The following is a 288,358-nucleotide window of genomic DNA, read 5'->3' on the forward strand; positions in this document are numbered from 1 at the left end:
TGTAGGGTGGGAGTGAAGTGAGGAAAACATCACAGTGCATATGGAGGCACATTATCTAGGACCACGTTAGACACAGCTGAAATGCAGGTGTGTGACTGGATATGCAACATAAATTCCATAATAAATGGAAATTGTATTTTTGAAACGCTGAAAGGCGTAAGTGAATTAATCTTTTGGCTTTAACTCCATGGCTGCGTCCTATTCTCGGCGGAGCTATACACTTAGTGCTGAATAAGACAAAAGGTAGGGAAGCCCTCTTGGCTGGCAGCCTTAGAATTAAGTGAGGATTGTTTTTGTCCCTGTAGAGATGGGAAGAGGAGTCTCTGAATGGCTACCCTTTATGTACAAAACCAAACGGGGTGCTGTAATTTTATAAATTCTCAGGGTTTTCAAGCCCTTAAAGAGGTGTCAAAGGCAACATTATTCTGTAAGCATGCAATCATGGCTAGAATTTGTAATTTTATTTTATTTTTCACTCTATGTTTCATTTTACTTTATGTCATAAAATGCTGCTGGAGATCTCAGATTTCATCATTCTGCTAGTGATTGATCGTTTTCCCTTGGACTTTGAAGGTGAGAAGGGCAGGAGGTGCTGAATAACCAGATTCAATAGGGGATATCCTGAAGGCCGCATGAGAGCCTGGGGCTTGAGCTCCTTGGCCTGCAGCAAAGCCTTTGCTCTTCTGGTTATAGCTGCCTAGTTCTGTACTGAAAAGAGATCCATGTAAGTTCAGAACAAATTGTAAAAATTAAATCTTGCTTAATAAAGGTTTCCATTTGGTATATTAGGGAGGTTGTGAAGGAATATTTGTGTACCTATATTTTATTTCCTTACAATGTACCTTTACAGAAAACATTTTTTCCATGGTTAACAAGTTGTTCCCTCCTGATATGTGTGTATGTTGTCACATGTACAGTAGGAGTGGAAGTACCTGTTCATTCAGCCAGGGAGCTCTGCCATTTAGATATAGAGCTGTGAGTTCACAATTCCTTACCTGAATTGTGTTTTATGCTGTTCAAAAGTTAGTGAGGTTCAAAGGTACCCTAATTAGAGACTTTTTAATGCATTATTGTAATGAACCTCCTCTATAGAAAATAAATAGGAATCTAAGTTTTCTTTTCCCTCAGTTGTGATGTGAACATTTACCTAAAGGTAACTAGTCATTGACAAGCAATCTGTCAATTCTGTTTTAAAACTAAAGAGAAACAATTTTTAAACCACCTTTCTGAGGTCTCATTGCCATATGGAAACCTGTACGTATTTAATATCTGTATCTCTATGAGTTTGAAGATGAATACACGCCTGTGAAACCATCACCCATCAGGGCCATAAACATCCATCACCTCCCAAATTTTCCTCCTGTTCCCTTTATTATGATTATTGTTTTCTGAGGCTTTTCTGTTGTTTGTTTTTTGTTGTAAGAACAATTAACCTAAAATCTATCCTTTTAAGAAATTCTAAGTATACAATACAGTGTTATTAGCTATAGGCACCATAGTAGATCATCAGAGCTTATTCATCTTACGTCACTAAAACTTTGTACCCTTCAACCATCCATTCCCCATTTCCTCCCACTCCTGAAGCTTCTGTTAATTACCCTTCTACTCTCTGCTTCTATGAGTTAGTTATTTTAGATTCCACATGTAATTGAGATTATATAGCATTTGTCTTTCTGTGTCTGGCTTAGTTTACTTAATATAATGCCTTAAAGGTCCATCCATGCTGTAGCAAATGGAAGGATTTTCTTCTCTTTTAAGGCTGAATATCATTTCATTATATGTATATATCACATTTCCTTTATCCATTCTTAGTTTGTAGACATTTAGTTTGCTTCCATATAGGCTATTGTGATTAATGCTGCAATGAACATGGGAGTAGATATCTCTTAGAGATAATGATTTTATTTCCTTTTGCTATATACACAGAAGTGGAAGTGCTGGATCATATGGTGGCTCTATTGTTCATTTTTAAAGGAACTTCCATTGGTTTTTTGTTTTTTTTTTTTAGATGAAGTTTCGCTCTTGTTGACCATGCTGGAGTGCAATGGCGTGATCTCGGCTCACTGCAACCTCCACCTCCTGGGTTCAAGCGATTCTCCTGCCTCAGCCTCCCAAGTAGCTGGGATTACAGGCACATGCCACCACGCCTGGCTAATTTTTGTATTTTCAGTAGGGAAGGGGTTTCTCCATGTTGGTCAGGCTGGTCTCGAACTCCTGACCTCAGGTGATCCGGGATTACAGGCATGAGTGTGGTGCGTGTAGACACTTAGACCAATGGAACAAAATTGAGAGCCCAGAAATAAATCCATACATGTATGGTCAACTAAGTCCATTGGTCTACAGGCACAGCCTCCATATTGTTTTTTATAATGGCTGTTCCAGTTTACATTCCCATGTGCTGTGTGCAAGGGTTCCCTTTTCTCCACATTCTTGGCAACACTTGTTATCTTTTTTTTTTTTAAATAGCCATTCTAACAGATGAGAGGTAATGTCTCATTGTGGTTTAAATTTGCATTTCACTGATGATCAGTGATATTGAGCATCTTTTCATATATCTGTTGGCCATTTGTATGTCTTCTTTTGAGAAATTTCTATTACGGTCCTTTGCTCATTTTTTCAATTGGGTTATTTGGCTTTTTGCCATTCACTTTAATGAATTATTTGTATGTTTTGGATATTAACCCTTATCAGATATATGGTTCACGGATATATTCTCCCATTTTGTGGGCTACCTTTTCGCTTTGTTGATTGTCTCCCTTTGTTCCGCAGAAGCTTCTTAGCTTAATGTAGTTCCACTTACTTTTAGCTTTTTCTTGGTCTGTGCTTTCAGTGTCATATCTGAAAAATTATTGCCAAGACCAATGCTAAGGAGCTATTTCCTCTGTATTTTCTCCTAGGAGTTTTATGGTTTCAGCTCTTAGGTTGAAGGCTTTAATCTATTTTGAGTTGACTTTTGTATATGGCATAAGGTTGCAGTTTTATTCTTTTGCGTGTGGTTATCCAGTTTTCCTAACACCATTTGAAAAGACTATCCTTTGCCTATTGTGTCTTCTTGGAGCTCTTGTTGAAAATTAATTGACCATATATATATGGATTTATTTCTGGGCTGTCAATTTTGTTCCATTGGTCTAAGTGTCTGTCTTTATGTCAGTGTCATATTACTTTGATTACCTGGTGATATAATTTAAAATCAGTAAGTACAATTCCTCCAGCTTTCTTAGTCATGCTCAAGATAGCCTTGGCTATTTGAGATCTTTTGTGGTTCCATGTGAATCTTGGAATTGTGTTTTCTACTTCTGTGAAAAATGTCACTGGAATTTTAAATAGGGATTGCATTGAATTAGTAGATCACTTCAGATAGTATGGATATTTTAACAACATTGATTCTTTCATTCCATAAACATGGGATACCTTTTTATTTATGTGTGGATACCTTTCTTTCATAAATGTGTTACATTTTCAGTGTATGGATCTTTCACCTCTTTGGTTAAATTTATTCTCAAATATTTTATTCCTCTTAATGCTATTTTAAATGGAATTGTTTTCTTAATTTCTTTATTTGATAGTTCATTGTTGGTGTATAGAAATAAAATTGATTTTGCCTGTTGACTTTGTATCCTGAAACTTTACTGGAGTCATTTATTAGTTTTAACAGTTTTGTGTGTGTGTGTGTGTGTGTGTGTGTGTGTGTATGGAGTCTTCAGGCCTTTCTATGTATAAGATTATGTCTGCAAACAGAGACAATGTAACTCCTTCCTTTCTGACTTGAATGACTTTCATTGCTTTCTCTGACCTAGTTGTTCTTGTACTGGGACTTCTAGTACTAGGTTGAATATAAGTGGTGAAAATGGGCATCATTGTCTTGTTCTTGATTTTAGGGAAAAAGTTTTCAACTTTTCATTCTTGAGTATGATGTTACCTATGGGCTTGTCATACATGGCCTTTATTGTGTTGGGATATATTCATTCTATACCTAATTTGTTGAGAGTTTTTTATTATGAGAGGATGTTAAATTTTGTTAAATGCTATTCTGCATCTATTGAGATGATTATATAATTTTTATCTCTCATTCTATTAGTGTGATCTATCACATTTATTGATTTGTATATGTTGAACCATCCTTGCATCTCAAAGATAGGCTCTCCTTGGTCACGGTGAATGATCTTTCCAATGTCCCGTTGAATTCTGTTTGCTAGTATTTTATTGAGGATTTTTGCATCTATGTTCATAAGGAATATTGGTCTTTTTTTCTTACAGTGTCCTTGCCTGGCTTTTGCATCAGGGTAATCCTGGCCTTGTAGAATGAGTTTGGAAGTATTCCCTTTTCAAATTTTTGGAGGAATTTGAGAAGCACTGGTGTTAATTCTTATTGAAATGTTGGTAGAATTTACCAGTGAAGCCATCTGGTTCTGGACTTTTCTTTGTTGGGAGACTTTTGATTAGTGATTCAATTGCCTTACTCACTATTTTTTTTGTTCAGATTTTCTATTTCTTCATGGTTTAGTCTTGGTAGGTTGTATATTTCTAGGAATTTATCCATTTCTTCTGAGTTATTCAATTTGTTGCTGTCTAATTGTTCATAGTAGTCTCTTAAAATCCTTTGTACATCTGTGGTATCAGTTGTAATCTCTCTTCTTTCATGTCTGATTTTATTTATTTGAGTCTTCTTTTTTCTTAGTCCAGCTAAAGATTTGCCAGTTTTGTATTCTCAAAAAGCCAGCTCTTAGTTTGTTGATTTTTCTGTTGGTTTTCTAGTCTCTATTTTACTTATTTATGCTCTGATCTTTATCATTTTCCTCTATTAGATTTGGGCTTAGTTTGTTTCTTTTTCTAGTTCCTTCAGGTGTAAAATTTGATTGTTTCTCTGAAATCTTTCTTTTTTCTTAATGTAGGCATTTATTGCTACAAACTTCCTTTTTATACCTGCTTTTGCTGCATCCTATAAGTTTTGGTATTTTGTTTCCATTTTTGGTTGTTTCGAGATACTTTTCTGATTTCCCTTTTAATTTCTTTTTTTTGACTCATTGGTTATTCGGGAATGTATTGCTTAATTTCTACCTATTTATAAACTTTCCAAGTTTTCTCCTGTGATTGATTTCTACTTTTATACCATTGTGGTAAAGAAATCTGATATGATTTCAGTATTCTTAAATTGGTTAAGATTTGTTTTGTTGCTTAACATGGGATTTATTCTGGATAATGCTCCATGTGTGTTTGAGAATAATGTATATTCTGTTGCTGTTGGAGGGAATGTTCTGTATATGTCTATAAGGTCCATTTGGTCTATAGTGATGTTTGAGTCATTGCTTATTAAAAAGCTGTTTCTTAATTTGATTTTCTGTCTAGATTATCTATTCATTGTTGAAAGTGAATACTAAAGTTCCTTACTGTTACTGTATTGCTATGTATTTCTTCATTCAGTTCCGTTAGTATTTGCTTTATGTATTTAGGTGTTCTAATGTTGGGTGCATATATGTTTATAATTGTTATATCCTTTTGATGAATTGGCCCCTTTATCATTATATTATGAATTTATTTGTCTTGTGTGACAATTTTGACTTAAAGTTTTTCTTTTTTGATATAAGTATACCCACTTATGTTCTCTTTGGGTTACAATTTGCATGTAATATCTTTTTCCATCTTTTCAGTTTCCGCCTATGGGTGTCTTTAAATCTAAAGTGAGCCTTTTGTAGGCAGCATATAGTTGCCTCTTTAAAAAAATCCACTTAATCTCTCTATATCATTTGATTTGAGAATTTAATCTATTTATATTTTGAGTAATATTGATAGATAAGAACTTACTAGTGCCATTTTTGTTTATTATTTTCTAGTGGTTTTATATATCTTTTGTTTCTTCTCTTTTTGTTTCTTTGTGATTTGACTAGATTTTTGTAGTAGTATGCTTTGATTTATTTATCTTTTCTGTATCTATTATAGGTTTTTGATATGTCATTAACATGAGGCTTAACATGAAACATTATAGCTATACCAGTCTATTTTAAACAGATAATTTAATTTTAATTGCATATGGAAATTCTACACTTTTAGTCCTCCCTTTCACACATTTTATGTTATTACCTTCACAATTTACATCTTTTTATATTATGTATCTGTTAAAAATTATTGTAGGTATAGTTATTTTAATACCTTTGTCTTGTAACTTTTATACTACTGCTAAAAGTGATTTATACACCACTATTATAGTATTAGAATATTTTGAATTTGTGTATATACTCACCTTTATCAGTGAGTTTTGTTCCTTCATATGTTTTCATGTTACTAATTAGTGTCTTTTTGTTTCAATTTGAAAAACTCCTGTTAGTATTTTTTGCAAGGTAGGCCTAGTGGTGAACTCTTACAGCATTTGTTTTTCTGAGAAGGTCTTTATTTCTTCTCCATTTTTTTGTTTTTTTTTGAGACAGATTCTTGCTCTGTCATCCAGGGTGGAGTGCGGTGGCACTATCATAGCTCACTGCAGCCTCAACATTCCAGCCTCAAGTAATTCTCCCATCTCAGCCTCCCAAGAAGCTGGGCCTACAGGCATGCACCACAATGTCTGACAAACTTAAAAAACAATTAGTAGAGATGAGGTCTTGCTATATTGCCCAGGTTGGTCTCAAACTCCTGGGATGAAGCTGTTATTCTGCCTTAGCCTCCAAAAGTGTTGGAATTACAGGTGTGAGCCACTTTGCATGGCCTCTCCTTCATTTTTGAAGGACAGATTTTCTGGACATAGTATTCTTGGTTGGTAGATTTTTCATTCAGCACTTTGAATGTACTTGTTGACTTTGAACAACATAGGTTTGAACTATGTGGGTTCCCTTGTATGCAGATTTCCTTCTACATCTTCCATCCCTGAGACAGCAAGACCAACCTTTTTGTTTCTTCCTCCTCCTCAGGATACTCAGCATGAAGATGACAAGGATGAACACTTTTATAATGATCCACTTCTACTTAATAGATAATAAATATACTTTTTCTTTGTTACGATTTTCTTAATAATATTTTCTTTGCACTAGTTTACTTTATCATAAGAAAACAGTATATGATGCATATAGCATATAGAATATGGATTAAATGACTGTAATGTCATTGGTTAACACTTTAGGTCAATAGTAGGCTACTAGTAATTAAGTTTTGGGGAATCAACAGTTATACATGAATTTTTGACTGTGTAGGGGGTTAGTGTTCCTAACCCCCATGTTGTTTGAAGGTCAACTGTGTTATCCATCTAATCTTCAATGTTTCTGCTGAGAAAATGTACTGATAGTCTCATGGAGGTTCCCTTATATGTGCCAATTTGTTTTTCTCTTGCTACTTTCAAAATTCCTTCTGCATTTGACATTTGGCAATTTGATTATAGCGTGTCTAACTGAAGACCTTTCATGCTCAACCTATTTGATGTTTTCTGTGCTTCATGGATCTGGACATTCATTTTCTATATTTGGGAAATTCTCTGCAATTATTTCTATAAATAAGCTTCTATGCTTTTCTTACTCCTGTCTCCTTCTGGAACTCCCATAATGTGTATGTTGGTTTGGTCAATTGTGTCCCATGTATCCCATAGGTTTTCTTTCTTATTTTCGTTTTGTTTCTCTGACTGGATAATTTTGAATGATCTGTCTTTGAGTTTATTGAATCTTTCTTCTGATTGATTGAGACTGCTGTTCAAATTCTTTACTGCATTTTTTAGTTCAGACACTATATTCTTTAGCTATAGAATTTCTGTCATGTACTATTTTCCTGAATTCAGTTAGTTGTCTATATGTTCTTTTGTAGTTCACTGAGCTTCTTTAAAATTATGATTTTGTATTATTTGTCAGGAATTTCACAGATATCCATTTCTTCAGTGTTAGCCACTGGAGCTCTATTTTGCTCCCTTGGTGGTGATATGTTTCCTTGATTCTCTGAAGACTTATACTGCTGTCTTTGCATTTGAAGAAGCAGTCACCTTCTCCAGTCTTTACTGAGTGGCTTCATGAGAGAAAGATCTTCACCAGTGGGCCTAGATAGTGATTCTGGGGGTCTTTAAAGCTTTTCTATGTATGTGCCTATTCCACTTTTCTTGTTCATTCTTATGGGGGAATCTTGAGAGATTGTGTTCCTTTTCTCATTCCCATAAAGCCAGGCCTCACAAAGTTGTGAGTCTGCTATTTATTTTCTCTAGGGCAGTACCCTAAAGTGTTCTTCAGGGAACAAAACTGCGTTCCTTCTCCTAAACCAGCAGATTTGAGCTGGATGCTAAGAGCCACGCCTCTGTTGATACCCAGCATGCTGTCTGTGGGAGCTTACATGGGGTGTTCACAGAGCACATGGGGTGCTGTGCACAGGGGACTGCCACTTTATGGAGTCCATGAGCTGGTTAACAGGATCTGTGGCCAGCTGTTGAGAAATGTACCGGTTGCTATATGCTGCTCCCTGCCACCTTGTTTCTAGCTGCCCCCAGACGATTCAGCCATGCCAGTCCCCTCAGTGTTCTGGGTGGAGGAGACAGAAATGAGCATGCTGGGTGCATCCTGCAAGGCTTGGGAAGCCAGCTGCTCACTTTGCTCTCATTTTCTACTGTGGGAGATATTGTGGGCTGAGGAAGTCTCTTTCAGCACCAGGCCATGCTGAGTGATAGGGGTAAAGTGAAACTACTCTTCTTACCCTTTTTAATGCATTCACTTACCTCAAATTTTTCGTTCCACTGGGGTGCTGGAACCTCTCAGCTAGATTCTGGGACTTTCCAAGGGCATTCTTGTCCATGGATGGTTGCTGAAACCAGTGCTTCTGTGGGGCCATAAGGGCTGGATCCTCCCATGTTGCCATTTTACTAACATTACCAACAATTTCTTAATTATTAAAAGAATATGTCACAGAGCAGAGTTTGGAAAATTTTAAGTGACAAAACTCCATTTTAAAATCAAATACCACATGTTCTCCCTCATAGGTGGGAACTGAACAATGAGAACACTTGGACACAGGGCGGGGAACATCACACACCGGGGCCTGTCATGGGGTGGGGGGACTGGGGAGGAATAGCATTAGGAGAAATACCTAATGTAAATGACGAGTTAATGGGTGCAGCACACCAACATGGCACATGTATACCTATGTAACAAACCTGCACGTTGTGCACATGTACCCTAGAACTTAAAGTATAATTTAAAAAAAGTAAATAAAATAAAATAAATATGGATTTTTGCAGTTGAATGAATTGTGTCTACCCCAAGATCATCTGCTGAAGCCCATCCTCCCAATGTGATGGTAATAGGAGATGAGGCCTTTGGAGAGTAATTAGGTTTAGATGATGTCATGAGGGTGGGTCCCCCATGATGGCATTATACTCTCCCTATAGGAAGAGGAAGAGAGACCAGAGCTGTCTCTCTCTTCCTGCCATGTGAGGACACAGTGAGAAGGCAGTCTGTATCTTCTACAAGCCACGAAGAAAGTCTTCACTGGAACCCAACCATGCTGGCATCCTGACCAGAAACTGGATGGCTTAAACAACAAAAGTTTATTTTCTGACAGTTTTGGAGGCTAGAAATCCCAGATCGAGATGATATGAGGATTGATGTTGGTGATTCCTCTATTTTTGGCTGATAGATGGCCACCTCTTGCTGTGTTCTCACATGACCTCTGTTCTGTGAGTGTGTGGGAGATTGCTCTCTGGTCTTTCTCTTCCTGTAAAGACACCAATCGTATTCAATTAGGGCTTCACCCTATGACATCAGTTAACCTTCATTCCCTTCCTAAAGACCCCATCTCTAAATACAGTCACATTGGGAGTGAGGGCTTCATATGAACTTTATGAAGACCCAATTCAGTCCGTAACAGGGGTAATCAAATATTTAATTCATAGAATTGATGTGACATTTACATGGTTAATACATAAGAAATGCTTGAAACAGTGCCTTGTAGAGGGTAAGTGCTTAATAATTGTTAGTTGTTTTTATTATTAGAAAATCATGGCTTTTTAAAAAAAGTCTGATCCATATTGATAGTGCCCAAACTTTGGAAAGAGGTGGATAATTTCATGTGGTTTTACTCAGCACTATCTTAGCAGACAGAGGTCCAAGTTAGTTCCTTCTGTCCTGCAACCTGAGCCTTAACACCCCTGGGACCCTCATGGAAGTGGAGGCCAGTGGAGCTGCTCCACACCTTGAGAGCTGAGTGTGCAATTCTCTGCCTGTCAGTTTTCGCTCTTCTAACCAAGAAGGTCTGCTGAACATGATGAGGAGGTGAGTTTCATGTTTGGCTTGTCCCAGTCCAGATCTGCAATTTCAGTTTTGGCAGAACAAGGCTGGTCTAAGACAGCTGGGAGCAAAAAATTCATGCACCAGTTTGGGGGCAGAAGCTGGGTTCCATTAATCTCTGCAGTCTGGGTGACCGTCTCAATGCCTAGGAAAGCAGAGAGTGTGTCAATAAATATTTGTTGAATGAATATATAATGAGTGAATGGTGGTTGAATAGTGCCTTTCTTTTAAAGATTGGTGAGATACAAAGGTTTGTCTGTAGCCCCTTTTCTCCCAAAAAGGAAAAGTAAAAATAGAAAAGAAAGATGGCAGAAAGACAAAAAAGAAAAAGAAAGAAAAGAAGGGAGAAAAAAGGAAGAAAACAGGAAGGCAAGAAGAAAGGAAAGAAGGAAAGAAGGAAAGAAGGAAAAAAAGGAGGAGGGGGAAAAGAGGAAGGGAGGGAGGAACACAGCTGTCTTAGAATTTGGGAGGAACACAGCTGTCTTAGAATTTAGGAGGAACACAGCTGTCTTAGAATTTGCCACTCTGGAACCTGGCTGTCATGGGCTTACACTTGCCTCACTTATCATATATGTCACCCAATTAATTATTTTCTACTTTGACATCCACTCTTGTATGCCCCCTGGGCTGTGCTGAGACTGGCTCCACCCAGATCTTTTTGACAAGGAAGACTGCCTGACTCCAGTTGAAAGGTGTGAGAATATACAATGTAGAAAATTAATTAGCCAAGGCACGAAAAAAAAAATAGATGGAGAAGGAAAAGCTTCTTTGCTGTTTCCATTAGCATCCTTTCATTCCTCTTTCCTTATGCTTCTCTTGGACTTTTTCTAATTGGAGAACGCTTGGTGCAGAAGAAAACAGCAGTCAGAAGAGTCGACAGAAGAGTGAAGTTGGGTGCTAGTCAGGCCTGGTGATTTATGTGCCCATCTGCACGGGTTTGAATCTCTATTCAGGCACATAGTGAATTGAGGCCAGGTGGCCAAGGCCCTAGGGCAGATTGGGCAGGTAGACTTAAAGCACAGACACAAACTCGCAGAAATTTACATATGTGCATGACTTTGAGAAACTTCCTTGGAGGCGGGGTAGAAAGAGTGCATTCTAGAAAGCGAGGGACTCAGGTTCAAGACTAATGCTCTTTTTCTGGCCTTTGCATGTAACATGATTTCTCAGTTTTCTCACCTGAGATAAAAATGTTGATCATCTCTAAGGACACTTGCAGCCCCTATGCTCCATAATTATGCCATGCTATTTTACCCTTCCACTGAAGGAACTTCACCACCCCCAGCAGCCGGGGATGGCAGGCAGGTTGCTAAGCCCCCAGCTTCAGCCTTCCTTGGGCTGCAAAGGACCTTGTAGACAGCCCAGGCAATGAAATACTGCTCCCCCAAATAATGCAAGTTAGCAACAAAATCAGGGGAACAAAAACCTATATTGTATGCTAAGGGGCTGAGGTAGCTAAAACTAAGAAAATGGCCTTGAAGAATTGGAAATGGAAGCCCCACAGATCACGGGAGCGAGGAACATTGGGGTTCTGTTCCCATAACAGAGCTCATCCCTCCACACAGCGTGTGTGGGGGCGTTCAGATACCCCCGGCAGGTCAGACCTCCTAGATTACTACTGGCCAGGACCAGAATTTAGACAAGTTGTTGGAACACAGAAAAGCAATTTGGTATTGAAGGGTATTAAAATTACCAGTAGCTTTTAAAAATTGCTCCCCAAAATGAATAATAAAAACATTTTGGCCATTTGGTCATAAATAGAGCAGTTCAATAGCACAAGAAATCACGCCGACAGTGCAGGGAGACATAAAGGCTCTGAATTATGTATTAATATGTCACGTGAGAAGAAAAAGTGCTAAAGAAATAGTGTAAGAAAAATAAATAAAGCCACATTAAAAGTGAACGTGTCCCATTTGGTCAGTTATGTCAAACGTAAAACAACAAAAAGCCCCGTTTGGAAGTTAACAACATTTTTAATTTCACTGCTGCCTTCTCCATTATAAACTGTACTGAGGTGTGAATAGACCCTGGGCTGAAACATTGATTTTTATGTCTACATTGAATATAAATACATTTTTAAAGAATGTGCAAGGTAGGACATGTATAAAAATATTAAATTGGAACTGACAGTCCTCTTGCCATCATTATTTCCTTCAAGAAAGACCACATTTTACTGGGACCTCTGATCAGCAGGTGCTTGGAGGACCTGACCCCAGGCTCTGATCTAGAATGGACTGTTCTGAATATGCCTAACTTGGGCCTTAATTTTCTTGTCTGTGAGGTTAGTGTTAGGTATATTTTCTTATTTATTATTATTGACGATAGCAACAACACAATTACAGCTCCTGTAGAGATGTGCATTCATTGAAGTAAATACCCCCATATATTCAGAGACAAAGTCCAAAATATTAGGCTAGGGCTCCACATTTTCTGGAAATTTAGAGCCTGCTTTTTACAACATTGTCTTGAAGAACCACACAAATCTCATACATTTAACTTTGCTGTGTTTGCTTGTGCCTTTGGGTAAATCACTAAAATTTTCTGTTTTGTATTTCAGGGAGAAAATAAATGTCACATGAATAGGAAGAATGCCACATTTTGAAATACAGAGGTCAGTTGCTGTGGGGATGAGAATAAGGGGATTAAGGCCCAGGGGATGCGTAGATGAGGGTCTTCATTGCTCCTTAGCCTTGAGCTCCTCTTCCCCACACCCAATCCCTGTTTTTCTTCCCATCTCAGCCAAACTCTGATGTGCAGAGCTAGGAGGAACTAGGAGGGTTTGGCTGATAAGGGCTGTAAATAATGTACACCTCTGCTGTTGTCCATATTATATTGGGGTGACATTCCATCTCCATGTATTGATGGCTTAGATTTCATTATAGATTTCTTTTACACTGGAAGCTTGAGTACTACTCTGGGAAGTTGCTGGTCTTGAATATACTACCTTATACTATACTTATGCTAAGCTTTTCTATTCTGTCTGCAGGATACTATAATACTGATGATGGTGAAAGTTGTAAATGCCATTCACATTTTTGTGAACCTCTATCATTTACCAAGCACATCCACAGGCATTATTATCTTATTTTGATTGGGAAACTTACAGGACTCCAGTGAGGCTGTTGAGGCAGGAATGCTTGAGGAGATTCTTTGTAGCTGAGGTTTACACTTCCACTTAAAAAATAAGCAAACAGGCCAGGTGCAGTGGCTCACACGTGTAACCCCAGCACTTTGGGAGGCTGAGGTGGGCAGATCACCTGAGGTCAGGCATTCGAGACCAGCCTGGCCAACATGATGAAACCCTGTCTCTACTAAAAATACAAAAATTAGCCAGGCATGGTGGTAGGCACCTGCAATTCCAGCTACTCGGGAGGCTGAGGCAGGAGAAACACTTGAACCTGTGAGACAGAGGTTGCAGTGAGTCGAGATCGTGCCACTGCACTCCAGCCTGGGCAACAAGAGTGAAACTCCATCTTAAAAAAAAAAAAAAAAAGGCAAACAGTTGGTATTTACCCCATGTTATTTTGTAGTTATACCAAGGTTAGTAATTTCCATTTCAATTTGTTACAGAGGCATTGATGGACTTCATTTAGGCTTTGAATTCTCATTACCACATAGAATTACTCACGTTCAAGTTAGCTGCATATGGAATAAGGACAAGTGGTTAATCTGAATGGCCAACCCCCAGTGGACAAGCTGTGCCTCTTTCCTAGGCAATATTCTTAAGGACTAACGATGTTGAGTAGAAAGTATATGAGCTTCACAGGATTGGTTTCAACACCTAGTTTACTTGCTCAAATCCTTGCAATCCACTAGTACATCAGAACAGGGGAAAGTCAACTCAACCTTTGGTCCAGATTGGAATAATCAAAAATACCTACGTTTTAGTTTTGGTTTAAAATCAAGACCCAGAAATACTTGTTGGAGGTAGCAACAGGGCTGTTGAAGGAAGATTAGAATTGGAAGAGGGATATTTAAGTTTTCCCATTATATGTTAGCTTTGAGGCATTGGATAGGTCACCTGACCTCTGTATTAGTCAGTTTTCTTCTCTGTGAATAGGACAATAAAATCGTCCTGGTTATGAAAACCTTTGTGGTCATGGGTGACAGGATCAAATGAGAAAACACATGTGAAATCCTTCTGTAAAGTATGGCACCTGAAAGAAGTGTTAATTGCTATTACCAAGGCCATGCCAGGGCTGAAGGTGAGAAATATATCAACAAGAGATGCAAACAGGGAAATGAAGTGAGCTCCCTAATGATCTGATACGACAAACACATTGCTTTCATTACCTTTATTTACATTTGACTCATGTGACTGTTACTAAGCCAGCCTTCTTGTTACCTGGCCCATATGGTTTGGCTGTGTCCCCATCCAAATCTCATCTTGAATTCTCATGTGTTGTTGGAGGCACCTAGTGGGAGGTAATTGAATCATGGGGGCAGGTCTTTCCCTTGCTGTTCTCATGATAGTGAATAAGTCTCATGAGATCTGATGGTTCTTATATAAGGGGGAGTTTCCCTGCACGAACTCTTTTTGCCTGCCGCCATCCATGTAAGACGTGACTTGCTCCTCCTTGCCTTCTGCCATGATTGTGAGGCCTCACCAGCCATGTGGAACTGTAAGTCCATTAAACCTCTTTCGTTTCTAAATTGCCCAGCCGTGGGTATGTCTTTATCAGCAGTTTGAAAACAGACTAATACACTGGCCAAATCCCTTTTCTCTCTTTTGAGAAACACTGAGTGCAAAGCTTTATATTCTTATAAATCTAGTTAAATAAATATATCTTATAAACAAATACACCCACACACATTTACCTGGGCAACTGATTCAATGGATATCACTATTTATTGATATGTTCATATTGCTGGGGCCTTAGGACAAATTCTGAACCACTTGTCATGTTTGCCACTATTTTAACAAACAGGATAAATAGATAAATAATTGAATTGTTCTTTGAAGTATTTTCCTTGGATGAAATGTTATTACCTAGATAGTGCAGAGCCTCCGTGGATTCTTTCAGGCTTATTTATTTATTTTATAATGCCACTGCTACTGCCATAACAGGTGTGTTTGTGAAATAGTAAAATTGCAGTTAGACAAGTAGGTTAAGTAGATAACTGTCTTAGTGTGGCCTCCGAACTATAGCGAATGCTGCAATATCCAACACACCCGAGCAAAATCCAAATTTGTCAAGATGGAGGAAATTGGTAGCAATTGCACCAAATGCTCATTTATTTTTGTATCAAATGTAGCGTTGAGTGTTTTGCCCAAGATAAAGAAAACATCAGTACTAATGACTGACGTTAATCATTCTGTCATCTCTTTGATGCTCTCCTAGAAGAGGGAGAAATGCAAAATAAAATTTGTGCAGTTGTAACGAAAAAGCAAGTGCTTCATCTGAAGTTTTGTTCACCCAAAAAATATCCTGAAAGTTTCATTTAGCTGACTAAAGAGAAAGTGTAGTAAATAACTAAAGGAAAATTACTAAGAAATGCTTAAAGAAAGCTTAGGTTAGCTGCTTGGGGACTAGCAAAATAGCAATTAAGTTTACAGAATGAAGGGATTAAAAGTAACGTGAATGAAAAGTAGAAGGAAATGAACTCCGTTCTAATCTCTAAAACTGGCTGAAATAAAATGCTCATTATAGGGTGGGTTTATGAGGCACACCAGAAGCTGCAAGGATTAGGATGCATGGATTTAAAAGCTAGGAATCTACTTTTGACGATGCTGACAAAATGCTATGAGTGGGTTCCTTTCTCGGGTGTCTCTCCAGGCTGTGCAGCAGGAATTCTATTTGAAACCAGGTTACTTTTCAGTTTTGTCATCAGTATTAAGAATTGTTTTCAACTGATGCATTCGTGGGTCAAAAACCACAAAAATCTGCATATATAGCTTATATTTATTTTTAGAATTCTCTTCATATTAGAAAATTGTACCAAACAGGATACTGCAAAAATCATTCCTGAAATAGTTACTGCAATTTGGGAATGGAAAGTAAATGAATAACCAAATGTACCTCTAATCTTAACTGGAAGGCATTTCCATAATTGACGCTCCCAGAACCTTCTGTGAGTGATGGGCTTGAGAGCTGAGGGATTTGACTTGAAAAGGCTCTGACACTGAATGATTTATGGCCGTGTTCCTCCCTGAGCCAGCGCCCAGTATCTGCTCTGCACAGAACATGACCAGGGCTACAGGGAGCGGAAACCTCATTTAGTTATACAGGAAGCCTAAACGATGCGGCACTTCAAAGATCACTGGGATCTTAATGGGAAGCCGGCACTCCCCAGAGCAGAAAGTGAGGGGCAGGAGGCCCCCAGGGAGGTGTTCTGGACCACGGTTTATCTGCTCCCAGGGTGGGGCGCTGCCTCCCAGAGATGAAACTATCTTGACTAAGCCTGGAGAAAGGATCCCCTTATCTGGCAAATGCTATTGCTTTCTGTGTGTAGCTATTTTGTCATCTTGAATATTTCATCACTCTGCAATCATCTTCCCTTTGGTTGGCTAAGCACTCTTAATAGGCAAACCCCTTGGTGCTGAAAGATCTGAAGCCTACTCACCACTCTGTAAAATCTTCATTTCTGGTATAGAGAGAAATTTCTGCCTTGTGAGAATATATTGGCCGCATGTGGCATAACTGAAACAACTTCAAAATTGGTGACGATTCTACCACTTCCAGAAATCAGTAATTGAATAGAGAGTAAAGCAATTAGACTAGCAGACACAACTGGATTCAATCATTTGATCACTGGATCATTGATAATTTGGAATATGTATTAAATCCAACACCGTCAGAACCAAGCTCATCTTTGTACAATCTGTAATAAGAGGGCTTGCTCAGTGGATAAACCAAGGTTACCTGGGGAATGGTTAAACGCTAAGGAAAGGAAAGGTTTTGAAGTATTCACGCAGCATCCATTCAGGTAGCAGAGCCTATATGAAATTCCGCTAGTGAATACTTTTTAAACTATGTCAGGATTATTTTATTATCTAAAAGCTATGAAATTGTTTTTTCTTAAAGTTTGAATTAATGAAGTTTCACTGAATTAATAATAAACAAAATCTATACCAGTTTTAGGCACACTTGTATAATGAACTTAAATAGTTTCTCATACCATCGAGATCAATTTTTAACAAAAAGAATGCATATTTGTCTCTCGTTTAGTCTGTTTTATCAAGGCGAGGCGCATAAATGGGCTCTTCCTCCTGCTGGTTTGCACAGCTCCTCTTTCTCTTTGACACCCCCACGTCCTGGCCAAGCAGATGGGCATCCCACACTTCCAGTCTCATTCCAAGATGCTGTAGGCCACGTGGCAATCTTGCATTCTCCTGGCTCATGTGTTCCAGAAGCCTAGACACTTGGCAAAGGCCCTTCAAGTGTGGAAAAGTTACACGGGGGAAACGCCCTGAGTCAGAAATGGCTTCCCTTCTTCAGCTGAGATTTTTGTGGACTGAACTTGCGAGATGCAGCTGAAGTGAAGAAAGCCATGATGCTGGGAGGGTCCAGAGAGAGGCTCAGAGAAGTGTGAGGAGTGTGGGAGCAACAGAATATCCCTCTCCCCCGACCTGCCACCGGCCCTGCATCTGATTCCATAGAAGGAGCAACACTCTGGAGAGGGGATGGAGTGGACACTGTGGATGGAGGGGATGGAGGAGGGAGGAGGCATTGCCGGGAAGCATGTCCCCAGCGTGGCACAGAAACCAGGCACGAACCTGGTGCTTAGGGAGTCAGAGGAAGCAGAGGGAGCCTTCAGGGGCAGGAAGATGACAATGAAGAGGGCTCAGTGGAGACTCCGGTGGATCAATGACCGAAGTTCACATGGGACAATCGATGGCACAGAAGATGGCCCTTTGGATAGAAAACGTTAAAGATAAAAATCTAGCTCCCCACCCAACCCAGAAATAAAAGCTCTTTGCACTATGCGAGCCCTTGAAATCAGGACGCCACATGAGAAGACAGTTGAGGGTTCATTGATTTGTCTAAGCTGTAAAAACTTTAGCTGATATTAAGTTGTGAAAACTGTGATGGTTCTACATAAATATATATATATTTTATATATATATTTCATATATATGTATTTCCTATTAGTTCTGTCCCCTAACAGAACCCTGACTAATACAGAAACATTTTTTTGAAAAATTACAATTCTTTACATCTGAGTTTTATGGGTTGAGATGCGGAAGTGTTAAAGATGCCTACAGTTGAGTGGTTTCAAATAGACTACTGTGTTTCTGCCTTCATAGGAATTAAATTATGTCCCCACAAGTGATATGTTGGAGTCCGGAGACCCCAGAATGTGGTCAGAATGTGGCTGTATTTGGAGACAGGGCCTTTGCAGAGGGAATCAGGTTACAATGAAGTCCTAATGAATGATGTGGCGGGGGGGGGGTGGGGGGGGGGGTGGGGGGGTATGGGTGTGTGTGTGCTTAATCCAGTGTGACTGGTGTCCTTGTAAAAAACAGAGAAAATTTAGATGATAGGGAAGAGACCCAGAACCGATGCTCCCTCGCAGCCTCAGAAGGAACCGACCCTGCAGACACCTTGATCTTGAACTTTGAGCTTCCAGAGCTGAGACAGTAAATTTCTGTTGTTCCGGCCGCACGGTCTGTGGTACTTCATCACAGTGACCCAGCAAAGCAATATGACCCTGTCTTCTGGGTTTTCAGGATTCACTGTTTTTCCCTGACTAGGTCACTAAATGAGGACTATTTATTTATTTATTTATTTATTTTTGTGATGGAGTCTCACTCTGTCACCCAGGCTGGAGTGCAGTGGCACGATCTCGGCTCACTTGCAACCTCTGCCTCCAGGGTTTAAGCGATTCTTCTGCCTCAGCCTCCCGAGTAGCTGGGATTATAGGTGCATGCCGCCACACCTGGCTAAGTTTTTTGTATTTTTAGTAGAAACGGGGTTTCATCGTGTTGCCCAGGCTGGTCTCAAATTCCTGAGCTCAGGCAATCCACCCGCCTTGGCCTCCCAAAGTGCTGGGATTACCGGCATGAGCCACCGTGCCCGGCTGAGGATGTATGATTTTTTGAATAACTGTCATTCGTCCACTCCACACTCATGGGGAGATAGAAGAGTGTTGTGGTCACAGGAATGGCAGAGCAGTTTTGTGGCTCAGGCTCCTTCTCCAATTTTGGGTTTCCCTGAGAGTCACATGGCTGGGTGATCTAAATCCTCCTGGTCCTGGGGAAGGGGTTTGCCTCTGCCACCCTGCAGGTACAGGGCCACCGTACCACTGCGCTGCTGTTGTCTGGCCGCCTGCAGTCACAGTGCCGGCATCCTGGACGCCCTCCCCTCTCACTTTGACATCAGGAGAGGGGCTGCCTCCAGAGCCTGGGGAGAAGGCCACTCCTACTGCCCAGAGCGGCTGCTTTGTTGTGCCAGCAAGTGTTCCCCAAAAGGCAGGGACAATGGCCTTACTCACCTGTGAAATTCTGTTCTGGACCAGCATTGTCCAACAGAAATATAACGAGAGACATAAATTTAAAATTTTGTACTAACCACATTAAAAAAGCAAAAGAAAATAGGTGAAATTAATTTTAATAATATATATTTCTCAACTCCATAGATCCAAAACATTATCATTTAAATTTTTAATCAATATAAAGTGTCACTGAAATATTTTCAAGTTCCAGTGTGTGTTTTACACACACAGCACATCTCAATTCAAATAGCCGGGGTTCAGGTGCTCAGTAGCTGCTAGTATGGAGCTAGTGGGCAGCACACAGCCAGTGCATTTCTAGAGCAGGAAGCCACCTCCACGCCTTCTGTCCTCATGGGCACGAGTGGCTGCCCGGGGCACAGTCTAAGCAGTGTGCTTTTGTGCCACACGTGCAATTCCCCTCCAGGAAGCGCTGGGGCAGGCCCCTGCAGCTCTTTTTCATTCAGCCGAGGTCTTTCCCTGGGACTCAAGCAAACAGCCCCTGGTAAGCGGGTTTCCTCACTACCTGCTTCTGTTTCTCATTCTATTTTTTTCTTTTTTCTTTTCTTTTTTTTTTTTTTTTTACAAAGTCTCACTCTGTTGCCCAGGCTAGAGTGCAGTGGCACAATCACAGCTTACTGCAGCCACGACCTCCTGGGCTCAAGCAATCCTCCCACCTCAGCCTCCCCAGTACAGGGATAATACAGGCAGCCACTATCACACACAGCTAATTTTTAAATTTTTTATAGAGATGGGGTCTCACTATGTTGCCCAGGCTGGTCTCAAACTCCCAGGTTCAAGTGATCCTCTTGTCTCATCCTCCCAAAGTGCTGGGATTACAGGCATGAGCTACTGTGCCTGGCCTCTTTCTGTATTTTTTTGAGACAGAGTCACGCTCTGTCACCCTGGGTGGAGTGAGGTGGCATGATTTCAGCTCACTGCAACCTCTGCCTCCCAGGTTCAAGTGATTCTCCTGCCTCAGCCTCCTGAGTAGCTGGAATTACAGGCAGCCACCACCACACCTGCCTAATTTTTTGTATTTTTAATAGAGACGGGGTTTCACCGTGTTGGCCAGGCTGGTCTCAAACTCCTGACTTCAAGTGATCTGTCCACCTTGGCATCCCAAAGTGCTGGGATTACAGGCGTGAACCACTGTGCCTGGCCCCTCTTTCCATTTTTACATGGACTTATTGTGGCTTCCCAGTGAAGTCACTGATAGGACATTATTCTGTAGCCCTGAAAGTATGGTTTCCTGGTGAACTGATTTCCATTTTGTTTAAATAACAGCAGTCTGACTGCCTATTACCTGAGAGAATCAATGAGGAGCAGGAATGTCTGATAATGTGAGGCACGGTTTGCTTTGACAATCACCGTCCTGTTGCGAATATATGCTGTATCTCTGTATTTTCCACCTACTTGAAGATTCATTGTATCTTTCACTCTATCACTCAGGACAGTTCTGTAAATTCATCCTTACATGTGATTTCCTCTCTGGGATAACTCAATTATTCTGGCTTCTAGTATTTCATTCCCTATTAATGGGGTTGCTTGAACTTTTTGTGGTGTTTCTTCCTAGTTTATTTCTTTGATTTATTGGCACTGTTTAAGTTCCTGTTTCACACTAAATTCTTCTTTCTGATTCCATCTTACATCCTGTCCCCATAATTTCATTCTCACCAATAAATGCTGACATGTGTTAACTACTGAGTCTCCCAAGCTGAACTACAATTCATTCATCCATTCATCAATCAGACTGCTGGGCCAGATTTGTTTCTTCAGTCCTAGTTTTTACCATAGGATGGAGCTTCTCAATCCTGTTTTTTGTTTCTTTCTTTTTTTTTTTTAGACTGAATTTTAGCTGTATCGCCCAGGCTGGAGTGCAGTGGCATGATCTCAGCTCACTGCATCACTGCAACCTCTGCCTCTGGGGTTCAAGCAATTCTCATGCCTCAGCCTCCCAAGTAGCTGTGACTACAGGTGCCCTCGCCCCGCTGATTTTTGTATTTTTAGTAGAGATGGGGTTTCACCATGTTGGCCAGGCTGGTCTCGAACTCCTGACCTCAAGTGATCCACTCACCTCTGCCTCCCAAAGTGCTGGGGTTTACAGGCGTGAACCACCACGACTGGCCTCAATCCTGTTTTAGCCTTAAATTCTGGTGCACCGGAGATGGTTGGGTCTTGATCGGCTGTGATATGCTGTGCTCATTCTGTGTGGAGAGACCTCAAAGCAGAGAACAGGCACTTGGAGGTTGATTTCCTGCATTGCAGGGAACTCTCTTTTCCTCTTCACACATCCAGGGAGCGGAGGGGACATACATTCCCTGCGTGGCAGCCAGAGTCTGCCCTGGCTCTTCCCTGGAGTCCTGGATGACAGGTTGGCTGGCTTTCTCCTCTCACCGTGGCTGTGGGGTGTGGGCTGCTTCTGCCTGCCTCCTGCGGGGGAGAGCGATGCCTTCCTGAGCTGCTTTCCCGTGTCCCTGAGGCTGCTCCGGGTCAGGAGTCCCTGTGCTCTCCTCTCCATAGGTAGTCAAGGAAGTAACTATGTCCTCGGGTCCAGCCACCTGGGCGACCACACCGTCAACACCATTAGCTGCAGCCTTGCGTTGTAGCCCAGCTCATTCAAGCACAGCTACCTCCAATAAGGAATTTCGCCTGTAGGGAGTGGGCACCTTTTAATTTTACCTGTCCTCAGGCTGACCCTTTGCTCATTAGAATAGTAAAAAACACATTCCTGGGTGGAGATTTAAGATGCTAATGAGATGGCCGAGCGCCTTGGCTTATGCCTGTAATCCCAGCACTTTGGGAGGCCCAGGTGGGTGGATCACTTAAGGTCAGGAGTTCGAGACCAGCCTGACCAACATGGTGAAACCCCCGTCTCTACTAAAAATACAAAAATTAGCCGAGCATGGTGGCCGGTGCCTGCAATCCCAGCTGTTCAGGAGGCTGAGGTAGGAGAATCACTGGAACCCAGGAGGCGGAGGTTGCAGTGAACCGAGATAGCGCCATTGCACTCCAGCCTGGGAGTCTCAGGAGTGAGACTCTGTCTCAAAAAAAAAAAAGACAATCAAAAGATGCTAATGAGACATGCAACTTATGAACAAGCCGGGGCAGCTGCTGTGCCTGTGCAGCCAGAGGACCACCCAGAACATGTTCACCAGCCACGCTGCTTCCCACCTGCTATGAAGAATCCTGGAGGACCCCCGTGAAGGGAGCCTCCCCTGTTTGCTGTCTCACCTCTCAATCCGCCGCTCCGACTTATTAGGGGTCCTTTCCCTTTTACACTTAGCTATCAGTGTCCTTTCTCCCTTGCAATGAGCTGCCTCCTACCCTTTCTCTACTGCTGTGTGTCTCTGGTTTCAATGTTTTTAAACGAAGGAGACAAGAACTGAGGACTCTCAATCGCCATCAACAGAATTATTGAAATAGCTGCTTTGGAAAATTGAAACTTGCCAACTCTCAGCACCTTCCTGCCATTCCTCCTGGTGTGAGGGAACCGGCGTGCGTTTTTGCGGGGAAGTTACCTCCTTCCAGCCCCTCTTCTTTCCCGTCTGAATCTAGGTGGGCCCCCGAGAGCCGCGCCTCTGCCTGTCCTCTCTCATGGGACGTCTGGGACCCTCAGACCGAAAGACGACGTGCAGCTTCCACCGGGGGCGCCTTCAGGACAGGGGCCTCGGCCTCGTGGGCGGTTTAGACTTTGGTTAAACACAGTAGAAACAGACAGGGCTCCTGACGGGATCAGCAGGACGGTCTGAGGCAACAAAGGCTCCAACACCTTTGAGCTGTGACTACCTGCCACCTACGCTGCTGTGAATACCCAGATGAAGTCTCCAGACAGAACTCCCAGGCAGGAACACGGGGCAGCTACGTGGTTTTACTCAACTCCATATGCCTTTGCTGTTACGTTCACAAATACTGAGACCAGGCGAGAGAGCTGCGATCGCTTCACTGGAACATGTAAACAGTAAGACAAATTAAAATTGGTTCCAATTCTAAAAAAAAGTCATAGGGCTCTTAATACAAATTTATTCTAAAAAACACACCCCCTGGTTTCCTTTCCAGGTGATGGCTGGCTGTGAGCGAGAGGGGCAGGGGCCTGGGTGAGGAGCTGGGGAGGGGTCTGGAAGAGGCACCGGAGGTGTGGGCCAGACCCCCGGAGCAGGGAGGCCACGGGAGGGGCTCAGCGCCACACTAAGAGCAATGAGAAGTGTCACAGTTGAAAAAGGGATTTATTCAGTTAAAAATGACGGGAGTGAAATGGAAAAAAAAAATGTCTTTTAGGAAATGAGTGCGTGCAAGAACACCTCACCCAGAACTGGTCTTCAAAGCAAAATATGATATTGGAGGCTTGGCAAATCTGGTTAATTCTGATATCTGAATACTTGCACAAAGTACCAATTCTGTTAAAAATGACCAAAGAAAGCATTTCTGTTTCAGACAGAAACAACGTAGATAGTTCCTTTGCATAATCTCTGCCTTCTGCTATTTTCCTCTTTGGGATTTCCTTTATGAGAAAACAAAATTATTTAGTTTCACATCGAACCTACTTATAGATGAGTAATTCTGAGGATGATATTTTGGCATTCATCTTTTTATTGTTACGCTATTTCTGATATGAACGACACTTCAAGGTTTACATGTACATGCACAATACCTAGATATTTTTAGCCATGTGTATATGACTCTAGATGTATTTAGCCATTACATTTGGAAACCTGCAGGGCCTGAGGGGCTTCCATAGTTTACTTAGTCTTCAAAAAAAAAAAAAAGTATCACGTTTTGTTTGAAGTATTTGCTTTCCATTTCCTTTCAGTGAAAATAACTACTTGAAAAAAAAGTCATTTCATGTTTATATTTGTATAAAAATTATTAATAATAAAACAAAGGAAAATTTCTCCAATGTAGTCTACAGGTAGCATTTCATAGGGTGGAAGTAGATGTTTTTCCTCTTTAGATTTTAAAGAGACTCATCTTTAGGCCAGGACAGCTTGAAATTCTGAAGACTACAAACTCTGAAAGTTTTAGCAAATAATAGGTGGAGAAGAAAACTGACATTTCTCATTTTTAATTAATTAATTTTTTTGATTAAAGATTAGTTTAAAAATTAATTTTTTTGAGACAAGGTCTGGTTTTGTCACCCAGGCTGGAATGCAGTGGTGCAATCACAGTTCACTACAGCCTCAACCTCCTGGGCTCAGGTGATCCTCCCACCTCAGCCTCCCGGGTGGCTGGGAATACAGGTGTGTGCCACCACGCCTGGGTGATTTTCTGTATTTTTTGTAGAAACAGGGTTTTACCATATTTCCCAGGTTGGTCTCGAACTCCTGGGCTCAAGCAATCTGCCTGCCTTGGCCTCCCAAAGTGCTGGGGTCACAGATGAGAGTCACCACACCCAACCACGTTTATCCCTTTAGGTCAGAGAATAGAAATTGGCAATGAGAAGCTGACAGATTGGACTTCTCCATCATGAGCCTTTTTATTGTCACCTATAATTTGTTCACCTTTGGAGAATTGAAGAAAATAAAATTAATTAGCGCTTTTTTTTTCCAGAATAGAATTTCTTCTTTGATGGTCCACTAATTTACATCCAGTTTTTAAATTGGTTCTCTTCTCCCCTGAAGGAAACAGACATCTGGTCATGGAGAGGGGATATCTGCCCATGGAAAGGGGTTGAGTTAACCTAATTCTTCCTTTCCCTCCTTCCTGCCTCTATGCCCTGCCCTCCCCTCCCCCAATTTCTCTCTCTACCTGGAGAGGTGGGGTTAAATAGTTACCGTCCTCTTTTCTTTTTTGAGATGGAGTCCCTGTGTCACCTAGGCTGGAGTCCAGTGGCACGATCTCAGCTCACTGCAACCTCTGCCTCCCAGGGTCAAGTGATTCTTGTTCCTCATGCTCCCAAGTAGCTGGGATTATAGGCACCCGCCACCACACCTGGCTAATTTTTGTATTTTTAGTAGAGATGAGGTTTTACCATGTTGGCCAAGCTGGTCTCAAACTCCTGACCTCAAACGATCCACCTGCCTCTGCCTCCCAAAGTGCTGGGTTTGCAGGTGTGAGCCACTGCGCCTGGCCAATAGTTACCATCCTCTTATCCACTACAGAAAGAAATCAGTTCTGAGAAGCAATGAGGGTCTCCTACCACAGCCATGGTCAGATAGGTCACCCTGCCACAGCTGCTGGGACACAGAGCCTGGGGCAGGAAACCAGGTGTCCCCAGGTTGGTCTATGGGACAGTCTGAGAAGAAGTAGAGAAACCATTTTGAACCAGCATTAGTGGTGTGGTCCTGGTGGGGAGTGGCCTGTTGCAAGTGCCACTGTGAGGCGATGGCTGGACTGAGAACCACATGTCACCTGATGCTTGGGAGAGCTTCCAAGGCATATCACAGACTCAGCAGGCAACGCTTCCATGCCTGGGGCAGGTGGGGAATACATTGTCTGCCTTCAGGTGTGTCTTCCACCATTCTTCAGTAACAGATCCTCACATTCATGTGAAAGTGAACCCCTCTCAACAACCCCTCCATGTGATCTCAGTTGGCTCTGACCATGGTTCCAGAAGGGGCACATGTGACCAGGCTTGAGCTGAGCACACAGCACGTTTTCCCATAACTGGCTTGGGGAAGGCACGTAATCTAAACTGATGCAATCACAGTGAATCTCTGGACTTTGGTTCCAGTGATCTCTGGACTCGAACTTGGATAGGTGTGAGAAACTGTAGACACATCCTTGTCTCTACAAAAGGCCTACTGTCTGGCCAGGCATGGTGGTTCAAACCTGTAATCCCAGCACTTTGGAAGGCTGAGGTGGGAGGCCTGCTTGAATCTGGAAGTTTGAGACCAGCCTTGGCAACATCGTGAGGCTCCATCTTTACAAAAATAAAATTATCTAGGCGTGTTGGCACATGCATATAGCCCCAGCTACTCTGGAGCCTGAGGTGGGAGGATCACTTGAGCTCAGGAGGTCGAGGCTGCAGTAAGCCATGATGGCGTCACTGCACTCCAGCCTGGGTGAGAGAGCAAGACCCTGTGAAAAAAATAACAACGAAAATAAAAACAAACAAACAACAACAACAACAACAAATCCAAGACCTACTGTCTGAGAAAGGTTCCCAGAGAGGAAATGGAGCCAAAAGCAAAAGGAAGAGAAGGTGAGTCTTGGTGTATTTAAGCCTCTGGCTCAAGTCATACCCTGAGCTTTTAACTTACATACATACGTGTTTAAACAACATTGGGTTGGATTTTCTGGTGACTGCATCCAAAGAGTATGCATTCATTCAGACTGAGCCTTGAACAACACATATTATTGAAGGATTGAAGACATCATTTTGTGGGGGCTTGTAGAGTATATATAAAGTAAAAGCTTATGGTTCCTATCTCAGGGGGTAGGGTTGCAGTCTAAACGATTGGAACTGATGTACACACGTCAGCCCATCAAATGGTTAACTCACTTTGGCTCCTCTGCTAGCTTTATGGAGATGAAGACTTAATGATTCTTTCCATCTTCTACATCCATCCTGCTGTCTGCAGTGATTGCTTTTGGCAAAGTTTAGGTCCATAAAATGCTTGTTGGCATAAAGCAACAATTTGTGGTAACGTGTTAGAGTAAGTGGCTAATCAGCATTTAACTTCTCTGTAGGAGAATTGATCACAGCAATATCGTTTTATTCTTGGAGCTTTCAACACTTCATGAAATTTTGCCAACGTATAACAAGTTTGTTTTTTTTTTTTTCTAAAATGCAAAGTGTGAGGGAGGCAGACAGGTTATAGGGTGTGATGGGTAAGATCATGGTTCAAATCTTAAGTCTACTCTTTTCTAATGATGAGACTTTGGCAAGAACACTTAATCTCCCTGGGTTTCAGTTTCTTCATATGAAAATGAGGCCAATAATTCTCATCTCACAGATGTAGTTTGTGTAAGGATGAAAGGCTTTGAGGCATGTAGGTCTTTAGCAAAGCATCTCACATGTGGTAATTTCATAAACTGTGGACTAAATTTTGATAGAACTAGGCCAGCTTTGGAATCCTAATGGGGATGGCTTTTAACATTATAAAATATGTCATCAACTGTTTTTCTTTTTATATAATCTTTCTAATAAATCACTTTTAAGTTGGAACAAGATTGCTTATATGGATTTGTCAATTAGGCTTTACTTATTTAAAATGATAAAATAAAACCTCTTAATACACAAATGTGTGCAGTATAAAACATGTAGAGACAGTTCCCTCAAATACCCACCCCTTTCCCTTTCCATATTTCACATGTAGCAATATTAGTAGTTGGGGTGAATTCACCTTGATATTCTCGGATGAAGTTGAGCGTATGGGTGCGTACATGAGCGTTCAGGTATGTGAGTATGTGTGTCTTTCTAAATATGTGGTTTTGCAACTGTGTTTTTCCCCAAATAGTATGTTATGGGCTTTTATAAAAATAGAACAAATATAGGCACATTTAGGTATTTTTATTTTGTTGAAATTTACAACGAAGATGTCATGGCTTCCGGCAGATTCCCACCTTTGCCAGCAGCAGATATATCATCCTGAGAACTTGGATCATCTCTGATGTTGAGCAATTTGCCAACATTCATGACCAGTTAAGTAGATTTAAATGCGTAATTGCCTCATGCTTAGGAATGCGTATTTCAGTTTAAAGATAACGTCTTAACTTTCCAAGAGTAATCTATAAAAGCATACATTTCATATTTCAGATTTTGGAAAACATTCTTTTTCCTTTTGCCTGTGTTCAGGAGAACACTAGTCTGTTGCAGGATTTTTTTTTCTACTTTTATAAGCCACAGAAATGCATATTAAAAACAAAACAAACAGAAAAAGCAGGATTTCACCTAGAGGTTTAAAATAAAGTTACCGTATTACAGACTTGGAAAATGGTAATGAAGAGAAATTTATATTGGTTTCTAGCCAAAATTCTATGTTTAGGAAGATGGGGAAGTGCCAAAATTAGTAATAGCTGATTCAATATTGTAAAATTCGAATTGAAAATAAATACCAAATTTTATACTTCAGAAAACCCTTAGAGTTTTTCTACTCAAACCTGCTCTATTTATGTTGGAAAAATTAAAGAGATCCGAAGAGGTTACATCACTTGCCTAAGAGTCACATGGTTAATTACTGATACAATTAACATTAAAGTCTAGATTTCAAGGATAGTAAGGATGATGGTGATGGCACTATAAATAAATTACAGGGTCCACTATTACTGTACACTCATCATTGTTCAAGACTTTATATTTTCTTTTCATAGATACTTTGAAAATTTGATCTTATTCTCCTGTATTTTTTTCTTTTTTTTTTTTTGAGACAGAGTCTCGCTGTATTGCCAGGCTGGAATGCAGTGGTGCGATCTCTGCTCCCTGCAACCTCTACCTCCTGGGTTCAAATGATTCTGCTGCCCCAGCCTCCCAAGTAGCTGGGATTACAGGGGTACACCACCATGCCCAGCTAATTTTTGTATTTTTAGTAGTGATAGGGTTTCACCATGTTGGCCAGGATGGTCTCCATCTTTTGACCTTGTGATACACCCACCTCGGCCTCCTAAAGTGCTGGGATTACAGGCATGAGCCACCACACTTGGCCTTATTCCCCTATTTTCAGAGTAGGAAGCTGATGATCAGATACATATGTCATGTGCAGTGTTACCCAACTAGTGTTGGATTTGAACTGGGGTCTGACTTTAAAACATGAGCTCCTTTCAGAAAATGCATTTTATATGTGTGTGTAAGAAGGGTGTGGCAGCAGTGTAATACAATATTTTTTCTACTTTATCTTGTTGCTACAGTCGCTATCCACAAACGTGACCATTTCATGTTGTGGTGTGAAGGCTTGCAGCTTTCATTACTCACATGGTCCTCAGTTGCATCTAGAACCAAATATTCTGCCATAAGATGAAAACAAACATGTAATTCAGAGATACAGAAGGAAGGAATTTGGATTCAGAAGTAGTATCTTAGAAAATTTAAGATGAACATGTAGTAACTTCACACAAAAGTGTCTGAAATAGAACTCCTTTAGTGAAATACTCCGCAGAGCGGGTTGGGCCCAGAGCTTCCCGGATCAAAATTTCATCTCATCATGCATCCCTGCCTGCTCACCCATTTGCCCTTTCTTCTGCTTTTCTCCACTCCCTTAAGCCTCCATCCCCTCACATTCCCTCCTCCTTTACTCTTAGTAGTTATCACAGAGGAAAGAGGACATGAGAAATAGCTAACCTTGCCACTTTAGGGACAAAATGCCCCCTCCCTCCCTAACAACCTAAGAGAGGTCTTTCTCTAGGGCTGGTCCCCAACTCCTTCTCAGAGGTCTCAATCTAACTGTTATGTCTTTGCTTGCCCGTATTTTCACAATTTCTTTCTGCAGGATTTAAAGCGGTTCAAGTCTCTTCCATCTTAGAACATAACCCTGCTGCGGACCTGTATTAGTCTCTTCTCACGCTGCTGTAAGAAACTGCCCGAGACTGAGTAATTTATAAAGGAAAGAGGTTTAATTGACTCACAGTTCCCCATGGGTGGGGAGGCCTTAAGGAACTTGCAATGGTGGAAGGCACCTCTTCACAGGGCTGCAGGATGGTGAAGGGCCAGCAGGGGAAATGTCAGATGCTTATAAAACCATCAGATTTTGTGAGACTTACTCACTGTCATGAGAACAGCATGGGGGAAACTGCCCCCATGATTCAATCACCTCCCACCAGCTCCCTCCCATGATGCATGGGGATTATGGGAACCACAATTTAAGATGAGATTTGGGTGGGGACACAGTGAAACCATATCAGGACCCAAATCCCCCTCCTGCAGCCCTGTGCCCCTTTCCATCCACAGCAAATCACAGGAGGGCAGGGTGCACACGTGCCTTGGCCCTCTCCCTCGCCACTCCATGGCATACTGCAGTCAAGTTTTCATCTCCCTCACAGCCAATCTCCCCAGTTCCACTGAAACTCATCTCTGGAAAGATGCTAGTACAGCCTCTTTCCCGCTAATGCAAACAGTGCTTCTCCGTCCTTACTGGATTTCCCTCTTGGCAGCAGTAAACACTGTGCAGCATTTGAATTCTTGAGTCACTCCCTTCTGTCTGCTTCCATTGGGCCACTTTCTTCTGGTTTTCTTCCTGCAAGTGTGGAAGTGCCTCTGGAGTCATTATTTTCTTCCTCTGCCTCACTTCTGGATGCACGCACCATGTGTGCCTGCAGGCCCCTGATACCCGCTCTTTACTTCTTTCTGTCACTCCCATGCCTCAAAGACTGTCTCTACTTTCTGATAACTCCCAAATCCACTGTCTCCCGATTGGCTTCTCTCTTAGAGCAAGGCACCGGAACCTGATGCCCAGTGGATGTCTCTACTTGGAGAATATCCCACAGATTTCCTAAATCAGGACGTCCCCAACTGCTGTTCCTCCAGTTCCCTTCTCAGATGAAGCACCAGGGTCCAGAGCTTCACCCTCTGCAAGGCCAATCAATGTCAATTCCTTAATACCTATGGATCCAGCTCAATTCTCTCTGTTTCCTTTTTCTCTACTGTAGTTCAGATAGCCATCATCTCTATTTGTTTTCTCATGAGAAAGAAATGTTCAAACCATTTTCATTATAAAAATATAACTTACATACAAGAAAGTATATAAAACAAAAATGTAAGGCCAGGCTGGGCACAGTGGCTGACACTGTAATCCCAGCACTTTGGGATGCCAAGGCAGGCAGATCACCTGAAGTCACGAGTTTGAGACCATCCTGGCCAACATGGTGAAACCCTGTCTCTCCTAAAAATACAAAAATTAGCTGGGTGTAGTGGCACGCACCTGTAATCTCAGCTACTCAGGAGGCTGAGGCAGGAGAATCGCTTGAACCTGGGAGGTGGAGGTTGCATTGAGGCAAGATCACACTACTGCACTCTAGCCTGGGTGACAAGAATGAAACTTCATCTCAAAAAAAAAAAGAAAAAAGTAAGGCCAAATAAATTACCATAAAGTAAGCATGTTTGTAATCGTAACTTAGACCCAGGAACTGAACACGGCCTGAGGCCATCTCACTGAACCCTTTATTATCTGCTCTTATGTAATTTCCTTCTTTCTGTAGGGTTTGTGTATAGCTTATGTTTTTCTAACTTCCTGGAACTGGAAGCTTAGCCCGCGATGTTTTGCAGTCTTCCTTCTTTTTCCTAGTGTTTGTGCTTTGTAGTAACAAAGGAATTATTTGGAGGTTTTTCTGAATTTATAAAAGATGGAGAATTATCTTTTTTGCGACTGGTTTCTAACTTATCTTGTCATGAGAACCCAAGTGTTGTATGATTTTAATCCTATGAGTTTTTGAGACTTGCTTTATGAGGTGGGATGTGGTCAGTTTTTGCAGATGTTCTCTTTATGCTTGAAAATAATGTGCATTCTGCAGATGTTGAATTCAATAATCTAGATATGTGTCCATTAGGCCAATTTGCTAATTGAGGAGTTCAAACTATATTGCACTGATTTTTCTGGTCTGCTTCTCCTAGTGGGTATTGAAAGAGGTGAGTTACAATCTCCCACTATGCTTGTGGATTTGGCCCCACTGTCATCCCTTATCTAAACACGATTGGCCCATCTGTTCTCCCTGACTCTGCTCGAGCCTCCACATGGAGCTGCATTGTCGTTCTGAAATACAAATGAGTCAGACCATTCCGCAGCTTAATTCCCCTCATTCAGGAAAGAATTCCTTAATGCCCAGGATGTATCAGGCACTGTTCCAGGTCTTAGGGATGTAGTTGTGAACCAAAAAGAGAGTGTCTAAGCTGTCACAGAACTTACAAGTGGATACACAATAGAAAGACAGACAGATAGATAGATAGATAGATAGATAGATAGATACATACATACATACATACATACATACATACATACATACATACATAGATGGCTTCCTTTGTTGTTAGCAGGATTAAGTTCTTAAGCTTATAATAAGTATTGGTCCTATTTGTTCCCTAATTACATCCACAGGCTTTTATTCTACTTAACGTCAGTTGTTTAAAGAGAATGACCCACTTTCGGTCCCTCCCAGGCCCTGTGCTGTCTTACCCTGGGGCGTGTGCATGTGTGATTTCCACTGCCCAGTCCACGCTTCCCCATCTTGTTTCCAGGCTCCTTCACACTCATGCTTCACGTCTCAGCTTAGATATTCTTTCACTAAAGAGGACTTCCTGACCCTGTTGTCCATGTTAAGCACCTTGCTTATGAGCTTATAGAGTCCTCTGTCTTTCTGTACAACACATCACTTTATCTGAGCCCCTCACTAGTTTGTAGACTCTATGCAGTAAGGATTGTGCCTATCTCTTCCATTCTGGGATCCACAACACACAGCATTGTCAGGAACTATATCTTGAAAGTTTGTTACATGCACATGTAGTTAAGAATGTTTCACTGCAAGGTATTATTGTTTAATATATGCTCTTAATACTTCTTAATTTTTGATATTGGAAAGTGACAGAGTTTGGGGCACATCCGTCAAGGCATTGATTCTGAGAACATTTGGATTTTTTGAGGTAGTCTGCGGATTTGTAGCACGTAGTTAATCTCTTCTTTTTGCAAAAAATCTCCTTCCTCTCCCCACCAATAATGCACATAAATGATCCAATCAAAAGGTCTTCAGAAGGTTACAAAAGGAGTTTGGTGATGGACACCTAAAAAATAAAGCAAAGCAGAAGAATCTTCTGTCATTGTGTTTTTAGAGACTTAGAGACCTTCATTGTTAATGACATTTGCATGTTCACTGTTTCAGATTTCACTAGGGACAATAATAATATGTATCTTAAACATTTAAATAGTCCATGTGTAAAGGATTGGCTTATCAGCTTTCTGTACTTCAATTCTAGTTATCTTATAAGATAACTAGACTTTTCTAAGTTTCAGGAAATGAGGAAGACACATTTTCCTTCCCCCACCCCTGTAGCTAGAGTTGATGTGCCTCCCAGGTAAGAAGACCCACCCCTGCCTCGGCAGCCCCACCTTGGGTTTCCGCAATGATTATTCACCATGCACAGCCCTCCCCAGCAGCATCAGTCAGTTCTGGCATGGGGCGGAGTTGGAGACTTCTCTGCCACTCTTCAGTATTCCTGTGAGCTCTGGAGAAACCTGCACACGCAGAGCGTGTGGTCTGGCCTTGGGGGTTGTCTTGTCACGTGGCCTCATGCAACCGTGTTATCATGAGCCCTTCTCGTGTTTGCTGGGCTTTCTTTCACACTTTCTCCCGTCTTTTATTTTTGACTATTGGAAAATCTGGTAGTATCTCAAAAAGGGCAACTTTGCAGTGAATTAATTTGTTATTTTAGTATCTGTAAGAAGTTAACAGAAATGCAAGTAGGAGGTGTCACTATTTTGCTTATGGTATGGATTTGATGATGCGCAGAAGCAAGTCTGACACTCCCAGGATCTTCACACGTCCACTGCACACCACCAGCTTGCAGTTTCCACGGACATACTCTTCACCATTTGGCATAATTGGGAACAGTAGCCAGCGGGTATCAAGTGTCAAGATAAATTGTCTACTGCTGTGTGAGCCCTGACTACGAAATTGATTCGCTATCTTTTGGGGACTGTAGTTTTGTAATAAGAACAATATAAACTTTAAAACCAATACATTTATTAGTTATGCAGGTGCTGTTCAAGTGCAAGATCAACAACTTCAGGCTATTTTGATGGATCTGTTCATTTCTGATGTGGTGAGGACCATTTCCAATGTCTTTAAAGAGTTGAATTGTCTGAATCTTTACTCACATTTTTCAGAAACTGTGCCAGTTAGCCTTTGCTATGTAACAACCTACCCTAAAACAGTGCGTTGAAACAACAACTGTTTAGCTCATGGTTCAGTGGGCTGGACATTGGTGCTAGGCTCAGCTTGGCTGATTTTCTAGTTTCAGCTGTATTTAGTTTCAGCTGTGTTTGCCATGCAGCTAACTCTGGGATCAGTTTGGGGCAGCTGGCCTAGGATGGCTTCAGCTGAAATGGCTCATCTCTGCTTTTTGGCATCTCTCATTTTCTAGCAGGCTAGGTTGGGCTTGTTCACATGGTGGCTGGACATGGTGGTTCTAAGAGAATGAGTGAAATCACATAAAGCATCTTGAAGCCTAGAGTTGAAACGAATATGTTGTCATTTCTGTTGATTGTATTGGCCAAAGCAAGTCACAGGGCCAGCTTCAATTTAAGAGAAGGGGAATAGACTCCACTCCCTGACTAAAGGAGCTGCAAAGTCACATTTTAAGGGCATGGAAAAACATTTTTTAAAAGTGGAAAGATACAAGAAAGAGTGAAGGATTTGGATATCTTTGTGATTGACCACAGAGATAAATAAAACAGTTGTAATATGTAGACTTCAAGGTAAAGATGGTAAGTTGAATAAATACATTTGCTTTTGATACCGCCTAAATCCCCACTAAAATGACAAAGCATAAGTGCACAAGGACAGACAGAAAAAGAAAGGGGGGAAATTAACAAATTTTCAAAGCTAGAAACAAATGAGTGAGTGGTAGCAGAAATGAACAAAACTGATTTCTAAGCCAGCAGTAGGGAAAATCAGAAAAATCCATGATTTATAACACAGAATTACCAGCTTTTTAGGATTTAGAGATAGCATGGCCCTCTAATAATGGATACAATGTGGGAGAACAATCAGGAAGTTGGGTTTGAGGTCTGATTCAGAAATGACTGCATTCCTAGATTCCCTCTCCACCACCATGGAAGACTGGAGAGAAAGGGTGTTCTCTGGAAAGGTCACAACAGAGAGTCTTTGGACTTTCAGCAGTGTCAGGCACAGAAGGATCAGATGCCATTGAAAACAACAGGATTAAATAAAAATGAGCATATAGAATGTGTAGAGCCCCAGGACCTTTTCCTCACTTGAGTTCCAGAATAATGGCAGATACCAGACTTGTAAACTCTAGTACAGAAGATCCTTCAGTGGAGAATCAGATCAGCCCCAGAGAAAAGACCAAAAAATACTGACATCAAAGTTCTTCCATGAGCAGACCCAACCACTCACACACTCAAGGCTACCATTCAGTTTTTTACAGCCCACTCTTAAATATAAGCAGACAACCAAGGATTATTAGATATCTTAGGAAATCTGTAATATGAAAGATAGAGATCAAGATAACAAACAAAACCAATCAAAGAAAACATAAATTCTATAGGGGAAAAATACTTAAAAAGCCACACACACACAAAACCATCATTACTATCTTCTGAGTAATGAAAAAATTGCATACATTCAGGAAGAAGAATGTGCTATTGAAAAAAGATATATTAAAAAAACTTTTAGAACTGATAAATGAATTCATTTAAGTTACAGGATAGAAAATCAACATACAAAACTCAGTAGCATTTTCTATGCACAAATAATAAACTAACTGAAAAAGAAATCAAGAAAGCAATCCCATTTACAATAATTATAAAAAAATTTGCTTAGGAATAAATTTAACCAAGGAGATGAAAGATCTCTACAAGGAAAATTATAAAATATTTGGTGAAAAAAATGGAATAAGACACACAAAATGGAAAGACATCCTATGTTCATAAACTGAGAATTTTAATATTGTTAAACATACTACCCACAGTAATCTACAGATTCAAGGCAATCTCTATCAAAATACCAATGGCATTCTTCACAGAAATAGAAAAAAATTCTAAATTTAGTATGGAACCACAAAAAATTCTGAACAGCCAAAGCAATCCTGAACAAAAAGAACAAAGCTGCAGGTACCACATTACCAGATTTCAAAATATAATACAAAGTTTTAGTAACCAAAACAGCATGCTACTGGCATAAAAATAGATACATAGTCCAATGAAACAGAATAGAGACCTCAGAAATTAAACCACATATCTACAGCCAATTGATTTTTGCCAAAGGACCAAGGACATTCATTGGTGAAAGGACAGTCTTTTCAATAAATAGTGCTGAGAAAAATGGGTATCTATTTGCAGAAGAATGAAAATAGAACCTCACCACTCACCCTTTACAGAAATCGACTCAAAATGGATTAAAAACCTAAATGTAAGCCCCAAAACTGTAAAACTTCTAAAAGAAAACATATATGCACCCAACACTGGTGCACCCAGATAGAAAAAACAAATATTATTATATGTAAAGGGAAAGATAGAATCCAATATAATAATAGTTGGGGACTTCAACACCCCACTCTCAACCTTACATAGATCATCTAGACATAAAATTAACAACAAAAACATTATATTTAAACTGCACATTACCACAAATGGACCTAACAGACATTTAAAGAACAGTTCATCCAATAGCTACTGACTACACATTCTTCTCATAATTACATGGAACATTCTCCAGGATAGACCATACGTTAGGACAAAAACAAGTCTCAAGAAATTTTTAAAAATCAAAATCGTACCAAGTATCTCCTTGGACCACAATGGAGTGTAACTAGATGTTAATAACAAGAGGAACTTTGGAAACTGTGCAAACACATGGATGTTAAATAAAATGCTTCCGAATGACCACTGGGTCAAGGAAGAAATTAGGGAGGACATAAAACAATTTCTTGAAATAAAAAAACCCAGCATACCAAAAGCTATGGGATACAGCAATAGCAGTGCTATGAGGGAAGTTTATAGCAGTAAAAACCTGGATCAAAAGAGCAGAAAACTTTCAAATAAAAAATCTTATGATATACCTCAAGGAAATAGAAAAGGAAGAATAAATCCATCCCAAAATTAGTAGGTAGAAAGAAAGAATAAAGATCAGAGCAGAACTAAACAAAATAGAGACCAAAAATGATACAAAGGATCAATGAAGCAAAAAGTTGTTTTTTTGAAAAAATAAACAAAATCGATAATCTACCTGCTAGAATAGCCAAGAAAAAAAAGACAGAAGACCCAAATAAAAAAATTAGAAATGAAAAAAGGAGACATTACAGCTGATACCACAGAAATACGAAAGATCAGAGACTATTGTGAATTATATACTCACACTGGAAAACCTAGAGGAAATGGATACGTTTCTGACACATACAACCTACCAAGATTGAATCAAGAAGAAATAGAAAACCTGAACAAACCAATAACGAGTAATGAGATTGAATCAGTAATAAAACATTTCCCAACCAAAAAAAAAAAAAAAGTCCAGGACCAGATACTTTCACTGCCAAACTCTGTGAAACATTCAAAAAAGAACGAATACCAATTATCCCAAAACTACTACTAACAATTGAAGAGGAGAAAATTCTCCATAACTCATTCTATAAAGCCAGCATTATCCTAATACAAAAGCAGACAAGGAAGCAAGAACAAAAGAAAACTAAAGGCTAAAGTTCCTAATGAGTAGATGGAAAAATCCTTAACAAAATACTAGCAAATCCAATGCAACAGCACATGAAAAAGATAACGCACTATGATGAAATGGGATTTATGCCAGGGCTGCAAGGGTGATTTAACATAGGCAAATCAATAAATGTGATACATCACATCAACAGAATAAAGGACGAAAACCATACAACCATCTCAATAGACCCAAAAAAAGAATTTCATAAAATTTAACATCCCTTTAGGATACAAACTAGGAAGAGAAAGAAGATATCTCAACATAATAAAGGCCATATATGACAAACCCACAGCTAACATCATACTGAATAGGGAAACGCCTTTCTGGTAAGAGCTGGAACAAGACAAGGATATCAAGAATGCCCAGTTTCACCACTCCTATTCAACATATTATTAGAAGTCCTAGCCAGGGCAAGTGGGCAAGAGAAAGAAATAAAAGGTATCCAGATTGGAAAATAGGAAGTGAAATTGTCGCTCTTTGCTGATGCCAAGATCTTGTATCTAGAAAACCCAAAGACTCCACCACAATAAACATTCAGCAAAGTTACTGGATACAAAGACAATATACAGAAACTAGTAGCATTTCTGTATGCCAATAATGAACTAACTGAGAAACAAATCAAGAAGGCAATCCCATTTATACTAGCTACCAAAAAATTAACTAGGAACATATCTAACAGGGAGGTGAATGATTTCTATAAGGAAAACTATAAAACACAAATGAAAGATATTGAAGGGGACATAAATAAATGGGAAGACACCTCATGCTTATAGATTGAAAAAATTAATGTCTTTAAAATGACTATACTGTTCAAAGCAGTCTACAGATTCAATGAAATCCCTACCAAAATACCAACATCATTTTTCATAGAAATAGAAAAAATAATCCTAAAATTTGTATGGAACCACAAAAAAGCCTGAATAGCCAAAGCAATCCTGAGCAAAAAGAACAAAGCTGGAGGTATTACACTATCTGACTTCAAAATATATGGCTGTTGTAACCAAAACAGCATGGTATTGATATAAAAACAAACCCATAAACCAATGGAACAGAATGGAAAACCCAAAAATAAATTCACATATTTACAGTCAACTGATTTTTGACAGGGTACCAAGAACATATATTGGGGAAAGGACACCCAATAAAAGGTGTCAGAATAACTGGATATCTACATGGAAAAGAATAAAATGGGACCCCTATCTCTCATTATATTGGAAAAAATCAACTCAAGATGAGTTAAAGACTTAAACATAATACCTGAAACCATAAAACTACTAGAAGAAAACAGGGAAAACAGTTGAAGACATTAGTTTAGGCAAAGATTTTATGGCTAAAACCTCAAAAGCACAGACAGCAAAAACAAAAATAGACAAATGGGATTATATTAAACTAAAAAGCTTCTGCACAGCAAAGGAAGCAATCAGTGAGTGAATAGAAACCATACTGAATCAGAGAAAATGTTTGCGAACTATTCATTTGACAAGGAACTAATATCCAAAATATACAAGGAACTCAAACAGTAGAAAAAACAAACAAACAAACAAACAAAACCTCAAAAAACCAAACCAATAATCATTCAAAGAGGGCAAAAGACATGAATATACATGTCTCAGAAGAAGATGTACAAAATGACCATAGGTATATGAAAAAATGCTCAACATCACTAATCATCAGGGAAATGCAAATCAACACCACAATGAGATATGATGTTACTCCAGTTAAAATGGCTATTAGGAAAAAGATTAAAAAAGAAAAACAGATGTTGGTGAGGATGTGGAGAAAAGGGAACTCTTGTATACTGTTGGTGGGAATGTAAACTAGCACATCCACTATGGAGAGCAATACAGAGTTTCCTCAAAAAGCTTCAGAGAGAATGATTTGGTAATCCCACTACTTGGCATTTATCCAAAGCAACTGAAGTCAGTATATTGAGACATCTGCACCCTCATGTTTACTGCAGCAGTATTCACAGTAGCCAAGATTTAGAGTCAACCCAAGGGTCCAAAAACAGATAATTGGATTTAAAAATGTGGTATTTATACACAATGGAATGCCATTCAGCCTTTAAAAAGTACGAAATCCTGTCATTTGTGACAACATGGATGAAACTGGAGGACCTTATGGTAAGTGAAATAAGGAACAGGAATTTAAAAACTGCATGTTTTCACTGATATGTGGAAGTTAAAAAAAGTTGGTCTTATAGAAGTAAAAAGTAGAGCAGAGGTTACTGGAGGCTGGGAAGGGTAAAGGAAAGGTGAGAAAGGAAGAGATTTGTTAAAGGATACAAAATTACAGCTGGATAGGAGGAATGACTTCTAGTGTACTATACCACTGTACCTTGAGGAGAGTTAACAATAATGTATTACATAGTTGCAAATAGCTAGAAGGAGGATATTGAAGTTCTCAACACAAAGAAATGATAAATGTTGGAGATGATGGGTTTGCTAATTACTCTGATCTGATTGCTATACATTGTGTGTACTGAAACATCACTATGTACCCCATAAATATGTGCAATTGTTATGTGTCAATTTAAAAAGTATACTCAGGAAATGAAAATGTGCTCTTAAAATTAAAATATGATAGTAACAATAAGAAAGTGAATAAGGTGGATGGAAGATAAAGTTGAAGAGATATCCCAGAAAGTAAAACAAAAGATGAGGTGATGGAAAGTAGGAGAAAAAATATAAGAGAATCAGAAAAACCAGTTGGGGAAGTCAAACATCTTAATAAGAGAGATTATGGAGAGAAAGCACAGGGAAAACAGAACATAGAAATCATTATTGAAATAAATCAAGAAAATTTCCCAGAACTGATGATAATGAATTTCCATGTTGAAAGGTCAATTTAAGAAAAAACAAAAAACCTCAGCACAGTGAATTAAAGTAGACCCACATTAAATTACACTGTCATGCTATTTTGGAATATTTTGGGCAAAGAAAATATTCTTTAAGCTTCTGAGAGAAATATAGGTGTCATCAAAATGATTAAGAATCAGAAAAACTTTGGACTTCTCAATAGCTGTATCAGATGTTTGAAGACCGTGTAATAATGGCTTCAGAGTTCTGAAGAAAAATGATCTCTAGCCTCATGTTATGCTCAGTTCAATTCTTAATCAAATGTGCATGGAGAAGAAAGACACTTTCACACATGCAGTTTCTCAAAAGGTTTACCTCCCACACAGCCTTTCCCAGGAAGTCACTGGAGGATATGTTCCATCTAAATGAGGAAGAAAACCAAGAAATGAGAAGACTTGGGATAAAGAAAATAATAAATACAATGTAGAAGAGAGGCAAAGTGGATCCCCAGGATGAAGGCGTGGGTGACCTCAATATAACATATGTGCAGCTAGCATGAGGTCACAATTCCAAATTGGAGCAGGAAGGGGGAGAACACTTTAAAAAAATGAATACATAATGAAAACATAGCAATACAGACATGTCATTTAGAAATACAGATGTAAATATCAAAAGACAGCAAAAGTGGTTGAGTGGTTTCCTAGGAGACAGGAAAAATGGAGATGGAGAATGCTGCTGTATTTTTAATGAATTTGAGGGCTCCTTGACTCTATGTGTATGTACCACGTTTGTGTATAATTTTAATAAAATATAAATCTTTACAAATGTTAAGGACAAATGCATTATCTTTTAGGTATCAGAGTGTATTTGAATAGGGCTGAAGAAGACAAGTAGGTCACAAAATATCCAAATCCATTCCATTGACCTACTCGGAGGAAACAGGACCAATTTAAAAAGTATCAGGAAAGCAATGTCCCAGACACAAATGTCTCTTCCATTTAGACTGGGGAGGATAGGTAAAGAAGAGTCGAGGTAAACAGACTCGTTTATTTCTGTGTTTTGGTGCAGAGAATTCCATTTATAATTGGCTGAAACCTGAGTCTATCCTTCAGGCTGATTAAGTCAAATTGGGATGTTTGTCAGTGTTCCTTGAGGCCAAATCTGTTTATAATGTAGTATTTCATCTATCCTCTGATGCAATGTCCACTGTGGTAGACCGAAAAGGTTGTTAGTTTCTTGAGAAGAGGTTCCTTGCTAGTATTACAATAACTAGAGACCAAAATATATGGATATGAAATAAAACTAATATAGCTACCTTTTCAAAAACCTGTAGCTGGCATCTAAGAATATGGGAAACATTACAAGAAAAATAATTTTGAGCACAAATGCACAGTTTGAAAAAAAAATTATTTTACTTTTTACTAATAACATGTATTGTTTTCAGTATATATTATTGTTCTTAGTGGTATTACTCAGATATGGACAGACACATTTTCAATCTGAAAATGTTGATGAGTAAGCAAATATTTTTAGCATTTTAAATCATGGGATTTGGTTATATACAACAGTCTGTAAGCTACATATGTTCATGTAGCTATTTTATTTTTAAATCTTGCACATGAGTAATTCATCTTCTGTGAGGAAATTCAAAATAGTAATCAAGCTTGAGCTCAGTCAGCCACATGGCTCTTAGAGAGGGTTGTCATCTCCGTAGGACCTTCCCAGGGTCACCTTCATGGCTGTGGTCTGGGGTCAGACCCTAGGCTTGAAGGCTCAGAAACCTGTCATACTGGCACATAAACAGTTGTCATATTTCAAGGGCAGAGGCCAACTTACCAAACCATGAGAGTAGGTGCAAAATCTAAAGGCCAATGTACAACAAAGAATTAAATAATTCAATGGTAACACTGATATTTTCATGTTGGTAAAGATGGAGTAAGAGGGATCCAATTTTCTCCCATGAAAGAAACTAAAAAACTAGGCAAGATAGGTGAAACAATGGTTTTCCAGTACAGGTTGAGCACCCCAAATTTGAAGATCCAAAATCTAAAATGCTCCAGAATCCAAGACTTTTTGAGCACTTATGTGACATTCAAATGTACTGCCCATTGGAGCATTTTGAATTTTAGCTTTTCAAATTAGGAATATTCAGTCTGTAAGTATAATGCAAATATTTCAGAATCTGAAAAAATGTGAAATCCCAAACACTTCTGGTCCTAAGCATTTTGGATAATGGATACTCAACCTGTATTAGACATTAGGGAGTACAGAACCGTGATTCCTGAGAAAGAGACAACAAACATGAACAGTCCAGTGATTAAATTCTGGTTACTACACAAAGAGAGTTTCCAGGCCACTGCAAAGGGAGAGGAAATCAAGTTGGAGTAGGAAAACTTCCTGTGTTGAGGAAATGAAACCAGGAGTCCAGGTAGACCAAGATAGCTAGAGTTCAAAGAACAGAGGACTGGATAGCAGAAAGTTGCATATAGAGAGTTCCAGAGATCAACAGATGATCCCTGGTCAGTCTTCTACTAAATGCTTGTCAGCATATATGTGTGAGGAAATTATTGAAAGCTGTAAGAATAACCACCTGAAAGGACAAAAGGGAACAATTCTCACAGCCCATTTAGGGCTGAGAATAGGGCTGTTCACACCAGGCAGACTGGAAAACCTTAGAATTCACAGCGCATTGAATAGGGTACTCAGAAGGACTAGATTAAAAATGTCCTGTTACTCCCTAACAAAGTATAAAAGCAAGGTTAAAAAGAATCAAACAATTGCCAAATAATTTAAATGCATCTTAGCACAAAGCTCAAGATATTTATAGGAATACAAAAAAAATACAGCATACAACAAAGTAAAATTTACAAAATCTTTTGGCATCTAATAAAAAGATTACAAGCATGCAGAGAAGCAGGAAAATACAATCCTCATGGGGGAAAAGGGAAGTAAAACAATCATTCTAATTATTTCACATGTGTTTAGTAAAGGAAAGTTAAGCATGCTAAGTAGAGATATGGGAGATACAAAACAGACCCAGATTGAACTTCTTGAAACATACAATGTTGGGGATGAGAAATACACTAGGCATGATTTACAGCAAAGTAAACACCACAGGGAAAAAGATTAGCAAGCTTAAAGACACAGCAATAGAAACTACTCAAAATGAAACAAAAAGCAAAAACAAAACAGAACAAAACCCCCCTGAAATTAGCAGATCAGTGAGCTGTGAAAATGTGGGACAACTTTTAAGTGTCCTAATACATGTGTAATTTAATTGGCATCTCCCAGTGATGGGGTGGGGGCAAAAATATTTGAAGAAGTAGAGAATGAGAATTTTCAAATTTGAGTAAAACCATAAGCACACAGACCCAAGAATCTCAATATATTCCAAACAGAAGAAATGTGAAGAAAACTGCATCAAGGCATCATTATTAAACTGTTTAAAATAAGTAATAAAGACACAATTTTAAAAGCAGTTAGAGAGAAAAAAAGACAATATATAGAGGAACGCTACCAAGAATAACAACAGATTTCTTGCCAGAAACAGTGCAAGCCAGAAGACAGTGGAGGAGTATTTTTAAATTACTGAAAGGAGACAAACAAACAAACAAATCTCTAAATGTAGAATTCTATGCTGAGCAAAATATTTTTCAAAAGCAAGGGCAAAATAAAATATTTTGTAATTAGTCAAAAACTAAAAGAATTAGTCAGCAGCAGACTTGCATTACAAGAAATATGAAGGAAGACCTTTAAGCAAAAGGAAAATGACAGTAGATAAAAATCCATAAACACAAAGATCTGCAGAAAGAGATGAAGAGCACCAGAAATGCTAAACATTTGGGTAAATATAAATGACTTTTTAGATGTTAAATTTTTTTTAAAGAGAATTAAGTGCTTTAAGTAAATAAATAATAACATATGTATTCAGGTTTAGAAAATGACATGCTGGTAAATGCTTAACAGTTTAATTTCCAGCCAAAAAAAAAAAAAGCCTCAATTTGTAGCATTTGCCTAAAATAATTTCAGGTTACCAAACTGAAGGTAAATTTGGGAAGAGGTACACACAATTAACTTTCAAGACATGGCAAGTGAGTTTATAAAACATGTAGACAAAAATAGAACAAAGACTGGGAGGGGAGAAATGGAAGTATACTATTTGTAAAGTTCTAATACTAAATCTGAATCTGAAGTGGTATAATATTATTTGAATATAGACTGTAATTACATACAGATGTTAACACTAAAGCAACCAATAGATAACAAAACAGAGTTATAGCTAATACACCAACAAAGACTTAAGATTCAATCAGAAAGCAATAAGCCTACATGTTTTTATAGATGAGTTTTTTGTTTGTTTGTTTGTTTGTTTTGAGATGGAGTCTTGCTCTGTCATCAGGCTGGAGTGCAGTGGCGCGATCTCAGTTCACTGCAACCTCCGCCTCCTGGGTTCAAGTGATTCCCCTGCCTCAGCCTCCCAAGTAGCTGGGATATCAGGCACGTGCCACCACGCCTGGCTAATTTTTTGTGTTTTAGTAGAAACGGGGTTTCACCATGTTGGCCAAGATGGTCTTGATCTCTGACCTCATGATCCGCCTGCCTTGGCCTCCCGAAGTGCTGGGATTACAGGTGTGAGCTACTGTGCCCGGCCTTTTATGGATGAGTTTTAAACCATCGAGGAACAGATAATCCTTGAAAAGATAAGAAAACAAATTTACAGGCTGTGGCTAACAGTTGACTTGATACCAATACAAGACAACTAATTTGCTGGGTAAATTGGTCATAACTAGTAAAAATGAATATTCATAAACACAGTGGGTAAATATTTCCACTTCTAGCAATTATCATGAATAAATTGTTCCAGATGTGCACAAGAATATCCACTGCACCATTATTTGTAATGGTGAAAAGCTGAAAACAACCTAAAGGCTGCCAACAGGAAGTCAAATAAGTAAAATGGACATACCAGTATGCAATATTAAGCAAATGTACTAGAGCTACATGTGTCAACATGGAGACATCTCAGAAATTAACATTGAGAGAAAAAAGCAAATTTTAGTAGAATATATGCCATACAATACTGTGCCTATACAGTTTTTAAAATATGTAAATTATTACTATGTGTTTTATAAATATATGCCACACGTAGGTGGTTGTAATATTTAAATATGTTTGGGGATGACAAATATCAAAGTCAGAATAATCATTACCCCTGGAGAGAGAGGGAGGAGGAGAAATGACTTGGCAGAAATTCAAGGAGAGATTCAACTCCATCTGAAACATTTTCTTATCTAAAAAGAAATCTGAAGCAAACATAAGCATGGTCTGATTTGGTAAAGTTCAGTATTGGGATATGGGTGTTTCTTATACTGCATTGTTATTCTAGCATTTTACAATAAAAGCGTTTTAAGCGGTTTGTCCATCATAGGATCTGGCACATCTGAGTTTGCACGATCACTCTCCCCTCTAGGCACAATTCACGGCAACTCCAATTATAATTACGGCAACCAGAGTGCAGCTTGCTGTGCCTAGCTCCCGAGGGAAAGTCGGCTGGTGAGATGGATCAGATGTTTAATGGCACTAACCTAAGAAAATCTAAGGTTATAGAAAGTCTTGCTGTTGGACTGCAAGTTCTTGAAGCTTATCTTCAACCTTTTAGATATTTTAATATAGTCTATATTTTAGTACTTGATATTTTAATCTAATTAGTAAGAGTTGGGAAAAAGTTTGCAAGTCTACTCGACCTTTCCTTCCTCTCCCTCTTCCTTCCCATATTTCTTCCTTTCTTTTATCCTTCTTTCCTTTCTCCCTCCTCCTTCTTCAACTCCTCTTCTTCCTCTATCTCTGTCTTTCTCTTCTACTTATTCATTTGCTAGTATTTTTTTACACAGCTCTCTGTTTTGGTTCATTCCATGTGAATATTCTAAATTTAAATTTCATAGGGAAGCATTTTTTTCTCTTTCTTAGGCTCTGAAGGATGGAAGTAGGTTGTGGTATAGAAGTACTTCCAGGTAATCCCAAACTATGGTAATAGTATATAGCGGATTTTAAACTTTTATTTGATTTTAATTTCAAGAAAAATAAATTTTTATTTACAGATTATTGCTCATGTAGAAACCATTGCAGATATAATTGTTTATATAGGTTTTATGCTATTTTTTGCTTATAATTTATTTTTTGAAAAAAGGTGATTTATATCTGACCATAAGTTATCATCATTATAAAGAAATTATAGTGTATTTCATCATAAAACTGCGACTAAATCATCTACTGGGGTTCGTTCAGCTAATGGAAGGCTTTAGGCAGGAACAGACTAAAGTTCTGGTGTTGGCTTTGCCTTACTCTGAATGTGTCAATTTGGTCAATTACCATTCCTTCCTCTTAGTTTCCTCGTTAGTAAAATGAGAGAAATGGACTTTCGGAGGTTTTGTGAAGACCATATGTCACTTGTTTGGTAGCTCTAGTGTCTAGTGTTTTATTCCATGTGTTGAGCCGCCTCATAGTGAATGAGTTGGAGATACACCAATACATAGGAGTCCCCAGATGTCTTCATTGCAGATGACATTCAGTATTTGGTTGTCAGAATAAATACATAGCATGATCTGGGAGTAAAATGTATTGTTATGGCCATTGTTATGAGGAATTCTGTGGGGAGCTTTAGCAGTCTCTGGTGAATTGTTTATTGAAAGATATTTTGACTGGAACTATTGTCTACAGTTTCTACTATCTGCCCTAATACCGAGAGAAACCTATATTATGTTATTTTTAATGTTTCAGACCTCAGGGAAAATGTGGTCAGTCTAAATTGTGAGCTTGGGTTTATGAGAAATAGAAATATGGAATAAGATTAAATGATTCTAAAGTTACTAAAAATTAAGTTCAACTGATTTGGGAAGGTGCTGTAAAATTAAAAATGAAGAAAATGAGGCTAAATGTGGTCTGAGTCAATGTCTAGTGTCATTCCTGGTGTCTGAGTGTCAGCAAGAGTCCTCAGATACTGAGGACTGACTGAGATACATTGAATAGATATAATGAATGTATTTTCTAATTTTCTGATAGACAAAGTCAGAGAAATATAGGTCATAGTTATCCCTGTACAGAATCACCTGTGAAGATGACTAATATCCAAATATCCAGCCCTACCTACCCAAGATCTATCAAATCAAAATATCTGGGTAGAGCCTTAGCCAAATGTAGGTTTGACAAGCTCCCTGGTGGTTCTGATGCACTCCATGTATAGGGGATCCCAGGGCTACCTCCTTCTTCTCCAAAACTCAGAGCAGGGGAGCCTCTCAAACCTAAAATCTTCCCTCTGTCTCCAGAGGTAATGATTATTCTGACTTTGATATTTGTTATCTACAAACATATTGGTTTGGTTTGGGTGCCCTGATTTCTCCCCTAGGCCTTTCTCCAACTGCATTGTAAGGAGGGTTTCCTGGGCAGATCTCCCACAAGACTGCAAGCCCACAGTGCAGGGACCATGTCTCAGTCAACCTTGTCCTGTGACTGCCCAGCAGAGGGGCTGGTGTGTTACAGGTGCTTGGTCAAGGTTTGCTGAATGGATGGTTCCGTGAACGCAGTGGGATGCAATGATTGTAACGTGTGTGACGTAAGCGCAATTGTTACAGAGAATACCACTTTTCATATCTTGTCTACAAATATAGTCTTCCCAGATATGGAATAGTAATGTAGCTTATTCCTTATTAGTATTATTAATATTAAATGTAAATAAGAATACCTTACACTATTTTCAAATAAGCATTTTGGATGATTCACTTAACAACCTTGCATATGTTTTAAAAGCTCCCATCTTACAGATGAGAAAACTGAGTAAATGGGAGTTTAAGTCACTCTCCCTCACATTCCCTCCATTAAATCCCTAGTCCAACAATCCAGTGCCAGCCTTGCACCTGTGAATATTTATGCAGGGGCTGCAGAGCGGCCACTTCCTCCATCTGGCAGGACTGTTTTCTGGGAGCTTAGAGAAGCTGAATCATACAGTGAGACAATTTGGTGGAGGCTGGAACAAGGCTTAACTAGAGGCCATCTGCTACAAAGGACTAGAAAGCAAGGAATGGCTCTTAGAGGAATCTGTTTAAGCTGATAGACAGGATTTGGGGAGAAATTCTTGAAATAAATACTGAGAGGAAACCAAACAAGGATTGCATCTCAAGTTGGTGCTCAGGTATCCGTGGAGAGCGCATAGGAGAGTCTCACCTGCAGGGCCAGTAAAGAGGACTCAAAAACTTCATGGGTCAGGTTGCGGCCCAACTGGCCTGATAGTCAACGAGGTGGAAACCGTGACAAATTCAGACGCCAGGGCTTTATCCAGTTGGGTAAGAAATGACCAAGTTCCTTACACTTGTTCACTTTGAAAAGGCACCGCCAAATAGAAAGGTGCCAGAGAGAAGAAAAAAATAGAGGTAACTTTGATGCTAACAGAACGTAGAGTCCCTGTCCATTGGTGGTTTCCCTTGGCTTATTCCACTGCCCACCGCCTGGGGTGACCTAACTCATAATGTTTAAGGGCATGGACTGATTGATGCTCACTTGTAAACTCTATGAGGATTTTTCATTTGTTTTGTCTTTTGCTATATAAAATGCTGTCTTGCTTTTACAAATATTTGTTCAATAAACAGACTGCGGAGTGAGGCAGACCCGTACTTAAATCCCATCTCTGCCACTTACCAGCTGTGATTTTGGACAACTTTGTTCATTTCTCCAAGCCTCAGTTTCTTCATCTATAAAATGGGGACAGTAATGTTACCTGCCTGTTAATTTCAAGGATTAAATACTAAAACTGTGATAAGCTGGAGACAGTTTGTGCTCACTTCAAGAGCCAGTGGTTAAACTGTTGGCAGCTTGAAATTGGCAATGGTGGAAGAATTTACACAACAGAAGCTGGCAAATAAGCATCTTTCCTTTGTCCCACAGAACTGGTTGTTCACCATTTCCCAGAAGACTTCTGAACATTAGGCACTGGAACACAGCACCTGGCACCCAGACCTCCACAAGGGCTAGATCCTGATATTTAACACAGAAGATGGCAAGGGAGGGGTGCCTTCTTGGATAACTAGCTTGAATGGGTTGATAAGAAAGCAATTGTGTGTGAAACTGCATTTAGCATATGCTCATTGAAAGGGAGAACATTCTAAAAGTCCCAGAACTGAACTCTTGGCAGAGATGACGCTGGTCAAAGGAGAAATTTGAGGATGTTCAGAGTTAACAGGTGTCTGTCTGTTCAGTCTTTGTTGACCTGGATGCTAATACTTCGATTGTTTTGGCACAAGATCCCTGCCTTTTTAAAATTTATTTTCTACTAGTTTATGGTCTTCTTGGACTTGCGCTTTTTTTTTTTTTTTTTCTGACAGAATGAGTCTGGAGTACAGTGGTGCAATCTCAGCTCACTGCAACCTCTGCTTCCCAGGTTCAAGCGATTCTCCTGCCTCGGCCTCCCAAGTAGCTGGGATTACAGGTGTGCACCACCACACCTGGCTGATTTTTGTATTTTTAGTAGAGATGGGGTTCCACCATTTTGGACAGGCTGGTCTCGAACTCTTGACCTCAGGTGATCCACCCGCCTCGGCCTCCTAAAGTGCTGGGATTACAGGCATGAGCCACCATGCCTGGCTGCACTTTTGATTATTTGCATTGCAAACCACCTTGAATAACTAAAGCTATGAGCAGACATCACTACAGACATTCTTCTCATGGATCTTATGAATGCTGAGTAGCCTATATTAGATTAATTTATTCAGATGCTTACACCATCAATGCTACTTTTTTGTTAACATCTTCAGGTTGATGTCTAATGGAAGGCCTTTCTTCACACAATCTATTTATACTACAATTTGCTTCCACTGAGTTTCCCTAATTAATGTGGGATTATTATAATGACTACTTCCTAGTACCCATGGGAAAGAAACTATATTTATTATGACCGTATGTCCCAGATTTTCTAAGAAGGTTCCAATTTTATATAATTTTATTCATTTCAATTAAGGAGATTCATTATATGTCAAATAATCATTATCTAATTTTATGCCCCTTAAAGACTCGAATATGAATGAGTTTACATATTATAAAAATAGTGTAGTTTCTTAATGCAAAAAGGAAATTAAAAAATCATACAAAGGTAAAACAATTAAATCACATTTGGTCATAAATTTAATAACTCCCATTTATTAAAAAGAAGAAAATTACCCAATATTAAAACTGTCTTAGATGATTCAAGATATGTGGTCACCATACATGGTCTTGGGCGGATGGTGATGGATGGTAATCAACGTGCAGTATATTCATGGAAGAACTACTGTGTAACAATGCCCACAGGATTAAGTTTGATAATCCAGACAGAAAAAGAGCTAAAGCAAATTATTACATGGTTATTCAATTTTAGAAAAGTCAAACTATGAAACTTTTTCATTACAGGAAAGAACCCCCAAAGGATTAATTCTAAAATATGTAAATAATCTACAGGAAATGTGGAGACTGATTAAGAAATCCCCCCCCCCTTTTTTTTTTCTCTTCTAAGGACAGAAAGGCAGTGAATTCAGAAAACAAAAAGTTGCATATGACTAACTGGATCAAGAACAGAGGCCGTCATGAGTGGGCAATGGTGCTTTCCACAAAAGGAAGATGGTCTAAGCAAAGAGAAAACAAACATGAAGGAAATATAGTACGTTCTTTAGGTTGAGGGGGAGGAAATTAACATGATTTTGAGCACAGTTATGTTTCAAAGACTGCACTAGGGGCTTTAGATCTATTTTGAAATTTTGATTCTCAACAGTTACTGTTGTCTATACTGAACCCAGAATTTGAATGTAGGTCTGTTGGATTTCAAAGCCCTCTCTTTTCAGGATGCCAAACTGACTCCCAGCCACTTGTTGGGCCTCTGCTAAATGCCAGGTTCTTCACAGGCAATTTCTCAGTCCCAGAAAAACAATTACAATATTTTTTTTAGACAAGTGTGTTTCATTTATAATATAATATCCCCGTTTTAATTTGCATAAGTTCTTTTCTGTTATCTGAATGTTCCATTATAAGATTTTTCATTTTTATGATAAAATCAATACAACATATGAAGGCAAAATTAAAAAGAAGATAGCAGAGAAAGATGAAGCAAATTAATCACATTTGCTTTAGAGTGGTACTTTTAGCTGGCTGATCTCAATGCTTAATTGAAACCTAGTTTAATAATTTTGACCCAAACTGTGATTCCAAAGAATTAGCTGGGGAGCTTGATATCACTGCAGTTTTGTAAGCCTGGTAACTACAGGTTTCACGGTGGTGACTCTGGAGTGTGGCCTGCAAGCCCGTGCTTACACAAGTTCCCCTGTTCATCTGCCTTAGTCTTAACTCTCTCATCTACAAAATATAAATGAAAAAACAAATCAGACGAGGTTGTTGTGATCCATGAGATGATGGATCTAAAGCATTGATATGGTTTGGCTGTGTCCCCACCCAAATCTCATCTTGAATTGCTCCCATAATTCCCTCGTGTTGTGGGAGGGACCCAGTGGGAGATAATTGAATCATGGAGGCAGTTTCCCCCACATTGTTCTCCTGGTAGTGAGTAAGTCTCGCAAGAGCCGATAGTTTTATAAGAGGAAACCCCTTTTGCTTGGCTCTCATCTGTTCTCTTGTCTGCTGCCATGTGAGACATTCCTTTTGCCTTCTGCCATGATTGTGAGGCCTCCCCAGCCACGTGGAACTGTGAGTCCATTAAACCTCTTTCTTTTGTAAATTGCCCAGTCTGGGGTATGTCTTTAATCAGCAGCATGAAAACAGACTAATACAAGCACTTTGGAGGTATTTGGCATACAATATGGGCAACTGTTAGTTGATGGTACCTTACTTTTTTAAACATGCATCTTTCTGGCTTTGTGGAAATAGGCCCCTTTTTTGTGTAATTTGTAGTGATAATGCTATCTTCGTCCTTCCAAATCTTTATGTGTCTTGTGTTTTTATTTCTTGAGACCAGTCTCTTTATAAGGCCAGGATGAGCCTCACTTACTCTCGAGCAAGCTGCATGCTGCTTAGGCAATGCTGTGAAGTGAGGAAAACACAGTTTCTGTCCTCAGATGACTTGCTACAAACCCATGGCCTTGGTGAGTGAAAGTCGGGTCAAAATGAATCACGGGTGTTAATGAGCCTCCTTGGCAGAAGCCACAGACAGAAACAGTGCTCTCCCCAGGATTCTGTGGGATCATTTGCCTTTTGTCCTGGGTGTCAGCCCCAAGTCCTTGTGCCAGAGCTCCGATGAGGGAATCCTTGCTTGGGGCCGTGCATCCTGACACTAACATCCCAGGCGGGTGAGCCCCCGAGGCAGTTGCAGGGATTTGTTCACCTGAAGCTACAGTTAGCTGGTTCTCTCTCTTCTTGAGACTGAAAACAGAATGATCTCCTCTTTTTAAATTTAAATTTTATTAAACAACATGTGTATGTAGTTTAAAAAGTCAAATAAGACTAAAACATTTAAAATGCAGAAGACAACATTCCTTTGACTTTTTCCTTCCGCTGACCCACAGCCCCCACTTGTACTATTTTAGATAATTCTTTCGGTATTTACCTCCACATTCTAAATATTATACAACTCTTTTTATTTTTTTTAAAATGATAATATTTTGACTTTATAGAAATGAAAGATAAACATTTAGCTCTGGCAGAGCTCTCCTGACCCTCTCCAGCTCTCCCTTTCCCCATCCTCTTTGTAGATTTAGATCACGATTTTTGAAAGTCAGTGTTTATACTAATGTGATTTGTTCACAGATGATGACAGTTTTGCTCTTGTGCAACATTTGTAGACACAGGAGCACCATGTGATGACCAAGGCAGAGATTTCAGTGAAGCAGCTGCAAGCCAAGGACTGCCAGCCGCCTGTAGAAGGTGGTAGAGGCAGGAAGCGTCCTCTTGCACAGGCTTTGGAAGGAGCGTGACCCTGGCGATGCCTTGTTTTTGGACTTGTGGCCTCTAGAACTGTGGGAGGATGCATTTCTGTTATTTTAAGTCACCCGGTTTGTGGCCATTGGTTGCAGCAGCACTGGGAAAGTAATGTGGCCCCATCGATTCTACTTTAATTTCTCTCCATATTGATCCCTTTACAATCCAAGTGTAATGGTCTTTGTTAAGGCCCTATTTTGTCTTACCTGGATTACTGCAATGGAAATTTTCTTATTTATTCTGGAGTTGGTCCTGCCGTATCTTCCCGCTTGGATATGTGACTCTCTCCATTCATCTATCTTGTGAACTGCTCTGGCTCTCTCATTATTGTTTTAGTGTTCTTGACATCGGTCCATTTTCTGTTGCCAGCTCTCCCCAGTGGCTACGTTCAACAGCGTTTGTGGATATAGCTGATTACTAGACAGTAACCGTGATGGGACACCATCAGGCTCCCTGGGTTTCACTATTACTATTGGAAACCAAAGGTTTTGGATTAGTGATGCTTAGTTCTTTCTCATTCTGACTCCTTAAGACTCTGCTATCTTAAGCGTGCCCCACTGCCACCATTGGCACTGCCTGTGTCCGTGGGCCACATCTATCTCAGTTGAAGCAGTTGTGACAGAGCCAGAGCCAGGGTGAGTGTCAGGGGCTGGAGTGAGGAGCTGGCAATGCTGGACATGCTGCCTTACCTGCAAAAGGAAGAGACTTAAACCTTGTGATCTCTCCACATCTTCCAAGCTCCAGCCTCAGATGGGAGATGTCGGCACGTGAGGTTGGAAACCATCGCCAGCATTGCCTGAGGCCCTGTCCCGACGCATGCCCTGTGCCGGCGCATGCCCTGTGCTGGCGCATGCCCTGTCCCAACGCATGCCCTGTGCTGATGCCCTGTCCTGACACATGCCCTGTCCCGACGCATGCCCTGTTCCATTTAATGCAACAATCATCCCACTGGACTGGAGGTTGGCAACTAGGGTAAGCTTGCTGAATTTGCTTTGTGGGTAAGAGTAGCTCCTTTGGGGCAGCAAAAATGCCTATCATTTACATAATAGGAAAGATATATTTTTAAGCTTTTTGTCTAAATTAAATAATGATGGTGATAGTCAACATTAACTGAGTAATTACTATGTACTGAATAGTGTGCTGCGGGAATTGCTTGCCTTTCCTCAAGTTAATGCTTATCAGGATTGACAAATTCATTCTGCACATATTCCAGACCCCTCTTTTTAGACATGAGGAATACACAAGCAAATAGATAACATGAATTCTCTGATCTCCTGCAGCATTGTGATTATTATCTCCACTTTACAGATGAGCAAACTAAGGTTTAGCAAGCTTAAATGACTTGCCTAAGATCATGCAACCAGTAAACGACAAGAGACAGGAACAAACTCATTTCTCTCTTACTCTAAAACTCATGCTTTTGACACTAGGCCATGAATGTATGTGCATTATCACAAAGCAAGGAACAAGATCTGGAAGTCTATAGAGGCATCTAATCGCTAAGCAAGAGTTTCAAGCGCCCAGTTTCTTTATTCTACAGAGAAATTGCCAAAATGTTTGTGTACAGATTGTAGACATGACTAGCTAATATTAGTGATCAATATTTATAGGTGACTTTCCAATATAGGAGGCAGGGTTATTAGTATTTAGGGGAGGGAGAATTTGCCAGTGCTCTCTGCAGATTTAGTTCCTGGTCAGTCAGGTAGGACCGACGGTTAGAGGACACAGCACTTGCTTTTGAATCCGTGGCTGAGTACTGGAGGAAAAACAGGAATTGCTTTATGGGTCAGGGCAATAATGTCTTGGAATTGCTGGAAGTAGCCATTATTACGCTTGCTTGTTTCCCCAGAATAAGACATAGAAAGAAGTCTGGGCCGGGCGTGGTGGCTCACGCTTGTAATCGCAGCACTTTGGGAGGCTGAGGCAAACAGGTCACTTGGGGTCAGGAGTTCGAGACCAGCCTGACCAACGTGGTGAAACCCCATCTCTACTAAAAATACAAAAATTAGCTGGTTGCGGTGGTGTGTGCCTGTAATCTCAGCTACTCAGGAGGCTGAGGCAGGAGAATCCCTTGAACCCAGGAGGCGGAGGTCGTAGTGAGTGGAGATCTTGACATCACACTCCAGCCTGGATGATAGAATGAGACTCTGTCTCAAAAAGCAAAAACAAAAACAAAACAAAAACAAAAACAAACAAAAACAAACAAAAAGAAAAGAAAAAAGAAAGTAGACTGAATAGACATTACTCCTTTTTATTTTTTGATAAGTTTACACTGGAAATAACAATAGTCACCTTTTTTTTTTTTTTTGGATAACCTTAATTTGTCCTCATTTGAAGCATTAAAATTTATGAAAAGCCTTTTAGTCTAACTATGCAGTCGCCATCTCTTCAACTTCTCACCCCCACCTCCACAAGGGAAAATTCATCTTGCAAAGCTTTTCGAGGAGCGTATATTTCATGTGAATATGACTTTCCCATTTCGTATGCCTTCCCCCGTAGTTTTACATGACTTCTTTTTTGGCCACTGTTTCATTAATAGCATTAGGATTTTTATTTTCCTGATCTGAGGGCAGGAGAATTGGACCCATTCTATCTGGTAATTCATCAAACAGTTTCTCTACCACAAAGAACATTTTTTCTTCCCTCTCTCTGGGTTTCTGGCAGCTCATCTCACCCTGCCAGGGGGAGATTGAACACTTTACTCTTTTGAAGAGTTCACATCAGAAGATTTCACCACATGCCTCTAAGATTTCACCTCATGAGAAATTCCCCTTCAAATCTGTGGTTTTGCCTCTTCCCAGGACCTTTTGAATTCCGTAATGGCGTCATGTGCTGGCTGTGCAGTTTGCCCCCTTTGAAGCATTTACAGATGCTTTTAGGAGTCTCTTTAGAAAGAAAATGGTTGGTGGTCATGGTGGGGGAGGGGTTGGAAATCCCTCAGCAGCCAGAAGATGGTCTCTGAATAATTCAGGACACACCGCGGGGCACTGCTAATACCAGCTCTCCCAGGGCCGGGGTAAATATTAACACTCTTATTTCTGGTCTCTGGGGAAAATAACAGTAATAGAAGAGGGTGTCTCTTGGCCACACGTGATTTCAAGTGGATTAGGCTTTCTCGAAACTCTGGCTGTACATCAGCCTTTCCTGGGGGAATTTAAACCAAGCCCGATGTCCAGGCCCCTCACCAGGCCTGTGGAATGAGAGCTCCTGGTAGTGGGACCAGGTATGGTCGTCTTAGAAGTTTTGCAGCCGGCTCCGATGCACACCCGGCGCTGAGAAGCTGAGAGCCGCTGCTGCAGGCCTGTGCCCAGGCTGGGTCACGCTACGGAGGAGAAGCTTTTGGAAAGAAGTAGAAGCCCTCACGGGCAACTCCCTGCCATCCACACCAACCTCCCCTTCTTGTTCTCTCCTTCTCATCTTGAACTTTCGAGAGGAAGAAGGGTTGGTCAAGGGTGAACTTTCCTGGGCATGGTGAGAGGCTGCTCTGTGGTGCCCACTCACACTGAGAGGGACCAGCTGGGGACGCCTGATGGTGCCACTGAGGCTTTGGGGTCCCCTTTCAGAGGGGGGCATCTTACACGCGAGTCTTACGGTCTTTCCTGGGTTCCCATGCTCGGCGGCGGCTCCTCCACAGGCCCGTCTTCCCTTTGTTCTGGAGAATGTTCTGCCTGGGCGGAGCATTCGGTGCGGTTACTTGGGTGCGGTTCTCCAGGGAGAGCGCGGGGGCCTCTTCAGGGTAATGCCAACCTCACCGCCAAATGCAGCTACCTAGCACTTGTGTTTACCTTGGGGAAGCTGCAGTGCTCAGACTCCTCTGCCTGAGATAAGGAAACATTTTAAAATAAAAAATCAGGCAGTTTGTGTATTCGGTCACCTCGATTTGACTGTTTAGCTCATGCTTGTTGATCTCGAGATGTTTGTGTCAATTCTGCGTAGATTAGTTAAAATCTTCACTAGAGAGCTTCACAAGGCCAGGGAAGAAGGCTGCTGGGGGCTGCCACGCACCGGGGCCTCCTTGTCAGCCTCTTTTTCGGCAAAAAAAAAAAAAAAGTATCCTTGCCGAAAAAAGTATACCACGGCAAAATGTTGTAGTTAAGCACAGGCATTGATGAAAAATTAATCCTTAATGTTTTCTTATTATAAAAGTGACATATGTTGTAGAAAAGTTAGCAAATATTGATATACCAAATTGATGCCACCCTTTGGTTAAAAATCCCAGTGGATTTTGTTTCTCTCCCCACCCACTCACCCTTGCCACAAAAATGGAACTGTTGCATCATGGCCCCACTGCTTTGTAACCTGCTTTTTTTGTGTGTGCTAAAAAGTACATATATTTTTGTTTTTATTTAATATTATTTTGAAGATTGAATCACATCCCATAAAATTGATGTACTATAATTCATTTACGTGATCCTTAAGTTTGGACATAAAGTTTAGACGTTTAGGTGTTTTTTTTTATTTTTTTTATTTTTTATGGTTTTTACTTTTTTCCCTGACTTCATTTGTAATGTTCTGCAATGAACATACCTTAACTAAATATCTGGGCCCATCCAGTGGTGTATTGGAGATGGTTCGTGAAGCTCCAGGGAAAAAGAAAATGAATTCCCCATTGCTGTGGGTCCCGATTTTCTGTGGTGCACTTTCTTCCACTGTGGTCAGTTGAAACACCAGTGTGAAGGCCCTGAAGGTGGGGCTGGGAAGGGGTGAACATATCAGCTCTTGCAAGCCAGGATAAGCTGGCGCCTGTGTACAGCTGGGACCACCCATGCTAATGTTTTAGGATAAATTCCTAAAAGCGGAATTTCTGGGTCTAAGGGTATGAACATTGTCACATATTTTGTTTTGTTTTGTTGTGTTTTTTGAGAGTTTGGCTCAGGTGATCGGCCCGCCTTGGCCTCCCAAAGTGCTGGGATGACAGGTGTGAGTCATTGCGCCCCGCCCATTGTCACATATTTCGTATGTGTTGTCTAGTTGCCTTTCAGAAATATCAAAATCTATATTCCCATCAGGAGCCTATAAGGATGTTCTCAAGTGTGTAATTTGTCCTGAGATGGAACAGACCGCCTCTCCAGGCCACGAGAGCGCCATCTGTGGGGGTCTTCTCACTTAAGCCTGACGACCAACTGCTTGGCAGTGCATTCCAATATGAAAGGGGTGGTTGGAATCTTCTAGGTGCCTCTTTCAGCTCTGAGATGTTAGGAGAAGTTAAACAAAAAAACAACAACAAATGAGATGCCATAAGGTAAGTTATGATAAATGCCAGACATCAAGTGCTGTAAAGGTTCAGAGCAAGAAGAAATTGGTGCGTGAGAACCTGGCTAGGAATTCCTTCCAAAAGGAAGAGAAGGTATTAGCTGGCGTTGGGGTTACTGTGTCTTTATCCATTCCCTTCCCATCACAGAAGCCTGGATTCTTTACATCAGCAACAGACTGGATGGAGGCAGGAGGCAGTGCGGACCAGAGAGAGGAGTTGTTGCCTGCAGGGTGCCCTTTGAAGACTGCCTTTGCCACCATCTGCAGCGCGTGGGGCAAGGTAATTCTTCAGAATGAAATCCCTGCCTGTGTTTCTGGCCAGTTTTTCTCAGTCAACCCCCACCCGACTACTTTCCCTGCTGCCTCTCTCTTTCATATTAAGACTTTAAACATCCAGATTGTAATTCATCTTTCCACCGTTGCACACAGCACCGGTCTGATGGACAGAAGTGTGTGGTCCCAATTAGATCTGCAGCTCTGATTCCCTGCCTGGGATTAGACTTTTGTGCAATTTGCTTGAGTTTGGACAACTCAAATATCAGATAACATTAAGGTTTACATTCTCTGTAGAAACCTGTCCCAGGAATTCGTTGTTTGCAGCATCCGATTACTCTATAGCCAGAGAAGGCCAAGAGTAGAACCTTCTATTTTTCTTGTTGACCTTTGAAAAGTATCATTCTGTGACTTCCTCTGTAAAGCCCATGACCTTCAAGCATCTAAATCTTCAAATTTTCCAAAAATTATGCTGCTTTTTTCCCAATGTTTTCTTTAACAGATATTAGAATGGCATCAGTGTTTGCTTTCACTAAGAGGAAGCGGAGTCCTGGGAGAAAGAGCCGCAGCCTGTGATTGCACAGCCTTCCCTTGATGGTACCTTTACCCTGGCATGTGAGCTATCAGCTGACTGGGGATGCTTTCAAATGAGACAGGAAACAGTTTAGGGTAAGAAATGCTTTTAAAAAATCATTCTCACGCCAGATGAAATCTCAGATCTTGCAATTTTGTTTGTTTTCTCCCTTCTCAGCTGTTTCCCTTTGAAGTCAAAGACTGCTATTTCTTTGTGTGAGTGCAGCTGTGACTAGTCGATCATGGTTTATTTTAAGACAAGAAAAGAAGTGGAGCAAAGAAATACCGATTGTTATTTGTCATCCATTAGCAAAATTCAGATGCACCCAGTCTTGTTCAAATATGCAGATGCAGGTTCCCTACATCGAGACGTTCAGGCTCGGGGTGCCATGCCCAGATGAATGGGGCAGCTTGGAGGCTTCTTGTCAGCCCTTGCTCAGGTCTTCTGACAGCAATGCAGGGCTGGAGTTGGCCATTATCTTTTCTTATCCATGTTCATTGTCCCTGCCTGAGTTCAAGGCTTTATTCTTTTGGGTCTGAATGATTGTGGTTGCTTCCTGATAAGTTTTCTCTAGAACCGTATCTCTGGCCAACCATTTCTGCCCATACCATACCCGGACAAATTCTGCAGAGTCATATAAATTATACCACTTATGTGTCTCAAATCTTCAGTGGCTCTCTATTTCCAAGGGGTAAATTCTAAGTCCATTACTTACCATTTACAGTGTTCCTTAGTTAACCACTGTCTTTATTTCCAGCCTTATCTCCCACTTCTCTTTCTGGATCAATCGCTGCCACTAAAATAGTGTGCTCCCAGCTCAACATCATGTTGCCAAGAGCTAGAGCAAAGCCCATGTCCACCACGGAGTCTGTGTTGGGTTGACACCCATGGGAACACTTTTCCTGCCCTGAATTAGATCTTTTCTCGTTTCTATCATGTATAGATTTTTAGAATCGATGGGGACTTTAGCTATTTTTGTCCAATCGTCCAGCTTTACGGATGAGAGAACTAATGTTGGGAGGAAGTGAATTACTCAAAGCTACTGATAATGATGCTGCCGTTTATTGGCTGCTTTTATATATGCCTGGCAAAGTGCTAAAAACACCTCGCTGAATTACCTCGGCATCCTTATGCTATTAACAAGGAACTTCGGGCACAAAGAGGTTAAGTCACTAGCTGCCGTTTACCAGGATGGTAAGAACCAGAGCCAAGAGTCATGCCTCATCGGCCTGATGTCACTCACAGCTGTTTCTCTGCACTCCGCCTACCCATGAGCCTTGTCATATGTTATTTTGTTCCATTCGTGGATGTTTCTTATTTACCCAACTATATTTGTAAGCTTCTGGATGGCAGAGACCTTACCCTATAAGCCTTTGGACCACAAAGCATGGATTTTTTTTTTTTTTTTGAAATTTAAGATGGAGTCTTGCTCTGTCACCCAGGCTGGAGTGCAATGGCGCCATCTCAGCTCAATGCAAGCTCCGCCTCCTGGGTTCAAGGGATTCTTCTGCCTCAGTCTCCCGAGTAGCTGGGATTACAGGCACCCGCCATCAAGCCTGGCTAATTTTTGTATTTTTAGTAGAGACAAGGTTTCACCATGTTGGCCAGGCTGGTCTTGAACTCCTGACCTCAGGCGATCTGCCCGCCTCAGCCTCTCAAAGTGCTGGGATTACAGACGTGAGTCATTGCACCTCGCCAGATTTTTAATAAATACGTTTGTCCTGCCTCTAAAAGTCAGGATCCAGAGATGTTGAGGAACATGGTTGTGCTCTGAACGTGCCAGGCCTGTGCGCCATGCTCCTGTGTGGGCAAACAGATGGGCAATCACTCTTTCCCTCATGCACATGGTGTTAGCCTCATCACCTGTCTCTACCTATATCTCAGCATTCTCCTACACACTGTTCTTACATGTATCACACATAGCGCTCTGCTAGAATTTTGCTTCCGTTACACACGTTTCACACCTTGTCCTTTAACAAGCACAAGAGGTCAAAGACCTAAATATGCTGCAGCTCTGCTTTCACTCCCCGCCCCCAGTATTTCCCAATAGTATAATATCCGTGTGTTCCTTCCACCAACCCTAGCTCCATCTCTAGTCATTCCCAACTTAGTGCATTTTGAATAAATACATGAGTTTAATAAGTTCATAATAAGACTACGAGATTGATAGGAACTAAACAGAACTCTCTCAGCCCTCTGCGACTATACAGTCTGTTAAGAGGTCCTGGAGTCTGGGGAAAACTGGTATTTTTTTTTTTGGAGTCTATTCCACATTAGCACAATGTGAAGCAACACACACTGCATCCTGTAGTTCTCATAAATATTTTTATCTTTGATTAATGAATGAGGAAATGAATTCTTTAACGATCTACACTCGCTCACACAGCAGCCAAGAGGTGCAACTAGGATTTAAACTCACCTTTGGCTCTAAAATCCATGTTTTGCCTCCTTTTGCCCTCTGCAAGGCTTTCTGATGCCTCCACAATAAAGAGGGCAATGTCCTAAACTGCATGCTAGTATTGACTGGTGCACTGTCTGCCTTCAGCACTGATGGAGTTTGGAGTTTGAACTCTGGGCTGGGCAAGTCCGGGGGAGGCTGGTGATATTTACAATGAAGTGAGCCTCAAGCTTTCATTTGACCAGTAAAGGAAGTGGTGACCACCTCAATTAAGGACCGGATCAAGAAGAAGTCACACCATTCATCTTGTGATAGACATGTAGGATATTCTGCAAAATGCCAGAGATACCATGTGACTAGGAAGTTTCTGGGAATTTAGCAAAATTCCCATGATGACCTTGTAAATACATAAAGAAGTGAAGATTGATGATAATCCTTCTGGAAGTTTTCATCATTGCACCCTCAATGTGTTGATGAGCAGATTGAATAAGTATTGCTGAGCATATTGAAAGAATAGGAGCAAGGTTTTATCCTGAGCCTTTTATTGTTCAGTGTTTTAATTAAGATCTTGGATGGAATACTGGAGGGTATGCCTAGCTCACTTGATACGGGCGTAGGAATTGGCACTGTTGATCTCTCCTCCTTCTTCAAAGTCTCCCTTCTTGGGAGGCCCATGACAGTTTTCTTATTTTTCTGAATCTGGTCTTTGTCCATCTCTTTTATGGATTCTTTTTCGTTTGCTTATTCTTTTGTTTGTTTGTTTTTTTTGTTTTTTGAGATGGAGTCTCACTCTGTTGCCCAGGCTGGAGTGCAGTGGCACGATCTCGGCTCACTGCAAGCTCCACCTCCCGGGTTCACACCACTCTCCTGCCTCAGCCTCCCGAGTAGCTGGGACTACAGGCACCTGCCACCACGCCTGGCTAATTTTTTGTATTTTTAGTACAGATGGGGTTTCACCATGTTAGCCAGGATGGTCTCGATCTCCTGACCTTGTGATCCATCCACCTCGGCCTCCCAAAGTGCTGGGATTACAAGCATGAGTCACCGCACCTGGCCTTGTTTGCCTATTCTTTAGAGGTAACCCAGTTCCTCAAGGGTTCTTCTTGGGCCAGCCTCACCTCCAACTGCATGGGTAATGTCTGTCTGATTCCATGGCTTCAGTCTGCCATCTTCCAAAAGGACAACTCCTGGCTTTCAGACCCAATTGACCACTGATGTTTCTGCCTTCCTGTCCCATACGTATTTCGTATTCAATCAGACCCAAACTCAATGCCTTCTCTTCCACTATAAACCTCATCCTACTGTAGTCAGTGAATGTACCTCCTTTTTGCCATTTGTCCTTGCCAGAAATCCTGGCCATAGCCTCTGATTTCATTCTCTTTTCCACTGCCACATAGCAAGTCTGTGGTTTCTAACTTCTAAATACTTCCCCAAACATGCCCATCCTTCTCCCATTCCATCGCTATTATCTTAATGCTTTCCACCATTAGTGCTTCACTGAGGTTATGGAAATAGCTTCCAAATGTATGTGTCGTCCCTGAGTGGAACCCTTCCCCCTTTATTGCGTCCTCACTGATACAGCCAGAGTGGTTGTTTACAAATGTAAATCTGGTCAGGAGGGCACTGGCCTGATGGAGGCAATTCAGTTGTTCCTGCACCTCTTGACAGCAAGTTTCCGAGAGAACCTGCTCTGCCCTGCACTCTTCAGCCTCTCCCCTCGGATCTCCACGTCCCTGGACACAACACTCCAGGCAAACTGAATTTTTTTACATCTCAAATAGGGCCTGATTTCTTTCATTTTCTCTCTATACATGTTTTTCCCTTTGCCTCTACTTGTGTAGCTTTCCTCTACTTGTGTAGCTAATTCCTGCTCATTTTCTTCTTCTCATCTTAGATTTCCTTTTCTTCAAAACATCTGATTCTTCAAGCCTAAATTAGCTAGCTGTTCCTTTTATCTGTTCACCCAGCTGTCACTCATATAGAGGTAGAATGGCTAAAATCTGGGGTATCTAAAGATTGATGGAAAAAAATATAACACTTTGGATTTGAATGTTCAAGCGATATGCTGAGGTTTAGCACTGCTCGATATATCTTTTTTTTTTTTTTTTTTTTTTTTTTGAGACGGAGTCTCACTCTGTCGCCTAGGCTGGAGTGCAGTGGCGCGGTCTCGGCTCACTGCAAGTTCCGCCTCCTGGGTTCACGCCATTCTCCTGCCTCAGCCTCCTGAGTAGCTGGGACTACAGGCGCCCCACCACGCCCGGCTATTTTTTTGTATTTTTAGTAGAGACGGGGTTTCACTGTGTTAGCCAGGATGGTCTCGATTTCCTGACCTTGTGATCTGCCCGCCTCGGCCTCCCAAAGTGCTGGGATTACAGGCGTGAGCCACTGCGCCCGGCCAATGCTCGATATATCTTATAAACAAATAAAATAAACCACATTAACCTGTGTGGGAGATCCGCCTGATTGCATCTCTCATTGGTGAAGGTGAGTCCCGCCAGGGACTCTCAGAATGCTCCTAGGAAACCTTCACACAGACTTTTTGGCAGATTACACATCTCTCACCCTCTCTAAAGTTTTCCTGGCTTAATTGAACAGATTTTCATTAAAGCAAGCCAGAATCCAGCCCCAGCATTTAACTGCGCTGCTGCAGGGAGTCATGCATTCTTTTGTAACGTGACTACAACTTTGATTCCCCACTTTCTTCCTAAGATTTGTTGTTGTTTAATTACATGAATTTCAAGGGTGTGACCCTGAAATTTGGGAAGAAAATCAAAAATTTTTTTAAAAAGATGGTAAATGCAGCTGACAGCTCATTTGTCAATGCCAGTTTTACTGCCTACTCCTAACTGGTATGTGAAGAGCTTTACGAATCCAATTTGTAGCTTACGGCTAGTGTTAGAAGCAGTGAAACTTCATGGTTTTAGTTTGTGAAAATATTACTAGGCTATTGCCTATTTTCTTCTTTAGATTTTGTTTTTAGCTGTGCCAATGTTTTCATTTCTCTGCTTGAGTAACATCTAAAGAGACATGTATATAAAATCATATATTGAAGAGCATACTGAGCTATGTAAACCATCTTATAATAACTAAAACAACCTAACACTAGCACACTGTAGGTTCTCAATAAATGTCTATTGAATTCCATTGAGTAACGCTAGTTACTATATTTACTTATTTTAACTACAGAGAACTGCCTTTTTTTTTGTTTACCAGTATTTCTAATTTGTTTTTCGTAGGATTTCCTTTCAATGTATATTAATAGTTTTCCTTTATGACATTATGCATGATGGACATTGTCCTGAAGAATATAAAACTATATACTAGGAAGAAATAAAATGGAAGTTTTAAAGAAAATCATCATTTTACCTAGTTCAGCTGGTTAAATCCTGAGAGGAGAGTATTTAATTTTTTATTTCATTGTTCTTATGTCTCAGCTGAGTCTTAAATAATCATGGAGAAAACACACTGTACTGTTTTATTAAGAAATAAATAGCTATTCTCTAAGCAGGAGGATAACATAGTAAAATGTAATATTCTATTGCTGAGATAAAGAAATGAATAACGCTGCATAATGAAGCATAGAAGGCTACTTTATAGAACAGCAATGAAGTGTGGCTGACCTCGGGCAGTCTTGATGGGCTGGGCCAGAAGGATGCACACCCGAATAGAGGTACTAGTGAAGAGCAAAATGACACTGTGAGGAAACAGTGCATGCATGCTCTGTGTCTTCTGTTCACTTATGGAAATAGATCCGTTTTTAAATCATGAGTGTAATGAATAACTGAGAAACATCATAATTGAGAACCAAAAATAATTATGACTTCTCATTCAGAGGGAGAAATAAACTTTGAGTTTAAGGTAATTAGTTTGCTTATAAAGCCTAAAGGTCTCAAGTATTTTTGGGGGGCTATGACAAGTCCTAAAATTTTAATGTTTATGTTACTGCAAGTGTTTTATTCCATCTGAATGGGCCCTTTGGTTAAATCTTTTACCAAATTTGAGAAATTTTCAGTCATTATTCTTCAGTTATTTTCTTCTGCCTCACTTTTCTCTCCTTCTGAGACTCCAATTGTACATATATATGTGTATTATTGTCCAACAGATCTTTCAGGCTCTGATTATGTTTCTTCAATTAATTTTCTCTCAGTTCTTTAGATTGAATAATTTCGTCTTTTTCTGCTGTTGTCTCTTCTTCCTCTTTGTCTTCTTCTTCCTCTTCCTGTTCCTCCTCCCCTTTTTCTCCTTCTTCCTCTTCTTCCTTCTTTCTTCTTTCCTCCTCTTCTTCCTTCTTTCTTCATCTTCATCTTCGTCTCACTCTGCCATCCAGGCTGGAGTGCAATGGCACAATCCTAGGTCACTGCATCCTTGAACTCCTGGGCTCAAGTGATCCTCCCATTTCAGCGTCCTGAAAAGGTGGGACTACAGGCACCATGGTGGGCTAAATCTTCTTTAATTATTTGTAGAGATGGGGTCTTTCTTTGTTGCCCAAGCTGATCTTGAACTCCTAGGCTCAAGTGATCGTCCTTCTTTGGCCTCCCGAAACGCTGGGATTACAGGCTTGAGCCACTGCACCTGCCCTAGGTTGAATAATTTCTATCTATCTTCAGGTGTAATGAATCTTCTACCATTTCTAATCTACTATTAAACCAGGCCCATATGATTTTAATTTTATATTTTTCAGCTCTAGAATTTGCTTTATTTAACAGTTTTTATTTCTCTTCTGAGATTGCGTCTGTTTTCATGATGATAATATTTTCCTTTGAGTTCCTGAATGTATATTTATTTGATAGCTGCTTTAAAATCTTGTCTGCTAATTGCAACATCTAGGTTATAATCTGGAGTCATTTTTTTTGACTGCCCTTTCTCTTGAGTTCTGGTCAATTTTCCTGTTCTATGTCTAGTGATTTTTAATTGTATTTGGGACATAATAATACAGAGAGTATGGGCACTGTCCTGTCCCTCTGAAGAGTATTGAATTTTGTTCTCACAATCTGGGCTCAAGCTCCAAATTCCATCTCCCCTGCAGTGGGCACAAGCTGAAGTCTCTGCTCTATTATTTATGCCTCCAGCTGCTGTTTTCTCATGGGGATCACTGGGATCTGTGATCAATGAATGCACAAAGTGTGAATACAGAATTTAGGAGTCAAGGTTACCCCCTCTGCGTCCCTCTCCCTTCCAGGATTCCCTCCCATACTTGCAGCTACTCCCCCATCCATCTGCTGTGTTCTCTGCCCTTTTTAGTGAGTAAGGCTGTGGCTTCTGCTGCTCAAAATGCAGCGGTTGGGAGTACCCTCAGGCAAAAAGCAGCAGGCTCTGGAATCTCACCTGTTGATGTTTCCATCGTTCGAGGCTGGCCTCCAATCCAGTTTTTACCTGCCATGTGGTCATTTTCAGTGCCTTAGTTAAAAAAAAAAAAAAATGTGTTGGCCGGGCACGGTGGCTCACGCCTGTAATCCCAGCACTTTGGGAGGCCAAGGTGGGTGGATCACGAGGTCAGGAGATCGAGACCATCCTGGCTAACACGGTGAAACCCTGTCTCTACTAAAAATACAAAAAATTAGCCGGGCGTGGTGGTGGGCACCTGTAGTCCCAGCCACTCGGGAGGCTGAGGCAGGAGAATGGTGTGAACCCGGGAGGCGGAGCTTGCAGTGAGCTGAGATCATGCCACTGTACTCCAGCCTGGGTGACAGAGTGGGACTCCGTCTCAAAAAAAAAAAATTGTTTCTATCTTTTCTAATTCTTTTTGTGGGGGGGTAGTCTGACCACGCCATCCACCATTACTCCCCTTTCGTTAAATTCAGTGACTCAAAATGGTACCATAATTTGGATAGACTGTTGGTAAGTGGTCAGTTTTAAAGATGTGTTTAATTTATACACAGAACTAACAAAGGTGAGAGGGTTATAGCAGAGAAGAGACAGTGCAAAGCGACTCATCTAGTGTTTTTTAAAATAGACTTTTAAAATGGCAAAACCCAAGATATTTAAAGTATTTATGTAATCACTTAAAATGTATTAAAGAAATATTTGTAGAAAACATATGTAAAATTTACAGTATGGATAATTTAAGATGAGTCGGATGTGAAAGACTTCTCAAGGAACTCAAATTCAGAAGAAATGGGAAGAGATGCCCAAAGTGGTGAAGGTGAATAAAGCTGGAGAACAGATAGGATGTTGTTTGAATCCTTCCCTTAAGAATGTCCTTTGTCACTGAAATAGCATGTGTCTTGAGACCTGGTCTCAATGAAAGTCACCAGGGAATAGTTAAACAGCAAAATGCTAGGTAGCTGTATTCTAGGGGAAAATGAAAAGAGAGGTAAAGGTAACTGAAACAGGAAATATTATAGAAGTTATAATTTCTACACAACATGGAATTCTTTAGATTCAATTAAGAAGTCCTCTGCTGCTTTATAAAGCACCAGAAGTTTCAGCACTCGTGGGTGGAGGTAAGATAAATGCTCCAAATTGAGGAGAAAGCACCGTAGTCTTCAGAGGCAAATATTCCAGGAAACAAATCTCCTGAAATGCGTGGGTAAGATGTGACCTTTGAACAGCTATGACCAGGAAGGCTGACAATTCTCTGAATACAAAGAAGAAACCATCCAGGCAGATGAATATGGAGTGGGACTTAGCGGTGTGAGGCAGAGCTAGGCAGGAAGAAATGGAACGTCCAGACCAGTCTGGGTCAGAAATCACTCTGAGGACACCCACAGTGCAAGTTGCATCAATCCTCTGGTGAATGGGCATTTGACATTTATGCACGAACTGTGAAAGCTAGATAGGTAGAGAGATAGACACATAGGCATATAGATAGCTACACATGCATACGTATAAAATGGGACTTCACTGTTCAGAATAATGTACGTAGTTATCATTTCCTCTATCAGTGCAATGTTTCCCAGTTATTTTGCTATCTTTTACAAATAAGCCTTTCTAAACGTTGTTACTGAATTAGAGCTCAAAGAAAAAGTTATTTCAAGATTGTGGCCCTAGAATGGACAAGCCGGTTTGGCAGCATCTTTTACAGACCCCTGCCTTAATCAAACACATGCCACAGGTGTGCAACAAGGTGTAATGGAAATCAATTATGGTACAATGAAGAGTGGAGAAACTTTATCTGTAAACTCTTATGAACTCAGTTTAAATCACAAAACACTATAATTGAGTATGGATAGGAACTTTGTTTCTGTCCTGTTCTATATGGCAATAAGTCTGGTCTGGTGGGTGATGAACCTGTCACAATACATTTAAAATAGCAATGAATATGTTATGTCTTTGTACAAAAGAGAGCAACTTCAAGAAATAAGATATTCTATATGGTTATACCTTGCAAATGAATAAGCAGGCTTTCATCTCTGTGACCTTGTGCATTTAGTATGTGTGTGGGCATTCATGGGTTGAATGTTTGGGTGGCAATAATTTTACATGGAATGAATGAAGCCATATTATTTGTTTCCCTCCATCTATCAGTCAAGCATTAGTCTTCTCTGGACCAAGGTGTCCATCATCATCCTCACAGCTTCTGTTGGGATGCCATGTGATTCCTAACACCAGCCTCTACTTTGGTTCTGGAATACACTGGTTTCTTCCAGATCATTATGTGGTTTCCTCTCCTTTCCCAGAACTCACATGCAGTCAATCTGAATTTTAGAATTATTTAATATTGAGCAAAGTAAAAATCAGCTGGAGAAATTACAGGTTATAAGAATTTTTCAGTTTAATACTCTATTTTAGCAAACTTTTATTGATGCATGATGTACAGAAAAGTGCACAGATCACAACTACACAGCTCAGTGAATGCACAAAGTGAATACATCTTGTTCACCAAACCCAATCCCAGAAAGAAAATGCTGCCAGTGCTACTGAAGTTCCCCTTGTTCCTCTCTCGATCATTGTCATCACCCTAAAGGTAATTACTATTCTGACTTCTAAAGCCAAAGATTAATTTTGTCTGTGAGTGAACTTCATATAAATGGAATCATGTGGGGTGTACTATTTTTGTTCATGTTCTTTCTCTTCATGTTGTGAGACTCATTCATGCTATTGCATGTAGCAGTAGGCTGTTTTTGCTGTGAAGTAGTTCATTTTATGGATATACCAAAATCTGTTTTTCTCTTGTATATATTTGAGTTGTATTCTCATTTTTGGCTATCATGAATGGTGCTGCTGTGAACAACCTTGTACAGGTCTTTGGATGCACAAAAGTACACATTTGTCTAGATACAGAGGAGTGTCATTTCTGGGTGACAAGAGATGCATATGTTCAGACTTACTAGATACTGCCAGTTTTCCAAAGTTGTTGTACAAATATACACTCACACCAGCAATTTATGAGAATTACAGTTGTTCCACTTCCATGTCAACTCTTGGTATAGTCAGTCTTTTTAATTTTAGCTTCTCTGGTGGTCATATAGTAGTATCTTTTTTTGTTGTTGTTTGTTTGCTTTCTTTTGGTATGAGACAGGGTCTTGCTTTATCATCCATAGAGTTCAGTGGCGCAATCACAGCTCACTGCAGCCTCAACTTCCTGGGCTCAAGCAATCCCACCGCATCAGCCCCTCAAGTAGCTGGGACTACAGGTGTGCCACCACGCTGTCTAATTTTTGTATTTTTTGTAGAGATGGGGTTTCACTATGTTGCCCAGGCTGGTCTTGAATTCCTGAGCTCAGGTGATCCACCTGCCTCTGCCTCCCAAAGTGCTGGGATTACAGGCGTGAGGCACTGCGCCTGGCCTTATCTTGTAGTTTTAATCTGCATTTCTTTGATTACTAAGTGACTAAGGAATTTTGTATACTTATGGGCCATTTCGATGTCCTCTTTTGCAAAGGGTTTAGCCTGCTTTTCTGTTCGGTTGTCTCTTTCTTGTTGACTTTTGTGGGTTATCTACGTTTAGATGGAAGTGCATGATGACAAGGGATTCAGTGCAGCCTTGGATTAGAACTTGCCCAAAGTCCTTGCTTGTTCTTGAGGACTCGCTGGAGGTTTCTTATGATGGCAGTTTAAGCCTCTGTCTTCTACTTTCGGTGAGATTCCCTGGCAGGACCAGACCGAGAATGAGGTGACAGCGGAGTCTCTCTATGGCATGTGTCTTTCTTGCCTTCCTACTTGCCTTGAACAGATGGGAAGAAGTTGGTGTTAACCTGTGTGCTTAGTTAAGAATGTCGGCGCCAATAACCCCATGAAACTAGCTACCAGTTGGTGACACTCACCAAATGTCCTGCATTGGGGCTGAAATTGCAGGAAAATAAAAATCTTTCATGTCCCACAGAGAGTTGGAGGATCCCAGAAGTTAAAGAACAAGTTCAATGTCAACTTGTCTAAATAAAATTTGCCCTCAATAGCACCCCTGACAGATGGTGGCCCCAGCTCTGCCCATCAATTCCAGTGACAGGAAACCCAACTCTGTAATATTCAAGGCAAACTGACCCACTATTGGCCAGCTCTGATGATGAGAAAATTCTTGTCTACATTCATATATGTAATGTGCCTCTCTGTTACTTCCACTGCTGATCTTAGATCTTTTCTCTGGAGGCAGAAGGGAGCAAAGGCACTTGCTCCCTTGCTTATGAGAGTTCTTTAAATATTTGAAGACATTCACTACGTCATGATGTCACCTCTTAATTTTTCCTTTAGACTAAATATAAAAAACTAACCTCCTTGAAATAGACATCAGAAAAGCACCCTAGTCACAGAATACACTAAAATCAAAGATGAGTAATTTATTAAAGTATTTATTTTCTGATTCGAGAACATATATCATTTTCCCTTTTGTTTATTTTTCCTTTTATTAAACAGTAATTACCAAGTGGATCCCAGTAGGCTCATTAAAATGTTTAACTTTCATTATTACAGGTAATACCCCTCATTTTGTAGGCCAGTTTCTTCTTGCCTGCCAACACCTGCTGTTACCTTTTATTCTGATGATTGTTAACGGAGTAATTCTGCGGTGGGGATCTTTTCAGTGTGTGACCCTGGTGAATAGCAAAGCCCTGTTCGAATTTTCCTTCCGTGTGTTGTTCATAATTCAAGGTAATCTCCAAAATGGTTGTAATGTGTCTTTTCTCATTTACATGAGAAACTGTCATTCAAAATTTTGTTTCCTGGAACTGGAGAAATTTTACAGAGCTGTTCTGAACATACACTGCACTGTACGTTTGTACCTTTGAAAGCAGGGGAGAAAAAGGAGACAGAGATTTGTTGATTCATAAAAATAAAGGAACACTGGCACATTTGGGCAGTTCTTTTTTAGTCTTAGAATTTACTGTGCATATGCATTTATTCATTCAGTAATCAATAAATATTTATGAAGGGCCTACATTACATCAGGAGCTCTGCTGAAATATTGAGGATACATTAGTGAAAGCTGCCCTCCTTGAGTTTAGGTGCTGGCTGGGGAGACTGGTAAACAAATAGGGGTTTTTGATCCCTTGCAATGTGCAGAATGGAAGGAGCTCAATGGAAGGAGTAACCATGATCACTGCTACTGTTACTACTACTACTGCTGCCACTATTGCTACTGTGATGCTACTGTTACTACTTCTATTATTACTCCATTTCTATTTTAGCCCTGCTACCCAGCAACTATAAAAGACCCTGGCCCGGGTACGGTGGCTCACACCTGTAATCCCAGCACTTTGGGAGGCCAATGCAGGTGGATCACGAGATCAGGAGATCAAGACCATCCTGGCTAACATGGTGAACCCTGTCTCTACTAAAAATACAGAAAATTAATTTGGCATGGTGGCCTGCGGTAGTCCCAGCTATTCAGGAGGCTGAGACAGGAGAATTGCTTGAACCCCGGAGGTGGAGGTTGTAGTGAACCGAGATCGCGCCACTGCACTTCAGCCTGGGTGACAGAGTGAGACTCCGTCTCAACAACAAAAGACCCTGGAAAAATTACTGAATTTACTTGGGCCTTTTCTAACCCCATAAAACTAGAGAAAACTGACTAGGTACCTGTTTCTATCTGCAAGATGGCAGTAAGTGTGTTACCAAAACAAACAAACAAAAATGGTGGAGTAGATCAGTGTACAGATATTTTGGGGAATGCTATTTTAAGCAAAGTTTGCTTATTGAAGATTTCCCTTTAGTGTGTTAACACGCATTGTGGATCTCCAAGAACATGCACCAAATTTGTTTGGCTGCCAAATATATTTTTTTTCCCGGTATCTCTCAGTATTAACAAAAACCAGTTTCTCGGAAATAACATCTCTTGTTCTGGGGAATGGATCTTTTCCCTCTCAATAAAGAACTACATAATTTTCTAAGTATTTTGCATCTTGAATGTTCTGTGACTCTACTATGTCTTAAGGTCTTCTGATATTAGGGTAACAATACATTTCAGTGTGTGTGAGATAAATAATTAACAGTGCTCCCTTAAAAAATATTTCCCACTTCAAATAATAAACTACATGGTCACCTTACCTAATACGGTGATCTTAACTCATTCTCATAGATATTTCTTGGCATATTGCTTCAGTTGCCCACAGAGTTTCTTGAAACAAAATACCCATTAAATATTGAATAATAGGAACATCTTCCCTCTCCTAACACCATCTCCTCTTAACAAATTACCACCGATTTCCTTTGTATGATTCTCTGTTAAGTAGAGAACAACGAATAGACTTATACTTCCTTAGCTGTGAGCAGAGCAGGGTCTATGGCACATCTGCTGGGCACCTCGCCCGCAATAGAGCTGTGACATATTCACAAGTCTGGGGCATGCTCTTTGCCTTCAAGGTATTACTTAAGATCTATTATTGCCTTCAAGATATTTCTTAAAACCTATTAAATCTATTGGGTGGTGTTGTGTATTTGGCAAGATAGTTTATAATGTAGAAAATGTATAAATTAACCAACAATCCCCATAATTGTTTATTATATTTATCATACATCTCTGCCTTAGGGGCAATATATGTATTATTTAGCCCGTGGAGCAATAGTCTGAATAAAAGCATGTGTGTTGGATGAGGGCTGATTGGCTCCTGAGTTTCCATATTTGTGACATCAATTTGATATTAACTTACTCCGTTTTTTTTTCACCCTTTTCACCCCTCATCTTTCCTCTTGTTTCTAGTGACAATGAGAAACTCTGGTCTCAGTGGGATGGAAATAGAGCCTGGAAGAAATGGGAAACTTTAATATCTGGATGGATTCCTTAAACAGGTAACAGAAACTATAGCCTGAAAGCCAAACTGATTTTGATTGACAAGAACCGGACTTTAAGGGGGAAATAATAAAATACATTCTTAGGGACTAAAGAAGTTGGGATTTGAATATCAAGAACTAAGCTTAGAACACTATGCACAGGATTTGTACCAAACACATTAAAGGAAAAAGAAAATCTAGATGACATCATAATTTCCCCGCCACGCAAAAAAGAAATGTGAAGGTAGAATTCGGCTGATTTGAGAATGCTGGGGGAAGACGGAAATGTGCGTGCTCTGCATGCCCCAGAAATCTTCACACCTTTTACTCCTTATCCACTAAATGCTAGGGAAGAAGAAGAAGATGGAACAGATACTTCGAGGGGATCCAGCAGCAGGAAGGTTGCACCTCACTCTCCAGGGTAAAGCCTGGGAAGGCTAATGGGCTTTTAGGGAAACTATGTTCAGCATGGCCCTGGCACCATGGAGCTTCTAGTCTGGACAGGAAATTTGAGGAGCTTTCTCTCTGGGGTTGGTGGTAGCCACGTGAATTTTACCATTCCAGCATGGTCCAAGAAATACAACCAGAAGTTCTGGAACATCCTCCTCTCTACAGGGGGACGAAAAATATACTGAGAAGCCCAGCGGATGGGGAGTTGCCTGGGGTTAGGACCAAAAGTGAGAGATTTGATGAGGTGCCAGAGAAAAAGACCCGGCAGCCGGGCAGGTCAAATGAAACCTCCGCAGGTGCCACAGTTCAACATCTACGGTTCCGGAGGGCACGTGGCAGGGAGGGGAGGAGGGGCAGCGGAGGCCGGAGGGCACAGGGGTCAGAAGCCCCTGCTCTGATGCCAGGACAGTACGCGTCTCGTTGGACACAAGATGAGAGATTGGAGCAAATGACAAGAAAAAGAGAAGGGGAGAATTTTGAGTCAAGACTGTTTATTTAAGGGAGACCTGTTTAAATTGCAAGCGATTGCAATTGTGGAACTGACGATTTTAAACAAATTTTCCCACCATCTCCCTGAAGTAAAAGCTTGAAAAATAAAGTCCACCTGGGTGGTGACTGTCAAGACAGGCCCTGCCCCGTGGGCACTGGCTGAGGAATTTGGTGTATTCCACACATGCCGGAGTTTCCAAGGAGGAAACGTGTTTGAAGTCCAAAGAACACGGACGGCCTCTGCTTGCTAATCAGGTAAAATATTCATCCGAAAAAGCAAGATTTTGTTGTAGATTGTAAACAGAAGTTTGACCTGCTCTAGCTTCCTAAGAATGAAGTGTTTTTATGTGCATATTTCTGTAGGGTTTGTAGCTTAATGAGGTCTTGCCTTGGAACCTGATGAACATATCACTTCCTTTGAACTCTGTGGGTAAATGGAATCCTCTGACAGTCCATCTGTTTTCTATTTCGGTTTTCTGCCTTTTGGTTTCAAAGCACACGTTCCCCGTGACCTGTTACCTGTTGCTGACCCTTGTTCCAGTGCACAGCGGTCTCTCGCGCATCCCCACCCACCCGTCGGGTTGGGAACTGGTCAAAACCATCATCCTTCCGTTTTGCCATCATGGCATTGAAGGGTATTTAGGGTTTTGAGTTCGCTGAATTTAAACTGATACACCTACAGCCATAGCTGGCTTTAAGAATTAACTCTTCTATTGAAAAGTAAGCGTAAATTGGATTGTTTATAAATTAAATCGCTTAAATTTATACTAAAGCGGCCTGAGGAAAGAAATCTACTTGTCAGTTCTTTTGAAAAAGAAACAAATTACTGTATGGATTGTTAATTACCATTTATTCATTGATCCAGTCAAGCACCTTTTTTTTTGTGTAGGGCACTGTGCTAGGTGCTTAACTTATCTTTGCTCTAAATTCATTTTGCCAAGTACGGAGTTTGCACTAAGATATCCTTGTTGCTGTCCTCTGTATAGTGATAGAGGGGTCCCATCTAAAGGATGACCAGAGAAAATGTACAAATATATATTTTAAAGAAGGTGATAGTCTTCCCTTTGCGCGCTTTAAAATCCCTACCTCGTTATTTTTTGTATTTCACCTCTACTCCAAAGATCCCTGAATTGCTGGAAGCAGTACAAACTTGGCCAAGTCAGTTACATGACCAGGCAGTGAGCGTGGATTTTTGTGCCAGCTTCCATAGGTGGGCCTGCTCTCAGAGGTGGGATCACTTCCTGCTCTCAGAGGGAGGATCACTTCCACCTCACATTCTTTCTTTGGCAAGAATTTGAAAGCTGAAAAAGAACAATGGCATTTTGGCCCGTCACAAATTTCAGCAGAGTGGATTATTTCTTATTAAGCTGTTGGAATTTTGTTTTTTCATTCAGTGAACATTAGTGCCTACACTGTGTCAAACACTCTTAGATGTTGTGGATACACAGATATACCTGAGAATAAGACTGTCTTCAAAGGCTTCATGGCTGATGGTGGGAAACAAACACATGACTAACTCGTTAAATGCACCATTTATTTATTTATTCAACAACTCTTTATTAATGCTTATATGGTAGAAGATAAATATTTTATTAGAGATTATTTACAAAGTGCTTGGTGGAGAGAAATGAGAGACTTCACTTGTCATGCGGAGGTGGGATGGGAACTGCAGGGAGCTATTAGGATCAGCTTTTAGAGAAGAAGATAATGGAATTGAGCCTTGAAATCAGGTGGGGAAAGGACTACAAGCATCAGCATCGAGGTTTGGCAGGTGAACGTGGATAATGAGGATAAATAATATACAACCGTGTCTTAGGCTAAAATCAAATTCCTGCTCAGGAATTAGGGGCATAAGCGAATAAGCAGGGGGGATCTTTATTTCTGTAGGGGCTGCTTTGCCAGAAACCTCGAATAGTACCTCTAGCAGATTCAGCTTTTATTAATCACTCACTCACTATTTGGAATCAGCCACTTTTTTTTTTCTTTTTTGAGACGGAGTCTCGCTCTGTCGCCCATGCTGGAGTGCAGTGGTGTGATCTTGGCTCACTACAACCTCCGCCTCCTAGGTTCAAACGATTCTCCTGCCTCAGCCTCCTGAGTAGCTGGGACTACAGGCGCATGCTACCATGCCCAGCTTTGGAATAAGCCATTTCTAGTCATTAAAGAGTGGTATTCATCAGCTTTGATTGGCAGTTTTACCAGGTTCTGCCAGTTCCCTAATGCCCATCAGATACTCACAGTGCACTTAGAATAAAGACTCCACTGCTGTATTAGTCAGTTTTCACGCTGCTGATAAAGACATACCTGAGACTGGGTAGTTTATAAAGAAAAAGAGATTTAATGGACTCACAGTTCCACGTGGCTGGGGAGGCCTCACAATCATGGCAGAAGATGAAAGTCATGTCTTACATGGTAGCAGGCAAGAGAGAATGAGAACCAAGTGAAAGGGTTTCCCCTTATAAAACCATCAGATCTTGTGAGACTTATTCACTACCATGAGAACAGTATGGGGGAAAATGCCCCCATGATTCAATTATCTCCCACTGGGACCCTCCCACAACCCGTGGGAATTATGGGAGCTACAATTCAAGACGAGATTTGGGTGGGGACACAGCCAAACCAAATCAGCTGCCCAGACTGTTTTGCCACTCTCGGTGGTCATCTGATGAAGCTCTGGCCAGTGAATTTGGGTCTTCCAGGAAGGTGCGTTCTGAGATCTGACCTACGGGGAGGTGTTCCCCTTGGGTTCTCCGTGTCCTCTTCACTGATTTTTTAGCCACTGGGCACAGGAAGCACAGTGCCTGGAATCCACAAAAGACTTTTAGGGGCTCTGAAAAAGTTTTCATTCTTTTTAAAATCAGAAGGAAAAAATGAATAAAGAAAATGTTTTACCATAATATTAATATGCCTGTCTATACGAATATAGCCATAAAATATCATTTTTAATATTTACCTGAGGATTCATGAAGGCAAAAGTGCCCAGGGCTAGCAAAAGTCAGAATGCAGCTCTAGTTGGAGCAACCCTTTGAGGAGAACAGAGCGAGTAGGCGGGGCCACCATGCAGCACTCAGCAGCTCACCTGCAGATGTCAAGTGTGTGCTGCGTACACCCCCATGTGTTTCAGCTGCTGTATGAGGGTTTCTGTTGTATGCAGCTATTTGAAATTTCTAATGAACACAGCCATTCCTCCCCAACTGGCCCCTGCCCAGCTTCTAAGTGACTGAATGGAAATGGTAGCAAGGGAGCTTCCCTGACTGTGCACACACCCCAGCACCTCTCACAGGATTGGCTGAAGAGCTTTGCTATTTAAGGTTGGGTCAACAGGATATTGCACTCCAGGATTTTTTATTTAAATTTTTTTTTCAATGTATCTCTCTAGTGTAGGGCTATGGCCCAAAAGTGGGCTTAGTAGTATTGCACCTATGCACAAATCAATTCCAAACAACATTTTGGAAGTTTTAGATGTTTTCTCACTTCAAAATCACCCAGCAGAGGAAACTGCCTCTTTTCCTATGGACGATCTACTTAAGGAACAAGTGTTTTTCTCCTCGATAGGCCCTAGCGTCCTTTCCTCAGTCTCCCGCTTCATTTTTAAAGCCAACGCTGGGCTCTTATTCTGCCCTGCACCCTCATATCCCGTTGGCACCTGGCTCAAGTGCAAAAAGCCCCTAGTCCGCACGTAATCTCATTTAAAGAGAAGTAACAAAATTCATCTGAGCTGACTTCTTTGGAAACCGGTGATTTCCACCTCTTTTTAAGCTCCTTCCAGTGCCTGCCATGGCTGGCATTAATAAGAACGCTGGCCCCTCATTTCAGAACTTTCTCTGGTTTCCTGATTTGGATATGAATGAGATGACAGTAATAAGAGGCCACCGAGATCGCAGACTCATTGAAACACGTTCTTTAGTTGAAGTGGAGAAAGGCTTGGAGAGGCTCCTTCTAAAAGAGCGTCGTCCTCCTCGGCATCTTGTAATTTATCTACATCATCTTAAAGGGTGTTTGAGAAAAGTTTGGTGGATCATAAAGAATCAGTAGAAACATTCAAAATAACAGAGCATTTCTCTCTCTGTCCTTCTGTCTCAGTTTCTGCCTCTCTCTTTCTTCTAAGCTTAGCATCAACAAGAGTAGGCCAGACTGAGCCTGTCTTGTGTTCATTTACTGAAGCAGTTTCTGTACCGCACTGGTTCTCAGTGTATCAGTGAAAGCTAAAATATCACCTTGCAACATTTTGGCTTCAAGCCTCGATCACGACAAATCTGAGAGCAGAGAAAGGTTACTTGGTAAAAGAACTATGCTTGAGCAAAGGGAGCCTGATTATTGCAGAGAAAATGAAAGAAAAACATACTAAAGTAGGTCTCAAATGGAAATGGAGGGAAGGAGAAATGAGCCTTCATTTGTGAAGGAAAACGAAGAGACAGAATTAGAATTACCTCAAGGTGTAAACTGTAGACCAGATGAATCAGAAGCACAGAAATATTCAAGGGCATGTGCAAAGATGGGAGGGTGACGTGTCGCACGGCGCACACACACAGCAGAATGTGGGTCGAACGTGCCCGGCAGGCTGCAGGCCCAGGAAACCCCCGCATTCCCGGCCTGAATTCAGTCCAGAGGAGGCTGGCTGGTGTTTGCTGTTGCATCATGCCTGCAGGAGAGCAAACGAGTCTTCTTTTTCTTTTGCTCCTTCCCCTCCTCTTTTCCCCTTTCCTCTCTGTCTCTTCCTCTTCCTCTTCCTTCTCTACTTCTTCCTCCTCCCAGTACTCCTCCTCTCCACTCTTTTCTGTATCTCCTCATTTCCTTTCGAGGCTGATCAGTGGCCTTATGCTGAGGAAGGCCTGCTCTGGTGTTGCTCTGTCGGCTTTATTGATATGTACTTAAGTCTTACTTTTATTATATCCTAGGGTGGTAGAAGGTACTCAATTATATCCATGAGGTCTCTGCAGCTGTTACATTATTGTTACATGCCCCATCACGCTTTATTGCCAGACAATTGACTGCTTTGGGAGCTGTACCTGTAAGGTATTAAAAAAAATAAGAAATAATGTTATTAATGGTTTCTTGGTAAGAGGCTCAACCTCATTTCAAAACAAACTTTGGGCCTTTGTTTTATTTTTTTCCAACGGAACTGCAGCATCTCTGAGTCTTGTGCAGCTGGCCAATGTGATGGCATTTATAGTGAAGGGTCCATGAATGCTTCATGACGGTGCCTCTCTCCCACTGGTGAATTATGTACATTTATGTGGCGTTAAAGCCCTCAAATGGCCCCGTGGAGGCATGGATCTCAGGGAGTTGAGGCTGCCTGAAAACGCCTTGCAGGTGGCCTCAGCCAACCCATGGGGCGAGATGTTCCTTTCCCTTTCCAAAGCACACAGTGAAGTAAAAACCAAATACCAATGCTGTTTATGTCCCCTCAAAATTCCTATGTTGAAATCCTCCCCTCAAGGGGATCGTATTAGGAGGTGGGGCCTTTGGGAGCCGCTTAGGTCGTGAGGATGAAGTGAAGCCACCTTAGAAAAGAGGCCCAGGACACGGTGGCTCACACCTGTAATCCCAGTGCTTTGGGAGGCCGAGGCGGGCGGATCACGAGGTCGGGAGTTCAGGACCATCCTGGCCAACACGGTGAACTCTGTCTCTACTAAAAAAAATACAAAAATTAGCTGGGCATGGCGGCGCGTGCCTGTAATCCCAGCTACTCGGGAGACTGAGGCAGGAGAATTGCTTGAGCAGGGACCCAGCAGGCAGAGGTTGCAGTGAGCCGAGATCATGCCACTGCACTCCAGCCTGGGCTACAGAGCAAGACTCCATCTCAAAAAAAAAAAAAAAAAAAAAAAAGAAAAGAGACCCTCACCCCTCCTGCTAGAGTGAGAAGATAGCTGTCTATGCGTGAACAGCAGGCAAACTGCAGGTGCCTTGGACTTGGACTTCTCAGCCTCCAGAATGGTGAGAAGTAAATTTCTGTAGTTATAAACCACCCAGAGTGTGCTGTCTTGTTATAGCAGCATGAACGGACTAAGACAACCAATCACAACAATGGAGAGCAAAGCAACACCCTTCCTGGGAACATGATGGAGTGTTTCCAATTGTGATGACTAGATTGCAGTTTAAAAGTATATAAATTGAGCCCTCATTTGTGCTTTTATAGTTCTTTATATAGATTTTGACCATTAAACTTATAATCACTTCATTTGTTTACTTTAAATAGTTTTGGGTTGCCCTTTCTTTATAGCCACCGTGAGCTCTTGGGGTGAAGGATAAGGCCTGAGAGCCACAGTGCTGAAAAGCATGACAAGCACAGGCTCTGGGAGATCCAAGGGCAACTCCAGCTGGTCTGCAGAGTGGCTGTGTGACTTTGGGCAAATTATAGGCCTCTCTGAGCCTCTGTCTTTTTCTGTGCAAAATCAGGCCAGTGCCTACTGCATTTGTCTGTGGTAAAGTTTCAATAATAGATTTAAACTGCCTACCTCAGAACCTGAAACCAAGTAGGTGCTCAAGAATGGTTAGCTGCGTTAAATTGAATTAAATGCATGATTTGCTTTATTTGGACACAGGCCATTGCCAGTTAAATGATTCTAACAACACCAACATAAGATATCAAAACTAAAAATCTTTTCCCTAGAAATAATGTTTCACTTCATCCTGCATTTGAAAATCCTTTATTTTATCCTGTAAGAAATTCTCTCAGAAACCTAATTTATCTAGAATTTCAAGGGCCAAGCTTAATTTCTGTAACCATATAGTTTCGTTCTGCCATAATTATATGTCTTTTAAGAAGCATTCCATGAGTTGTCCTTGTAGCCCAAATGTATCCGTTTTTGTTAACTCTGGAAAGTGCAAGTCGAGGGTATTTCACTTTTGGAAACAGGACTTGATACAATGAGCCATGAAGATTTGACATGCTGGGGTTGTGTCTCCTAAGAGAAAATCAACTCTGTAATGTGGTTCCAGACCGAGACGGGAATCACAGCGTGTCCCCTTGAGCTGACAGCATTGTGAGGGGGAGTGTGGGGAGTCATGAAGGGTTCACCATTAGGCTAGGAGGGGTGGGTTGTTCTCCCGAGAATGGGGCTGCAATGTTTTTGGAAATAAGTGGGCCCTTTGGGCTTGTCTCCTTGGTTTTGTCCAGGCTCAGTGGAGCACTGTTGGCTGGGAGGAAACATGGCCTTCGATGTTGCCCACTTGGCAGTTTCCACCATTGTTGACTCACTTAGGCTGATGGCAGCTGCCTCTGCTGGGAAGGAAGCGTTTTTCCCACAACATATTAAATGCGGCACTGGAGGATGGCTGGCTGGTCCAGGGGCCGGATCTGGCTCTGTTGCTCACAATGATTCTGTTTGGCAAGCGTTTTTAAAAAGCCTTGGTAAGTTCCAGATGGTGACCACTTGCCTCATTTATCCTCCATTTGAAAAAATTCAAAAACTATTCATTTGTTTGCATACCAAGGCAGTACAGAATCTTCTACAGTGGCATTTCGATGGTAAGAATTGGTTTTTTTTTCCTGTGATTCTTTCCTCCGTGTTGCGGTTTATTTAGCAGTGACTGGCTTCTTTGTCTGCTTTTAGAATTGGGTATATGTTTGGATCAGCTGTATGCATTAGGACCCACTGTATGCATTAGTATCAGCTGAATACATTAGGGTCAGTCATATGTATTAGGACCAGCTATATGCATTGTGGTCAGCTATATGCCTCAAGGTCTGCTATATGCATCAGGGTCAGCTATATGCACCAGTTATGTGCATTAAAAACAGTTATATGCGTTACAGTCAGCTCTATGCATCAAAGTCAGCTGTATGCATCAGGGTCAGGTACATGCATCAGGATCAGCTCCATGCATCAGGGTCAGCTCCATGCATCAAGGTCAGATATATGCATCAGGGTTGGCTGTGTGCGTCAAAGTCAGCTATGTGCATCAGGTTCAGGTATATGCATCAGGGTTAGTATATGCATTAAGGTCAGCTATATGCATCAGGTCAGCTATATGCATTGGGATCAGCTATATGTATCAGGTCGGCTAAATGCATCAGGATGAGCTATATGCATCAGGATCAGTTATATGTACCAGGGTCAGCTATATATGCATCAGGTCAGCTATACGTGTCAGGGTCAACTATATGCATTGGGTCAGCTATATGCATCAGGGTCGGCTATATGCATCAGGTCGGCTATATGCATCAGGTCAGCTATATGCATTAGGGTCAGGTATATGCATCAGGGTCAGCTATATGCATCAGGGTCAGCTATATGCATCAGGTCATCTATATGCATCAGGATCAGCTATATGCATCAGGGTCAGCTATATGCATCGGGTCAACTATATACATGGGGTCAGCTATATGCATCAGGTCAGCTGTACACCTTAGGGCCATTTATGCACATGAAGGCCAGTGATCTGCTTGTCCCTGCTCTTTCATCTGGCAGCTCTTCCCCAGCCAATGATCTATGAATGCCTACCTGAAAAGTGACACCTTCTGTGGGGCAATTTATAATCCCTGCTGCTTTGCTCGATAGTTTGAAACAAAGCTACATATAGGACTTATTTGCATGAAACACATAATGTGGGTGGCCCAACTATGGGTATTCCTCCCCACCACCTCCACTGAAAGGCCCTAAATCCACATTTGTCACACACCCACCTGCTATGAGAATACAATTAAATACCAAATTCTATTCAAGTTTATTCTTTTAAAAGCCCCAGAAAAGCTTTAAAACCAGACACCAACAAAGCCAATGAAAAGAAAAGAAAGTTTTATAGTAAACCAGGGAAAAGTATAAAAGAAAAAATATAAAAGAAAAAAATAGGTAAGCAGCATGTTGAAAAGACAAGAAGTCTTTCCAGAAAAGTAAATCAATGTAGAAAAAGGAGTCATTCAGAAAACGTTGACGTATCATAAGAGAAAAATAGTAGGTAAAGAATTAAATTGACAAAAAGTCAATAAGAAATGTGAAAAAAAATCGATATAAAGCAGCTCACACACAGTGCAGAATTGGAGGTTTCCATTGCTAAAGAGGCCTTGCTCGGACTGAACAGCAGCCCAAAACCAAGGCCAGGGGTTCCTATGCTTCCAGGATGCCAAATGCTCCCCTAGGAATGTGATCATTCAGATTGGGTTCTAAAGCTGAAGGGCTTTACTGCTTTTCTAATTTACTAGAAATACACAAATACAACTAAGGAAAGTGAGAGAGAGATCGCTTTTTGAAGGCAAATTCCTTTTCTCTCATCCCTAGCTCTGCTGGCCAGAGCACAGGTTGAATCTCAAGAGGACCCTGAACTCTAGCAGGAGAGCCTAGAGCAGGTCTCTGAGTTTCTTACAGAGCCGTATGGAGCTGCTACTGTTTCCAAAGGGGTTTCAGTTCTCTCCAAGCATCCTGACTATATGACCATGAGCTACTGCTTAACAAACAGCTGCGGTGGGCTTGGAAGGCATGGGTTCCTGATGCAGGCCTCTAGAAGGTTCCAGTGAGGTCCTGATGGGCCCCCTACAGCATCCTCATGGTCATGCTGTGTTCTCGTCTCGAGCAAGGAACCACTGCCATTATGGCAGGGGGCACCACTTATGACATTTGCAAACCCATTAGCATTGCTGTAGTTTATAAAAGCCTGATGGCAGTGGGAAAAGAAAAGGTTACAGGGAAGCTATAAAGGAAAGAAGAAAATTAAGGAGAGCTTTCTCCTTTCACTTCTTGCTTTTGTGGCTTTTGCCCTTCCCTGCACTCTGGAATTACCATTGTTGGCAAAAGTGATTGGTTGAGTTCTTGAATATAAACATGGCTGGACTTCTCTTTATATTTGTGGAGGAATTCCCAATGTCCGGAATTTGTAATATGAGTTTTTGATTTATAATCAGAATTTGAGGGATAAGTCTAAGAAATGACTATAGGAATTGATTATGGATGAGTAGTATTTGTCAAGTTTACAGATTTAGTCAGGAAATGCTCATTAAGTTTCTATCCTACTCCAGGTTTAGGTATTGGGAATGGAGCACAGAAAGAGGCAGACAAGTGCCCAGTACTAGTAGAGCTTCTATTCCAGTGGGGAGAAGTCAACAGTCAAGATAGAAGTCAGGGTAATGCAAGTCGTAGGCCATCAGAACTGCAAGAGACACCAGCTGTCTGTAATGCAATAGAGTGCTGCGGTGGCCATGTGAGTCTGACCAAAATAAGGAGAAGGAGTCAACAGTAAGAACGGGGAGAGCTGCTGAGAAGGCTTCATGTGGGAATGGATTTATTCTGCTTGAGCAAAAGAAAGCAGGCCGGGTAGGCTAGAGTGTAGGCTAAGACAGAGGGACATGTGACATGAGCTCCAGAGGGAGGCGGAAGCCCCGTAGGGCTCTCCTATAAAAATAGATTTGCAGATGATGGATAACTAAAGCTGTCACGAAAACCTTGATGTGGAGCTACCAATACTGGGCAATGACTGCCGAGTACAATACCAGGCTCTTTTTGTTCATAATTTCTAATCTTCAGGCCGGCCCTGGTAGGCTTTGTAATCCTCATTGTGCAGATGAAGAAACTGATTCTAAGAGGGTTAGTTGTAGGTCATCCAGCTATTAAGTGGCAGAGCTAGGATTTGAATATGGGCCTACCTTACATAACACCTTGGCTCAGAACCCTACCTGGGGGCTCTCCAGTCCCCTGTGGAGCTGGCTTGACACGGTGCCTGGCTCCTCCAGGGATTCGGATTCTGTAGGTCTGGGGTAGGGCCCAGAGACACATGTATTTTTCAGAATCTCCTTAGGGCATTCAAAAGGTGGCTGCAGTTTATAGCAGGACTATAGTTGACTCTGTTATTTTCCAAAAAACTTTAAATAATCAAGCAATCAGTTAAGCAGACAAACAAAAATGAACAAAACCCCTAAGTCTGGTAGGAGCCAGGGGTGTACTCTTTAAATCCAGGGTCAGACAGAGCAAGCATGAGCCTATCTTCCCAGTCTAACCCGCCATGGCTCTTAGACACTCAGTAATAAAGTGGTCATTATCCTTTGTTTAAAACTCTCTTTCTCTTTACTGAGGATATCAGGCAATACCACAGACTCGCAGGAGCTGATAAAGGAATGTCAGATTTTTTTTTAAATTGGTTCTTTTTTTTATTATTATACTTTAAGTTCTAGGATGCATGTGCACAACGTGCTGGTTTGATACATAGGTGTACATGTGCCTTGTTGATTTGCTGCACCCATCAACTCATTTACATTAGGTATTTCTCCTAATGCTATCCCTCCCCCCTCCCCCCACCCCACGACAGGCCCCAGGGTGTGATGTTCCCTGCCCTGTGTCCATGTGTTCTCATTGTTCAATTCCCATCTATGAGTGAGAACATGCGGTGTTTGATTTTTTGTCCTTGTGATAGTTTGCTTAGAACGATGGTTTCCAGCTTCATCCATGTCCCTGCAAAGGACATGAACTCATCCTTTTTTATGGCTGCATAGTATTCCATGGTGTATATGTGCCACATTTTCTTAATCCAGTCTATCACTGATGGACATTTGGGTTGGTTCCAAGTCTTTGCTATTGTGAATAGTGCTGCAATAAACATATGTGTGCATGTGTCTTTATAGTAGCATGATTTATAATCCTTTGGGTATATACCCAGTAATGGAATGACTGGGTCAAATGGTAGTTCTAGTTCTAGATCCTTGAGGAATCGCCACACTGTATTCCAGAATGGTTGAACTAATTTACACTCCCACCAACAGTATAAAAGCATTCCTATTTCTCCACAAGGAATGCCAGATTTTGTACTAATAATAAATTTTTGTGCAGAAATATATATGTGGTACAGTAATAGTGAAATGACAGACAGAAGGGTTTTGGCATGGGCTGCCCATTTTCCCCTGGACCCCATCACATATGCTGCAAATCTTAGATATCTGCAGATATGTGTATGTGAAGCTTGAGCTGCAACCTGTCCATATTGTATTTTATTTTTGTTTTTGCAATTCACTCTCATTTTTATTTGCTCGGCAAACATGTTGTCTCTATTACATAATTGAAGAGCAACCAGAGGTTCCTATTAATGAATATTTAGCACTAAGGATCTGTAATCACAGATTCTTACAGGAGATGATGGAAAATGCCAAGCAACTTTAGAAGAGTTTCCTTCAGAAGAGCTGTTTCAGAGCCTGCTGTGTAAGGAGGCTGTGTCTGTTGTTCGGATTAAAGTTTGTGAGAATGAATTTTCTCACTGGTTTGAAGTACTTAATGATATTCATGATATGAATTAAAATATATACATGTTCACTTTCCTTCAAAAATATTTTTGATCTTTTACTGTGTGTAAAATCGTCTCTTAAATGTTGGGGAGGGGAAGAGAGATGAATCAGACCTGAATCCTCTTACAAGCAAGATTGTTGTCCGGGAGGAGAATAGAGACAGATAAACCAACTCTACTGTGAGGAGGAAGGTAGTGGCTGGAGGAAAGCAGAGATTGCACTATCGTAAAAAGCAGAATGAAGGACAGTTACCCAGAGGAGACAATGTTCAAGCTGGGTCTTGAAGGATGTGTGCCAACAGATGTCCCCACTTCCCATGTTCAAAACTGAACTCCTAATCTTGCCTCCTCTTCCTAGCCCTCCACAGCCCTCAGTGCTGACTGCGTCCTTCCTGTAGCTCAGGCTATACACCTGGAGTCCTCTTTCTCAATCCTTCAGCAAATTATATCTGCTACATCTTGAAAATACATCCTAATGAGGCTCAGATGGAATCATTGTCTTGTGCAAATCGTGTGTCAGTGATGAAGCCAGCATTTGAACCCAAACTGCCTTACTCCAGAACTCATTCTCTGTATTGCTCCCCAAGTGTAACATGGAGGGAGAACATTTATTTTGTGTGTAGAGGCTGATCCCATATGGAGAGGAGCATTAGCTTCAGATGGTAGATTGGGATCAGATCATGGTGGGATTTAAGCTCTAGGTAGAAGAGCTGGAATTCTATTTCACAAACCACAGAGACGTTTGATAATTTGGGGAGGCAAAGGGTGGAATCCAAATGCTACTTCTGGATGACTCATGTGGCCAGAGTGAGAGGTTGCTTGAAGAGAAGCATCTGGAAGTGGAGGCTCTTCCAAGGGTTGGGATGAGAAGCACTGAGACTCAATGAGCAACGGGACTGGAAAGGAAGCAGTGGAACTGGACATTTCAGAGGTTAGTTAAACCTAAGTTTGGAATTTATTGGCTTTGGAGGCAAGGAAGGGATGCTCAATGATCTTTTCCCACTTTCTTTGACACATAATTTACATACCATAAATGCACTGAGATTGAAGCGAACCTGTATGGTTGGAGATAGTGATGTTATTAACAGAACTTTATTTTGGAAGGAAAATGAGGGAGAAGTTCAACTGATTTTGAGGTGCTTACGGGTCGTTCTGCTGAAATTATCAAATCAGGCAGATAGAGACATGAGGATGAAGAGGGGTGCCTCAAGATTAAGCATAAGTCACTTAACTTTTATATCAGCAATATTTTGAATTAAATAATCTGAAATTTCTCCATCAGTAATCCATCACCAGACAATCTGAACAATATGTATTATATAAAAAATATTTTAATTGCAGAATTGAGCTCATCAAGCAGTAAGTTCCAGAAACTATGAATGAAGTAGAAGTCAGATCTAAGACCATGAGCTTAAAGCTGGTATCCTCAAGTGGCTATAGCAAGAGTGGAAAGTTTCAATTAAAAATGTACCCACAAGGGAGGGAGGCCACTACAGAACTTATGTGTCTTAAGTTCTGCACATAAAATAATCTCCTCTAAGGTTTTGTAAGCATAACAGTGCCCTCAAACTACTTATAGGGTTGGAATATATATTACCTATGTGGTCCAGGAGCCCATAAGGCAAAATAATTATTTAAAAAGTGATCCTAGGCTGGTAATACTCCTGGAGCACCTGATAAAATTCAACACAAAAGAGCTATAGTTTTATATCTTCATCCAAGGTTACAAAAGACTCCCTCCGATAAAGTCCAGATGAAGATGTGTTTCTGCAAGGAACAACTCCAGTATGAACAACAGGCATAGGACAGTGTAATGTTGGTAGAAGGAACAGAAACATAGAAGGATGGAAGAGAATGGAGAGCCCAGCATTAGACTGCAAGATTTCAGAAAACAGCACACAAAATTGGTAGAGAAAAGGATATAAATTCACTAACCATCATGGAAATCGGTTACTATATTTTAGAAAGGTAGATTATGTCTGTACCTCCCTCTGTACACCAAAATCAATGAAAAAGTACAACTTTCAGAAGATAATGAGAACATATTTCTGATCTTATAGTAAAAAGTGATCTCTTAAATATGATATACTAAGGACAAACCTTAAAAGATTATGAAAATTAAAACTTCTTTACAATGAGTTGACTAAAAGGGCTAAGAACATTGGAAGAAGATATTCGCAAATGCCTAGAATCCACACAGGATTAGCATCCAGAGTTTATGATGAAATCCAACAATTCAACAAAACAAACCAATTAAAAATTAAACTATATAAACACAATTTAAAAAAAGATAACCTAAATGGCCAATAATATATGAAAGGATGTTCAACCTTTTGATTTAATGCAGATTAAGGTAATAGTGTGATGTAATTTGAAACCTGGAACTCTGACATGACAAGCTTAGGTATAGGCAGAGCCGTAGGGCACCTCAGACACTGCTGCTGAGAACATTAATTGTTGCGTCTTTTGGGGAGCAATTCAGCAAAAGTAGTAATACTGAATATGGTCCTATCTGTGATACCACAATGTCCCTCCTGGGGACATACCCTGGACTTCAGGACTTGGAAAGACTCTTCTACACACAGCAGATAAATCATGGAAGCCACAGGGTATACAGAGATACAAGAAGGCATCAAAGATGGATCTTTGCAGAACCTCTGCCTGAAGGAGACAGAAGGGGCATCTGGAAAGAAAGGAGGAGACCTCAGAACACAGGTCAGGGCTGCCAAAGACAGATAATGCCAGGAAAGAGGATTGGCCTGTTGTATCCAATACCACTGAGTTTAGGGAGGAGGATGTCTTCAAAGGGTCCGTTGAATTTGTTTGTTGAAAACCATTGAGGAAAATCTTGAAAGAACTCTACGCAGAGTGATGAGGACGATATGACAGGGATTAGCCTATGTGTATTGAGAGGGCGTGAGAGCCTGAGCAGTCGTTTGAATTAAATGCTGCACTTAAGAAAAGTAGATGAGTTATTCACTAAGACTGGTTGTGAGAAGAAGGAGGAAAATCAACTTATTCACTTGTGAATATGTCAGGATCAAAGGAAAGACGGTTTTGTTTTCTGGAGACCTGAGACAAGCTGTTTACAGAGAAGTTGAGAGAATAAAGTTACAAGAGGAACACTGGCGAGTGATAGAGTGGGACCCGTATCTGTAAGATTTGATTTCTGCTGAGAAAAAAATAAAAAGAGGTGTTTTTATATACTTTGAATTGGAATTTGCATACATTGGAAAGTAAGGAAATTTTACAGAATGAAACCCTAAAGGGTGTTCAAGTGCTTAGTAACTGTGATTCCAGGACCAGATGACATGTGAAAATTATGTTGTTTTTAATTGCACTCATCTCAAGATTTTTTTCTTTTGTCTTCTTCTGGATTTTTGTTTGTTTGTTCTTAGTCAGGCAAGGAAATAGTTTCATTATAAGATCTTGGGAACTGAGGGGTGGAATACTGTCTGTATTTTCTTCACAAACTTTTGGCAAGAGTTCAGATTTACCTTGTGGAATGTATTATATGAAACTATGGTATTCAGAACAGGACTTTGTTTGTCTTAACAATCCTTTTTTTTTCTTTTACTAGTGGGAGAAAGTCAGGGACAAAATTCAAATTGCATTTCTTTCCATAACATTTTTAAAAAATATAAATGCACCCTGGTGGTCTCTCTCCTGGGTTGGACAGAGCTGGTTTCCTCAGCCCCGGCCTGGCTTCCTGTGTCCCAGCTGCTTCCTGCCCCTGCGTGGCCTATGCATCCCGGATGCTGCTGTGGGTCCTTCTGCCCAGCCTTGGCTGCCCGCATAGCAGAGCCTCTGACTCTCAGCTTAGTGCTCATAACATAAAGGCACTAATAGCCCCAGAGAGCTTGACTTCAAGACCTCTCTCTGAAATCATATTGCAATAGCAGGTCGTCTGGTCCACAGAAGCCTCGAAGAAAACCTCTTCCCAGGGAACATCACACTCTGGAGACTGTTGTGGGGTGGGGAGACGGGGGAGGGATAGCATTAGGAGATATACCTAATGCTAAATGACGAGTTAATGGGTGCAGCACACCAGCATGGTGCATGTATACATATGTAACTAACCTGCACATTGTGCACATGTACCCTAAAACTTAAAGTATAATAATAATAAAATAAAAAGAAAACCTCTTCCCAGAGCCCCAAGAGGGACATCAGGGTATATGGGGGTGGTGGCAAGAGAGGCCCTGGTTTCTGTGTTATCCTCACCCATCTGAAGTTCTCCGCTGTCTCAGGGTATAGCCTAGAGATTTCTACCTTTGACTCTACTCTTCTATTTTCTTCTTGATGTTCTCAGTATATCCTAGACCATAACTAAGTAGCAGACTTCTTTTCCTTGTCTCATGTCATTTTTTACAAGTAGTAGAAGCACAGATCTCATCCTAAGTGAAAGGGGGACCATGTCCGAACTCTAGGAGAGAGGGGCATGGATGTGGGTCTTCTGGTCCTGGTTTTTGATGTGCTAAAGGAGGAGATAAAATAGTAGTGCTTCCTCTCCAAACAGTATTTGGTTCATGAGCTCAATATTCAAAATATTGAACAATTCAACAATATTTAGTTATTGTGCTACAAAATCTTATTTTACTGTAAAAAGCTGTAAAGCTACAAAGAAAAAAAATTATACAGATTGTTGGTTCTACCCCCTAAATCCATTCTTCTACAAGCCAAAAATAAAAGTCAAAGCACGTCAACCAACTGATGGGCCCTCCCCTTGGCCAAGGGCATTCCAAAGTTAATCTGAAAAATGAATTCAGGCCACGGTGGGAAGTGGGGGTAAGATATGCCTCATTATCCCTTCCTTTCTTTGGAATTCAGGCATAGCTGACCAGCATTAACATTAAAACAGAAACCTTAAGACTGACAGAACAGACTCTTTAAGTCTGATAAGAGACATTTAAAATCTATTTTCTCTGAAGCCTGCTGCAGGGAGGCTTCATTTGTGTGATAAAACCTAGATCTCCTCGACCCCTTATCTTAACTCAGATACTCCCTTCTATTGATTCCAGGTCTTTAGATGAATTCTTTCAACCAATTGCCAATCAGAAAATTGCCACCTATGACCTGGATGCTCCCTGCTTTCAGTTTTCCCATCTTTTCTGACAAAAGAAATATAAATTTTACATATATTGATTGATATGTATTTATTGAGGTCTTATGTGTCTCTGAAATGTATAAAACCAAGTTATAGCCTGACCACCTTGGGCACATGTTCTCAGGATCTCCTGAGAGCTGTTTCACGGGCCATTGATCACTCATATTTGACTCAGAGTAAATCTCTTCAAATATTTTATGGAGTCTAACTCTTTTTGTTGACACTTCTTATCTTGCATTCGTGTTAGAATTTCTACATAGGCATGCTGCTGCCTAGCCAGCCCATGCTTCCAAGATTCCCTTGCAGCTCATTTTGGCCATAAGGCTATGTCCTGGCCAGTGGTGTGTACAGAGAGGGATATGTGGAGCTTCCAGGTGGTGCCTCCTCTTCCCTTCTGCTGTCCAGGATACCAATGTGGGATGAGCCAGCATTGGTGCAGAGCATGGTACCTTGTGAACCCCACATATCCGAGAGAGGTCTCAGTCAATTTAGTAAGTTTATTTCACCAAAGTTAAGGATGTGTGCCTGTGACAGCCTCAGGAGGTCCTGGTGACATGTGCCCAAGGTGGTCAGGGCACAGTTTGGTTTTATACATTTTAGGGAGACCTGAGACATCAATATGTTAAGATGTATGGTGGTTGGGCTGGAAAGGCAGGACAACTAGAAGTAGGGAGGGGGCTTCCAGGTCGTAGGTAGATAAGAGACAAATGGATGCATTGTTTTGAGTGTCTGATGAGCCTCTCCAAAGGAAGCAATCAGATATGCATTTATCTCAGTGAGCAGAGGGATGACTTTGAATGGAATGGGAGGCAGATTTGCCGTAAGCAGTTCCCAGGTTGACTTTTCTCCTTAGCTTAGTGATTTTGGGGTCCCAAGATTTGTTTTCCTTTCACAACCTTATGGAAGACAGAGCAACAAGGCAGGAGGAGGGAGCTGCCCTTCCAACTGGATGTTCCTCTCATCTCAGTATTTTATGAGAGAGAAATAAACTTCCATCTTATTTAAGCTACTGTCATTTGTGGTTTCTGTGATAGTGGCCAAACCTATATTCTAACAAATCTGCATGTTGATAACTTTGAAAACATCACCCTGATTAAATTAAGATGGCGTAGTAACACTGAACTTCACAAAACTTCTCAGGATACAGGCCATGCAGACAAGCTGAATAAATGATTAGTGAACCAGATAAATACATAGGAAACATTCTTAAAACATTAAAGTACTTGCAAATTTAAGGTAATGGTACACGCTTATTTAACTTGGTAATCTGGAAGCTAGCCTTATCCCAAAGCCTTTTTTGTCACATTATTTTTAGTAAGCATGAATGTGAATGCCTACGCTTATGCTAATTCTGGTTGATTAAATGATGAAGAACCTATCTGTGGCACAATCAACCCAATCAACCCACAGAGGGACATTAGAAGTAGAGGAAGCTTTTGCTGGTGTGACCATTTGGTGAAAGTTGCCTTTGATATTTGAGTCATACATGATTGCAGCAGCTGTGCATTTGATGTTGATAAAAACAAAATAATCTCAGATTGTTTCAGTGAGGGGTCAAAGTAAAATATTGCCATCTTCTATTTATTAACTTATGGGTGGTAGGTGCAGGAGTTAGGTGTAAAGCAGGGCTTTTTTTTTTTTTTTTTTTTTTTTAAATTGTAAGAGTGAACCTGTTTTTGAGGTCATGGTCACAAAATGTGGATGTCAAATTGTGCTGTCTTTCAAAGGGGTTCTCAGGTGCATCTCCGGAATGTATTGTCAGAAAGCTCTGGGGGCCACCTGTTCAAGAAGTCTTGCTGCCATACTGCCGTACTGATTAGATGTTTTCCAAGCTTCAAGAAGCTGCTTCTTGAGAGGATTGTTTCCCCAAGGCCCAAGAGGAAATGATTCTCACAGGGTTGGGGCCGTCCTGTCCACAACACGCCTGATGCTGTCAGATCTGAATGAGTTCACAGAGAGGTGGACTTGTCACCATGAACTCTGTGTGCGTTGTCACCCAGGGCTCAGGTGCAAGGCTGTCCCGTTCTCGCCTGGCCTCTGTGATCGTCTTAGATAGCAATGTTAACTTGCCTTGTTACTGGTATGGGAAAGTAAAATATTTTCTTATTTCAAGCCTGTGTCAGTCTATTCTTATACTGCCATGAAGAACTACCTGAGACTGGGTAATTTATGAAGAAAAGAGGTTGGATTGACTCAGTTCCACAGGCTGCACAGAAGCATGGCTAGGGAGGCCTCAGGAAACTTGACAATCACGGTGGGAGGCAAAGGGGAAGCGGGCACCTTCTTTCCATGGTGACAGGAGAGAGAAAGAGTGTGAGGGGGAAAGTGCCACACACTTTTAAACCATCGGGTCTCATGAGAACTTACTACCATGAGAACAGCAAGGAGGAAGTCCACCTCCATGACCCAATCACCTCCCACCAGACCCCTCCCCTGATTACAGTTCGAGATGAGATTTGGGTGGGGACACAGAGCCAAACAAAGTCAAACCCTTGCATTCCAACCAGTCATCCTTAAGTTTCGCTATATTTATTGTGAAGATTTTAAGGTTGTGGCAACAAATATAGAGAAGTGGTGTGGCCCACCCCAAATCCACAGGAACGAGCTTGGAAGGTACCATCATGCACTGTGTCTCATGGAGTCCCTCTGTTCTAGGTGAAGTCCGACTTTCCCTGAAAGACTGAGGCCTCTCCCCTTGCACCACAGCCTCACTTTATCATCATCCCTCAGCCTCACAGCGGGTTTTCCAAACCTCAGTCCACCAGGTGCTTTCCAGCCCCCGTCCAAAAGGCTGCTCCCATAGCCCACCCAGCCCACTCACCCCTGGAACTCTTCAGGTCCCATCCAGGCTCCTCAAGGGTGGCTTTTGTGCTCCCCACAGCTGTTACCGATTTCCATTGCACCTTGTGCTTTTACCTTGTATTTTATTATAATTAATTACTTTAATGATTATTGGTTTAATATCTTTGCCTCCATTCGACTGAGAGTTTGAAAAAATGTAGAAACTCCATTTGATGTATTTTGCTACTGTGTCTCTATTGGTCAGTAGTGACATGGCGAGTATTTTTGAATGAATGCGTGTATGCCTTTTAGAGTCCACTAAACCTAGGATTTCCCTGGGTTTCTTGTGGTTCTATGATGTGCTGGGCATGACTAAAAATTCAAGTTGAGTAAGATAGTCCCTATTCTTAAAGACCATATATTCTTGCATTCTTTAGGTCAGCCTCCTGTTTAGAACCCATTGAACTTTTGAATTTAGAATTCACCTGTTGGGAGGCCTTTTTAATAATGCAGGTGTGGGTGAGGAATGTCTCACCTGGAGAAGCTGCAATTGGCATGTATGGAAGGGAAGCTGAGGAGGTTTAAGGAAAGATGAGGTTTGTTAACTGATGCGGACTTGGAGTTGAAATTAAATGAGCAGAGGTGAGGCCAGAGGGCAAAAACAGAAGAAAGAAGGAAGGAGATGAGGACTTAGGAAAGGAAACAGGATCAGGGAAAGAGGTAGGGGAAGCAACAGAAAATGTCAGCATCATGGAAACACAAAAGCAAAGTGCTTCTGATGGGTAATGGGGGGGCAACAGAATGAAGACCTTCAGGAACATGGTTTTGTGCACTGGTAGGAGTGGGAGTGAGGCCACAGAGGCTGAGGGAAAAAGAGAGGGAGCAGGCAATGTGACTTCAGGCCACCCACTCAAGATTTTAACCTGAGGGGAAGGAAAGAAGGATGGCTCTGCTAACCTCCAGCTGCCTTCCAATGCCAGGACCTGAGAGTGTGAGACTCCCTGGTGGCAACGATGTTTCTCTGGGATGATTTTTGTGATGTGTGACTAGAGAAGGTAAATAGAAGATGCAGTGGAGCCCAGTGAAAACCTTTTTGGGACTTCAAGAGACCTACCCATGTTTCAAGGCAGGGGTGTCAAAGGTGATTGAACCAGAGCGACTCCATCTTGAAAGGGGGCTGGGTAAAATCAGGCTGACACCTACTGGGCTGCATTCCCAAGAGATTAAGGCATTCTTAGTCACAGGATGAGATAGGAGGTCAGTACAGGGTACAGGTCACAAAGACCCTGCTGATAAAACAGCATGTGGTAAAGAAGCCGGCTAAAACCCACCAAAACCAAAATGGTGACAAAAGTGACAGCTGGTCGGCCTCACTGCTCATTATACACTAATTATAATGCATTAGCATGCTAAAAGACACTCCCTCCAGCGCCATGACAGTTTACAAATGCCATAGCAATGTTGGGAAGTTACCCTATATGGCCTAAAAAGGGGAGGAACCCTCAGTTCTGGGAATTGCCCAGCCGTTTCCTGGAAAACTCATGAATAATCCACCCCTTGTTTAGCATATAATCAAGAAGTCTATAGTCAAAAAGTATAATCAGTTGAGCAGCCTATGCTGCTGCTCTGCTTATGGAGTAGCCAGTCTTTAGTTCCTTTACTTTCTTAATAAACTTGCTTTCACTTTCCTGTATGGACTCATCCCAAATTCTTTCTTGTGGGAGGTCCAAGAACCCTCTCTTGGGGACTGGATTGGGACCCCTTTCCCATAACCGGGAGAACAGGGCTAGTGCTGGGAACTGGCAGGGCCTGGGATTGGGGTGTGGGGATGGAAGGTTGAACATAGAACACAGAAGGAAGACCCTGAGGGGACCCAGCGCCCTAGAGCACTCTAAGCCAGGGGAAGCCTTTCTTCCTGGAGACAGAAGGAGGAGGGGCACGCTTCCATCGCTCCCCCTTCAAATCCTCTAGGGAACACACTGGTGCTTTTAACAACAATCATCGTGTGTGCAGCCCTCCCTTAACCTGCCTTCCCACACTAGCATGGAATCCCCACGGAGGTGCGGCTCTCACTGGACAAGCACAGACCAAGGTCTTCAGGAGCAGGGTCAAGGGAGGTGCTCTACAGGGAAAAACGCACCGTCTGTGTCTTTGACAGGGCAGTGGGAAACATTTGGAACTGAAGAATAGCGAAAATGAAGGTTCATTTCCAGTGGGTGTGGGAGAAGCCCTTTACTAGTTACTATCAGTTATTGCTAGTTACTGATCTGCTCTGGTCTTCAGAGCATCCTGACTCAATGCCTCTTTCTGGGAAGGTCGGGAAGGGAGGGGAGTTGGGGGAGAGGAGGAAAGGGAGGGGAGAGTATGTAATAGTGACCCAGGAAGTAAAGCAACAAGCCCAGGGTTTGCATCTGCTTCACATTTTGAGAAATAATGTTTTAAGTGGATCTTGAACAATTCTATGGGGGAGGACAGAACAGGTGAGGTGGGAGGATGTCAAAGAATCAACACCGATGCCAATGTCCTAACATCTTTGTGATAAAGAGGCATTATATTCATGAGGGAGGTGAATGAGGGAAGAGATGGATTTAAAAATGATTTCTAGCTTTGATGGACAAATCATATTTCTTATTCACCAAAGCTCTAAATGGCTCTCAATCTTTAGTAACTCCTTTCATGCCGTATATTCCAAGAAACCTTTCAAAATGGTAAGATTGCAGCTCAGTTACACATAGATAGGCTGAACTTTTTTTTACAAGTTTGAATTTAAATGATTAAAATTGACATTTTCATCTTGCAAAAGAAAATGAATTGCAGATCTCCTAAATAAATACTTACAAACAAAATGCAAACGTCTTTGAATCTGAAAGCTTGCCTGTGAATGACAAGGGGGTTTTTGCCTGGGTAGACTTTGAAGCATTCTGTAAACCTTTTAAAGAAAGGAGTGCCTTTGAAACCTCAAAAACTTGTAGTACTAAATATTTTAGTGGTGATTTATGAACAGTGTTAAAAAATATGCCTTTTCTCTCATTAAAAAAAAAAGTTCTGACACTTAGCAAAATGGTGAGGATTTATGTGTTAAAATGTTTTGCATGGCAGCTTCTGAGTAATAGATTCATAAATATTTCCCTTTTTAAATTTAAAAGTAAAAATAAATTAGAAAAAAACACCACCAAATTAAAGGTATTCAGTTAAATAGAGAAGATGAACTTCGGATTTTCACCTGACCTCACAGTGTTTGAACACTGAACTACACCCCCTCATCAAAGGTAGGCAGGAATGACCCTCTAAAAGTTCCTCTCTGTCACCCTCCTTCTAGCATATATACACGTGCACACGCACCCCAACAGAATACATCAACATTTTGACGATTTACTAAGTTTGCTTTAAAATCATGCTTCTCTCAACACTATTTTCTTTGTAGGTTATTACTATTAAAAAAAAATATCTGGCCAGGTGCGGTGGCTCACGCCTGTTGATCCCAGCACTTTGGGAGTCTTAGGTGGGTGGATCACCTGAGGTCAGGAGTTCAAGACCAGCCTGACCAATATGGTGAAACTCCATCTCTACTTAAAAAAAAAAAAAAAAAAAATAGCCAGGTGTCGTGGCATGCGCCTGTAGTTCTAGCTACTCCAGAGGCTGAGACAGGAGAATGGCTTGAACCCAGAAGGCGGAGGTTGCAGTGAGCCAAGATCGGGCCGCTGCACTCTAGCCTGGGCGACAGAGGGAGACTGTGTCAAAAAAAAAAAAAAAAAAAAAAAAAAAATTCCCATGTGCCCAGAGCATTTTAGGCACATGAAAATGTAATTTAAAACTGATACACAATGATTGTGTGTTAAGCAGGAAAAGAGTTAAGAAATAGTCCTCATGAGCTGCTTGAAGAGGGGATGAAAAATGAGACAAGAGACGAAAGGATGGCAGGGTCTTTCGGGCAGCGTGGGGGCTCCCCGTTGCCAGGTCCTTTTATGCTTTGTGATTGAATCCAGCCAGACCTCTGAGCACTCCTCTGCTTTTTGCTTGTGTGGCGATGGGGGTTGTTGCTGGGGATAGGCAGAGGCAGGGGGAGTGAATGAGAAAAAAGAAAAGTTGGCCACACAAATACAATGCCAGAGACTGTGGTCCCAGTTCTATGGGGGAGAGCGAGTGGGAAGTTGCCGGAGCTCCACAAAGCAGCTCTCGTTCCCATGGAAACCGATGTTTAGTGCTGAATGCCTCGCTTGACTCTGCATAGCCCCCTTCCTCTGTCTTTTTAAATCTCTGTTGGAGATGCATTGTCTTCTTGGGTTTTTTTGTTTGTTTGTTTTGTTTTAATAAAAATAAAGACGATAGAGAAGAAAACACTTTCCGCCTCAAGACATCCCGTGGATAGGCTGATGACACATATCCTGGGTGGGTTTGAAATCTGGCTGGATCTCCCCAGATCTAAGATCTGGTACCTTGTCTTCCAGCCATGTACTGACAGGCCACCAAGAGCTGTGCCAGGCAGAGATTGGCAGACTAATTTGAATACCAATGCTGCTCTCGGCTGGCTTCCAGTTACAAGGCGGGGAGGCCCAGGAGGGCAGGCAGGGTGGGGACAGGGGTGGATTCAATAGAGGCTTCTGGGGGGAGAGGGGGAGTTCTCCCACCATTATGTGCTTCCTTCCTTCTCTTACTCCCATGCCCCTTCTCTGCTGGGTTATTGGCAAGTCTACTTTCTATTCTTCAAGGATTAATGCCTCAGTGCAAGAGGAAAATTGGCAATTAAAAATATCTCAAAGCCTGGGATTTCTGTCGCTTTATCGTTTTCCAGTTAGATTTCATCAGGATGCCACTGCACAGAGAAGTTTAGGGCTTTTGTTGTTGTTTGTCAAAGAGTTTAAAACTATGAGCAGGATGTTTTTATCTTTAGAGAAAAAAGACAGGCAACCTTTTGTGCTAATGGAGCTTAGCTAACATCTATAAGCAGGGAGAATTTCTAAGGGGAAAGTGAGTTACTATAATACTCTCTAACAAAATAATCTGCTTATAAAAAATAAGATACTAGGTTCTTATTAGAACTGCTGAATATAAGTTATTTGGTACTTTTCCATATTTGAAATTTTTAAAAATCAGAGATTATATATACTTATGGAAATTCCTCTCACACCCCCCCAATAAAATATTTTAAATGTAAAAGATGATAAATGTGCACCTTTGCATTGTGAACTATCGTGTTGAAATAATTTCTCAGCTTCTGAGATTCTAATGAAATTCTCCAGGCAGGTTGAAGTGCTGAATGCCCTGGTGGAAGCTCCGAGGAACCTTCCTCCCGTCCCCGTTGGCGGCTGGCAGGCTGTGGTGGTTTCGGGCAGGGAAGGGCCCCGCAGTGTCCCTCCTGTGGCCACACACACTCCTTTATTGCTCCAGCGCCCACCTGCTGCTTGCACTTGCGATTTGGGTGGCGTGATGCCAGTGACATCAGACAGGCCGGGGTATTGTCCCAGTCTCAGGGAAGATATAAGTTGTCATCATCAGTGAATATTTATTAGGTGTTCATCGGCACAGGACTTCATGCAAGGAGTGATCAGCGGGAGACCAGGAAACACAGAGGAAGCCGGATCATTTTTGGGGTGCAAGGCGCCTTGTGCCGGTGATCACTCGTATGCCAGTTTTATTTCTTTGTAAGTGTGAAAAACGTGGCCCCCAATTTCTGCATCATTATTCTAACGAGGTTGGCAGAAGTCCTAGGCCTTTGTTACAGAGCGACAGCTTTTCTCTTTATATGATATTTTTGAGGTTTATTTATGGAAAGCCTTAAACATTATTTTTTTCATGATTATCCTTTAAACCTAGTGCATTGTTACCTGGGAAAACTCAGGGAAGATTTCTTGTTCAGAGCTAAGCAAAATAGTATTTACTGTAAGATGTAATGAAGCAGCCCAAGTGGGTTTTTATTTCTAGGCTGGCCATGGTCATAATAGTGACTTTGCCGAGTTTTGAAAACGTATCTGTAAAGAAGATTCAAGCTAGAAGAAAACACTAGTTATTGGAGGAAGTCTTTTACTGTGGGCAGCACGGAGGTCACCTTGTCTGTATGCCTGGGAGTTTTCTCCTTGCCCAGCCTATGAAATTGATGGTTTAATAGAGAGGGAAAGTTCAACCTCAAAATGTAAATCTTTAGCCCAGTTAATAGACACACTGGGGCACTGTATTAACTTGCATTTATATTCAAGCAGCGCGGTCACTCTGAAATCCTCCTCTGTGCCGGAAAGCAGCCTCTGCAGAAACTTGAAAGGGCCTAAAGCATGTGGGTTACTGGGTGAACCCCAAATAGTCAAACCAGTCAAACCAGTCTTTCCCAGCTCTAATTATCAGATGGAGCGGAACACTAGGTAAGAAGTGAGAAGCAGTGGAATGAGGCGCTGGCTCCCTGAGGAGGAGCTGGGGAGGAAAGGGCTCATGGAGGGGCAATATTGCTTTGTCTGTCTGTGGACTGTGTGGATGGGGATTCTAGCCTTCATCGCCTCCATGTTACACATTCGCCTTCCATGGGTTTTCCCATGTGAGCCTTCTAGGGATGAGCTATTACTTACCGTCTTGCATGTTTATTTTCTTCATTTCAAGGGCTTACAGTGCCAGATGCAGAGTTTGACACAGTTCGGTAAATGAAAGAATAAAGACCGTTAATGAGTTCCACTTTCTGTTTTCTGGTAGAATAGTAAGAACAGGCTTTTCATCTATTTCTACTTTTTCTTATTTGGACTTTTAAGTCTTGCCAGGATAATCAGACTCTCTTTGTGTTTTGAGGTGGGGTTGTGCCGCTGGAGGAAGCTGAGGGGCAATTGTGGAGCAGGCAGTCACTTTGATTCTCTGTGAGTGCAGGAATCAGGGTCCGGAGCAGTTTCACTGCAAGGTGCACGGCCCTGCTGGACTTGTTGCTTAATATCTCAATTTTTTGAGGCCCTGAAATTGTGCAAACCCTTGGATGAATTTTCATCTCATTCTGCAGCATTATTTCCAACTGCCGCTCCACCATGGCAGCTCTCCCAGGGGCTTTGTTAACGAATATAATTTTACAGCAACAAAAGAAGCTACGAGAACTGAAAGTTCTAGAGGGAAAACAGCACTTTCTTTTTTCCCCAAGTCAAATTTTTGAAGTCGCAGCTGTTTTCTTCCGCAGACCCACAGTCACGTGGATCCCTGTTTAGGGAATCCTAGTTTTTTCAGTGGGAGGTTTTGATTTACTCACCTATCAAGACACTTGCTTATGTTCAAGAGCTCAAAGTCCTCATTTTGGATTCTTGTCAGTAGTAATATCACACACCCTTTCCCTGTACATTATCCAGTTCAGAAGTACAGGTGGTGCTTTGAAACTGTCAGGCCACAATAATGAGAAACGAAGACATGTTACTTGAGCTTTGAAAAACAGGACTCCATACATGATGATGGTGTTGGAAGTGTGAACTCCATAGACTCAGCCCTTTTCCTGTCTTACTTTCAGCCTTGCTCCCTCCCTCCATCTGATTCACAGCTGCTTGTCCACTAAGGCACTAAGAGCTCGTGGCTGCAGGGCGGACAGTGGCTGGACTTTTCCCCTGGTATTTCTGCGCCTCCATTAACCGGACATCAATGAATTTGAATAATGGGTTGGTTTGTTATGCAGAAAAATAGATATTCATTCCTAGGAAGTTAGCTCCTTTAGAGGAAGTTTCCACTGGCAAACAGGACCCAAAGGATGAGCAGACTTAACTCACCAAAAATGTCCTCAATTCCAGTTGCCTTGGCTACAGCAGCAGCAGTTCCTTTCGATCATAGCCCTCTTACGCCAGTGTGGCATTGCTGACAACTTCACCACCTGCCTCTACACTTCTACACCAGCAGAGACACACCTTCCTCTCCCCTGTGGGCTTCCCTGCTCATGACAAGGCTTGGTCGGTGGATGGTGTATGTACATTTCAGTGAGTGAGAGCAGTGCTTGAAGTATGAATCATTGATTATGTACTGATTCCTTTGCTCATTGGTTTGTATATAAAACATTGATGAATCCTCTGTAAAGGTAAGTAAGATAGGTTCAGCCATGCCAAGGATTCACAATCCAGCAGGGCTCACAAAAGGATAATTGGTATTAATATAATGATTGCTGTAATGGATATTTATACTCAAGGTTCTATGGGAACACGGAAAAGTGAGCTCTTGAGTTCGTTGTTGGGAGAAACATGGAAAAAAATGATGGAGTGAATTTTACTGTAAAAGTAAAGTGGAGAAAAGTAGAAGTGTTGGTGGTAAGCTTCAGTAGAGGGAGAAGGCAAGGACGCATGATGACTTTGTGGGCTCTGGAGACTATGTGCGGGCCACTTCTTCGATAAAAAGATTATATTCACAATTATGTAATTATTTTATGACTGTTGGTATGAAGATTAATATATAAGTATTGTTTATTGAAACATTTCGTTTGACCCCAACATTCATTTTTTTCTTCTGATTTTAAAAGAAATAAAAATATTTTGAAGGCTCCTTAAAGTATTGTGGGCCCTTGGCACTGGCCCTGTATCAGCCCTGGGAGAAGGTAAAGAGAGGGAGAAAGAAGAGGAAGAGAAGAACAAAGTTGTAGAAAGAAGAGAAGAAAAGCAGTCCTGCAAAAGAACAGTGTGAGATGCGTAGAGATTGCAAAAGAAATGATAACACAAGTTCACCAAATAATAAAATAAAAATATGAAAACAGAAGAAAATCAAAAGAAAGTAGAAAAGTGAGATGGAACTGAGAATGGTCACTGAGAACAACAAAATGTAAAATGACGTCAGAAGTTTTTCCTTTGAGTAGAGCCCAGAGAGAGGGGGAGGGCTTGGTCTTTCCCACCGCTGCTTGGTAGTAAAGGCCATCCCTGGGGCAGGGGCAGGTAGGGAGAGAGGCCACCCTAGGACAGGAAGATCTGAACTGAGCTGGGCCCAAGGGAGCTTGTCAGGTGAAGACAGTACCCAGTGACTTAGCCTGCCTTGAGAGGCAGATTTTATGTGCAAACAGAAATGGTCTAGTCTTCCTTCTACAAATGGAGTCCTAACTCAAACCTCAGAAAAGGAAGGAACCATATTAACAAGCATCGCACTTACCATGGATTACATTTACCTGAATCTCATCAGCGCTTTACATTCTGGACTTTTTTTTTTCTTTCTTGAGACAGAGTCTTGCTCTGTTGCCCAGGCTGGAGTGCAGTGGCATGATCTCAGCTCACTGCAGCCCCTGCCCCCCAGATTCAAGCAATTTTGCTGCCTCAACCTCCCAAGTAGCTGGGACTATAGGCACACCCAGCATGCCAGACTAATTTTTGTATTTTTAGTAGAGACAGGGTTTTACCATGCTGGCCAGGCTGGTCTCGACCTCCTGGCCTCAAATGATCCACCTGCCTCGGCCTCCTAAAGTGCTGGGATTACAGGTGTGAGCCACTGCACCTGACCCATTCTGGACTTTATGACATTTATTTTGCTGTTGTTTCTAAATGCCTATCACAGAACAAGCTTTTCATAGGTATAATACATTTTCATGTACTTACTTATTTTCATATTCACAGTAGTCCTGTGAAGAGGATATCACTCTTCTCACTTTATAAATGAGAAGCCAGGCTCAGAGTTTGTAACTGGCCCTAAGTCACATAGTTATGGAATTTCCTGAGGAAGGACTGACTTGACACTAGGGGTGTGTGTGTGTTCACACCTGTGTATGTGTGTTTCACTGGCACTGCCTTTCTGTGTAATGTTAAAAGATAACTGATTCCACATTGACTACGGTATTCTTACACACTTTTTCCCATTTTTTTCTCATTTGGTTATTTATGCATTCTAAAGTCTGCCTAACATTCCTTTCCTTCTCTTTAATGAAAGCACCACTCTGATCATCTATCATTGGTTTGACCCAGCTGACATCTTAAATACAAAACCATGAGTAAGCTACTCTTCCTTTGATACTTAGGCATAAAATTTGGCATGCCAAATGTTTATGTTTATGAAGTTTTTCTAACACAGCTTGGAATTTTCATGTATCTGTTGATGACATGCAAATTGTTTCCCTTAGCATGCAGAAAATCCAAATGTAATTTAGAAAACGTTTCAGCTGGGCACGGTGGCTCACGCCTGTAATCCCAGCACTTTCGGAGGCTGAGGCAGATGGATCACCTGAGGTCAGGAGTTCAAGACCAGCCTGGCCAACATGTGAAGCCCTGTCTCTACTAAAAAATACAGAAATTAGCTGGGCATTGTGGCGGGCACCTGTAGTCCCAGCTACTCAGGAGGCTGAGGCAGGAGAATCACTTGTACCCGGGAGGTGGAGCTTGCAGTCAGCCAAGATCACACCACTGCACTCCAGCCTGGGTGAAAGAGAGACTCCATCTCAAAAAAAAAAAAAAAAAAAAAGAAAAGAAAACATTTCTTAGCAACATCCAAAAATGCACTGAAGGTCATCACATTCAATGCATAAGTTGGCAAGTTTTATTTTTTCCTCATAACATATAATTTTAAAGGAATCTAGTGCTGAGGAAAACTACTTATGCATTGAGGCAAAGGTAGAGTTTTGCCAAAGATGTTAGCCCTTGGTAAGTTTAAAGCAACATCCATTGGCTTCAACGTTTCATCCCCAAAGATTGTGCCGTAGGTAGTTGCCATGTGCTTGGTTCAAATCAGTGAGAAATTATACAGAGCAGGAGGAAGTTATGGTTGATTCATGACTCCTGTAGGAAAGCATTTGATTCAAACCATACCCTGTTCTCAGTGGCCAGTAAGAGAGGGAGTTCTACTTCAATCCTATTCTTCCTCAGTCTAGCTTGACTGGTCCACAGGTTGAGTGGTTCCATGGACTAAGATTAACGTAGGAATTCAGTAAATCTTGGCTCCTAGCTGTGGCTCCGTCATTAATTCACCAAGGAAGGCTGGTAAATTAGTCTAGCTTTTATGTGCTAATGTTTTCTCATGTAAAAAATGAGCACAATAACGATGGCTGAGCTATGAATTTTGCAAATGAAAGTTTTTCTAAAGCAAGTCTTGTTGATGTATTATCTTGCTTACCGAAAGGAAGGTGGGTGTTCAAGATTCCAAAATATATATGCATCTCTAAGTCTGTCATTTAATGGCATGGCTACTAACTCACAGAGTGATTCTAAGGGTTATGTCTGTGTTTTTAAGTCAAGTCTGCAAAATGGAAAAACATTTGAGACACGTGTAAACCTGTAAAGCTCTGTTTATTTAACTATAATAATAAGTACTGCCTGAGTCCTTACTGTGCGTAAGCTGCTGGGTACAGAGAAAAATAAGAACTTGTTCCTACCCTCCAAAGACCGCAGTCTAACTGGAAACAAACATGTAATAACTATAATGCAAATCTAATACACTGTAAACTTTAGTACAATAGGATGTCTTCTAAAGTCTGTAGAACATTTCTGTATAAGTAAAAAGTGTGAGAATTAATTCTACGTGAGACAGCGGATTGAGGAGGTGGCATTTAGAAGGAACCTATGGAAGGTATAAGATATAAGATGGTCTGTAGGGAAGGTGGAGGAGTGCTTCCCAAGGAGATGCAGTGGGCCAGGCACAAGGCTGGGTGTGCATGGCCTGGCCGCAGAGCTTCCAAGATGCTAAGGTGGGTGGAGCACAGTAGGGCCTGGGAGGTGGTGAGCCTGGAATGGTGGATTGAGGCAGCTGGTAAGATACCTTTACACTTACATTTACATCTGGAGCCCTCAGAAGTGTTGACATGAGAAGGTAGCATAGTCGGAGTTGCTGTTTCGGGAATATCTGTGTTGGTAGAATGGGAAGGGATGGAAGGGAGCAGTGTTGAGTCAGAGAAGCTGGTTTGGAGGATGCTGGGTTCATGACACTGTTAGCCACAGGGCATCCACAGGGGTCTGCAGCAACCTCAATTCTTGCCTCCTCAGAAGAATTCCACAGAGGGTCATAGGGCAGAGTGAGAGACCAAGGCAAGTTTTAGAGCAGGAGTGAAAGTTTATTACAACATTTTAGAGCAGGAACGAAAGTAAAGTACACGCAGAAGGGGGTCTAGCGGGGGACTTGAGTGATCAAGTGCCCTGTTTGACCTTTGACTTGGGGTCTTCTACGTTGGCATATGCTTCCGGGGCCTTGTGTGCCTGCTCTCCTGATTCCTCCCTTGGGGTGGTGTCCGCATGTGCAGTGGCCTGCCAGCACCTGGGAGAGGAGCATGCACAGTTGTGTTTACTGGAGTTGTGCGCAGGCGCACTTGAGGCATTTTTTTTTTTCCCCCTTCCCGGTCGAGTGTTCCTGGAGAAAGGTCATAGACCAGTTAAACTCCACCATTTTGCCTCTTAGCGCACATGCTTGAGCCCACTCGGCCAACTTCTGAGATCTTATCAGGAAGCTGCTGATCACCAGTTTCAGGTGTTTCCATCTATTGGAAGACTGCCTTTCCCTGGCGCTGGCTGTGACAAATTACGATTTTAGAGAGACAGCAACCGCCTGACCATCACCTGCTGGCTGCCTGACATTCCTGGTGGGGGTGGGGGGCTGCCCTCTCCTGCCCTGCTCATGTCTGACTAACCACCTGCTGTAACAATACATCATCACCGTGACAATATCAGAAAACACTGTGAACAGGACCACACTGACCAGGAGATCCAGATCCCTGTAGTCTAGCCACACACGCCACCGCATCTATATACTCCCTTCCAGCAGCAGCACAGAAAGCCGAAGCCACAGCCCTCTGCCATTTCTGTGACTCCCCAAAGCACTGGGTTGAAAGAACACTATCTAGGCATTATTCCGAGGTCACACGTGTTTACCTTAACCCCAGAATTTGTGCAGATCTTTCTGCCTTTGCTGATTTGCCTGGTGTGACCTGGGGCACGACCCACTCTCATCCGAAGTCATACCAGGACTCTACGGCGGTCACCATGACTGTAGAAACTACCCCTCAAGAGCATCCGCTTCCACACACACGTCGGGTGTATGTTATTATTGACCATATTTTAATTGTTTTCCATTTATTTGAATTTTCAAGATTTTGTGGTCGTGTAGTGTTAAAACTTACAACAAAACCTCATCAACCATTAGTTGACAACCTGTTTTTTTTTTTTTTCCTGCAGAATCATTTTTTAACAAATTGCATTTACATAAAACTGTCAGGCATTCAGAAATGTTTAACAAAAAGGAAGCTGCTTCGGCCAGCCCGCAGCTTGTTTTCCACAGACCTGTGGTCAGTGATACTCCCTTGAAGATCTGTTTATCTCATAATGAATCTTTAAAGATGTACTCTTTGCTTTATGTACTTAAAAAAGACGGAGAGAAGAGGCACGTGGGCAAAGCTCCTTGTGTTGGATTTATTTTTTTCTGTGTAAATACTGAAAGGAACAGTGTCAGAAAAGTCCATTTCCAGCTTGATCTCATCTTGAGCATTTCTCGCTCCCCAAAGGTAGTGACCTTTCCGTCGTGGGTCGCTCTGAAGTGAGTCGACGCGGCAACCATTTGTTTCTTGCTGTTTCCTCTGTATTGTTTTCCTTAATATTTTTTCAGGCTCTTGACAGATGCTGTAGCTAAGTTGTGGTAGTTTGATTCCCTTGTACCATGTTTCATTTGTGACAATTGGTCGCCCGGAATAACATTTGTATTTTTACTGTTGTCTCACATTTTAGTTAAAATAAATAATGGAAACAATGGTGTTTTCCAAATACACTCATCTAATTATCTAATTTTAATGTTCCTCTTTCCTCTTTAAGCATGTCTAGGTTTTTAATTCTTGATTTGTTTCATTTCCTTTGAAAATATCCTTGATTTATCATTTTTACTAATTCCTTTTTGCTTAGATTGTTCTATGCTTCATTTTGTGTTTTTATGGAGTTCATTTTTGCCCTTTTTGATGACTAATTTCTCATTTTCTTGCATTTATCAAGGATAGCACATTGATCATGCAAAATTTTTTAGCTCTTATAGCAATTATATTTTATTCTAAATGACAATGTTAATATTCACCAAATTGGACTATATCTTTACCGTGTAAGTTGAAAAAGAAATGTATCACTTTGGCACCTTTGGAATATTTGCAACTCTTGAGATTTTTTTGAAGCACAAAATGTGTTTGAGAGTACAGGACAGCCTCAGAGGCACAGAGATAAAAATAACCGAATTATTTCCATTTACTCCTCTGTTTGAAGTCATAAAATAAACTGAGAAACAGCATGAATAGTAAAAAGATGAATTGGGAATCTGAAATTCTTTCAGCTTTGCTCATCTAAGATATTCATTGTTTGGAAGTGGTTTATTATAAATTTTTCTGTCATTGGTGACCCTTGGTTAAAACTTAAAAAAAGAAACATATTATCAAGATCTTATTGGTCCAGACTAAGTGTTTGATACTGTATCTTAGAGCCATTATAAATGTCTTTCTCAACAGTACCACTTTTGTTACCCTCATATTCATTATTCAGGATGCCACACATTTAGTCACATAAGATCCATAAGAAATTTAAATGCTTTGAAGTTCATATGGCCACATAAGAGCTTTATAACTTATGGGCATAAGAAGAAATTTCATTTTTACATGGCACTAAGAGACAAGAGGATAGAAGCCCACGGAAACAGATGGAGATGGCTTAGACCCAAGCATCGGTTTTGAGAACACAGGCCAGGGGTTAAGGACAGCTTCTGGAGGCTCCTGCTGTTCTTCTGCCCTCCCCAACCCCGTCTAGTCCTCAGCACAGTGCCTCCCTGTCTTTTACTGTAGAAGGGTTCTGATTCAGAGATAATGATGCTGTGAGAACAAATTGGGGGAGAAAAAGGTGAAGTTAAAATTAAGCAACTCTGGTAGTATGGGGTGAAAGAGGCAAAAAAAATGCTTGAAGATTTACTGAATATACGTCATCCAGATTCTGCCAAGAGAATGTACAGTGCTAAGTGTTGGGTGTGTTTTTCAGTATTTCTCTGGAGTGCTCTCAGAAAAATCCTCGTAGAAACGACTGAATGAGAGTGTATGGTCTGCTGTAGAAAAGTTATATTTAAGATAGCTAAAACTAATTTTTAAATGAAAGGCAGTTTTGCTTGTGGAGTTTCACAAACATCAAAATGCCTTTTAGATATCTGTCTTAAACGAATCCTAATATGTAACAAAGAGAAGCCGTTCCAGCGTAGGGCCAAGGCTTCCTAAACCAAATGATTTTTGTGTTTTAACAAAGTGCCCTGGACTTGGAACCTGGAAGCCTGCTTGGAAATTTAGATCTACCTTAACTCACCTTCTCTGGGCCTCTGGAGCCTCTGTTTGTGCCCCGTGCTGTGCATAGACCTGCTCCCAAGTGTCATTGGAACATATTTATTTCCAGCTCTGCATCCAGTGACCTCACATTGGTGGCTTGCAGTTGGCCATGTGGGAGCATTTACACCATGGAAATTGGCAAATCCTAGCTATCAGGGCTTTATTCTCTCAAAGAGTCAGTAGTGAGGTATTTGCCAACAAACTTCTGTTGCTGGCTGATATTTAGGATACTCTGAAAATTCCATGCTGGTCTGATTCTATGGAGCAATTGTTTGCTTTTAGCTCTTAGTTTCCACTAATTCAGTGACATAAACTCCAGAGAATTACATTTTGTCTCAAAGCCCTCCAGGCGGGGCTTGGTCAGCTATGGGATGGGTGAGTGGCAAGTGGCTCTGTGAATGCGTCTTGGGGCTCTGCCTCTCCCCTTTAGCCAGAGCTCTGTTATTCCACCCTGATCCTCATCATTAGCTGCTAGAAATAGTCACCACATGGTCTGCAGAGCCTTGCTTGCATGAGGTATGCCCAGAGGAATGGACATTCTTCAGCTTCTCTTCCCTGAAGTCACATTTCCAACGAAAAGACTGAGACTCAATCTAAGCGCAAATGCTTGGTATTATCATTTACGTACATTACATTGTATCCCCCTGCAATTCTGCCTCCTGCCAAAACTTTACAGTGTACATCATGTACCCATTCCAATAGTAGCTTTCCTGGGGAAAATGAAAAGTACATCAAAGTACTGGCTATGTGGAAATAACACCTTTATATAACATTGATCCTTAATAAGATCAAAACATAGGATAAAAGTAATCATGTTCTCAGAAGCAACACATGAGTACGTGAAAATCAGTGTGTGGTCTATTTGCTTTTCTCTTTTGGATTATTTATAGAGATAGTTGTGGCATTTCAACAAGAGAATGGCCACAGTTTGATTGTCTTACCCATGAGGGGTGTGTGTGTGTGTATTTATGTGTGTTATGTATACACTCTCCTAAGGCTTGGGAGGGAATAAAGTGTTCCTCTCTTCTGCAAATGCCGTAATTTACTAGCCACTTGCACCTGTCATGCTGCACATTTCTCTCCCAGTGGGAATACTACGTATGCCTTCAAGAAGCCACCATCCCTGGCAACTAAAGGAAGGGCAGAAAGTTGTGTGTGTCCATTAAGTCTATTTTGCACCTTTGATCTTCTTGCTTGGCCACTTTATTTGTCATCTTTCCAACTCTTCTGGCTAAAGTGGTGCGGCTTTCACCTTAAATCAAGTATTTTCCATTCTTTAGCAATTTAATTTGTAAATCTTTTACAGCACGTTTTTGCTTTGGTTTGATCCCTTCTGGAGAAGGTGGATGTGGGGGATATGGAAGAAAGAGTTTAAGAAAAAATAATCCAGATTATAGGTGTGAACATCATCAAAACACAGCTTCCTCAAAACAATGTGCTTCTCTCATTTGCAGACATTATTTCTGAAGAGTTATATTTGTCCCTTGTTTCAATGGAAGTAGTTTATTTCCATTTATTTTCAACTTTTCTCTCACATTTTGTATTTTCTGCATTATTTTTGATAGAAAGTGGGCATACTTGAGTTGTCAACCATGTAGGGAAACTTTTAAGTTCTTTTAATATTTTCAACATGAGCCCTATAATTGGATAATTATTGTTTTAAAATACATTTTGGCTTGTTCTACTTTTTCCCTTTTGGGCTGTCTTACTATATTTGAAAATGCACACACGATAAAACCTAATAATAATAATTCCGTGCACAGATTTTCCTCATGGCAACGTTCTTGAACCATGATCACACTTTCATAATGCGGCGTCCTAGTGGCCAGATGACATTTCTGGCTCGTCACTTGTTGAGCCATCTTAACCTTGAACCAGCTTTGAGTCCTTCACAGTCAGCGCTAGCGGACAGAGCCCCCTGCTGGAAGTTCTGGGCACCTGGATTTCCCCTGGAAACGGAAGGTCACTCCCCAAGGCTGGGAGACCAGGAGGCTGGAATATACCCAATTCGTGAAAAAAATGGACAGAAAGCATTCGACTGACAGCATGAGTCAATAAAACCTCAAATTATTTTTTCAATACACTTCCTTTCCTTTTGAAAGTTTGGGTAAGAAAGGCAAATACCAGATCTCTTTAAACGAACTATTGTTTCTCAAATTAGAATTTCCTAAGAAATGATTCTTTTGGTTAATAAAAGGTATGCCAGCAGTGGGGTGGGTATTATATTTTCTCATTTCAAATTTTGGAAATGGTGGATTAAATACAATTAAACATGATTCTTTGTTGCAGAACTTCTCAGTGCCTTTAATATGAAAAGTGCATTTTGTACAACAGAGTTTTTCCTAAACTTGTTTGACCATGGGCATTTATTTTGTGGCACATTTATTAATGTTTTTGGAAGAGTGCTTCGCAGAATATCAGTTTAGGAAATCCACTGATGTTCTTCACTCATTTTTCTAAGCCTTCTGTTTCAAAGAATACTTCAATTTTATTCTAATTATACCACTGTACATACAGCTGCGGGAAGGCTATTTCTTAATAATATTCTAATGCTGAGAGACACAATGCTTGGCACTTGGATAGTCAGGGAAATTTTTATTCATTTGAGTCTTGGCTCATTTTTTGTGCTATCTTTATGAATATCTTTGTTTAGACATAGGTTCATCCATATTTTATAAAAATGATTTTTCCTTAGTTTTAATGGACATGCCTTAACAGTTAGCAGTGTTTGAAAAGACGACTTAAGAATTATATGCATCTTAGATTTATAGGCCAATAAAGTATTGATTCTATGTAGGAAAGAGTGAACTGCTCTCACACAGGTATTTTGGGATCAAGCGCTTCTCATAAAATCAGTGTTTGAAAAGGAAATTATCATATTACTCTTCATATTATAGTGGTTTTGTTACTTTAAAAGTGCTCTTATGGGATCATACACAGGTGCATACTCTCTTTATGGGTGTGACTGGGCAATGGAAGTGTTTACTAGCAAATATCTCAGGAGAAAGCTTAGATTTTCTAGGATTTCCAGTTTGAAACATTCACAAGGTTCTGATTACTTAAATTACATTGTAATCAACAAATGTTCTGGTCTAATCCAGATCTTGTGATTTCTCTGTAGCTGGTTACTTCTTACTGTATCAACTAAATGTAAGAAACAGTTCTCCGTGTAGAGTTCAAGTGTTGTCCTATTTTTATTAGCTGCTAGAAGAGAGTGCCCCAAGTTTTTCCTCCGAGGCACATGGTTTGATTGGCATACTTTAGCTTTGTTCTCAGGAGCACCATGTCACGTGGATTCTCTCCTATTTAATTTAGGCCACTGTAAAACGTGGTACAAAATGGTCAGAATGATTAGGGTCATACAGTGCTTACCGGACTGCTGCCATTTGGTTTATTCATTCTGCAAAGATTCTCAGCTTTAGGAAGAGCTGCTTTACTCAGGAGGAAGAGAAAATTAATTCTCCAATCCTAAGTCTTCCGTCTCAACGCTGCATCCTGAAGTGATTTGTAAAATTCAACTCTAACCCTGCAGATTCTGGGTCAAAAAACACCCATCTTCAGTTTCCCTGCAGAAGGACAGAGCCGGAGAGGAACGTGCTGTCTGTCTGTCCTTCTGGGCCTGGTCTCAGCCAAAGCTTCCAGACAGGTGCTTTCAGGATTTCCCAACTGCTTCAAGTAACCTCTTTCAGGACTTTGCAGTCTTACTGTTCAAACCACTTTCTTTCCCCGAGTCCCTTTAAGAAAATGCAATATGTAGATATTTGATTTAAATAAAATCCACAAACATTGTTAAGCATATTTATTAGATAATTGTTTCTTCCCATTACAGAAATACTCTCTACTCCAAAAACGTATTCAATTCCTTCAAACAGAAAACTTCTGGTGACTTTGAATATGACACATTTCAAAAGAATGGGGAATTCCTGTTAGGACCCCGGCACCATGGGCTTCCTCATGCTGCTCTCTTGTTCAACGCAATGCAAGTCCCACCAATCCTGGAACTCTTGCTGATGTCTAGCTCCTGCCTCCTGCTTGCAAGTAGAGTTTCCAGACAAAATACGAACACCCTGGCCATGTTTGGGACATCCTGCTACTAAAAAAGTATTCCCTACTTATCTGAAGTTCAAATTTAGCTGGGCATCCTCTGTTGTTATTTACTAAATTTGGCCACCCTAATTCTAATTCACTTGGATTCTGACAAGAAAATGCGCAGGATTTTATAAAAAGACTTTTATTCTGAGTCGAGGAAATGTAACATAAATGGCAATATTCGCTCTCTCTTCTGAGACAGGGTCTCGCTCTGTCTCCCTGGCTGGAGTACAGTGTGCAATCATGCATGGCTCATTGCAGCCTCAACAATCCTGGACTGAGGTGATCCTCCCACCTCAGCCTTTCAGGTAGCTGGGACTGCAGGTGCATACCACCAGGCCAGGCTAATTTTTGTATTTTTTTGCATAGAGATGGAGTTTCACTATGTTGCCCAGGCTGGCCTTGAACTCCTGGGCTCAAGTAATCCTCCCACCTCAGCCTCCCAAAGTGCTGGGATTACAGGTGTGAACTGAGTCCTGCTGGCAATTATTTTTATAGTCAAGAAACCTGATTCTTTTTACTTTAACACTGAGATTGATTCCAACATCACCTTCACAGATACCTGGGACTTTCTCTGGGAAAGTCCACAGCAGCCTTCAGGGGCCCCAATGTGTCCCCTTTAAATCCCAGCGACTGAGCTGATGCTCGGGGTTCTGCTACTGGCACCCGGCCCACTGAGCAGGACAGCTCCTTCCTGGAATCTCCTGACCCTGAGTGGGAGCCCCTCTGTTCCAGCGAGCTCCAGGCCTGCCTCCTTCACGAGGCCCCCAGCTCGGGCTGGCAGGGACTGCCCCTTGGCTGCTCTCTTCCGTGCTCACATGTGGGCACTCACTCCGTGTTGTGCCCCCTCCCTCCACGTGTGTCATCTACCCAACATCGGGAAGCTTGCCGAGGGCTCACTCCTGAGCTTTCTCCTGTTTCCTTGGGATTGCGAGCTATTCTTAGTCAGTGTTTAATAAATGCTTCCTGAATGAATAAAAATGTCATTCCAACAGAAGCTCCAGTCACACGCCCTGGAGATTTAGCCCTACAATCTGAAGAACATGTTCAAAACCCATTTTTCTGTAAAATAACAGACCTTACCAATCGCTCTTGTAATAATCCGTATGGAGGAGGAGAACCTTATCAGCTTGCCTTAATTCCACAGAGGTAATCCCTGCAGCCCCAGCTTCATCGTGGCAATTATATCAGTTCTTTGTTGTTCTGTTTTAGATTTGTTTCCTGAATTCTCAGTGAATGCCAGGGATTGAACTGGGTCATTTGTATTTAATCCAGATTCTTTGTCTCTGCAAGGATTGGAGCCTTGGCCCCAGGACATGCTCCTGGGTGCGCTGCGTTTCTCCCAGCCCTGAATCAGGACACTCTGAGCTTCCTTTCCCTGGCTGGCATGGAGGAGCGGGAAGAATCCTGACGCTGGAGTCAGGAAGGCTGGGTTCCAACCCGGCTCCTATCCGCTCCTGGGCTGAGAGGGTCATAGCACCTTGTGGGGCCACCTGGGGTGTGCTGGGTGCACGGCGGGCCCCTCAGCCATGCCCGTTCCTCGTCCTCCCTCTCTTCTACGTTCCACTCCCTACACACTTGTGTGTAATTTAGCTCTTATTGACAGAATAAAGTAAGGAGGGCTTTATTCTCACGTGCCCAGGAGCTCCATGAACTTATGCAGTGCAGAAATGAGCCACTAAACCACGGTGCCTTTTTCAGAAAGCAACTTTCTCCTTTTCCTTGATTTTTGGAGACTAAATATGGCAAATGCCTTCTGGTGCCCCTTCCGTGGTGCTCGTTAATTAGCCCTGAGGCATTTTCTGTTGGTGATCCCTGTCATCTCCTTTCCCACTCCGTGCAGGCTTTGTCTGAAGACCAGGAGGGAGAAGAAACTTTTGGTGTCTCCAACATGTGCAGGGCTGGGAGCTGCTGAGGCCTCATTCTTGGGGGTGGTGGGGTGTGAGGAGGATACATAAGCTTCTGGGGCACCTGGCACCAGCCAGTAACCTGGGACTCTCTCACCCTCGGTTTTCAGCTTTGGGGGCTACAAAACCTGCCCAAAGGATGTGCCGTGAGTGCTGCTCCATCATTTCACTGTCACTGGGGATGAAAAGATGGGAGAAATGATGCAAGGAGTTCTCACTGCCATTCTTTTATTTGCTCTGACATTAAAAAAAAAAAAAAAAGGTAGAGCTTGTATTTCTTATATGCCCAACTGTTGTTTTTAAAACTTAGAAATTTGGAAAAGTTTCTGTGACACCTGCATTTTTTTTTTTTTTTTTTAAGATGGAGTTTCCCTCTTGTTGCTCAGGCTGGAGTGCAGTGGCACGATCTTGGCTCACTGCAAACTCTGCCTCCCTCGTTCAAGCGATTCTCCTGCCTCAGCCTCCCAAGTATCTGGGATTAAAGGCACGTGCCACCACACCCAGCTAATTTTTGTATTTTTAGTAGAGACGGGGTTTCACTATGTTGGTCAGGCTGGTCTCGAACTCCTGACCTTGTGATCCACCCGTCTTGGCCTCCCAGAGTGCTGGGATTACAGGCATGAGCCACCGTGCCTGGCCCGACAGCTGCATTTTTAAACTATGCTGGAGACAGTGCACCTCTGTGATGGGGCTGGTAGGGGCTGGGGTTTGCCCAGGCTCAGGGCTGGGGTGCCACCTCCCTTGTCCTGGCGACTGCCCTTCAGGGAATGACTTTCATCGTCCTCATTCTGGAAATGAGGAAATGGAGGCTTAGGAACTATGTCAGTCTTCAATTGCTGTATAACCACCTTCCCAAAATTCAGTGGCTTCAAACAACCACTGTTGATTTTGCCCTAGAGGCTGTGGTCCCCTGGGCGGCACTCTGGGGTGAGGCTGGGCTGATTCAGCCTTCAGGGTTAGGCCAGAATGGCTCCTGCAGGGGTGTAGAGCTCGGTGGATGACAGGGCCACTGGGCCTTTTCCTGCTTCCTCCAGCCTGGTGGCCTTGGCTCCTCCAAGTATGGTGAGAGGGTTACCAGGGGAGCACATGGAGGTGAGCAGGTACTCCCCAGATCTCAGCCATGTCACTCCTCATCATCCCAGTGGCCAAAGTGATCCTCTAGCCAACACCAGAGGCAGTGGGAAGGGGAAGTAGTCAGGGAGGTGAAGAAAGGGAGGCAGGGCGGGTGGCCTACAACAGGGAGGTTGAGTAACTTGACTGACTTGACTGAAGTAACCCAGCCCAGGTGAGGAGGAACTGGGATTCGAACCCACATGCTTCCTTTGACCACTGAGGCCTGATCACTCAAGTCCTAGGTGGGCAGAGCTCAATACCCGGGGGTTGGACTTGGACAGCTTGGGTTAGACTTTCTGTTGCCAGATTCAGTTCCTTCTCTTCTTGCTCTTAGAGGTGGATGTTAAGAGCTAGCTGCCTGGTGTGAAGCACCAATCCTTGAGTGGAAGATGCAGAAAGGTGCAGGGTGTTGCTTCGCCGTAGCTCACCTTGGCCAAATCAGCTTCTAGAGCCCCCGTGCCACTTGTTGGATTGACTATTTAAGTGAGACCCCCGTATCCCCATGAACTCCCTTATAGCCCCCCATCCTGAAGATGGGACTTTGTAGCCCAAATGCAAAGTCAAAGTTTCTAAGTGCCCTGCCCGGCTTTCCTCTTAAGTTGTCCGGATATGCACCACGAGCTAACAACCTCACCGGATTGATTCTGGTGTGGAGAATAGATTTCTTTAAAGAGGAGCTCTGTGGTGGTGGCTCTGGAGTGCCTGCAATTCCTGCACCTGGTGCCTCTGCCCTTGAAGGGCAGTGTGAAACCTGGGAGGGCGGGCGTTTCAGCCTCCTTTCTGAAGGATGCAGTTGGGCATCTGATAGGTTACGTTAATTACACCATTTCCTCCTCCCTGTACACACTTCCAAAATCTAATTATAGTACATGTGACACCCTGTGACCAGCCAGGAGCCAGAGATTAATATAAAGTCACAGCAGGACAGTTTGCTCCCTGAAACGGTTTACATGGCATTGCAAATATAGTCCTCAAGGATTTGGTGCTGCTATTTGGATACGTTCATCATCACGTTAGCATGTGAAGCAGGCGGGCTCTATGGGATCCGATTCAGCGCCCGTGGGAGGAACGGCTGGGGTTTATTCCCATTGGCCCATGCCGCTGTCCTTCTGGAATTTGACATTGGTGTCCTTGGAGTTTGGCATCTATTCTGAGGGGCCTTAGCCCTTTAATAATATGTCCCAATTAATTCTATATTAATTGGGGGGGGGCGCCTGTGGGTCCGTCTGTGGGGGGCGCTTGGCCACTCTCCTGGGTGTGCTATCTCTGCCCAGATAAAGGATATTGTGTGCAGGCATTTGAGTTGGGAGCACTTGTTTATCTCTGTTCCTGCAGCTTTATTTAGCCTGGAGCTCCATACCAGGCCCTCACAGCCACACACCTACCAGAAGCATTTGCCCCAGAGTGGGACTCTGAGGGGAGAGGTGGCTGGGGAGTGGCTGGCCCGGGGCTGCAGAGTTATTTTCCTCCTCAAATCTGGGGCCTTGTGGTACATGTGAGGATTCTTGAAGACCAGCCTCTAAACCTATTACAAATTCTTCAGTGACTAAAATGTCAGCATGTGAACCGTCTTCCCACCCAGCTCGGGCTCTGTCTCCTCATTCAGGGGTGGCTTTAGTTTACCAGGAGATAAGTGGGGGAGCGATGTGAGAGGAATTCAGGAGAGAGGACAATTCCAGCTAAAAACAAACCCAAGTGACAGTTGTGTAAACACGCTTGCAAAGTAACATTCAACAGAACAAGCAGGGCGAGCGTCACAGGCCTCTTGTTGGAGAGAGACACAAACCTGGATTCTAAGTGCAAGGGTTTGACTTGGAAGAATGGCAAGGGCTCCCTCAATGTTTAAGAAACTCTAGGAAGCCTCCACAAAGCCAAGATGCTCTTCAGTGTAAGCCTGTCTCCTCAGGCCCCCTCCCCCAGAGGCGGATTCTCAGGCTCAGAGCTCTTGAGATCCGTGGCTGACCTCCTGACCATCGTTAATAATGACCGTTGCATGTTTCTAAATTGCTAAGGGAGTACATTTCAAGTGTCCCACCATGGACAATAAGAGGGGTGGTGGATATGTTAATAAGTTTGATTTAATCACTTGACATTGTATACTAGACCAAAACATCACATTGAACCCTGTGAATACATGTAATTATTATTTGTCAATTAAAATAATTTTCCAAATCTGCTCCTGCAGGTGGATGTTTAGTGGGCTTTGAAGGCCAGTTCGGTGGAGCCTGGTTGTGAACCATGCAGGGGCACCCAGCTGGGAGCCAATGAGAAGTTGCTGAAGGGTTTCAGAGCTGCCTGCACAGCAGATGGAGCACAGACAGGGATGGACTAAGCCACCTGTGGGCGCCAGGGCTGTCACTGAGCTTCCCTGGGTGCCACAGTCTTCCTCACGTGCTGGGGACGCTCTTTCCTGCTGGGCTTGGCTGCAGAGACCTCGAGTCTCCCCGTGGGTGAAGCCCCGTCTCACCAGGGCAGGGATTAGGAGACTCTCTCCCAGGAAGCCCACGCCTTCCTCGTACCAATGAAGCACTGCGGGTGCCCCCAGCACATACCTGCCTCGTCTCATGGATACCCTACCTCGGACATCTGGACAGGCTGTGTGATCTGGGGAGGGACAAGCAGGTCAATTAAAACAAGTTGCAGGGATGTCCTCACAGCCCCCTCAACCGGGATTGTTGTTTTGCAGTAAGAGCATCTGGGGCCTAGATACCAGTGTGGCCCCTCCCCACCACCCCAGCTTTATTAGGGGACCAGGAGGCAAGAAAGGCACACAGGGTCTTGGTTGGTCTCTTAAGTGTGGAAGAATATCACTGCTTATTTTGCAGAAAATCATTCTCCGGAATTAGTCCAAAAGAGTTCACTACAGTTTGTAGCAGGCCATGTCAATGAATGCTATAATAATAGTGACAAGAAAAGAGAGTAACCAGGGTGCCCTCCTGCCCTGGGTTGAGATTTGCGAGTCAGCAGCGTCGCGATGGTAGAACATTTATTCCTGGTGACAGTGTCAGAACCAGAAAGAAAACAGCTTGATTTCCAGGTTCCAGGTTGAGCCCGCCAGGCTGGCAGGAAACTCTATTGCTTTCTCAACGAAGGAAATTTGATTCCAAAGTCACTGAGACAGAGAAAATCAACTCCTTTTATGTCACTTTTATTATACGGTACTCTAATAATTCTGACATCTGTTTCTCTCATTTCTAGATTTTAAGACTTTACTACGATCTGGGGCCATTAAATATTTGGGACCTAAGAAACCTTTTTAAAATTAACGAAACTGTGCATGTGTGTTCTCCACGTTGTACTGTATGACCTTAAGACTTGACGTTGCTGGAGGCGAAGGCTTTGTGTTTTGTGAAAACTGCAACAGCCGTGAGGTTTAACGTTTTTCTTGATCCAAATTGAGGCTTCTCTTCAGAAGTCTCTATATGATCTCAGAAAACTTTTTACGACTGACCTCAAGGCATCCAAATTATTTTCAATGGAAAGGGCATCCAAGATTTAAAAATACGCTCTAGGCCTGGAAGGACCCTGGAGCCCAGATTGGAAGGGTGGGGTGGTTGAGTGCTGCTGCTGGAAGCTCTCGTAAAAGGGGTGAATGAAGTAAACATCATTAGAATTGCTGGGTGCCAGAGGCGCCTGTGTGACATGTCTGGATGGCTTCACCGAGACACACAACTGATTAGATATTAAAAGTCAGGTGCTAAGAAACCAAGGTCATGCCATACTGCATTTCTCTCAAACAAGTGGGCCCAGATAAGTTAAGCAGTGGGTGATACCCCCAGACAGATAAGGTGGCAATTTTTAACAATCTTAAAATATTGTTACAGCAAGGAAGGTCGTGATAAGATCAAAGCATTTAGAATTATGTTAACGGGTGCTGGGATTTCTTTTGCCCTCCCCTCTCCCTGAGCCTCCCCCTTCCTGCCATGTCTGCTTACAAGCACACACATACAAACACCGCACACACGGGGCATGGCGTGTTCCAGAACCTGCTGGGATACCGCTAGGCTTTGGAATATGAATGCAGGAAGTGCTCGTGATTTTTTTTTTCCTGTGCTCACAGCAGGTTGATTTATGGCCTGGATTACTGGAAACAGTAATTCTTTGCTCTTTATGATGTTTTGGTGGGGGGTGCAGTAGCCTGCAGTCAGAACACCATGATTTCAACTAGGTTTTTACAAAAAGGTCTCTGCAGAAAGGGTGGCTGTGAATTGGTCAGCTTCTGGAACACAGCAGTTAATAAGACACTAGCACATTAATCATGTGACGGCTATTGGGCTTCGCAGGGACAGGCACTAGCTTTTAAAAACAGCAATTTAGGTGACTACTGTGTTGGAAGAGGTTGGCTGAACACACTGTTTTTAACCCACAGTTAACAGTTAAATTGTGTGGGTGGTTTTTACATACACCTTTTCGTGTATCTGGAATTTTTAATAACCCTAATACAATAATCTCTTCTATTACCTTTTATCCTGTGTCAATTTCCAGAGCTACAAATGTAATGAGGAGTAAGCCAGTTATCTGCTAATTCTGGACAAACTGTCAAGAATTATTCTCAAATTATCTGGACAATGCATAAACTCTTCCACTTCACGGGGTGGCCCTGGCAACTCCATAACAAGTATTTTGGGGTGAGGGGCAGCCACAAAACCAAAGCCACCACTCACTAATGAAATAAATGACTCTCCTCAGCTGAGTTTAAGAAGTTTGTCCTATGTAGAAACTAAAATCTAGAAGTATATTAGAATTTCTGTTCTTTGGACCAATAAAAATTCATAGCATAAAACTTAAGACATAAAATAACAGTGATTTCATGTATCTGCCAGTGGAAAACCACAGTTGTCATTTTGTAAGAAACAAAAACACTATGTTTTCAAATCCAACAGTGATTCGCTTTTGTTTCCACTCATTTGTTGCATTTTATTAGTGAAATGAAATATAAAGGAAGCTGCATTTATCGGGCAATTACAATCTACAAGAGGCTATGAAAATGCAGTGGGAATAAACCACATCTTTTGTTTTGAAGGAGAGAAAAGTATGATAATTAATTAGTGAAGAGAGTGAGTGTTTTGAGGGTATTAAAATTATCGCTGCTAAAACCAGACCTGTCTAGGTTCAAATTTTGTTTCCAAATCTCACTAGCTGTTTAATCTTAGGCGAGTTATTCTCCAATCTTTCTGTGCCTCAATTTCCTTGTTGTTAAAATGCATATATTCAGAGACCGCAGTTCATGGGATTTTCTTGAGGATTAAGGGAAATTATGACAGTGAGTTCACTAAAAAAAAGCAATGTCTTTTATACAGTGACCTCTCAGGAAGTAAATTTTGGCATATCCATATTATAGATTATGATGCATTAATTTAAAATGGTGTCACAGTTGTGGATTTAGAGACAAAGAAAAATGTTAATATATTGTTAAGGAGAAAAGGCTGTAAAAGATTTATAAATGTTTTATGCATTTGTGCAAATTACTAACAAAATATGGTTCTAAGAGAAGTTATAAAACAATAAATGTTTTAGTTGTCTCTCAGATTGGCACAGGTGCAAAAATAAAGTTCATACTCACTGCAGGCCATGGGTGAGTATTAGACACACTCCTGCACCATTAGTGGAAGAGTAAATTAGTGTATCCTTTTGGGAGAGTAACTACATATATCTATCAAATGTTTCTCTATTTGGCCTATCAATTCTACTTCTTCAAATTTGTGCTGAGCAAATAATCATTGACATGTGAAAAGATTTATCTGTCAATAGAATCTATATTGCAATAAACATATATTATAGGCACATGCAATAACATAGAAAATCTCAAAATCCTAAAATTTGGTGAGAGAAGCCCAGCAAAAGAATGCGTGTTCCATAATAAAAATGACTGAATAATTTCATAAAATTCAAAAACAGTCAAAATTAATTTAAAGTATTGGAAATCAGGAGAGTAGTTATCTTTGGAGGGGTGAGAGGAGATATTGATGGAGAAAGGGCCAAAGGAATATCTGGAAACTGGTAACTTTCGATTTCCTGATCTAAGTACGGTAGCGCTTACACAGGGGTGCTAACTCGGTACTAATTCCTTGAACTGTGATAAGATGTACGCACAGTCTGTATTCTGTGTACGTTGCTATGTTGTTTATATGAAAAAGGAATTAACCACTAATCACTGTGGTCTGCCTCAGTAAACTTTTATTCCATATTTTTATTAGCATGCGTTAAATTATTAAAGTTATCAATGTGAAAATTTCTAAGTTTACTACTTTTAAATTTATCCACATGGAAAATCCTAATGACGCAGTCAGGAGAAAACAGGGTACGCAGTAATATATTTGATCTCACTGTATTATAAAAATAACAAGCTACTTATATTTCTGTGTAGACATAGGCACCAACAAACTCTAGACAGCTATAAAAACAGAGACTGTTGGCCAGGCACAGTGGCTCATGTCTGTAATCCCAGCACTTTGGGAGGCCGAGGCGGGTGGATTGCCTGAGGTCAGGAGTTCGAGACCAGTCTGGCCAAGATGGTGAAATCCCATCTCTACTAAAAATACAAAAAAATTAGCGGGGTGCGGTGGTATGCGCCTGTAATCCCAGCTACTCGGGAGGCTGAGGCAGGGAAACTGCTTGAACCAGGGAGGTGAAGGTTGCAGTGAGCTGAGATCATGCTACTGCACTCCAGCGAGCAAGACTCTGACTCAAAAACAAAAACAAAAACAAAAACAAACAAACAAAACCACACACCAGAGATTGTCTTCACATAATAGAAGCATAGATATTTTTAAAAAAAATTTTTAGTATTATCTGAGTGTTTTGCGAAGATCATAATACTGCCCTTCTGTAGATGATGGTAGCTACCTTTGTAATTCTTCCGTGTGTTGCCCTTGCCTTTGTAGAAATGGAAAAGCTTCACCTCCATTCTCTTAGGATCATGGCTGAGTCCGAGAATAACGTTGACATAAGGTGGTTTAACAGGAGAAAAGCCTAATGCAAGTTTGGACGCGGTGGTTCACACCTGTAATCCCAGCAATTTGGGAGGTGGAGGCAGGCAGATCATTTGAGGTCAGGAGTTTGAGACCAGCCTGGCCAACATGGTGAAACCCTGTCTCTGCTAAAAATACAAAAAAATTACCAGGGCATGGTGGTTTGTGCCTGTAGTCCCAGCTACTTGGGAAGCTGAGGTGGGAGGGTCTCTTGAGCCTGGGAGGTTGAGGCTGCAGTGAGCTGAGATCATGATGCTTCTGCACTCCAGCCTGGGTGACAAAGCCAGACTGTCTCAAAAAAGGAAAAAAAAAAAAAAAAGAAGACCCGAAGAAGTAGTTAGAGTCATTACTTTTATACTGAATTGAACAAAGAGTAGTAACTTTTAAGAAAGCAACTATTGTGCAGGGAGGCTTAACAGATAAGAATGATGCTAACAAGGCCCTCTCGGTTATGACTTCTTGTCCTTGAGGATAAGGCTGTTGCCTCTTTCTAGCACAGGGAGGGCGCCTTTCACTTGGGAATTGCATCTTCTGCTTTTAAGAAACAGCATGAAGGTCAAAGTAATCTTTTTTGCATCTACTGCATTTTGAGTGCCTTTAACTTCAGTAGTCAAGGTGCCAGAAGAGCGTATTTTGGCTCCTTCACCCCCACCCCCAACATGGGCACCAAAGCAATCTTTCCAGCCCCGAGTCAGGTGGCTGCTCTCTCATGTGAAGCCATTTGGGGGCTTCCCGCTGCACCCAGAAGATCCCTGCAGACCTGGCTGCACCCCCTGACTCTCATCTCTCCTGTGCTTCGGGACCCCTGGCCTTGGACTCTTCTCTCCTTGCCATCTTCCTGCCTTCTAGTACCTGCTTCTGCACAGGCGTTCTGCCCTCCTCATTTGCTCCCTTGCTTTCTTGCGGCCTCAGGTCAAATATGATTCTCACCTAATGCCTGCTCTTCTTTTCCTCTAAGACAATGATGAACATTTATACCTTTGTCCTTAGTTTGGGGTTAACTTTTTTTTTTTTTTTTTGAGACAGGGTCTCTCACTCTTTCCCTCAGGCTGGAGTGCAGTGGCATCATCTCAGCTCACTGCAATCTCCACTTCCCAGGCTTAAGCAATTGTCCTGCCTCAGCCTCCCGAGTAGCTGGAATTACAGGCACCAGCCACCATGCTGAGCTAATTTTTGTATTTTTAGTAGAGACAGTGTTTCACCATGTTGGCCAGGCTGGTCTCGAACTCCTGACCTCAAGTGATCCACACGCCTTGGCCAAGGTGCTGGGATTACAGGCATGAGCCACCATGCCTGGCCTGGGGTTAACTTTTTAAATGTTTGTCTCACCTGCGCCTCTTTCTTCAGACTGCATTGCACGAGGGTGGGGCTGTGTCTGCCTTGTTCATCTTCGTAACCCTAGAGCCTCATTCCTGCTAGTTCCCAGTAAATACACTGGACAAACGGAACCCCAAAAGGCACTTATGAAAATAACCAGCAGCTTATTGAAATTAAAAACTAAACTCAAGATTGTAATAGGAAAAGAATGAAATGAACTAATTGTCATTAAATAATAGCAAAATAAATTGTTAAAATGATATTCTTGAAGAATTTTTTATGACATGAAAATTGATTTGGGATATATTATTAAATGAAGAAAGAGAGTTACAAAAGTATGTGGCAATCTGAGTCAATTTTGTAAAAAAAATCGAATAATTTATGTAGGCGCAGAGAGGGGTCTGGAAATAAAGGCACACAAAACCTTCACAGTAGCTATCTCCATGCAGTGAGGTAATAGAAGCCTTTTAATTTTTTTTTTTGAAAAAAATTGCTTGTCTTTATTTTCTCAAACATGCATTGCTATAGTAATGAAAAAATAATGAATGTTATTTTTAATTAAAAAATACTAAAGCAAACTAGCTTTCTCTGTGTTTAAACAGTATGGAGCTATAGTCCATTTAGAAAGGATGTTTATTTCACAGCTTCTGTTGTGCGGAAGTATGTAAGGTAATTTGGAACTCAGTTTCCAGCGGGACCTGTTGAGGTGGAAGTCCTACACCTTGCAACAGCATCAGAGCACCTTCCAGACACCCTCACCCTGGCCCCTACACGCCTGACTGGAAACATAATCCTGGCTCCATAAGGTGTGGGCTTATTTTATTTCTCAGAGCATAGTTCAGCCCATTTCTGAGAAGATGCTGCACACAATTCCATTGTCTGGATGCTCTAGTAATGTGCCTGTTACTGGCTATCACTGACGACTAAGCAATTGTGAGCACTTGTCACCACCCAGCTGGTGGGGACACTGGAATACCTGGGGAAGAGGAGTGCACAGGCACCCTGCCACATCCTCCCTTCCTGATGCCCAGGTGTGCCCCAGCCAGTCTCAGGTCCCCTGGGGCCCAAGGCATAGCAGGGCAGTAACGCCTCTGAGTAATGCGGGTCTCATGCCGTGTCCTGAAGGAACACACCTGAGATACGGCCGACTGGAGTGTGTTGCACATTTGCTTCTTTTTAGTCACCAGGAAGGAGTAAATTATGAGGGAGAGTCGGAGTTCTGCAGAGCACCGAGGGCCACATGGGGAAGGCGTTCTTGTTTCTAGAGGCCGCTTTAACCAGACCCACTTGGGGGCCCCGTGGCGATTTATTTCCATACATCGCGGCAGGCTCACCTTCAAAGGAGTTTTATGATGTTGAAACAACCAGTCTGACAAAATGACATTGTAATCTCTGGACTACTTTTTGTCACTTTAACCAATTACAATTTTATGTAGCTAGATCTTCATCAGTAATTTTCTTAGAGTTTGAAAAACAAAATGCCACATCCATGTACTGGGCCTCGTTTTATGCCGTGATTCTCTTGCTGTCTTCGAAGGCACTGTCATCATTCTGTCTTCTAGATGATCTTAGAATTCATGTAATTGTCGGGGGCTTCCCCAAACATAGTGGCTGGCAGTGAGTTGCCATAGCTCACACATTCCAGGAATCCTCATTAGCTGGGAAAGGTGGACGATGTTTGTCTTCCACATTCCAGTGCCGGGGAGAAAGCTCCTTTTCAGAGAGAGCGGACCTGGCATGCTTGCACTACAGCCGTTCAACAAAGCAAGCGGCCCGTGCACCAGGGTCAAGGCTGATCACCGGCGGCCGGCGGCCTGGAAGGGGGCGCTGGGCCAGTTTCTGTGGGCTTGGCTGTGGTCAGCCTGTCCCCAACTCCTGGGTTCAGAAGGTGTTTTGGAATTTGGTTGATAGCTGAACTGCTTCTTACCAGCTGGGAGAGGGATCTGAGGGTGTGCTGAGGCAGACCCGATGGAGAGCTCCGCTCACAGCGATTCCATTAGGTTCTCGCCGCCGCCACCAGACGCAATGGAGCACAGTGAGCTTCGGGAACTTCAGACGTCTTTCTTTTTTCCTTTTAATCTATAAAATGGGAAGCGTTGCGTTCACGAGTCCATAAACGAATTTCTAGCGCTCCCTGGAGTTTGTTTAGACAGCACATTGCATGTTCACAGTATTTGTCCTTCTCTTCCGGATTGGGTTCTGTTCGGTTGTCCTTGGTGTGTATTTCAGCGACATGGTTTTGAAGCCGCTTGTCTTCCCAGCACATTCATAATCTGATGCCATCGGAGCCCAGGGCCTTGTCCGCATGTGTCAGCATAGCACGGCAGAGGCTGCAGGGCTGAGGGCTGCGCAGCGGCGCTGGTGTCCGAAGGCGCAGGGGAAGGGCAGCCCCTCGGGCAGCCCCTCTGGCAGCCCCCGCACAGGCCGTCCCGGGGCAGCAGGACCCGAGCAGAGACCACGAGGCCAACGCCAGCAGCGTAGGAACTCACCGAGACGTGACTTGGATGCCAAGGGTTGGTAAAGAGTGTCAACGCCCAGACCATGGAACCATTCCTGTTTTAACTATAGATGTAAAAGTCTAAATTAAGAATTGGCAACTAATGTCCAGCCATGAGTCCCCCGCATTACATATTTCTAAATATATAATTTTAGGACTGTAAAGTGATTCGCTATTAGGATGTCTCCACGTAATTCCGTGTATCGTCCCATTTAAGAAGAAAACATATGATCGTATCAATAAATGTTAAAGACATTTGATAAAACTTAGCAGATATTCCAAATAACATATCTAAGCAAATCAGGATAAGGGGAAATAATTTAAATTTGAAATAAATAACTTGTACAAAAGACACCGCAGATGTTATTCTAAATGGTGAAATGCTAAACTCACTTCTACTAAAACTGGGAACCAGACAGGGATATTTACTGTCATTGCCATTATTTGATATTTTTAAAGGTAAGAAAAGAAAATAATCCTTAAAATACTTGGAAAGAAGGGATAAAATTATCCTTTTTGCTAATGACATAAGAACCTATCTATAAAATCCAAAAATACTCTAATTAAAAAGAAACTATTATAACTAATAAAATAATTTGGTAAAGCAATTAGATATGGCACATGTAGAAATCAAGTTTTCTCTCTGCTAGTAATAACTAACTAGAAATGAGAATAAGAAAAAACATTATTCCATTAAAAAACAGCAATTAATATACTCAAATTCATTTAATCAGAAAGATACGGGACCTTTCTGAGGAAATTCTAGAAATCTATAGAAGGATATAAAATAAGATCTCAACAAATGGAAAGATATATTATTTTTATACAAAATTAAATATCATAAAGATGTCAGTTCTCTCAAAGTTAACATATTCATTTATGCAATTCCAATTAAAATTTTTTCCCCTCAAAATAATGATCTCAAAGTAGAAGAATGAAATTATCAATAAGGAGTGTGGTGAAACGTGCTAGCCTTACCAGACATTGAAACATACTTTAGAGCCGCTGAAATCAAAACAATATGGTACTGGTATAGGGAAAGATTGACATTTAAGTGAAAAAAAATTGAAATCCTAGAAATAGAAGCTTGACAAAGGAGTACTTAAATTCAGTGAGAAAGGGATACACTTTGTAGTAAACGTGCTGGTACAACTAGCTCTCTGCTAAAATAAAATTTGCTTGGATTCTATCTGACATGACACGAAAAGTACTAAATGGATTGATTATTTAAAGGCAAAAATTTGTTGTAAAACAAAATTAGAGTGGTGATATGATAGATTTAAGGTGGCAGGGTCTTTATAAGCAAGGCGGTAAATCCAGGAGCCATAAAAGAAGTGATAAACATTTCTAATTAAAAATACTATTATTAATTTAACAAGAGCATTTTAAAATGAAATACTTTTCATCAGGCAAAGTTATCACACACATACTCAATTGACAAAAGATTGAGGAAAAACATTGTACTCCAGGGGAGTTAAATGATTCAGTTAAAAGGGAGAGAAAGAGTTAAACTTTACAAACAGTGTATATTTGCACATTGATAACAATAGTGTAAGCAAAGCAAGAGAAAATATGCAAAAAATACCAATAAATACAGATCAGCAAGTCCACATGGCCTATAAACATATGGAAAAGATATTCAACCTCTGCCTCAAGAGAAATTCAGAGTAATGGATTTCACAACATACCTATCACTGTGGAAAATAAAAAAAGCTGGCCAAGATGTAAGAAAACGGCACTCTCACAAATTTTTAGTGGGAATGTGAATTGTTTCATCCTTCTTGGAAAGCAATTTGGAACCTTCTATTAACATTTAAACTACTCGTCTATATCCTTGACATAGCAATGCCAATTTTAGGAACATATTTTACAGAAATAAAATATCAGACTCTAACACTAAGTTTATAAGAGTGTTCCTTGCAGTACTATTCATACTTACTAATATCAAACCCAAAGTAGGTACCCATTAATACAAAAATGGTTAAATAAAATATGATACACTTATGTAATGGAATATTACACAGTTACCCAGTAACTTGGAGGGAATCACACTATGAACTGCTAAGTGAGAAAATTAAGACTGGGAGAAGCTTACTAATACACAATACAATTTTTCTGAAGGAAACTGTAGTGGGTTGAATTATGGTCCCCAAAAGATATGTTCAAGTCCCAAGTCCCAGTAACTGTGAATGTGACCTGATTTGGAAATGGCATCTTTGCAGATATATGTAAGGATCTCGAAATGAGGTCAACCTCAATTTTGGGTGGGGCATAAATCCAATTACTAGTGTCTTCTTAACTGAAAGTAGGAGGAGGCTTGGAACACAGATATACGGAGAAAGAAGGCCATGAGAAGATGAAGATGGAGGCAGAGGTTGGAGTGACGGATCTGCAAAGACCGCCTAGGGTTGCTGGCCAATGTCAGAATCTAAAAGAAAGGCATGGGAACAAACTTTCCTCAGAGCTCCCAGAAGGAACCAACCTTACCAACACCTTGATTCCAGACCTCTGGCCTTCTTCACTGTGAGAATACATTTCTGTTCTCTTAAGCTACGTAGTTTGTTGAAATTTGTTGCAGCACCCTTACAGAAACTAAGCCCAACACCCTATTTGTATATGTGATCATCTATGCAGATATACGGATGATAGACAGGTGGAAAATGGATGGAAGAAGGCACCCGCCAGGTTGTTAACCTCAGACATCTGTGCCAGTGGGGAGCTGGACAAAGGATGCTGCTGGAGGAGAGGGATGGAGGGAAGGGAACATCTGGCAAGGGCAAGCATCAAAGGACAAACTAAGAGCTGAGCCCCAGATATGGGATCCGTGCAAGATCTAGAACTGAGCCAGAACTACCTCCTTGAACATAATAGCCAAAAGAGATATAGCTAGTTCTTTAGAGTAAAGGAAATAGAAGTTGACACAGTAACCTCTGTGCATTCTTTCTTTTGGTAGTAGACTGATACGCAGAGTAAAATGTATAAGATTCTCATTTAAAACATTCTTGTGTCTTAGATACATTTGTGCACTTCTGTCTTAGATACATTTCATGTCTATCTATGTATCATATCTCCATCTGTCTGTCTTCCTAACTTCCAGACAATTCCTGAGATTATTTACCCATTTGCAGAGACAAATCAGGTGATCCAGCCCCTGCATTTCTTTTTTTTTTGTATTTGAAGATCTGCTGGTAATTTCTTTTTTTTTTTATTATTATACTTTAAGTTTTAGGGTACATGTGCACAATGTGCAGGTTTGTTACATACATATACATGTGCCATGTTGGTGTGGTGCACCCATTAACTCGTCATTTACTTTAGGTATATCTCCTAATGCTATCCCTCCCCACTCCCTCCACCCCACAACAGGCCCCGGTGTGTGATGTTCCCCTTCCTGTGTCCATGTGTTCTCATTGTTCAATTTCCACCTGTGAGTGAGAACATGCGGTGTTTGGTTTTTTGTTCTTGTGATAGTTTGCTGAGAATGATGGTTTCCAGCTTCATCCGTGTCCCTACAAAGGACATGAACTCATCATTTTTTATGACTGCATAGTATTCCATGGTGTTCGTGTGCCACATTTTCTTAATCCAGTCTATGATTGTTGGACATTTGGGTTGGTTCCAAGTCCTTGCTATTGTGAATAGTGCTGCAATAAACATACTTGTACATGTGTCTTTATAGCAGCATGATTTATAATCCTTTGGGTATATACACAGTAATGGGATGGCTGGGTCAAATGGTATTTCTAGTTCTAGATCCCTGAGGAATTGCCACACTGACTTCCGCAATGGTTGAACTAGTTTACAGTCCCACCAACAGTGTAAAAGTGTTCCTATTTCTCTACATCCTCTCCAGCACCTGTTGTTTCCTGACTTTTTAATGATCGCCATTCTAACTGGTGTGAGATGGTATCTCATTGTGGTTTTGATTTGCATTTCTCTGATGGCCAGTGATGATGAGCATTTTTTCATGTGTCTTTTAGCTGCATAAATGTCTTCTTTTGAGAAGTGTCTGTTCATATCTTCACCCACTTGTTGATGGGGTTGTTTGTTTTTTTCTTGTAAATTTGTTTGAGTTCATTGTAGATTCTGGATATTAGCCCTTTGTCAGATGAGTAGATTGCAGAAATTTTCTCCCATTTTGTAGGTTGCCTGTTCACTCTGATGATAGTTTCTTTTGCTGTGCAGAAGCTCTTGAGTTGAATTAGATCCCATTTGTCAATTTTGGCTTTTGTTGCCATTGTTTTTGGTGTTTTAAACATGAAGTCCTTGCCCATGCCTATGTCCTGAATGGTATTGCCTAGGTTTTCTTCTAGGGTTTTTATGGTTTTAGGTCTAACATTTAAGTCTTTAATCCATCTTGAATTAATTTTTGTATAAGGTGTAAGGAAGGGATCCAGTTTCAGCTTTCTACATATGTCTAGCCAGTTTTCCCAGCACCATTTATTAAATAGGGAATCCTTTCCCCATTTCTTGTTTTTGTCAGGTTTGTCAAAGATCAGATGGTTGTAGATATGCAGCATTATTTCTGAGGGCTCTGTTCTGTTCCATTGATCTATATCTCTGTTTTGGTACCAGTACCATGCTGTTTTGGTTACTGTAGCCTTGTAGTATAGTTTGAAGTCAGGTAGTGTGATGCCTCCAGCTTTGTTCTTTTGGCTTAGGATTGTCCTGGCAATGCAGGCTCTTTTTTGGTTCCATATGAACTTTAAAGTAGTTTTTTTCCAATTCTATGAAGAAAGTCGTTGGTAGCTTGATGGGGGTGGCATTGAATGTATAAATTACCTTGGGCAGTATCAGCCACTGCATTTCTTAACAGAGGAAGACAGAAAGTTGAGGACAACAGAAAAGCCAGCTACAAAACAATCACAAACCTAGAAGAAATCTTCAATAATCTTGTATCTGTATTTTTTTTTCTGCTTCTAAAGATAACCTTGGCTGCAAAGTGTCAGGGGCTGTGCTCTGTTATTGATGTACTCCTGGGAAGCTTCCTCTGCACACCCTTACATTGGTGGTGCAGGTGGGCCCTAGGCGAGATGGTCGCACTGCACTTCCTGCCATTTGGAGCTCCTCTCTTCCCTCTGAACCCAGGACTCCCTCATGAAACCCAGTGCTCCTTGCTTCTCGCCTGTTAAATAAATATGACAGACTCTAAACCAGGGCTCTGAAATGCAAATGACCCGCAAGGTGATGGGAACGGGGGTGGACTGAAACAACATATTACTGGACATGTGAAGATACATGTCAATTTCACCTGACCTCTGAAGGACCTGGGAACTGGGACCAAGAGGAACACTTCTTGCTGGGTTTCTTGCCACAGGGGAATGGGATACCGTGTTGCCTGGGTTTTCAAGAAAAGGGAAAATTTGAATGTTTGTGTGATGTCTCTCAATGTATAACTACTGACAACTATTTCAAAATTGTAAAAGTCCTGTGTGGGTTACAATCAAAAGGCGTCTGAGGACAGGAGTTTTTGTAAGGTCACCTGTTTGTCACCTCTGAAATATGAAGATATTTTTATTCATTTCTTGCTAACTGACTTTTTAAGATCTCTTATAAACTAATTCATACCAAGCTATTACCTGCTTAGTGTCTGGCTGCTTTCAGGGTTCCTTGCATCTTGGCAACTAATCCTTTTTGTTCTGAAATTTCCCAATCTTTTCAGAGTGAGGGAAGTTCCTCAAAGAAATAACATTCATTTTTATATTTTTGCCTTATAAAGTGAAAATTCCTTTTATTTTTAACTCCAAAGACATATTTCAGAGTCCCACAAGGTAATAATTATTCTGCAAGTACCTTTTGAGTAAAAAAATACAGAATATCAAAAGTCTACTAAAACTAATAGCAGTATGTTTAAATAAATTTATATTTTAGTTATCTCAACATTATGCTTTTTAAAGTTTATCAAGCTTTAGCTTCCAGCTTAGATAAGGTAACAAGGACTGAATTTACCCTTTTGTCTGAAACAACCAATAAAACCAGACAAAGTATATGTAACAATAGGTTTCAAATCACTGGGCATCAGGCAGCAAAGGACAGAGATCCCTGAGAGGTAGAAACAATTAAGATGAGTCCCACAATTGATTTTCAAAAGACACTATAAAGAGAATGAATGCATGGGCCACAGACGGGGGCAGGGGAAACCATATCAGATCCAAGCAAGGCTTGTATCTGAAAAAAGGTTCATACCTACAATATATTAAGGGCTACCAAAACTCAATAATAATAAGACAAATAATCCAATTTAAAAATGGAAAAAATATTTGAATAGATACTTTGTCAAAGAAAATACAGAGATAGCAAGTAAGCACATAAAAGATACTCAGTGGCATTAGTGGTTAGAGAAAAATTAAATCCATAATAAGCTATACATTTTCACTCTACATCTAGTGAAAATGGCTAAAATTAAAAACTGACATTATCAAGTGTTGACAAGTATGTGGAGGAACTAGAGCTCTCCAGTCAGCTGGAGGGAATGTGAAATGGTGCAACAACATTGGAAAAAATTTTGCAGTTTCTTAAAAAGTTAAACACATGGCCAGGCATGGTGGCTCATGCCTGTAATCCCAGCACTTTGGGAGGCTGAGATGGATGGGTCACGACATCAGGAGATCAAGACCATCCTGGCTAACACAGTGAAACCCCATCTCTACTAAAAAAATACAAAAAAAAAAAAATTAGCCAGGCGTGGTGGCGGGCGCCTGTAGTACCAGCTACTTGGGAGGCTGAGGCAGGAGAATGCCATGAAACCAGGAGTCAGAGCTTGCAGTGAGCTGTGATCGCGCCACTGTACTCCAGCCTGGGCGACAGAGTGAGACTCTTGTCTCAAAAAAAAAAAAAAGTTAAACACATATTTATATGACCCAGACCTTTGACTTATGGGTATTTCTTTAAAAGAAATAAAAGCTTATATTTGTATGAAGATGTATAACAATGTTCATAGGTTTATTTATAATAATACAAAACCAGAAACCAAATTGTGGTACATCTCTACAATAGAATACTTTCAGCAATAAGAAATGAACTAATGATCCATGCTATAACATGGATTTCAAATAATTATTCTTTTTTTTTTTTTTTTTTGAGACAGTGTTTTACTTTGTCACCCAGGCTGTAGTGCAGTGGTGTGATCTTGGCTCACTGCAACCTCCACCCCTGCCAGGTTTAAGCAACTCTCCTGCCTCAGCCTCCTGAGTAGCTGAGATTACAGGTGCCCACCACCATGCCTGGCTAACTTTTGTGTTTTAGTGGAGATGAGGTTCCACTATGTTGGCCAGGCTGGTCTTGAACTCCTGACCTCAAGTGATCCACCCGCCTTGGCCTCCCAAGGTGTTGGGATTAAAGGCGTCAGCCAACCCCTGTAATCCCGGGGTCATGTAATTATTCTGAGCAGAAGTCAACCAAAGAAAAACATGATTCCATTTATATAACATTCTAGAAAATGCAAACTAATCTATTGTGAAAGAAAGCAGTTCAGTTGCTTGGAGACAGGAGTGGGAATAGGAAGGGGAGAAGGAGGAGTAAGAGGAAGAGATTGTAAAAGGCGATGTCCCATCCATGATGAATGAATAAACAAGATGTGGTACATACAGACAGTGGATGTTGTTCAGCCTTAAAAACGAAGGACATTCTGACCCACGTGACAACCTGGATGAAACTTGAAGACATTATGCTAAGTAAAAGAAGGCAGTTACAAAGAGACAAATATTGCATGTGCCTTAGTCGGTTTAGGCTGCTATAACAAAATGCCTTACACTGGGCAATTTGTAAACAACAGGAACTTATTGCACACAGTTCTGGAAGCTGGGAGGTCCAAGATCAAAGTGTGAGTAGATTCAGTGTCTGGTTCAGGCAGGCTCTGTCTTTTTAATGATGGTGCCTTTTTTTTCCCTTTTTTTTTTTTTTTCTTGCAAGGGGTGAGACAGAGTCTCGCTCTGTCACCCAGGCTGGAGTGCAGTGGCATGAACACAGCTCACTTGCAGCCTTGACCTCCTGGGCTTGAGCAATCCTCCCATCTCAGCCTCCCAAGTAGCTGGGACCACAGGCAGGTGCCACAATGCCTGGCTAATTTTTGTAGAGACGGAGTCTCGCCATATTGCTCAGGCTGACCTCAAACTCCTGAGCTCAAGCCATCCACTCACCTTAGCCTCCCAGAGTGCTGGGATTACTGGTGTGAGCCAGCCCCAAAGATGGTGCCTTCTTGCTGCATCCCCCCATGGTGAAAGAGGGGGATAACCTCCCTCATGCCTCTTTTATCAGGGCACTAAGTGCGTTCATGTGGGTGGAGTCCTCATGACCTCAGTACTTCCCAATAGCCCCATCTTTAATACTTTCACACTGGGGATTGGGTTTCTACATATTAATTTTTTGGGGGACACAAGCATTCAGAGCATAGCAGTATGATTCCACTTCTGTGAGGCATCCAGAGGAGTCAAATTCATAGAGACAGAGAATAGAATGGTAGTTACTAGGGTCTGTGGGAGAGGGTAATGGGGTTTCGTTTAATGGGGACAAAGTTTCAGTTGGGGAAGATAAAGTCCGTGGTGGATGGTGGTGATGGCTGCTCAACAACGTGAATGCACTGAACGCCGCTGAACTGCACACCCCCAAAATGGCGAAAATGGTAAATTGTGTGGTATGTAGATTTTGCCACAATAAAAAAGGAGCACATGAAGCCACATTTGGGGGTAATGGCAGAGCTGGCTGCACAATTTGTGGGACCCAGCACAGAATGAGAATGCAAGTCCTGTTATTAGAAAATTATTGAGAATTCCAAGATGCTAGTGCAGAGCCTTCATTCAAGCATGGTGCCTGTCTGCATGTGGGCTCCTGGGCAGGTGCTCAGGTCACACATCCTCGAAGCCTGCCTAGCTGGCAGATCCATCCACTCTCTTGGTGACAGTGATGACTTCCTGGGAGTATACATAAGTCAAAACTTCTCAAAGCAGAAACTTGACGTGGGTATAGTTTATTGTTTATCAATAAACTCAATACCTCAATACGGCTGTTTAAATAGGAGCAACAAAAAGCCCGTCTTTGAGAAAGAGAGGTGCCTATATGAGTGAGGCAGGCTTTATTCACACTGCTGTTTTTTGTGGATGTGAGTTCATCCTTCTTCTGCTAATTTTTCACTCATCAATAAATTAGGACTCTTTGTTTTGATTCAAAAGAAAAGATTTTGGGAAGGAACCACAGTTAAAAACGTGGGCTTGGTGTGAGAAGATTGCTCCACGAATTTCGAACTCTGTGACCTTGAACAGGCCCAAGATCCTCACCTTCTAAATCAGCTTGACTTCACCGGGCAGCTGGGAAGATTTAATGAGGTAGAAATGCCTAACGTGCCCAACATGGTGCCTGCCATTTGTGCTTCAGGAGTAATTCGTAAGAATGCACTGGTGGATCTTTCCCTGGTGCCGTGAGAGGCTTTTGGATATATTCTTTAAATCTCAGCTGCAGGTGCTCTCCTTAGCATAGCGTAGCATTTATACCAGACCCTGGTTCCGCCACTAACCAGCTGTGCAATCTTGGAAATCCTACTAATTTCCAGACTTTCAGTTTCCTCATCTGTGCAGCAACTAGAATAATGGTACCTACTTGATATGAGAATGAAATGAAATAATATATGTAAAACATTTAGAGATTGGCACAGAGGTGCTATCTATGGATTAGCCATTATCCTATTGTCTGTGGATAAATTCTGCTTTGCCCCACACATAGTTTGTTTTTTAGCATAATTTCCCAAATAAACTACTAATGATTCAGAGAATTAGGCCTGTAGATCTCCATTTTCTCAACTTGTTTCACTTTTTAATTAAAAAATTAACTCTATAAAAAAGATCAGACCAACAGGAGATCGAGACCATCCTGGCTAACACGGTGAAACCCCGTCTCTACTAAAAATACAAAAAATTAGCCAGGCGTGGTGACGGGCACCTGTAGTCCCAGCTACTCGGGAGGCTGAGGCAGGAGAATGGCGTGAACCCAGGAGGCGGAGCTTGCAGTGAGCCGAGATCGCGCCACTGCATTCCAGCCTGGGCGAGACAGCGAGACTCCATCTCAAGAAAAAAAAAAAAAAATCAGACCAAGGTAGTTAAATAATAAAATGCCCAATTGTTTGAATTCTGACAGAAATAATGGAGGGCTTGAAAATAAATGGGTGAACGTTGCATGTTTGATGTTTAATCAATAATAAAGTGTTTATAGGGAGAGGACTGATCCTACAGTCACTTGAAAACGCAGCTAATGAAAGGATTCGTAGAAGCAGAAACAGCTAGAGATTTTATGCTTTTTATTTTTCTGATGCTTTGTTTAGTATAGTTTCTGTAATTCTGATAAAAGTTCTTTTAAAAACTCATTTAAATGTCTCTTTAACAGAGTGGGAGTTGCAAATGCTCTAATAATTTTTACTACTTTCATATTTAAAAATAATATGCCCTCTAAACATTTACATTCAAGATTTGTTCCTCCTCGGATGGGTAAATAATGCATAGTAATTTGCATCTCATGCATAAATCTCACTCTGCTGAATAAAAATATTCCAGAAGGTTCCTTCTCTTCTCTATTTTCCTGCTGATGGTAGTTTAGTTGAATAATATTTCTGGAGAAGTGGGAAAGGGGAGGGGCATTGGCAGTTAGAAAACTAATCTCTTATTACTGCTTTCTTGCAATCAGCGGTAGGGAATTCAGAACTGAATAACGAGACCAGTCTTTTACAAGACGAATACAAATATTTCAAACTTTAATCGTTTCCCAGGTGAACACACTAAATACGTCTTTTGTTAGTGACATGTGTAGATGCTACATGTGTGGGGATTTATCCAGAATGAATTTGCCCCTCAGGTTCCTTGCAGAACAATAGCAGCACAACTTAAATCAATTCCAATCCTCTGGTGCCCCAGAAATAAGGCAGTCATCCAGCGAGCCCTGGGAGACTGAATGAGCCTCGCTGAGCCCGCTTCCTGGAATCCCAGGTCATCAGTGCTTCACGTCGCTGGGACACTGAGCTACAAGAGGCTCTCCTCGGTTCCGCATTGATCATGTTGTCTGGTTAAACTCTGAGGCTTGTTTTCTACTGTGAATTTCCCGCACCACTGGTTTCTTGTCTACTGATCATTTGCTGGGTCTCAGCCTGGTAAAAAGACATCTCGGGAGAGTCTCACGTCCATCATCAAATGTGACTAAAATATTGCAGTGAGTCATCTGCCCTTGGTACAACGGACTCTTTTCAGCAAATGTCTGGTAACATTTTAAATAAAAGATGCTGCACGAGAATCAATTGCAATGTTCTCTGCTTATGTTGCTATTTATATGCCATCTCCTTCTACCATTAGGAATTTGTCTTATTTACCATTTAGTGTTTTCTTCATATAAAATGTGCAAAATCTGGTTTCCTAAAAGCATTTATTCAGTCTTGTTTTCTTCACTCATTCTCTAAAATTAATAAGTGTCCTTTGAGCACCTGCTCTGACTGGCGCTGTGTCAGGAAGTGAGAGGCACAGAGTAGGATCCGGTCTTCAGGAGAACGCTGACTTCCCCAAGGTGCAACACATAGGTGTCAAATAGCTCAGTAACAGTGGCAGGCAGCACCCAGTGGAATACAAGCTGGTCCATGCTCTGAGACTGACTTGGAAGTGGAGAAATGTGTAGGGAATGGAGTAGTGAGAGAATCATAATAGATACTATGGTTAGAGAATAAAAGCAGAATGATGTCAATGGCAGTTAGCACTGAGCGATTACTAAGTGCCACGTACTGTGCAAAGTACTTTGTGCATCTGAACTTGATGATCCCCATTGAATCTGTGAAGCAGGCATTGCTGTTACCACTCTCTAGATGAGAAGGGGGTTCACGGAGGAGGGTGAGATTGAGCAGAATTTTAGAGAAGTAGAATTCACAGTGGTGGTCAGAAGGCATTTCCTGTGGGGAGCTGTGAACAGCATCAGCAATGAGTTGGCACTGAGAGTGTCTGGGACAATCAGACCAGCCTGGCTAGACAGAGGAGCCCCGTTTGGGGAGTGATGGGAGAGGAGGTTAGGCAGGTGGTAGTTGAGTTGGATGAGTAAGACCTCATGGAGCTGGCTTAGGAACTTGGACTTTATCCTTTTGGCCTAGAGATTCTTGGGAGGTATTTGGGTGGGTACTGACAAAATATAAGGTTATATGCAGCCATCAAATGGTTCCATGGTGTAATACCTCAACTGAAACATTATTTTCACCATTGAATTAATTTTTATTAGGTTCCTGTCAGGGTCTGGGTAGTTTGTAGAGGCAGTAGTAAGTACTCTAGAGTTTACTGTACCTTGGAGTTCCAGTCCAGTTTTCCCAGAAAACTGACCTGGTGGCCCCTCTACCCCTTCACACCCCCCCAACACATGCACAGCTGTGCCTGCACACACACCTACATGCACCACGTGCATGCACGCACCCACACATCCTCACACAAACACACCCACACTCACCCCCCACACACACCCACACTCACCCACACTCATCCACAAGAGCCAAACTGTCTCAAAAAAAAAAAAAGAAAAAAAAAGAAAGAAAAGGGGGGCATATACTGCTTTTCTCTGGACAATACAAAGGACTGGGACTTGGGTAGTGAAAGAGGGAAGTGGCCTTTACCTGTAATTGGTTTTTTTTTTTAGAGTGGGGGCTATATGAATATATTACTAATTTATTTTTTTGAAGCGCAGACACAGGAAAGAGTCTAAAAGCAAATAAGACTAAATGTAATATTTATTAACTCTGGTGGGAACTTGAGTGGTGATCATCAAATTGTAATTTATCAAAAATGTATTTTTATCCAAGGGCTCTGGTGTCGTTAAGAAGTATCTGCATTTGTTCCATCCAGGGTTAACTGTCTTCTTGGAGGAGGGAGAAAGTCAGGAGAGAGTAAGATTCAGTTTCTGTCTGTTTGAAAGAAGCCTCTCTGAGACTGCATTCAATCAGGAATCACTGTAAATATTGACTCGAGTATTTTTAAAGCAGTCATATGTTTATGGAGAGAAAATGGCTGGCTGGTATGGATAAGTGCATGTTCTACTTTCTCGGGGCACTGCGCCCTGGGGGAGCATCACTGAGACAACGTGCCAATTAACAGAACCACTGCTCATAGGTGGACGCCATCCAGTTTTCAGGCAAATGACCAAGGATTAATTGGCTGACCTGTACAGTGAGTCACACAAACCCAAACTTAGCAGCTCTTGCGCCTGCTCTCGCTCCGTTCTCAGTGTGGGCAGGAACAATCTGCTGTTTGCAGACTTCGATGCTCCTCCGCCCCAGCTAATTAGAGGCGAGCAGGTCACCAGCACTCCAGGCCTCTGTTGCCCAGCAGATTTTACAGTGGATGGATTTGGCCTTGACCTGCTGCGGAAGCTTTAGAAACCCAAGACTCTCCTCTGGTCTGCATTTATTTTCTGTCTCTCTGGATGGCCAAGATACTGCCTGCTCCTTTTGGCCTGAGTTGGATGCCTGTCCACGGTCTCTTCCGCCCCGTGAGGGCCCTGAGCCCTGCAGAGTAGGCCTGGCTGCCCCCAAGTTGATGGGGCCAGCTCCCTGCTGTCTTCCTGCCTGGCCCACTACCTGGGGCCTAGGCTTGCTCCTGCTCTTGCTAGTCTTGTGTGGACCTTTCAGCTGATCTGGGTCAGGGCCAGGTGTCCCCTTATCTCTGCCTTATGACCAGCGTTAGAGTGGGGCCCTGACCTTGGATGATTCGCTCTCCTGGACTCCTGATGTGTGACGTACATAGGGAGGAATCTACCCTGTCCCTGTTTGCCCTGTTCTGTCAGCCTATTTGTCCATTCTCTTGTGTGGTGCTCACCATGGTCATGCCTCACATGAAACAAGCGTGTTACACATTGGACCCTGACTTCCATCTTCTCAGGAGTGAATTGGACAAAACCTGTTCATTACTTAGAATCATCACCAGCATTGTCTTTCTGAGTCTGTAGATAGAGAGTAGATGATGTTGGGAGCAGAAGGAGGAAAAGTTACCTTTCCATTACCATGAGAATCTAGTCCTCAGCCTTGCAAACTGGAATGTTACAAAGGGCTGGTGACTGTTACTGGGATTTAGGGTTATGCAGAATCATAAAATAGTAATAAGGCATTTACTTTTTTTTGCTTAAACTTAAAAATAATACCTGCTAAATGGGAAGACAAATGCATATATACATATACATGTTTATAGATTCTATTAAAACAGATTTTCTTAAAACACAGAGTACAGTTAGTACTGTCAGAAATAAGAGAAAACTTTATATTTCAGAGAAAATGTTTTTTTCAGGGAAACTTTAATGCATAATAATTTTTGGTTGAAAGTAACTTCTTGGGGAAGACATTCTAATTCCTAGAGTTAATCATCATCATTACTGCTCCGATTTTTCCAAGGTTTCCAGAGTTTTATTCCTGTAACTCTTATGACTGTGTTGTTAGAATAGATTCTTCCATTTGTAAACAAGATGTAATTTTTATTTCTTTATTAAGCATTTGGTAAATAATATTTTTAACTTTAAGAGACTGCCTGTCTTGAAAGCCTTACCAATATTTCCGTATCATCACCAACAGGCTTGGTCTGTGTCTTCCCTTCCTAATGAAAAACTCTGAGTCTTTTGTTGATTCCTGTTTGATTTGCATGACAAATCCCAGTTGTGGTTCATAGATGGTCCTTCTGAAGAACAAAGTATGAAAGGCATTAATTTAAATAAATTTTGGTTTTGTTTTGTAAAGCATGCTATTTTTATTTGTATTTATTTTTATTCTTATTTATTTATTTTTATTCATTTAATTTTTTAAGATGGGGTCTTGCTCTGTCACCCAGGCTGGAGTGAGTGCAATGGTGCTATCTTGGCTCCCTGCAGCCTCCATCTCTGAGGCACAATCAGTCCTCCCATCTCAGCCTCGTGAGCAGCTGGGACTACAGGCACACGCCACCACACCCAGCTAATTTTTGTATTTTTTGTAGAGACTGGATTTTTCCATGTTGCCAAGGCTGGTTTCAAACTCCCGGGCTCAAACCATCCTCCTGCCTTAACCTTGCAAGTACTGGGATTACAGGTGTGAGCCACTGCGCCAGACCAAGCATGATATTTTTAAATTGGAATACTTTGTGTGAGTTATGCAAAAATGAGGGCCTTACAAAAACAACACTTGCAACACACCAGGTATTACCAATGAGATGCTTAATGCATCATCTTATTAGTGCAGTGTGAAGTTAAGGGTGCAGGTTTGATCTTTCCGCTGACAGATGAACAACAGCAGGACACAGATTTCCAAGCACTGACAGAAACACTGATGCTTGATTAAGCAAACTCCATCCAGCATTATTTCTCTGTTTTCTAGAAAAGCAACTTTTGGCCGGGCGCGGTGGCTCACGCCTGTAATCCCAGCACTTTGGGAGGCCGAGGCGGGCAGATCACGAGGTCAGGAGATCGAGACCATCCTGGCTAATACGGTGAAACCACGTCTCTACTAAAAATACAAAAAAATTAGCCAGGCGTGGTGGCAGGGCCTGTAGTCCCAGCTACTCGGGAGGCTGAGGCAGGTGAATGGCGTGAACCTGGGAGGCAGAGCTTGCAGTGAGCCGAGATTGCGCCACTGCACTCCAGCCTGGGCGACAGAGCGAGACTCCGCCTAAAAAAAAAAAAAAAAGCAACTTTCTAGGGAACTGATACATCTTCCGTTTTCTCTGTCAACCACGGCAACTTATTCTGATGATATAGAGAACACTATATATTTTCAATGGGTCTATCTTCTATTTTTGTATGATTTAGCTGCAACTCATGTTTATGAATTTTTGCTTGTTTTCTCTGAATTAGAACCCCAATTTTATTACAAGTGGATTTGAATGGGATTCTATAGTTCCACTGTAGACAGATTCAAAAGAATGTGGCTGAAATAGAGAGAGGTACACATAGGCTCTCCTTACTCTATTTGCTGTTGATTTCATTGCTTTATGCTCACTTAGCCTGTTTTAAATATGATTCATTAATGCGAGCTGCAACTGAAGTAAGTGCTCTGCTGTGCAAGTTGCTAGCCATGTTCATTGAACAGCGTTAGCTGTTTTATACCCCAAAGGAAGCTAAATTCTGTCGTTGCCATGTCTAGCTCTTACTGAGGAAGTTTGCAGACATCCGTGAGCTCCGTAATCAAACTCTCTTCTGTACTCACTGATGGGTAGTAATTACATTTTTGTGGGATGGCAAGATACAACCTGTGAGAACTCAGGTTAATTATATTTTTTCTGCTGTGTTCTCTAATAACACCAGTGTTTTAGTCACTGCAACCTTTTTATGTGAGAGGTCCTTTGAGACTTGAAATTGGCAACAAGAAAATAACCTATCTTCTTTTCAACAATAATTGTGGAGATCATGTAGAATAAAGGGGTGGCCCAAAAAGGGCAGCCTGGGCCTCGCAGCGACCCTTCCCACAGTGGTCTTATTCTCAGAGAGTCTGCACCGTAGCATCGACGACATTGATAACATGTCCTCATTTAGTTCCCCTTCTTTATGATAATCTGGAAATCTTACATGCCTAAAACCAAGCCTAATGGATTGTCAAGAAGCTGCAATAATGTCATTTTATTCCATTATTATAATTGGTTTTCAGGAGGCATATTTTTAATTATTTGCATGAATAATATCATTATGTATTCATGCCAATACAATTCTGATAATTAATTTACATGATGGAAATTTCTTAATGATTTTGATGTCAGTGTTAATAGCAGCATCTGATAGTCAATCTACGGATGTTGACATAAATTTGACTTTTAATATATTGTTGCCAACACCAGCAGCAGTATAAAATCACTTTGCAAGGAAAGGAAAAAATCCAGTGGGGAAGAACTTCAATGAAAAAGAAAGCGAACCTTGCCCGGGGTTTATGGGCCCAGAACAAAATCCATGCACTCAGATGTGACAAATGACTTACTTGGACATAGACTGGTGCAAATGAGCCTGTCAAAAGTTCGTAGCTTCCTATGAAAAGAGATTGCTGTGAAAATATAGTTATCTGCTGGAAGAAGTGACTCTTGCAGCTACTTGTTTTTGTTTTCATATATTTTTTAAGTCTCTTGAAAAGTTTTTGATGTCTTTTGTGTGCTACTTTTGTATTTTGTCTTTGATTGCTAATTTACATTTTCTAAAAAAACTTTAATGGAAAATGATGTGCCATTGTTATTTTAATTTACAGAACAAAAAACATTGTATGTCCAAGAAAATGTCTACTTTCATCTGTTTCAGTCAGTTAAATGGCTGAGGTGCTAAAGTCCCTTATGAGAGAATAGACCCTGTTAATTATGTTATCTTCCCCTCAGGTAACCCACGTAGGAGGACTCTACAGAAAAGACACTCTTCAGCTGGGTGTGGTAGCTCATACCTGTAATTCAGTGCTTTGGGAGGCTGAGGCGGGCGGATCGCTTGAGTCCAGGAGTTTGAGACCAGCCTAGGCAATGAGGCAAAACCTCATATCTACAAAAAGTACCTGGGTGTGGTGGTGTGCACCTGTGGTCCCAGGTACTTGGGAGGCTGAGGTGGAAGGATTCCTTGAACCTGGGAGGTGCAGGTTGCAGTGAGCTAAGATTGCACCACCGCACTCTGCCCTGGGCGACAGAGCAAGACCTTGTCTCAGAAAAAAAAAAAAAAAAAAAAAAAAAAAGACAGACACTCTTTTTACACAGGTGAGGTAATTTTAGTCTCAGAATGTTCATCTTAAAGTTGAGAGCTGTAAACAGCACATAGGACCCCTCCCACTCAGATTCATGTTCACATTCATATTCATGTGTGTGTATATATCTCTATCTAGATGTGTATATGTGTTTGTATTTATATATATTACATATGTATTATATATATCCATATATACACACACACATCTAGTATTTTTTTTTTTTTTTTGAGATGGAGTCTCGCTCTGTCGCCAGGCCGGAGTGCTGTGGTGCAATCTTGGCTTACTGCAGCAACCCCTGCCTCCCAGGTTCAAGCAATTCTGTCTCAGCTTCCCGAGTAGCTGGGACTACAGGTGCATGCCACCATGCCCAGCTAACTTTTGTATTTTTAGTAGAGAGGGGGTTTCATCATGTTGGCAAAGATGGTCTTGATCTTTTGACCTCATGCTCTGCCCGCCTTGGCCTCCCAAAGTGCTGGGATTACAGGCGTGAGCCACCGTGCCCAGCCCATGTCTAGTTTTAAATCATTGGATTTGATAGGTCTTCTATTTTTCAAGTGGAGCACACTCTAAAATTCTGATTGAGCAGGTCCTCTGTCCTGTCTGATGCACCTGTTTCTAGGGGCTCACACTTCTCATACAAAGTAAGGCACCTTCTTCCCTAACCCCTAATGTGGCATTTGCACCATGTGAAATGCTCAGGACTATGTAATAGATGAAGCCCCACTGCTTTTGATTCATTTAAAGTCACAAAAGTTTTTTTTATATAAAAATCAATTTTCAAATACTCAGATCCTTGAATAAGAAGAATGTTGGGAAGTAATGAAAAATGTCAAGGTCAGTTATAATTTTAATTTTCTTTTGGCATTTGGAACGTTGTATTATGGTGGCTCAGCAGATGGAATAAGCCATCCTGAAGCATTCTGTACAGGAGTTTGGCTATTTAAGGTCATCTTCAATCAAAAAAAGGAGGAAGGGAAGCAGTGTACCCACAGATCACATATTTCCCTCTGCCCAAATTTGCTGGCATCCCTGCCATTGGCAACAGTGGCAGTGTTATCCAGTGGCTGGGAGCTAACTGATCTCAGCTATTTGTGGTTTGAAAAGTGGTTTCCCTAGAGCAGTAATTAGCACGAGGCAGATACAAAGTATAGTTTATTCTGTTTCTCTCCTCGTTGGGTGAAGCCTGACTGCTTATCAAATGCAGAAAGCCCTCACTCTCACTATCTTCACCTCTTTATGCTCCCATCTTCACCTCTAGAAAAAAACTAGAGAAAAAAGAAGGATGGAACAAAGTTGAAATATACAGAAAGATGAACGAATTCTGTTTAAGCTGCACCACTGAGCTGGTTGTGCAAACTTGACTTTAATAAGTATTTTGAGAGCACACATTTTTATTGGTTGGTTAAAGATACATCACCCCTATGGAGAATTGAAATATGATTTGGTAAGTTTCCGAACAAAAAGTATGCATTATCTGATTTGTCAGAATTTGCTTAAAAAGTATAAAATCACTTCCTATTGGCTTTGTTATAATAGAATTGCTCTTGATAATTTTAAAATAGATTCCTCTGGTTGTTATGTACTACGTAATTCAAGAAAAAAATTTTATAATTGATGCAATAACTTTTCAACACTGTCATACTACATTGTTACTCCTTCACATTACTGATTTCTAATTGCTTTGAAAAATGTATTATGCTTATGAGTATAGTATATAGTTATTTACTACATAAAAGCTTAGAAATATGCTTTGGCTAAATCATGAATTGCATATTACAAGTAACAGTGGACATTGTTGCCTTGGATTTCCACACATATGCTATTTGCAATTGTTTACATATGTTAGAATCCCTTGCATTTAAATAGTTCATTATGTAAATATGTAGAAAATACTTGGATATTTATTTTCATGGAAACTTCTACTTAATCACGGAATTAAGATGATATCTTAATGTTCACTGCTATATTTTATATTCAGTAAATAACCCATAAATATTAAAGCCTAAAAAAATCACATTTAACTTTTGAATGTTAAAAAATAATGCTCCTATTTGGAGTAGATATGATTAGTTCATTCTACTGGACCCGAATACTGATGGTGACAGATATTTGGGTAAGCAGCCTTTGTTTTGCTTACCTTCTGGCTGGGACAGCTCCCATTTTCCATTGGGCAGTGGAGCCTTTGGCAGTAGAGAAGTTAATTGTGACTTTATGGGCTGTGCACTGAGTTTTGTGCCATTTCAGTGTTGGTTCTAGGTTTGGTTTGGCCTCACTGAGTTCCCCAAAGCCAGCAACAGTCCCAGGAAACTAAGCCCAGGAAACTGCTTTGGTTTGCAGGTCATTTCCAATCCTGTACTTAGGCAAGTAGGGTTTATATTGCTCATTCTTTGAGAACTGCCCTCTTTTGTTTTGGATCTATTGACACGCTTAGCCCTACCACAGAATGACATCAGCTTTGGGAAGTCCCGCCCTGATTCAGAATCAGATGGGGCCTGGACAGGTGGTGATCTGGGGGCCATTAGAATCACTGCGGCAAGAGGAAAATGTCATGTGTCAGGTGCTAGACCCAGACCCAGGAAACTGGGGTTCTCATCCACAATTCGCACAACTCACTCTGCCTCTATTAACCTTGTTCTCTTATTAACAGAACAAGAGCTCCTGAGTTCTTTTAAGTTCTAACATTCTAATATTCTCTAAGTCTTTTGGGTAAACTATGATAATAACAAAAATTAAAAAGTAGAAACCACAGAAAGCAGTGAAAATGGCAGCTCCTATTCTAAGCCTACTCTAGAAAAGATATGTGGAAAAGAAAGGCATGAAGAGACAGTGAGGGAAAGTATAAATGTACTGGTGGCCAAGAAATATCCCTCTTTCTTGAGGGATGTTTTGCTCAGGGGAGTCATAAACATCATTAGTAGTTTATCAGAGAAGCTCCCTACGTGAGTGAGATGATATATGTAAAACATCTACCTAGCAGATGCCCCCATTATGGTCGTTCTAGTTATGCTCTGTTGTGGGAGAAGATGAGGTAAGTGCCCTACTTTAAAAATGGTAAATCTTCCCCTCCTCTCATGCTTTTTCTTTTTGTCACAGTCTGGCTTCTAGGGTAGACCTACCTGTTCATAGTTGATATTTTCTATGAGAAAATTTCATGCATTATTAAGCATATTTGACATTATATTTATAATAACAAACTAACATTTAACTTTAACTCTCCTGTGTTCTTCATTTGAATATTCCAATTGTCCTGAAACTCAAACACAATGAAGAACAATAAACTTGAGTTACATTGATGACCTCTGGCTCCTCATCTGGGTCCCTGTATTGTTTAAGAATTAGGAGAAAGATGTCTCTGAGATCCAGCTAGAAAGTCGGCAGGGCGGGTGCCTTCAAGTATAGACATGTACAGTTAACAATACAGGGTTATAGAGCCAGAGGGATTTTCGGCCCTAAGGAAAGACAAAATGAAAATTAATTTTTATGTCGATTCTTCAAAGACCTGGAACCAGAAATACCATTTGACCCAGTAATCCCATTACTGAATATATCCCAAAGGAACATAAATCATTCTATTGTAAAGATACATGCATGCGTATGTTCATTGCAGCACCATTCACAATAGCAAAGACATGGAATCAACCCAAATGCCTGTCAATGATAGACTGGATAAAGAAAATGTGGTGCATATACACCATGGAATACTCTGCAGTTGTAAAAAGGAACAAGATCATGTCTTTTGCAGGAACACGAATGGAGTTGGAAGCCATTATCCTCAGCAAACTAACACAGGAACAGAAAACCAAACACCACATGTTCTCACTTATTAGTGGGAGCTGAACAATGAGAACACATGGCCACAGGGAGGGAAAAAAAACATACTGGGGCCTGTCAGAGGGGCAAGGGAAGGGAGAGCATCAGGATAAATAGCTAATGCCTGTGGGGCTTACCTAGGTGAGCCTAGGTGATGGGGTGATGGGTGCAGCAAACCACCATGGCACACGTTTACCTAATGTAACAAACCTGCACGTCCTGTACATGTATCCCGGACCTTAAAATAAAATAAAATTTAAAAAATACAGTTCGTTTTTAATTGGAGTTTTGATTACTTTAGAAAGCCAGCCACATCTCCAACCCTTCCCAAGTTATCTGTAAAGGGATAGCCGAGGCCATGAGGCACAGGAAAAGTACTAACGTGCTTCCCCGCCAGCTCCACATTCTTCAGTTAAAGAACTAAATCTTCAAGTGCCGGGAATCCTTTCCCACAGGGAAAGGATTTGATGACATCAGCTTTGGGAAGTCCAGCCCTGACTCAGAATCAGGTGGGGCCTGGACAGGTGGTGATCTGGGGGCCATTAGAATCATTGTGGTGAGAGGAAAAGGTCATGTGTCGGATGCTAGACCCAGACCCAGGAAACTGGGGTTCTCATCCACAATGGGATTACCCAGTAATCCCATTACTGAATATCCCAAAGGAATATAAATCATTCTGTTGTAAAGGTACATGCAGGCATATGTTTATTGCAGTACTATTCACAATAGCAAAGACATGGAATCAACCCAAATGCCCATCATTAACAGACTGGATAAAGAAAATGTGGTACATAATCCACCAACAGAATCATTTTAGTTGGGCAGACGTCTCGAACCATCTCATTTCCTTTCCTTTCTCTTGGTCACTCATTGGGTCTCTTCTTGATGTACCAGCAAGCTTCTTGGGAGCATGGCCCACATCTTTATTTTACCCCCACTTTTGCCATAACCCCTTGCTATTTGGCATTCACTGTCACCATTTCACTGAGTCTCTCTCAAGATACTCACAAATTCCTAATGCCGTATCATGTCTTTTCTCCAGACCTCACTTTCTTCTATGACTCGATTGCATTTGACATCTGGAATCACTTAGTCCTTAAATTTCTCTTATCCTTAGCGTCTTGACACCATGCAATCCTACCCCTCAATTTCACTGGTTAAATCCTATGCTCCTTTACTGGCTCTTCATCCTCCACACATCTCTGAAATGTAGGGAATCACTCCCCTGCATTTCTTGTTTCCTTACTCCATTACTTATTTTCTCAGTGATCTCCACCAATTCCCAGAGCTTCGACCCTCTCAACTCTATGCAGGCAACTCTGTCTGTCTCTCTAGTGTTGCTCTTTCTGCAAAACTCTGAACCCATATTTTAAGCTTCCTACAAGGCAATGATGTATTACTATCATATCAGTTGCTAAGGTGTGTATGGAAATGACAATCTGAGGAAAGGTTTGATGGATATTCTAGCAGAAGTGTATTTAGAGATAACCCAATGTGCTCAGGTTGTTTGGGGACAACCTTCTGAGACCTTGGCTTGGGGCCTCCTCACCTATGTTTTTCTTGCTTTTTTTATTTTTTCAGACAGGGTCTGGCTTTGCCACCCAGGCAGGAGCGCAGTGGCGCAACTTCAGTTCATTGCAACCTCTGCCTCCTGGGCTCAAGCAATTTTCTTACCTCAACCACCCAAGTAGCTGGGGTTACAGGTACATGTACCACCAAACCCAGCTAATTTTTGTACTTTTATAGAGACAGGGTTTTGCCATATTACCCAGGTTTGTCTCGAACTCCTGGGCTCAAGAGATCCACTCCCCTCGGGCTCCCAAAGTGCTGGGATTATAGGTGTGAGCCACCATGCCTGGATTCACCTCTGGTTTTCTAAGACTCAGGTCTTAGATGGTCTTATTGACTTCTTGGTTGCAGCCTCTATGCAGATGGCTCACAAAGCTGTCTCCAGACACATCTCTTACTTGAGCTCTAGGTCCTAGAAACAGCTGCCTCCTGGATGCCTCATGCCTGTATCTTCCTGGAGCTTTAAATTCAATACATTTAAAACAAACTCATAATTTCCCTCCCCAATTTTGTTTTGTCTCAATATTTATGATAGCGGCCTCATACTAATCATAATGGCCTATGTTTGATGCCTGAAATTCATCTGTTTTTACGCTGTCATCTAATTCTACCCAGTACGTGAAACCATTGTCTGCAGTTTTGGGCTTGAGCTCTTTAAGAAAGACTCCTCCCAGCTGTTTTGTCTTCCACATTTCCATGCCCCCATCCTGACATGAGCTGCTGATGGTGGGGTGGACCCCTGCTCAGACTGTTCACTCTTTCTTCCCGCTCGCATGGGAGCAGTGGGCATCCCTACTCATGAATGCTTGGTGTGACCAGGTGACTTCTTAGCCAGTAGGACAGTGGCAGGTCTGACTCAACAGAGACTTGAAATGTGCCCACCCACTTGGGCCTGTGCCTTCTCCAGGAGAAGAGCACACCAGGGCTAACCCACTGATCCTAGGAGGGCGATGTAAGCCACGTGGAAGCCTGGATCAGGCGAGCCCCAGTCAGCCAGCAGATCTGAAGGTGGTCGTTGTTGGCTGCTGGAATGCTGTGGCTGTTTGCTCCCCACATTACTGCAGCCATAGTGAACCGGCAGAGTCCTGTTTCTGTTCTGACGGTCCATGCTTGTAATTCTATCTTCCCTCTGTCTCAACTCCAACCTTCCTTCACAATTTGTAGACTACTGACTACTATTCTTTTTTTTTCTTTTTTTATGAGACAGAGTCTCACTCTGTTGCCCAGGCTGGAGTGCAATGGCCTGATCTTGGCTTACTGCAACCTCTGCCTCCCGGGTTCAAGCGATTCTCCTGCCTCAGCCTCCCGAGTACCTGAGATTACAGGCACCTGCCACCACACCTAGCTAATTTTTGTATTTTTCGTAGAGATGGAATTTCACCATGTTGGCCAGGCTGATCTTGAACTCCTGACCTCAGGAGATCCTCCCGCCTTAGCCCCCCAAAGTGCTGGGATTATAGACCACTGTTCTTAAAGCACCTTTGTTGTCATAGCCTTCTGCTGCCCAACAGCTGTCAGGGGCTCCCTGTCTCTTATTGGGTTAGTTCCCTCCGCCCCTTCTCAGTGAGGACCTTGCCCCATGGCCCTTCCTCCATTTCAAGGTGCACTCACTCTCTCTTCCTACCTGTATGCTGCAGTCAAACCAGCAGCTTGGTGCACTCAAAATGCACCTGCCCTTTGGTCCCTTGTCTGTCTTCTTGTTGTTTCAGAGCCTGGATGGTCTGGCCTATACTGTTTATCAATTTTAAAACCCTAAATATTTTTCAGGATAAATCCTTGATGCCGTCTCCTCATGAATTCTGTGCCATCCTTTCAACACCAGACATGTTGTGATCTCTTTCTTCTTTCAACATCATTAGTACTTTTTTTAAAAAAAACATTATGCTCACTTTTTTTTTTTGGTGTACTTGTCTTCCTGTTTCTTCATCACTCCTACCTCACCCTCTCTCCCAAACACTCTTATATGCTTGGCTGTAAGCTCTCTTTCTTTTTATTTTTAGGCAGGACAGGGTCTTCTAATTTTTGCCTTTTCTATAGTTTGAAAGTCAGGGCATTATGAAGTAGAATATGACTTTTAATTAAAAGTGAAAAGAATGAAAAAAAAACAGATTGTATTTGCCCCGTTACCTAAAACATCACCTATCATAATGGAATGGAATGTTTGTTTTACGTTATAGGGAAGGCACACTGTATACTGTGAGTCATTCTGTGTCTAGGATGCTTCACTTTGGGAGGAATGAACAGCTCTATATAGTCACAGGTCTATTTGAAGTCCCAGGGATCCTCAGAGTTGAGGAGAGACAATGCTCAGCCTGGTGGGGCCCAGAAAGACAAGGCTTTGTCTATGCTGCTGTGGCTCTCGGGACCTGGACTATCAAGTGTAGTCTAGACGGATGCATACCCAAGGGATCGGAGCAGCAGTTCCTATAAAATTAGAAACCATCTCAGATCAAATTAGCTTCCTGAGAAAATTGTGCCCATTCATTTGATTAATCATTGTTCGTTCAGTTTAGAAGTAATGATACATGGTAATTTTAGTCCAGATATTCTGCGATACCAGCAATCGCATGAACAGGCTACACTCGTGATGTATTTAACACGGGAGTCTGTCATGCCTTACCACATTCCTTGGGGCCTCTAAGAGGGAAAGTTTCACCCAGAACTAGGGGCCATGAGTGCATAGGGGGAGGCCCCACTAAAGATGATGGGTGGTTAGAATAACCAAGTTTCACCTGCAAATCCCTGCAGTATCTAAACCGTAGAAACCATCTTTCTGTCTTCTGTGAGCTGGGAAATACGAGCTGTGTGCTCTGGGTGAAAGCCATTTGGGCTGTTAGCAACGTGTGGGAAACTTTTTCTGCATTAGTTGTGTCAGGAAGTCAGTAGCTTTTTCCTTTCCAATGACTCACCGAGCATATTTTATCAGACGTATGACTTACCTACAGGGGGACTTAAAATTTTCACCATGCTTTAGGGAATTGTCTGAGTCTTAGAACATTGGAGCAAATGATCCACTTTCTATGAGAGGACACGGAGGTCCTGTTAGCACTATTAATACGAAACCCTTGCCTGTATGGGAGGCGTCCTCTGGCCTCAGCCTCCCCTCCTTCTGCTCGCTGCAGGGGACAGGATACCATCTTGACCTGGGGCCAGGTCTTTCCCTGGAGCTTCATTACATGCGACACCTGATTCTGATATAGACGTTCTGAAACCAAGAAGGGCTCACCAAATCACTGTGGCATATTCTTATAAGCTATGGAAAAAGACAGGTTTATAAATGAACAGTTTCATAACTCTTCACTGAGTATTCGGCCCATCATGTCAGTTTTGATTATTGTGCAAAAAATAAAAATGCCTGCTTCTATTTTGTAGATTCACCAGCCATGCTCTGTAGCAGAAAACTGTCAAGTGGTTGGATATGTGTGTTTCTATATAGAAATGTTTGGCATGGCTTATTAAATTGTGTCTTTTCTGTAATATACAGTGACTTTAAGTGACTCTATATATAAACACACAAACACCCATATAAACACACACACATAAACAAACACCTAAACACACACACATAAATACACATATAAACACACACACATACATGTACATACAACAATGTAGAAATATGTAACTTTATATTTTTATTATTGTTTATAAATAGAAAATGAAGTTACAATCCTTGAAATTATAATGGCAAACACACAAAAGACACAGTTGCTGGCACAGAATTCAATTAACAGATAGCAATCACCCTTGGGTGACTGTGTGAGGTGGAAATATACAGGCATGCTAATAAGTAATATCTTAAAGCCACCACGTTTATCAGCCCGCAGCCAGACATGTGCACAAGTGTGGGCAGACAGTGTTGCTCTAGGATATTTAATAAAAACCAGCTCTCTCCATTTACGGATTTATGTTTAATCATTCAGCAACGTTTTAAACATCCTGGCTGGCAAGCTTTTCAAATGGAACAGGTTTCGGCAGAAAATGCAAGGAGTTATTTTGCTCTACCTGTTTGAGAAGGGTAGAAGGGGCAGAAATAAGGAGAAGTTTAGGATGTTTTTCCTTGTCATTTTCTGACCTTCGCACCACTTCAGTGTGCATCTGCTGGGTGAATCACAGCTTTATCTCAGGAAACATACAGAAGGCATTCGTTAATGCAGAACAGCCAGATGACTGACTCTCTGCAAAATAACATTCGCCTCAGTACAGGCTTCGTATTGCTTATAGCTGTATTTTTCTAAGCTCATATTTTAGTTAAAGATGAACATGGGGTGTTTCAAAACTGGGGTCAGTTTTCTTTTCTTTTTTATATATTATGTGGAGATATTTCTGTACTAGGTCGAAGACATTCCTTAAGTGCCTTTGAAGATATTTTGTAGTAAGTACCAGCAAAGAGCAAAGAAAGGTTACCGTACAATGGGGAGTGGTATAGCTTTCTAGAAGGAGAATGTGAATTTGTCGAAAGAATGGAAAGCTTCATATTAGACCAGAAGGAAAATTGTCTTATATTGAAATAAATCAGAAGCCATGTTTATGGTTGCCAAGATTAAAATCCTCATCACGCAGAATGGTTCAAGAACAGCATCGACTGGCATCTAGGTCATGCGATTTGCCTGGAGGTGTTATGTTGTGTTTGCTACAAGCAGATGCCTGGGGGAATCTGACTGCTTAGCAGATCGCTTTGAGGGGAGAGTATCTTCTGCATTTGGTTCCTTGAATCAATCAAACCTTCTGTAAAGCTTAGTTCTTCAAAGCATAGAAAGAAGGGAGGGAAGAAAAGATGAGGATGAAAAAATTGCCTCACTGTAGGTATAGCTAAGGGAAGTAGGAATAGATTATACTTCAAGTGTATTTTTCAAGTACCTAGGTCTTTTGGAATATTTCTCCTTTCAGGTTCAAGTTTTATTTTTTCAAAGTAAGAAAAAAATCAAATACCAAAACTGAGGCTGGTGTAGACTCCAGATGTATAATGAGCAATTGTAATTTTAAGTATAAATGTGGAGATAAAAAAATGGTGCTGTCGGTTTTAGACTGAATAATTATTTGTTGTTTCCAGCCTTGGCTGACTAGAGCCAAATTGGAGTCAAGATTCTGCTACCTGCCTGTGCTGTTCAGTAGCCACTTCCTCACTCCACAGCCTAACTTGTGGTCTTGAGAGATTTTCCTGTCTACAGAGTAACCTCAACATTATCTCTGAAAAAGAATCCTTTCTGAAGGAAGTGGGACATGTCCCTAGGGAGACTGTCAATGTAGAGCCAACACTTGATCCCAACTTCTGTGATTTCTGTTAAGTAAATACGGGTGTGTGAGTCCAGAATTCACTTTACTGATGTCTGAAAGGATCAATCATTGCCAAATTTGGAGATAATGGTTTGTGCTTGATCTAAAATTTTAAAATCTCTTAAACCTGCCATTTATGATTCCATGCAAACTAATGTGGGCATTAGGGAAACAACAGTGAGGACTCAGCTGGTAAACCTGGGTGCTTATGTCTTAGATGAGTAGTTGGACATTTTCTAGAAAATCGGCGAGAGTTCCTACAGACTTTTTTGATTTTTCTTAATGTTTCTAAGTTTTAGCTATGTCATGGAGTGTGTACTTCTTATGAGTCTTGTTGCAACACAGCATCTACAAAACTCCTGTGACTCTTGAAAGAAATAACAGCTCACATGGGCTTCTAAGTACTTACAAATGATGGGTTAGGCTGTAGGAAACGTGTAATACAGAACAAGTAAGTGAATGACTACTCTTACTAAAGAATTAGGCTCCATTTTAGGGGAAATAATATTTTTAAATTTAATTTTGCACATAGTAGTGCAATCTTAATATTAAAAAATCATTACCAAAGGCTTCTCTCGGTTGTGATAGGAAATTTTTACCATTATTTTATGTGTCTCTGTATGTGCTTGGCTTGCACTGCTAATACACCATTCTAAATGGATCAGTTCTTGGAGAATTAATTAGAGTTTAAGACATGCACACACCACACACCACACACACACACACACACACACACACACACACACACACATACAATGAGAAATATTGTAGTTGGTCAAATCAATAATCCATGTATCCAAGTTTTCTGCGCTAGAAGAAGTACCAAGAGATTTTGAAATGTAAAAGAATATGGTTGTTTAAGATGACATCGGTATCAATTTTTTGAGGATTAACTACAGTTTCTTATTTTAAAATGCTTGGATGGATAGTAGGATTTGTAGGAAATATAGGAAAATAAAACAGATGTGGTCCTGAACTCCAGGAATCTATAACCTAGCCGAGGTCATAGAATGAACATCCACGGTATTACATCAAGCATTTTGAGACAACGTGTCACTAAGCAGTGACCTGTGTGTACTGGACTCTTAGTCCTGTGACTGCTTAGAACAAGGATCCTGAAGGAGGGTAGGGCGTGGCAAGGCCAAGTGGGCAACGTAGATATTAGGGGTTCATCATACTCCTCCATGAGGAAGTTATATCATGGATTTGTGCAAATTTTACATGATTCTTTTACAAAAATACAACATTTCTCTCTCTTAGGCCATCAGGTTTGCAATTGAAGTGTTTAATTTGACCTAAATTTGCTCACTTCTAAATTTCAAGGGGCATCTCTTCATTTTGTTATGTATGAATAGAGATTGTTGGATGAATGAATGGCCCACTCCACTCATATATTTCAATATGCTTTTAGACTTGAGATGTCTCGTCATGCTCTTGATGAGTGTAGCTGGAATAAACAGCATTGCACAGGCAACCTATTGAGGAAGGGTGTAAGCTGGGACTTTTGGCAGTGAGACTTGCAGCTGGGCTTTGTCTGTGGTGTTCTCTCTTGCCTGAGCTCTGGGGTTGGGGTGAAGAGGAAGGGAGGATGCTCTAAATTTGAGCTTAGGGTGTGGAGCTTTATGAAGGTGAGGCAGTTGGGCATCAAGAAGGAAAGGGGAGGTTCTGGAGGCATGAGCAGGGAAAGAATGCTGTCAGTGCTGGGACTCATGGAGGACATGGATGGAGCTGTAGAGACACAAAGGAAAATTGTTGATATAATCCTGATAAAAGGTGATGAGTGCTTGTAATAGAGACAGTGGAATTGTGGCAAAGAAACATGGAGCTAAATGCAATAAAAGTCATGAACAGAAACTTGAAGAGCTTGATAACTGATTTTGGGGGTGAGGGAGCCAAGGAGTCTGGAACAGGGAAGCCACAGTGTCATGTGCTACAGAGAAGTGGAAGGGGATGAAGCTGAGCAAGCGAGGCAGGATTTGGTCATTCCATGGTCGGTAGTGAATTTTGAGACAGTCATTTTGGTAAAAGGCTGAGAAGGAAGCAAACAGGAGGTGAGAATGTGGGGGCAGGAGTTTTCTGCTACTTTTCAAAGAAGTTGAAAAAAAAAAAGGGAGTTGTAGGATCCAAAGAATTGCCTCCCCTACCTTGTGCTGTTCAGTAGCCACTTCCTCACTCCAAGGCCTAACTTGTGGTCTTGAGAGATTTTCCTGTCTACAAAGTAACGTCAACATTTTGTCTGGAAAAGAATCCTCTCTGAAGGAAGTGGGACATGTCCCTGAGGAGACTGTCAATGCAGAGCCAACACTTGATCCCAACTTCTGTGGTTTTTCTTCTACCAAGTAAATACGGGTGTGTGAGTCCAGCATTCACTTCACTGATGTCAAGAAGGATCAATTGTTGCCAAATTTGGAGACAATGGTTTGTGCTTAATCATAAAGATCCACTCCTCTGTAGCGCATGACACTGTTGCTTCCCTGTTCCAGACTCCTCTGCTCCCTAATCCCCGAAATCAGTAAACCAACTTCCTTCAAGTTTATATTCACCAGGAGAATGAAGTGGATTTGTGGCCGGAGAGGAAAGAGGCATAGGGAGGGAAAATACTGAGGAAGAAAGAGCACATGCCATCAATGGAGTGAGGTCTTGGGGACGATGGTTGGGGTTGGGATTTAAGCTGTGGCCAGGAGGGAAAGTCCTTGTTCCTCAAAGTCTGCCCTTGCTGGACTGATAAGTAGGTGGGCTCGTCACTTTCCTCTTGAGCATCCTCTTTCCTGTTCTGTAAATTGGGGGTAATAATGCCTGCTAGCAAAACCATAGTTAAAATGAAATACAAGAGTATATGCAATGTGCTTAGCACAGCGTCCGAATAGCAGGCACATAGCGAGTGATGAGAAGTAGGACGAAGACAATAACGGTGACAATCTTGTACGAGGCCTAGGAGAGCACCTGGGACACTGAGTATACTCAAACCATGCATGGATTCCCATGGAACCAGACAATGGGGACCCTGGCAGGCACGGAGAGCAGCTCAGGCAGGATGTTATCCTGTGTCACACTCGCCATCCTTTTACACGTAGAGTTAACACAGAATTTTAGCATCCTGGGTTCTAGCCTCCTTTCAAGGAGCAAGAGCTGGAGTTTATGGAGTCAGGGCCTGGCCCTTGAGGAGAAATCATGGCCACGGCTGAGGGTGAGTCCAGGTGCACCCTGATGTGTGGTGTACATGAATGGAAGAAGAGCTGGGAGCCACAAGTGTGGTCTGAACAAAATTTCAAATTTAAATGGACTGGGCTGAGAGAAGAAGAGCAAGACAAAGGGGCTGCAATGCAAAGGACCTTAGGGAAGTAAGGACAGATAGAGTCACCCCATTATAGGGCACCTGGGGCTTGATCCAGAGGAGAGGCGGGGACTATTCCAGGTGCTGAATCAGACACCCCCACCCTCATGACCACTATCACTGCCCAACTTTTGCCACCTGTGATTGGCATCAGTGCTTGGAGATGCTGAAACTTGTATTGGGGTAAAAGCTTCGCAGAATGACTCTTGCTTCAGGACCAGTTATATACAACAGAAATGAAGGGAAAGGAAGGGAAGGGGGAGGGAAGGGGGGAGGGGGAGGGGGGATGGGGGAGGGAAGGAAGGAAAAGGAAGAGAAAGAAAAGAAAAAGAAGAGGGAGGGAGGAAGGGGCCCAATTAGGAGAGAAACATTTGACCAGCACTTGGGCCATGTGTGGTCATTCCTGCAGATTCCTACTGTCATTGGGAATGGGGGATTTCCTCGGTCCCCAACACGCACTTGTGAGGAAAGTGACCTGCGGCCTGGCTGACTGCCCTCCATGGGCACCCACTCTGCATGTTTGAAAATATGGTGGTCCTTGTCCTCTGAGGCAGTAATGCGCGTGGTACCTTGTGGATTGCTGTATTTTCCTAAAATGCTGAAACTTTTCCTTGGAGAAAATTCCCATGTCTTTCATGTGTCATCAAAGTTAGATGCTTTCCAAGGAAAGTTAGTCCATTTCTAATAAAAAAGGAGCCTTTGCTTGGGTCACACCCTGCATTCTAGCAACCATGCTCCTTTTCCTTTCTCCTTTCTTTGAACGTGCGTGTCATGCTTGGAAAATTTCCTCTTCATATTTCTGCTAAAAAAAAAAAAGTCCAAAACACCTTAATTGCATGGTGGAGAAAGTGTTTTTCAGGAACACTCTTGCTTCCTGCCTACTTCTAGGAGTAAAAACCAAGGTTGATTTACACCCTCCTCTCAGATTAATATTTACCTCCTCGAATTTTGGCAGGAAGTGCAAATGCCAATCTCCCTCTGACTATTACATAGTTTGCAATCAATCAGGAACAAGGTAGCAAAAAACTGTTGCAGGAACCCAAGTTTCTGCCCAAGAAATGATGAGTGACTAAGATAGCACCAGTATCAAAATGCCACAGCTCTTGGTTTGGAAGGTGGCCTTCTGAAGAATCATCTTGCCTGGTCCTGGCCTGAGGCATGTCAGATAATATCTACCACTGGCCAAGTTTATAGCCATCTTTTCCAATCTACCTCAGAGGCTGTGTCTTATGTCACCCTTTTTAAGTTCCCCCAGCAGTTCCTTTCTCCCTCTCCTGTGGCATGACAGCTCCTTGCTTATATCTCTGAAGGCATTTATCCTATGGAATTGGCTGCCAGCTTCTCTGTCTCCATGAGGACCACGGTTGGCATTTATCAATGTGTTTCTCATTCCTATTATAAAGAGTTAATCTGGCACAGTCATATATTAGTATAGTAAACATGCTTTATGCTTATGTACTGTTGGTAGGAATGTAAATTAGTTCCACCTCTATGGAAAACAGTATGGGGATTTCTCAAAGAACCAAAAATAGAACTACCATTCAACCCAGAAATCCCACTACTGGATATCTGTCCAAAGGAAAATAAAGCATTATATTAAAAAAGGCACCTGCATTTGTATATTTATTGCAGCTCTACACACAGTAGCAAAGTCATCAAACTAAGTGTCCACCAATGATGGACTAGAAGAAAATGTGATGTACGTACCATGGGATGCTATGCATCCACAGAAAAGAGTGAAATCATGGCCTTTGCGCAACATGGTTGGAGCTGGAGGCCATTATCCTAAGGGAACTAACTCAGAAGCAGATCAAATATGGCATGTTCTTACCTGTAAGAGGCAGTGAAACAATGGATACACGTGGACATAAACATGGAGATAACAGACACTGGGAACTCCAAAAGGGGGGAGGGTGGGAGAGGAGTGAGTGTTGAAAAATTTCCTGCTGGGTACAGTGTTCAACATTTGGGAGATGGGTTCACTAGAAGCCCAGTCCTCCTCATTTCGCAAGCAATTCCCATGTAACAAACAAGCACACGTACCCCCGGAATTGAAAATAAAACATTGAAAGAAAGAAATTACCTGACCTACTCTGTTTGACTGTAGGTGGTAAGACTGTAATTCCAGAGAGGGTCCTGCCACACACCCAGAAGGAAGGAATGCTGCTCAGAGAGGCCAAGAAGAATCCGGACAGACAGGCCCTGCTGAGTCCCCACTCGGCCTATCAGCATTAGATCACATCCTTTTTGTCCAAACTTATCTCCATACAGCTGTCCACCCTGTGTTGAACCTAAGCATAAAGATTTGCAGCTTCTCCTGTGTTTTTGGTTCTTCATTCTGAAGGCTCCTACGTCACATCGAACTATGATCAAATACATCTGTATGCTTTTTCTCCTAAAAGAATAAAAATAAAAACATGTTTTAGTCCTCACTTTATTACTAGATGACACAATTGAATTCTAGAAGTTTAAAACGCCTATCTTCAGGAGTAAGTGGTGAAGTTAGATGTGCATGTTCAGCAGTAATGCAGTTATCCTAAACCAGATATTTTTCACTTTCATACAGAAGTTTTTTAATTGGCCCATTAGAAATTCCTAGAATTATTCTTTCATATTGCCTTCAAAATCTTCATTAAACATTGGCTAATCAGAGAATTAATGAATATTTACTGCCATCAAGCCAAGGTCCAGCCAAGAAGCTTGCAGCTATGGTGCCCCCATTTCTGGTGGATACCTGTGTCCCCATCACCCATGAGCCAGGTACAGCCCTCAACCTTCTCCCATGATGGTTGAGGGTTGAGGGCTGTACCTGGCTCATGAGTCCAGGAAGGGACTGAACATTCTGCTGATACCTAAAGTGTAGTTACTTCCAGCAACCAACATGCCCTCCTTTGGTTCTGCCATCTACCCAGGCCAGAAGATATAGACCCCAGAGTGGGGATTGGCCCTGGGAGATTTGTACAAACATCAGTGAGGTCTCCTGACCCAGAGCTTCTGTGGAGGCAGAGATGCCCAGACCATCTGCAGCATCTTGAGACAGAGTCCAAAACATCCTGCTCACACTGATCCACTAAAACTAGCCACAAATAGCCCACTCTTAGATATGAGTTCCAATTCAGAGCATTTTAATGGAAAGTTTAATGGACAGTTTAGGTGATGGTGTCATCCATTGTGCTTGAAGTCCCAAGGCTAGTTTCATTTCCTACTCATTTCTTTTCTGTAGAGTCCTTTAAAATGGCCCAGCTTGCCCCAATGAATTTTTTTTTTTTAATCACTCCTGGGCCCCAGCATGGTGGAGAGGGCAGGGTTGGTGGCACCTGTGCAGCCCATCAGCACCCAATCTTATTCTCAGTTCCTTTGACAGTCAGGGCTTCTACAGTTCCTCAGGAATGATGTAGAATTGTTCTACCTTGACCTACACCTTCTCCTTTACTGGACGCTCTCAATGTTCAGAATGATACTCAATTTGCAGGGTCCTTTTGGGTTCACAGCAAATGCCAGAGTATGCTCTTTCTCCAACTTTCACCCAGTCTGAACATCCAACCCTGTGGCCATGCATTCAGTCATAAACTCACCCTTACCTAAAATACCCTGACACTGAGTCTTCCCACCCTGCACATTCCTGGCCAGCCTCCTGGTGACTCAATGCCGCATGTCTGTCATTGGCTGCCGTCTCAGCCACTGCTGTCCTCCTTGAATTGCAAGTGTCCAGAGGGCAGGGACTGGATCCCTGCAGTGCCGTCTGCAATTCTCAGACCTGCCTTCATTACTTCTGGTAACTAACGTGACCTCTGGTTTGGCCTGCCTGTCCTTTTCGCGCTTATGAAAATGCATGCAAAGCACACCTAGCAGGGGGTGCAGACCTACAAGTGGCCTTACTTTCCAGATTGTTCATGTGCCTCCTCAGCACCTAGCATTTCATTATTTCGACTCCACCTTGTTCCACATGGGTTTAAGGCATTGTCTTGGAACATGAATCACAACAATAATGAGTGAGAACAAACTTTCATAGCTTTTGCAGAGCAGAGTGACTGGTCTATGACAAGCCTTTTTGTAATTGTGCATTTTCATCTATTTTCATCTTTCAGCTCAATCATCATTTTTCCTTTTTTTTTTTTTTCCAAGTCTCATGAGTCTCCAAATCATAGCGTCTGCAATCATTTTTCTGTGCAAAGGGCTCTGCAAAGTGCCTAAGCATGGTCTTCTTTAAGCCTCAACATGACCCTGTGATACAGGCAGTAGGTGCTGTTACATCCGTCGTAAAGATGAGAAGCTGAGAATCAGAGAGATTGGTGCTCTTTCCTGAGGTCACAGAGAGCAAGTGGAGGGGAACAGGACTCTTCCTGCTGCATCTTTTGGGCCTTCGCATCCTGCGCTGTCCAGGTGAGAGTCAGCACTCCACAGGTGAGGGACATTGGAATGGAGGTGGCAAGAGTACCCTGCAGAGGTCGGAAAAGCTGAAAACCATCTCACTCAGAAGTTCCAGGACTTGATGGAGTCAGTGAGCCAGAACAAATGCTCAATCATCTCTAGGAGGAAAGATGAGCTGGAATGCCAGTGAGATCTGAGAGATGGTCTTCAGGGGAAGCTGCCTACGTCTTTGTATGGGACCTCCAGCTTTGAAACAGCCTCAGGGAAGAATCTTATAAAAGCTGCAAGCTAAGCACAAGCTTAGAAAGACATGTGGGCACTGGTAGCTGAGTGAGGAGAAATTCTCCACTTTGCTTATCTGGAACTTGTTTTGAATGAGCAAATGGAAATTTGGGGATTTTAAGGCTAGTTTTCTAGGCTTCGTTAATATTTCTCATAAGTCAAATTCTCTGCCATGGTTATTGGGTTTAAGTGAAATTCTAAATTTCTTTACTTTCTTTTTTTTTTTGAGATGGAGTTTCACTCTTGTTGCCCAGGCTGGAGTGCAGTGGCGCTATCTCAGCTCACTGCAACCTCTGCCTTTCGGGTTCAAGTGATTTTCCTGCCTCAGCCTGCCAAGTAGCTGGGATTGCAGGCCTTGCACCACTGTACCCAGCTAATTTTTGTGTTTTTAGTAGAGATGGGGTTTCATCATGTTGGCCAGGCTGGTCTCGAGCTCCTGACCTCAAGCGATCCACCCACCTTGGTCCCCCAAAGTGCTGGGATTACAGGCGTGAGCCACCGTGCCCGGCTGAAATTCTAAATTTCTAATGCCCACTGCTTTTCAATGACCCGGATTAAACGGGACTCTCAAAAGAAATGGCTTTTTGTTGAGTATTGCCATCAGAGAACCCGGGTTTCTGCAGTTTCCTTTTATCCTGTGAGAAAGATGCTAGTGATTCTTTACTTTTGAACAAGCATGATTGAATAGCCTGTTTTAGTTACTGTAACAATGCTGTGTAGCAATTGTATTATTTGGAAATAATATGCCATATACAATAATATAACATCAAAGGACAGTAAGGCTCCTGTCTTGGTTTTAGATAAAGAGAAAGCAGATGCTGTTTTATTCTCTTGGTGGATGGTTTAAATTGCCATCAGCGGATCAGTGGTTAATTGATCATCGATCAGTGGATCAGTGATTAATTGATCATTGAGGACTTTTGGGTCCACTTACTGATAATTACATGAAGTCAATTATTTTTAAGACTTCTTGATTTTCAAATCATGGCCTCTCATTTAGCCTTCCGAACTTTTTATGTGCGGGGAGGGAAGGGGTAGGTGAGCCAATGTGATATTACTGTCACAATATTACTGCCATTGAATGACAGAACTTTCGTGGTCTCAAGGATATGTCATCCAGAAGTTAAACTCGGCTTTTCATTTGATAAAACATGTATTTATATCCTAGGTTACTTTGCCAATAAAAGTAGCAAATGTGGTGGATAACCTGCCAAGGTACATTCCAGGTTCCCTGACAAAGTCGCATTTCTGTGTTTTACAGAATTTCTACAGTGTATAGCACTGTGGCTTATTCAGGAATGCCGATGGGAAGATAAGAGAAAGGAGGAATGAACGAGAACAGAACTAGGTGGTTTTGTGGATGAAAGCTTTCTATCCCCAGTGAAGATGGGTCCAGCCTCCCCCGGCCCTTTGTTTCCGATGCATTCATGTTGTCTTCTATTCTCAGAGCCTGGCTGCCCTCTGCCAACTGTCTGTAGCCATGGAGGCCTGCCTTGGGAACACTCCGAAGCTTCCCAGTTCCTGTGTTTGTGATACCACAGTGCTCTGCCCCGCAAAGCCCTGAATGGTGTCTTTGTAACAGCATGCAAGATATTTAAGATGCTAAGGGGGCCACATTACCAAAGAATGCCTTTAAAAAGAGGAAAATTAAATGACCAATAAAGAAGGAATCCTCACAAGTTCCTATTGTATCTTATAAAAGGAAGCACTGATGTATTTAGGTCTAACTCCTCCAGGTCTTCAGGAAGTTGCCAAGCTCTCGCTCCCACCCCTCCCCTTCAATGGGAGCCAAGGCTGAAATCTAAGTCCAAATTAATGAATCTGTTTCTAAGTTGGGGAAGGAGCAAGTGAACCACAGCTGTGAGTCTTGGGTCACTGGGGATTTCTGTTTCAAATGCAGCCAGGATAGAATCTCTGAATTTATTTGATTTGGGAACAGGATAAGAAATTGATAATACCCGATTCGTAGATTAGCCCTGGAGGAGGAAATACTAATTTCAAATATCATTCATCTTCCTTTTTATCTAGTCTCTTCAAGCTGTAATGAAATTAACTGAGGACTGAGTCCAGCTTGTGGAAGCCTCAGAGGAGTTTGCACATTGAACTGGCAAATTAATCTGTGAACAGCCCACAGTTCAGCATTTATTTAGTCAATATTCAGTGAATAATAAAGGTGGAAAGCACATTTTTTATTTGTCCATTTACTCGTGGAAATATTTTCAATCAAGACTACACCTTGAGATTTATTTCTCATTTCAAAAATCATGAATTTTCCACCTAATTGCAATTTTTTTTCTCTGATGAAAACCTGAGTTATTCAAGTAAATTTATTTACAAGTTAAACTTAGCAGACTGATTTGGAAGGAGAATTAGAGCAGGACTCAGGAGATAAGAAATATGTTCATTTCAGTGGAGAAGTTTATCATGGAATGGCCCCAAAGAGTTATGTAATTAGTGTGATACGAGATATTATATAATAAACAGATATAAACTATTAAAATTCTGCATAAATTAGAATTTCAGAATCTGGAGATCATTAGGAAATTTCTGCCCTTTGAGTATATTATAAATGGGATGAAATTGTTGTATATTATGCCTCTCCACATTCCTGTGAGGCCAATGGGTATTAACAATATATTAATTTATTCAATAAATGGTGAGAATGTATAGTGTCATATTTATTGGATGGAATTTGGACCCAGTCAACTGGGCTTGAATTCTGGCTCTATCACTTATTATCTGTGTGAACTTGAGCAGGTCACTTGAATTCTCTGAGCCTCAGTGTCTTATCTGTGTAGTAGGGAATATAATAAATAAATGATGGGTAATTGTCCAGGTTTAAATGACATAATTGACTAGAACCGTGCCTGGGATATAGAAAGCACTATATAAGGAATTCTTGTTAAAATGATACACCATATTCTGTACTACGCTTTTGAAATAGTAAGACCAAGACATCATTTTCAAGGAACTCATAGTAAGTAAGGAAATATGTAAGCAATTAAAAATAAAAGCAGCATTAAAAATTTTGGCATACAAGTCCAAAAAAAAAAACTTGTGAAGTCAGGGAGAACTGTCTTAGAGAAGGTATATGAAGATGACAGAATTGAAGAGAAAGCCAGCCGTGTGTGCACAGGAAGCAGTGATTGTGTTTGGATTCACACATGTTGAGAAAATAGATAATTAATCAGTGAATATTTGATTCATAAAAAATGACTGAAAGAGTGAATAAACAAATGAATAGAAAACAAAAACAAAAACGAATGAATGGAATTGCAACCAGACAGGTATGTGCTCAAGCAAAGGGGGCAGAGGAACTCACTGCTGTGTTCTGGGAGAATTCCTAAGCTTATGGGAGACTTTGTAGGTGTTTTGTTGTTTGTTTTTGGACTTGTATGCCAAAATTTTTAATGCTGCATTATTTTTAATTGCTTACATATTTCCTTAATGTGCTATTATATAAGTTCCTTGAAAATGGTGACTTGGTCTTACTATTTCAAATGCCTAGTACAGAATATGGTATATCATTTTAACAAGAAGAATTCCTGATACGGTGCTTTCTATATCCCAGCACTGTTCTAGTCAATTATGTCATTTAAACCCGGGCAATCAGCCATCACTGATTTATTATTTTCCTTACTATGCAGATAAACTGAGGCTCAGAGAGTTCAAGTGATTTGCTCAAGTTCACACAGATAATAAGTGATAGTGCAGCAGGACAAGCGGCAGACAAAACCCCTCAGACACCGAGTTAAAGAAGGAAGGGCTTTATTCGGCCGGGAGCTTCAGCAAGACTCATGTCTCCAACAACCGAGCTCCTCAAGTGAGCAATTCCTATCCCTTTTAAGGGCTCACAACTCTAAGGGGGTCCGTGTGAGAGGGTCGTGATCGATTGAGCAAGCAGGGGGTACATGAGTAGGGGCTGCATGCACCAGTAATCAGAAAGGAACAGAACAGGACAGGGATTTTCACAATGCTTTTCCATACAATGTCTGCAATCTATAGATACCATAACCGGTTGTTAGGTCAGGGGTCGATTTTTAACTACCAGGCCCAGGGCGCGGCGCCAGGCTGTCTGCCTGTGGATTTCATTTCTGCCTTTTAGTTTTTACTTCTTCTTTCTTTGGAGGCAGAAATTGGGCATAAGACAATATGTGGGGTGGTCTCCTCCCTTAATAGAGCCAGAATTCAAGCCCAGTTGACTGGGTCCAAATTCCATTCAATAAGCATGACACTATACGTTCTCACCATTTATCAAATAAATTAATGAATTGATAATTCATTAATTTAACCATTGAGGTTAATTTAACATTGAAGGTTAATTTAACATTAACCTTCAATCCATCCTAGATCCAATGTTTAGAGCTGGAAGAGACATTAGAGATCATCAGGCATAGCCAAAATAAACTCCAAAAAGTCTAAGATCAAAGAGTTTGTGGTTAGAACTAGAATCCTGGTCTGCTCAATCTGTCAATTCTCATATCATGTGGTCTCTCTGTAAGTTTCTCTACAATGAATGATTCCCATTGGAGAAAGAAGTTGCCATGGGTCAGGAGGGTTAAAAAATAACCCTTTCCCAGAGAGAGGGAGTCTCTAGGAAATAATTTTCTGAGATAACGTGCATCGTGAATCACTCATAATTCCCTGCTTCGATGAGTAATAAGCAGAGTGTTTCTCCCATGTTCTGTTCTTGGAAATGTATCTTGGAATAACTTACATTCAAGGAAGGATAAAGAGGTTAAACTTTTAGGTTTTAATTCTAATGAGGGACACTGGTTCCCTACTCTGATGGCAAAGCTTGTTGTATACCCTGCGGCATGTTTCAAGAAGCCCTTTGAGTTCTTCTGGTTTATGAGTTGTCTCCAAGGCAGGAGGTAGAGCAGGAGCCCCAGCGTACAGGCTCACCCACACAGCAAAGCAAGAGCTTATCAGAGCTGCCCTCCAGGCTGTTGGGTTTTGTTTGGATGCTGCAATAATTTCTGCTGATGAAAGAGAGTAACGACCGCCCTCTGGAGCAGCTGTTTTACTGCCCCTCTAGGAGAATGGGCTCTGGACTTTTCAATTTCCCCAGACTAGTATAATCCTCCAAAGACAGTGAGGTCTGACAGGGTTGCCAAACCTGTATTTTGCCAACAAGGACATTATAAACGAAACCAAGTAGATATGACTATTACCTCATATATATCATTAGAATTTCATAAGACATTTAACATTTCACATGTAAAAAGAGGGAAGAAAGTTAAATTTGGAAAAATAAGACAATGCTTATGACTATATTTAGCTTTATAGAAAACTCTCTACATTGTCATTATTTTTCTCATCTCACCATGAACGAATAAAGATTTTGGCAAGGATCAGTCACGGTTCCCCAAACAGTTTTTGTGTCTGATCTCAGGACCCAAAATTTAGATGCAAGAAGGATGTTGTATTTTCTCAGCCTGACTGTCAATAGTACCAATTCACAGCCAGCAACAACTGTTCACAATGGAAGGACGCCATCATTCCTTCAGACAAACGAATCTCTCTTCTTTCTTTTCCTACTTGCCTAAAAACACTTCTGTGTGTTCACAGTATTGCCGAATCTTGGACCCACATCATCCTGCTCTCCTACTGAGGTGTTCTGTTGGCCTCCAGCTGAGGCAGGACAAGTCAGGAAGGTGGTCTTGGGCTGTAACAGCTCCCAGGACCCCCACTTGTAAGTGCTAATCCAGCGCTGAATCTTAGCTGTTCTGCACACTCTTCCCAAGTTAGTTCCCGAATGTGCATTTGGCACAAGAATCCCAACAGCCAGTGCAACTGGCTTTCATCAGCAGGTTCACAGCTGTGGGGTTCCTGTTGCCGTCTGCATGTGGTTTTGGAGCGTGACGTGAGCCTGCATAGAGACACATCCATGCTTTCTGTTGTTTCCTTGTGAAAGCAAAGGCAGACCTATGAAATGAAACTATTGTCTTATTCACCTGTAATTATTTTTTTCTTAATTCTCTCTGACTTACCTAAATTGCGTCCTTCACATATTACTGGGTTTCTTGATTGGAGGGATATTGATGTTGGGAGAAAAGTGCCTTTTGACAATCTACTGAGCTGCAGCCTTCAGAGACCAAGATCCCAGGATGCTTGCCTCCTGCGGAGGAATTGTTCAGGTCTGCAAGTGTGGCCTTTGTTTGCTTTCAGCTCACAGAACACTCGTGTTTGCATAGGTACAATAGAAGGTGACAGTGATTCGAAATGCATTTTTGAGAGGCAATTACATACGAACAGGGCTTTGATCAGTGACACTATGTCTGTGCTCTTTAGCTTGAGTGACACAATTAGGTGCTTTTTTGTTTGGTTTTGAAGAACCCATTCAAGAACATACTGGAAACATGTGAGCAAGTGGATTTGTTGAAATATACTTATTTTTCAGCCTTTGATTCTTTGAGACAGTCATAGGGTGGAGGCCATAAACCACTTAACATATCAACCAATGTCTACCCTTGTCTTGCACTGTGTCGGGGCCTAGTCAGGAGATGCATAGGTAGTCACATGGTCACTCCTGACTTGGGAAGGGTCGGACCAGGAATGAGCCTCTGTCACAACCACAAACCCCCTGCAGCCATGTCCGTGGCTTCTCCCAGACAGCCCTGCTGTATGGCCAAGAAGGCAAACGCAGTGGGCCCTTCTTAGAATGAGAGAAAACTACACTTCTAGGCTGTGCCTGGGTTCATGAAAACAAAATAGTGTCTCTGACTTATGTGATATGTCTCAGGGCATTCAGTTAGTCCTTCTTTTTTTTCTTAATATGTATTTATCCAGCACCTACTATTTACTGAGTGTTGGGGACACAAAGATCAAAGGCAGTCCCTGTCTTTAAGTCTAGTCATAAGACGAGAACAAATGACATAATCTTGTAATACTCAACAGAAATAGCATGTAGGGTACCAAGAAGGCATCAAGGGGGAACTTCGTGAGGTTTGAATGATGAATATACACCAGAAAGGGGAAGAATGTGTGTGTGTGTGTGTGTGCATGTATGTGTATGTGGGTGAGCCTGCATGTGTGTGCATGCATGTGCATGTGTATGCATGTATGTGTATATGGGTGAGCGTGCCTGCATGTGTGTGCATGTGGGTGAGCCTGCCTGCATGTGTGTGCATGCACGTGCACATGCATGCATGTGCGTGGACAGGCATGTGTGTACATGTATGTGTGAGTGTACATGCACATACATGTCTGCATATGTGTGCATGTGTGCACACGTGAGCATGCATGTGTGTATATGCATTAGTGTGTTTACATGTGTGTATTTTTGCACAGATGTATTCTTAGTTTGCCTTTCTTCGTTTTTAACTACATTTATACCAATCGTGGTTTGCTTTGTGAGGAGTTTTGTTGTCAGGGTGCATCACCTGTCTGCCCTGAGAAAGATGTGAGCACCTCCCAAAGACACGGTTTTCTGCCAGTCTCTCAACGGATGGTTACCTCCCACATAACACACTGTGCATTCCACAGGAACTGGAGGTGGCGTGGCATCATCCTTGCTCTCTCTGGACCCCTATGTGTCTTTCATCCATAAAATAAACAAGCAAAACAAAAGATAAGCCCCCAGCATCTTGGAAGCATGTGCTCCCAGATTGTTCCCAGTGTGGCCTCTCTGTGTTGAAGTTATCTGTTGTTCTCCAGGCAGTGCCAGAGTTCCACTGCCACATCCCTGTCTTTCTCCGCACCAATACTCTGACCCCCATTCCTGGTAACTTTGCCATCCAGGTAAAGGGTTAGTGAGCCCCTATGTCTGTTCCTCGATTCCCTCATCTCCTGTAGAAGCTCTCCTCCTCCCACTTTCGCTGTCCACTTTCACGACCATTTCCTCGTACTTTGTATGACCAATAACCACACTCCCTACAACATATTTAATTAAAGCTTCCCATTCTCTAACCCAACCTTTTATCTTTCCAGCTCCCTTTGATGGTACTTCAGCACCAATAAGACTTCATGTAAACCCAGGCCTCCAATTCATTTTTTCTCCCCAGCTTTCAACGTCCCTCCCTCCCTGTATCTCCTGTTCCCCTCCTCACCCAGCTTCGATTTCATGGACCATTACTATTGCGACTCCTTCGAATACCTCCTCAGTGCCCTCGTCCCTCTGTTTCTCCATTGCACTCTCTAAATAAACCCACAGTTTTAATTAAATCCAACTCTATTAGCTGTGTGCCCATACCAGGCCAGTTGAACGTGGCCTGGGAAAAATTACCTAATTGTGCTGTTTGTGGGAGGAGTGTCTCACTTTAAATTTCTTATCACGAATGCTAAGTGAATCCTCAGCACTGCCTGGCAATACTAGCACACCTCTCAGCTCAACTCACCTTATCTCCCGAATGTCCATTCCATACTTCTTCCTCTCCTTGGGTGCCCAATAGCCCCTCTGTCATTCTCAGTCTCAGCAGAAGACTTTACAACTTTTCTCTGAAAAAATAGAAATAATATATAGGAAAATTCCTCATGTTTTCATCATAAATCTGCCCATCTGTAATAATGCACTGAGAGCTGGTTTTATAACCCACACTTAAAATCCGACCAGTCACACAGGCCCAAATCTTGGTAGCTGTCCTTGATCTCTCTCTTCCTCTCATAGTTCCCATTCCCCCAGCAGACTGAGATCAGAAAATGCTCACACCCCCAAAATCCACTTTGAAGCCCGCTAAGTCCCACCTTCCACACCACACCCAAACCCAGTATCTTTGTGTCTCATCTGAGCCATTGCTATAAACTCTTGACTTAGTTGGCATTAAATTTGCCTACCATAAACTCCAATAAACCAGTGGCTTAAATTATTCTGTGTGAAGCTGATCCTTCACACATGATAATTCCAGAGGTGGCACATTCCAGACTGCTGTGGAGAGTCTTATGGTTATCAGAGACCCAGGCTTCTGCCACCTTCCTGCTCTGCCATCCTAGAGTCAGCTCATTGCCCCTGATCCCTGTATCTCTCTGGTCATCACTGGACTCTTTTGATCAAGCCAGGAGGTGAAAGGAAGGCAAATACAATTCACGCCACATGCCTGTCTCCCTTGCCAGCAAAGTTCTCAGAAATCCAGAGCAACTTCTGATTACATCCCAATCAGCAACTCCTATCTGAAGAAGGGCAAGTAAATAGTTTCTGAGGTAGCTACATGACCATCCAGGAAAAACATTCCAAACTTCCTTGCTGGGTAAGAGAAAGAGATGTGTTGGCTGGGCAGGTCAACTGCAGTGCTTGCTGAGCCCATGCCTGGCCTCACTGCTTCTGTGATCCATGCCCCAGTCCATCCCCATGCAGCAGCCCACGCGATTTTAAACAGTAAATCAGGGCACATTACTCTCATCTTTAAATTATGAAGTAACTTCCCATCACACTTAAAATGAAATCAAAGGTTCTCACCATGTCCTTCATGGTTCTTCATGATCAGGTCCCCAAATCAGCTCTGCTTATCCTCTCTTGGGCTCCTTCATGCTGCTCCTCCCCAGCCACATTATTTTCTAAACATACCAAGCTCATGTCCACATCTGATGTCTTTGCACTTGCTGGTTTTTCTACCAAGAACCCCGGCCGCCGGATGTTCACATTTCTTTCTCCCTCTCTTTAGTCATATTCCTGCTAATCTCTTATCTGCTCTAATATCCGTTACCATGACCACCCTGTAATTCCCATCCTCTCCTCCATCGTTTCATAGCCCAGCCTCATGGAGGTCCTCCATCTTGCCTAAATTCCAGCAGTGTTTTTATTTGTTTAATAATCATTGTCACCATCTGCACTACCTTCTAGCTCCATCAAGGCAGGGAGTCTGCCTCGTTCACCAATTCCTAGAAAGGTGCCAGAGTCTAATAGGGGCTAAAAAATTGTTGAATGAGAGAATTAATGAATTCTAATTTTGAGGCATTGGTTTTGCTTTATTTGTAAAATCTAAAAAGCCTTGTTAAAAGAACATCTCTATAATTTAGAAAAACTTAAAAGATGCTGCTAAAACTTTGCAAACTTCAGCTTAATTAATACATTTTCTTGCAAACATGAGGTTTAAGATACTAACAGGAGGTTGTCCATGAGCATACTTGAGTATATTGGCTTTCTAGAGGTTATCAGAAACAATAACACTAGTATTTTGAAGTATACTATTGAATGCATATCAATTGAACACATATTGTACATGTTAATTATGAACTGTACATTCCATTTTATTTAGATAGACATGTGGCTAGTTTACTTAGGTGATGATATTTAACTATTTTACATTTGCATGAAAGACTTCTTACAATTTAGAAACCATTGTAATACATTTCTGCTGTTAATGCAGTTTTTAAAAAGTGACTCATTTGAGTATGTAGCCACGGAGATTAAGCAAAATATAACACAGGCAAAAAGTTAAAAAACAAAAAAACAACTCTATTCATCAACAAGAGGCATGCTCCGAGGTTCCTTAGATTACTGAAATCTAACAAATTGGATAGCTTACAAAAATCTGAAAACTAACATCCAGTTGGAGTCACTAGCAAGTTTATGTGAAGTCATTGACCCGGACCCAAGGGTAGACCTCTTGAACACAATCAATACAGGTGCAATCAGATAAGAACATTCTACTGTTTTATTAAAGTGCATCTAATTCAAAACTCAATAACCCTCACACATCCTTAATCAGAGACGACATCCTGGGAGGTATTTCCATGAGTGATCTTAAAACTCCGGCTTTTGGTTTGTTAGCAAGACTCTCTGCAAATAAGAATCTCAGAATCCTGTTTCTTTTCGCCTCCACGGAACGCCTGTCACCCTCCTCTCCTTGCCTCCGTGTTTTCGACTGCCGTCCGCCCCTTTCCCTTTACAATGGAAAGGAATTCTCTGGGGTGGGCTTGGAAAAGTGGAGTCATCTTCCTTGGAAGGTAGACACCTGAGAAGGCGCGGTGTCCCTGGGCTTAGCGCTGCGCACAGCCCTCCCCTCCCTCTAAGCCTCTGAACGGCAGCACCTGCGAGGATCCCGACGAAGGACGAAGCCAGGAGGCAGGGATCTTGTTTTCAGAAGGAATATGAACCAAAATATGTTCAGAACAAGAGAATGGCTGGCGCGCAGGCCTGGCACGCGGGATCTTCTTGGAGGTGGCTGCAGCTTTTCGGGGGCTGCCTGGCGCGTTCCGCTGTCATACATGAGGAGTTGCCATTTGGAAGCATTGAGGGGAACCTGGATTCATCTTCATGTGGTTAACCTGAAGTGTATTGCGAATATGAGGGCTCATATTCAAGGGTACGGATGTGTCTCAGCTGGGCAGGGCACTCGCTAACCCCCAGCTGGGGCGGGGAGCAGGGGTACCTGCGGCACCAGGGTTACCTGGGGCCTGGCCCCGGCTGCGCGGCAGCTTCTCCTTTGCAAACAAAAGCCCAGAGCGTTCATTCTTAACACTGCCTCCACCGAGAGACGTCTTTGACCTTTTCCAGGGTAAAGGGCAGCAACGCCAACACCTTCTCCCAAAGCACAGCACGTCTCCTTTTTGGCAGGCGATTGATCTGCCTGCTCTACCTTGGACACCGAGCTCTGTTCACGCAGGAGGCTAAGCCCACGGGAACCGAGCGTTTCATCAGGGTCATGCGCCATGGTTAGGAGACTTTCTTTCTTTCTTTTTTTCATTGCACACTTTATTTTCATCTGCATCCAGTTAGCAATATGGTGAGAATTAATATGCATTGGAATTAAACCACTCAGCTCGCTCATTTATACAGCATTTACCAGGAGCCTCTTGTGCTTGGAACCCGGCTAGGTGTTCGCCTGGACCCACTGAAAGCATGCCCCCTGCTCCTCAGAGGCACCAAGTTCAGCAGGGGTGAGGCAAGCAGAAAAGAAGTTAACAGAAAAACAGGAGTGCGCTTTGCTGAGGAAGGACAAAAGAAAGAGCATCAGGCCACAGAGGCTGATGCTGATGAATACGTCACACCCAGAGCGTTTTATACACGTAGATTCCAGTGTGAATGGCTATGGTAATGACACCTGCCAGAATTGTGCAGTGAACAACCTGGGCAGCAGTATGTTGTGGTCCAGAGAGTAGTAGAGTTTTCTCTAGAGAAGCTCGGGAATAGCCTCACAACCAAAGGAGGTAAGATGGTAGAACAAATAGAAATTGACCAGGATATGAGGAGGGAAAGAGGGATTGCAGACAGAGCCGACAACAAATGGAGCAGCTCAGAGCCTTGGGAGAGTTCTGTATCAGTTAGTAGCTTTGTGCTGTGTGAGCCAGTCCTGTCACAACGTAGCTATGTTATGCTGGTATCTAGGCGGGGAAAGTTGTAACTAGTCCCAGAGTGGTAGAAGGAGATACACTGTTCCACAAAATGAAGAATTTTTTTTTTACCATAATCCCAGAATTCCTCATAAGGAGCTCATGGTGTTAGGAAGAGTCATGGTATTAAGGGGACTTGGGACTCCTGGGGCAGCTCAAGGACCAGGAGGAACTCACAAAGAATTTGCTTTGCTGCTTGGCAAGGAGAGGGAGAACACACACAGTACATGCACACACACACACACACACGCAGGCACAAATGCACACACACAAACACATGCACACAAACACGTGCATGCACACACAAATACACGCACACACAAATGCACAAACATAAACACACGCACACACACGCACACACATGCACACACACGCACACACACAAATACACGTGCACCCCCCACTCCCCCCACACAAACACACGTGCACACACAAATGCACAAACACAAACACATGCACACACACAAACACACGTGCACTCCCCCCCCCCACCACACACACACATATGGTGAGGAGAGGAGACATCGGCCTGGGTGGGGGTTAAGAAACAAAGTGTTTACGCCGATTTCTGTGGGGGCGTGGTTTCTGGTTCCTGCCTCTGCCAGGAGGGGAGGGGATGAGTAGCTTATTTTCATGGAATGTAAAAAACTGCTGATTTCTACAGTACGTGGATGTGTGGGAGGAACTGGGGGAGCAGAGAAGGGCGTCAGAGTAGGTCACATTGGACTCCTCTTCAGGGCTATGGCAGGAGCAGAAGTGTGGGATTTATGGATGCGAATTTATAGATGAGAAGGTGGAATTTATAGATGAGAATTTGAGACTCATCTGCTTTCAGAAATAACAGTAGTAATTTTTAAAATGTTTAATACTTATGCAGGCACTATTCTTAGCACCCTGTGTGTACCGATTCCTTTATATTTGCAACAATCTCGTGTAAGGAGGTTCTATTATTACTCCTGTTTTCAAGGCGAGGAAATGGAGGCAGAGATTTCAGATGACTTGCCTGTGGTTACACAGGTGAGAGATGCAGAGCCGCCTGGCACTAGAACTTGTGTTGTTCATTGTGACATTATGTTGGAAGTTGAATATGTAGGAGTAGAAGGGATTTCTGAGAGAACGGAGGAGGAAAAGAAGGAGGAAGAGGAGAATGGAATTTTGGGGAATACCTACATTTGTGCTGCGTTTATGGGGCTATGAAGGAAACAGGCCACGGGAGGGAAGAGGGTACCTTTCTGGTCTAGAAGGTTCAGCCTTTCTCCTCTATTCCCGCATGCAGCCTGCGATCTAGGGCCAGCCATGACCAAACCCTCGTGCCTCATCTGCTTCCCTCCAGCTCCCCAGACTCGCCCTTCAGGGCGCCTGCTGTTCAGAGCCTGCATGGGAATCCGCATGAGGTCATATTTTGCCTGGAGAGCAGTGGACGCCACAGTGCACCATGGCCAAGATCCATCTCCCAATCCTGACTGCAAGTTTCTCGGAGCCGGAGCGCAAATTTGCCATGCATTCTTTTGTTCATTCTTTTATTACTGTATATTCATTCGCAGGTGATATGCATATGTCTGTGCGGTGGGAGGCTGAAAATGACTTGATTCCTTCTTAGGGCATTTGGAATCTAGTCTGAGAGTCTGGAATATTTGGTTCCTAATGAACCACAGAAATATCGTTGAAATATTTCCCCATTCCACTAATCATTAGGCTGAGGCTGACAAAACCATTACATGTTAAGATTTTTAAATGGTCTCTGTAAATGAAGAAAACACACCCGGAATTCACAGGAGAGAGATATAAGCACAGGACATAAAATGCCCAGAAGTACCAAAGACATTCTAGTTTTAGAATAAAGAGCCCAGTGTCCAAGCATGAGGTGGAGCTGCAAGTGCCCCTGGGGGTGAGCCAGTGCCCCTTGGGGTGAGCCAGTGCTCCCCATGCCCCCCAGCTCCCCAAAGAGTTTCCAATGGGTGAAGCCTTGATACCAGGCAGCCTCTCTTCTGATTCTTTGGAGAATTTTTATAGTTTTAATTGCAACTGATTTCTTAGAACTAATAAAGTAGGTTTATGACAATTGTAGTAAAAGTTAATTCATAACTCCTGTCTAATGAGCAAGGTTCTCTCCTCCAGGGGGAATGATTCCTGAATTCCTTTCATCTTTGCAGACACGGCGAGCCTGGGTAGGAACTCGAACTTGTTCGAAGAGCATATTGTCAGGAAGCTGACAGGATTTACCTAGAGAAATGGGAAGCACAGGTGCACAGATTTCATTTTGTCCTGTGGGGAATTAAAATCTATTTTTAATCGGTGCAGTAGCAGAGAAGAACCCTGTGTGTGCTTACTATGAACAGTGGCAGCTGACGGAAGCCTGGCAGTTGTCATTCCAGTACTGGTTCTTAAAAAATATCAAATCCTCAGCTGAAAAATCTGGACAGAAGAGTAGTAGCAAACAATTATTGAGCACTTACATGCCTGGTACTGTGGGCTTCATTTGCATTATTTTATTCCTTTTCACGTCAGTGCTATGAAGGTGCTATTATCATCCATAAGGCAACAAAGGATCTGAAGGATTTAAGCAACTTCTGTAAGTTCTGGAGGTGTGATAAAAACCTCCATGTGAACACCAGGCTGATACATTCTCTACAACTTCACTCAATCTATCCTCCCTGTGTGGGACTGCCAGACTTACCTAGAACCCCATGAAATCCCCCTTTCTACAACACTGTGCACCCTTCCAGAAACACAACTTTCATCTCTGTGCAGGTCAGACCCAGTCCCCAGCAGGGAGCCTGTCCTATGAATCGGCATTCAATCAATATTGGTCAAATGAATGCATGGGTGGATGGGTGGATGAGAACAATGTATCTCACTAAATTTTCTACCATGTTAGTCTGTGACCAGAAACCATCTGGGATAAATGTGCAGGAGTTTGGTCAATAGAGATTTCGGAGAAGCATCTCTACTTACAACAGATGTTAACCTTTCGAGAAAGTATGTGGTTGGTTGCCTGCATATTTGACGAAGCAAATATCGGTGAAGTAGCTAAATCCAAGTTCATTGTGGAGAAACACTCAATTCATAAAATCCTTTTAATTGTGACTGGGAAAGAAGGCAAATTAAGAAGAGTTCAATAGTGTGAACACTTATAATACAAGGCAAAAGAAATATTAAATCAGGGAATATATTAGTAATAAACAAGTTGAATAGAAACATGTAATAGATGCTCAATAATGCTTCGTCTAATAAATGTCTGTTGAATTGGATTTAATATGCCCTAATGAAATGGGCTTGTATTTTAGTTTTAGCTCTATGTTCTGGGGTTTTTATTACATGAAAATACTGCATATGATATTTATAAGTACAGGGAAAAGCATAGTCGATCTGAATTATTTCACTCTCTTGTCATTCCTGTCCATAAACTATTCTCTCCTATTTTGAAGACCCCGCTTCTCACACTGCAGTTTCTAACACATGACTGTGGTGGTGATGTGTCATTTACTGAGACAAGCAGCCTTCTTTCCTCATGGAAGGACACCCCCATTTTTGGAGAGATCAAACACCTGAGCTCAAGAGCTCAAAAGGACAGCAAACATCTCCTTAAAGTCCTACACAGCTGCAAAGCAAACACTGCTCCATCCTGGGGACGAGGGGAGGGGAGAACACACTGTCCACCTTTAGACTTTCATGTAAGCACGACGGACCCCAGCTTCCTCCTGGGGTGAGCTTGGCTTAGAAACTTCACCCCTCTACTTCTCTTCCCTCCAGGGACACATTAGGGGAAGGCGTGGTGTTGAAGGGGGAATGAAACTACTGACTGCTGCAAAAAGCAAGAGTACTGCCTGGCTCCCAGGAGGGTGTGGGAAATCTGCGTTTCTTATATTAGGGTGGTGTGAATCCTGAACATGAAACTCCTATCGTCAAGTGTCATTATGTTCTAGTGCTTCATGATAGGTTAATAATATCAGACTGTAAGAATATCCTGTACTAAACTGCAGAGGGAACTCACCCTGAGGAACTAAATGAACTCACATTTGTTTAGTGTCTTGTGGGTATCACGTGTTATGCTAGGCCCTTTCCATGTTTTATTTAATTCTCGAAGGTATCTCATCAGTTAGAATAGCTTTGTCTATGTTTCACATCCGGGAAGGAGAGGTAAAGTTCTCTCTCCAAGATCATATTTACTAAATGAATTCTAAAACCCATGTCCTCTCTCTGTACCTTATTGTCAATAATTATTCCAGAAATAAGGACAGAGATTTGGGATATGTTAAGCAAGTGATCTTTTTGTGAACTGAGCTTTCATTCCTCTTACATCTCCTCTTAAATTTTCGATTATGTATTTAACTCAAGAAATCAGTTTTACTTAGTTACCTTTTGCATACCTCTCAAACTCTCTTGCTTCTCTAATATTGCATTTTGGGAGACTTTTCCTGATTTAGCTACCCCGACTTTGCCTACGAAATCCTATCTCTTTTCTTCTTCAAAATTTGATTGGCAATTTACCACCTTTATACAGCTTTCTCAGATTAATTCTACTGTTGAATTTACATGTACAACGTAAGATAACAATCAGATCTATTGAATATTTATGATTGTTGGCTGGGGTTTCATCAGGATTATTCTTTGTGTTGTGTTTAGTGGTTTATTTCACTTTAATATGAGCTCTGCAAGAGTTCAAGACTGTGCATGCTCATTCCTCTGTCCTAAATGCCAAGTAGGGGCCTGGCAAATAGATGATACTTGGTACATAGCATGGTTTTCAGTTAAATCAGTCAGTGTGGACGTCAGGTTTGGGGTTATGTTATCATCTCTAAGTTTTTGTAGCATCTTTTGCATGAAGTTCAAAAGTCTTTCCCCCAGATTATATTCTTTTTTAGCTTGTTGGCCTTACTACTTTTAAGATTAATTATCTTGTCTCCACAATAGCTCTTTGCTGACTGTTTTACTGTCTGCACCATCAGGCTCCATACATCTAGACTATTACTATGGCAGGACTAGGAAAGGCAGCAGTTAGTGAGGCTTAGACTATTCCTGGAAGAAAACATGAATACTTGTTAGGGATAGGAATGTTTCTGAAATAATTAAATGTTTAACTGGAAGGGAAAATGTCTTCCTAGGTTTTTATTCTTTAATGTTAGATAACTCTACGTGGTGTGTGTGCACATGCATGCACATGTGTGTGTGTCGTGCATGTGTCTCTGTGTAGGCATGCACTTACGTGTGTGTGTGAGCTCATATGTGCATTTAGCCTGTGTTGAATGCCTTCTGACGTCTTCTCAATCATCCATCTCTACATTAAAATTTGGCCTCTGTTTTTCTTTTACAATACCTTGTTTTTCTTTTAGTACTCACAGAATAAAGCAAGATAGCAAATTATTTCACATTCCTATAGACATTTCTGTTTAGTGAATGAATGAATGAGAAGAAATGCTAATATTCTTGAAATACATGCAAATGTATGAGAATAAATGCTTATGTGATACTGAAGTAAAAGCATTCCAAATTGCTCCCTTGTTTCACATGCATAATTACTGGTTTCTTTTAATAAACTGGTGATCATATCGTGTTCTACAGCCAAATAGGAACTTCTAAAAGATTTTCACACTCATTGGTTATTAAAGTTTCCAAAGATCTAAATACTCGTAACATCCTGAGCCTGTGATTTTCAACAACAAGGCTTTAAATTCTTCTGACATTTAACGGAATTTTCTGTGGTGTTAGAACAGTGTTCTACACAAAATGCATTATAGAACATTTGATTTCTCTCTGGAAAAAAAAAAGGTGGCAATAATGAACTCTTGAGAAAGGAAATCCAATTCAATTGGATTTGAAATATGCATGTTAAAAATAGATTGTGTATCCATCAGCTGTTGGATGATACTTAATCAACAGTAATTGTTGTTCAAGCAAAGCGTGCCCTTTCCATCCTGGGCTTAGCACTCCCTTGCATTAGCAGGATGTGTCATGCGCGGGGATTGTGGGGGCCTCAGAATTGCTGTACTTCAACCTCTTTTAAGCCATTTGGAGGTAAAGGTCATGCCAAGTGCCACTGAAAAGATAATGTCCTACAGGTTGTCAGTAAAATCTGTGATATGATTTATTACCTGGAATCAAGTGTTAATTGGATGGCAGCTGTCTTTGAATGGATAATCTTTCTCTTTTCTTAATGCTGACAGATTAAGATGGAGATATTAGTTGAAATGAAGGAAGCCTCTTAGTCCTCCATGGATGTCTGAGGTTCGCTAATTCTTCCACCTCTATTTATTTATTTATTTATACATTCTATTTAAGCAATTGCTCATTGAGCTGTCGAAAAGGGAAAAACAATTCCACGCTGAATGGAAAGCAGTCTGCCTTCCTGTCAATCAGGTTCAGTTTGGAAGCCCTTGCTGGAGAAGTGTGTTGCTGTTACTGCATCCGGCCTTTCCAATCTGCAGTCTTTTCCCATTTGTCGTCTCCCAGTACCCATCCACAGATGCCTATTCTTTCTTTTGTCACTTTAAAAAGGCCTGTTTTTGACTGATAGTCTAAATGCACGAAGTTATGGTGTGTATGGATTATTATTTTCCCATTTGTCAGACCTTCCAGAATATCCCTGCCGTATCACATACGCTGGAGTTGAGTTTGAGTCCAGACTCCCCAACCGGTAAACTTAGCTTATTCATCTGCATGAAGGGATAAATAATATGTTCCCACTGAGTTTTTTTTCTTTTTTTTCTTTCTTTCTTTCTTTTTTTTTTTTTGGAATCTCGCTGTCGCCCAGGCTGGAGTGTAGTGGCACAATCTCAGCTCAATGCAAGCTCTGCTTCCTGGGTTCACACCATTCTCCTGCCTCATCCTCCCGAGTAGCTGGGACTACAGGTGCCCGCCACCACGCCCAGCTAATTTTTTGTATTTTTTTAGTAGAGACAGGGTTTCACCATGTTAGCCAGGATGGTCTCGATCTCCTGACCTCATGATCTGCCCGCCTCAGCCTCCCAAAGTGCTGGGATTACAGGCGTGAGCCACCGCGCCCGGCCCCCATTGGGTTTTTATGGAGATGAAGTGAGGTTCTAAATAATTTGAAAATTCATAAATCATAAAGTGCTAATTACAGAAAAATGATGATTGCTAGAGGAATATAGACCTCATGGTATAGATTTAGGTTATCAGTCATCAGCCTGAGGGATGGATGGAGTATTCCATTGAACAGGGAGAAATTCTTGGTGATACCAAAATGAAACCTTGTAGGGCATCATTGCTAAAATTCCTGGCTCTGTGTCAAAACCAACTGCATTGTTTTTATTACAGGTTTTTAGGTGCTTAATTTTAGAGAAGATATACCTTACCCTGTGTGTTTATGGTCTGGTATGAATTTGTTCCACAAAATTTATATGCTGAAACTTAATCACCAATGTGGTAGTATTAAGAGGCAGGGTCTTTAGGAGGTGATTAAATCATGAGAGTAAAGTCCTCAGGAACGGTATTAGGGCCCTTATTAAAGGGCTTGAAGGAGTAAGTTCGCCCCTTCTTGCTCCTCCACCTTCTACCATAAAAAACATAGCATTTGCCCCTCTAGCATGTGACGATGCAGCAATGAGGTGCCATCTGGAAAGCAAAGAGCAGCCCTCACCAGACAATGGACCTCCCAGGACCCTAACCTTGGACTTCCTGGCCTCCAAAACTGTGAGAAATAAATTTATATTGAAACAGACTAAGAAAATAGAAATAATTCAGCTTTCTCTAATATTCAAATTAAATGATTTCTGGAGTCTATCTCATTTACTATAAGGTTGACTTTCTTTCCCTTAGTGTTCTCCCTCGCTTCTCTGTTCCTCCATCCATGCATCCATCCATCTCTCTCTCTCTCTGGGGTACTTGGTTAACCCAAGGAGTTGGAACTGGGTACTTAGCACCTAGAGCAGAGAAAACCTGAAGGCTTGATCACGCCGCCAAGAAGTTCAGTTTTCTTCAATTGGAGTTTCTGCTACTGTTGAAATAGGAATGACCTGGTCACTCTAGTTGTTGCACTGTCCACTGCAAGGACACATCTGGTGACCACACACATAGTCCATCCCAGGTTGGACAGTAGCTTCTCTGTGTGCCAGGTTTGAAAGGAAGAAGTGGAGTAGGTTGTGTTATGTCTAGTGGGTTCTTTCTACATCTCCACTGGCCTGGGCACCCAATACTTCTGAATTTTATTAGATTTGCAATGGTCTCCCAAAGGCATGACCAAGATTTCAGGATGTCCACATCAGGGAGGTGTCTCAGCCTCAGCCCCACAGTGAACAGTGGCGGCTTCCTGCAGGATGGGTCTGACCCCTATGCCAGAGCCCAGCACAAGTCAGCGTTCTCCACCTCTTCCCCAAGGGCTGCTTTTTTTCCTTGGGGATCTCAAGTATCCTTTCTGCAAGGTTACATCTGCAGAGGTATTCTGACAAGGCTGAATCTCACAGGAGGAGGTAGGGGCTCCCAGTGGGTTCACTGGGCCTCTATGCAAACATACCTATATTTTCCAATAATCCTTAAACTTGTGGTTTTTTCTTTGAAATTATGATCTTTTACCAAGTCTTCAACTGCCTTCTTACATCTTCTTCCAAGAAAAATCAAGAAAAGTGATTTCCTAACCCAAAAGGGCCATGTTCTTTTTTTTTTTTTTCCCCAAGAATAAAGAATGTATTTTCATGGCCTTACCAGCAGAATTAGAAGAGACTAGTAGATTTTCTTGCTAAGAAATTTGTAAAATTTGACTTCTCTGGGCACTCAGTGATAGATAGTTTTACTAAAAAAAAAAAGTGTTTTCCAAATGTTTTATAATTTATAAACATTTTATCTAAAGCCTTTGGACAATGTGTAGGAATATGAACAAATATGTCATGTTTTGTTTTCAGAAGTTATAAACAGCAAAATCATAAAAATTAAATGAAAGTTTAGAATTCTTAGATGCAATAAAACTGTTAAATACAATTAGCAAAGTGTTAAACACTATGGAAAATGAGGGAGTTATACAACTAAATGTGAAACTTGTCAACGTATTTTTCACTATGTGGTGATAACATTGTAAATAAAGGATGACTGGCTTTACATGCTAACCAAGAATGGGTTGCCATCATGGGGGTGCAGTTGTTACAGTTTGACAGAGGAAATCTTCATCATGACTTATAGCTTTGCCCTTATCTTTATTGTTGTTTAGTAAGAACGGCAAGATACCTGGCCCAGTGTACAATGAGTGATTTTAAATGTATGTCTTCCACTATTAAGATACTGCAAAAAATTCTAGGCAAGACCAAATGTACCAAGAGGTTCGATTTAAAATTTTGTTAGTTTTACTTCAAATAAAATAGGAAATAAAAAGAATGTAAACATCTTTATATTTATGTTAATGTAAATATGACTTTATATTACTTATTATCTGAAATCAAAATATACCCAGGTTATTTAATCTCAGAGGCTATTCCTGTATTTTTTTTAAAAAAGTATTACGTATGTACGTAATATCTACTTTTAGTATGTATTAAGTCTGTAGTGTAACAAGTAGTGCTTAGTATAGGTGGGAAAAGGTGAATGTGGCACAATCCCACCCTCAAGGAGCTTACACTCTAACAGGGCAATAGACACATAAACCTAACTGTAATACAAAGATAATGCATATGTGCATTTAAGGTCATTGACGATGCACAAAGGCAGCCATGGCCGATGTGGAATAATGGGGCATGGCAGTGTTCCAATAACGTTTTATTTACAAACTGGATTTGGCCTGTGGGCTACCATTTACGGATCCTTTTTCTAGCTTATTACCACACCAATTGGTACAAGTTTCAATCTAAGTAAACTTCAGGCAGGGAGGCAGCATCATTGTCAGTTAAAAAGAAATTGGGTTTGGATTCACACGTTTGGATCTAATTTTAGTTCCTACTCTAGCTCCTATCTCACGGGAAAATAAATATGATAATGTATGTCAAAGCAGCATACACGTAGCAGGTATTCAGATAATGTATGACGTTTACCTTTCATTCGGTGCCATAAAGTTCACTTCTTTTTTAAAAAACAAGGTAAAAACAGTATTTACTTCTTTCTCAGGAATATATAATGAGTCCTTGCATACCGAATCTTGTGTATTCAAAATCATGTTCAAGTGCCTTCACATTCAGGTTACCTCACTGGTTTTATTTCCCTCTGTGGTCCATTTGCAACTTTAAGCCATCAGGCTGGGGTGTTCTTTGTCTTAATGACACTACACCTGTTAATAAAAACGATAGCAGTGGCAACAATAACAATGACTACTGATGGATTCTTATGATCAGACATTGTGCTAAATTGTCCCGAAATCATCTGTGACATGGTTTGGGTCTGTGTCCCCACCAAATCTCAGGTGTTCCTGTAATCCCTAATGTTGGAGGTGGGGCCTGGTGGGAGGGGATTGGACCAGGGGCCTGGTTTCAGTTTCGGATGGATTAACACCCTCCGTCTTGGTATAATGACTGAATTCTCATGAGATCTCATTCTTTAAAAGCATTTAGCTCTTCCCCCTCCCTCTTGGTTTCGCTTTTGCCATGTAAGACACCTGCTCCCACTTTACATTCCACCTTGAGTAAAAGCTCCCCGAGGCCCCCCAGGAGTAGAAGCCGCCATGCTTCCCATACAGCCTGAGGAACCATGAGCCAATGAAACCTCTTGTCTTTTTTTTTTTTATACTTTAAGTTCTAGGGTACATGTACACAACATGCAGGTTTGTTACATATGTATACATATGCCATGTTGGTGTGCTGCACCCATTAACTCGTCATTTAACGTTAGGTATATCTCCTAATGCTATCCCTCCCCCCTCCCCCAACCCCACAACAGGCCCCGGTGTGTGATGTTCCCCTTCCTGTGTCCATGTGTTCTCATTGTTCAATTCCCATCTATGAGTGAGAACATGCGGTGTTTGGTTTTTTGTCCTTGCCATAGTTTGCTGAGAATGGTGGTTTCCAGCTTCATCCATGTCCCTACAAAGGACATGAACTCATCATTTTTTATGGCTGCATAGTATCCCATGGTGTATATGTGCCACATTTTCTTAACCCAGTCTATCATTGTTGGACATTTGGGTTGGTTCCAAGTCTTTGCTATTGTGAATAGTGCCGCAATAAACATACGTGTGCATGTGTCTTTGTAGCAGCATGATTTATAATCCTTTGGGTATATACCCAGTAATGGGATGGCTGGGTCAGATGGTATTTCTAGTTCTAGACCCCTGAGGAATCGCCACACTGACTTCCACAGTGGTTGAATTAGTTTACAGTCCCACCAACAGTGTAAAAGTGTTCTTATTTCTGAACATCCTCTCCAGCACCTGTTGTTTCCTGACTTTTTAATGATCACCATTCTAACTGGTGTGAGATGGTATCTCATTGTGGTTTTGATTTGCATTTCTCTGATGGCCAGTGATGGTGAGCATTTTTTCATGTGTCTTTTGGCTGCATAAATGTCTTCTTTTGAGAAGTGTCTGTTCATATCCTTCACCCACTTGTTGATGGGGTTGTTTGTTTTTTTTCTTGTAAATTTGTTTGAGTTCATTGTAGATTCTGGATATTAGCCCTTTGTCAGATGAGTAGGTTGCAAAAATTTTCTCCCATTCTGTAGGTTGCCTGTTCACTCTGATGGCAGTTTCTTTTGCTTTGCGGAAGCTCTTGAGTTGAATTCGATCCCATTTGTCAATTTTGTCTTTTGTTGCCATTGCTTTTGTTGTTTTAGACATGAAGTCCTTGCCCATGCCTATGTCCTGAATGGTATTGCCTAGGTTTTCTTCTAGGGTTTTTATGGTTTTAGGTCTAACGTTTAAGTCTTTAATCCATCTTGAATTAATTTTTGTATAAGGTGTAAGGAAGGGATCCAGTTTCAGCTTTCTACATATGTCTAGCCAGTTTTCCCAGCACCATTTATTAAATAGGGAATCCTTTCCCCATCTCTTGTTTTTGTCAGGTTTGTCAAAGATCAGATAGTTGTAGATATGCGACATTATTTCTGAGGGCTCTGTTCTGTTCCATTGGTCTATATCTCTGTTTTGGTACTAGTACCATGCTGTTTTGGTTACTGTAGCCTTATAGTATAATTTGAAGTCAGGTAGCGTGATGCCTCCAGCTTTGTTCTTTTGGCCTAGGATTGACTTGGCAATGGGGCTCTTTTTTGGCTCCATATGAACTTTAAAGTAGTTTTTTCCAATTCTGTGAAGAAAGTCATTGGTAGCTTGATGGGGATGGCATTGAATGTATAAATTACCTTGGGCAGTATGGCCATTTTCACGATATTGATTCTTCCTACCCATGAGCATGGAATGTTCTTCCATTTGTTTGTATCCTCTTATATTTCAATGAGCAGTGGTTTGTAGTTCTCCTTGAAGAGGTCCTTCACATCCCTTGTAAGTTGGATTCCTAGGTATTTTATTCTCTTTGAAGCAATTGTGATTTGGAGTTCACTCATGATTTGGCTCTCTGTCTGTTATTGGTGTATAAGAATGCTTGTGATTTTTGCACATTGATTTTGTATCCTGAGATTTTGCTGAAGTTGCTTATCAGCTTAAGGAGATTTTGGGCTGAGACGATGGGGTTTTCTAGATACACAATCACGTCATCTGCAAACAGGGACAATTTGACTTCCTCTTTTCCTAATCGAATACCCTTTATTTCCTTCTCCTGCCTGATTGCCCTGGCCAGAACTTCCAACACTATGTTGAATAGGAGTGGTGAGAGAGGGCGTCCCTGTCTTGTGCCAGTTTTCAAAGGGAATGTTTTCAGTTTTTGCCCATTCAGTATGATATTGGCTGTGGGTTTGTCAGAGATAGCTCTTATTATTTTGAGATACGTCCCATCAATACCTAATTTATTGAGAGTTTTTAGCATAAAGGGCTGTTGAATTTTGTCAAAGCCTTTTCTGCACCTATTGAGATAATCATGTGGTTTTTATCGTTGGTTCTGTTTATATGCTGGATTATGTTTATTGATTTGCATATGTTGAACCAACGTTGCATCCCAGGGATGAAGCCCACTTGATCATGGTGGATAAGCTTTTTGATGTGCTGCTGGGTTCGTTTTTCTTTATAAATTACCCAGTCTCAGGTATTTCTTTATAGCAACATGAGAATAGACCAATATAATCTTACTAACTACTTGAAACTCCCCATAATAGAAGCATTGTTGTTTTTATTCAAGAGACAATGGAAACAAGGATAACAGAAGTTAGGTTTCCAAAGGTAGATACCAAGTGAGCTGCATAACTGGTTTTCAAACTCTTTTTGCTTCTCTGTAGCTTTTTAATTTCTCTTCCCTTGGTTTCCCTTATCTCCTTTTCACTCATTCAAATATGATCTAATTATCTTAAAGCTATACTTTAATAAAACCATTCTGGAATTCTTCAGCTCCCTTTGATTTTCCCCTTCTCTGACAGCTTACATCATTTGGAGTCATCACTGTATCAGTCTCTGTTTCTGGCATGAAAATGAGCATTTTCATCCTCATGGTAGATGGCTCACATAACCCCTCTTTGTGTGTCCTGCTATTTGATGGACGTTATGGCCTTGCTCATTCCAAAGTTATTACTGTGCACATGCCAGATGCCACGTGATATCAACAAGGAGAAACCAGAAGAGATGAGTTTAAAATGAGAGTGAGAGCAGATTTGTTGGGCATCTAAAGGAGCATAAGTCAAACTAGGATAGAGTGAACTTAATCTTTTTTAGGAGCCAAGAAAAATGATTCCAGACTAAGAGAAATAACCTGGATCCTTCAGAGTTCCATGCTAAAGGCAAGAAGGAACCAATAGGAATTGTCCTCAAAGTCTAGACTCTTTATTTTTCTTTTTTCCTTCCTTCCTTCCTTCCTTCCTTCCTTCCTTCCTTCCTTCCTTCCTTCCTTCCTTCCTTCTTTCCTTCCTTCCCTCTCTGTCTCTTTCTTTTTCTTTTTGAGACAGAGTCTCACTGTGTCACTCAGGCTGGAGGTCAATGGTGCAATAACAGCTCACTGCAGCCTTGACCTCTGGGGTTCAGCAGATCCTCCCACCTCAGCGTCTCAGTATAGGGACTACAGATGTGCACCACCCTGTCCAGCTAACAGCCCATTTTTAAAATTTTTTGCAGAGATGGGGGAGGGGGGTCTTACTATATTGCCCAGGCTGGTCTTGAACTTCTGGCCTCAAGCTATCCTCCTGCCTCAGCCTCCCAAAGTGCTGGGATGCTAAGTGTGAGCTACTAGGCCAGCTGGATGTTCTTTACATAGGTCTAGTTTATGTAGGTCTAGTTACTTTAGGTAGGTATAGTTTTTGAAATTGTAGCACGCTTACTCCTCCCTGAGCACAGCAACATCGTGGTAAAAAATAAGAATATTTACGGCCTGGAGCTCTGTTGTGATGATTTATCACACTTATGAGAATGGCCAGAAGAATTAAGGGCCAGGCCTAGAAAGGTGAGCTGGACTCCCAAAGCCACAGCGGTCAGGGTCAGGCATCTTCATCCCTCCACTTGCCCTGTGAGGAGCATTTTGTAATTACTTAGAATGCTGTGTGAGAACATGTAAGATACAAGTTCTTTTCATGTCATCAAAGGTGCCACTATTTTAGAGGTTACCAGGTGTCCAAAAATATAGGATGCACTTAATGCAATCTTTCCGTATAATGTAATCAGGGAGTGTGAGGAGTGTCTTGCTCTATTAAAGAAGAGTCAAGGGTGGGTCAAGACAGTCAAGCTGTTTTACTGCATCTAACTGTTCAGACTTCAGGAGGCCTTGGGAAACCGTGGTTGGATTTCATGAGTCACAGGTTTTATTACCTGTTCAACAGGTATTTTAAATAGCACTTGTTTTCCTTTTCATGTCAAACGGAAAATGAAATAAGCAGCTTTGAAAATGGTTACTTGGAGAGACAAAGGGAAGTGTCATGATGTCATCCTTTAAATTGGTTCAAAGAGATGCTGAGGGCAAAAAGAGCCACTTGTCGGAGTCACAGGGGAGCAATAGAGACGAGGCTGTCGCATGAATGCTGTCCCTTGTAGGACAGAATTCAGATTACAGGGCAAGTACTAGATAGGCTAAGTAGACTGCCATTCGATATCAGGCAGCTGAGCTCTGTGCTTTAACACACTGACTCTTTTAATGGGGTCCCTGGAGAATGTCTTCATGGCTGACCAAAAGCTAGAGGTAGCACACACTCTCTGGAGGCCTTATTTAATCTCCCTGTGTGATGTAGAGAAATCCATAGGCATTGCCAAGGAAACTAAGATATTTGCAAGTTTCTACCAGACAGCAAGATTTCAGAGGAAACTATTATAATTGGCATTTCTGAATAATGCTGGGGAAGGGAACAATCACCAGGAATGTGGTGAATTTTTCAATGACTCCTATGATATCAAGGCCTGCAGAAAGCTGAGATTTCATTTTTAGTATTGATTAAAAGCTCTATCCAGGCATTATTAAAAGGAAAGGAAATTCTGAGGGAAAAGCTCCATTTCTCAGTGAGAAGTGTTTTAGGATACAGTATTAACATGAAAATGATGATGAGGACAGTACTAATAATAACAGCTAGAGAATTTATATATATTTCTTCTTTCTTCAAAATTTGATCATGGAAACCACAAGACAGGAAGTTGAATTCCTTTCTGGTAAGAATATATCAAATATATGTCAAATAGATTTGATGCAGATTATAACAAAAAAGGAAGGGAATGCATATTAATTAAGCACTTACTGTGTGCTCAGTGCAGACAGATGTTTGACCTGTGTTAATGTATTTGATCTCTTTCCTGAATTTGGGATTGTAAAGGGGTTGTCAGAGAGACAGTTATTAGTTAAGATGGACCTCAACATTGAAATATGCTTTTGCCTTTGTGGCTACCCAGGAACCAGTGAAAACAATGCATGTGTCTTCCCTAGCATTGGGTCAAATTCAGCTGTTGCTTCTCATGCACCGGACAGGATGCCGTGTAGCCCTCTGGTCTACCTCCTTTGAGACCACCAAGCATGAGGCAAGACTCAAAGTCAAGCAGAGGCCCGATCTGCAGGAAGGAAACCGCTGGACCGCTGGTATTACAATCATCCCCTTCTGACCATGAACTGGCTTTTGATGAGTGTCGTTAGCCTTTGCTCAGAAGGAAAAAAAAAAAAAGAGGTTTTTTTTTTTTTTTTAAACCATGAACAGACAGAAACATTTTACAGAAGTCCACTTTTGGTAAATGATCTCCTGGATCAGCAAGTAATCTCGACATCTTTCATATCATTTTTATGCAAGATAAAGCTGTTTGAAGAGTTTAAGATGAAAATTGGGTGAAGTTCTGCGTTCAGCTTAGTAATGACATATCCAGAGCCACTGCAATCCCTAGATAATGAGGAAATAATAGGAGTGTGGAGGCAGTAAAGGATTCCAAGATTTGTTTCTTGTGTTCTAGAAAAGACTGAGAGCCTTTTAGGGAGATGGATGAGAGCTCACTGTGGGCTTATGGGCTGGCAGGAGCTGAGCCCTCAGAGGGAAGCAGCCTGGACTCCCTCCATGTGTGAACACAGAGACAGGCTTATTAGCACCAGGGCAGGTGGGTGCCACAGGACGTTTATTTTTTAAATGAAACAGATTAAAATGTTTTCCCAGAAGAACAGACTTCTGAGCTAGGTTTATGGAGAGTTGCTCTGGGTACAGCCAAAGGGGTTACAGACCCCCTTCCCCCACTCACCACCATGTGCGCCAGGCTGGTTTCGGGGCTCTGACTCCCAGGTAGAGGAGCTTCTATCGGTGGCTGCAGGCCTGGGAGAGGTGGGCAGGGATGGGCCTAAAGGTCTAAAGTGGAGGTGTAGAGAAAACCCTGAAAGGGGGGTCTGAAGTGTTCTGCTGGTGACTATGGGCAGGCAGAGATCAGTGGAGCAGTGGGAGAACAGAGATGGGGGCCAGACTTACCTCCATTTCTGGAGAGGTATTCCAAGCATTCAAATTTCTTCCTAATGAAGCTGGTACACCATTACTAACGAGATACTTTATTTTTGGGGGGGTAAATGGGGATCAGAAGAGCTCAACTAATATTAAGAAATTCAAAAAGCAAATTTCTTGGTCAACGTGGTGAGACCCCATCTCTACTAAAAACACAAAAATTAGTCGGGCATGGTGGCAGGCGCCTGTATCCCAGCCACTCGGGAGACTGAGGTGAATTGCTTGAACCCTGGAGGTGGAGGTTGCACTGTGCTGAGATCACACCATCACACTCCAGCCTGGGTGACAGAGTGAGACTCCATCTAAAAAAAAAAGCAAATTTCTGTGGTAGGTCCAGCTATGTAAATTGTGGGGCCCAATAAAAAAATGAAAATACAGGGCCTGCCTGTTGTTCAAAAAGCAGAAGGAAAGTACCATTACAGGTACTAAAATATGCATTTTTCTGTTTAAAATATTTTATTACTTATAAACATAATACTAACAGTGATACATGAGTAACAGCATGAACTTACAAATTGTGAAAAAATACTTTTGTTTCATAGTTTTACAGAGCATGATAAGTAACAATACTTTGTTAATGTGCTGTTTTGATTGATCATATGATTTTTCCTGCTCTATTTTCTGGAACCTTATTTATTAGATCATTGAAATTTATACTTTTAGTAACCTCATTTTCATTACATATGATTGAGAATGTTATCATTTGCTCTTGGAAAATGCAAGATCACACATAATTTTTTATTTGAATTTTGAGAAGGATCTTTCTGCTGATGCAATTATTACAGTAGCTGTTAAGAATATTTGTAAGCTTTAACTCCATTGAGATAAATTTTTTGATAAATCATCCCAAAATACAAATTTTAGCATGGAGTTGATGATTATCTTTGAACAATTTTTCTAAAAAGATTTAACTCGTCATACAGATCAGGTTTTTGCAAATCTGAATTTAAGTGTAAATTTGTAAAATAACCATTTTAATGTCATTCTTCTGATATTGTCTGTAATTGGTGGCAGTTGTTTGAGAAATGGATAGTGGCTTCATGACTTGCATGTAATTTAAAATGCCTGTTTGCGGTGGCTCACGCCTGTCATCCCAGCACTTTGGGAGGCCGAGGCGGGCGGATCATGAGGTCAGGAGATCGAGACCATCCTGGCTAACACGGTGAAAGCCTGTCTCTACTAAAAAATAGAAAAAAATTGCCAGGCGTGGTGGCGGGCGCCTGTAGTCCCAGCTACTCGGGAGGCTGAGGCAGGAGAGTGGTGTGAACCCGGGAGGCGGAGCTTGCAGTGAGCCGAGATCACGCCACTGCACTCCAGCCTGGGCGACAGAGCGAGACTCTGTCTCAAAATAAATAAATAAATAAAAATAAAGAAGAAAACATTTGTCTTCCTTATTCATAACTGGTTTATCTGAAGCTGCATAGGAAAATAGTGTTCTTTTCCATCAAATGTAAACATATTTAAATTTAATTTCTAAGAAAGATTATTCGTGCTGTATATCTGTAGACATTTGTTTTGCAGTGTTGTGCTAGCTTTCAAAACCAGAGATTCAAAGCTCTTTAAAGAGTTTTCAAGCTTCATGGTGATGCCCACGCATGCACTTTTACTTTGTAATAATCCACTGACAGGTCTCGCTGGCTGCGCGCTGGTAGTTCCTGTAGCGGAGCTCAGGCTGGAAAGCCAGTGGCAGAGGCTTTGCAAGGACGGGCTCCAGGGAGTGACGGCAACCAGCCCCCTCCACGTGTCCTGGCTCTGTCCTCGCGCACAGCACCTCTTCTCTCCTGTGGCTGTGGCTGCCGCTGTGGCTGCCATCTCTGCCACCAGCCCGGGTGCAGGTCACAGCTCCTCCGCCCGGTGGAGGCCCCGCAACATCGAGGCAGCACCAAGGATTGGGTTCTGCTGTCTGCGCATGCGCCTTCACAGGGCTGGCGGGCTTGATCCTGCGCATGCGCAGGCCTCTGCTACGCTAGGGCCACCTGGGTGCTTCCCACCACGTCTTGCAGGCGCACAGCTCAGTTCTCCTTCACTTGCAAAATTCCAGTTAAAAGATAAGACTAGTTCAAGACAAGGCAGCAGAGCATTCAGCCAAGCATAGGGGCCTGCGCCACTGCATTGATTGCACACCCAAGAAGCCAGTCCTCTCAGGCAGGCAGGATCACCTGGGTGTCTGGAATAATTTCCCTTTTTGGAGAAATATATTCTTTAAGATGCAGGTGGAAAGCATGGAGAAGGACATCTGTAGAGGGCTTCCTAGTGGGGAATTATAAAAAGAGCGTCGGAGAGCAACTGAAATGAAGAGACTATGTTCAGATACATGGCCTAGGAGCCACTGATTAGAGTTACACTTTTTTTTCCCATAAACCACAATCACAATGTATTGTCAACACTTTCCACTTTGAGTTTCTTAAAAGAGGAGTTAGAAGTTGAAGATATTTCTAATGCCTTAAAGAAATTGAACTTTTCCTTCCCTGATATTTCATACTTGCCTTTTCCTTACCTTATTTTAAAGCACCTATTTTTAGTGACTCAGCTTTGTAGTAATTTCTAGAACATTCAATTTGGTTTCTGGTGAGTTGGTTAAATGGAAATTGGTTAAGAAAGATTCCTCCACTGTCTACAGTGGGGGGACACATATTTATCTCCCAATGTCTTTTTATGAAGGTCTGTGCCCAATAACATTCACAGATGATTATTTTTGCTAAACTTAAAAGATGAACAACTGAGTTAAATACTCCTCTTGTTCTATCTTTGATGATTCAGACATCTTTCCTCTTTCATTCTTTCTCATTCTACTTCGTTAACTTCCCGAATGCTTAGAAGCTCATCTATGGGAGAGTGAGATGCATATGAAAAGGCTTTTCTGTTGGAAGAGTGCCCCACTAAGCCTGTGACATCATACTGTGTGTGTTCCTGATCTGAGGACTTTACGTTAAAATAATTTAATTTGGTGATGGTATTACCTGGCATTTGTTTGAGCTGAGTGGATTACAGGCTCTTCTTCTTCTAGCTAGTCTAAATTTTATTCTTGAACCAAACCAGCAGGTGAGTATCTAGAGTGCATTGTTTTAGTTCGTAGTTGACTTGTTCCTATCAAATGGTGCTTTGGTGTTATGTCATTGGTACAAATTGATTGACCTCAAAAGAAATACTAGCAAACTATTTTTGCATTTATTATAGAGATTTTTTGGGACATCGTTCAATAAATTCTAAGTGTCTTTTTTATGAGGGTCCAAAATTTAAATCTCTTTATCATCATAGTGTTAGAAAAAAAGTTGTATTTATTTCAAGCAACTATTTCTTTGTATCTTGTCTGCTAGGATACTCAGAGTCACATCTTCTACCACCCTCTTTTTTTTTTGAGACGGAGTCTCACTCTGTTGCTCAGGCTGGAGTGCAGGGGCATGATCTCACCTCACTCCAACCTTTGCCTCCAAGGTTGAAGTGATTCTCCTGCCTCAGCCTCTGAGTAGCTGGGATTACAGGTATATGCCACCATGCCTGGTGAAGTCTACCATCTTATAATGACTGCATAGAAATACAAGGAATGAATACATTGACTTCACTTCTTTTTTTCCCTACTTATGTTTTTTCTTTACTCTGGTTTATGTTTCTTTTTAAAAACCTTGCTATTACTTGTGTAATGATATAAATCATGTCAAACCATTGTTGTAATAGAGTGGAATTGAAACACATGAGCACAAACCCTCTGAAGAACTCATAAACCCTTTCATCTTCTTACTTCATCTTCATGTGCTTAGTTGAATGATCAAGCATTCCTAAGGAGAGAGGCCTGTTTTCCCTGATGTTGGCAACTACAATTTCTTACAGCCAGGTGGTACACATCTCAAAACATGGCCTTTCAAACACTCTGCTCGTGAAGCTGAGGGAGAGGAAAGGAAAATTTACTGAGAGAGTCATAGCTTCAATCCACAGAGACAAAAGTATTGGTGTCATCAAATGCTGCACAGCCTAAAACTCTCTGAGGGCCCACGAGTCTGGCCTGGTGCCACAATAAGCCAACCGTTACCGTAGGGGAAATTAAGTGTGTCTGACAACATTTCCCACTCTAGTTCATATGCTCGTGGTGTTATTGGGGCGGCCATCCAGGCCTCAAGCCAAAATGAGGTCTCCCCACTGTGGCCACATGTCTTGATAGAATTCAGAGGTTCTGATAAGGTGCATATCTTCAGTCTGCAGACGTCCTCCCTGTGTCACTGTGGTCATGCAAAGTGCTATCAATGTATTATGGTTAACATTTTGTGAAGAAAACTTTTTTGGATCACCTGCTATTACAGGCCCAGCTGAGGCCTGGGCCCAAAGGCTTTGTATTTCAGCATAGCCAGCTTGCTTTAATGCTCTATTTCCCAGCAGTTTCAAACTCACAAAGATGGCCAACAGTGGCAGATGGGACCTGACACTTGAACTTGGGGAGCTTCCCTCCAACAGGATGAATCCATGGAAGATACCAGGCACATTCTCAAAAGAACAGAAGTTTAGCTGGTGGAAATGAGAGTAGGGTGGATGTAAGTTAAAATTGTTGATAAGTAAATACCCTGATTGGGTATTCCTGTCAGGTGCTGCTGTAAAAAATCTCTTAAAACACTGGGTGAAGTGGATAAATGGATTCCATTTAACAGAGCATTTACTGGGGTCTATTAGCTGACTATTACCTTAATGATTATATTATAGGCGGCAATGGGGCTGTCATCATAAAAGGTGAAAATGATCAAGGAGAAAGAAGTATGAGCTCAGAAGAGGATGCAGCAATGTGGTGAGAGAGAATTGTGCCTGTTGGCCTCCTTCAGTGAGAAGGCTGCATCTGAAATTATCACTGAAGCAGGAAAAACGGTGTCCTTATTCTTTTTGTTTATTCAAAAATGCAATAGCGCACTGATGCATATGGAACCTGGGGCTATGAGAATTGTAAAAATTGACCTGGGATAGTTGTGTTGGGGTTATCAAACAGAATGCTGGTATTGGGAGGATCCTGGGACACATGGAGGTATTAGATCAACAGGGGACTGTGGCCTTCTTGTTTCCAGGTGAACCTTTTGAGGTGGGAGTGAGGGGTTGGTAAAACTTGAACTTGACCTTCCAGTGAGTCCAAATGGCTTTGACAAACATGTGGTGGGCAAGGCCTAAGAACAGAGAGTGAAATAACTAGGGAGCCCCAATGAAGTAGGAGAGTTAGATGTGCTCATGTCTCGGAAAGTAAGACGTCGAGGAGCCTCTAAGCAGGTGGTCCATGGTCTCATGTGGCCAGAGACTCAGAGCAGGGGATGGCATCTTGAAGGAGCAGAGAAAAGCTGAATGGGTCACAGAGACACTGGCAGACAGTGTGGATGTGCAAAGTTGCCAATACATGGTGATATGGTTTGGCTCTGTGTCCCCAACCAAATCTCATCTTGTAGCTCCCATAATTCCCACATGTTGGGGGAGGGACCTGGTGAGAGACGATTGAATTATTAGGGTGGGTCTTTCCTGTGTTGTTTTTGTGATAGTGAATGGGTCTTACGAGATCTGATGGTTTTAAAAATGGGAGTTTCCCTGTACAAGCTTCTTCTCTCTTGCCGCCACCATGTAAGAAGTGCCTTTCACCTTATTATGTTTTTGAGACAGAGTCTCACTCTGTTACCCAGACTATAGTGCAGTGACACAATCATAGCTCACTGCAGCCTCAACCTCCTAGGCTCAAGCGATCCTCCCACCTTAGCCTCCCAAGTAGTTAGGACTACAGGTATAGGCCACCACACCTGGCTAATTATTTTATTTTTTAGTTTTTCATAGATGGGGGTTTCACTTTGTTTGTAATGTTGTTCAGTTCATTCCTGAATGGACTCTTACAGATCACCTTCCCTTTTTTTTTTTTTTGCTTTCCTAGAGAGACTTATACCTGTTTTTTATCAACCAAATTTTATAATTTTATGTTATAATAATTTTTATCTTTTCACTTGAATTCATTTGTAAAGAAAAAAGACTTGAAGGAAATGCACTATACTATGTTATTAGTGATTATCCCTGAAGGGTTAGCATGATGGTGGCCTCTCCAGTCTTCTATATTGTTTAAATTGTCATCATAGAACACTTACTACTTTTATGATCAGATCTAATTGATGAATGCTATTTTTAAATTTTGTCTAAAAGTGACTATTCCTCTAATATCTTTTTTAAAACCATTAAACTTTCAGCTTCCTTCAACGCATGTACATACCCTTGTTGAAAAAAAAAGCTATAAAAAATTAAAAGCCTTCAGAGATTTGTCATTTATCTATATATGGCATTAGTGTCCACATTATACCAGAGATCACATACTCTCAGAATCATTCTGTACAGTGCCTAGTTGACTACCTATATTCAAATACCAAGGAACAAAGTAAAATAAATTTCTATTCCTTTTTCATTTCTGTTTTCCATAGACAGTTTTATAAAGGTATAAGCAGCTAAGAATATATATTATGCAAATACATAACATTTTTAGGATATATTTTTGTGTAGTCACCTTACAAGTCTTTAAAGTATTTTTTCCAGCAATCCTGAATCAATTCCATATGGGAACAAAAAGGAAGGAAAAATTTAGGTAAAGTGCTTTAACTCTTCATATGGTGATGCCTGTAGCTCTGGCCTATTCTATAATCGGGCTGTATACTACATGTATCTTAGATAGGACTATTTATTGTGTTCCATTGTTGGGGTGCAGTTGGCAATTTCAGCAGCTATTCAAATGTCTTCATATTAGAAGCATCTCACATGGAGCTCATGAAGGTGGTCCTTTGCCTGGTGTATTAGTCCCTTCTCACATTGCTATAACAAACCACCTGAGACTGGGTAATTTATAAAGAATAGAGGTTTAATTGACTCACAGTTCCTCAGGCTGTACAGGAAGCATGGCTCGGGAGGCCTCAGGAAACTTACAATAGTGGAAGGCAGAGAGGAAGCAGGCATGTGCTGCATCACTTGAGCAGGAGGAAGAGAGAGTGAAGGGGGAGGTGCTACACATTTTTGAACAACCGGATCTTGTGTGATCTCACTCACCATCATGAGAACAGCAAAGAGGAAATCCTCCCCATGATCCAGTCACCTCCCACCAGGCCCCTCCTCCAACACTGGGGATTCCAATTCCACCTGAGATCTGGGCAGGGACACACATTCAAACCATATCACCTGGTAAGTAGGAAATATGCTAGTGTTTGACAGTATGACTATAGTGTGCAGAGGGACTTTCAGTCATTAAAATCATGAAGGAGTCTGTACCAGAAAGTGTAATTTAAATTTTTTATAATTTGCATTTTAAGAAATTAAATGCCTGGAGAAGAAAAAAAGCAGTTTTCTTCAATATATTAGAGTGATAGTATACTGGAGGTGAAGGGAGGTTAGTTAATATTTAGTCAAATCTCCTTATTTTACTATTTTAAGGAAAAGATTGAGAGTTAAGCAAATGGAAAAAGATTGCCAAAATTAGCACATGATATAAAACTGAAGAAATTTAGGAAAGTATTCAAAAATTAAAGAAAGTGTTTCTTGAGAAAATTTTTCAGAAAAAGAACAGAAAAAAACATTTTAATATCCTGGTTGGTGCTTTGGTGGGGGGTTATTTAAGAAATCTTTTTATTTCCCAAGATCATAATGATATTCTGTTTTCTTTTCTCTTAGAAACATTGTTTCAAGATTTTATGTTTAGGTCCCTGATTTCTCTCAAATTATTACTCTATTTTTGAGACAGAGTCTCGCTCTGTTACCCAGACTATAGTACAGTAGCACAATCATAGCTCACTGCAACCTCAACCTCCTAGGCTCAAGCAATCCTCCCACTTTGGCCCCTCAAGTAGCTAGGACTACAGGCACAGGCCACCACACCTGGCTAATTATTTTATTTTTTAATTGTTTGTAGATGGGGGTCTTACTATGTTACCCAGGCTGGTCTTGAGTTCCTGACCTCAAGTGGTCTTCCCACCTTGGCCTCCCTAAGTGCTGAGATTACAGGGTGAGCCACCACTCCCAACCTTAAATTAATTTTTTGTATGGTGTAAAGCAGGGGGATCGCCATTTTATTTTACATTGAATTAATGGATTTCTACTTATTGAAAAGATCATCTCTTCTGTAATGAATTGCAGTGGAGTCTGTTTCATAAATCATGTGATGTATAAATTTGAGACTGTTTTTGACTCCATTTTGTCTATTACATTGGTCTATTTATCCAGTTTCGCCCTAGCATAGCACTGTATTGTTACAAGGGCTATACATCTCCAGCCTTATTCTTCATTAGCATTGGCTTGGCTATCCTAGTTCCTTCCAATTAATATATAAATTTTAAAATCAGCTTGCCAATTTCTATAAAATAAATATTGTGGAATTCTGATTAGGATTGCATTGAATCTTTGGGTTCAAATATCCAAAGATTTTTATTTATTTTTTATTACTTGCTTTGCACTACAATTATTTATTTGCCATAGTTTGTATGTCATGTGTCTGATATAATTGATCACATATGTGGGTGCATTAACCTGGCCATCCACTTGGACATGTTTAAATTTTTTTTACTGGCCGTATTGAGGTAGACTTGACAAAAATTATATATATTTAAGGTGTGCAACATAGTGTTTTGATATAGGCATACATTGTGAAATGATTACCATAATTAAGCTAATTATGTATTTGTATATATCCATATCTAGATAACCTTATATAGTTACAACTTTTCGATTGTGTGGTAAGAACACTTTAGATCAACTCTCTTAGCAAATTTCAAGTATGTAGTACAGTAGTATTAACTATAGTCACCATGCTGTATATTAGATCTCCAGAATTTATTCTTCCCACCTAACCGAATCTTTGTATTCTTTAAACAACATTGATTTATTCAATCCATGAATGTGGTATGTCTTTTTCTCTTATTTAGATAATCTTTTCTTTCTCTTAGCTGTGTTTTTGAGGATTTAGTGTTGATGTCATGGACATTTTTATTCAAATTATTTAATTTTTGATGTGATTGTAAATGGTATTTAAAATTTTACTTTCCACATGTTTATGGTTACTATATAGAAATATATACATTTTTGTATAATGGACCTTTTATTCAACAACCTTCTATTCATATCATTTTTATTAAATTGCTCATAGATTCTTTTAACTTTCTACATGTATAAGTTTGCTGCGGTGGTGGGGCCCTCATGGAGAGCCTCTATTAGGGTAGGGAGGAAGGGAAATGTGGGGTTGGAGCCCCCATCCAGAGTCCCAGTTGGAGCACTGCCTAGTGGAGCTGTGAGAAGAAGGCCACCATCCTCCAGACCCCAGAATGGTAGCTCCACCAATAGCTTGCATCATGCTCCTGGAAAAGCTGCAGACACTCAACACCAGCTTGTGAAAGCAGCCAGGAGGGGGGCTATACCCTGCAAAGCCACAGAGGCAGAGCTTCTCAAGGCTGTGGGAACCCACCTCTTGCATCAGCGTGACCTGCATGTTAGACATGGAGTCAAAGGAGATCATTTTGGAGCTTTATGATTTGATTGCCCTGCTGGATTTTGGACTTGCACAGGACTTGTAGCCCCTTTGTTTTGGGCAATTTCTCCCATTTGGAATGGCTGTATTTACCCAGTGCCTGTACCCCCATTGTATTTAGGAAGTAGTTACCTTTTTTTACAGGCTCATAGGCAGAAGGGATGTCTCAGATGAGACTTTGGACTGTGGACTTTTGAGTTAATGCTGAAATGAGTTAAGACTTCTGGGGAGTGTTGGGAAAGCATGATTGGTTTTGAAATATGAGGATATGATATTTGGGAGGGGCCAGGGGTGGAATGATATGGTTTGGTTGTGTCCCCACCCAAATCTCATCTTGAATTTTATGTGTTGTGGAAGGGACCTGGTGGGAGATAATTGAATCATGGGGGCGGATCTTTCCTGTGCTGTTCTCATGAGAGTGAATAAGGCTCACAACATCTGATGGCTTTAAGAATGGGAGTTTGCCTGCATAAGCTCTCTCTTTGCCTGCTGCCATCCATGTAAGATGTGACTTGCTTCTCCTTGCTTTCTGCCATGATTGTGAGGCTTCCTCAGCCACGTGGAACTATGAGTTCTCCATTAAACTTCTTTCCTTTGTAAATTACTTAGACTTGGGTATGTCTCTATCAGCAGTGCACAAACTGACTAATACAAGTATTATGAAAGCTGTTGGGATTTTTTTATAGACAACCTTTATTAGATTACAGAAGTTTCCTTCTATTCCTAGTTTGCTGACTCAAAAAAAATAACTTGAGTTGTTGAATTTTATCAAGTACTTTGATAAGTTGGGCGTAATTTGAAATTAAGAACTTTTGTTGACCAAATGTATCATTGAGATTGTAAAAAGACAAGCCATTGGCAGGGATCATATATTTACAATGCATGTAGCTGACAAAGACTTACAAGAAAAGACATATAACCCAAACAAAATGGGAAAAAACAGTTTCAAAGAGCTTCCACTCGGCAAAACAGATAGAATTTGTGCAACAAAAGTTTTTAGAAAGACCTGGTTTTACCCAAAGAACAAAATAAATATCTATGAGCCCCTACTGATATCAATAAATTATTAAATAAAAATTAGTGAGAAGGAACAAATATTTCTCACAGAAGAATTACAAATAATATTCTCCCCTCCAGGAGGTTGAGCTTGATTTCACTTCCCTTGAGTGTGGATTGCACGTAGTGACTCACTCCAAAGAAGAGATAATGCAAAAGGAAATTAGCAGTGTGGAACCATATTAACCAAGTGATGAAAGTTTACTCACTAGTGATAAGTCATGTCAATATTAGTTATCCTCTGAAATGATGCAATGAGATGGGCATTTCACCTCTATGGTACTCTACTGAGAGAGTTACCTTAGAGATCAAGGTAGAGTTTGATCATGCAGGGGCTTTGAAACACAGTAATGATTGCTGGTTTTGTTTGAAAATCAACAGAGAGGCATTCAGGAGAAACCAACTGAGATGTTTGCAGGAGCACAGGAAGCAAAGAGAGAGGGCAGAAAGCTCGGTGTTCGGGGCAGGGACCAGCAGCAGGCTAGGACTGAGCAGAGGCAGCAGGGATGGTGTCACACAATCTTCCTCATGCAGGAAAGGTCTCATGCACCCATACAGATGCCAAGTTTTGTAATCACAGAGGCTAGAAACAAATGCACAGTGAAGTAAAAAAGATCTAAATATGTTGTACAAAATTATTATTTTTTAAATGCCAATTACATATCAATGGAGGCAATATTACTTTAAGATCACGTTTTTCATATGACTGTAATATCCATTACCTCCTAAGTAAGCAATGCTAATATAGAAAGTCATTTTCTCAGTACATACTCTATAATGAAGTGACTCTTAGATGGGATTGCCTAGTTGATTTATTACTGCAACTAGGTGATGAGAAGACTTCCACTGGAAGGCTTTTACAATTTATCAGGTTTTGTTGGCCTAAGGAAGGGTAATTACTTTTCTGGGGTTGATGTGATGTGTGAACCAATACAAGCACTGGGAATATGAGCAATAACCAATCTTCTACTCAGGCAAAATTAAATCGCAATGCATTTACTATATGTAGAATAGACATATACAGTAACAGTTCCAAGGGCTAGTTCCTGAAACATCATAATCTTCAAATTCACAAATGCAATATGATGTATACATTTGTCCTTCCATGCATGTGACAGCCAGGGGCTAGGGGCACTCATTAGTCAAAGGATGTGCTTTCACAACTAGGCTCACATAAAATCGTCCTCTAGAAATTGTAAATCAGTGCATGTCATGACTTTCAAAATGACTCATGAATAATAAAAATCACAAATGCTAACCTTTTAATTCCTAATGTATTTTTAAAATTTGTATGGTGGATCAGACTTCTTTTCTAATCATCAGTCATAAGTTTTTTATATCATTTTGTACTAATAAGACATGAGACTCTTTAGCCTAAAAAACAGAGGACGATGAGGGCACAAAGTAACTGCCTTCAAATATTCAAAATGTCACCATGTGGAAGCTGAAATGGATTTATTGTATAATACTCCAGAAAGTAAAATACACAGCAATAGATAGTGACAATAAGAAAGCAAATTTAGGTCTATCATAAGAAGGACATCCCTAATAATTATAGTTCAACAATGGGATGGTTGTGTTTTAGGTTTAGGTTTTCTGCAAAGCAATGAACTTCCCATCAATGAGAGAATTCAAATAGAGGCTCAGTTCAACGTCAGAGAGAAGATGGAAGTGATTCCTACATTAGGTGCAGGTTGGACTAGATTACCTAGGAAATGACTTAAGAGTCTAAGCATGTGTGTTGGGTGATGTATAATACTGATATATCAAAGTTCTAGGTAAGATTTCTGGCACTTATGAAATTTATTAAATGAATGAATGTCTTTATACATTTTTAGTGATACATTTTGAAAAGTCTTATGTCAGAGAGCATTTCTTAGGGAAAATGAAAGATGTTTCTAAACCTCCTGAGCCCCATGAACATGAAAGAACTTGTTTCAATACTGTGTGTTTTCAAATCCCTTTTATCCCATCAACATTAAAAATCATAAGGCTGTTAAGAATTGAGATGGGGTTTAAGATGATGAAGTGAGTTGTAGTGAACAGTTGCTAGTTGGTCTATCTGGGATCCCTCTCCTCTTTTTCTTTTCTGATAAGAGCCCCCTCTTCTCCTTTGTGGAAACTATTTTTTCTCTCATTTTATCTATGTGTTTCTATTCCAATCCTAATTGAAATAAATTGTCATACACAGAATTGAATTGAGAAATGCAATAAAATAGATTGCATTATGTTCCACTGAATGCAATCTATTTTACTGAAGCCCTATTATGTGCCAGGAACTGTGAGTGGGAAGAACTAACAATACAATAGAACCCATGAGAGTCCCTTGTTTTAGTCAACTTATGGTTAGAGACAAAAAAGGCCAAGTAATGGCAATTGAGAGCATGAAAATGCAGATCGGGGGTAGGTACTAGATGCTGAGGGAGCACACAGGGAGGCCCTTGGACCCTCTTGGAGATCAGGGATTCATACAGTTTTGTGGCACAGTTCAGAAATGCTTATATTCACATGTGTGTCTTGAAATCAAATGTGCCCTGAATAATAATGAAGAGCTAGCCAGATAGATGAGAAGAAAGGATGTTCAAATTGCTTAGGGGCAACATGTCTAAAGCTAAGAGAACATATTTGGGAGGCTTCAGATGTTCTCATTTTCATCTCTCCTGTTGTCTTTGGGTTTCCCTGAGAACTCTTCCCGATTCATGGTTGTTGCCAGAGCACTGTTGGAATGGGGGTGGAGTGGGTGGGAGGGGAAGTGTGCTGTCATCTCATGATTCCATCTAGGTCTCTAGCAGACGTGTCCCCACCTCCAGGTAATATAGGGTGACTCACAGGACGAGTGTCTGGGAGATGCTCTTTCCCAAGGTTGATGAGGCTCAGGTAGACTTTTACCCTGGAGAGCAGGTCTTTGTTGTAGAGAACACTCTGCACGGCAGGCCTTTGTTGTAGAGAATACTCTGCCATATTTCATAATGGTTACATTTCCCCTCCCAGGGCCAGAGCCAGGAGGGAACCTTCGGGACTCACCATGAGAACGTGGTGAGGCTCCTGAAGGCAAAATGTGAAAGTGTGGCCCTCCCCTAGGAACACACTCTCCTGACTTTCTCATTCTCAGGCCACTCCATACACAGCCTCTCGTAGCTCATCAAAATTACAATTTTTTTTTTTTGAGACAGAGTCTCGCCCTGCTGCCCAGCCTGGAGTGCAGTGGCGTGATCTCGGCTCACTGCAACCTCTGCCTCCTGGATTCAAGCAATTATCCTGCCTCAGCCTCCCGAGTAGCTGGGATTACAGGCGCGTGCCACCACGCCTGGCTAATTTTTATATTTTTAGTAGAGACGGGGTTTCACCATGTTGGCCAGGCTGGTCTTGAACTCCTGACCTCAGATGATCCACCTGCCTCGGCCTCCCAACAAAATTACAATTTAGATGTTCCTACCAGTTTAGGACAAAAGCAGCTTTTGTTCCATGTCAGCAGATCCTGGCTGGAACTCTCTGGATCTGTCTGTTCCTTCAAGTTCTAGGACGGTATAGTTTGCCCTGTGAACTCAGTTTTCTGATGTGTTCAGGAAAATTCACTGATTTTCAGTTTTTTTTTTTTAATTGTGTAGATAGCAGTGATGACTTCCAACCTGTTTCCATGTCAGATCTGAAACTGAAAGTATCACAGTGGAATCAAACTAGAAATGTTATCAGGAAAATAACAATAACCTTTGCAAACACTTGGAACCTGAGTAACACATTTCTAAAAAATCTACAGGTCAAAGAGAGAATCTTGAGGACAAATTTAAAAATATATCAAACTTAATAAAATAAATATAGAACATTTTTCTTCTCTCAGTCAAAGCATTGTTGACAGAAAAATTCACAGCAATTCAGTCATCTAATATCCTACCTCAACAATTCAAAATAAAAAGAAAAAAAAGCCCCAGTGCAATCAATAGAAAATAAATACTAATGTTAACAGCATAAATCAATGATATTGAAAACAGAAATAATAGAGAAAATCGATGAAAAAAAAGCTGGCCTTCAGAAATATCAATATAATTGACAAACATCTAGTAAATCTGACAAAGGGAAAAAGAGAAGGCACAAATTGTTTATATCTGAAATAAAACTGGGGATATCACTACCAACCCTGCAGAAATCAACAGGCTAATAATAGAACACTATGAACAGCTTTACACACACAAAATTAGATGAGTTGAACCAAATCCTTGAAATAACACACACACTATCATAACTCACCCAATATGAAATAGTTACTCTGAATAGCACTATAATTATTAATACAATTGAATACATGATTGAAAAACTCTCCCCAAAAAGAGAGCTGCAAGCTCAGTTGGTTCCACTGAAGAAGAGTTCTACACAGACTCATCTAGAAAACTGATGAAGAAAGAATACTTTCTAACTAATTTTATAAACCTAATATTACTCTGTGTGATGGTTAATACTGAGTGTCAATTTGACTGCATTGAAGGATGCAAAGAATTGTTCCTGGGTGTGTCTGTGAGGGTGTTGCCAAAGGAGATTAAGATTTAAGTCAGTGGACTGGGAAAGGCAGACTCACCCTCAATCTGGGTGGGCACAATCTAATCAGCCGCCAGCGTGGCCAGAATACAAAGCAGGCAGAAGAACGTGGAAGGACTAGGCAGCTTAGTCTTCTGGCCTCCATCTTTCTCCTGTGCTGGATGCTTTTTGCCCTGGAACATCAGACTCCAAGTTCTTCAGCTTTGGGACTCTTGGACCTTTGACCGTAGACTGAAGGCTGCACTGTTGTCTTCCCTACTTTTGAGGTTTTGGGACTTGGGCTGGCTTCCTTGCTCCTCAGCTTACAGACACAGCCTATTGTGGGACCTCACCTTGTAATTGTGTGAGTCAATACTCCTTAATAAACTCCCCTTTGTATATATATCTATCTTATTATTTCAGTCCCCCTGGAGAACCCTGACTGATACACTCTGCACATTTGTTGAAAATCAATTGACTGTACATGTGTGGGTCTCATTCCATTTCTGTCTTGTTCCATGACCTGTTTGCTATCTTGTTCCCAGTGCCACACTGTCCTGAAATCCAGTAGTTACATTTCATCAATTAGAACCTGCAACCCCATGTTGAACAAAAATGGTGAGAAGGAAATATCTGTGACTTGCTCCTGATCTTCAGCCTCCCACCCCTAGGTATGATGCTGTTTATAGTTGTGGGTTTTTGTTTTGTTTTGTAGATGCTGCTTATCCAGTTGAAGACGTTTCCTTCAATTTCTAGTTTGCTGACATTTACTTCATCAGTAATGGTTGTTGGATTTTGTCAAGTGCTTGCTTTTTCTTCATTGATTGGGATGATCATATACTTTTTTTCAGTTTACTAATGTAATAAATTACATTCATTGATTTTTTAAATATTACACCAATCTCATATTCCTCAGCTAAATCCCAAGTGGTCATAATGCATTATGCTTTTGATACATTGTTGGATTCAATTTTCTAAAATTGTTAACAATTATTTTTTCATGTATGTCTATGTGTTATATTGGTCTGTAGTTTTCATTTGTTGTAATGTCTTTCTTAAATAGCTTTGTATTGATCTATATTTGGTATATACAAAACTGTACATATTTAATGTATACAATTTGATGAGTTTGGATATATGTATACAACTGTGGAACCACCACAATCAAGGGAAGAGACATATCCGGCACCTCTAGAAACTTCCTCCTCTGCCTTTGTTTTGTTGTTTTTCTGTGGTAAAAACACTTAAAAACTTAAGTGCACAATACAGTGCTGTCAACTTACAGGCACTCTATTGTAGAGCAGATCTCTAGAACTTATTCATGTCATGCAACTGAAATTTTATGTCCATTGAACAACACTCCCCTGTCTGGTTTTAATATGAGGGTAATGGTGGCTTCGCTGACTGGGTTGGGAAGTATTCGTTCCTCTGGAATTTTTCTGGGAGAGCTTAAATAAAATTGGTATTATTTCTTCTTTAAAAAATTGGTAGAATTTCACAGTAAGGCAATCTGGGCCTGGGGATTTCTTTGTGGAAAGGCTTTCAATTATGAATTCAGTTTGTTTAGTAGATAGAGTGCTACTTAGGTTTTCTATTTCTCCTTGTGTGAAGTTTTGATAGTCACATCTCAAAGAATTTGTCCATTTCATCTAAATTGTCAACTTACTGGAGTGTTTGGATATCCACAGGCCAAAAAAAAAAGAATATGTGTCTTGACCTAAACCTTACACTATATACAAAAATTAACTCAAAATAGATCACAGACTTAAATATAAAATTAAAAAATTACAAAGTATTTAGAAAAAAACAGAATCTCCATGATCTAGGGCTAGGTAAAGTATTCTTAGACTTGACACCAAATGGAGTATCCATAAAGGGCAAAATTGGTAAATTTGACTCCATTAAACTAAAGAACTTTTGCTCTTCCAAAGACCTTATTAAGAGGATGAACTAAAGAATTTTGCTCTTCCAAAGACCTTATTAAGAGGATGAAACATTACAGAAAATATTTTCAGACTGAGAATCTAACAAAGGACTGATCTTTAGCATTTATAAAGAACTATTAAAACTCCATAGGAAAGTAAAACAATACAATTAGGACCTAGACATGTCACTGAAGAGGAAATGCAGATAGCAAACACGCATGTAAAAGTATGTTTAACATCACTAGCTATTAGGGAAATGTAAATTAAAACCAAAATCAGATATCTCTGAATGCCTATCAGAATAGCTGAAATTAAAAATAATGACACCACCAAATACTTGCAAGGATGCTGACAAATGGATCACTCCTACATTTCTGATAGTAATGTAAAATGTTTCAGCCACTTTGGAAAAGAATTTGGCAGTTTCTTAAATAACTAAACATACCAGCACCATGTGACCCAACAATTATCCAAAAAGAATGAAGGTTTATGTTCACATAAAATTTGTACACAAATCTTAATTGTAGCTTTATTCATAACAGCCTCAAATGGGAAACAAATAAGATATTTTTAAATTAGTGAATGTTTAAACAAGCCTTGCTATGTCCAAAACATGGAATACTACTCAACAATGAAAAGGAATGAGCTGTTAATACATGCATGTTAGTATATTGATACATGCAACAACCTTGATGACTCTTCAGAAAATTATGTTGAGAAAATGAAATCAATCTCAAAAAGTTGTATACTATCTAGTACCATTTATAAAACATTCTTGAAATAACAAAATTATCAAAACAGAGAGACACAACTGTGGTTGCCAGGAGCTAAGGATAGAGGAGAGGGAAGTGAGTGTGGCTTTAAAAGTTCAACATAAGGGATGTTTGTGGTGATGGAAATGTTCTGTATCTTGACTGTATCATTGTCAATATCTGCAAGGTGTTACCACTGGGGGAATTGGGCAAAGGGTATATTGGATCTCCCTGTATTGTTTCTTACAACTGCATGCATATCTACAATTATATACAAATTTAATTAATAGAAACCAAGTCTGGACACATTTGGTGAGAAATAAAAATAGAATGTGTGAAAATATGCTTATTGTTCCAGAGGAACAATAAGGCTTGGTCAGGTAAAATAACCTGTCAAGTCTGGGCCAGAATACATCACTGGCTTTGGGGTACTACTTTAGTTTGAAACTGTTATGAAATTGCCTTCTCCCCTGCCCCTCCATAAGACACGCATTCTGGTGGAAATGTACTTTCCATTTCTTCCTTAAGTTGCACTGAGAAAAGCTTGAGGGAGGAGGTTGAAATATGACTGACCTGATTCGTGGCATGAATAGTTTGAGACCCATATGGTTTATTTTAAGGGCATCTCTATTCTTTCTCTTCCCCTGCTGAAAAACAGTCCAACATTAGCCACCCTGCAAATTCTATTTACTTGCCAACCAATGTCTCACTTTTTACAAGACAACTTCCCTCTGAGGTGTGGCCTTATGCTAATGTATAAGAATTTATTTGAATTCATGGAAAATATTGCTTCTTATATGCCATTCAAAGTGTTAATATGATTAACATGTAAGTGTTCCTTATAGACAACTAATAAAATGATGAATGCAAGTAAGTACTGATGGTATTAGAAGACAATATTTTAGCTTCTTCTCAAGGTGCTTCAAGTATCCTTGAGTTTTAGAGAGCATTTTACCAGGTAGCTTACTGAGGCCCTAATCATAGCATCCTCTAGAATAAAACAGGAATACTTAATTCCTCCTTTCCTGAAAATTGTGAAAATGTGTAATTTCAGAAAAGAATAAATGCCTGAGGATTGAAATTGGCAACCAATCTTTGAAAGCCTAGTAGACACCCGATGCCTTCAACATGTCTTATATGACCCTTGCCTCCAGCCTGTAAGGTGAGTTTTGTTTTCCCCACGTAGCCTAAACGCACCTACTATAAATCAAAAGTAGAGTTTACATTCCCTTTTTTTTCTTAGACGAAGCTTACTAATGTATAAAGTCCCACTGATTTCTTTTTTAGAAGGTAGTTCATAGGCACTCCACCACAAAGTGTCCCTTACGTGTTCCTGAGAGTTCCAGGGAATAAGCAGTGCTCCCTCCCAATCACATTTTCAACAGTTTTGCTCAGCCCACCTTCAGCCACCTTGTCTTGATGTCAAGCTGTGGCCTTTGCTGTTGATGATGGTCACTTTCTTGGGTGTGGAAACATGGCTGGCAAGCCTTGCTGATACTTCCATATGAGCCACGGGCTTGCCACTGACGGTCGATTTTCCAGAGCTCATCCTGCGTTTCTCATGCTCCCCCTGAATTTACCAGGCACCTTTACCTGGGATGCTGGTGGCCCCAGGAATGGGACCCTTCTTAGGCAACACCGTTGTTGCTTTCCTGTAGAGAGGATGGCGCTGTCTTCTGCTGCCAGCTTGTGGCTTGTCATGCGACAGCCAAGGAAGTCCTCCTGCACAACAGAACCATCCCATGCCCTGCTGGCCTCAGGTTCAGCTTAAATACCCCTCCCTCCCTGCCTGCGTTACGGTAGGAGGCCGACTTTCTCCTGGCATGCCTGCTGATTTCCTGCCCCACATTAGATCGCTTCTGGGGTGCCTGACATTCAGAATACTCCTTACCTTTATCAGTCAGGTGATGTTGACCCATGGTTCTATGAGATAATCTCAAAATAATCTAGATTTGGTACGTTCCAGAAATTTGGATTAGTTTGTTTGGTTTGTGGCTGCGTAACATACTTACTTGCCCGTTTACCTTGGCACAGGCTTGGAGAGGAGACACCGGAAGCATGAGCTCCTGAGATGACAAAGACTTTACTTTGATTTCACAGTTTAGAAAATCAAGCCATTTCCCTCTGCCTCCTGAGTCACTTTAGTCTGAGCAAGGATAACAAAGTTTAGTGAACCCGAAAGCATATTTAGGAAGCGCTATATTGTGAGGTTGAAGCTGAAAATAAGATTGTTTTATTCAGGGTCAGACCCTATTTACTACAAACCTCATTAATTCTTTGCTTTAGAATAATAAGGGGGCTTGGGCAATGGCCCCACACACATGGGTGTGATCATAGTTGAGGGTTAACAAGATGTCTGGGCTTATTCATTTATCTGTTTAATAATAGCTTTTGTTTCCCCTTATCTAGTTCACCAATATTAAAAGATAATGGTGACGAATTTATATTTCACTGGATTTAATTTGCTAGATTACTGGTCCCTCAGGACATGTTATAATTGTTATTTTCCAAATAATCGAATGCAAACATCTCAAGATTGTTTAGTTGGGGGCATGGAATTGAAAGTGATCATTTCCAGACAATCTATTTGTAATACAATTTGCAACTACATTATGCCACTTGCTCTAGGAGAACATGGGTAAATTGATTTGCAAGTAAAATATTTGGTAGAATTAATATTAGTGCCATTTTATGTGACTTGTAAAATTCCAGTGTTACTTTAGAGACTGCTTGTGAATGCTAAAATTACTTGTAACTTTTATTAATTAATAGTGAAGCAGAATTGTTGTAGTTGGCTAAAAAATATAGACTTGTTAATTGTGCCCTGTAATTTTTTTTTTTTTTTTTTTTTCTGGGATGGACTCTCATTCTGTTGCCCAGGCTGGAGTGCAGTGGTGTGATCTCAGCTCACTGAAACCTCCACCTCCCGGATTCAAGCAATTCTCTTGCCTCAGCCTCCTGAGTAGCTGGGATTACAGGTACCCTCTATCATGCCCGGGTAATTTAAATACTTTATGGAGCACATATAACTTACGAGAGCAGCATTCTTGCATAAAGTAAACATTAAAACATATCTTCATTTTATGTATTTTATACATGCTTGCCCACGTTGTGTGTTCATGTTTTTATCTTTTTAACCTATTTATACTGGCATTTGAGAATTAGTGTCCTGAATTTGCAAAACTGGAATTTTAATTGAAGTCCAATTTGTGTAAATCAGATTTACACAGTAGCACCGGCTTCTTGTAATTAGAACGATAAGACTGACATTTTCCTTGGAAAACCGCTCATGCACCATGTTCATCTCTAGTTGCTTATTTTGCTTCTGATAGGGGTTTTACAATTGGAATCCAACATTTGTTCTCGTATCACATAAAACTTTGCTTTAGTAAATGCTACACAAAAATTACAAAAAGCCGAAGATGGACTCAGTAGATACTTCCACTTGTATTTAATTTGTGGATGTGTGCAGAGATATGTTATCTCGGGTTTCTAAGGAAAGGCATAGAATCAAACAGAAACCCATGGGAAAATAAGCTTATTCCACGCTGCTGTGAGAAACAAAATGTGCACATAAGTAAATTATGTAGAGTTAAAACATTCCTTGTACTAAGTTAGCATTCAGCATATAAAATAGACCATTATTATTTTACTGATCCCTTTATGTCCCTTTCTGACTGCATTCTCTATAGAGTAATCCAATTTCCTGAGTTTTACATTAATCATTCCTTTGTTTTTTTAATGGTATAATAATCTATGTATATAGAATGAACCACAATGCTCTAGTTAATTTATTAGTTAATTTATTTTCACTGCTCTTTAGCGTTCCACTTTAAAGATATTTTGCAATTGATTTGTCAGTGCTACTATGGCTAGGTATTCCAGGTCATTACTTCTTCTTGTTATTATGAATGGTGCTACTCTAAACATCCTCATACACCTCCTGGTATACATGAGCAATATTTTCTCTGGGGGTTTGCTTAGTTATAGGTATTCCGATGTTCAGCTTTGCAAGGGAATACCAAAGTGTACTTCAATGCATTTGCACCAGTTTCCCCTGTCACTGGCATGTATTTGTTCTCATTGTTCTACTTCCTTACCAACATTGGATATCACTAGACTTAAATTTTTGCTAATTTGATAGTAGTAAAGTAGATTTTAAATTGTGGATTTAATTTTCATTTTTCTGATACATACTGTTCTCATGTCATACAAAGCTTTGTTTTAGTAAATGCTACAAAAAGTACAAAAAGGTAACAGGGGACTCAACAGATATTTCCATTTGTGTTTAATTTGTGGATATGTGGAGAGATCAGTATGTTATCTTGGATTTCTAAGGAAAGGCATGGAATCAAATGGAAAACCATGGAAAGTAAGTTTATTCCCTGCTGTTGAGCCTCGTTTCAGATTTTTGTGGGCCATTCCTGTGTCTATTTCTGTCTTTTTTTTGTTTTCTGTCGTTTAAGCCCTCTTTGGGGGCCAATTTTTCCATCGAGTTGTTGGTCTTTTTCTTGTGATTAGTAAACTATATCTATATACACACACGTGTGCACACACACACATACTTTGTATACTAATCCTTCATCCATTTTAAGTGGTGAAAATATTGTCTCTCAGTGTGTGGCTTGCCATTTCACTTTATGGTATCTTTGAGAAATAGAAACGTTTTCGTTTTAATGTAGTTATAATTATCCATCTTGTATAATTTTCCATTCTGTTTTTTGGGGTCTTATTTAAGAAATCCTTTCGCTTAGAGGTCATAGGATTTTCTTACATTTTTTCTGAAGAGGTTAATAGAAATGTCAATATTTTCCATATGAATACCACTTACTATAGACTTCATTCTTTCCCCACTCATCTGCCATGCACGCTCTGTCATATATCATCTGCATATATGTGGATCTCTTTCTGGTCTCCCTGAATGTTCACGTCGGTCTTAATGTTACACTGTTTTAATTACTACCACTTTACAATACACTTTGGTTACTATTACTTGCTTAAATATTTATAACTTTATTACCATTACTTTATAACAAGCTTTAATATCCAGTAGGGCAATTACTTCTACCTTGTTCTTCAAGAGAGCTTTGGCAATCCTTGGTCATTTATATTTTCTTCTAAATTTTAGAAATAGCTAAATGTTTCTAAATATTTTTATGTTTAGATGTTTGTGAAAAGCAGCGGAGAAATGTATTGGAATTAGACTGAACTGATAGAACAGTTTCTGAAGAATTGATATATGTTCAAATTCAAAAATTTGATGTAACTCTCATTTTACTTAGATCTTCTTTAATATCTACTTTTAAATGTCTTACACATCTTTGGTGAGATATTTTAATAGAATGCTTAAAATATTCTAGGTTAATTCTAAGGTTATATATGTTTCTTTTCTATTTAAATGGTATCTTTAATTATTTAAATAACTCTGTTGTAGAATAGAAATGCAATTATACCTCTGTATATTGATTTTGTATTCATAATTTTGCCAAATTCTGTTATTACTGAGATTGTAATATTTTATCTGTTGACTACTTAAGATTTCTTTATAGATGATCGTATTTTCTAAAAATAATGACAATTTGGTTTATTTTATTCCAGTTTTACATTGTAACATTTTGTTAGTGTACTTTACTACATTTGCTTATTTTGGTCCTGATCTTATGAAAGATACTTGTAACTTTTCACTCATTCAACACATAGTCAGACGTGGCTCAGCATATGCCAGTAAAAAACCAGCAAAACAAAAGCCAGCAGAAATCTCATACTTCATAAAGCTTACATTTTACAAAGGTAGGCGTGAAGAGAGAAAATAACCAATCAGTATAACATGTAATTATATTATATAGCATTCTAGAAGGTGGTGCTTGTCATGGGGGGAACAGTGCAGAGAAAGGTGGCTCAGGTCTGGGGAGATGTTGCGAATTTTAAATTAGGTCATTAGGTAGAACAAGGCCACCCAACACAGACACAGAGAAGCCATTCAGGAAGCTCCAGTCCTCTAAGTGAGACATGGTTGTGACTCTGAACGTGGTGGTCTGGAGGGGCCCAGATCTTGATACTTTCTGAATACACAGTTAATGAGATTTCCTGACAGTTAGAATGTCAGATGTAAGAGGCAGAGAGGAGTTAAGAATTACTGAACAAAGGAAGGCTGAAGTTGCCAACTGGCCCACTGAGATGGGGAAGGTTTCAGGTTTGAATAGGAACAACAGGAATTTGGCTATTGACACACTGCTTTTGGATTTGTAGAGGGCTTTTAACAGGTTTAAGAAGTTCCTTTCTGTTCCTCATACTAACACATATATATAGGGCACTTCAGCTCTTCACGTTTAATGCTCAGAATAACTCTATGACTGCTGGCCTACAGCAGTGTTTTAGATTCTGATTGTGACCATTCTGTTTTGCTTCTCAGACATCGCAAGTGAAGTCTCTTTCCTTTTGCCTCACATAAATCCCTGAGAATTTTCTTTAGTGAGAGACTTCTGGAACAAACTCAATTTTGACTTGTCTGAATATATCTTTATTTTGCTGTCATTCTTGAAAGATACAGAAGTCTCGATTGACTATTATTTTTCATCGGCACTTTGAATATATTAATTACATTGCCTTATGGATTCTTTTTTACTGTTGAGAAGTCATCATGCTGTTTCTTCCTGGTGATCTGTCTTTCCTCCTTGGTTCTTTACTATTCTGCAGTTTCACAACTGTGATTTTTATTTATGTGATTGACATGAATGTTGATTGACATTGGGCTCCTTGGCTGTAAGAATTGGTAAATTTCAGCAATTCTGGAAAATGTCCAGCCATTATCACTGTCCTTTGAGCATTGATTCTTATCCTTTATATTTATTTTCTCCTTCTGGAAGTATAGTTAGACAAACGTTAAAATGTTCCACTTTCTTTCGGTGGCACAATCTCTCCATTGTATTTCTCCTCTCTTTTTCATCTGTGCTGCATTCTGGATGACTTCTTCAGCTCTGTTTGCCAATTCGCTAATTTTTTCCTTAACTTTCTCCAACCTGATGTTTAATTCATTAACTTATTTTCATATCGTTTGTAGAAGATAAAATTATGATGTCATTCTTTTTCAAATTTTCATGTTTCTAAGTAAACTCGTTCTACTTTCTACTATTTCTAGGCTTTTCTTTGCTTAAACATATGAAATGTAATACATGTGTATTCTGATCATTGCTGTTTTGTAACCCTTACGGACTTCCTTCTGCTATCTCCTGTTATGACTGGCATTCATGCATGCTGTGTTTGTTTCCTTCTGTGTTTTATGCTTGTTTAATTGTCAACTACTCATTTTCTTTGGGATTTCATGCAGGAATATTTTTATTCCTGGGTACCCTCAGCTGGGGACAATTCTGATCTGCTTCTGCTAGTTGCCTGGTGCTCTACCAGACTTTGGGCTACACATATTCCCCGCATGCAAACAGTGCCAAACCTGAGGCCATCAATTCCCTTTTGAAGAGTGGCTTTATTCATTCTCTATCCCAGCTTTATATGGGAAGGCATCCTGTGAGATTCCTCACGTTGGGCAGGCCTAGATTTTATCTCTGGTTTCACATCAAAGCAGAAGCTCAAGGCCTCTAAGGCTTGGATGAAATCCCCAGACAAAAGGCAACTTTTGTTCTGGCAGTTCTTGCTTATTTCCCAGGTTCCTGCTTTCATTTTCATTTGGACCTCTGAGATTCCTTCTGTGCCAACTCAAAAATGTGGTGCAATATTACCGTCTATCTCTCATCTCTCTCTCTTCCAGCGTTTTAGTTGCCTCAATAAAGAAGGCAGGGTCACCCACGGTATCTTGTCTGCTAGAAATGCAGCTCCAACTTAACATTTTAATAAAAAAATTTAGAATATCATGGGCATTTAAATATAAAATAGTCATAAGTGATATATTTTGAATATTGGCTTGAAATTTTTCATTGAGATATTTATTTTCATTCTTATACTCACTATAATATTTTATTACTTAAGGACTAGAAACTATAGCCTATAAAGTTCCCAGTTATCATATTTTATATTTCTGATATATATTTTGTTTCTTTTAAAATTATTGAAGAGCCTTAAACTCTAGATTCCAAGAAAAGTTGTTCTATGCTAATATTTCCTAAGGGGTTGAGTTTATGTGTGGGAGAAGGTAAAACAACTGTTCTTTCAATTATTTCTTTTTGGATTTTGTTCTATAAATGTACATAAATTATGCTTTTTAAACAGCCATGTATACATGGTGATTTTCATAATTGAAGGATTTTTCTAACAGTATCCACTAAGCACTTAATGATGCTGTTTGATGAGAAGAAATATTCTAAGCAAATAGGCTTCACAGAAGTAGAAAAAACACTCCTAAAATTTGTATGAAACTACAAAAGACCCTGAATAGCCAAAGCCATCCTGAAAAATAAGAACAAAGCTGTAGGCACTGCACCACCATCTTTAAAAATATACTACAAAGCACAAAGGAGCCAAGAACACGCAATGAGAAAAGGATAGTCTCTTCAATAAATGGTGTTGAGAAAAATGGATATCCATAATAGAAGAATGAAATGAGACCCTTATCACATACCATATGCAAAAATCAACTCAAAATGTATGAAAACCTTAAATGTAAGACCTAAAACTATGAAGCTACCAGAAGAAAACATGGGGAGACACTCCCTGACATTAGTCTAGGCAATACTCTTTTGGATGTGACCCCAAAAACACAGGCAACAAAAGCAAAAATAGACAAGTGGAATTACATCAAACTAAAAATCTTCTGCATAGCAAGGGAAACAATTAACAGACCAAAGAGACAGCCCATGCATGGGATGGGAGAAAATATTTTTAAACTCTACATCTGACAAAGCGTTAAGATCCAAAACATACAAGGAACCCAACTCAAAAGACAGAAGAAAATAGCCCAACAAAAACATGAGCAAAGGATCTGAATAGACATTTCTCCAAAAAGGACATGCAAATGGCTAATAGGTATATGAAAAAGTCCTCAACATCACTAATCATTAGGGAAACACAAATTTAAAAACTCAGTGAGATATCACTTTACACCTGCTAGGATGGCTATTATCAAGAAGACAAAAGATAACAAGTGTAGGTGAGAATATGAGAAAAGGGAACCTTTGTGCATTGTTGGTGGGAATGCAAATTAGAACAGCCATTATGGACAACAGAATCACCTGTGATCCAGCAATGACACTACTGGGTGTAGAGCCAAAGGGAATGAAGGCAGTATGTGGAAGAGATGTCGGCATTCCTATGTTCATTGCAGCACTAGTCACAATAGCCAAGATATGGAATCAACCTAAGTGTCCATCAATAGAGAAACAGTTAAAAAAAATGTGCTACACTTTCTTACATATATTCATATATTCTTACATATATTTTTGCTTAAATATAGGAAAACATTTTCTGTATTTTCTTATATATGCACAAGGAAATACTATTCAGCCTTGAAAGAGAAGGAAATTCTGTCATTTGTGACAACGTAAATAAACCTGACGGATATTATGTTAAGTGAAGTAAGTCAAGCACAGAAAGATAAATGCCATATGATCTCATTCATATGTGAAATCTGAAAAGGTTGAATTTATAGAAGCAGAGAGTATAATGCTGGTTACCAGAGGTTGGGGTGATTTGTAGGGGATGTCACGGAGATGTCGGTCAGAGGGTACAAAAGCTTAGTTAGACAGAAGGAATCAGTTCAGGAGATCTATACAACATGGTGACTATAGTTAATAGTAATATATTGTGTTCTTGAACAATGCTGAGAGAGTAGATGTAAAATGTTCTTATCACGAAAGTCATAACTAAGTGAGGTAATGGATGTTAATTATGTAATTATGTAGATTTAGTCACTTCACAATGTATATGTTTCAAAACATCATGTTTTACATGATATATATGATACATATGTACACGATACATATGATATAAAGCCAATAGGTATAATGGAAAAAGTAGTCGGAAGTTTATTTGTTTTATAGGAGAAAAAGTTTTCTTGCTAGAAAACCAAGTGAAGAGAGAGTTTTTAATCCTTCTTTTTAAAGTAAGAAAGATTTAGAAGATAAAAGGAAACCGTTCTTTTAGCTTGGTTAGGGCCAGGGGTACCTCCATGACCCTCTCTGAGTGTTCTCCTGACACACTTCCTTAAGAGATTCAACAGCATGTCCCATATCCAAGGATAAAGTTAGAATAAGAGAGAACTGAGAAGTCCAGAAACATGAAAGCCAATGTCCCTGTGTATTTTTTACCACAGATTGGGATAATATGTCTTTTTGTTACTTCCCTTTCCTTTAAAGAAAACAAATTGAAGGAGGTTGGCTTCCCTAAAAAATGGTTCATATAGAAGGAAATACTGTAGATTTTGGTGCTTGCTGGTGCTTCACTGTTAAAAGGGTAAACGCCTACAAACTCCAAATTCCTGCTTAAGTCAAGGCAGAGACGTTCAGCTCTTCTTCTTTCCCCAAACAAAATTCCAAGTTATTAAAAGTTTGGAGTGAGGATGATGTCAGGTTTGAGAGAGAGGGTAGGCCAAGGAGAGGGCTGTGAGAGGTGAAAAATTTCCCAAGGGAGGCATCGTGCAAATGTTAAAAGTAAAAGTGGCCCTCTAAGGCTGCACATCTTGGCGGATATCCCAAATTGAGTGTTATTAGGCATCTCCAGAATGTCTAGCTTTATCTTGAATGTGTTAAAAAGTGAGAGAAATAGGAAGTTTATATGACAGCTTTTCTGTTTTTTATTTTGCTTGTTTTACTGAAAATAGGTACTATGGAAAGAGATTATTATTAAGTGGTTCTTAGTATTAAGCAGTTCTGTTCCTTATATTAAAGTAAATGGGGTAAAAGCCAAGCGTTACCAAAGTTTTGGGATGATGTTCCGAATGAAATTCCCAAAACTTGATTAAGTACGCATGCTTTTCAAATTATATAGAAAAGGCAGACTTGAGCTATTCACATAAATCAAGTTTTGATACAGAGAGGGGCTGAGGGCTACTGGTAGTGTTTCAGAGACAGGCTCAGGAAGGTTCACACATTTACCTAAGTTTACTCAGTCACTGGTGTGCTTCCAATTCCTGATTTTCATCTCACCGCTCCATCCCTGTTCAGTAATGTCGAGCGCAGGGGAAAGCAGAGATTTGGCCTCTCTGCAGCTGGATGCATAAATCAACAGGGTTTGTTAACTCAGCCTGCCCTTGGGGTTACAGGAGCAGGCGAAGGGGTTCAGTTTGGCAGTTTTAAACCTCTGAGGGCTACTTGATAACACAGATTACCTTTCTCACTAGGCTGTGTTGGTAAATTTCTTTTTTATTTATGCTATTTCAATAATCATGTTGAAGAGTAATTTATAAAAGGAGTAATTTATATAATTCACCTATAGGCTCCTAAATGTATCATGAAAGCGACATATCCTTTCAAGAAGATATTTCTCCCTAGGGTGCAGGACTGCCCAATTAGGTGTATGAATGCCATCTTTCCAGGCTCTCAACTCCTCAGGGCAGACACTGTTACTGATCGGGCACAGCTTTATTTATCACACTTCTCTGTGTACGTTTATGGTGCCGAATACATGTTAAATAATAATTATGGAGATTTTAATGTCTTTCCCAGAAGCGTCCTCCATGGCCCACAGTGGAAGATGGACTAGTCGCCATTTCATTTTACCACAGTTCTTTGTATTTTGTGCAGACTAGGGATTGTCTAGGTTGGTAATAATCTCAATGTGTTTTGCTTTTGCCAACATACATTTTCAAAATTGGTAGAATGCCATTTATAAGACCCAGTGAGTTATTAATAATTTTTTAAGCATGTGGGTCACATGATATGAATTTCTTTTTGTGTTGCTTTGTGGCCCTTAGGTTGATGCACACACATGCGTGCATGTGCATGCACACACACTTTATGTGGATATGTATATATGTGCACATATGTAATTTAATTATTTTTAAAAACTAAAGCACAAAGTTACTATAAATTTATTTCAGCACCTTATGCGCATTTGAGCACCAAGATCACAAGAGCAATCCAGTAATAGATAAATAAGTGGGTAAACAAATAAACAAATAAGGGGGAAGGGCGAGGTCTTCCTCACAGTGGCATGCCATGTGGGAAATGTGGAGACAGTGCTGGAGTTTTGCGTGTGTTAGAATAAAAATTGGATCAGACAAGAATCATCAATGGATGGCAAATTTAAGTGGAAATTTTGACGAGGAGTATCAAAATATCTCCTCACAATCTGCTTGTTCAGTTCAAAAAATAATGAGGTGGAGAAATTGGACAACACCTTGGTTGAGCGATCAAAATTAACACCATAGATGAGGAAGAGAGGAGCACTGCGTGCTTCCAGATGTAACTCCCCGGACGCACTGTCACCTCTGCAGTGTTTCAGCTAAGAATGCACTTCCTGAATCCAATCACGATGAAGCAACAGACAAACCCAAAGTGAGGACCTGCCTACTAACAAAAGGGGAGGGGCACGATATTCTTCAACAGTGTCAACGTTGTAAAAGAAAAAGGCTGAGGAAATGTTCTAGATAAAACGAGACTGAAGATGCGTGACAACTAAATGCAATATCTGACTCTAGGCTGGATCCTGTCCTGGAGGGAACAGAAGTTATAAAGGACGTTACTGGGCAACTGCAAAATTGGAATACAGATGTGGATTAGATACTGTGCTGTATGAACGTGAAAGTGACTCGAGTGGAGAACTCCACTGTGGTTATGGAAAAAGATTTTCCTATTGTTGCATAATACACACTGGAGTATGTAAGGGTAAAATTATACTCTGCAAAATTAATCTACTTTTTGTTTCCATATATATATATATATATATGTATGTACATCCTTATTTGCTTCATTATTCATACACTTTTGGTCTTCTTCCATATAGATATGAATATCTCATATATATTTCATATTCAAATATTTGTATATTCTTATTTTCTTCATTATTAGGCAATCTATTTCCAGTTTATAAAACCTGAGTTAAGTAAATATTTGCCTTTTGAGAAATATAGAAAATATTTCCAGGAATATAAGAAGGATTGTGAGAAAAATAACATTTCTTTTTTAAAAAAGTGCCACTGCTAAAACTGTACATTTTTTTGACAAAATAAGAGTTTTAAGATATGTGTGTATCAAGCTCCCTTCTTCCATTCTCTCTTTTTTGTATCCTGACATGGAGAAAAATGAGCTGTAACTGGCAAATATCCCAGCGATGGCGCCTACGCGTTTCTGCTTCGTCGAGGTTCCTGGGTCCCAGAGCCCGTGGGTAGGTGGAGGGAAGGCAGCGAGTGAAGCAGATGTTATTTTCAAATCCAGAATGCCAGACCACTGACAATAAATACAGACTCCTCTCTGCCCTTCTTTTCAACCTTCCCGTCTCCCAAGCCTTTGCCAAGGGTTTCTTTATTCTTACCCCTGGCTTTCTCTGTTCCCTAGCATTCTGGTGACTTCATCCGGTGTGTGTAACACAGGCCTTCAATGGTCATGCGAACACAATGAAATGATGTCATTCCCCAGCATCCCTGGCCCAGCGCTCACGGTTTCCGACGATGCCCCAGCATCCGACGATGCAGCCCTGACTGCACAGGATGGGGCAGGCCTTGGCCTCTCGCTGAATGGTTTAATTGAAAGACAGTGGATGCCAACGCATCAGAAGCTTCTTTCCTTTTTGTTCATCCCAATGAAATCTCCCAATTATCTGCAAAAGGAATGTTGAGAGGTTTTGTCGGGGTATGGCCCTGGAGAGGGAACAAGATGACTAGTAGGTTAAAAAGGAGACAGATGAAACTTTTGTGTCTAGAATGAAAAAATTCTGAGCACATTCACAGATGGCTTGTGTATCAAGGAAGTCCCAGTGGCTAGTTACAGCAACTCATGCACTAATGTGAACAGAGCTTTTGATTTCATGGTTTAAAATAAAATGACCCAAATATAATTACTAAAGCTTATTAATGTGTTTGTTCTGGGTCAGTAACCCTTTACTGGCTGCAGGAGCTTTTTACATAAGGGGCATGAGAATTTGAGCTTTCTATTTGGAATACTTTGATTCTTCCATGGAAGCAGGAAGAAATAATCAACAAACTGCTTGTTTTAATAATTGTACCCTATTATGAACCACTTGATATTTAATTTTTAAAGAATTAGCTTAATTTTGCAGAAGAAGTAGTGTCAAAGCAATACCGCACAACTTATCAGCACTCAACACCGGTCAGTTGATATTTTAAAAAGTGGCACCGTAGGGCTAACCTAGTTGTAGTAGAAAGGCGAGCAGTTGCAGAAAGAGCTTCTCCTTTGTTGGCAAAAGTACAAAAGACAAAAATAAAAAGCAAGAGTGAAAAGTTGGAAAGAAACATGCCTACAATTTTATTCTTGTACAGAGAAAACAGTTTTTCTTTAATACCTTTCTTTAGAAATTTGTATGAATTTTTAAAATATTTTGAGAACTCAGGTACTAAAAGTAAGGTTTCTTTTCATAGAATAAAATTGTAATGTAAGAAGTTTAGAGAATTTGAAGCATTGAGGAAGTGTGTTTTTTTAATGTAAGATCCTGAAAGCCCATGTCCTACATTAAAAACCGATGCGTTAGTTATTAATAGACTTTAATTTCTTTTTCTTGCTGCCTTTTTCAGGTGTACCCATTACAATATACAAATGGAGAGGGACTCGCTATTGAATTTAGACCTGTAACTGTTGCAGATGAGGTTGTAAAATGCCACGTCCGTTGTCATTTTCCTCTTCCAATTCCTATCATACAATTTGAAATCAATTCTTTGAGACCATGTTTACTTAAAGGCCTATTTAAGATTGCTTGAAAACATATGTGAAGAATGAAATAATCAACATTTAAGCATATGAGTATGACTGTTTTCATGCTACTATCATGAACAGAATAGTTTTGACCCAAAATATGAATTTTTTGAGACAGAAACCTGAATATGTTTTGTTGGGGGAGAGTCTTAGGAGTGTTTCTGCTGTAGGGACAGTAAATGAGGTCACACTGACAAATATGCTTCTGCTTACTGCATGGATAAAGAGTAAGTCACTTGTCTTCCCCTTACGAGTGGCTCTCTGGGCATATACTCAGAATTGCTATTCCACACGTACTCCAACTGGTGTATTCATTTGTACTCATTTACAAGCAACATTGAGCATCTACCTGGGATCCTGGGTACTGGGATGGAGAGAGGAACCCCAGCACTCCCTACCTTCAAGGGGCTCCCATCCAGGGGAAGAGGAGAGACAACACAGAAATGGTTAAGCTACAAGGCTCCTCTTGAGCCATGTGGGCTGGGTCAGGAGTCCAGGCTGTGCTGTGCTGCTGAGAAAAGCTCTTTCAGCCCTGTGGGGAATCTGTCCATCACCTTGCCTCATTAGCTTGTGCTTCCACCAAAAGACTTAACCTGTTCCACAAGGGTGCTGAACCTAATGACATGTAGTGTGCAGACGTCTTGAATATCATAACAGTTTCTACATAGTATGGATTTTAGTGGATGAGTGAAAGCATAGCTCCTAAAGTATAAATCTCATGCAGTGTTTCCAAAGACAGACTTTCCTCCCACAATTCAGGGTACCAGTAGATGAAGGGCGATTGGTAACTTTCAGCCTGGAATAGAACTCAAGAAAATATACTGAAGCTTTTTGCCATATACCATAATATACCACAGCGATAAGTCTGTGAAATAGTGTTGTCTCTAAGGTTCTACTGCGAAAAAGCCTTTCAGTGAAATAAAAGACTGCTTTTCTCCTTTACTGGGTCTGGGCTATTAGACATAGTGCCAACACTTTCCTTTTATTAGAATGAAGTTGATACGCTTGTTTATGAGGTAAAAATGACCTTGTGAAGAATTCTTATGTCATAACCCATAGATTCAGCATCCTGGTCAAGTTTAACAGCCCTGCCAGAAAGTCTAAAGTAAAGAACCAGGAGAGCCTCCAGCAATGCTCTCGGGACTTGCCTTGCCATCAGAATCCCCCAGAGTGCTTGTTAACTATACAGAGTACTGGGCTCCCTCCCCTCCAGACCTATTAAATTTGACTTCCAGGGAAGGGGCCAGTGAATTTGTATTTATTACACTTTTATCTTGGAGATAATTGTAAATTCACATTCAGTTGCAAGAAAGTACAGAGTGGTCCTTTATTCCCTTTACCTGTTTCTCCAGTGGTAACATCTTATATAACTACAGTACAGTATCACAACCAGGAAACTGACCTTGGTGCAACACACTACCCTTTTCCAGATTTCACCAGTTTCATATGCACACCGTGTGTGTGTGTGTGCATTTAGTTCTATGCAATTTTATCACATTTTGAGATCTGTGTATCTATCACCACAGACAAGATACAGAACTGTTCTATTACCACAGGGCTCTCTCCTGGGATCTTTTTATAGCCACTTTCTCCTTTCTTTCCCTCCTCTGTCCCTAATCTTGCCAATTGCTAACCCGTTTCCTATCTCTGTTATTTCATCATTTCAAGAATGTGCTATGATGTAATAACACCCTATGTAACTTTTTGGGATTGGCTAATTTCACTTAGCATAATTCTCTGGACATTCACCCAAGTCACTGCATGTATTAATAGTTCATTCCTGTATTAGTTCATTCTTACTTTGCTATGAAGACATACCCAAGACTGAGCAATTTATAAAGGAGAGAAGTTTAATTGACTCACAGTTCCACATGACTTGGGAGGCCTCAGGAAGCTTATAGTCATGGTATAAAGGGGGAAGCAAACATGTCCTTCTTCACATGGCAGGAGGAGAGAGAAGAGTAAGAGCTGAGGGAAGAGGGAAGCCTCTTATAAAACCATCAGATCTTGTGAGAACTTACTATCAGGGAGAAACTGCCCCTATGACTCCATTACCTCCTGCCAGATTCCTCCCACCAAATGTGGGAATTATGGGAACTACAATTCAAGATCAGCTTTGGGTGGGGACACAGCCAAACCCTATTAATTCATTTTTATTACTAAGTGATATTCTATGGTATGGATGTACCACAGTTGGTTTAATTATTCACCTTGAGAAGGATATCTCCAGTGTTTCCAAGTTAGGGCTATGGATGAACATAAATTGCCATTTATCCAAGATAATGGCACAATGCTATTGCTGGGTCATATGTTAGTTGCATGTTCACCCTTTTAAGAAACTGCCAGTCTGATTTCTGGAATGGCTGTGGCATTTTACATTCCCACCAGCAATGTATGTATGAGTTATCTAGTTTCTCTGCCTCCTTGCCAACATTTGGTGTTTTTTCTATTTCTTAATTCTGATAGGTGTCTAGCGATACCTCATTTTGGTTTTAATTTGCATTTCCTGAATGGCTAGTAATATTGAACATCTTTTCAAGTGCATATTTGCCATCTGTATTTTCTCTTCTCTAAAATATCTATTTAGTGAAATATCTTTTGCCAATGGTCTAATTGCATTGTTTATTTTTACTGTTAAGGCTTGAGGGGTCTTTCTGTTCTAGATAGTAGTTCTATGTCAGATATGCAGTTTGTAAATGTTTTTACCAGTCTGTAGCATGTCTGGTAATCCTCTTAATGAAGCCTTTCACAGAGCAAGAGTTTTGGTAATCAGGTCCAGTTTATTAAAATTTTCTTTTAGAATGCATGCTTTTGGTGTTAGGTGAGTAACTCTTTTTTTGGTCTTTGGTCCTGGAGATTTTCTCATATTTTTTCAAAGTTTTATAGTTTTTTATTTTATATTTAAAGCTCATCATCTATTTTGAGTTACATTTTGTATAAAGTGTGAACTTTAGGTTTAAATTTGTTTTTTTTTTTTTTGCCTGTAATATTTAATTGTTACAGTGTCAGTTACTGAAAAGACTATCCTTCTTCTACTGGTTTTTATCCTTCTTCTATTGACTTCCTGTGTTTTCTGCTGCTGTAACAGAATACCACAGACTGGGGAGTTTACAAAGAAAAGAAGTTTATTTGGCTAGCAAATAAACTTTTAGGAGGCTGGGAAGTCCAAGAGCATGTTGCCAGCATCTGGCAAGGGCCCTCTTGCTGCATTATCTCAAGCAGAAGGACAAGAGAGTAAAGAGACAGAGAAGGAAGTGGGCTGAGTTCATCCTTTTTATTAGGAACCCCTCCCATGATAACGAACTCATTCCTGAGGTAAAGGTAATAATCCCTTCTTGAGGGCAGAGCTCTCATGACCTAACCACCTTTTAAAGACGATGCCTCTTAATACTGTTAAAATGGCAATTAAATTTCAACATGAGTCTTGGTGGGGACATGCAAATCATAGCAACTGAATTGCTTTCTCTTCTTTTGCCAAAATCAGTTGGTTGTCAAAAATCAGTTGGACATATTTGTGTGTGTCTATTTCTGGGGTCTCTATTCTGTTTCATGGATCCATGTGTCTGGCCCCTGCCACGCCCCACACTATCTTGATTACTACAGCTATACACTAAGCCCTGAAATCTGGTAGAATGATTCCTCCTACTTCATTTTTGTTTGCAAATTTTGCCTTTGCCTTTCCATATAAATTTTAGAATTAGCTTGTCTAGGGTCTGCAAAAAGTCCTTCAAGGGAAATTGACAAAAATGGCATTAAAACTATAGGTCAATTTGGAGAGAATTGACATGTTTGCTATTTTGTCTTTCAATCCACACCATAAAGATTTATTTATTTATTTATGCCTTCTTTGATTTCTTTTATTAGCATAATTTTCAGCACACAGATCCTGCATATTTTTTAAAGTTTATACCTAAGAATTTAATTTTGTTTGAAGAAAATAGTATTGTATTTTTAATATGGTTTCTACATATTTGTTGTTAGTATATAGAGATGCAACTGATTTTTGTGGGTTGATCTTGCATTGTGCAACCCTACTGAACTCACTGATAATTTCTAATTTCTGACAATTGGTAGATTCACTTGAATTTTCTATATAAACAATTTTTATCTGCAAATAGGGGCAACTTAGTTTTTTTCCTTTATATGTGTATGCTTTTTATTTCTTTTCCTTTAATTATTATAATGGCTAGAACTTCGAATCCTAAGTTGAATAAGTGTCGTGAGGGCAAAGCTCTTGCTCTTCTCTTGATCATAGGGGGAAGTTGTTCAGTCATTTGCCATTAAGTATGATCTCAAATATAGATTTTTTTGTAAATGCTCTTTATCCAATTAAGAAAGTTTCCCTCTATTAGTTTTCTGAGATTTTTTTTTCATTGTGAATGGGTGTTAGATTTTGTCAGATGCTTTTTTCTGTGTCTATATAATTATGAGAGTTTTCTTCTTTATCCTTTTGATATGATTACATATATTTCTTGATTTTTGAATGTTGAACCAGTCTTGTATACCTGGAATTACACTTGGTCATGGTGTATAATTCTTTTTCTATATTGCTGAATTTGATTTGCTGAATCTGTATTTTTCACACACTGTTTTTTTTTTTTTTTGGTAATTTTTATGATCAGGCCAGGTTGGGAAACATTACGGTAAGAAGTCCCAATCTATGTTTTGCATTAGAATAAGCTTATTTGTTAGCAAAAGGAGGTTTTCTAGTTTTCAAAATAGAAGATTTTGCTAACTAAGGTCTTCCTTTTATAACAATATTTCTCACAACTATTAGGCATCAGACTTATTCAGGTGGTTTATCAATGGACTTCTACTTGTGTCTAATAAATTCTCAGAACAGTCTGCTACCAGTGGATTAGAGAGAATATTTTCCATTCTGAGGTATTCAGGACTTTTTTTTATTATTAACCAAGCTTACCATCCAGAGGTCACAACAGAGAAGCAATAAATTAATTGGAAAATTCTAAATTAAACTTTTGGCCTTGATTTGCATAAGTATATTTCTATTAAAGAATTTATGCATTCAAAAATTATTGATTTGTTGGATCTCAAGTAAAAAAAAATCACTCTATTGTTTCCTGGGAGGATTGTAAAGCTGAATTAAATGTATATCAATCCTCCTTTATTCTTTCATTAAATTGTTTATTCACACAATCAAAAACATGTTTGAGCCCCTAGTGTTCCAAGAACTATCATGGACAATGAGATACAGCAGTAAAGGAAATCAACAATGCCCAAGCTCTCATGGGACTTTCCTGGCAGAATAGCGTGTATGCCGGGGTGCATGGTGGCACTGGGAGCTCTTAGCATGTAGCTGTGAAATGGTGTAGATGTGACCATTTATAACATCAAGCAGAATTTTAAGCATGATCAGAGGGATGGTGTTTAGTGATTAGGGAGTTTGGGGGAGGGGACAATTACTTTCCGTTTAGAGTTGAGCTTCATGAGGAAGTTGCCTTTTGAGTTAATCCTTAAAAGATGAGGCGCATTTAGATATGCAAAGAGGGAGTGGGTGATGGGAGGACACAAGTGCAGCATTCCCGCCTGAAGGGCAACATCAAAGCAAGGTGGAGAATGCGAAAGGTGGGAAAGTATAACTAGTTTCAATAAACTTAATTCACTTAAGTTTAACCAGTTATGCTAGTTCAGTATAACTAGTTTAGTGAAACCAGTTATGCTAGTTCAGTATAACTAGTTTAGTGAAACCAGTTATGCTAGTTCAGTATAACTAGTTTAGTGAAACCAGTTATGCTAGTTCAGTATAACTAGTTTGGTGAAACCAGTTATGCTAGTTCAGTATAACTAGTTTGGTGAAACCAGTTATGCTAGTTCAGTATAACTAGTTTGGTGAAACCAGTTATGCTAGTTCAGTATAACTAGTTTGGTGAAACCAGTTATGCTAGTTCAGTATAACTAGTTTGGTGAAACCAGTTATGCTAGTTCAGTATAACTAGTTTGGTGAAACCAGTTATGCTAGTTCAGTATAACTAGTTTGGTGAAACCAGTTATGCTAGTTCAGTATAACTAGTTTGGTGAAACCAGTTATGCTAGTTCAGTATAACTAGTTTGGTGAAACCAGTTATGCTAGTTCAGTATAACTAGTTTGGTGAAACCAGTTATGCTAGTTCAGTATAACTAGTTTGGTGAAACCAGTTATGCTAGTTCAGTATAACTAGTTTGGTGAAACCAGTTATGCTAGTTCAGTATAACTAGCTTGGTGAAACCAGTTATGCTAGTTCAGTATAACTAGCTTGGTGAAACTAGTTATGCTAGTTCAGTATAACTAGCTTGGTGAAACTAGTTATGCTAGTTCAGTATAACTAGCTTGGTGAAACTAGTTATGCTAGTTCAGTATAACTAGCTTGGTGAAACTAGTTATGCTAGTTCAGTATAACTAGCTTAGTGAAACTAGTTATGCTAGTTCAGTGAAACTAGTTATGCTAGTTCAGTATAAGTAGTTCAGTGAAACCAGTTATGCCAGTTCAGTATAAGTAGTTCAGTGAAACCAGTTATGCCAGTTCAGTCTAAGTAGTTTAGTAAAACCAGTTATGCTAGTTCAGTCTAAGTAGTTTAGTGAAACCAGTTATGCTAGTTCAGTCTAACTAGCTTAGTGAAACCAGTTATGCTAGTTCAGTATAACTAGCTTGGTGAAACTAGTTTTGTTAGTTCAGTATAACTAGCTTGGTGAAACTAGTTATGCTAGTTCAGTATAACTAGTTTAGTGAAACTAGTTATGCTAGTTCAGTGAAACTAGTTATGCTAGTTCAGTGAAACTAGTTATGCTAGTTCAGTCTAACTAGTTTGGCGAAACCAGTTATGCTAGTTCAGTCTAACTAGTTTGGTGAAACCAGTTATGCTAGTTCAGTCTAACTAGTTTGGTGAAACCAGTTATGCCAGTTCAGTCTAACTAGTTTCGTGAAACCAGTTATGCCAGTTCAGTCTAACTAGTTTGGTGAAACCAGTTATGCCAGTTCAGTCTAACTAGTTTGGTGAAACCAGTTATGCCAGTTCAGTCTAACTAGTTTGGTGAAACCAGTTATGCTAGTTCAGTCTAACTAGTTTGGTGAAACCAGTTATGCTAGTTCAGTCTAACTAGTTTGGTGAAACCAGTTATGCTAGTTCAGTCTAACTAGTTTGGTGAAACCAGTTATGCTAGTTCAGTCTAACTAGTTTGGTGAAACCAGTTATGCTAGTTCAGTCTAACTAGTTTGGTGAAACCAGTTATGCTAGTTCAGTATAAGTAGTTTGGTGAAACCAGTTATGCTAGTTCAGTATAACTAGTTTGGTGAAACTAGTTATGCTAGTTCAGTATAACTAGTTTAATGAAACTAGTTATACTTTCCCATTTGCCTTCACTAGTTATGACACCATAATTTATGACACCATAACTAGTGGGGAAGTATTACCGGGCTTTGTGTGTACCCAAAGAAGAAGAGGCTCAGAAGGAGATAGTTAATGCATTTGATTTTGAATATGCACATATGAAAATGCTTATATATGTAACACACATATGTACACACACATATCCACATAACAAAACCAATAAAACTAAAGTGAATCAAGATTGTAAATAAATAAAAATTATGGTTTAGGAAGGGATGAAAATGTAGGTAGATGTAGGTCTCATAAAACAAGAACATCTAGAGCAACACTGAACATGTTTACAGTGTCCCTTTCTGAACATATGGGGAAAAATGACCCTGGTTTCTTCCTGGTCTCAGGGTTTTTGTGAGTGTAGGTGGACAGGGCAGCTGCACCTGATGGAACTGGTGGCTTCCTTGGGAGCTGATCAGGCAAGCCTGCCTAATATGTGAGCACACTTCCACAAAAATAAAAGACACATACACAAATAAGTTAACAAGCAAATAAATAAATGTACATTTTAAAATGTGACCATCCTGAAATGTCACATTCTACTTTGATCCCATTATCTCCTACGAAATGAAGTCCAAAGCTTGAGGGACTCCTGATTCCCTTCCACTTCCTTTTCTGGCTTGACACTCCAGTGTCCTCACACAGGAACCCCTCACTCCCCTGAAACTGATGGGTTTCGTGTCCTAAAGCATGCTTTCTCCTCTTCTGCTGGCCTTAGCTCAGTCCCTGCCTGGATTCAGGAATGGAGTCCTTTCTTATTTCTCTATCAAATTCCTACTGTTTTGTGAAGGCTCAACTCAAATCCTCTGTTTGGCATATCTTCAGGTCCAAGTGGGAGATGCCTTCCTCTTTGGGATTCTGATTTTAAGCCGCTGTCTTGTACATTTGCAGCATCTTGAATCTGCTTGTGTCCTGCATCCCTGACAAGGTAATAAGCTGGGGAGGCCAGGCTTGTGCCCCACCCACTTCCTGGAATCCTCTAGACCTGTGTCTTTGCACATCAACATTTGTTCTTCATAACAGCGATCACAATGACAATAATAAGCCCTTCATCCTTCTCTGCATTATCATTTATGATTGTGGTCTCCTGGCCTTCCCTTGAGTCCCCTGAGAGTTTTTGTGGGTTTGCAAGTGGTATTTTTACCATCATGGTTTCCAAGCTGGAAGTGAGAAAATAGCATGTTCTTCTTAAACACACAAGAGTCTTCACCTGTGAGATTTAGAAGACCAGAGAGGGGAAAGGAAATCCTGTTTTACTACAATTTTTATCAAGTAGAGTAACATTTCACCAGAAAATAATACTAAAAAGTTGACTGTGGATATTTCTGTGTCAATTAAGTTTGCCTGTCTCAGGGGAAGGCTGCTGGCTGCCACTCCGTAAGTTTGGATCATTTTAAAAATGCAAACTGAGTGCTGGCACTCACTTTTTGTTTGCTTTAACTTTCCTGAACTAATACACACTATGCTAAGATAATCAGGACCCTAGAAGGCTGTGCCCACAGTTGCTGAGTACTCTCTTGTGTCAGCCCCAGTTGGAAGTTGTCTGATTACATTGTGGCGTCTGGCTAATAGTCTGAACTAATCAAGACAACTCAGAAGGAGGGAGAAGCTCATTAATCTGGTTGTGCTCGTTTCTTAATGTCCTGAGCCCTGGAGTGCTTGCTATTTTTGTGTATTCTTGAGTGAGTAAATGAAGAGAGAAGAGAAGAGCTGTCTCTATGACACTTACGAGGTATTTGATGGGAGGCTGACAGCGGGACGCTTCTGTGACGTATGTGAGGACAGCGACGTTCCCCCATATCAGTTCTGGTCTTCAGGCAGCATTGCATCAGCAGGAGAGTTCTAGGGTGGGGGGAGTCTGTGAAGGATGAAGGGGAAGCAGCCAGGCAAGAAAGTCTTAGCTGGGCATGGGCGCGCCCTCGAGCCAAGGTCCAGCAGTAGAGGATACCTGTGCTTGGCAGAAGTGACCTGGTCCCAGTGCCCAGCTGTGCTCATTCAGTGCCTGGGGACAGCCCAGGGGATGCATGGTCTTGGCAAGATGGCTGCAGTGGGAGCCATCTGTCACCTGGGTCCCCATGGCAGGTGCCCTCCATGGCCACACAGAACCCCTCCTGCATGTGTGTGAGGACACCACTCCCAGTGCTTGAGAGCCTCTTTCAGAAGAGAAACGCAGAAGAGACAGGATAATGGGACAACCACTGCCTGCCACACATTGGCCTTGGGGACCACCTGAGCCCACCATCCTCTATGGAACTGCCACTTATTCAGGTCTTAGTGGCTGCACCAGTTTGCTGTGGCTGCCATAACAAAGCCCCACAAGCTGGTGGCTTAAAACAGCAGTGACTCCCTCGCAGTCCTGGAGGCCAGAAGCCTGCAACCAAGGTGTGAGCAGGGCCGGGCTCCCTCAGATGCCTTTGTGGGAGGATCCTCCTTTGGTGGCAGCATCACTCCAGCCTCTTCTGTCTTCTGTCTATGGCTTTGTCTCTCCTCCTCTTATGAGGACACCAGTCATCTTAGATCAGGGCTCATCCTCGAGGCCTCATCTCAACTTCATTCCATCTATAAAGACCCTGTTCCGAGTCAGATAACATCCTCAGGCATCAGGGGTTAGGACACGAATGCATCTTGTTGGGGAACACACTTCAACCCATCACAGGGGCACAACTGGTGGTGTGGGCAGTGTGGGCCCTCAGCTATCATCCCTTCTCAGGCCAGGGCTGCTGCATATTTCTAGCTGCAGTTGTTTGGGACAGCAGAGGGGCTGCCTGACTCCCGTGTGCATTCTTCCCTGTCCCATTGTGGAAAAGCAGCTCTTTTCCTGCTGGCAGGGCCATGCCCTCACCAAGACGGTGGCTCCAATTCTCACGGCTGGTCCCTGGACACGAGCAGTACGCAGCAACAAGACAGGAGCCACCACTGTGGCAGAGGGGCTTGGCCCTCCCATCCTGCAGATCCTGGAGCTGCGGGGGCAGGAGGTAGGATCTCCTTCAGTTGGTCAAGAGGAGTGATGTGAGGGGGTCCATGCCTGCTTCCACCCCTTGCTCGCTCCCCAACCCAGGTGTTCCCCCTACCCAGGACTCACTGGCATAAGGAGGGCTCTGACTGAGTGCACACACTATGTCCTTGCAGGCTGTTGTCTCCAAGCTGCTCTGTGACAGTGCCTGAAGCAGGCTGTTCCAGAGCTCTGGGGGGCCGCTGTCGCTGGGTAATGTGGGATGTAACGTAACCAATGGATTCCATGGTCATGGGGCTGCCTTCCACCTCCGTAGCTGTGAGGAGAGCCCTCCGGTCAGGTGTAAGTCAGTGTCAGTTGGCGCTGGGTGATGCTATGCCGACAAGAAAGGCAAACCCTGTGCCCACAGATCCTCATCAGCCAGCTCCTGCCTAAGGGTCCCTTGTGGCTCATCCGGGCTGCATCATTTCAAGACAAGTTTTGCTGTTATCAACTCAGCAGTCAGAGCAGGTGTGAGGGCAGCTCCTCTGGGACCAGCACTCCTTGCTTTGCAGGGAGAGACCTCTGCAGTGAGTTCCCATGGGCAGAATGTCAGCTCTTGCTAGGGAGGGCAGCAAAGACTGCGAGCTTTGAGACTGCAGGGGTTCAGCAGAGCTCAGCTGCTCAGGGCCATCCACCCAGATGTCCCAATCCTATGTTTTAAGATTCTCTAGGTTTTCCCAACCAAGACATCCACCTTAGCATAACCCCTGACTTGACTGAGCACGTAAACGTCTCTGGAGCTCTGCAACTCTAGCCTTCAAGCCCTGAGGTGCATCTTCTGTTCCACTGCAGAAGCTCTTAGCAAGCTACCCAAGAGGTCTCCTGGCTCTCACACCCATCCTCTAATTGCCCATCTGCAGGTCATCCTTACAGCTGAATAAAAGCCAGCCAACTCCACTGGGCCCTGCACATCTTTCATACGTTGGTGTCATCACAAAAGCAAAGATCTTCCCTTCCCCAAGACAGTTCCTCAGGTCCCTGTCAGTGAGACACTCAGTCAGGGGTGCCACCAGGTGCCAGGCACTACGCATGCCCCCCACCTTCCACTCAGCATGTGGTCTTCCTTGTCAGGCATGGGAGGCGGAGGTTGTGGTGAGCCACTGCACTCCAGCCTGGGCAACAAGAGCAAAACTCCGTCAAAAAAAAAAAAAAAAAAAAAAAGCCAGGGAAGGATCTGGAGTATGTGAAGTAAGTATCTCAGAAGAGACGATCTTCCCATGGTGCGGGGGATGGATTCCAGTCAGGCAGGCAGTTTAGAGGCAGTTACGGCCACTGGTGAGGGTCCTGCTGAGGAAACGGGAGGAGTGTGATGGCGGAAATAGAGAACAGTGAGAAAGGAACAGCTGTCCCAGATATTCCAAAGGAAAAAAACGACAGAATTCAGTCACTGCATACTAAGGGAAAAGGTGAAAGATGAGTTTAAAATGACTGAGAATTTGCATAGGGTAAAGTTGGAAAATACGTTCCATTGATACAGACGTGGCCTAAAATTGGCTTCATGACAAAAAACTGTGGGGGTTTGAATTTGTTGGTTCATGTTTCTGAAAAGCCCGAGGGTGGCTCAGGCACAGGTTGATTCAGGGACTGAAAAGTTCTTCTGGGCCCGCCCCTTTCCTCTCTGTTTGTGTTCTTGTGGGCTTTCTTCTGGCCCCAGGTGGAGGGTGACATGCTGCCAGTACATCCACCAGCCCCAGTGCTGACAACAAAATAGGGCCTGTCCCCAGGAGCTCTCGTGGAAGCCCAGAGAGCCACTCAGACCGGACCAAGTGGGTCCACACGACGGCTGCTCCTGGGCCCATTATGTATTTAGGGAGCCCGCTGACCACTTTGGATTACATGGGCAAGCCTGGAGGCTGGAACCCCCAACCGAACCCCATGGATTGAGGTGGAGGGAGGCACAGTTCCCCAAAGGAAAATCCGGATACTGTCTCAAGAAGGAAAGGTGATGGGTAGACAAATGAAAAACAAAAACAAAAAAACAAAAAAACAACAACAAAAAAAACATGAACCCAGGAGGCGGAGGTTGCAGTGAGCCGAGATCGTGCCATTGCACTCCAGCCTGGGCAATAAGAGCAAAACTCCATCTCAAAAAAACAAAAACAAAAACAAAACAAAACAAACAAAACAGAAAAAAAAAAACCACAGCCACCATAGGGAGGGAGAAAGTTGAGCTGATTATTAAGAAAAGAAAATGGTTCACACGGAATGAACTGGGGTGTGGGTGAAGACATCTTCTGCATGTGGTTAACAACTGATGTGATCCTGGAGAAGCCACACTTTAAGTGGAAGTCCTGTGTTTCAGAATTTCAGCTGAAGCCCTAGAGCTGAAAACAACAGACAATAAAAACTCCCACATTCTAAAGAGGGGAGCCTGTCACAAATAGAGCAAGGAAAGGAAGGTTCCATGAGCATCATCCTGAATACCCTCCCCAAGGAAAATTGGATGTGTGGAGGGGGAATCTCAGCCAGGGAATCTGAAGGTGTGAGTGTGAGCTGAGCGTTTTCTCTCTTTTTTCCTATAAGGTATGGAGTCAGGGTGTTTTTTCTTTCCAATTCTGTCCAAGCTGAATGCAAGAGGGGAGGGTGGGAAGAGACAGCAAGAGAACATAACCATACAGTGTGGAAATGGCATCAAGAAGAGACTGGTCTCTCACAATACACCGGAGATCTTGCTCAACTACAGAATCCTTAGGCCCCTCTAGGGTCCCCCAGAGCAGGGGCAAAGTGGCAGAGTGCATGTGCCAGTCTAAGGCAGTGCCCCAGAGAGGGGGATGCACGGAATTAGGCATTGGTTCCTCAGTCTCACCTCAAGAATGCTTAAGAGGGAGGCTGGCTTATGCAGACAGAGAGGGGGTGATGCGGGGGGCAGGGGGTGGCCTATTCTGATGCCTTGTGGGGGTGAGGTTGTGGGGCATCTCTTGGTCAAGTGCAGACTGCAGAAGATGGCTGGTGTGGAGGCCTCTTGAGACACCCTGTCCAAGAGGACCACCTGCCGGAAGGAGGGTCCCAGGCTGGAGGCTATAGCACCCTGCTGGGTAGAGGCAGCACTGGCGAGAGAGGAGTCTGCTGAGAATGCATTTCCTGGACTGGAGATCAGGTGGGACAGACACCGTTGAAGAGGTCTCCAAAAATTCCAGAGGGGCCTCTGAAAGAGCCCCTGTGTATGGCCACCTGACTGCCAAATCAGTGTGCCCCAACCACCAATGACATGACCTCTGGGCAAAACTCCAGGATAATGTGAACCTCTCGAGATACTGAAATTTAGGTCTCAATTGGAGTGGAAATTTTATCATATGAAAACTAAAGGCACCTGTAATCCCAGCACTTTGGGAGGCCGAGGTTGGTGGATCACTTGAGGTCAGGAGTTCGAGACCAGCCTGGTCAACATGGTGAAATCCTGTCTCTACTAAAGATACAAAATTAGCCAGGTATGGTGGCGTATGCCTGTAATCCCAGCCACTTGGGAGGCTGAGGCAGGAGAATCGCTTGAACCCAGGAGGCGGAGGTTGCAGTGAGCTGAGATCGTGCCATTGCACTCCAACCTGGGCAACAAGAGTAAAACTCCATCAAAAAAAGAGAGAGAGAGAGAGAGAGAGAGAGACAAAACTAAATAAAGAGTCCTAACGTTTGATGACTGGAAAGTAATGGCATCTGCCCCATCCAAGGACTAGGAGTGGGGATCCCACAGCTCATGTGTGGGAGAAGCACAAAGCCTTTTCTGGATAGTGTGCCAGTCAGTGAGTGCAGCCCGCTCAACACCCAGTCACCCTGCACCTAAGCGTGGGACATTCCCATTACTCTGTGCCCATGAACAATCTCCAGACCCGCCTCAGAGTCCATGTCCTCTCCGGAGCCTGCCTTCGCCTTCCTCTTTGTCTCTTCTTTCCAACTCCTTGGCCTCAGCCGTTGCTGCTGGTAGAAATAACATTGCCATTCCCTTCTTGAGGACTGTGTCTTCTGTGATTAGTGTCTAAATTTTTCAAGGACTCTTGGCCTGGTGCATTTGTGTGTAACCACACGGAGAACAAGGAGCTTGGACTATGGCTGATAACACTTTTGGGAAGGTCAAGGACAGGATTAGAAGGCAGTAACCCAGAGCCCAGGAACTAGATGGGGCTCTCATCCGTCAGATGCTGATGCTAGCGGGAAGAGCCCTGGGCAGCAGGAGACCGCGATCCATGCGTGCACGCTCACGTCACCTCACCTGCTGGCCCCGGCTTTCATGGGGGCAGTTGTCTGGATTTTTCAGGAGCTGCTTTCTCAGACTGTTTGCAATCTGCTTTTTGATAGAATGGACACAAAACATATCGGAGACATGACATTCATTTTCTTTCAGGAGTTCAAGGTAATGTTATATTCTCTAGGGGAAGAAGGTACAGTAATGAATGTCTCTTTCTGTTTGTCATCGATTATTTGGAGTTGATTTGGCACAGCTGACACCTTCGAGTTTCCACTGAGGCTGTTTAACAATAGGGAGCTCAAGGACCTTGGGTATTCCAGGAAATGTGTCAGCGTGTTTTCTGCTCTCTTTCTACACAGGTCAAAAGTCCTTTTGAGACTTTTCGCTCCTTTCTTCTTCTTCTTCTTTTTGTCTTTCTTTTTGAGAGGCTAGACAGATTTTTGAAAGCTTCCTCTAAACTATGCAATTGGGTACATGTTCAAAAGCGAGACCTTATTTCTTGTGAGAACTTTGTTGCCCTCCCTCTCTTGTCATCCGTCAGAAGCGCAGAGCTTTTTCGGAAGCTTTGACTGTGAAGGATCACAAATTTGTTTCTCAAAGGCCCCTCCGCTAGCTCCTCCGGCCTCACGAGTCCCGTTCCCCGTGTGCTTCTGTCCTTGCCCAGCAGACACCAGCCCCGCGCAGGCCAAACTGGCTCCGTTCCCCCTTTCATTCTTATCCCTCTTTTCAATCTTTCTCTACTTTTTATGCAAAAAAATAAAGTGTACCAGGCCCGGCGTTGCCATGGCAGTCATGGGGCTGCGTGCGGGCCTTCAGTGGATTTGAGCTCTAAACTTGGAAAAAAGTCATAATGCCCTCAAAGAAGCTGGAAGGAGAGAAAGAAAGAGGAGAAAAATAAAACAGGGAAACAGCCTGAGAGGGAGAGATCAGGAGAAAGCAGGGCAAAGCCCCGAAAATACATTCGAGGTGACATCACTGCCTTTCCCACAGAGGCCATTGACTTGGGAGGCCGCCCGGCCAGTGGCTGCCCTAAAGCCGGCTCTCCAGGGCCGCGGAGCCTTCGCTCCCTTCCTGAATGCCTTTTTTGTTGGGAAACAGTGGACTGTTTCTGAAGGCCTGCATAAATGACTGAGTAATTCACTGCAGTTGCCAGGAAGTCGGAGCCACTTGTGAGCTAACAATAGTGAACTTTATCTCCCGCCCCATGCTGGAAGTTCCAGCTGTAGGTCCCGAATTCTAATAAGGGCTTTGCTCATGCCTCTGAGGTTATGGTAATATTTTATCCATATTTTTTCATGAAGACACAGTCGCTGCTGCTATTGACAACCGGAGGCCAGCACTGAGGATTGACGTGGGCAGGGGGCCAGGGGTGAGGGTGCCTGTGTCGGGGAAGATGGTGAATAAAATTCAGAGGAAGGAGGAAAGAAAGCGGTTTTCCTATGAGCTCGACATGTTTTCTGTTTAATAGGAGACTCTAAACTGACGTAGAGGAGAGAAGACACAGATTTCACTCTGACCCATAAGTGCCTGGAGCGGAAAGATGGCTCCGGACATTTCCCGTGTTTCAGACGCTGCTCCTCCTCCTCCTCCTCAGCCCACGAACCGGCAGCCGAGGCTGACCATGTGCTCAGCATTAGTGTGAGGCTATGAGGTTCCTCTTTGCTCCCCCGTTTGTGGGCAAAGCCGATGTGTATTATGAAGTGATTCTGTATCCAGGTATCAGAGACCCCAATACCTTCTTTACATGATAGTTCTTAGCTAAGGGAAAACTAAGAATTTGCTCACTTCCTGCCTTGTGGCTTCTAAGGACACACCCCCAACAAGTTCCTGTGAAGGGGGGCTGGGTCACTGACCCCCTGAGCAACCCCGGAAGGACAATTTCTAGGGCCTGGTTACAGAGATGACAGGTGGCTTAAGAAGTCACTGTGTGCCACGTGCTTTCATGATTATTGTTTCAGTTAATCTGCAGGACAACCCTGAGAGATAGTCATATTTTTCCATTTTGGATGTACCCGGCTAATGTTCATGGTGCCGTGTTGCCTCTGCAGCAGAGCACCGCATCCTCAGTTACTCAAATCCCCGTTCAGGTTTCTCATGACCGTGGCTTCTTGTTGAGGGAGAAGTAGAAAAAAATGAGTAAAAAGGGATTGGGGCATCTCGTGGGTGTGGGGGAGGATGGCGCGGGCCTGACTTCTCATCTGCCTGCACACCCACGAAAATAAACCAGTGAAACCACCTGTGAGCCACACGTGCAGTTCACTAGACGACAGAGGACACCACAATCTGCAAGATTACTTCAATACAGAGAAAGAGACCAAATTTCAGCTAAGCCCCTGTCACCACCACTGGGAGCTTCTGGGCAAGGGGTCGGCAAGGTTTATGTGACTTTGTGGAAAAAAAAAAAAAAGACAGGATGAGGGTGCCTTAGATGAGGCAAAGACCATCTGGCCTCAAAAAGAAAAACCCATTCCTGGATGCTGAAGGACTGGTGACGGATGGCTCAGGCCTTGGTAGTTCAGAGCAACAGCCACCTGGAAGGGACTTTGAACGTGAGTCAGGCAGGAAGAGGCAGCCCCAGAGGTGGGCTTCTCCTGGAGAAGATGCGCAAAGAAGGAATGGAAACCACCAGGGACATGTCACAAAGGAGAAGGGAGGAACCGAGGGGGACCTACAGAGATGAGAGATGACAGCATAGCAGACCCAGCAAACCATCTCTTTCCCTCCATCATCACTACCACCATCCACCAAGGAAACCAAACCGAAGAAGACAGATGTACCAAAAAGTGCACTCTCATGTTAGAAATCACACCCATGAAATGAACAGGAAGAGAAAATGTGGACCACATTCACAGGAAACTGTAATAAGAAAATAGAAAATGTGAATCAACAGATAGAAGCTGTGAAAAAAAAATCAAGCACGAAACAGAAGAAAATTGTCACAGAAGTATCAAAACTGAATTAAATAGACACAAAAAAGAATTTGAAGATAAGGAAATATTTTAGATCGAAAATTTAAAAATAAAAATAGAGGCAGGAAACAGAACAAAAAAATAAAACAAGAGTTAAGGAAATGCAAGGACAGAAAAGAGAGTAAAATGTTAGAATCTTAAAGGAAATGAAGGCTAAATTACCAAAGACGACCAAAGAAGAATAGACTCAAATAAAAGCTTAATAAGGGTCATGGAAAAATTAAGAAACACAATCAAGAGGATAACATAAAGATATAAAGAAGATGGATAAAAAGAGTGAAAGAGAAAATGGTTGAAATGTTGGAGAAGAAAGATGCAACGTGTGCTGGTTACTTTTATGTTTCAGCTTGGTGAGGCTATAGAAACCAGTGACTTAAACACTATCCCAGGTTTTGCTGTGAAGGTGTTTTGTAGATGTAGGTTAACATCTATAATCAATTGACTTTAAAGTAAAGAAAGTAACTCTGGATAAGGTGGTAAGCCTCACCTAATCAGTTGAGGAAGTAAGAGAAAATCCTGAGGTTTCCCAGAAAAGAATAAATTGTGCCTCAAGTTTGCAGCATCAACTCTTGGTGAGTTCCCGCCTGTTGGTCTGCTTTGCACATTTTTCTCATGCCAGCGTCACAATCATGCAATCTACTTCCTTCAAACAAATTTCCATGTATCCTATTGTTTTTCTTTTCTCTGGAGAACCCTAATACAATATGTGTATGAGTGTGTGTGTGTGTGTGTGTGTATGATTGAAATCTCTGAAGAAACAAAAAACAATGTGGTAGAGCTAATATTTAAAATTATAATTCAAGAAATAAAAAAATAAAACACTGTATTAAAAAATCTGTGAGTTACATTTAAAGCAGCAATAGTAGAAAATTTATGCCCTAGCATCCATGTCAATAAAAAGAATGAGAAAAAAAGAGTTGCAATCCTAAGTAAAAAAAAGAAAGAAAACAACAAAGAAAAACAAAAGATTTAATAATAATAGAGAAATGTGATAAAAACAGAAAAAGACTGCATTAAATAACTTTTGAAATAATAATGAACAAAAAACTCTGGGTAATTTAATAAAAAAAAGGGGCAAAACTTTAAAAAATAAAATATAACAAGGAGTAAAATGACTATCCACTCAGGAAAAAAAAAACCTTTTAAAATTTTAGACTACTTTTATGCCAATAAGTTTATAAAGACTGATGAAGTGGGTAATTTCTGCAGTCAAACGTTTTACCTCTGAGCTATACTGCAAGCTGTGAAGTGGGTAATTTATTAATAAAATATAGTTTACCAAAATTCACCTTAGTAAACTGAAAGCTTGATCAATTTCCATAGAAGACATAGAAAAATATATTAAGCACTGCTCTTTAATAAAACACCATACCAAACAGTTTCAGAGGGAGTGCTTCGACACCTTTAGAGACTCACTGGCCCCACTACATACCTTGTTTTAAAATATAGAAAATGAAGAGGAACTTTCCAGTTCCTTTTATGAAGAATGGATGACATTGATAGCTGAGCTTAATAAAAACAGCACAACAAAGGAAGTTAGAGATCAATTTCACTATTCATACTGATTTAAAACTCCAAAATAATTCACCATGACCATGAGTAATTTTATATCAGAATTCAAAAACAGTTCAATATTAGGAAATCTTATTAGTATATTTTACCACACAATGAAATCTAAGGAGAAAAATGATATAACTATCTCCAGATATGCAAAAAATAGCCTTTGACAAAATTTAACTTCATTTTTAATAGAATCTCTAGAAAGAAGCCAAAATGCAAATTCCTAATATGACAAAATGTATTATTTTCATAAAAGATTAAGAAAGAAATTAAGGTAAGAAATTATTAAGATTCTGAAATTAGGATTGAGATATGCACATATATATTCCTATATATACATATATTTTATATAATATTTTATATATATGTCTCTCTCCCAATCCTAATTCCAGAATCATTCCAATTAGGAAACACTAGAAATATTCCAGTTAAGGTTAGAAACAAGGCAAGGATTCCTATTATCATCACGTAACTAGATTACAGAATCGAAGGCAAAATCATTGGTGAAAATAAATAAACTATCTTTTTCAAGTGACATGATAGTATACCTGGAGAATCCCAGAGAATTAATGATAAAACAAACTTAAGTGAAAACATTAATCAATTAGCAGAATATAAAATTAACATGCAATAATCAATAGCCTTTATATACATAAATAACCAACTAAAAGATAAATAATAAAGTCACAATTACAATAGTAATAAAGGATAAACTACATAGAAGTATAAAAGTATTACTTAAAACCTATCTCAGGAAAACTGTAAAACATCCCAGAAGGCCCCAGTAGGAGATGATGATGTTTCAGTATTATAAACATAACAATTCTTCCCATGTTAATTTCCAAATATTATGTATTCTCAGTTACACACACACCCACACACTCACCAAGCAAAACAAGTTGATACTCAAGTTCACAAAAAAACCTTGAAAAGGAAGAGGTAGCATGTGTTAAGATTATAAGGTGGAAGGAGTGTGAGAATTGAGAAATTACCTATTGGGTACCGTGGCTCATTACCTGGGTGCTGAAATAATCTGGACACTAAACATGCAATTTAACTCTGTAACACGCTTGTGCACATGCCCCCTGAGCCTAAAGTTGGAAATTAAAATAAGAGATACTCTAAACCTTCTATAATTAAAGCAGCATGGACATATTTCCAAAAGGACGAACAAATGGCGTAGAACAAAAGGTGCGTATGAGTGTGATATGGAGGCACATATCCAATCACTGGGGCAAAAATGGACTTTCTCATAAATAAAATAAGTGATATCAGAGTAACTGGACAGTTATTGAGAAAAGATAAAATTAGATTCATTTCTATCCTTCATGTAAGAAAGGATTTCTAACAATTCAAAATCCAGGTGTCATAAATGAAAAGATTGATGTTTGCTTACATTGAAACAAACTATTTGCATGGAAAAAAGCACCATATGCTAGGTCAACAGGCAAATGACGAACTGGGAAAGAGCACAGATGAGGGCTATGTACCTATTATACAAAGAACTTGGGTATATTGGGTAAAAAGGACAAAAAATCTTATAGAAAAGTGGAACAAGTCATTCATGAATAGAAAATCCACAGAATAGATATTAAAATGGCACTTCCATGTTAAAGAGGTTTAACTTCGCTCATAATAGGAGAAATGCGGCTTAAAACTGTACAGAAGGGTCAGGCCAGGTGGCTCACGCGTGTAATCCCAGCACTTTGGGAGGCCGAGGCGGGTGGATCACGAGGTCAGGAGATCGAGACCATCCTGGCTTACATGGGGAAACCCCGTCTCTACTAAAATACAAAAAAAAAATTAGCCGGGCGTGGTGGCGGGCGTCTGTAGTCCCAGCTACTCGGGAGGCTGAGGCAGGAGAATGGCGTGAACCCGGGAAGTGGAGCTTGAGGTGAGCCGAGATCGCACCACTGTACTCCAGCCTGGGTGACAGAGCGAGACTCCGTCTCAAAAACCACCACCACCACCACCACCGCCAACAACAAAAACTGTACAGAAGGACCATTTCTCACCCATCCGTTGGGAGAAAATATGAAAGTTTGACAATTCACGCTGCTGACAAAACTGTCTGGTAACATGCACTGCTAGCGGGAATTTAAAATGGTTGGTGCAAAAGTAATTGCGGGTTTTGCCTTTACTTTTAACGTAAAACAGTAATTGCAGTTTTGCCATTACTTTTTTTTTTGAGACGGAGTCTCGCTCCGTCGCCCAGGCTGGAGTGCAGTGGCGCGATGTCGGCTCACTGCAAGCTCCACCTTCCGGATTCACGCCATTCTCCTGCCTCAGCCTCCCGAGTAGCCGGGACTACAGGCGCCCGCCACCACGCCCGCCTATTGTCATTACGTTTAATGGCAAAAACCACAATTACTTTTGCATCGATCTAATACAATTCCTATGGAGGGGAATTTGGCAATTCTAAAAACAACTACATATGCATTTGTTCTTCAACCCAGAAATCACACTTCCAGAAATTTACTCTGAAAATATATTTGAAATAATACAAAAAGAAGGCATATGATTATTCACTGCAGCCATATTCACATTATAAAATTTAGCAACTACCTAAATGTCTATACAGTACTCCCTTCTTATGGATGGTTTCATTGTCTGCATTTTCAGTTATCCATGGTCAATAGTGATCCAAAGATATTAAATGGAAAATTCCAGAAATAATCCTTACGTTTTATTTGTGCTCCATTTTGAGTTGCTGATGAAATCATGCACTCTCCTGCTTCGTCCTACCCGGCAGGTGAATTATCCCTTTGTCCAGCGTCTGCACACTGTTTAAGCTACCTGCTAGCCACTTAGTAGCCATCTCTATTATCAGACCGACTGTCGTGGTGTCGCAGTGCTTGTGTTCTAGTAACCCCTATTTTACTTAATAACGGTCCCAAAGCGCAAGAGTAGTGACGCTTGCCAATTCAGACTAGAACGAATCTTCTATCCAGGAAATTGTTAATTGTTATAATTGTTCTGTTTTATAATTATTGTTAATCTCTTCTTGTGCTTTATTTATAAATTAAAGTTTGTCATAGGTATGCATGTATAGGAAAAAACATAGTGTATATATAATTGGGTACTATCCACGGTTTCAGGCATCCACTGGGAGTCTTGAAATGAATCCCCTGAGGATAAGGGGAGGTACCGTACGTAAGAGATGGATTTTATAAACTATGCTATATCTACACAATGGAGTGATGTGAACTGGGAAAAAATAATAGACCTCTAAGAATGGAGAAGGGATTATTTCCTTTTGTTTTGTTAGTGAAAACACAAAGTGTAAGAAAGAAGAGGAGATAATAAGTGACATCAATCTGATGATCTGTGCGAGCATTAAAATGTCACGGGTAAGCCAGAGAACAATGAAGTTTGTTACCTATATTGAGAGGGACAAGTAGGGCTGAAGAGATACAGGAAGAGACTACCTTTTTGTATAGTTGAGATTTGAAGGTATGTTAATATTCTTCGTATTCAAAAAATTAAAATGGAAACAAGAATAATGAGGAAATAGAATTGAAACGGAAGCAAATTAATGCAACTGCTTTTAAGACGAATAACACAATGGTTGGGGAGAAGATAGTCAAGTAACTTATGAATAGAATGTTGACTATATACCTAAACTCTTTTCAATAGTTTACTTTTTATGGTGGTATAGGCAAATCAATTCTAAAACTGTTTTAGATCTATTATGGGATTGACCAAATAAGTAATTGGATTGATGTTAAACCATGGTTGTTACAGTGAAAAAATCAATAATATGTATATTCTGTAATATTATATATGATATGAAGAATGTATATATTATCTATCTATATCTATCTATTGATCTATCACCTACTGTATGATGGCCTTGCTACCAAAGAATCCAGCAGAATTATTAATTCATTATAGTCTACATCTTAGGAGCAGAGCGTTCTATAGAACTCTCTACCTGCTGCCTTGAGAAGTACATTGATTTCATCAATTTTACTGATGCTGATTCACTTTTGAATTGAAAGGCTTGATTTGCTGATATGTTTTTAGAATCTTAGACTTTTAGAGATGAAATTTCTTGTTCACTCTTTTCTAAAATGTTGGGAAGGATTATCTGTTCCTGAAAATTTAATAGTAACCGAAGCTTTATGTCTCCATCTACCTGGAATGTCATTGCAGTGTAAAAAAAAAGACAACGAAGTGTCTCTTTTCAGGATCACTTATGATCCTAAACAGTGGAGAAGTTTCAACCAAGACAAACACCTTCTTTACCTTTGGTGCAGGGCTACAACTCTAGAGCAGGACAAAAGACAGAATTAACATGACCATGCTTTAAGAGAAATACTTTCAGGATAACTGCAAACTAATCAAGAAGTGATTCTTTAACAGTTAAATCAACTTCAGAAATCCAGGTGAATGAGGAACTGTGAATACACAGCTCTCCACACTCCCTATTGAATTTTAGTGAAGACGGCCAATGTGTGAAACTAAAGAAGGGTTAAACTTTGAAATCCCTTCAGATTGAAGTAGTAACTGATTCATTTCCCTCTCATAAAAGTAGAAAGACCAGTGAATAATGACCACACCAAGGGGGAATCCTTTTTCTTTTTCCCTCATCAATTATCTTTCAGTGCCCACTCTAGCCCATCACATTTTGAGGCTTTTACTGGTGTGTGTGTGTGTGTGTGTGTGTGTGTGTGTGTGTGTGTGAAATGGCACATGGGTGTTCATGGCATGTGGTCAACAGCACAGAATGGACAGGTGGCTGATGCTCCATCCACAGTATCATCAGACCCAAGGTCAAATTCCACTCTATCCATAGCGTTTTCTGCAGAATTTCTTTTTCTAAATTGGAGCACTTACCTAACAGAGAGATCCACATAATTTTTAATTTGGAAATCCCAGCCATGCTTATACATTAATATATATGATGCTTCATACAATGTATGCCCATGACCACATTAGTACATATACCAAAATTTTTCAGAATATGCTAGCCTTTTTGTTACTGCTAATTTTTCTTTTAAATTTGATGCAGATCATCACATTTGTCTTGGAGACTCCTTACACCAATATAAATGAACATATTTATGTTCACTTATTTAACATCAAGGGATAAAGTTCTTCAGAGTAGAATGGGAAAAAAAAACATTAAAATTTACGAACTCTACCAAGAAGCACATCTTGCTTTGTGTCTCTTGTGGGAGGGATTATTAACAAGCAAATGCTATTAAAATTGGTTGGTTTTACCCACAAGGTAATATTATACTAGCTTTTGTTGTTTTGCTGCTTTATCTATGTTTTTTTCTTCTTGGATAGTCTAGAGTTTTGCCTCCTATTATCAATGTTTTCTTTTACTTTCTCCATCTGCTTTCAAGATTTCATATCTTTTTAGTCTTCTTTCTTGTTTTTAAAGAGCTTGGCTGATTTTCTCTTTTGTTTATCTTTCTGCCTTTGAACTCAGTCATAGAAACTGACTGAGCTTCTATGAGTTCTTACTAATAGCTATGCTAATCATAAAAAAAGTTTAGCATTTTCAATTCTGCTTTCTTCCTCAGGAAAATCTTTCTCTAGAATTACTGATACTATGAAGTTGCAAAAATAGCAGCCTTGGAATATATACGTGTGCACACGTGTGTGTGCATATGCACACAATTTATACACATTTAATCTCTTGGCCTTGGCCTATTTCAGATGGTAGTGGACTTAGTACTAAAATGGCCAACAGATAGTCCTTGAAGAAGAAAGAACAGAATTGAGGAAGAGACTCAGAGTGTCATAAACTGGAAATTTGGTTGTTGGCAGTTGATGGAGGCAAGCTCTACAAAGTGGGTTTATCGAATGGAAAAAGGATGAAATGAAGAACAGAGAAAAACTATACGTTATTCTGATTGACTTAAATTTACATGAATGTAGATTCAAAATATTTGTAATTTGTGATCGTCCATAAGTTAGGATAAATTCAGAGCCTCAGCAGAGTTTCAGCACATGAGAAAATATGTTCTCATCTGTTCTGAAAGTGGTTTCGTCTGTGCCCAAGACCATGTGGAGACCAGAACTGAATCACTTGGCCATGGCCTCAGGGTGCAGGACCGTGTGACCTCATTGTGCATTGAGCTGGAATTCCTGACCTGTTGGGGTCTGATCTTAGTCATGTGTTCATCCATTTATCAAATAAGATTACTCAACAGACATCAATTCCATGCCTTTTATGTACCATGCACTTCCTGATTGCAGGCTTGGAAAAGGTGGCAGATCTTAGAGATAATTCAAAAAGTAGAAAAGACAGTGCTTGATAGTTTATTGGATGTGGGAGTGAAGGAGGGGGAAGGCTTGAGGATGACTCTGGCTCACCAGGAGATAAATAGGCGGGTGATGATGCCATGCAGGGAGATGGACACAGCAGAGTGGAGGACATCATGAGTTTGGTTTTCAGCCTGCCAAGTGTGAGATGCTGGTGGTATTTCTAATGGGGAATTCTAGTAGGCGTTTAGACATACTGAGCTGAAGCTCTGCATAGAAAAATAGCAGCCATGAGCAAATAAAGAGTAATTAAAGCCAAAAGTGTGTATACATCTCCAAAAGCAAGAAAAGAAAAGGTTCAGATGAAACCCTCCAGGAAAGCAAAAAAAAAAAAAAAAAAAAAAAATGTTCTCCCTCCTCCCCAGAAAGAAATAAATAGATGGTGAAAGCAAATCCTGTTGATGAAGGTGAGAAAAAAGTAGGAGGACAACCAGGAGATCATGGTGTTCAGGAAAACCAGGGAAGAAGGCATCCAAAGAATAAAAGAGTGGGCAACAGTGCAAAATGTTCTAGAGGGACCAAATAAGTGCAGGCCTGGAAAGGATCACTTGAAGGCCTTGGCTGTCACGGGTGATCTTGTCACAAATGGGATCCTGAGGGTCAGGTTCAGAGAGGCAGGAAGTTGATAAACGGTAATAACTGGACCCAGAAAGCATAAATGACTCTTTTGAGAAGTGTTCCTTCTCAAAAGCAACACTTTTGAGAAAGGTAGCTGTATTGGTCTGTTCTCACGCTGCTAATAAAGACATACCCAAGACTAGGTAATTTATAAAGAAAAGAGGTTTAATTGACTCACAGTTCAGCCCAGCTGAGGAAGCCTCAGGAAACTTATGATCATGGAGGAAGGGGAAGCAAACACATCCTTCTTCACATGGTGGCAGGGAAGAGAAGAATGAGTGCCCAGCAAAGGGGGAAGCCCCTTATAAAACCATCAGCTCTTGTGAGATCTGACTCACTATCATGAGAACAGGATGGGGAAACTGCCCCCATGTTTCAATTGTCTCCGCCTGGTCCCTTCCACGACACATGGGAATTACGGGAACTACAATTCAAGACGAGATTTGTGTGGGGAAACAGCCAAACCATATCAGTAGCCAAGCAATATCATATTAATTAGAGGGAATTTTGGAATCCAGGGAGGCTGGAGTTTCTGTTGTTGCGGTTTTTTTTTTTTTTTTTTCACAGTCATGGAGGCTAGAACTGAAGAAATCAAGGTGTCAGCAGGGTTGTGAAGAAGGACTGGCTCCACGCCCCTCTCTTTGGCTTGCAGATGACTGTCTTCAGGCTCACGTGGCATTCTCCAACTTTCTCCTTTTTTTTTTTTTTTTTCTTGAGACGGAGTCTCGCTCTGTCACCCAGGCTGGAGTGCAGTGGTGTGATCTTGGCTCACTGCAAGCTCTGCCTCTTGGGTTCATGCCATTCTCCTGCCTCAGCTTCCTGAGTAGCTGGGACTGCAGGCGCCCGCCACCACGCCCGGCTAATTTTTTGTATTTTTAGTAGAGTCGGGGTTTCACCATGTTAGCCAGGATGGTCTCGATCTCCTGACCTCCTAATCCGCCCGCCTCGGCCTCCCAAGGTGCTGGGATTACAGGTGTGAGCCACCGCGCCCAGCCTGTTGCTGCTGTTTTGTTTTCTTGTTTTAGATTTTAGAAAGTGGGCTGAAATCCTTCTGCAGGATGGTCAGCTCCAGAAGCCATGTGTTTTATCCACCAACACATCCTCATCAGCCTCAGTGCCTGGCACAGAGCTGGTGGTCAATGAATATTTGTTGTGTGTGTGGATATGCAAATGAGCACAAGCAAAGCAGGGAAGATGCATAGGAGAAAGGGGTCACTGAGGAACGCTCTAGCGTGGTGGGTCCTGGCCTGCTCTACTCTGAGTTAGTCCGTGCTGGTCAGTATGGAAATCTCCAGTTACGTTCTAGTCAAGGAGGCCCTGAGGGAATGTCTTCCAGCCCTGTATTCATTAGGCAGGCATTCACGAGGATGATCTTCAAATAACTGACACGGTTCACTCACTCACACAAATTCCTGCAAGTTGGATTTTAGCTTCCTTTATAGATCTCTTGCTGTTTCATATCCTGCATAAACTTTTATTTTCTACTTTACTTGCATAAAGTCCTATATCATTCTGCCCTACCTCTCTTTCTCTAATCAAACTGACATCTGGTCCCTTGTTCTCAATTACTTTACTGTAAAGAGAAAAGTCTCCATAGGCGACACTCCGGGAGTCTAGAAACAGTGGTGAGTTCCTCTGACTCACTCTTGCCCCCTTCTGCTGGTTTCTCTGTACCTGCAGGCCTCTGGGCTGGCCTTGTGCTGTTGCATGGTATGGTTAGGCTCTGAGGCTTTTATAAGCACAGGTTCTTCTAGAATTCAGCCTGTCACATATTTGCAGAGTCTCTGTTGATAGAATTGTAGGAAGGGAAACTTGGAAGTTTAGGCATCTATTTCCTATGGGCTTCTAAGCTCAGCTTTGGACTCCACGCTGGGCCTGATGGTCCCCCACTTTCAACTCTAGGAATCTCTTTCTGGCAGACTTCCTCACAACTCCTGCACACTTCCTGCTCCCTCAACAGGAAGCGCTGCAAATGAGCTGTCCTCGCGTTCTTTCCGAGCTTCTGCTTCCCTCTAGAATAAGGAAATGCTATTACGCATAGCAGTTGGAAATTAAACAAAAGGAAATGAGCCTAAGTAAACAATAATTATCCATCACATACTCACACACACCACACACGGGGAGGTGGGACTGGGGGTTGCAAACGCACACAGCTTTAATGATCATAAAATAGAACCAGGACTACTTGGACTAAAGTGAGTCCAGCTTTTCCAGAAGGCAGTATGATGTAAGAATATAGGCTGTGTGTGAGTCATGCTTTGATAATTCAGCTGAGTGACTTTGGACAAGTTATTTGAACTTTCTGAGTCTCAGATGCCTCATATATTTAATGGAGATACCATAATGCTCATTGAAGGGATTAAGTGAACGAACTCCTTAAAAGCTCAGCTCGGTGGCTGGCACATCAGCAAAATGCTTATCATTCAGAATAATAATTATTAATTACCCTACTTTGTCTATAGGAAATGGTGATGCTTTAAGTTTATAGAAAATTTATCCTGAGAATATAAAAGGTCATGCCATTTGAAGCAACACTATAGAGAAGACCATGAAGAACAGAATCTGTGTTGAGTTATTGATCTACACATTATACTGGGGAGTGCAATGGATCGTATCAATAACCGTTTGATTCAACTCAGCATATTTTCAGCATCTTCAAGTATACCATTCTGATAGAATTGAGGGCAAAGGTTTTCTCTCTCTCTAATTTATCCAGATATAAAAAACTCTGGGCTTTTTCCATGCAACACAAACACTGGGGTTTTAAATTACATTTTTCAACTCTGATCTAGATATTTGGCACTGTGTAGACAGAGTCTGGAAACTCCTCAAAGGAGTGCAAAACAAGACAAACAGCTTAGCACGAGGATGGATGTTGTGTTTGTCTAGCGCCTGTGACAATGACACTAATCCAAAGTCCACACCCAAGGGAGTGTGCATCAACACACTTAAAAATGTAGCTGCAAGCTGCATCGGTCCTACGTGGAGCTGCTGAGCCAGGGGACATACTGTAAGCGAGCTCAGCATGACAGGAACGGCAGTCACAAACCCTTATCTTCAGCCGAGTTCACACCCTTGAGAACACCGTGAGCAAGGACAGCTGATGTGAAGCAAGAACGCTGACGTCACTGTTGAGTGTGGAGCACAAGATGTACATATAGAATAAAAATAACTACTTGCTTGCCTGTTTATTCATGCACCCAAAAGCCCTTCAGACTTGGTTGACATTTAATGCTAAATAACGGTAATGACGAATGGAAGTTCTGCCATTTTCCTGTCATTTTTGTTTTGTTCTCCCTCTTTCCCTCTCATTTCCCCTTCTCCATTTTTAAAGCTCTGAATAACAGCCAGACATAAAAAGCCAACTTGAGGCTCATCGGGGTGATCTGCGTCAGTCATCCCCCACCCCTGGACTGTGTGAACGCAGAGGCCGACTCTCTGAGTGAGGCTTCCAGGTGCCGCAAAACGCTCCATTCATAGGGACACTGAGTGTAAAAAGAAAGCTGCCCGTGGGTAAAAGGAAGACAAAACACAATGAGAGAGTGATTGTTCTCAGAGTGACACTGGGGCCTCTGCAGGAAAGCTAGGCAACATAGTGCAGATGAAAGAAAGGCAGAAAAAACATTTTGGCCAGAGCAGATGCAAAACCGTTAGAGTGAAAAGAACAGGCTGGCTCTTGACTCGCTGGGGCAGATCTGGCCGCAGGGCAGCAGGCGGTGCTGGTCCAGATACTCTGGGGAGTCTGCGCGGTGTGCCCGGAGCCCCTGGGCGAACACGGGGCACGTTGCTGAGAAGCAGTATTTTGGGTCTCTCATTCATTCCCAGTTAATCTCTTAAGTTTTCTTCAGCAACAGAGCTTATTTGTAATGCCATGTGCTCTATTGTCTCTCGGGGATAAATAATTAATTTCTACTAGGCTACACCTTGGCTTTAAAATAATTCGTGAAAATCTCAAGGGAAGTCATCAATTTAGAGAGGAAATCAAAATTGGGAAACTTGATTAACCTTATTTCAGGGAGTGTGGGATCATATGAACAAACTGCATAATTTTTTGTAACTTTTGAAACTCTCTTTTTCTATATTCCTTCATTGCTATATAAGCATGCTGCGTACATATTTTTATCTCTAATATACTTACATTTCTATGTGTGTATTAATTTCACAGATTTGATTCCTATGTTGATGTCTATTATTTACATATGTATACATTCATACTCTAACTCAGTTTGCTAGACCTAAAAAATAAGCCCAGTGTGCTTTAACTAGAACATGAGACGGTCAACAAACAAGTCCTATATTCATTCCAACTCCTTCCTTCTCCTGTGGTCCCAGACCCCCTTCACCCCCAGCCTGGACCACTGCAATGGCCTCCTACGGGCTCCTGCTCAGTCCACGTGCCCCCTGCTCCCTGGTCTCCACACAGACCTACAGTGGTGTTTAAAAAAATGTCACAAATCATGACATTCCCTTACTTTAAACCTCCAATGAAAGGAAACCTATGGATCAAAAGAGACTTATGCCGAATACCCACTAGTTGTAATATATGAACTTTATTAAGATCCTGATTCAAGCAAACTGAAACAAAAATTATACACACATCAACCTTTAAACACTGACACAATATTGGATCATGTTAATTTGTTGTTCTCAAAATATTCTTCAACGTTCCCGCGTGATACATGCAGAATTATTTATGGGTGAAATGAAACCATATTTGGAGTTTGCATTAAAATCTGGGTGGGCTGGGGAGGACTGGGTGGGACGTGGATGAAAAAGGAGGTTCAGGAGTGGTTGATTGTGGGAGCTTGGCAATGCCTCTTGGTTAATTGTGGTACCATTCGATATACCTTTGAGTACGTTTAGCATCAATTGCGTTTTTAAAACCAGAAATATATGACAAAACAGAGCCCTCCGCAGACTTACAACTGAACTTTGGCTCATCCCAGGCCTGCGGACTGGACTCTCTCCTCCACCTGCAGGCCGCCCTCCTCCACCTGCAGGCCCCCCTCCTCCACCTGCAGGCCCCCCTCCTCCACCTGCAGGCTCTTCTCCTCCACCTGCAGGCTCTCCTGCGCCCCAGGTCACTACCTTGGTTTCCTTGGGTTCCTCCAGCACTTGCTGCACATCCTGGCCAGGAGTCTCAGTATCTGTTCCCTCAGCCGGGTCCTTCACATCACTGGGGCCTCAAGTCAAAGGCCATCTCCCAAGACGCTTTCCCTGGGAAGTCACCAGGTTTTGTCTCTAGCTGCCCTGCTTTGTCCCCTTCCTAGGCATTGTTTTTTTTTCTGGTTTATGACAGCCTTCCTGCAGAGGACAATGGCTCCTGGGCAGCTGTGACCTGCCCTGAATTTCCATTCCTTTACCCCACAATCTATTATAAAATAGAGCCTGGTGCATTCAATAAATATTTTTGAATGAATAAATAAATGTTATAATCCCCAGTGACAAATCAAAATCCATTATTATGTGTGTTAAATCTTTCCTTTTCTATGTTTTCAGAATTAGATTGATAGGAACAGAAATAAAGGGTTGATTGTTTTCTTATTCTCCTTCTCTCTCGCTCTCTCTCTCTCTCTCTGAAAATTACAATGGGAGAAAAAAATAAGAGGAAACTAAATGTGCACTGTTTCTTCTAAGAACATACTCCAATTAGTGGCAATACTGTGAAAAGTAGGCAAATGGAGAAAAATTCTTTCCTCCCCCTAAACAATCTTCCACTTTTCCCACTTTTCTCTCTCCTTGATTCTCTGTGTAAGGAGCTGGTATAACCATGATTCAGAAAACTCCAACCCAGCTGCAAATGAACTAATCATTTGTTAGGAAATAGACCTTAAATAATGAAAATAGACTTTTCCCCTTCCAACTTCAAAAGTATTTCACTGTTTTTCTCTTCTTCTTCCAACTCCGTAATCCTCTGCTCCAGACATGGCCCCTCCCCCTCCTCCCCAGGTGGTCTCTTTGTATTAATGCAGGGTCATAGCGAAGCAGTTGCTTCTGATGTTCTACCAAATTCCATTAAAAATGAAACATATATGTTACTCCGATTTTATGTCTTGTCAGTCAGAAGCATGGGACACATTTTGCCGAAGGGGAAAGAGCCATGGAAGCCAGGGGGTTAAACTCATTTTTAATTTGCCCACAGATGGATGCACCCAGCTTTTCCTTTATCTGAGAAGCCTACATCCATAGGACTGCAATAACAAATATCCAGGAAGCTGCATTCACTGTGAAATTTAACAAAGGGAATTAGCCACAGTATGTGAACAGTAACTTTAAATAGCAGAAGCGACAAAGAGAACTGTGGCTGATAAATGAAAACTAGTAATTACAATATTAGTACCCTTTCCACATTAAGTTTCTAAGCCACATTAAAACGTTGCTCACAATTCCACTTTTCCTTTCTCTCATCAAAATAGAGCAAAATAAAATATAATAGAGACAAATTGCCAGCATAAAATATTCTTACACATAATGCAATTTCTAACTGTAACAATTAATTTTAAAATATTTTTTAAAAACTTAAAAATATTTTTATAAAGATTATTTTACCAGGCCAGCCCCAAGGGAAGAAGCGAAACAAACCTCATTTTTCTCAGCCTTCATCCAGGAGGAATGGACTGTAGCCTTTCTCTTTAATATTTAATCTAAACTTTATTAATTTTTTTTTAAAATAAAAAGATTCTGTGTCTAATTTATGCTCACCTCCAGGACTGCTCTAAAGCATGGCTCATGTGATGTAAGGCCTACATAAAAGGCCGTATTATCTGGAGCTTTCTTTATTATCATTTTAGTTTAGCCATATTTTTCTTTCTTAGCTTTAAAAAGCATTGATCTGAAACAAGCCCTTGCACTGAAACTGTCTACACTGCAAGAACGCTATTGAAAGGAAAGCAGAAAAATAGCAGGGCTTCTATTCTCTGAAGACCTATTACCAGGAGCTGCAGGCCACCATCATTCCACTTCCCACCATTCAGCTGATGAGAAAGTAAAAAGGGTGCCCCAAGAATGGTTTTCCATATCAACAGCCTTCGGAATGAGATGCACTGGGCCTGTCTCATCTAGTCCTCTGTAGTTGATTCTTCTCACCTGATGAACTGTTTTGATTCTTGGCTGAACATTTTAAGAAGGCCAAAAATAGTCACATGGGTATCCTAGCATAATAAGTGAAATGAAAATCAATAGGAAGCTGCAGATGCTTAGAAAACTAATCACTTAATGGACACATAGTGGACCTTTAATCCTTTGAAGGCCTGTCAAGGAGATGAAGTAGACTTATTCTGTGTGATTCTAGAAGGGTAGAACTAAGACCAACAGGTGGAAGTTGCATGATGAAATATTATAACCCAACATAAGAATTTTCTCGCAATTAGACTCGTTTAAAAAATAAATCGATTTCCTTGCAAAGTAGGCAACTCCTGATCCCTGGCAGGGCCCCAGAGTCATGGACTGATGTCACTGTCCGGTGTACTACTGACTACTGAAAAGTTTGGTGCCTTACCACGTGGCAGAGATTGCTATTTGTCCACAGAAATTCAGCCTTTCCCAACCACAGAAAACACTTGTCCCTAAGAAATGGCTGCTGAGCTGGCAACCCCACTTCTCAGCCTCGTTTCCATACCTCGGGTCTTGTGAGACGTTCTCACCATGAGAATGTGAGCAGAAGCCATATTGTCATATCTGAGCCATAGTTGTTAGGGAGCTGGTGGCCATCTTCACCCTCTCCTCCTCCATCTTCAGTTTGCATGCTGATGACTTGGAGTCACAGGAAGGAAGGAGGCTCAGGCCTTGAAAGCTGCTCACAGACCAAGAACACGTGAACTAGATGGATATATAAGCCAGAGTTAAGCCAGTGTAATCTGGGGATTTATTTATTTTTTACAGTAGCCACCATTATCCTAATAATGTCTTCTTCCAAATGTAAAGAGAGTGTTGATTCTCAGTAAATATGTGTTATTTCTGAAATTTATGAATTACATAGGAATTCTAGAAATTTCTCTCTTCAGGCATTGCCACTAGGACAAATGGTCAGGAATCTGACTTGTTTCAGCCCTAGTTAAGAGCCCCTGTCGTGGATAGTCTAAGCCAAACCTTCCCAAACAGCTAAAATGGAAGCTGTAATTCAGCAGGCACATAGTTCCTTACTTCACACGCCCTCTGAGTCATTTTTAGACCTTGGGCACCATATAGACCTTGGGCAGCTTGGGGGACACTGGATCTTGAATTGTTTCCTAATTACTTTAATTTTTATTGAAAAAAAATGGGGCCACAGGCAACAAAAGGGATCCTAATTGGGACTAGGATGGTAATTCCGCTATTGGGCGAGAGACAAGTGTATTAACCAGAAACCAAGACTTTTCCTGAAGGACAACTGAGAACATTTGCCTCCTCAGACTTGCCAAGGCATGACAGGTGTGGTCTGTGAAACTGGGTTTCTTCCATGCGCACATCATTCTTTTTTTCCTTTTTAAAGGACACTTAATTTCCATGTAACTGTGAAGGCTGGAGGCACACTTAGCACCAAAACAGCACGGGTGGTGAAAGTGCCACCTCAATTAAACATTCATATCTTTATACCGTGCTCTGTGGCCATTAGGAATTATGTATTGAAATTGTTTGGGTTGAAAATATGGGTCATCTTTTGTAGAGCAGGGGGCCTGAGGCAACAAGAGGTTAATCCTTTGTCAGGGGCTGTGTCAACCCACGGCAAAACCTGGTTCAGAAGCCGACGTGTTTATTTCCCTTTGCCTCACTCAGTTGGACTCAGAGAATGTTATTGCTAAAAGATCAAACCTTTATCTCAAGCCAGATTCCTGCAGCGGGAGGGGAGGGGATGAACAACCAGCTTGTTTTTCTGTTGTGTGCTTAGTCTAATCTATACATTCACACGGATCCGTATTTAGAACATGTCTGGTAATAGATTTTTACGTCCAGAATAGCATATGCAATTCTTTATGAAGATACCGAGAAGGAGCAGGGATATTTTTCCTCCGAGTTATTATCAGGGGCTCTAGTTCTCGCTGTTCCTCTGGATCAGGTGGGGAAGAACCTGCCTGCTGTGGAAATTGATGCTGTCTGTCAGGGATGCAAAGTGTTGGAGTCTTTTCTCATGGTTGCCGGGCGGGGTTTTGGGGGGAGGCCTGTCATCGCCAGGCAGAAGTAGAAGTAGAACTCGTTTGGGGCCGTGGTGAGTCGATGCTGTCCATTTGGTTTTGAGTTGAGGTTTAGTTTTTCTTTGACTGCATAGATGGCTATCCTGGATCATGAAGGCTTCAGAAGTGGAGTCGGCACTTTTCCCTTATGGGAAGCGTGAGTGGTGCAGGGGCTGGGGAGCTGAACTCTGTGACCCCTGGGGTCCTTCTTGTGCTAACATTCCGCGGGCTGGACTCCAAACTGCACTCATCATGCTGCCCCGGCCAGAGGCACTGCTAATTTCGATGAGTATAATTTAAAGATTCCCTCCATTGAGAGCCGCCTGCTTCTTGGAGAAGCCCAGCAACTGGGACTTTGTGATTCTCCAGTGGCCGGCCCAGGTGTGGCAAACTTATTAAGCCAACGTCACCAACTACCCTGCTGCCACCACGTGGGTCTCTCACCTAAATACCTACCTCCACTTCTTTGAGAACGGCCCTGGTGGGTCTGGCGGCCCGGGGGGCCCCTCCCTGGGTGCTCGGCCATGTGTGGCTCTGTGTGGCTGCCCGGCATCGGGGCTGCGGGTTCCAGGAGGAGTCAGTGCCTCCGGACATGTCCCTCTCCGCTGTGTCTGAGGATGCTGCAGGGGTGGCTGTGCTGTGTGTGAACGTGCAAACGTGCGACTACAGCTGTTGTGGGGGCTCCTCAGTCCTTCCTCGGATCTGGGGGCCCTAAGACATGTGGACACCCATGCCCCTGGCTCCCTCTAGTGGTGCGTGGACCCCATCCTGACTTTTGCTTCCTAAGCCCTGGTGTGGCTGAGGTCTGGAGTCTCTCTTAAGTTCCAGGGGCCCTGGGAGCATCCTGACAGGTACCAGTGTCTTATCCCAAAGGCACCGTGCACCAGGGAGGCCTGCAAGCCCTGGAGAAGGGGTTTTGTTCTTCTCTGCCTTCAGGTTCAATTTCCTGCCAGTGCCCTGACCCCAGGCTTTTGCCTTGAAGACTGCATTTGGGGTTTCTTGGCTTTGCTGGCCTGCCTGGCAGCCCAAGGTAAAGGGGCAGACAACTCCTGCACCGGGGCTGGAGCCGCACCGGAGCACCCCCACTCCCAGCTCTTGTCTTTCATGTCCCAGAAATTGTTTTGCAAATTTTAATCCCTGTAATTCTCAAACGACCCTGAGAAACACCACCACCACCGATGAAATAAACCGAAACAGCTACCACAGTCTCAAAACTGAAGAAGGCATATCAGGGCATATGACTGACCTGACTTTTGCTGAGAATTAGGAATTCCTTCATTTTACATTTTCACTTAAATTCTATTTCTGTAATCAAAGAAATAGGGATTTTCTGATATTTCTAAAACAGCACTTACGGGTTGTTTGTTAGGTTAAGTGGACTCGCACCTGGGAAGGAGCACAGTGGGGTGGCTAAGAGCGTGAGCTGTTGATCTAGTCTACCTGCGCTCAGGGGCTGGCCCTGCTGTTGACTTGCCATGTGGTTCTCAGCAAATTATTAAACATGTGCTCCTCAGTGTCTTCATCTGAAAAATGTACCTGCCTGAGATCTCCTGGGAGGGTTAACTGAGATATTACCTGGAACTGCCATTACCTGACATTCAATAAATGTTAGCTATTATTATTAGAATGAAGACAGCACCCAAAAACGTACACTTCCTTGAACTCTTGCTTCAACATGTTTGTGCTTCAAGATCTCGCCAAAGTCAAACTAATTTGGTTTTGGAGATTTAGAAAAAGGTGGTGTGGTCTTGCTGGGACCTGATTCGCCAAGCACCAACTCACCGTGTGTTTGCGGCTGATGCAATGGCTGGAAATAAGAGTCTGTAGAGAACTGAATGCCTGCAGAGTGGAGTCATGGGATGGACTTTATTTGTAGACGGCTGATTAAATTCTGACCCAAGTTATCTTGGGATGGCTTTTAAGTGGCCTGTGTGAGATGCATTTTGGGCTCAAGCCCAGCTCTTAGAGAACAGGTGTCCACCGAGAATGTTGGCACTGGTCTTGGAAGCTTTTGTGGGAGATAAAGCCTGGGATTAATCCAAGGGTCCTTAGATCCCCCACCTTGGGGAAAGGCCCACTGGGCAGTGGTCTCAGACCCAAAAGTGGGGACACTGGCTATAAATGGTGGGGTGGAGAAAAACACACAATGATGGTTTCCAAAGCTTGTCAGTTGCCAATGTTTTAGAAAAGTAAAATATAATGGTGAGGAGCTGGGGAATCAGTGCTTCCAATAGTAGTGGTGACACTGAATTTGGTGCTTGTGATGACATGTTGAATATTCAGCTTACCCGTCAAACCACGTCTCTTGAAGCCTGAAGTCCCAGGGATCAGAGCTGATAAGTCTGAGCAGCTTTCCTAAGTCACTCAGTCCTGGGACCCAGCAGCGAGCACATGTTTCCCGTTGCCTGTCCTGACCCTCACTTCTGTTGGGACCTATACCTGCTTTATCACTGAATGCTGAGATGACTTATTTTTCCCATGTTGTAAACACACCAACATGTGTTTTTCCAGGAGCCTAATTGTAAAGAGCAGTCAGACTTGGAGGAAATGGTTACTAAATTTGTCTGAATCGGAAATGCACCTCCTTTAGTGGATATGAGATGGAACGTCGCAGTTGCTTCCTAAAGGTCTCCTTTTCATCATCCTCCTGACCTTTTATAAAAGAAAGAAGCAAAGAGAAGAATGAAAAATGCGCCAGTCACTGTTTTACTTCTTTCAACTCCCATCACTGATGTTGACATGGACCAATAGAGATTTGAAATAAAGCCAGTGTAGTGGGAGGAGTGGTGAACTCCAGAATTTTGGGACTAATCCTCACCATCAAAGGCTGGGCTGTGTGGTGCAAGAAAAGCAGGATGTCAGTGAGAATCCAGCATTGATCTCCCCCATCTACAAACACAAATCAAGACGAAGTTTGCCCCTGCACCCCACTTCACCCTCCCTCTCAGCAGGGCCATGCACTTGCTTCTCCTTCCAGAGGAGGGGCGTCCCCTGTGCTGCTGGAAGAAGCACTTGAAACACTTTCTCTTTTGCTTCTCTTTTTTTGGGAGGTTGTTGTTTTTGTGGTTGCCACTGACTTCGAGTATGGCTGGGGGTGAGTTGCCCAATAGTTGTGATACGTCTCAGGCACTCTGTCACCCAAATATGGAACTGTGGCAGCAGAAACACCTTATGAAAATAGCATGAAAATGTGTAATGTGCCATAAATAAACAGAGACCGCCAGGAAGCTGTGCTAATCACCGCTTTGATGTCTCCTGAATTACTGTATTTTTTAAGGGCCTCGTGTTTCTGCTTGTTTGTTGTGACTCAGCTGCCACTGCTCTATGAAAGGTTGGATCCAGTTTTCCAGCTCTTCTCCCCTTTGCGGTGACAGCTGTTGTCCCTTGACTCATAGGAAAGCGATTTCTCCACCCTTCCCTGACTCCCAGCCCTTTCCTGGCAGGACTCCTGCGAACCTTACTCTTCGTCCCTGCCCTGAGGTGGCCGAGGGTGAGGACGGCCGCTTGGCCTGAGTCCATGCGCTCCCAAAGTTCCTGTGTCATTTGCCAGCCAGTCCCAGGACTCTGCAGCAATGTCCTATTTTTAATCTCTGGTAACCTGGCCTTCTCTTATTTGGCCATGTCATGTCGGGAAATGGAAGTTTGGCTTGACTTATGTAGCAAAGAGCTTGTAGGAGCACAAGCCCCTCGCTGAGCAGAGCTTGCAGGAAGAAAGCCCCAGATCCTTCAGTTTTGGGTTGCCAGGGCTTTCTGGCTTTGCCTACACCTGGCAGTCACTTAAAAAAAGTCCCAATGCTGAATTGCTTCTCATAAGTCTACATGTTCTTAGGTTTGATAAGAGCTCAAGGCTGCCCTCCTTGATTTTAAGATTCTATGATGTCACAAAGCTCAGGTGAATGCCAGACACTGTTTCCTTTCTGTAACTGCCCAGGTAACCACTTGCACAGGTGACCTCTGGGCAGCCCTGGTGCAAGTTCTGTCCATGCCCCGGGCAATCCCGGCTCCACTGCTGGGTCCAGGAACGCCCTCTTGTGGTTGGAAGAGCTTTGACCGACTTTATTTTTTTTAAAAAGAATTACATTATTAAACATTTTCTCAATTTTTGTGTTTTATCTAATCTTGGGAGTGAAAAATGCTAGTTTTTAGTTGAGGATAAGTAGGGGGCAGAGAGAGAAATTAGAGGTAGTTTTACCATCATCATCATTGCTGTATTCAAGCCCCAGTCCGCCGAGCTTGTCCTTCCAGCCTGGACATTGAAGACGTCTCTTTAATGGTCTCTTTGCCTTCTGGATTCTGTGCCCTCACCTGCGTCAAAATTAAACTAAATTTTCTTGAAACACTTTGTTTGTTTTTGTCCCTGCTTTGTTCAGAAAATGTGAAAAGCTGCCCTCTGGATAATTTAAAGGCTGAACCCTTCATAGGCTCTAGGTTCTTCCAGAGTCTTCGTAAACCCAGTTCGTCCTCTCCCAGGAGCGTCTCTATCCATCTCACCACGAGGTCCTCATCGTGGCCCTTTGTGGAGGCTTCCACTTTAATCCCTCGAATTTTGCAATTCATGTGATTTTGCATCTTTTATCTTATGAAAACAATGATCTATCACCCTATCTAGATGATCGCTCATGGGAAGGGGCCAACTCTTCACTTTTTCTTCCTCTTTGGTTCATATCAACGGCAGCAGCAATGGTGATAATGATACATGTGGCTCTTTCACTACCCACCAGGCACTGGCGAAGCTCTGTGTGAGCATCAGTTTACCTAACCTCACAGAACACTGTGGCGTCCACATTATTAGTCCCATGAGACAGCTGGAGCAGCAGAGGTGTAGACAGGTCGTGGAGGTTGTCCTGGTTGTAAGTGAGTAGGAGAGGAGGCCAGTGTGGCATGCAGGACTGTGCTCCTGACAGTGTTGTCTGTCTTACAAAAGACCCTATGATATGAGTTTGTTTCGACAGTCATAATCGCAAACATAATGATGAAACGTTAAAGTTGTCTGCTTTCAGACATGAATATAGAAAAAGATTTGGAAAAATAAAGCTTATTTAAAAATATTATACATTATTGAATATACAAGAAAATATATGACAAATGCAAATTAAGATCTATCTCTCTGATGCACTCTTGTGGGTAGATAAATGATCATTACATCTTAGGAAGCTGCTGCCTCTGAGTGGCAGAGAGCCCAACCAAAGGGGCTTCAAGAGCAAGGAAACTGGCCACCTTCACTTGGTGGGCTTTGGGGTTTACTCAACTGACAGCTCCATCTCCAACAGCATGCGGCGCTCGGGCCCATCTTTCCACTGGTAGCTGCTGGCGAACTAAGATGTAGGCTTATGAGACCCACGTTTGGGCAGACAATGTTGAGAGGAGGAGCAGACAGTGGCTCGCAGAAGCTCTTCCAGAGCAGCTGGAAAGGACCTTCTCAGGATTCTCCAGTGGAGCTCACCCTTGTCCCCACCTATCCTCAAGAACCCCGCACAGTCGGGCTTAAATAGGGATGCTTAAAGAGGGTTCCCTCAATGGCAGCAACAACTGGGATGCTGCTAAAAAGGAGGGAGGGAGGTTTGCGGTGCAGGGATGACACTCCTGGCATGGCATGTTAGAACTCAGGGTATGCTTTTGTTTCTTCACTTGTGCTTCTCACTTGGCCTTCTTCACTTGGGATGAATGTACTGTGGGATGGCAAGTTCACATTTCTCTCTCTGTAAGAGAAAGAGTTGGTATCTCACTTCAGAAGGACTACCAGTGTGTAAGAAATGAGCCGGAAGCCATGCACGGGGCCCAGCCAGCATCAGCTCCTTTCTGCCTGTTTCTGACTCCTGACTGCACCCCTCTCCTTCGTCATGGAGCCAGGCCATGCCTGTTGTGCACTTGCCCTGTGTCTCTGTTCTAAGTGTGGGGACACAGTGGCAAGACAGACTGGCCAGGTGCTCACTCTCAGCTCAACTGTGGAGCTGGGGAGCTCACAACTCAGAGAGGGAAAAGGGCTGTGGACTAAAGAACAAAAGGGTCACTATGAATGGTGGTGTTCAGACTTACAAATTTCAAGATGGCTCCAGGAGAGCATTAAACCAAGCTCAGGACCCTTCTGAGTGTGGGCCTCATGCAGCTGTGTTGACTTTGAACCCGTGGCAACAGCTCTGATCAGGACACCTGTCCAAGGAGGTGACATTTGGATTAGATCATAGTGAGAGCTGGGATAGAACATTCCAGCAAAGTCCTAATGGGGTGAGCATCCTGACTTGTGAAGGACCCAGTGAGAAGGGGCAGCTAGGGCAGGTGGTGCAAGTAAGAGCAGAAGCGGAGGCAGGTGCCTGGGATGGTGGGGGCTTTGGGGTGCTTCCCCAGATTCAACACCACATGGTTCAGGATGACAGCTGCATGGATTGTATTCTCTGCTGATGGGGGGCTGCTATGGTTTGCTGTGTCCCCACCCAAATCTCATCTGGAATTGTAGTTCCCATAATCCCCATGTGTCATGGGAGTGACTCTGTGGAAAGTAATTGAATCATGGGGGCTGTTACCCTCATGCTGCTGTTCTCGTGATAGTAAGTCAGTTCTCACGAGATCTGATGGTTTTATAAGGGGCTTTCCTCCCCTTTGCTCAGCACTTCTCCTTCCCGCCACCATGTGAAGAAAGTTGTGTTTGTTTCCCCTTCAGCCATGATTGTGAGGCCTCCCAGCCATGTGGAACCATGAATCCTTTAAACCTCTTTTTCTTTATAAATTACCCAGTCTGGGGTATGTCCTTATTAGCAGCATGAGAACTGACTAATACAGGGGCTTAAGCAGAGGTGTGTCCTGATCCAACTTATGTCCCTAGAAGATCCCTTGGAGCAAAAATGCTTTCTGGGTAGGATGATGACGATTGGTTCAGAGGCTGTTCCAGTTGCTCAGAAAAAGAATTATCTAGCATAAAACTGAACAAGAGTTTTTATATATACTGAAGAATGTTTCCATACATGGGCTGATATTTATCATATTTATTAAAATATAGATTATACCATGGTACTTGCATGGACTTTGCACACCTACGTAAGGTTGATATGGTTTGACTGTCCCCACCCAAATCTCATCTTGTACCTCCCATAATTCCCACGTGTTGTAGGAGGAACCCAGTGGGAGACGATTGAATCATGGGGGCAGGTCTTTCCCGTGCTGTTCTTGTGATAGTGAATGGGTCTCCTGAGATCTGATGGTTTTAAAAGTGGGAGTTTCTCTGCAGAAGATCTCTCTTTTTTGCCTGACTCCATCCACCTAAGGTGTGACTTGCTCCTCCTTGCCTTCCACCATTATTGTGAGGCCTCCCCAGCCATGTGGAACTGTAAGTCCAGTTAAACCTCTTTCTTTTGTAAATTGCCCAGTCTCGGATATGTCTTTATCAGCAGCATGAAAACAGACTAACACAAAGGTTCTATACTGACAAGTGTGTGAAACATGACATTACACAGCTAATGCTTATTTAAATCTGAAAACCAATGGAAATATTCTATCTCAGGATAACTCAACTTCATCGAGGTATATCCATCCTGCCTCCTCCAGTTTGACAGGGCCTTGGTTGAATGTCACTTCTGGGTCTGCTTCTCGCCAACTGGGACACTGGACCCCAGCTGGTGGATCCTCCCCAGTCCCCATCAATGCCTCCCTCCAGGCAATGCTGTGTTGGTCCTTGTTTCCGGGAAGACCTCTCACCACAAAAGCACTGAAGCTCCACCCAAGACTGGAGCTATTTTTGTGTGTTTTTCTTCCCCCAAGCGGTGTGCCTCTGGGGTGCCAGGGACTGTGCATGCGTGCTTAGGTGTCTAGGGAGGGTGCTTGCCATTCCCTGGGCCCTCCCCTCTGTGCATTTTGGCCAATGAAAGAACAAAGGAGCAGCAGCAAGTTACAGGAAGGAATGTGGATTTTGACCTGATCCTAGGGTCAGGTCCCGCTTCTGCAGACTTCTTGCTGTTTGATCTTAATCTCTCTACATCTCAGGCTCACCATTTGTAAATGGGGAGATAACAGTGGCTCCTCTGCATATTAATCTGCCAAGGCTGTCATGACAAGTTCCACAGCCTAGGTGGCTTAAACAACAGAAATTAATTTTCTCACAGTCCTGGAGGCTGGAAGTCCAAGATCCAAGTGTCAGCAGGGCTGGTTTCTTCCAAGGCCTCTCTGTTTGCCTGCAGATGGCTTCACGTGGTCCTTCCTCTGTAAATGTCTGATCTCCTCTTCTTGGGTTTCATCCCTACTGCCCCTCCACTGGGTAACTTTGTGCCATGAATGAGCGTGCAGGCCTCCTACTTATTTTTGCCAAATGTAGAAATGAGAAACTGGAAGAGTCCTTGGAGTCTGGGGGAAAAACAGAGGGTTTTTCCATTCTGACAACATTGCTTCCTCCCACCGTGGAGGACATGTTGGGATGGTTTAGGTGATAAAAGAACTAGTAATGGAAGAACTGGTTATACCTTCAAGTAGAATTGAAATTTAACCTTTATAAAGAGTATTTGTGAGGCAGGAGGATTGCTTGAGTCTGGGAGTTTGAGGCTGCAGTGAGCCATGATCATGCTCCATCGTGGGCAATAGATCATGATCATACTCCATCGTGGGCAATAGAGTGAGACTCTGTCTGTAAGAAATAAAAGATAAAATGAAAAAGACGAGTATTTGAAATTGATCAACTTCTTTAGAAATGAAGAGTGATTCTTTAGTTGACAGAGATTTATTAAGTCCTAATATTCAAGGCACTGGAGAGCCCAAAACAAAACAGAAAACAAAATCCCTGCCTTCTTGGAGCTTTGACTGGGGGAGAGAGATCATCAATAAATAAAAAACGCAGTGTGCCAAATGGTGGTGAGTGCTAGGCAGGAGGATGAGGTGGGAGGATGGGGATGGGGTGGTGGCTTTCTTGAATAGGACAGTCCTGGGGGCCTTTCCAGGGTCTCCATGGAGACTGGGGGTTAGGGCAAGCTATGTGGATATTTCCAACGAGAGATTCCGGGCAGTCCAAAGGGCAGCAGTGGCCACAGACACAGCTTAGTCAGATGTAAATTGCTTCTGCTTCTGGATTAAACCTTACGTGTTTATTTATATCTGTGACAAGTAACAAAGAAGTAAATTTCTTTTACAGGTTTAGTATCCCTTGTCTGAAATGCTGGGGACGAGAAGTATTTCAGGTTTTGATTTATTTTTTAATCTTGGAATATCTGCCTTATTCTTAGCAGGTGAGCATTCCTAATCTGAAAATATGAAATCCAAAATGTTCTTTTGAGCATGACCTTTGAGTGTCATGTTGGTGCTCAAAAAGTTTGGGATTTTGGAGCATTTCAGATTTCAGATTTTTTGATTAGGGACGCTCAACCCGTACCTGCAGGTCAGCAAGTTTTCAGGCCACATTGTGAATTGTTCTCTGAGCCTTTTTCATCTGAGCTTCTAACTTTGAAATGTGACTTTTGTTTATCAGTATTGTGCCTGACCAGGAGAATTTCTATCTTCTAGGGTTTTCCCCTCTTTGATTAAACTACTTGTTAATGGGGCTAAATATCTTCTTGTGATGAGAACACGTGAATTCAGAATCTGTTACTAGAGCTATGGGTATGAGAAGTATAAAATATGCCAGTCTTGCAGAAAAATATCAAGATACAGAATTTCCTTAATTTTGATTGCCTCTCTCCACATCATGCAATAACAGCTGTATTTGCAAAATGCAAAGGGAAGATCAGGAGTTTCTCTCTCTCTTTTTCTTCTGTCTCTGTGCTTCCCCTCTTTCCCTATTATTTTCCAGAACCAATTTTTCATGTGCAAAAAACTCAAGTGAACATTTTTTTTTTCTGAAAGGAATTCTAAAATGTCTAGTGGCATCCTTTTATCCTCCTAAAATATGTAGAGTGTATTTATTAGTTTTATTGAGGTAAAATTGATATTAAAAAGTTACATCCCTTTAATGTATATATCCTGACGAGTTTGGACATAAGCACATTCCTATGATACCATTACCACAATCAAGACACTAAGCATACCCATCACCTCCAAAAATTTCCTTGTGCTCTTTTGTGCGTGTGGCTTTTTTTACATTTTTGTGTGTGATAAGAACAGTTAAAATTTATCCTTTTAAAGCTCACAATACTATATTGTTAATTACAGTGTTGTTCTGTACAATAGATCTCTAGAAATTATTCATTTTGCATAACATAAACCTTGTATGCATCGAGCAAAAGGTCCATTTCCCCCAGTCCCAGCCTTTGATGCCACAATTCTATTCTCTGCTTCTATGAGTTTGACTATTTTAGATACCTCATATAAAATATAATACTGTGATAAGTGAAATTATACAGTATTTGTCTTTTGTAGAGTTTGTTTTTTGAAAAGGTTATAGCAATTAGACATCCTGCTAAATTTCCCCACTCCACTTCAATTATCATGTGATTCTCTGGCTTACATCTGCTCACAGATGCATCCATGCCCTCAAGATGAGAGATACTCTTTGCTCTTTTTCTTATCTACTAAAGATCCTTGCTTCACACATTGCATATGGTAAACCCTCAGTAGGTATTTGTGAATTGTATTTGAACTTACTCTCAAATCCAAGTAGTAGAAAACAGTGCTCAAGTCACTGTGAGGGCAGAAACTCAACTTCCCCGGTACTTACCATAGGGCTTTGCGTACAGCAGGTAATCTTAGCCACCAGTAAAATTGCGTTATCTCAGCTTAGAGTTAAATCTCTATTTAAGATGTCTAAAGGCTACTTGAGGGTCTGTAATTACCTGGAAGTGCTGAAGGGCTCAAGAGCTCAATTTTCTTTTCAACCTTCATTTTGAAATTTTGAGACCCTTTTGAATCTTGGTATTTTTTGAGCTATCACTGAGGGGCCTGTCTAGATAACATGATGGGTTCTCCCACGGCTGATCTGGTGGCAGTATTTTCCTAGGCACTGATTAAAAGCCCTCATTATGGATAAACTTAAAGTTACAATGTTTTGTGGGCCAGAGAAAGATAAATTGTTAGACAGAATTTGTTGAAGAAAAAAAAACCATCAAATTGTACGGATGAATACAATTTAGAAAAAAAGGAGTCAGTGACAAGATATTTTATATCTGGTTGGAAGTTGAAAGGAGAATTTAAAATCCGATGAAGTCCCCAAGGTACCCATTAATAGCCAATTTCATGTGTTTGATTCTTGCAAAGTGTAGATATTATGCTACAGAGTCTCCTAAAATTAAGGAGATATGGCTGAAAAATATCACATTTGATTTATACATTCTTCAGTTTTTCTGGATTTTAAGCCTTGAAGCTTTTCTGTTATTTATTTATTTTTTTGCTTGCATTGGTATCAGGAGAGAGATTTGCCTACATTTTAACTTGTGAGAATGTTATTTTTTCCCTAGCCAGGAAACAAACAAAATAGTAGGATATTCTTGGTTTTCTACCTCCAAAAATCCTTGGTTGAATTCTCTTTCTCTCCTTATTCACAATTCATTTTATCAAAGAAAGATAAACCTGGGGAAAATGCTCCCAGGAGACCTCTCTTACCTACGTCTGCGTAAAGAATCTGAGCTCAGGACCTGAAAAAGCTTCTCATGAGGCCAGATGGCCATTTTCCTTTTGTTCTCTCTTGCATCTCCTCTCTTTTAAGTCCTCTCTCTTTTTCTGTTGGGTTCCCATTTCTGTGTTGAGAATTTTCCCTCTTCTCCAGTGCTTTTTCCCCTCAGGCACCTGCTCCGTTTCCCTTCTCAGGGGAAAATATCAAATGGAAGATAGGCCCCAAGTCCATTTGCCAATTTCACTCTTTCATGTATCTCAGCAGATCAACTTTTCTCAGAAATCCCACATCTTTTCCATCCTGGAAACTGGAACATGTATGTGTTCATTTTATTTGAATATAGGGAATAATCATTTCCAAAACCCTTATCCAAGTTGGGACCCTACATTTTTTATTGATTCCTTAAGTTTTGGTCAAAGTTCCCTTTTCTGTTCAGAACATCCCTCCTTCTATGACTGATTCAAAATGCTCAGAATAGATGACCTCAGAAGCAAGCATCACAGAAGCTGAAGCTGTCAAACTAAACGATAGAGAAAACATACTCTTAAAAAAATTCAAATTGGAAATTGAGGAGGCTCTGGTAGTGCCTATTCTATTTTGTTTATGTATTTGGTATGTGAAGATGCAAATTCAAGTCTAGGCTCTGCCACTTAATAGCCACAAGGCCATGAAGAGCTGGTTATTCACGCTGAGCCCCTGTGCCTCAGCTGTGCATTGGAATAATAATGCCTGCTCACCTGGATATGATCTGGGTCAAGGAGTGGATGCATGTGAGAGCAGCTGTGAAGTGCAACAGATATTCTGTGTGTGAACACTATTATTGGCATTACTATTACCATTGAATTGTAGAAATGTTTATTCCACCAATATGCTAAAAATAGATTTCTTTGTTAAAAATTACTTTTCCCCTGGTCATCATTATTCCTTTATGTTTTTAAACAAATTTTGTTTGTGTATGTATGGACCTACTTTATGCCACGTACTGTGATGGGTGTTAGAGACCAAAAAAAAAAAAAAAAAAAAAATCCTGACAAAAAAACACAAACACAAAAAACCTACAAATGTTTGACCTGCCTGGGTGAACAACATGACCTAGTGCAAGAGACAGATGTGTAAACAGATGGTTATTACAAAGTATGATAAGTCTAAGAGCAAAAAGTGGAAGACTATATATTTACTCTGGTGTCTCAGCATCACCTGGAAGAAACAGGATTTCCTTCCACAAATGTAAAGGCCTGTGGTCATTATAGGATGCATAATTTTAAGTGTCATATTTGTGACATGGGGATGCCTTTGAGTATGCGGATAACTTTGGGGTTCTAAACTATTCTTCTACTTTAACTTGAATTTTTCATTTTTAAGAAACATTTATTGAGCACTATATATGTGCCCAACACTGCAGCAGCTGCTTGGAAAACAAGTACAGAAATTTCTTCCTGTAATTAATTATGCTCTTCTAGAGGAATTGAAATCATGAAACAACTAACAGGTTTGGGACAATATCAGGTAAAATAGTAGTTCTGGCTTGTTTTCTAGATCTAGTACTGGACAGCAAAAGAGCTGGACAAACCACGGGGGTAAAGAGTGTGTAGAAAGCTCAGAACCAAACAACCAACATGGGCTGATGTTTTGGAATATTACTGTTTAATAAAATAACAACTACTACTACTCCTCCTACTACCACCACCATGACCATTGAAATTTAATGGCAACCTCTGCATTGTGTTCTTTGGACAAACATTCTCCAGCCCTCATGATGATCCTCCAGGCTTTATCCTCATTTTACATGGGAGGAAACAGACTCAGAGAGTTAGGTGTGCACACAGCTCACCCAGCTAACATGCTGCACAGCTGGTAGGAATTTGAACCAGGATACTTCCAGCTTCACAGCTTCCTTCATTCCAGTGCACATGAGCGTAGCTGAAGTCTACGGAGAGCAGATGAACACTCTCGTAGCTGAGTGTGTTGGGACAGGGGATGTGGGGTAGGGGAGGCAGTGGGGAGAAAGTGAAGGGAGTGAAGCTGAGCCACAGATGAGAACTCTGAAGCCAGCAGAGGAGGAGGCGATGTCTTTAAACATTGTTTTCCTGGACTTTAGAGGCATTGACAGGGATTTCCCATGTGACTTCATAACTGATTTAAAGTGTCCAATCACTTGGATGAAGACTTAGAAGATGTGTTTATCAAAACTACAGAGATACTGCAATTTCAGCATAAGAGTTAGGATGTCCAAACAGCTCAAAAATGTGGAAAATATGCTGACCCTAACAAGACGAATTTAACAGAATGAATGTAAAAGCATGTGCTTATGTTAAAATAAATCCAACTGCAAAAACACAGGAGAGACATAGCTAAATAGTAAGATGTGTGAAAGAGTTTGAAAGATCTTGCCAGCCCCAACCCTGATATGAACTGTGAGTGTGATGGGGTAGCACACAGCAATGCTGCATTTGCTCGCATTGATAGATGGAGGAGGCACGGGACAGGGTTGCATGGGATATTCCAAGGTCAAGTATATGCAGAAGTAAGTTCCTGGGATGAAAGAGTGTGGCACATAGGAAAGGTAATAGCTGGGGCCTTGAGTCTGAACAAGAGAAGACTAAGTGGGGAGATGAGAGCTGCCCTGAAACACTTCCAGGACCACCATAGGGGAGAGGGAGGGAAATCGTTGAGAGAGCTCTAGAGGGCAGGACTGCTTTCAGTGGGGGGAAATGATAGAGAATTGATTTCAATTCATTCCAGGGAAGAAGAATGCTCTCACCATTACAGCTGTCCAGTGACTGAATGGGCTGCCTCACAGTGTACTAATGAGAACCATGGCCTACCTGAGAAAATTTAACTACCAGGAAGTGCTCAAGTGCTCAATTTTGGTTCTAATCCCCTTTTAAGAACTTAAAAATAGTATTGAGCCATGTTGTCTGCTATATTATTAGATAACAGTGCCTTTCTTACATTATATGATTGGTTTTCATATTACTTTTTAAGTTATTTTCTTCCTTAAAGGCAGAAACAATGTTCTTTCTGTTGATTTATGCATAATTGTATTGAATATTTCCCCTGGAGGAACATGAGCATTTATGTGTGTTTACATCTTGAAAAAAGTAGGGTCATTGCTAGATGCTTCTTTCTTGTGATGAAAGTTGACATTGAGAGTGGAGATGACGAGATTCTCTAATGTGTATCTTTGCTGCTGCACTGTGGTTGTCTGTTGACTTGTATGTCTCCATCACCTGATGGTAATTTTTGTGTGGATGGACAGTAGCTTTGTCTTAATTAACATCCTTTATAGTGCCAAACATTGGGCCATAGTAATTATTCAATTAATGAATAAATGATTTACTAGAGACATTCAAGTAGAATATAAATAAATAAGTAAATAAACAAATAAACCTGGGATGTTGTAAACTGATTTGTATCCCAGGCCAAAGTTTAGTCTCAGACCATAAGGCATTCTCACCTGTAAGATTGTGTGGTTATGTCCTCAGCTCCATTCTAGATGCTTGCGTGTGACGGGGATTCCAAGGAAAATAGAGATGTTTGTGGAAGGGCCAACAGAGCAAACAAAGAGTGGGGCAGCCCTAGAGAGGATTTTGTGGAAGATGTGAGCAGTGAGCTGGGTAAAACAAGTGTAGAATTTGGGCTGGCAGAGAGTACTGGGGAAGCCAAAATAGCTTAAGTGGATTGCATGGAATTAGAAAGGAGCGGGTTACATGTCCATAAAAAGCTGTGGTTTCTAGAGCAATCCACTTAGGACCAGCACTGAAAGATCTGGATTACAGTGGGGCCGGGGAGGGAGTGGGATTGAAGCTGGAGGAGAAAATCCAATGGATGTTGCCAGGGCTCCCAAGAGTACTAGAAACTGACATATCCATTTTGAAAAAAGAAACTGGTTTTCATGCACACTGCACTATCCATATGGAGAAAGTAGTGTGGTTTGCAGAGTGAAGAAATACATAATTAAAATAGGTAAATATATGAGGCTGTCTGTTCTGATTTAGAATTGTGCGTTGAGCACTAAATCAGAAACAAATCTCCCTTCCTACTTGACCCTCACCCCACTTTGGCTGTACCTGAGGACAAGAATGAGTCCAAGCTTTCTAAATATTTAGCATCTGAGCATGCCAATGATGGCAGATGATTTGAGAATGTCCACTCCACTTCCCTCAGGAAAAAAAGGCTGAGTGTCTGTGGTTAATTAGAAGTGGAGGGAGGACTCAAATTGAAACCTCTCTACTGCTCTGTCACGGCCTTCTCCACACCCATCATTAAAACTGCTGCCCCTAAACTCTGAAGCTGGCTGAGTCAAATGGTAAGTGAACCCCAGCTGTATTAGTCCATTTTCACATTGCTGATAAAGACATACTTGAGACTGGGTAATTTATAAAGAAAAGGAAGTTTAATGGGCTCACAGTTCCACGGGGCTGGGGAGGCCTCACCATCATGGCAGAAGGCAAAAGGCATGTCTTACATGGCAGCAGGCAAGAGAGAATGAGAGCCAGGCAAAAGGAGGAACCCTTATAAAACCATCAGATCTTGTGAGACTCATTCACTACCATGAGAACAGTATGGGGGAAACCACCCCCACGATTCAATTATCTCCCACCAGGTGCCTACCACAACAGGTGAGAATTATGGGAGCTGCAATTCAACATGAGATTTGGGTGGGGACACAGCCAAACCATATCACCAGCCTTCCAGTAATCTGTGTGATGTACATGTAGGAGACAGAACTGCAAAAAGACAGGCTCATGGCTGTATAGCACTTGCAGCACAGGGTGGCAGAGAAGGGCCTGGTGAGAAAGGCAGGAGGCTGCTGGAGGGAGCCCAGGGGGCTGCTGACTGGCCAGGACCGTGCTTGGCACCAGATAGGCCTCAGCTCGCTTCAGCCTCAGACCAGCCTCTGAGGTGGAGCTGACCCCGCTTCAAAGTATGGAAATGCAGGTCAAAGGAGTGGAGTTACTTGGCCAGGGCCACACAGCTACGAAGTAGCAGAGCTGCATCCCCAGCCAGGAGCAGTGGTGAGGGCCACGCCATGTGCTCTGTCCCCGTGAGCTTCTCGGTGGTGATGTGGGGTGTGGGTGTGGACGTTTGTGTGCTGTGGTGGTTATTTGAGTCTGAATGGTGTCCCCTCAAATCTGCATGCTAATCCCCTAACCCTCAGTACCTCAGAACGGGTCCTTATTTGGAGAAGGGATTTCTGCAGAGGAAAGCAAGTTCAAATGAACTCAGTGGGATGGGCCCTAATCCAATAGGACTGGGGTTCCCTTAAAAAGGAGAAAGTTGGCCAGGTGCGGTGGCTCACGCCTGTAATCCCAGCACTTTGAGAGGCCAAGGCGGGCGGATCACAAAGTCAGGAGATCGAGACCATCTGGCTAACATGGTGAAACCCCACGTCTACTGAAAATACAAAAAAAAAAAAAAATTAGCCGGGCCTGGTGGCAGGCACCTGTAGTCCCAGCTACTCGGGAAAATGAGGCAGGAGAATGGCGTGAACCTGGGAGGCGGAGCTTGCAGTGAGCTGAGATCGTGCCATTGCACTCCAGCCTAGGCGACAGAGCGAGACTCCGTCTCAAGAGAAAAAAAAAAAAAAAAGGAGAAAGTTGGAGAATGCCACGTGAGCCTGAAGACAGTCATCTGCAAGCCAAAAAGAGGGGCGTGGAGCCAGTCCTTCTTCACAACCCTGGTGACACCTTGATTTCTTCGGTTCTAGCCTCCATGACTGTGAGACAATTAGTTTCTGTCATTTAAGCCACCCAGCCTGTGGTAATTTGTAACGGCAAACTAATATCGTGGTGTTATGGTGTTATTAGTTTTTATTGGCCTTCTTTATTGAAAAACGTTTTTCTAAGTTCCACATAAAGCTAAGTAATGTGAAGCTTTCTTTTTCTGATGGTGGTAAAATATATATGTAACATAAAATTTGGCATCTTAACCATTTTTAAGTGTACATTCTGTGGCATTAAGTGCATTTGCAATGGTGTTCAACCATCGCCACTGTACATTTCCCAAACTTTCTATCACCCCAAACAGAAACTCTAGGGCAGAGCTTTCTAAACCCACCTGCAAAGTTTGTTTATGCTTAAGGTACCTATTTCTGCATATCTCTGATGGTGCCTGTAGGAGATAGGTTTATGCCTATCCCAAGTACCACTATTGTTAGCTGGCAACCAAAATCAACAGCACATAGAGAATGATGCTAGCTATTAATTCCCTGAACTGGTTCCTGTATGGTCTCATCCGCTATCCTCTCCCTGTCCCCGAGCTCAAGCCCTCACACCTGCTCCAGACAGCTCCTCCCCTCCAGGCAGGCTCCTGCAGCAGGGCCTCTGCTCTGGCTGGAGCGGTCTCCTTGGATCACACACAGTGTGTCTTCAGTTCTTCATGGTTTCAGTTCACACATCACTCCTCGGAGACACCTTTCCTGATGACCCACCTCAAATGCCATGTGCACACTCATACGCTGCTTCTTTTTCTTCCTTTTTTTTTTTTTTTTGTGTCAGAGTCTCACTCCATTGCCCAGGCTATAGTGCAGTTATGTGATCTTGACTCACTGTAGCCTCGACCTCCCCAGGCTCAGATGATCCTCCCACCTCAGTCTCCCAAGTAGCTGGGACCACAGGTGTGTGCCATGAAGCCTGGCCAAATTTTTTTTTTTTTTTTTTTGTAGCAAAGGTGTTTTGCTATGTGGCCCAGGCTGGTCTTGAACTCCTGAGCTCAAGCGATCCACCTTCCTTGGCCTCCCAAAGCACTGGAATTAAAAGCATGAGCCACCATGACTGCTTTTTAAAAATAACAATGACCACCACCTGACACCATAGTCTGTCTCCATTTGCCACGTCTTCCTCACTAGAATAAGACAGGGACTTTGCTGGCTGCTATCTCTTCTCCTTCAGAAGAGCACTTGGCCCCTCATAGGCATTCCATAGATATTTGTTGAATGAATGTGCTTTTTGCATATTGATTCCTACATTTGATACATTCTCAGGAGGGACATTTGGCCTATGCTTGGGAGAGGGGAGCCTCAGCTGACTTTTCATAATCACGATTCCAGCTCCCTGCCAGACCCCGCCTTTCAGCATCCACACTACATGGACTTTGTCCTTTGGGAGCCACTCACCCTATGGATGGCCCTCTGGGTGGTGTTTGTCAAGACAACTCAAGCCTTGGGCGGCCCATTCCTTGCTCTGGGTGAAGGGCGCCCTCCCCTCTCCCCACATGCTGTTTCTTAGTTGGTGGCTCCAGAGTACTCCTCACCCCAGATGTGGTCAATCCCAGGGTGTCCAAGTGTGAGGTTCACTCAGGGCTTCCCAAGGACCCTTCACTGGGTGTAAGGAGGTGAGAGGAGCAGGGCATAATTCTCTCTAAAGAAGTTCTCACTTTCCCATCTGCCTTGACCAAACTTTGAGCCTTGGGATGAGGGGTGGTTGTTAGGTCTTTGGAGTAGTTTATGTTGGGAGAGAGGATCACTCCTTAAAACATTCTTGAATCATGGTCTACCCCTTTCTTTAGAATGTGTCGACACTTGACACTCTTGTTCTAAACCTTGGGACCTCAGAGGACACTATGACCCCAGAAAAATTTCCTTTTACCACCCCATTGTACTTTCCCTATCTTCACTCAGCCTTTTTTTCTTCACTGTTTACATCTATCCCTCTGTGTCTACACCACAGCTGCGGCACTGATCCACTTGTGCAGCATCCTCAGCGAGTCACTTCCTTGTCATACCCACCTTGCAAATATAAATGAGGCTCAAATCAATCCAGCTGTCCACCTCATCCAATCTTCCGTGGGGCTGGGCACAGCTGGGGACAATTGCATCGTCTCAGAGGCTAGTACCACTACACCTTATGCGGAATCCACAACCTGGTCAACTTTGTATATATTTCCCGTGGTGACTTTTTAATGTTGTACTGTTTTGTTATTTCCAGAACTATTTTATTTTTATTGATACACAATAGTTGTACATATTTATGGGGTACAAGTGATATTTTGATATACACATTCAGTGTGTAATGATCAAATCAGAGTAATTGGGATCTCCATCACTTCAAACCTTTATCTTTTCTTTATGTTGGAAACATTCTAATTTTTCTCTTCTATCTATTTTGAACTGTTATTGTTAACTGTAGTCACACTATTATACTATCTAACTCTGTTTTTCTTCCCACTAATCAATCTCTTTTCATTCCCCACCCTCCTCCCTTGGCTCCTCTCTTCCCTTTTCAGTCTCTGGTAACCACCAATCAACTCTCTACCTCCATGAGAATGACTTTTTTAGCTCCCACATATGAGTGAGTACATGCAATATATGTCTTTCTGTGCCTGTTTTATTTCACTTAAGGTAACCACAAATGACAAAATTTTGTTATTTTTATGGCTGAATAATATTCCATTGTGTATATTTACTGCATCTTTTTTATCCATTCATCTGTTGATGGACACTTAAGTTAATCTATATTTTGGCTATTGTGAATAGTGCTGCCAAAAACATAGGAGTGTAGATGTATTTTTGATGGACTGATTTCCAAATAGGCTTTTGCTCCATCTCCCAGGCTCAGTGGTTCAATCACGGCTCATTGTAGCCTTGAACTCCTGGGCTCAAGTGATCCTCCTCCTTTAGCCTCCTGAATACATAGCACTACAGGTGAGTGCCACCACACTGGGCTATTTTATCTTATTATTATTATTTGTAGAGACAGTGTCTTGCTATGTTGCCCAGCTTTGTTGCCTTGCTTTGATCTAATTGCTTATCACAGCTCCGCCTCCTAATATTATCTTTGTTGCAATATGCATCTTGGTTGCAACATATGAATTTTAGGAGGGCACAAACATTCAGTCTATGGTCTCAAACTCCTTGCCTCAAATGATCCTCCTCCTCAGCTTTTTGCTGCTTTTATGCCACTGCCATGCTATTTTGGTGATGATGCCTTTGGCTATTGAAGGTCTTTTGTGATTCCATACACATATTAGGATTGCTTTCTCTATTTCTATGAAGAATGTCAATGGTATTTTTATAGGAATTGCACTGAATCTATATATCACTTTGAGTAGTATTGACATTTTAACAATATTAAATCTTCCAATCCATGAACGTGGGATATTTTTCCATTTCTAATGTCCTCTTACATTTATTTCATGAATGTTTTACAGTTTTTCCTATAGAGATTTTTTACTTCTTTGGTTAAATTTATTTATAGGTATTTTATATATTTTCATAGCTATTATTAATGCAATTGCTTTCTTTATTTCTTTTTCAGTTTGTTTGCTATTGGTGTATATAAATGTTACTGATTTTTGTATGCTGATTTTGTATCCTGCAACTTTACTGATTTTATTAGTTCTAATAGTTTTTTGTGTAGTCCTTAGGTTTTTCTAAATATAAAATTATGCCATCTGTGAACAAGCATAATTTGACTGTTTTCTTTCCAATTTGAATGCCCTTTCTTTCTTTCTCTTGCCTAATGCTCTGGCTAGGACTTCCAGTACTACATTAAATAAAAGTGGTGAAAGTGGGCACTCTTATCTTGTTCTAGATCTTAAAAGAAGGGCATTCAATTTTTCCCCATTCAGTATGTTAGCTGTGGGTTTGTCATATATGGCTTTTATTGTTTGAAGTATGTTCCTTCTATATCCAGTTTGTTGAGTTTCTATCTTAAAGGGATGTTAAATTTTGTTAATGCTTTTTCCACATCTATTGAAATGATCATAGAGTGTTTGTCTGTGATTCTGTTAATGTAATGTATTACTTTTATTGCATTGGATATGTCAAACTATTCTAACATCCCTGGATGAATTCCACTTAATTATGGTGAATGATTTTTTAAAATGTGCTGTATTCATTTTGCCAGCAGCTATTTTAAATCTTCAGTGCCTTCTTTAAAGCATCATCATACATTGACACCCCACCCCTGCCTCTGCCTCTGCAACTGATCAATGCTCTGACCAGGACCATTCCGATCATTTGTGGAGCCCATTGCAAATTGAAAACTGATTCCCTTGTTTAAAAATCAGAAAAAAAGTGCCACGGAAAGTAATAAAACATAAAGCCTGTTTCTTTTCTTTTTGTAGTCTCTCAACTTGTTATGATTTAAAAAAATTTAGTGATATTCTAAGTAAACTAAATAAAATTTTTAATTATTCATGTGAATTTTCTTGTTCATCTTTATATTGTACAACCACAATGTTAAATATAAGAGGATTTAACTTGTATGCAGAATCACAAAAATTACGTGTCTTATTTTGTTCAGGGCTTTTACAACAAAATGCCAAAAACTGAGTGGCTTATAAACAATAGAAATTTATTTCTCATGGTTCTGGAGGCTGGAAGTCTAAGACCAAGGTGCTGGCAGAATTGGGGTCTGGTGAGGGTTGTTTCCTGGTTCATAAACGGTGCCTTCTCAATCTAACCTCACATGGTAGAAGTGGTGACAGGTCTCTGTTGGGCCTCTGTAGTAAGATGCCAATCCCATTCATAAGGGCTCTGCCTCTGTGATCTAATTGCCTATCAAAGCCCCCACCTCCTAATATCATCTTTGTTGCAATATGCATCTTGGTTGCAACGTATGAATTTTAGTGGGACACAAACATTCAGTCTATATCACCACATATTTGTATTTCATAGCTCACACATACATATTTCATAGTGTATTCATACATATGTATTTCATAGCTCACACATACATATACATTTCATAGCTCACTCATACCTATGCATTTCAGAGCTCATGCATACATTTGTATTTTAGAGCTCACACATACATATTTATTTTGTAGCTCACACATACATATGTATTTCATAGCTCACTCATACCTATGCATTTCAGAGCTCACGCATACATTTGTATTTTAGAGCTCACACATACATGTTTATTTTGTAGCTCACACATACATATGTATCTCATAGCTCACACATACATATGTATCTCATAGCTCACACATACATATGTATCTCATAGCTCACCCATACATATGTATCTCATAGCTCACACATACATATGTATCTCATAGCTCACCCATACATATGTATCTCATAGCTCACACATACATATGTATCTCATAGCTCACACATACATATGTATCTCATAGCTCACACATACATATGTATCTCATAGCTCACACATACATATGTATCTCATAGCTCACCCATACATATGTATCTCATAGCTCACACATACATATGTATTTCATTCTTAGCAGAGCAGGGGAAACACTGTACCAACTACTCAGTTGATTTGACCTCACTTCTTGACACCCATTCATTCTACCAACACTCTCTAGCTTTGGTTTACTGATGAGAAAGAAAGACCTGAAAGGAAAACAGACTGCAGATTCCTCTGTCTTTCCTGTCCTTTTTTGTCGTCACTTTCAGCACATGTAGTCGTGTAATACAGGGAAGTATCTCGAGTCAGTAGAGCTCTGATAGGGCTCTTGGTTGTCCTTTTTGTTATAATGACATTATCTTCTTTCTGTGTTTGAAGCATGTTCTGGAAGGAAAGAAAAGCGTGGCCTCTGGGGGCTGTCTGTGTGTGGACGTTGTAACCTTAACTCATACATGGTGGGTGCACTGGAATTCTCTGCTCATGGGGCATCAAGAATGCCCTGTGTTCATAAAGCAGCAGGGAGCAACGGTGGTGGGACATGTGTATTGCACATATCTCCTCTGTTCACCAGCATGCTTCCTCGTTTCATTATACTCCATGTACAGACCACAAGGTTGTAGATAAAACTATCAAGGATTTCAAGATGGTGAAGGCAGAGCATTAAACAACATGCCGGTTCCTTCTGGGCTCCTGGACTCATGTGGCTACAAAGGTGATGGACCTGTGATGCTCTCCTGGCCCCCAACAAACACAATTGTATATGGGCTTCCATGTTCTTGCATGGATTTCATCTGGGTTTTTAACTGGCATCATCCCCACACTCTATAAGCTTGCTCAAATCTTCCCCAGGCAATGGCAATAACAATCACCACAAGTAAATCTGTAGCTTCTTATCTCTGCTTCACCCCATAGCCAGGCACCTCACAATGCTCCTCAGTCACTCTGCTCAATCCTGTAACTCTTACGTACTCTCTTGAAAATATCTGACATACTTCGAGGATAGAGGAAAATGGGCAAAGTCTCTGCTCTTTTTTGGGTCACTGTCTCATTCCTGCAAAGTCACACCAGCCGGTTCTAGCACTCATCATGATGTTCACAGTAGGCGGGAGCACCAGGGAGCCAGTGTGGAAATGTTCTCAATGAGAGGTGAGATATTCTTTTATTCTGAGGGTGTCACTCAAGTTCTCAAACTTGAAATGTCTGCAGCACATCAAGGACAGGCACTGGCTGCATTTACAGAATGGGAGATGCAGGTTAAAAAGTAAAACAATGACAGTGTGTGGGTATCTGGATTTTAGAACATAATAAAAATCATGAGCCTACTTGGCATCTGAAAGGGATAATTAGTTACCCTCTTATCTGTTTATTTTTCACCTGTTAAACTGGTATTTTGAATCCGCTGCCCTTTCACTGGAGCCCCTTGGAGTCATGCATCTCCAAATCAAAGAGTCCCTCAAACTTCATGCCCCAGGGAAGTGGAGCTTTATCCCTCAGGGAATCCAGTTTCACAGCTCAGCCTCCACAGACTCCCAGGTAAATTAGAAAGTGTCCTTTGGGGAGAAGGCGAAGGTGCCTGTGGATCTGCAGGAGCTCCGGTCAGGTTTTCTTGGTGCTGTGCCAGCCCAGCTGAAAGGAATTGGAGCCAAATATCGGGTAAGTGTCTGTAGGGCCACTGGGTCCTGATGGAGCCTCCAGGCAAACAGGGTCTGAGTCCAGCAGCTTTGACCTCACCTGCCCACATACCCAGGGAGCAGCCACAGGCAGATCAGGAAACTCCTGGAGGGCCAGAGGGGCCAGAGGCAGCACTGTGCCTCCTGTGGGCCTGAGTGTCATCTTCCCTGTCAGGCCCACACTCTTCTTCCCCAGGCTTCTCTCTCCTTCTTGGAAAGGAGGTGGGGGTAGTGTCTGACTTTGCAGGAGATGCAGTGGCACCTTAACTGGGGCACTGGATAAATTCATTGGAGAGGTGGCTGCATGGGGATGCTAAGAACTTTCATGACAAAGAACATCAGTGGGCACCAAGCCAAGCCCTGCAGACTGTGATCTGCCAGTCACATGGGCATATTGTGCCACCCACACCGAGCAGCTGAGCCAGCTGGCCCTCTGTTGCCATGGCAGGAGCTTCCTACCACCACTGCTCACACTTTCTCCAGGGCTCCTCATCTCTCTTCACCTGAGGACACTCTCCACACTGCCAGCTCAGCACACACATGCGCCCTTGACAAGCCGATCTCTTGGTGACTCCAAAGGTGGAAGGGAAATCCGTAGCACTGACCTTGGTTGAGACCAGACAGCTGGAAAATCTACACCTCTCATCAGAAAAACAAATTGAACTCACATTGATTTTCTATTTCAAAAATTTCTCATGTCCCAAAAGCGTATTACAGGATGGTCTTTCTGTTGGATTCTTCACAGCCCCAGTCCTAGGTCCGATCAGCACTCCATTTTCTCCTCTGCCAGGCTATTCCCACTCAAGTTAGCATTCACTTTGTTTGAGAATACTTGATCCAATTGCATTGCACAATAATTGAAGAGAATATACATTTTTCTAACATTTTCTCATTAACTCACCTCTTTGCAATGCTAAGGGTTGAGATAACTGAATTTCCATCTTGCTCATGTTTAGATTTTAATCCATATCTTTTGTTTAATTCTATGGATTCATGGGGGTCTAGCATGGGGGTTCTATAGGCCTCAAATTCTCGGCATTTAGATAATTTGCTTGTTTGGGTGTGTGTGGTCTGTTTAACCAGTCTAGGATTCTTAATCATATCGGAATCCTTCTGCCTCCAACTCAAAGGATCGTATTAGCAAAAACCAAAAACTTCTTCCTTTCTCCAGCCACTGGCAAACTAGTTTCTGCAAAAATTTTAGTAAGTCAGCCCTCTCCACTTGCTTTTAAAATCTAAAATAATGTTAATACCAAAGATTGTCATAGGAGATAGGGTATTAAAGGAATATAAAACTAAATGCTATAGCCACAGGCAGCTCACATATTTCTGTTAAGATGGCCACATTGTTTTGTGTTCATTGTGTGGCTAATTCTAAGATAATTAATGTATTTCCAAATTTGGTGATTGTGATGGTTAATACTGAGTGTCAACTTGATTGGATTGAAGGATACAAAGAATTGATTCTGGGTGTGTCTGTGAGGGTGTTGCCAAATGAGATTAACATTTGAGTCAGTAGGCTGGGAAAGGCAGATCTACCCTTAACTGGGGTGGGCACAATCTAATCGGCTGCCAGTGAGGCTAGAATATAAGCAGGCCGACCTTGTGATCATGTGAGTTAATACTTAATAAACTCTTTTATATATATATATATATAGATATTCCATTAGTTCTGTCCCTCTAGAGAACCCTGACTAATACAAAGATTTACATATATTTCTGTTTAATTTTCATAGTACCAAAGGCAAAAGATGATTTATTAATTATACCTTAAGTCTTTTCCTCTTGAACCTCTGTGACCCTTCACCTAATAAACAGAGGAATCCTTGCCTAAGATGGGAAGTGAGGTGTGGACAACAAGTTGAAGGAGGCCTAACCAGGAGTCTCTGCTCTTCCTTCATTCGTGGCTCATAGATCTGTGGCTTTGGGCAATGCTTTTGATCACCTTGGCTTTCCCTAATCTGCCAGAACAATGGACTTTGATCTTTAGGGGCTCTTCCCATTAGAAGTGACTCTGAGACTCTTAGCCCAGGAGTGTAGATCATTACACTTTAACGTTTGATGTCATGGGAAATATTAGGCCTCTATGCATCTATGCTGGGGAATGCTCTAATAGCTTGGTGTCTATATGTTGATTCCACAGGGCATAGACTTCTTCTTCTTTTTTTTTTTTTTTTGTACATAATGAGTTTAATTCTCCATTGAAGACAAGCATTTCTAAGCTGTGTTTAGAACTTTAGATACAGCTTAACTGAACATTCTGGAGGTAGATTGGGGTGGCTTCCTGAGTGTCCAATATGTGTGATAGCACAAACTCCCTACTTTCCCCCACTTCTCAGACGGGGGCCACACTTGGTTTAATGCTCAGTTGTTGCTGAAATTCTTAATAATTTTAGCTTTGAACTTGCAT

The 288,358-nt window shown here is 41.4% G+C and overlaps 1 long non-coding RNA gene across 1 annotated transcript; it reads left to right on the forward strand.

Moving 5' to 3' along the window:
- Positions 1-82,597: 82,597 nt before the first annotated feature.
- LOC129534108 (uncharacterized) lies at positions 82,598-214,824 on the forward strand. The gene is made up of 4 exons (XR_008680532.2): positions 82,598-82,768; positions 209,593-209,718; positions 212,779-212,886; positions 214,605-214,824. It is a non-coding gene; the product is annotated as an uncharacterized lncRNA (long non-coding RNA).
- Positions 214,825-288,358: the final 73,534 nt, after the last annotated feature.

The sequence above is a fragment of the Gorilla gorilla genome, chromosome 5 (assembly GCF_029281585.2).
Source record: "Gorilla gorilla gorilla isolate KB3781 chromosome 5, NHGRI_mGorGor1-v2.1_pri, whole genome shotgun sequence".
NCBI lineage: Eukaryota > Metazoa > Chordata > Mammalia > Primates > Hominidae > Gorilla > Gorilla gorilla.